General features: G+C 44.2%; 3 protein-coding genes, 1 long non-coding RNA gene and 2 pseudogenes across 5 annotated transcripts; 2 read left to right on the plus strand and 4 right to left on the minus strand.

The window, feature by feature from the left end:
* Positions 1-16,957: 16,957 nt before the first annotated feature.
* ADTRP (androgen dependent TFPI regulating protein) lies at positions 16,958-61,691 on the plus strand. The gene is made up of 6 exons (XM_083186271.1): positions 16,958-17,251; positions 19,822-19,956; positions 24,417-24,518; positions 39,028-39,143; positions 50,336-50,487; positions 61,517-61,691. Exons 1-6 carry the CDS (start codon positions 17,099-17,101, stop codon positions 61,543-61,545), a joined length of 687 nt encoding a protein of 228 aa, XP_083042397.1. The 5' UTR covers positions 16,958-17,098; the 3' UTR covers positions 61,546-61,691.
* A 21,005-nt stretch (positions 61,692-82,696) lies between these two features.
* LOC146080524 (uncharacterized) lies at positions 82,697-231,837 on the plus strand. Of its 2 annotated transcripts, XR_014474899.1 has the most exons (5): positions 82,697-82,828; positions 156,860-156,920; positions 184,718-184,875; positions 209,882-209,987; positions 230,995-231,837. It is a non-coding gene; the product is annotated as an uncharacterized LOC146080524 (long non-coding RNA). The 2 variants fall into 2 exon arrangements; XR_014474900.1 differs by lacking the exon at positions 209,882-209,987.
* LOC146079805 (uncharacterized) lies at positions 86,434-132,699 on the minus strand. Its single transcript, XM_083186448.1, has 3 exons — positions 132,567-132,699; positions 87,297-87,569; positions 86,434-86,540 (listed from the first exon to the last, which is right to left on the minus strand). Exons 1-3 carry the CDS (start codon positions 132,697-132,699, stop codon positions 86,434-86,436), a joined length of 513 nt encoding a protein of 170 aa, XP_083042574.1.
* On the minus strand, positions 114,015-114,221 carry LOC146005849 (U2 spliceosomal RNA; annotated as a pseudogene).
* LOC146005929 (5S ribosomal RNA) lies at positions 134,452-134,568 on the minus strand (annotated as a pseudogene).
* TMEM170B (transmembrane protein 170B) lies at positions 200,388-223,241 on the minus strand. Its single transcript, XM_083187916.1, has 3 exons — positions 222,708-223,241; positions 209,539-209,709; positions 200,388-203,106 (listed from the first exon to the last, which is right to left on the minus strand). The coding sequence occupies exons 1-3, from the start codon at positions 222,802-222,804 to the stop codon at positions 202,976-202,978; spliced, it is 399 nt and encodes a 132-aa protein (XP_083044042.1). The 5' UTR covers positions 222,805-223,241; the 3' UTR covers positions 200,388-202,975.
* Positions 231,838-288,358: the final 56,521 nt, after the last annotated feature.

The following is a 288,358-nucleotide window of genomic DNA, read 5'->3' on the forward strand; positions in this document are numbered from 1 at the left end:
AAGATATGATGGAATCTTTTATACAAAGGGGGTACCCCAGATATCTGGTCACAAAAGCATACAATGAGGTAATAAAACTAGATAGGGAAAGATTATTAGAAAACCCATCAGTTAAAAAGAAAGGAGAAAGGCCACAAGATGATGAGCAGCAAAAAACAGCATATATATCCACATATAACAGCTTTACAAATAAAATAAAGAATATAGTAAGAAAGAACTATGGGATTCTGAGACAAGATCCCCTACTAGAAAACCTTCCGACAAAACCACAATTTATTTTTCGGAAAAATAAAACACTTAGGAATATAGTAGCACCTAGTTTCCTAAAACCAATTGAGATACAAAGGGAACAACCTGACACAATGTGGTTAAAAAATGAAAGACCGAAAGGTTTCTTTAAGTGTGGAGGAACGAGATGTTTAACTTGTAACCATGTAGAACCAACAAAACAGATCACAGATAAGGACGGTAAAATATGGTCCATCAACAGTTTCATAAACTGTAACACCAGCTTCGTGATCTATATGCTGATATGTAAATGCGGATATAAATACATAGGCCGAACAACCAGAAAACTAAAAATTAGATTCCTGGAACATAGAGGCAACATATTGAGAAGGAGACTTACACACAGCATTCCAAAACATTTCTGGGAAACACATAATGGAGATCCCAAAGATCTTAAAATTATAGGACTCGAATCAATACCACATACAATGAGAGGGGGAGACAGATTCAAGAAACTGTGTAGACAAGAGGTGTTTTGGATTTTTAATATGAACTCAATCCATCCAGATGGCCTAAACGAGGCTATAGAGCTAAATAGTGTAATCTAGCAAGAAGTCATTAATGATATGACCTCTAAGTCCATGCCTCATAAATAACACCCCTCTGAGATACATCTACAGACTCAGACTTAGACTCCACATTCTTCTGACTTTCCCATATAACAACCCTCCCCCTTGCTTACCTACCATACTCCTCCCCCCTCGGAGATGTACACCACATAGATCTTGCTATATATGTGGATGTATGCTGTAAAACTATAAAATATAAAATATATAAAATATGAAAGATATATATAAAATATAAAAAATAAAAAATAATAAAAAATGTGAGCCTTTACCTAACTATACCTTATACATGCTTTCTGTAATTTACTCCTGATTCTGCATTATTGCTATAGCGATAATTTTGCTATTTTTAGTTTATGATTATCGTCTGTTTATCTAAGTATCTATTTCTTTATTTCTTTATTTATTTATTTATTATTTTTGTTATTTTTTCGTTATTATTTTATTATTATTTTTTTCATTTTTTCATTTTTTCATTTCTTCATTTGATATTATTTTCTGGTAATTTCTGCTGAGATAAATGAGTGATAAATAACTATTTAAGAAAAACTAAAGATTATACGATTATTATTATATTATAACTACTTCCCATAGGTAAATAAAATGAATATATATAAAATCTGCCTTTAAAACCTAATGATATATAAAGGAACCATATATCAGAACTAAAACTAAGAAATAAGAGATAGAATATTATGTATAACGAAGGATAGAATGTATGGACCGCATAAATGCGTTCCACCAAACCGGAAATATCTAAATATGAAGAACACACGGCAGATATATAGAGAAGCGGAACTCTAATTGCCGCACATTGTGTCCCAATTCAGAGGACCAATATAAAGACGGACACATAGGGCTAAATACTCCCCATATAATCACAGGGAAGTAAATGCCTAAATGACGTAAGGTGGAACGCATAGATGCGTTCCAGACATCGGAAATAGCCAATAACCGGATATCCGGAAACGGAACCCGGAGAATTCATATGTAAGTTTTATTATGTTTTACAGTTGTTCTAATGCTCGTTTTAAATAAAAATAGAGTTTACATAAGTGGGTCTGCCTCCTACTTTATGAATAAAATGATGTTTTTAAATTTTGTGAAAGCTATATACGCATATCAATTAATGAACAGGTGCTAATCACTAACTAATCAATGAGGGTATATAAACCCTAAACCTCATGGAAAGCACTACACCTTGAAAAAGCTGTGTATACCACAGCGAAACGCGTCGGTGAACAGGTGCCAGCAGCTAACAATTTGAGTCACCATACCACCTACCCTTGGACCTACAATTTTTCCTGCACTAGCACTTTATTTGCTGAAAATTTGGAGCCATACCTTTGGAACTTGGGCAATAAGAGAGAGAGGCATATCCAGCTTGCTGACCCCATACAGCCAACTGCCAACTCACAGGAACACAACCTGTCGCCAAATCCATAAAGGACTCCTGCAGATTTACAAAGTGCCAAGGGTGAACTAACAACCCAGTCCAAGAACCTACTTTGTCCCAAAAGAACGGACCTATACCTGGTAACCGGTTACGGGTGACTATACTGCTACCTAATTGCACCTTATTATGTGAAATAACCAAGAGAAATTTCTTTAAACAAACACGCACCTTGTATACCTCATTTTTTATTTTCCATTTTTATTGTTAATTTTTTTAAATTGTGTAGAATATATATTTTTAAATTGTGTCGAATAATATTGTTTAATAAATTTATCTACTTCAAAAAAAGCGCAGCAAAAACCCCCCCTTTTTTTCTTTCGATCAAATTGGAGACTGACAACCTCTTAACACTGCTGCAGCTTGTGTGATACAGCTCATTTATCGAGCGCCTCTAAAAAGGATAACTTTACGTTACCCTCACTTTCTTTTCTATAGCTGTCAACACTAGTGAGGATTCCAACAATTCATGGCAAAGTGCACTTACCTGATTCTCAACTGACTTTACCCTCTACAATAACTATTGGTCGCTCTAGCATTTCCAGCTCCTATGGGTGTGGCATCTTACTACCAATATTTTAGACAATTTTTTATATATTCTTCTTGTGTGGTGTATAAATATTGTGATTTTTTATTTTATTTGATCAAGTAAATCATTATTCTTACCATCATTCACTTGTTTATTATTGTAACATCTGTGCTGCTATTTCTTTTGTGCAGTCAAAAAAAGTGTTGTGCTGGCCTTCAAAAGATAAGTATTTTGTTATTTTTACTCACCTTCTCTGTGTAAAGGAAGTGCCTACTATCCAAGAAAGGATGGACGGCAGTATTCACATTCTGCTTACACTTTTTTTTATCTTTTACAAAATTACAGACTGTTACATACAGTACATAGGGTACAAGGAAAAAAAATTGTTGACTCAACATCAGTTATAGGGGGAAATTCAATATCCCACAGCCATTCCCGTTGGGAGAGATGGCTGCTGGGCCCTATTCAATGTCTTCCTCAACAGCATTGAACAGGGGATCAATGGCAGAACGATCCCGACTTCACATGCAATCGGGCTCAATTGACGAGCTTCCGGCCGCAGCTCGCCGATTCCCGGACGCTTTTCAAGGCCACGCCCCCTTCTCGACCTGCGGCAGGTGAGACATTCCATCCCGCCTGCAAAATCACGGTCAAGCAGACCGAGAACGGGACAGGGTCACGGCTGTCGGGCCAGTCCGACAGTCGTGACCCAACATTGATTATCCCCCATAGGCTGAAGTTATGCTCAAGTTTTAAAATTTCATGGTTTCTTGTGTTAATTATGTATGCAACCAGGGTCGGACTGGCCCGGCGGGGAAATCCCCGGTGGGCCCTACCGATTTGTAGCCACGCCCTCTTTTGCATGCGGGCGTGGCTACCCTCACTATCCGCCGCCACTGCTTCAGAGGGGAGGGAGGAGAGCGCTCAGCACAGGGCGCATATCTCCTAGTCCTTCCCCTTCACTCTGTCTATGATTTTGTCCCTGCCACGCCGACAGCCAATCTGAGCTTGCAGGCCGGCTCCTGATCGGCTGTGGGACCGTGAGCCAATCAGAGATCGTGGGTCGGCAGCCAATCAAGAGCCAGCCCGCGAGATATGATTGGCTGACGGAAAGGCTCAAAGAAACAGTGAGGGGGAAGGAGATATGCGCCCTACACTGAGCACTCCCCTCCCTCAAGCAGCACGGTGGCACTGGCAGCAGGAGACACAGGAAGGACAGCAGGCCAGAGGGACAACGGACTGGGGTATGGGCAGGAGGGGCATGTACTGCGCCCCCCCCCCCCCTAGCAGCAGCAGATGGAGACAGCAACAATGGTTAGTTGCTGGTGGGAAATTCTGGCACTGTGGGGCATATGTGTCTCTGGCACCGTGGGGGCATATGTGTCTCTGGCACTGTGGGGGCATATGTGTCTCTGGCACTGTGGGGGCATATGTATCTCTGGCACTGTGGGGGCATATGTGTCTCTGGCACTGTGGGGGCATATCTGGCACTGTGGGGGCATATCTGGCACTGTGTGGGCATATGTGTATTTGGCACTGTGGGAGAATATCTGGCACTGTGGGGGCATATGTGTATTTGGCACTGTGGGAGAATATCTGGCACTGTGGGGGCATATGTGTATCTGGCACTGTGGGGGCATATATGGCACTGTCGGGGCATATGTGTTTTTGGCACTGTGGGGGCATATCTGGCACTGTGGGGGCATATGTGTATTTGGCACTGTGAGAGAATTTTTGGCACTGTGGGAGCATATGTGTCTCTGGCACTGTGGGGGCATATCTGGCACTGTGGGGGCATATGTGTATTTGGCACTGTGGGGGAATATCTGGCACTGTGGGGGCATATGTGTCTCTGGCACTGTGGGGGCATATGTGTCTCTGGCACTGTGGGGGCATATCTGGCACTGTGGGGGCATATGTGTATTTGGCACTGTGGGGGAATATCTGTCACTGTGGGGGCATATGTATCTCTGGCACTGTGGCGGCATATGTGTCTCTGGCACTGTGGGGCATATCTGGCACTGTGGGGGCATATGTTTAATGAATATCACATTGTGCGGTGTAATGGGCATCATGGTATGGGACGTAATGGGCATTACGGTGTGGGGAGCATTGGGTAATTGGCATCACAGTGTGCGGTGTAATGGGCATCAAGGTGTGCGGCATAATGTGTAATTAGCATCACAGTGTGAGGTGTATTGAGTAATTAGCATCGTGGTGTGGGGCGTAATGTGTAACTGGCATCACGGTGTGTGGCATAATGTGTAATTGGCATTACGGCATGTGGCTTTATGTGTAATGGGTATTACAAAGTTCGCTAAAATGTGAAATCTGCAGGTACACAATACAATCATGGTACAGACCACGCCCCCTTATGGTAGGCCACACCCCTTGTGCACGCACAAGCATTCCATCTTCCAGGACATTGGAAGCGGGGGGGGGGGGGGTTGTGACACCATGAATTCCTACACCGGGTGACACCAACCCTAGTGACGCCACTGCTCACATTGATGACCACACCTACCAGTGGTTGACCACACCCCTTCAGTGGGCCCCTGCAGCTACATTTCCCTGGTGGGCCTTAATCCCCCAGTCCGACACTGTATGCAACAGTCATCAAATGTCAACATTATTGGGGTTTTTTATTGAAAATTATAGAAATGGGAATAAACATCTTGTGCAACAATCAAACAAACATATACTTTTGCATAGTACCTACTGTTCTTATAGCTAACTTGTAAATATTTCCTATAGCTTCTGTAACAAGACAGAAATATCATCAGTCATATCGTGTTTATAAGGCCCAAACTATTTATCATTTTCTGCTTCCTGAATAAATGACTCAGAACAAGAAGGGTCAATAGTTCACGCTACGCTTTTCTCAGTTTGGAAATAGAACCCTTAGTAGATGTCAGTTAATCAGCTCATCTACAGTACACAACCCATACCCTCAATTTAGAAATACAGTACAGTACATGTATACGATATATACATTTCTGACAAATATCCAGTAATTTATCAAAGGGTACACTGCTGCTGGATGACTTGTTAACAATTGTAATATATATATATATATATATTTTTTTTTTTTTTTTTGATGCCAGCATGTTTGAGGTTCTGAATGCTAAAGCTTTACACATTAATTATGTTGCATGCTACAAATTTCAGCATAAGGAAATTACTATTTTGGAACATTAATTATAAATAAAACACATTCTAACAGCTATATTTAAACTGACGAACTCCTCTTGTACATGAAGTCCATTAACAAAATGTTGAAAAGTTAATGTACAGATGGAGCGGGTCTCTTCTTTGCAGGGGATGGCGATGGTGACACCAGCCGCCATCCCCCGCCACCCGCCATCTGTATCTGCGAAAGGGGACGCGTGCGCACGAGATGCACGCGCGTCCCCTTCCACCGGCTTCCCCTGGGTCCCCGCCGGCTTGTCGGCGGTCACCCGGGGTCCCCACCGCCTCCCCGCACCCCCCCCTATCTGTCTCCCTGAAGTGGAGACGGACAGGTTCCCATCGCCCCGCTGCACGGAAACTAAGACGCGCATCTCAGTCAGATGGAGAGCCGGGCTGCTGGCGGATCGCCAGCGGCGACGTTCTGGCGATTCGCCAGCAAGAGGGAGCCCGGCTCCATCTGTAGATTACTCTGCATTTAACAAGGCTAATTCTCAAAGTACAGTACTAGCTGTGCAAATTAACCTATGTTTCCAACTTATGATTGCTGTTTTGTAGGTGCACTGTTTGTAAGACTATGGGCACAGTGAAAAATGTAAATTATTACTCCAAACCAGTGGCAGATTTTACCTATGGGTTGCAGGACACCCCCCCTCGTCTCCACAGTGAAACTTGCCACTTCAATGAGCCAGTTGCAGCCCATGACACTCTGACAAGTTATATTTATCTTTGTTAATCACCTAGAAAAAATTGGGATGTCCAATGATGATTTAACCATAGAGTGTTTTCATCCTAACGTGAAACATAAGGCAGATAACTAATTTGGTTTGGATTTTTGGATTCGGGAGAAAAAGTTACCAGAGGGGTCCAAATTCTGTGGTGATTCCATATAAACACCTTTGAAATTTCTAATAAACTGGATACAAAAGCCTTAATTACTAAATTATAAATTTTTCAATGTATTAAAATAACGATTTAGTCAAATATTTAGCAGACACAGTTTTGACATCCTTTCTTAACTAAAATATTTAAAGTGGGTGAGGATCGCACATCCTTAAGATATTGATCATACACCCTAGACACATTTTTAAATGATATAGCTCAGAAGGGCCCCATATTTTAGAGACTTGTAAAGTGTGTATGGGGCTTAAGTCTAATATATATTGGGGGGGTGATGAAACTAGGAGCTTGGAACCCTAGGGCATAAAATAAAAATAGTAATCTCCACTACTTTTTTTCTTATTTTCTTATAAATGGATTTATTCTGTAATTGTTATAATAAATTGACACCAACTGCCCTCCTCCCCGTTGGATCTGCCACTATTTTAATACATCGACTCCACTGGTTAAGCAACAGCTTCACATATTTTTAGGCCATCTGTTGGTGTATAAATGTATCCTGCTCAAACCCAGGCCTGTACCACACATTTTCCAATAGACCTCTTCCACATGGATCTTCCCTCCCGTTATGTTCCAAAGAGCAGGTCAGAGAATCAGATATGAATGATTCCAGTTAGCATATAGTAACATTCATCTAGAATTCTTGCTTCACATTGGTTTTCTAGCAATGTAAGCCAATGGTAAAGTAAGTTTAATTATCTAAAGGCCCATGGACTTGTTGATACAGTAGGTGTTAACATACTGTATTTGTCTAACTCGGATCCTTTTTTTTCCCCAACAAATACAATTTTTCTTACATTTTCCAAATTAACATGTTTCTCCTTTGTTCTTTGTCAGAAAGAATGATCTAGAATAAGGCCCTATGTTTATTAACAAAATCCTTCTTACAAAACCATGTGCACTGCAGGTGGGGTAGATGTAACTTGTGCAGAGAATTAGATTTGGGTTTTACTTCAAAGTGAGATCTATATTGCAGTGTAAAAATAAAGCAATCAGTATTTACCCTGCACAGAAACAAAATAACTCACCCAAATCTAATTCTCTCTGCACAAGTTACATCTGCCCCCCTGCAGTGCACATGGTTTTGTCAATCTAAGAAGGATTTTGTCAGAAAGAATGAACTAGAATAAGGCCCATAGTCTCCTGCCCCTATGATTGTTTGTAATGGAATACCTAATAGTGCTCTAATAATCCACAGGCTGCAGGCATCAAAGTTAATTACAGTAAATGTCATATACTCACAGAAATGAGTGTGATTGTCACTGGAAACAAATGACCTTTAAAGCAAACGGTGTCAACACCCCGCTGTTTCCTGCAGAACAGTTATACTGTGTAATATTTTATCTAGACTAATATCTTCAATACGTTTCAGAAGTGGTTCTAGCAGTCGATAATATGCTACTATGTACATACAGTAGATTTCATTAATGTCAGATCTGATTACAACCTAACAGTTCCCAAGAAAGCAATTGGCAATAAGAGGACAAATGTTTATTTTACTTAACTTTGCACAATTTGATTGTGGTAATGAGAGAGCTCATCCCAGATTGGATGTCTATGAAAGTACGTTTATTTTCACATAACTTTCAGCACAGATTAAAGAAAAATGGGGAACAAAACATACCAGTTGTAATCACGTTGTGCTTACTATATTGGAATTCCTGGGAGACTCCCAGAGGGCGGTCTACTCTATACCAGGAGAGCAGACAGCCATACCACATTCTGCCAACTTCTACTGTGAAGTTGATGAATCAAGGTAGGAATCAAGGTAGGAAGACTTCCCTCCCACCTGGATCTCCCCAGATATCTCAAAGCACATAAATAAATGTATACATTTTCTACATTCTTTATATTTTGAAACTTGGCTCAGGCATGTGCAATTTTGCAAACAATGGTGTGACAAAATGCACAACACAGCACAAATGTGAAATGAATAGCTGAAATACCTAACAGCACTGAGGTTTTGGGTGAAGTTTGTATATAATCCACATGCTGGTATGGGTTTCTACCTGCAATCCAAAAGTGGAAATATTTGGTATTCTGATGGATTCTGGCGGCTAGAATACCAGTTCCAGAATTCCGACACCTGGTAGAATTGCGGTGCAGCACACTGACATCACTAGCTCTCCCTTTTGCGCACCAGGTAGGAAAAATGTGATTAGGACATTATGCAGTAGAGGCAGAGACACAGGATTATCAGGTTTCATGAGCTATTAATGGAGATTGCTAACCATAGGAGAGATACGATGGGGACCTAGGAATCCCAGCTTCTCCTCCTCCTCCTACGTAACCGGTTATCTAATGAAACATTGAGATCTAGAGAGACACACAGAAGGTCTTCCATAGCCCTGTCCTAGTGTGTACGTAGTATAGAGGCTGAGTTTTATATGTATTTTAAGGCCTTTTAGGTTTTCTTTGTTCCACTACAAGAAAACTTTATAAAATAGTTGTCTCTCAATTAGGTGGAGTTATAAACACTGCCCAGGAATGATTACACTATTAGTTTAAATCTAATATAGACCATTTATTTATCTCAGCATAACCCATTCCAGAAAGGACAAAATTCGCTCTACCTGGACTTCCTTCTTATTTTATAGTTGTAAAAACATGTGTTCAAATACCTTTCTTATCTTTTAAATAGTTAAATACAGACGGGGCCAATTAAGAGGGTCCAGGTAGAAAGTATTTTGTCCCTGGGAGCCAAGATCTCCCACTGTGCACTTAAGTTGTTCCTACATTATGTTATAATGCACAAGACTTTGGTGTATTCTCAACAGTGCTTTGCTGTTATTAACTAGCAGCAGTATATACATATATATATATATATATATATATATATATATATATATATATATATATATATATATATATATACAGGGCTATTTTTGTGCAGGCTCCAGCAGGAACTGAGGCCCTTATTCTAGTTCACTCTTTCAGACAAATTATTTCTTAGATGGACAAAACCATGTGCACTGCAGGTGAGGCAGGTGTTACTTGTGCAGAGATAATCTGTGTAAAGAGCCCCGCGGACTTCACCCCTATAGCCCAGATGGATCCTGACATTCCAGATCTTTGGGTGTTAAACTGCCCCCATGCTTCATTACTATTATTATTAGTAGATATGCATAATGTTCATACTAAAGCTTTTTTATTAACCAGCGTGCAGTTTCAAACCTAGCGCGCTTCATAATCACCACATTTACACCACGTTTTTCACCAGCTTAGTGTTTTTATAGGAGTGTATGTATGTAACTTTGCCTTTTTACAGCACTGTTTGATCTCACTAAAAGCACCATCCCCCATATCCGCCGTTACGGAGAGCCTGGTAGCCTGGTTACGGCTTGTAAACATCCACGCTGCCCTGTGTGCATGGCAACGGGCGTCAGCCTCGACGGGGTGACGTCAGAATCCGGAAGCAGCGTCCGCCCTGCATCCGGCTAGCGGCGTCTCCCGCACTGAGCCAGTCTGCCGGCCACGTACGGCGGAAGGAGGTGCCTTCTTACTACACACACTGTTATAAGGTAGGACCTTATGATTGTATCTTTGTATTGCTGTCTGCCTGAGGAAGGGGAGTTTATTTCCCCGAAACCGTTGCACAATAAATTTGATTTTTCCCACAAGACCTGGAGTGCCGCGTTGGTGTTTTATCTCTGAGGAGGTACTATCACCCATCTGTGTCTGTATACAACTACGAGGGCACCCAGGCCATCGACCCTAGTACCGGGAGTGCCGGATCACATCTGCTCTCTCTCTCTCTCTCTCTCTCTCTCTCTCTATATATATATATATATATATATATATATGGTACTCTTTACCTAGAACGGCGCCCGCGATTACAATCGCGGGCGTCGGGGGTAAAAAATCGCGGGCATCGCGGGTACATAAAAAACGGGTGCGACGCGATGCCCGCGATGCCCGCGATTTTCCCATAGGGATCAATGTTAAAAGTCAGATTGGACGCGATTTTAGTGTTAAATGCCTCAATGCCCGCGATTTTTACATAGGAAACAATGTTAAATGGGCCACAGAGCCCTAATAGTCCCCCTGAAGTCTTAAATGGCCCCCACAATTTTTAACGCCACCCCACGATCAACGTGAACCCGAAGCGTGGCGAGCGCAGCGAGCCCGCGAGGGGCGGTGGTACGCGTCCTCCGACCTTTTCATACCCCCACTATCCACGTCGGCGTGGAGTTGAGAATAGAATAGTGTGGCGAGCGCAGCGAGCCACCGAGCCCGAAGCGTGGCGAGCGGACGCGGATACCTTCACAGTTATACGCGTCCCCTCGCGGGCTTCACAGGTGTCCGTGGCGACGCGGACACCTGTGAAGCCCGCGAGGGGACGCGTTTACCTGTGAAGGTATCCGCGTCCCCTCGCGGGGCTCGCTGTGCTCGCCACGCTTCGGGCTCGGTGGCTCGCTGCGCTCGCCACACTATTCTATTCTCAACTCCACGCCGACGTGGATAGTGGGGGTATGAAAAGGTCGGAGGACGCGTACCGCCGCCCCTCGCGGGCTCGCTGCGCTCGCCACGCTTCGGGTTGACGTTGATCGTGGGGTGCCGTTAAAAATTGTGGGGGCCATTTCAGACTTCAGGGGGACTATTAGGGCTCTGTGGCCCATTTAACATTGTTTCCTATGGAAAAATCGCGGGCATTGAGGCATTGAACACTAAAATCGCGTCCAATCTTTGTATATCTGTTCAACGTCCTCCTACTTCTATGCAGCTGTTTTTCTTGTCTGGCCGTGTAGTTTACCAGGGCCTTCCATGTCTGAATCTCTGGGCTTTTTTTCTGACATCCACGTCCTTGCTATAATGACCTTTGCTAGGGCACACAAGTTGACAATGTAAGATCTATCCCCCGCTTGTAAACTAGGTCCCTTTATCACGCCAAGTATACAACATTTCCCAGTTAGAATTTCTCCAGGAATTCCCGTATCCTCCAATACACGCACAACCTTCCCCCAGAAGGCAGCTACCTCTGGGCAATCCCATAGCAAATGAAAGAAGGTACCCTCATCCCCTTTACACCTTGGGCATATACTCGAGGTTCGACCTGCAAATTTCAACATCCTGGGCAATGACATATATGCTCTATGAAATATATACAATTGAACTTGTTGCACCCGGAGGGCATTTGTCGCTTTAGATATAGCCGATTTTGCATTGTTCCACTCCTCTTCCCCCAGACTCCCTAGGTCCCTTTCCCATTTCTCTTTTAGATCTTCCAGGCCATCGCTATTTTTATGCCGCCTGATGCATTTATACATCCTGGATACCAATTTAGTTTTATCATTTGATTTTAATATTCCTTTAATTGGTGATTCTCCGAATATCAGAGGTGAAATGGAAAATTGGACCTCCAACGCATGCCTTAGCTGGAGGAAGCGGAAGAATAGTGTCTGGGGTATGGCATAGATGGACCACTTCAATACATTGGGAGCACAATGATTAGTAATTAAACATTATACAGATAGCACATATAGAGAACACTGGGATTGGCAAACTAGATTTTGTTTTGCCTCCTGAAAAATACACTTCTATTTGGTGTTTAATAGAAATATACCACTATAGAGGTAAGATATAAAAAAAAAAAAATATATATATATAATAAACACATATATAATAAACACATATATATATATAACAAATCAGTCTTAGTTTTTTTTCTCACAAAATATTATATAAGTGGATAAACATTTCGTTCATCAACGCCATAACTGATAGGCCAGGCTGGTAAATATAAAACCAGGATGGGGGCGGAAGATACTATGGGGGCTGGAATGATATCCTGGGGAACCTAATGAAGGAACCTAAACCGAATAATAGGCCTAAAGAGGCTAATCGCAGTGTGCTTTATTTCCTCTTCATCTCTACTTACTATCCTTTATCTTTTCATATTTGAATGTTATAATATATATGCGGGTATGTATAAACACACAGGGAGCACTTGGATGTAATAGAATCTGTTACCCCAGAGCCATATTCTGGGGATTTAAAAGATAAGAACAAATCAGATATTGGGCCCAATACGGGTCATTCGCAGTGTGGACCATGCCTTTCCTTATCTCCTTACTATCCTTTACCTGGATATAACAGATAGGATGTTAAGTGCGTAAGTAAGCAGGAGGGGTAACAGAATCTGCTACCCCAGAGTGGTAGGCTGGAGTTTCACTATATGAGAATCAAGTGGATGTCTGGCCTAAAAGAGGCTAATGGTAGTGTGCTTTATTTCTTCTTTGTCTTCTCTTGCTATCCTTTATCTTCATATATTTGAGCGTTATAATATGTATGTATGCTGCTATTGGTAAATACATAGTTAGTAATAGGGGGTAATAGAACCAATTTCTCAAATGTAAGTGTTATAATATGTATGCCAGGGCCGAGGCCGGTCAGATCCCATGCCTAGCGAGCCCCTTTAAGTTAGATACTATTAGAAATACTCAATTGTCAAGCAATTTAGTTCGCCCGTTCACATCTGCCTTAGCTTTCCATAGAAAATAAATAAAAAGTTACTACAAGGTAGCCACCGCCATGGCTGTAGTATAATAGTAAATATGTTCGATACGTTGTATACTGCTAACCATATGGCAAGTAGAGCGGCTTAAGAGGAAAACGCCCGCAACTAGATATTGAAATGCTGGCTCAAACCATATGGGTATTGTTATGTGAAGTCTATGTAATGTATGTAATGTGAAAAATGTTTTATCTTCTTTTTTTCGGTCTGTATCTGTGTCTTAAAAGCAATAAAAGATTAAAAATTAAAAAATAAAAAATCGCGTCCAATCTGATTTTTAACATTGGTCCCTATGGGAAATCGCGGCCATCGCGGGCATCGCATCGCACCCGTTTTTTAGTGCATTCGATGGTCGCGATGGTCGCGATGGGCGCCGTTCTAGATAAAGAGTACCATATATATATGCCTTGTGCCTCCAGTCCTTTGGATATTTATTGTCTTGACAAAGGTCCCTGTTGAGGATCGAAACGTCGACTCCAGCTATGACTGAATAAAAGTTTTTTGCTTCGACCCTGAAAAATTGCCTATGGTGAGTGCCTGCTCCTACAAAATTATTGTTATATTCGGGACTTAATTGCCTCTAAAAGTGGAGCACCGCCGAGTTGAACCAGAGTGTTTTGAGTGCGGTATCCCACACCTGCTATATATATATATATATATATATATATATATATATATATATATATATATATATATATATATATATATATACTGTGTATATATACAGACCATGCACTAATTATCACCCAAATCTCTGTGGTGGCTGGACACATTGTACTATACTCAGGGCTATTTTTGTGCAGGCTCCAGCAGGAACTGTGGCCCTTATTCTAGTTCACTCTTTCTGACAAAATATTCCTCAGATGGACAAAACCATGTGCACTGCAGGTGAGGCAGGTGTTACTTGTGCAGAGATAATTAGATTAGGGTGGGGTTTTACACCTGCCACACCTGCAGTGCACATGGTTTTGTCCATCTAAGAAATATTTTGTCAGAAAGAGTGAACTAGAATAAGGGCCACAGTTCCTGCTGGAGCCTGCACAAAAATAGCCCTGACTATACTGTATGTGGAAAAGTTGGTGTCTTTTTGAGAAAAAAAAAATCAACCCTTGTCTGCTATTTTATAATAAATTGCATGTTCACTTTTACTAATTGTGGTCTGAAGTGTTTTGTTTTTGTTCCTCTGATATATACAAAGCTTTTAATTTGATTGAATTACATACTGGGTATGGCTGCACTTTCAAATGTTATTTTTATCCCTGTTACAACAGTACAAATAACATGATTCTAGTTACTGAAGTTACTAAAGGAGAATAAAAACCACCATGAAATTTACGTTTAACTAATCTCATCTCCTTTTACTTTTGTTATGCTCTCACTAGTTGCATAAACAAATGTATACTAGAAAATTGAATATATAGTATAGCAGTGTAAACATGTAATTGCTTTAATGAATTGAAACGCTTTATCTAAAAGCAACTAATATAATAACATAAAAATAATAATCATTTATGAAAAAGTTAAAGAAATAATAAATAACTTCTGTAGATTTCTGTTGACCTAAAACATGTTAGGTGTCTCTAGGAATTGGGCATGAAATGTTGACACTTAGGATAAGAATCGCAATGGTTATGCTGATGCCAGTTAGTATTATAACTCTAGTCCTAACCCACTGTTGGAGCCCCTACTCACTCATTCACAGGAAAAATAATAAAAAAATAAATCATAACTTACCACTACTGGGGTATCATCTCCCCACATGCATCCTATGGTGAATGGCTTTAGGCACTCTGATTGGTGGATACATCCAAGCATCTATCAATCATAAGCCGAGTCATTCTCTGGGCCAGATGCACTAAGCTTCAAAAGTGCTAAAATGGAGATTGATAAATAACCAGCCAATCAGCTCCTGCCTGACATTTTTCAAACACAGTCTGTGACATGGCAGGTAGGAGCTGATTGGCTGGTTGTTTATCAATCTCATCTTTAGCACTTTTGAAGCTTAACGCATCTGGCCCCCCTGTCTAGCTGCAGGCAGATTGCACTCTGATTAGACTAGCTACAGCTATCCACCAATCAGCAAGGGGACAGACATTTTTATCTTGCTGCATCCTGGGAAACAGGTCAAGAATGCTATCTGTCCACTCATTCTCTACTTGCCTCCCGTGAAGCTCCGGAGACACTAGCCCAGGAGTCAGATGCATACTGTCCCAGCCCTCAATTGCTTGAATACCCCAAAAATCATGGGATCTGGGCATCTGATCAGTGTGCCTATAAGTTTAGATTGTCCTGAGCATCATTGCAAGAGGCGTAATACCACAAGGAGTGGTTAACATCTTACATCATGTAAGCAAAATGTAGGGAACAACAGCTTAAGGCACAGGGGTGTATTTTTCTAGCACCTGACTCTGACCCTTGGGCATCTGCAGTGCTAATTATGGAAATCAGATACTATACTGTGGGGCTGTGCAAGTATGTAAGCAGCATTAAAGTCAAAGTACATGTGATTTATTCAAAGGATTCCGATTGGATGATGAAATTCAGTGAATTCAAATTTAATTTGTAGTCGGAGCTCCATACACACTGAGCAATATGGTAGCTGAGCGATTTTGACTTAATATCGCTCAGCGACCAAATTGCTGAGTGTCCCGTTTTTATCAGCGACCAGTGATGGTCGCTGATGAAAGCAAAGTCACTTAAGGAGAAAGCCACTGGTCATAGAAACATAGAATCTGACGGGAGATAAGAACCATTTGGGCCAGAAGCATGCTCCTCTGACCAGTGACCAATACTGGGCTGGTCGCAGGAGTGCACTCTTAGTGACTATTGTCCCATACACACAGGGATATGGTCCCTCAGCGATCATATCCCCAGCGATATTGGCTGAAATTGGCCCATGTGTACGGGGCAGTGCATTGTTAGATATGGGAGACCTCAGTTCTCCTTATCTTGGAGGGTGTAGATAGAGTAAAGCAAAAATAAAGATAAATCAAATAGAATTTATTTTGTCCTATTAGTTCAGGAACATCTGAAATTATTAAGTTATCTCCATTGCACTAAAATAATATCTCACAGTTATGTAATTCATGTATTTTCTTGATTATTTGTCTGATTTTTCTAGGTTAGAAATAAACTATTTAAAAGTCACACAAATAATAGAACTCTTTCATTGTCTTTTTTTAATCAAGCCAGTGAAATAACTGGATTCAATTACATTTTATATCACTCTGGGCTCCTTATAGCTCAAACTTGTTCTGAACCATGCTTCTATAAGAAATATACTGTATATTGAACTTGTCAGAAATTATAAGTGGATCATTTTCAATAGCACTGGACAGAATAAGCAAGAGAAAGCTCAGAGTGAAATATGTAAGAATAATCTTTGTTTCTTCCACGTAAGACTCCCAAAGAAACAAAGATCACATTTATTCCAGATGACATTACATAAGTTTAATCTTCTCTGATCTCAAGAGAAGCTTTGAAATCCTGAGACTAAACTAAAGTTTCATGAGTGCTGTTAACCAACACAGATGAAGCAATTTGTTCCAAATCCGATTCATTAATCAGAGCAAAGCTTAATGCTCTCAGTGCTTTCCATGGAACAAGCACAGCAAGAACAGCTCTGTAACACTCAATAGGCTTCTTTATCAGATTGCTGGATCATGGCCACTGCTGCTCTCCTAATGTACCACTGCTCTGTCTTTATCTGGTACTTTTTTCTCACATATTCCCTTTTTACAGTCAGTGCAAAGGAGACGCCAGACGGAGTTTTCGTGTACGGTGGACAGTGGAAATACTTGACAGTACTTAATGTGGTAAGGATTAAATTATATTGAATTACCTGTGTTGTCAAAATGGCTATGCACCTGATGGGACGTCCAGCCATGGACTAATTATCTGTTAAATACACAGATCTAACTGGCTAACCTTCAGAAGTAACCAAATGATCTAACTGACTGTCTAACCATAGCTTCCCATAATGTGACTGGCTATATAAAATATATTATATATTGATTAGTTTATGTTTATACTTTGTGTTTTTATGGGGTGGAAGACAGAGGGGTTTATTCCTATCCTATAACCTTATGCTTGTTCCATGAATATGCTATTTTTTTAAATAATTTTTTTGTCCTGTTCCTGAGTGTTCCCTCTCAGCCTCCCTTCATACATATTCAAATTAAATATTCTCAACATATATTCAAGTGTTGCGAAATAGAGAGAACTAATTAAGGTTAGACAGGTTCCAATCCCTTATTAGTGGTGAATTAGACTGCTGGTACGGTTTTAAAAATATATTGTAAGGTGAAAAAGCACAACACTTCAAGTGTGGTATCTAGACAGCGGACCATTTCCTTGACAAATATCCTCTGTTGAAATTTTGGGCGAGATGTAATGGGATGCGAAAAAATAGCATTTTCCAAAATCGCACCACATCGCACTTTTTAAAATCAAATTTTTGCCTGGTTCCAAAATACGGGGGACACGCAGTTTTTTTGTCCCCCATATTTTTGGAACCAGGACCGGCTCAAGAGTCCAGGGCTGGTTTCAGAAATATGGGGGACCCCTAAGCTTTTTGTCCCCTGTATTTTTGGAACCAGGTCCCGCTGAATGAGCCCGGGGCTGGTTATGCTTAGGAGGGGGGACCCCACGCCATTTAAAAAAAATAATAATTATATTACACATTTTAACATAGAAGCATGCATTGATCTCAATGATCTTTGCATGGTTTTGTCAAATTCGCCTGGCAGAACCTGGTCTAATTTTTTTGTGATTTTTAGAAATGTTTACCAAAAATCGCATCCCATTAAATTTGCGATTTGTATACTTTATAATGGGAAAACATCTGGTTGCGAATTGAAGTGCAACTAAAAATCGTCACTTCCAAATGTGTAAATTCTCTACAAAAAAGTGTGATTTTGGAAGTTTTTGCGATTTTATCGCAAAATCACAATTTTATGTGGAAAGAAATACTGTAATTCCTGTCTATCCATTGCAAGAGTTATGGGAAATCTGTGTCAGATCCACTTTTGGGTGTATTCAAACAATATTGTATGAATAAGCCGAAGAAAGCTGATTTTTTAAATGAAATATTGGTTTTAATAAAGATCTGTAAATTTGTTCAGATTAGATTTGACTTTATTGTCATTACCCATGTCCAAGTAGAGGGCAACAAAATTTAGTTTAGTATTGAACCAGATTACAATGTACGGCAAATATACAGTAAGCTTTTTTTTTTTTTAAATTACAATTATTTAAATTGACAAGCTCATGACTGTTTAATGTTGTCAATAGGATTATTATGTTGATGTACACAGCAATCATTTTAATGTAAAAATTAGGGAATAGTAATAAACCTCCAAAGGAAATTTATTGAGTGAAATTCAATATTTCCTAAATTTAATTCCAATATCATTCTAAATATACATGTACTGGGAGGCGCAGCTATCTCTTGCCTGCTTCTAGTCTTTATCAAGAAAAAAATAAATAAATACATTTTATATCTTTTTTTGGCTTTGTGTCCAGGGCCGTCTTAACAATCTACTGGGCCCCTGGGCAAAATAATTTTTAGGGCCCCCCTCCACCCACCTATGTGCAGCAGCAGAGGAGGGCTGGGCGGGGATCCTGTGTGGCGGGGATCCGGGCAGCAGCTGTCAGCGGCATCTGTCTAGGCGACTCATCGGTGGCGGCGTTGATCCAGGCAGCGGGGGGGGGCTGGGAGCTTGATGTAGCGGTGTGTGGTGGGGATCCAGGCAGCTGCTGTCAGCGTTGTCCGTCCAGGCAGCTCGCTCAGAACTTGATGTAGCGCTATTTGATGCCGGGCGGGAAGCGCTGCAGATTTTGAAAAGACTGGCCGGACACTGATTGGCTGAGCGTCCGGCCAATCAGCGTCCGGCCAGAATTTTCAGAATCAGCAGCACTTCCCGCCCGGCGACAAATAGCGCAACAGCAAGGTCTGAGTCGCCACTGCCTGTATGGACAACGCTGACAGCTGCTGCCCGGAGGATCCCCGACACATGCCGCCCAGATTGCTACATCAAGCCCCCCGCTGCCCGAATCACCGCTGTCCCCGCTGACAGCTGCTGCCTGGATCCCTGCCACACGCCTCCCGGATCGCTACATCAAGATCCCAGCCCCCCGCTGCCTGGATCACCATCGCCGCTGACCGCATCCCCACCACCATTCCCCAGGGCAGTGCAGTGTTCCCAATTGGGCTGGGCCCCTACAATCCTTGGGCCCCTGGGCAACTGCCCATTCAGCCCAATGGGAAAGACGGCCCTGTTTGTGTCCTCATCTCTCTCTCTCTCTCTCTCTCTCTTTCTCTATACAAACATATATTTGCCTTAAATGCCTCTAGTTACAGCTATGCTGTATTCATTTTTCATAGGTTTTACAGACTTTGTTCTATGCTGTCACATCTCTGACGGATTTGCTGCTTCCAAAAAGAAGGATTAAGTTAGTAAAGTGCGTTATCTATTGCAGAGACCTTCTCTTCTCTGTTCTGGTCTTTCCAGCAGCAACTGTAAGTTTAAGTCACAAAAAATATAAAGTGCTCTCCTCTTGGGATGTGTATTGATGCCAATCAAAATTGTAGCCAACAATGCTTTTGTATTATTGTTCAACTTTAGTACAGGTATTTCATGCTTAGTTGTATTTTAATACCAACTATTGTTGCTGAGAATCTTGCAGTATAATTCAAAAAATAATAGGAAGAGAGTTACCCTGCAATTTACTCATAGATCTGATATCTATATCCCAAATAGTATTCTAGTATTATACAATCGTGTGTATTGACTATATACAATTATAGAGGGTTATATATGCTGTCAATAGGCTCACACATGAACATTTGCAACTTAGTCATAGAGACTTACATGTTCTACATATCCATGTATTTTGACTATATCAATAATTCTTTGGCTTATATACTGTAAAACGTTGAAAGTGCCTATTCCTTTTATAACCTTGCATAGTGTAAATATTAACAATTATTTATTAGTACATAATTAAAAAATATATGAGTTACCTAGGATAACTGTGGAACTCTCCTTTTGGTAACTATGGGCCTGATTTTAGTCAGAAAGAAAGAAAGAGCTAGTATCTGTGACATGGGCAAACCATGTTGTAATGCATTGGGTACAAACACATACATTTTTTTTTTTTGCATGCATTGTAAATAGTGGCTGCTTTTGCATGTACAGTAGCCCACCAATGCTGGACACCTTTATTTTTACAATGAGATGTACATTTCAGTTTGAACACACCCTTCCACATTTAATCCTTGGTTTGACCAATGTGCACAGTTACTAGCTCTATCTAAATTAGTTCCCAACTCAGAATTAGAGCCTACTTTCCATCACAATAATAATTGCTTCAGCAAGGGTCTTAGAAGTACACATGCATTATTTACTGATATACAGTACCTTACTGCATGCAGCATTATTTTCTGAGGTTGGCCAAAATTATTTTACCGTAATTGTGTATCCCTGCTACTGGACAAACTGGTATATTAAAAATGTGACACCTATAACTTATATGAAAACTGTTAGCAGTGTAATTACTTTTAGTAATTTAAGCTATACACTCTTACCTGTATTTCTACACCTGTGCTAAAATAGTTGAATTATAAAATTCGTGGGCAGATAAATTCCTCCCAACATGACCCTCTCCAGGAGGAACACAATGCTCTGTTTCTGGACTTCCCTCTTAATGTATGATTGCCATTTTTAAACAGGTTAATTGCTCAGAAAGGTGTTTCTACACAGGTGATGGTAAATCTAAGAGGGAAGTCCAGAAACAGAGCATTGTGTCCCTCCTGGAGAGGGTCATGTTGGAAGGTATGCAGATATGTCAGTATTATACCTCCCGACATGACCCTCTTCAGGAGGGACAGAATGATCCGATCCTGGACTTCCATCTTAATTTTTGATTGCCATCACCTGTGTTGAAACACTTTTCTGATCAATTCACCTGTTCAAAACAGGAGTATAGCAATCAAAAAATAAGAGAGTACAGGAACAGAGCATTGTTTCCCTCCAGGAGAGGGTCATATTGGGATATACTGTATGCAGTATGCTTGACCTCCAGTAGATAATTGCATGGTGGGTGGAAGATAGACACTATTCCTTTGATATCTGAGGCCTGTTACTATACCCTATTAGCAATATTATCAACCCAGAATAATTGCACCCTGGATCCCCACTAGTCAGTTGTGTAAAATGGGCCTATACTCACAATTCAGCTTGGTGTTTGGATGAACTGCTATCTGCATCAAGGCTATAGTAATACTCAAACAACTTAAATATACAAGATCAGCTTCAAATGACTTAAGTGGACAATCATAATGTCCCATAAAAGACCGTGAAATGATTTACTTATGCTGGCCACCCATAAAACCAACTTTCATCCAAAAATCCAACTAGTTGGTTGGATGGAATAAAAATCTGGTACTGGATGGGAGCACATGTAATTTGTAAATCAGTAATTTGCTCCAAAAATCTGGAAATGGTCAAAAACTGTTGCTCAGACAAAGTAATGTAGTTGTATCTGTTTGATTTAAATTACTTCACTGAATGTTTTTGTCCATTTTTCTGGGTTTGTGAGCAAATTGCTCTTTGTCATTTGCTCCCATCCAGTACCAGATTTTTATTCCATCCAACCAACTAGTTGGATGGTTGGATGAAAGTTGGTCTGATGTGTGGCCAGCATAAGTCTAGGAATGGGGTAAAGAGGGCGGAGCTTAAGCACCAACCTCTCAGTTCCTAACAGCTATGTTACAGGCTGTGTTTAAAAAATGTCAGGAGCTGGTTTGTTGGGACTGTATCTTCGTCCAATTTTGCTCCTTCCAAGGATTATGCTGGCCACACATCAGACCAACTTTCCTCCAACCATCCAACTAGTTGGTTGGATGGAATAAAAATCTGGTACTGGGTAGGAGCAAATGTAATATGTAATTAAGTCATTTGTTTCCCAAATTGGAAAATGGACAACAACTGTCACTACAATGTACTGTAGTTGGACCTATTTAATTTAAACAATTTCACTGAATGTTTTTGTCCATTCCCTGAGTTTGTGAGCAAATTGCTTATTGGCATTTGCCCCCATATAGTACCAGATTTTCAGTCCAACCAACCAACTAGTTGGATGGTTGGAGGAAAGTTGGTCTCATGTGTGGTCAGCATTAGTAAATAGTCCCCTTTGTCACATAACATACCTGTCTGGAATGTTGCAGCTCTAAAGGCCCCCATACACTATGCGATATGGGAACGATTTCACCCGATTCGGATGAATCGGGCAGTGAAATCAGCCCAAATCGCACTTGTAGACATCCCCTCCGATCCGATGCGCTGTCCCGTGCGTATCGGATCGGGGTCGGGAGGTCGGACGGGCTGCACATAAGATTTGCCAAATCTTATGTGCAGCCCAGCCCCGGGACAGCAGCAGGCGGGGGATGCCGGCTATAGAGAGCCAAGCAGGGGGAGGCTGCATAGGTACCCGGGCTGGAGGAAGCTGTGTTGCGGTGGGGTGACAGCGGGAGGTGAGCAAGGAGAACTTGATGACATGACGCTGGCTGCCGGGCAGCGCCTCAGCGGCGGGAGCCGGGAGAAACAGATACCTTAAAAAAAAAAAAAACGCCCATAGAGATGACTAGCAAGCCATTGATTGGCTGAGACCTCTCTCAGCCAATCAGCGATACCTATGCAAACCTTGGCACATCAAGTGCCTAATCGTGCTTCCCCCTCCCAGGGAGCTGCAGGGGAAATCAGGTCCGACTTGTCCCTAGGACAAGTCCGACTAATGTATGGGGGCCTTTAGTCTAGCTTTGAGTATAAAATGAAATTTGACTTAGGTGGCACAAATAAAGGACAACATAAAATAATGACTCCTGTTTCAATTACCTTAAACCGATAAAAGACTATATAAAGTATAGCACAGTCTCTAAAATACAGAACTCACATTTCTAGAAAATGTGTCCTTCCGTACTGTACGGATTACGGTATAAATGATAGACAATGTCTAGGGCAACTGCTAATGATTAACAGTGTCTAGATTGACATAGAAAAAGGGTCAACATATCTTAGGTCGACACTGCTAAAAAGTTGACACGGCTAAGTTGATAGTCAAAAGGTCGACATGAGTTTTTCATGATTATTTTGCTTCTATGTAATCCTACGTCAACATGGACACCGTATATATGTATGCGTCCCCTTGCATGGCTCGCTTTGCTCGCCATGCTTCGGGCACACTATTATATTTCCACTCTGTACCCACTTCTTCGTGCAGCATAGCCCAAAACAAATATGGCCGCTGCATATGTGCATTTAATATATGCATATATGCGGCGGCCATATTTGTTTTGGGTAATGCTGCCGTTTGTGACCAGGCTGGGCTGCGGCCGCTTCTAGCCAAGGTTAGTGGCCCATCCAGAGTGAAATCTGGTCCTGTCCACCGGGAAACGGCCCGGTTTCCTGGTGGGCCAATCCGCCTCTGGACTTGTGTCCACCTTTTGGCAGTGTCAACATAAGGTATGTTGGCACTTTTAAGGGTTTGGCCTAGTCACTGTCAACCTAGACATTGTCAATCCACTGACTGCATACCACTGTAGGTGAGTGGTTTTCCTGCATCTCTGGTTACTCACCACAGATATTTTAGCCAGTTTATACTATTTTTGCCTTTTTATTTTTCTATCACCTAAGAATTGCTTAAGGTAGAAGGAATCATTACTTTGGTGAATACATATATTTATTAATAATTTTCCCTCTATTTGAATGATGGTTCACACTATTTTTTTTGTGGGGGTCCTCCTGTGTCGCATAACTTTCCATACAGTAATAGCATGAGAAGAAGTAGAGTCTTCAGCTATGATTCCTACACATGACACATACCAAACCTCGTAATAATAACCTGCCGCTGCCTCACAATGTAAATATGGGAGAGTTTACTGTGACACATTCCTAAAATAACATTCTTCTTTTATTGCAGTTTGTGTTTTTATCCTTCTGGGCATTGTACTCATATGACAGGCAGCTGGTTTACCCTGAGGGTCTTGATACAATCATACCACTTTGGCTTAATCATGGTATGGTAAGTAAGCTGGAACCCTACATTGCAACGGATGACATGTAACATATTGCTATTTTTTTCTATCATTCTCTTCCAATGGGAACTAATCAATGAATCACAGTGAAATGAACAGATATCCTAGTTATAGTAAGTAATGACTGTAAACACTGTACAACATTACCCATTAGTATCATACAGATATTATATTAGACTATACTGTGCTCTTGTAATCTGGTTTTGTTACCCTTCCTACTACACAGCTTCCATTTCTAATGTTTGTCATGCTCTAACAGAGGACCAGATGTACTAAGCTCGAAAAGTGAGAACATGGAGCGTGATAAACCACCAGCCAATCAGCTCCTTATTCCCCTGTCACAGTTAAGGCCCCCATACATTAGGCCGACTTGTCCTTAGGACAAGTCGGACCCAATTCTCCTGTGAGCCGCTTGAGATTTATCACATGTCGGGGCGCAGGGGGCGGGCGGTGAGGGTCAGGGGGTGGCGGTGCTCTTATCAGGGGGAGCAGTGGGGCGGGCAGCGGGTCCCTGAGTGCTAAGCTGGCGGCGCCGGGGAGTGCTGACCTGGCCGGGCGGTGATGATCATAGATATCAGCACAGCAGCGCTGCGGGACGGGACGCGCAGTGGCGGGTATTAGATTTTAAAATACCTGTCAAATGACTGGCGGTTCTCTGATTAGCTGGCTGAGAGCTCAGCCAATCAGAGAACGGCTAATTTTAAAATCTAATACCCGCCACTGCGCGTCCCGTCCTGCAGCGCTGCTGTGCTGATATCTATGATCATCACCGCCCGGCCAGGTCAGCACTCCCCGGCGCCGCCAGCTTAGCACTCATGGACCCGCTGCCCGCCCCACTGCTCCCCCGGTGTCTGCATGCATTTGCCTGTCAGGTGGGCAGGCATATGCATACAGGGAGGTCGGACGTGATCATATGTACTGACCGTCCGACCTCCCTGATCCGGTCCAATGCGCACGGGACCGCGCATCGGATCGGATCAGATATCACACACCTGCGATTTTGGGCCGATTTCACTCGATTATCGGCACAAAGTGCCGAAATCGGATGAAATCGTCCCAAAATCGCATAGTATATGGGGGCCTTAAATGACAGGTAGGAGCTCATTGGTTGGTGGTTTATCACTTTCCATTTTATCACTAATTTCCATTTTATCACTAATCAAAGATTAGTACATCTTAGTATCACGTATGACAGGACTATACTTTTTTTAGCAGTCATTATTTTAAAATGTTATTTATTACTTTAGAAGGCTACTTGGTTCTAGGGATGCCAATCCCCGGGCATCCCTAAAAGAATATTGCCGCTGTACCCCCATATAACAACATATATAATCAGGCGGCAGAGGTGCGGGAGCAGGCGGCAGAGGTGCGGGGGCAGGCGGCACCTCTGCCGCCCCCCCCATCACCCCCCCTCACCCCCCGTAAATGCCACGTCAGTGGCGCAGTCCACCAAAATGTGCAGAAGTACAAAAAACGCTTGATAGTGTTTCTCGCATTTCTGCAACTGATATTGAATAAGGCCCAGGATGTGGGAGAGTGTCATACCCTTCCAGGTCTGCAGGGGCTACCCTAACATTTTCAGTTTCCCGCAGCTTCCAGGAGGGTAGGTAAGTATGCTTAAGGGTCCTGACCATACCTAAGATTAGGACGGTAGAGAGACTGTCTGGACCCCGGTACTTTCCCAGTACACAGCTGCAATAAGTACTCCCATCCCCCCACTCTCAGCACCACTGCCTAACATTTATTTGTAATACTTCCATAATTTTAAAAGTAATATATTTTTAAATGTCTAGTCAGTTTTTAAAAATAAAGGATTTATAATAATCTATATTGTGTTAATAAAGACACAAATACACACACACACACACACACACACACACACACACACACACACACACACACACACACATATATATTGGGTAATAAATCGAAATGTTGAACACAGCCTGCCTGTTTGGCATTATTGCATCCCTGATTTGAAAAGTCTGTGAGTGCCACCAGCACCCTTTCCTGTATATATATATATATAAATACGTCACAGGGCTCCCTGAAATTGGCGCACAAACTGGGAGTTTGCTTCTTCAGCACTGGGTGATTTTGTCTTTGATTATGCTATAAATGTAAGTATGTTTTCACTATTTTCTGTATGTTTGGATAAAGGGTCAAGGACCCGAAACGTTGACCACCGTATACCTGTTGTATTCTGTTTTTTTCTGCTGAAATTGATTGTCTGATGCGAGTGCCTGGACCTACAATATATTCCATATTTCCCTGTTTGGGAGCAAAAGGCACCGCACAAGTTGCATCGATTGACGAGGAGTGCCGAGCGCTTTCTACAACTATATATATAAATATATATAATTATTTATTATTATTATCAGTTATTTCTATAGCGCACACATATTCTGCAGCACTTTACAGAGGATATTTGAACATTCACAACAGTCCCTGCCCCAGTGGAGCTTACAATCTATATTTACTACCACATGTACACACACACACACATTCATTCTAGGGGTAATTTTGTTGGAAGCCAATTAACATACAGTACCTGTATAATTTTGGATTGTGGGAAGAAACCAGAGTACCCGGAGGAAACCCACACAAGTACGGGGAGAATATACAAACTCTGCACAGCCATGGTGGGGATGGAACCCATGACCTCAGTGCTGTGAGGCAGTAATGCTAACCATTACATGTCTGTCCGAATTATGAAAAAAGTATGTACAGTTCAGCTGCTAGGAATATGCCACAATATTATATCCGACAGGATGAGGTGTGGATTTGTATCTGATAACTATCTTATTATAAATATTAATACATTTCTACATTTCTTATTCTTAAAAGAATATGAAGTTTGCAGTAAGTACAAAGCATATACGACTGGCCGCATTGTGAGAGACTAGTTTGTACTTACTATACAGTAAATAGGAAAATGAAAGCAATGATGTGAAATGAAAAGTTTCCATGTAATTGTACATATCATTCTCTCTACAGTCTCTTAAATTTATTTGCGCTAAGCCTGCCTCAAACTGAAGATTTAAATGTATATTTAATGTAGTTTACCTGAGTTTATTTTTTATATAAATATCTCTGACAAGTTGGAATGCATTTTCTACAGCTATAAATCTGTATTGTGACATTTATAAAATTCTTTCAAGTGAATAAGTGCTCATCTGTAAATAACTGATACAGAACAATTTAGTGAGGATGTATATAACCGGGAAGAGAAACAGCAAAGATCTTTGGTACAGTATTTTGTGTTTAAATCGCCAAATGTCTAATGGTGTTAATTGACAAAGAGTAATGAAATTGCCTCCATTCTTTATCAACATACAACTGATTGGCCAAACACATGCCGTATATACTCGAGTATAAGCCAAGTTTTTCAGCCCCTTTTTTTTGGCTGAAAAAGCCCTACTCGGCTTATACTCGAGTGTGGGTCTGGGGCAGTAGTGTGTATTACCTGTCAGAATGGTCTTCTCCCCAGCGCTGCACAGCAGCATCCTCTGTGCCCAAAGCATATAGAATCTAAGAGCTGGACATTGCCCAGCATGTGCTGCCAGAAGCTCAGCGCCGGAAGAGTTAACATCCCCTGCAGTGGTTGGTCGGCATCATGGGGGTTCACTATGCTGGCTGTTTCCATGTTACTGTGCCGCACTAGGTAACAGACAGCTGCAGGACCCGACACCAGGGAAGGGAGGTGCTGAGCCTCCCATTGGGTCTCACGGCTGTCTGTTACCTAGTGCGGCTCAGGTCACAAGGCTGGCGCTGCGGAAGCCAGCTCACCAGGGGAGGAGGAGGGACAATATTAGCAGGGAGGAGAGGGGACAATATTAGCTGGTAGTAGGGGGGACAATATTAGCTGGGAGGAGGGGGGACAATATTAGCTGAGAGGAGGGGGGACAATATTAGCTGGGAGGAGGGGGGACAATATTAGCTGGGAGGAGGGGGGACAATATTAGCTACTAGTAGGTGGCACACACACCACAGGCAGCAGCTCAGTGTAAGGGGGGAAGAGACACGTGCCTGCTAACATACAACAGAAGAACCCAGCAGAGATATTTTTAGCTGCTGCATTTCTCACCCTAGGCTTATACTCGAGTTAATAAGTTTTCCCAGTTTTTTTGTGGTAAAATTATGTGTCTTGGCTTATATTCGGGTCGACTTATACTCGAGTATATACGGTATACTGTATCTATCATTCAGCAATGTGCTCTGAAGGGCAAAATAAAGTATATAAAATCTCCAGCCATGGCAAGGCTATACCAGGTAAACGTCATTTTGTGGATTGATCAGATTCCGCATAAGCGATCCAATCCGCATTATGTCCTATGTTTGGGATCTGCTCATGTACAGGACCCATTGTGAGAGGGTTTCACAGGGAGGCCCAGGGGCAGGGGCAGCCAGCCTTTCAGGAAATGGGGGCTTGTCACTCCAGTTTTCTGGGAGTGTCCAGACCAAAGACTGCGCTGTGGGTCATATTTTATTTGGCCTCACAAGCCACCCTGCTACTGCAACCCTGAATAAGGTTAGACACTCTGGGAGAGATTCTCTAAACAAGAAATGCGGTAAAAACCCCGTTATCAGGGTTTTTACCGCATTTTGGGATGCTCTAAGCATCCCCCGCCGGGTTAACGCGGCGGGGGGCATCGGCAGCAAAATCTGGCGATGCCCCATAGAAGCCAATGGGCTTCTACCACATCCCACCGCCGCCCCGCAACGACCCCCCGCCGCCCCGCATCGCCCCCTCACCTGTGTCCGGGCAGCACAGAGCTGTGCTGCCCGGACCTGTGACCTCCTCCCTGCACTGATCCTCTTCCGGGTGCAGGGAGTAGGAGAGCCCGGCGCAGCAGCTGCAGCGCCGGGTGTGTGAGGGAGGGGGGAGCCGCAAAAGACAGCTCTTACCTCAAGAGCTGTCCTTTGCTATAAATATTGCATATGTTAGAACATATGCGATAATTATAAATGCGATGGGTGGCGAAGGGGGGCGGAGATTCTTAGAGAATCTCCCCCTCTGGCTGTGCACAAGGGCATATTGAGAACTGAATGTTGAATTGGAAAACTTTGTAGAAGTGGCCCTCTGTTGGCAGCACCAGAGGTGTAACAGGTGTGGTATGGCGGTACGACAGGGGGGATCCCGACGGTCAGTATCCCAACTTCAGAATCTCGACTGCCAGAGCTCCGACATGGGGGCGAGCGCCTGCGCATGCTGCGGGATCGGTGGCTCGCTTTGCTCATCACAGGTTCTATTCTCCCTCTATAGGGGTCGTGGACCCCACAAGGGAGAATAGTCCCTGACTGTCGGGATCCCCCCTGTCAGAGCATTGGCAGTCCGGATTTCAACGTTGGGATACTGACCATCGGGATCCCCCCTGTTGGGCAGTCATCCGGCACTCAGGTGTAACATGCCATTTAGCCATGACAGCATCAGATTTATGTCGCGTACACATGGCACCGGCATTCGATCTGGCAGATCAAAGCAGAAATAGACTTGCCTGCCAAGTCTGTATCTGCTTTCGGTCCCGATGCTGCCAGGCAGCGCATCGGGATCGAATCTGCATCGAATGGAGATGACACTGTTTGAACCGAGTGTACACAGCATTACTGTATTGAATGTGCAATAATTAGGGTGGGCTGTCTGCAGGAGGTAGGGTCACATGTCAACAAACAAAACAGACTTCAGTTATGCGCTGTCCTACGGGGAATCTTCTCCCTGTGGGTCCTATACCCTACTCACCCCTGCCTGTGTATTCCCTCTTTTTATCAGCTTACTATGTTTGGTACCAATATATTACAGGTCTGACATTTTAAAAAATAATTATGTGAAAGATAATAGTTCTCAGGAGTATAATTTACAATGAGATAGTTTTGCCAATCTGCATACAATATGTAAAATCAGATTGTGAATAACTGATAACATGCTGCATGAACTGCATGATTACGTGGTATTCAACTGTCCAAGCCGTATTATCTGCCAGTGCCCGAGCATACTATAGATGCAAATACATAATGGCGATAATGACAGTAATAAGCAGTAATGAACCATTTGTGATTACGAATGTACCATTGACACAAATAAGTGTTTGCTTGTGTATATATTATGTTCATGTTATATATTATGTTTTTGAATGTTATAGAAATTAGTTTTTCTGTATACATGCGATGGAGAATTTAATCTACTGTATTAAAATTAGGATCTTATGTTTTCTTGAACCCTAATAGTGAATGTTTTTTTTTTTTGCTAGCTAAATAAGTGATTAAAATAAGTGTAAGTGCATGTGACATACATCTGATGTACTGCACACTTGGGGCCTGATTCAGCTTGGCTCGTCAAGCAGTGAAAATCGCTTACCAAGCGATGAATCGCCACCCCACCACCCCGCTGAACTGAGGCCGTACAACCACCCCGCCTCCGGCTGCAACCCCTCGGTGCCATGCAAGGGGATGTGTTCACTAACCATCTAATGTTTTCTCCTGCCTTCAGATGTCTTCAGGATTGGCCCACCGGGAAACCGGGAGGCGGAAAGGGTGCCCGGCGCTCCCCCGCTCCATCAGGGTGGGTGTACCGCAATGTGGCCGCCATGCTGACGTGGGAGGGGTGCAATGCTGCCGGCGCACTCCCGGGGGGTGGTCCGCCGGTGGGGGGGGGTTGCGATGCTGCCGGTGCACCTCCGGGGGGTCCCGTGATGTGGCCGCCGCGCTGCTGGGGGGGGGGGTGCGTGGTGTGGCCGCCTGGCCACCAAGGGTGGTGTGATGCTGCTGGCGCACTGTCCCGCGATGTGGCCGCCTTGCTGTTGGGGGGGGGGGAGTGCGATGCTGCCGGATTACTCACCGATCACCTGTGAGTTCCTTCCTCCGGCTCTCTTGCTCCTCTGCTGCTGCTGCAGCTGGCCTGCAGCCAACTACCGCCCTCCAGTGGCCGGCTCCCTAGGCAAATGCCTAAACCTGCCTAATGGTGGCGCCAGCCCTGGGCACAGTTGCTTTCATTATTTGCATAAGTCTCTTTGTCTTCATATTGTTCAAATCTAAGCACTGTGTGTCTATGTTCCTAATTCCCAAGGTTATCTTTTATAGCAAGTGTTTTTTCCTATCAAAATATGATTGAGTCAGAGAAGTGTGGGAACAAATGGAAATTGTGTTATTCAAGTGTCTTTTCTGTTTCAGCCTTTAATCATATGACTTGCCTGCGCACCCACCTGCGTAGCAATTGTTTATGCCTGTGCTTGAATATGTTTCAAACCATGAACAGACTTTCAATGAAAGAAGTCAACTCAATGGAACATAAAAGGAAATGCTGTTTTAATCTCTATGGCTCCTCACAAATGAAGGGCATACAGTAGTGTTTATTCACATTTGGTGAACAGCTGGTATGTGCAGAGGAGGTAGACACAAGAGAACACAATGGTGAATGACTGGGGTGTCTCCAGGAGGATGCAGGAGCAAAAGCACACAATGGAGGGTAACTGTAGTATTTGGGGGAGGAAGAGGGACACACTGGGAATGACTGGGATGTGCATCGGAGGAGGCAGAGGCAGGAGCATACAATGATGAATGACTGGGGTTTCTCCAGAAGGAGGCAGGGGCATGAGCACACAATGGTGAATGACGGGAGTGTGTAGAGGAAGAGGCAGAGGCAGGAGCACAGAATGGGAATGACTGGGATGTGCAGAGGAGAAGGTAGAGGCAGTAGCACACAATGGTGAGTCGTTGCTGTACTCTGAGAAGGTGTCTGCAGATGTTCCTCATTTTGCAGAGTTGCAGGAGCATCTGATGGTTAATGGCTGTAGTGTGCTGCGGATTAGGCAGGATTGCACAATGATGAAAGGCCAGAGTGTACTGAGGAGGAGGAGACAGAAGCACCTGATGGTGAGTGACTGGGTGAATGAGAGGAGAAGGCAGAAACACATGATGGTGGACTGCTGGACTTGCTTTAAGGTGGAGACAAGAACACTTGATGATGGACCGCTGGCCTGTGCTAAGGTATCTGCAGACAGGTGCGGATCCAAAAGAAAATGACAGGGGAGGCACTATGATAGGTGAAGACAGAAGGCAAGAGGTGGTAGGTATATTAGCACGCACCCTTCCAGAAAAGGAGCATTGCCTCACTACGAGGGGCATACATAGCCTCATAGGATTTGTCATCCAAGCAAGCCACACCCTTCATATTTGTCATGCAGTGGGCATAGGGTACATACATATGTAAGAGGCCGTACCAATGACCTATACTGTGGCATTATTACTTGTTTTTCCTGCTACTGATTCCTCTCCACATGCAACCAAACATCTGATTTGCCATGCTCATTGCTTTGTTACATTGCGTACTCACCTTAAAGTCACCTGAAATAGTCTTTCCTACAGTAGATCCATTTCCTTCTCTGTAGTTGATCTGCACACCAAAGATGCAGAGATGGTTGGCTGGAAAAGGTCCTTGGGACCAGCATGCACCGGCTGGTCACATCAGAACCCAAAAGCTGTCTAGCATGAAGCTGCACTTAAAAAAAAATCACCCACAGCCTCTTTTTCTTCTAGTGGGTCTGTATACAGCATAACTGGGATCTAGCCAATGCTCCAGTTGAGTCATAACCAGCCGATACACTGCACTGTCATACATCCCAGCAGCTAATATACATCTTAGCACTGCTAAGCAGGGTTCCTGTGACCAGTGCTGACTCCTGGACGAAAAAAGACCATAAGCCATCTGTGAACAAACCGTACTGGGACCAAACCAGAAGAGTGGGTCTGTGGGATGCAATCAGTATTCCGGTGGTGAGGATGCTGGCATTTAGTATACCGAAGCTGGCATCCTGACTGCCTTCAGAAGACCGGTACTGGAACCAGGAAAGGATCGAGATGCCAATGCCAGAATACTAACATAGGGCATCCCAATCAGTGAGGGATAGGGCCAGGTCGGGGATGGGGGGAATAGGTTTAGCCACTACTAAGGATGACTTAGGGTTAGGCTGCATGAAGGGGGGTTAGGCATTTAAAAGGGGGTGTTAGGGTTAGTTTATAGGGCAAGGGGATAGGTTTAGGCAGCCGAGTGCAGGGGGTTAGGCAAAAGTGAGGAGAACAGGACGTCAGCCACCCACCCCATCTTTGTCATAGCCCTCGCATATAAAAGTCAGTTTTCACTTTGCAAAGATTTGCAAAAGCAGAAAAAATCAATCAATGGTCGGCGACCATCAATTCAGTTGTTATAATTTTTACAAATATATATATATTTTCTCAAATATTACATAGAAAACACTAAAAGTATTAAAGATTAACAGTAAGGGTTCAATTTAATTGACCATGGTGTCAAGGGTCATTGCCCTGGTATGGAAACATCATCAACAACACCTCATCTCAGACACACACATTTTATACAGTAATATACATATTATATATATATATATATATATATATATATATATATATATACACACACACACACACACACACACACACACACACACACACACACACACACACACACACACACACACACACATATAGCCTTTGTAGATGGTCACAGTATTATATTATACAAAGTTACTGTATGACTGTGTTCAGTAAAACAAAGTGATGTGATTAGTCCCTTATATTCTAGCTTTGCTGATACAGATGTTTTTTATTTTCAGGCAGTGTAAGAACAACACATGCTCTGGATTAATTATTAAAGCAGCTTAAACTAAAGCTGGGTATACTCTGGGCGATGTGGTTTCCATGTGGTACAGGTTCTTTGGGGCACCCTGGCTCCGAAGCTATAAAGTGAAGGCCTAATAATGCTCTGTTCTGGCCCTCTATGTCCAGTGATTTATAGCATGTGTCTGCTCCTTGAGCTCCTTGGGATGCTTTTTGTAATCACGATTTACAAGAACCTTTGACTCTGCATGTTGTACCTGACCTTCCCTCATTCAATTTTGACTACAGACTTTTTATTAAAAGAACACCTGTTGATAGTGGATTCCTACTTTGGTTGGTTTAGGATGGACCATCAGCAGTCTTAATTAACCACAGTGCAATAGACTAGCTGAAAGAGCAATTCGTTTTGATAAACACCTCTTGGAGTAATGCTTCCGATTTAGCTCTCACATGTACTTAAATTTACTAAGATGGGAGTTCTATTGAAGATGGATGTTGCCCATAGCAACCAACCAGATTATATCTATTATCTTCTTGTAAGAGAAAAATAAATAAGAAGTAGACTGTGGTTGGTTGCTATGGGAAACAACCCATAGTCAATAGAACTCCCATTTTAGTAAATTTCTCCCTTAATCTGAAGAATACTTCAAGATTTGTATTACCTGTATAATGTCTTCTGCCATGATCTCCCTGCACCATCATTTCAATAGCAAAGCTTCTCAAGATAATAAAAGCACTTGCTGACATCTTTATCACTAGTTCTTGTAACGTTTCCAGGCCTAACCCTAAGTTCCAGGACTGTTACATTATACTTATCTTTTGGAATGCAAAAGATGAATACTGAAACACCCCAATGTTTCAGTATTCATCACCTCTTTGGGCGGTATTCAATGAGCCTGATTCGCCATGTTTTTATGGCGAATTTGTGCTGTTTGGCGAATTTTTGACTAAAACGGTGAATCACCCTATTCAATGACCACATGGCGAATACATTTGAAGGTATTTTTCGCCATGATTCACCGAGTAGCAATCGCTATCTTTTTATGGAGAAGTGGAATGTGAACTTTTAAAATAAAGTGTTTTGTTTTTTACATTTGGTGTAAAAAAAATCAGGAATTTTATTCTGAGGAGGGGCATGCTACTTTTATTCATGTGCTGTAAGCACATGAATATATATTTAATTTTCAAAAAAATGTTTTTTTTTTTGGTTTTTTTTACACAGCAGCCAGCAGGGGGCGCCGGAGCCGAGCCGCTCATTTCATATTCATATATTCACTGCACCCGATCGTTACGATCGGGTATAGTGAATATAGGTCCCCTGCTGGCACCCCCGGGGGGCAGCCTGTGCTGCCTGGCACCCGGGGAGCCCACCTAACCCCCACAAACGTTCTGGGCTAGGCAGAGAGACTTCCATCTCTCTGCCTGCCACCGTCCTCAGGCTCCCTGCGGCATACGCCGCAGGAGCTCATATTCGCCAGTCAGGGGCAGCGAGCCCCTGACACGTTGAATACCGGAGCCCGCCGGCTCCGGAACGTGGCGAATGTGCAGCGAATCCTAAAAAGGATTCGCTGCACCTCGCAGGTATTCTCATTGAATACCGCCCTCTGACTATTTTGTACCCTGTTGTGTATAATATTTGTCTGAAAAGAAGGGAGCTGTATAGATTTGTGTTACACTCATGTAAGTGACATAAGGACAACCACTGTTTAGGAGGTGTTCCAGAAGCCATCTTTGTTTGTAGACAAGAGGGCTTCTGAAGTAAGGACACTTTCCAAGAGCATTCTATTTCCTGTTGTGTTTCGCCCTATCTGTGCAATAGTGTAACCTTCTCCTCAAATAGCTCTCACTGGCTGAGGTAGAAGCAAGCATGAAGTCAGGGCTCCAGCCTTGTGATCTGTCAGCCATGACTGATGCAATGCTGTGAGCTGGCCCTACCCTTTCTTTTTGTCCCCTTCTGATTTGTCATCTTTCTGAGCCACAAAATAGTCCATTTAAAATGACATACATGGTGTTTTAATGGCTGACCTGGGATGACTGAAAAGGTGCCAACCTGGCAATAACCTGGGTCAAAAGTGCAATTAAAATGGTCTGACCTGGGTCGGAGCCGGGTTGTAAATCCCGGGTTGGACCCGGTTTTGCAATGTGGAAGTGGTTGCCTCAGTATTTTAGTGCTTATAGTACAATGGTGGATTTGATAAAATATTGTGCCTTTAATGTCCATATGCAAGTAGCAGGCAGGAACATTAAGTTATTTAGGTTTTTGGACATTTTTGGGGCGAGATGTATCAAATGGAAAATGCGGTAAAACCCCGGTTTACCGCATTTTCCAATGTATCAAAAATGATACCGCATTGAAGGGTATCGCCACCTTTGGGTGGCGATACCCTATAGAAGCCTATGGGCTTCTTTTCGCCGCCCGCCGCGTCGCCGCAACCCCGCCGCCTCGCCGACCCCCTATCTCCCCCTCCCTTGGGCTTACCTTCTTGCAGGTCCTCCTGGACCCCGAAAGGTAAGCCCTTCCTCCCCCTATCAACGCAGCCGGACGTCCTTCCGGCTGCAGGGGGGAGGAGGAAGCGCCGGGGACAGCCTGCTTTGCTGTCCCCGGCGTGAAAGCAGCAGAAGCCGGCTGGGAGGTGACGGAAACCCCCCGCAGACCACAGTACAGGTATCGCGGGGGGCCTCCGTCACCGCATCGCGATGCCAGCCGCATATGTTAGTACATATGCGGCAACATCGCGGCGGGGGGGGGGGGCGCTAAGGGCGGCGATGTATTTTAATACATCCCGCCCTTGGTCTTTTCTCTGCTGGCTTTCTAAGCCCCTTATTGGCTTAGACATATCTTTTTCCCAGACTTTGGGGTATATTTACTAATGTACGGGTTAAAAAAAGTGGAGACGTTGCCCATAGCAACCACTCAAATTCTAGTTATCATTTATCTAGCACCTTCTAGAAGATAATGTATAATATGTTACTGGTTGCAATGGGCATTTCCACTTCTACAAACCCGCACTATAGTATATATACCCCTTAGTGTTCAATTTTTTGGTTATAAGAATTACTGTATGTCTGGGATGCACTGAGGGATAGATGTTGATGGGGATGTGGTCCATGTGTAATTTGTGTGCTCTCAGACTCTACAGTGCTGACAGAACCTATCTCACTGTTAACGGTATCTCAATTTTTCTGCAGAATTTATTTTAAGCTTTACTTTAGTGATAGGTAGATTGGATGTGAATGCAACGCTTTACCACCATATTCTGTTGTCAGCATCATTATTTTAAAAGGAAGAGTTATGTTAAAGGATATTTGCTTTAAATGTAATCAATTGCTAAGGCCTTTCCTGTAATAATGTTACAGGAAAGGCCATCCTAAAACTTCTCAGGTGTGTGTTGAGGGGAGCTGCCATATGAGGTGGGATATGGATCAATTAAATTGTATATAAATATGTAGTATTACACAGGACAGAACAGTACAGTACGTCAGTAAAAAGAATCCTCTAGAATGTAAGCTCTCAGGAGCAGGGCCCTCTCCCCTCATGGGCTAGTCCTTCTCTTATTTAAACATTCTTCATTGGCACCAAATCCCGCAGTTTCTTGCCACCCTGTTACTGCAGGGCCAAGCAGCCACTACATGCAATATTAAGGGTAAAATGGAGCTACTACACATGCCAATAGGGAGCAGAATTTGGTAACTCGCTTACCATGATCATTGAGCTTGTATAAGCCTGACGTACTGTTTTAAATGAACTACACTTTATTTGGTGCAGACTAGCTTGTTAATGTTTTAAATGCACGCACAGGCTGCAAATGGATGTTTAACTTAAACATCCATTCCCATGCTGGGGGGAACACCCAGATCTTTCGATGGTCACTGACCATCGAAAGATGTGGAAGGTGCACGCATATAAAAGTGACTTTCAAGTCTCTTACATATGCGTGCACGATGAGGCGGAAATGGGTGGGCAGTTGACCTCCGACGATGTCAGCTGTCCACCCCCGCACCCGCATCACGGCCTCTTTAACATGAGTACACCAAGCGTTCTTATGGAAACACCCATGAAATGCTGGGCATTACCATATGCAAATGTGGATGCCCGGCGCCCCTCTCCGCCCCTGCCCGCTGTCCTGGTTGCGTGCACCCGGCGAAGAGACGGTTTGCAGTGGGTCCACGCACCATGCATCTGCACATGCGCAGAAATGCATCTGCGCATGCACAGACGCTCACCATCGGTCCCCCGTGCAAAGGCACGGAGGATGCGAATGAATATGAATAACCCTCTAAATCATCAAGTTGTCTTAACACTGGGTGGCAAAATATCAGTGTTTATACTAAAATATATATTGCATACGCTGCTTGCATAGACTGTATATTTGCTTATATGAAAGCAACTCAGCACACAGAGTTCCTGAGGCAATATGCAGGCACATACAGTACTTTTGCAACACTGATATCCCCCTGGGAGAAACACAGGTGCCCTTTTGTATCATTCTGTACAACTATAGTAATAATTCTTGTTTATTACCAATTGCTGATGCTACATACATTGTTCATTTGAGCAGCTGCCTACGTCACCTTGCCCTTGGTGCATCATTGAATGAAAAGGTTTTAAACATTACTGTTCTTTATCCTCTCCTTTTAGCATGTCATACAGAAATATTCTTACATTTTGTATATATATAATTAAGCCATAATTCCATTCCATTTTTTCCGACTGTTTGTGTTATTAAAACAACTTCATGTTCTCATTACACATCTTCTTGAAATAGATTTTTTTCCCTTTGCATTTTTCAGCTACAAACACATGTACATAAAATATAAAAAGAACAACAATGTATCTGATGCAATATTAATGTGCTGTTTATTTTGCAGCACACAGCTGTCTTTCCTATTGCTGTCTTGGAAATTGTAACCTCTCCACATCGCTATCCCCCAAAGAAAAAGGGACTCCTCCTCTTGGGGATTTGTTCAGTGTCCTATATAAGCTGGTAAGTAAACAAGGTATGTTTCATGAGAATAAGCTAAGATATATCCTAACCTTATTCACATCAGCGGACGTGATGGAAGAATATTGTCAGGGACAAGGGCATAGCTACCAAGGGTGCAGGGAGGGCTGACAAAGGCCACCTTCCCTATCACAGTTACATGCATTATACACAATGGAATAGCTACCATGGATCATGTTTGCCAATAATCCTGCATCTTGCGGGAGTCACCCATTTTAGTTAACAGTCCCCTTGCAGCCCCACAAAACCCTTCCAATCCCTCGGAATCTCTAAACCCCATCTAAAACTCTGGACCGTGCATGCTGAAAGCAGTATCTAACAAGCAATGCCAGCTCATTTAGAGGTACAGTAGGCTACTCGAGGTATCACCGGCTTCACTATGGCCAGTATTCAATGCCTCTGATTCTCCATATTTTCAGCAGCACATGAATATATTTTCATTTTTTTTTTTTGCAATGCATATGTAGTATCAGGGCCGCCCGTTAAACTAGGTGCCAGCACTGTAATCCACATGTACTATCTATCTTTTCGGTCATAACCCTGGGACCGTCACTCTCTCATTCCCCCTCCTCTGCTTGTACGCAAGAGGGGTGAAAAGGAGAAGTGACTCAGTCCCAACTCCCAAATAGGGCTGACCTTCTTTTTCTGATTGGTGATTCCTATAATTTCGAGATCAACAATAGACCCCAGGTGATTACATGACCAGTGATTTAAACCTCCCATGTACTCTGAATTGAATGATAAATGTTGGAGATATGATGGTCATTCATTTATTTATCTTACATTTTGCATTTTTGTCTCACACGATATACAATTGGGATGAATAATTGTAAAATATTTTGCAGTGTGCAATATGTATGGTGGTCAGAATTTTAAATAAATAATAATAAAAGCTATGTTTTAGAATTAGTCATAGTACTCTTTGTTTACTGAAATACAAGGGTGCCCCCAAAAAGAGTTTCTTTTTTCTCCTTTCTATGTCCTCTCTTGAACATAGAAAACATATTAAGCAATTAATATAACTCGGGGTGCACCACTGACTGTCACCAAAAGGAACACTATGACAGAAGTCTAAAAGTGTTTGGTGACAAATGGGAGAATATATGGTCCAGTAGTCAGTCTTTTTCAGGAAAACTATAAACAGGAATAAGTAGTATATCTAAACTAGTGCGGTCAACCACATTCCCAATTCCCCTTTTCCCATTTACTGCAGGCAGTGCCAGATTAAGGTCTAAATGGGCCTGGAGCTGAAAATGATCAAGGGCCTATTATACGCAATAATAGGGGTTGTGGACAGCACCTAATAATGTGGGTGGCGTGACCAGTGTTCTGTTTGGGTGGTCTGCTCATGGGGGTCTCTATTTGTGTAAATACTTTCAACTAATTATATATGTCTGAAAAAGGCAGGGGGCTGGCATAGGAAAAATGCAGGGAGATATATTGGCGGATGCCCTCCAAAGGTGCACCCACAGGATGCCGATGTCCTAAGATACTTGCGGGGTGAGCCGGCACTGCAGTCATAAAAAAAATACTGAAAGCCGAAACTTTAGAGACAACACCTTTTATGTGGTCTTACACATTATGCCACATGGAATGAGCCAAAATTCACACCGACTGAGCCAAAATTCACACTATGGCACACAGATTGAGTCAAACTTCTCGTTATGCCACACATATTAAGGGAAAATTTACACTTTGCCACATGGATTGAGCCAAAATACACACTATACCAAACAGATTGAGAAATAATGCACAATATGCTTCATAAACAGGGGCATTGCGCGACAAAGGCATGCATTAAAACTTTACTCCATAATGCCCATTACATGTTAAGCCACACAACATAATGTCTATTACGTATTATGCCAAATACCATAATGCCTATTAAAAATTATGCTATATAAGTGCTGCTTACCTACATGCTCATTGCCAGGAGTTCCATGCTCATTGCCAGAGTTTCCATGCTCATTGCCATGTGGGATTACATGCTCATTGCCAAGGGGCAGTACATGCTCGCGGTAACAGCGGGTCCCAGCTATTTGAAATAATACCCCTTTCACACCAGAAAATGCAGGGACTTACTTGGGAATATGGTCCCAGGATCATGCAGGGACATTCCTGGGCTGGCCCCTTTTACACCAGCCTAGTCCCTGCATTTCTGGTGTGAGCAGTGGCGTAGATTGTGTAAGGCAGCCCCGGCCACTGCTTGGGGGAGCGGGGGCTGCGTGGGTGACGGCTCCCGCACTAGAGGCCAGACAGAGGAGCCGGGAAACTAAAAATATTTTGGCTTGGGGGAGCATCATTTACAGTTATGCCAGAGAATACAACCCCCCTCCCCTTTAAACAACCAGATATATTTTCGGAACCAACTGACTATTTACATGTGGGCTTCGAATGATTTTGTTTCCGTGAAACTGGGCCGTTTGGTTCCAGAGAAATCTGTCCTCAAACAACATGAACAGCCATGAAATCATACTTCAGAAATTAAAAAAATCAGTTTACCCACAATATCTCTAGAACCAATGAACACATATGGACCAGCCTGGTGTCAGATTGAAGGCCCAGCGATTTGGGTTCGACTGAGATCAACCTCGAGCTTCTGTGACGCCGAAGGGGGAACTGGCAGCCGTGGAATTAAACTTCTAGCATTGCCTGGTGGTAACTCCGGTTCCCGGGGGGCTAGCAATGCGGGGCTGGGCTCGTTGGAAAGCCCTGGCCCTCAGCTACAAAATGGGCCTACTTGGAGAGTGGGCCTGGAGCTGTAGCTCCATCAGGCCCATTGTTAATCCGGCCCTGACTGCAGGTCTCCACAATTGTAAGGCCTTCGAGCAGGGGTGGGTGGTGGTCAGACAATCAGATCCGCAAGCCAGCATTCCCGATCTGCCTCCCAGCCTGCAGTCAATTAATGGCTGTCAACATGCTGATTGGTTGATGGCTAGAATTATCCATCCATCAGAATTCTGACAGCTGTTTACTGTATAGAAGCACGTGGAGAATGGGTGTGAAAGGGCCCTAGACCATTGTTTTTGTCAGGGCCCACAATGTTGTTTAAACAGCCCTGGGTGTGCACTGCAAACTGCTTACAGTACATTAGATTTACACCATTGCCAACAAGTTTGGTCTTGGTGCAGATTTTGTCTACTGTAAACTCTATCAAATGCCTAAGGGGGAGATTCTCTAAAGCAGAAATGCGGTAAAAACCCCGTTATCGGGGTTTTACAGCATTTCTGTATGCTCTATGGCCCCTCCGCAGTGGCAGCGCTGCGGAGAGAATCGCCAGCAAATTCTGGCAATTACCTGTTGAAGCCTATGGGCTTCTTACCGCAGCGCTACTGTGAGGGATCCGTCACGCCCCCCGCCGTCACTCTGCGCATGCGCAGATGGACTTCTGGGTCACAGACCCGGAATTCCAGTGCCGGCACCGCATCACAAGGGACAGCTCTTATCGCAAGAGCTGTCCCTTGCGTGAATAACCGCATATATTAGAGCATATGCCGTTATTAAGAATGCGGTGGCTGGCGAAGGGGGGGGGGCGATAATGGGCAGCGGATGTTAGAACATCCCACCCTAAGTTATACTTGCCTACCATCCCAGAAAGGCTGACATACTCTTTCAAATTGGGTGGCACTCCTGGTCCCCCAGGATTGTGGGCACAACTCTGATGCTAGAACCCTCCCCACCCACACCCTGGCACCATCCGCCTACACAGGAGAAGTGGACGGGGCTATAATGCAATTCATGCTATATCGCATCATCGTAGCCCTGTCCCCCACTTTACATTGCCAATAATGTTGGCATTGTTAGTGAGGGTCAGGGCTACGATAATTCGATCATGTCTCCATGCCCCCTCCTGTGGGACCTGGTTTCTCCCTCCCAGGGGAAGCAGCCACTAAGCAGGTAAGTATGCCCTAAGTGGACCATAACAGTGCAAAGGGAGTTGCGCATACAAAGTAAAGCATACAATGTTATATCATTGTATTTGCAATGGAGCTATGTTATAGAAATGCATGCAAAATGACAGGTCTACAGTAGACGTAAGTTCATTTAGTTACTATTTTTGGATAATTTTATGTGGCGCAACATTTTTTTATTTTCAGAAAACAAAAAGGCAGTACTGATTATATTAAACAAACCACATGGGACTTTATTGCAAGTTTCCTTTGAATTATGGATGACTAACAAGTCAATAAACCAAGGAGTGCAGACAAGTCAGCCTATTTACTTGTGTCCCTGCTGATTATAAGTGGAAATGTAATAGAATGGAAAATAGATTTCAACTTGCACATCGCAGATTCTGGTTACCTGTTTAAACAAATGACACTTCTGAGAAGCACAATTTGTTGCAAATACCTACCTCTTCTTACCGAGAACAGTGCTTTAGCCCAACCAACAGTAGGAAAGCTAAATCCATTTACATCATCCGTGCTATCATCAATCACATTGTGCAAATTCGTTTGATATTGTCTACACTCAGGAAATAAACATTCAAAAATATAGTTAAAGGAATGGAATGTATGCATTTTTTTTTTCAAAATTTACTAAGATGGGCGTTCTATTTCACTATGGGTAACCCATCAGAATCTACTTATTTATTTAGCACATTCTAGAACAGGCATGTCCAACGTTGGCCCTCCAGATGTTTTGAAACTACACATCCCAGCATGCTTTGCAATAGTTTTAGCATTCTCTAATAGCAAAACTGTGGCAAAGCATGCTGGGATGTGTAGTTTCACAACATCTGGAGGGCCAAAGTTGGACATGCCTGTTCTAGAAGATAATAGATAGTGGGCGAGATTCTCTATTACAGAAATGCTGTAAAAACCCAGCTATCAGGGTTTTTACCGCATTTCTGTATTCTCTAACCTCCCTCCGCAGTGTCACCGCTGCGGAGGGAATCGCCAGCAAAAGCTGGCGGTTCCCTGCAGAAGCCTATGGGCTTCTTACCGCAGCGGTGTGTGAGGGATCCGTCACGGATCCCTCTCAGCATGCCCTGCGGCCGGCGCGTCAGTCTGCGCATGCGCAGACGGACTCCCGGGTCATAGACCCGGAAGTCCAGTGCCGGCACCGCATCGCAAGGGACAGCTCTTACCGCAAGAGCTGTCCCTTGCGTTAATGACCGCATATTTTAGAGAATATGCGGTCATTAGAAATGCGATGCCGGGCGAAGAGGGCTGCGGATTTTAGAGAATCCCGCCCAGTATCTGATTGGTTGTCCATAGCAACATCCCATTTGAAATAGAACTTCTATCTTAGTGCATTTCCCCCATAGTGGGGGAATTGACTGCCCAGTAGCACCATATTTCACAGGAAAGGTCAATTATTAAAAAACAGAAACTTACTCCTCCAATTTGGGGAACTAACTTATATTTACATTTTCCTTACTGTCCTGTGGCACACTATGCAGAATAGTCCATATGGACTGCTATGGACTGCATTCAACTAGCTACTTACTCTGGACACCCCTCTGACTATATCATCCACCCACGCGACTGGACCACTTTGCTCCCTTATTGCTACAAATATCACCCGCTACTCCCGTAATCTGATTACATTACTTTTATATTGAATTTACCACTGTTTTAACTCCTTCGGTGTTTTTTTTTTTTTTTTAGGGAGCGCTCCCCAATGGGCAAGCTTTTTATGGGGAGCACTCCCTAAAAAAACCCCCCTACCACTGCCTCCCGGGTCCGGGCAGCGCCGCTGAACTGTCAATCAGCCGCTGCCCGAATCTGCATCCCGGCTTCCCGTCCCTGCCCCCGGCAGCCGGCTTCTCATAAGCCGGCGCCGGAGACTTTAATAGAAAAGCCGGAGGGGAGGATGGGGGGGGGGGGGGGGGAGGGAGGAAGAAGCGCGGCAGAAGGGAGGGAGCTGGGCAGCGCTGAAGCTGCCTGAGTTCAGCGATTGAACTCAGCAGCGCTGCCCGGCTCTAAACAGGGGCAATCCCGAGAATTTTCCGGGCTTGCCAGACTGGGCACTGAGGCACAGCCCGGAAAATTCTCGGGATTGCCACTGAAGGGGTTAATACTGCCAATTACTGTATTTTATTATCTTATATTTTCTTCTTGTCACCCCACTGTATGTTATACCTCTACTATTTTTTCCCATTCTCTCCACCTGCTGCCTCATGTACTGACCATCCCTGCCATGCTCACTTCTTGCCTTATGGTCTCCTTACCTGCACATCTGTCTGCCTCCCCTTCCTTTTAGATTGTAAGCTCCTTAGAGCAGGGTCCTCTTCCCTCCTGTTCTCACAGCACTCTTCTTGCATTTCAATTACAGCTCTCTGACTCACCTACAATCTAAGACTATCTTTGTATACTGTATACTAAATCCTGCATCTCTTCTCATTCACTTCCCTATATCACAGCTGTATTGTGTTCTAAGAATTGTGCTTTAATTGTGTTATATCTAGTTCTGTGTACCTTGCACTGTTTTATATGTACGGTGCTGCATACCACTTGTGGTGCCTTATAAATAAAAATATAATAACAGGCAATGGGCGGGATGCTCTAAGAAATACTTTCCCCCTCCGCCGGGCTTTGCATTGCTAATGATCACTTTTGCTCTAACATATGCGATCATTAACACAAGGGACAGCTCTTGCGATAAGAGCTGTCCCTTGCGATGCGGCGCTGGCACTGGACTTCCGGGTCTGAGATCCGGGAGTCCGTCTGCGCATGCGCAGAGCACGGTGCCGGCCGCGGGACATGCTGGGAGGGATCCGTGACAGATCCCTCACACAGCACTGCGTTAAGAAGCCCATATGCTTCTGCAAAAGCTGGCAATTCCCTCCGCAGGGCTGACACTGCAGAGGGGGGTTACTGCATACAGAAATGCGGTAAATTTCTGCTCCAGAGAATCCCGCACAATGTCCTCTATTACTAACACCTGCATGTTTGAAAAATGTACATCACATAAGATCCTACCACCGGGGGGGTGTATCTGCCCCCCCCCCCCTCCTCCATACCAGTTTCACTGCCCATATGCATCTGCCCCCCCCCACCCCCCTGTTTTTGCTACTAAACTATTATTAGGAATTATGACTACCGGGTGTCTATTGTCAATGGGGGGGAGGGAGGTTTTTTATAGTGGGGCCTATTGATATGATCGGGGGTTAAAAAATAATAGAAGAGTTTTAATATATTATTACTAATATGTTTTACACTTTAATAAATCATTAAAAAAAAAATCAATTTCTGAGCAGTTTTGAGTGTGGGGAAAAAAACATCAGTTAAGTGGCTAAGAGGAAAATAGAGGTTTTTTTTATTCACCACCATCAGTAGGTGAAATGGTAGGAAAATGTTTATTATAAGTTATAAATTGTTTTGAGACAGTGAATAACCTCTGATACACCCATCATAATTATTAATAATGCTCTTGGCGTGGTTTAAACACCTTCATTTGGCCAATAAAGACATCAGTAATAATCAGTTTTCAGGTGAATTTCTATAAAAAGAAAGAGATACATAGAGGTGTTGTATTGATGAAAGTGTTTAATCCAGCTTTTTACAAATTTGTATAAAAAACAATGAAAAATATACAGATATTTTCGTGTACCCCAAAATGCTGGAAAAACTTTTGCTGCCTATCATTTTTCACATTAATAAAAAGTGCAAAAAAAAAAAACAGTACTTTCTCTTATGGCCATTAAGACCTTTTGTATGGTCTTTCTATTTCATTTTTCTTTTTTGATCTGGGATGATCTCCTCACTTCTCCCACATTGCATTTTATAGAAACATTACACAACCACCCACTAGTAATGCAAATTGGCATTTCTAATTTAATCTTGCATTTCTCTGCTGTGCACCATTGTGCGATGTATGAGAGTTTCAAGAAACAAGCTCGCTCTTTCCAAACTCGCTCCTAATTGGATTGACACCATTTTTGTGTTTTAAGATTGAAAACTGTTTTTACACTGGGCAAAGTTCATCTAAAAATACACTTCTCTGCCAAAGGCCGGAGCTCGTCTATTTCCATCCTCAACTCGCGGCCACGCCCCCTTCTCGCCGCTCGGCGGCCGGGACATTGAATCCCGACTGCCGAGCTCCAGGCGAGCAAAACGAGAACGGGACAGGGGCACGGCTGTTCCCCTGACATTGAATATCCCCCTAAATCTTTCATTTTATTTTAATAATCTTGTTCCTTAATACTTTGCTCTACCAATGTGAAGGCAGTAGAAGTAGGCAGTATACAGTGCACAATAGACTCGGTATACAGCAGCCCTTACTTGGTCAGAAAAGGGCAACACAAAGTCTCAAAACGATCTGTACAAAATGGTTTAAACCAAGTAATTAAGGTGCTTAACACCAAGAAGATGTATATGGGTGTGATATCTGAACCCCTTATTTTTTCAATCAAATTTTTTGACCAGGGTAGAATAACCAGATATAAGCATTATTTAAAATACATAAAGTGCATAGATAAACATATGTGCAAGACAAATAAAGGGCCTTATTCTAGTTCATTCTTTCTGACAAAATCCTTCTTAGATGGACAAAGCCATGTGCACTGCAGGGGGGCAGATGTAAAATATGCAGAGAGAATTAGATTTGGGTGAGTTATATTGTTTCTGTGCAGGGAAAATACTGACTGCTTTATTGTTACACTGCAATTTAGATCTCACTTTGAAGTAAAACCCCACCGAATTCTAACTCTCTCTGCACAAGTTACATCTGCCCCACCTGCAGTGCAAATGGTTTTGTCCATCTAAGAAGGATTTTGTCAGAAAGAGTGAACCAGAATAAGGCCCATAGTGCCATATAATGTGCAACAATGGTGGTAGGTGTCCATATACCTACCATTCAAAGAGGATGTGGTGGGCTAGGTGCTGATGCTGGTGGGTCCCGGGCAGCATAGTAGCAGAACCACCACACAGGCTTCGTAAATGGATGAGCAGATGGTAAAATGGCAGCGTCACCTCCAATTCATTGAAGCATTGCACCCATATACATCTTGGTGTTCAGTGCCTTAATTACTTGGTTTAATCCTTTGTGTACACTTCTGCTCTGCCAGACTGGCTACAGTGGGTCTGAAACTCTACTTCAAAAGGAATGCCCTGTCTCATGAGGAGATATGTATCAAACCATGAATAGAAATAAAGTGGAGAGATAGACAAAGTACAAACCCATCAGCTTCTGTCACTGTCAATGACAACCATAAAAGTTACAGTTAGGGGCTGCTTGAGCATTTCTTTATGTCTTTGTCTTACTCCAATGTTGATACATTTCCCCCATAGGCTATATACTGTATTTCTTTAAGACGACATATTTTTCATATTTTATGCAAAACTGTAATAATGGTGGGGAGGGGAGGGCGTTGGGACAACAGGCTGAACACTAAACAATTACTCAAATATACCCTGAGAAGTGGAATGAGTGGATTCGCAGGGACAGGGTATTCACACATGCTCTGTCCCTGCATGCAGTTTTGAATACATTCTTGCAATGTATCCAAATACCGCATTGTGAATCCTGGTGAATTTTTTACATCAAACTGCAATTTATTTGCGTATTGTGTTAAATATGCTTATTAGTGTGTAACTAATAATCTTTGGACTTGTATGTATCTGGCCCATAAGAACAGCGCATCTTTACATAATACTGTATGTGTTAAGATAAAATATAAAAGATAATAACTAGACACCACAGGCTGCTCCCCGGTATAATAACAGGACACCATGGCTGCTCCCCTGTATAATACATAATAACGACAAAAGGACACCACAGGCTGCTCCCCTGCATAAAATTAATAGACCCCATAGCCCCCCCCCCCCTGTATTAAAAGAATACACCATTCCCCTGCATAAAATTGAAAGACACCACAGGCTGCTCCTCCTGCACATTAACAGGAGGACACTACAGGCTGCTCCCCCTGCACAATAAAAGGAGGACACCACAGGCTGAACAGCAGAAATATATTTGTAATTTAGTAGATAATGTTACTTGCCTGTCACAGGCACTGCCAGTGCCTTTCAAGTTTTACCGCCCGGGGTCCATACTGCACTGCTGCCCTGCGGCTCCCGCCTCTCTGCTCCTGCCTGCTTTGCTTTCAAGCACCGTGGCTCAACCTCCCTCCTCTGAGTATCTGTCCTCCGTCCTCCCCTTGCATGTGTCCGCTACAGGAGTAATCATTCCCTGGTTGCCGACCAGCGAATGATTTCTCCTGGGGTCGCAAATAAAATACTTTATTTGCATGTGCTGGGATGAAGACAGGGCAGGTGGCTGGCGTCATGCACATCAGTCCGCCCAAATCGCCACGGGAAAGCACAGCATTTTCATGGAGATGCCCATGACATACTGGGCATTCCCATGGGCGACACCTTGTCTATGCAAGTTGCCAAAGCTATTTGAGGACCTGTACTAAGAGGACCTTCACATGTGCATGTGCAGTCCTCCAACCATAAGAATGGGGGTCGAATTCGCCCCATTCCAAAGTGACTGGAATCAGCCTCATAGTGCATACACACTAAACAATATGCAGATGTTGTCTTTCCTACCCGATTCCAACCCGATCTGAATCAGCAAAATCATTAACAGTATTGACTAGGATAGAGCTCAAATATGCTGTGTTCTGTGGCCGGGAGTAATCAATGCTGGACAAACCTAGTAGAGAAGTAAATGCTGTAAAGGTGCCCATACACTTATGCGACTTTTCGGAGGGTGAAGTCATAACATTTCACCTGAACTGCTCGGCAACTTCCCTGGAGGCTGGATCGCATACAATACCTTGTATGTGGTCCTTTTGCATAAAATATTTCATATGCGATCCCAGGAAGGGCTGCGGATACACTAAATCTCAAGTGCAGCCCTTGCAAACCCCTATCCTGTCCTGTGGGCATCGGATTGGAATCGGAGCTGAAACACATGCAACACTTTAAATATGATTTATCGGGTCGATACATCAGAATTTGTTGAAATGTGCCCAAATCACACTAGTGTGTGGGCACCTTTACATTAATAATATGGATTGCCAAGAAAAGGTTGGATGTACTGTATACTTAAATATAGTTTGACATTCCGACAACAAATTGCAAGCTTCTTACTCCTGAAATTCAGTGTGAGCATGGAGAGGTTAGTGCCACACTGAGTTAAAATGTTTACTTGCTTTTAAATTGTGTAAATAAAGTTTACTCTAAAATAATTCGATTTTTTAATGAATATTTTCTCTTCTCTAGGGTAATATGGATTTACTTTGCTGATGGAAACTGGGTTTATCCATTCCTTGGATTACTTACACCTTTTGGATTTATAATATTTTTTTTAAGCAGTCATATATTAGTTTCATGTGTTTATATTGTCGGAGAAATTCTTAACAATCTACTTTGGGGTAAGTTGAATAATATAGAAAATGTTTGAGTTAATTGAGTGATAAAGGTCCCGATTCACAACTATTTGGCCAGGTCCAAATTCGGACGCTGGCTGATGTTTAGGCCATTGGGCATGGCTGCAATGGGCAAGCACGAGGCCCGGCTGCGATCAGCTTCAGCAAATGTTTCTATTTGCAAGTCATGAGAGGGTGGATCCTGGTCTTTTCATAGGCATCCCCGAAAAAATGGTGGGTGCACCCTATACGAAATGCTGGGAGTGTCCAGGAAACACAGGCATGCTTATGCTAGCTGGGATGGGCAGATGACAACAGCGTCCAGCTTTTTTGTTTTTTTTCGAGGCCGCAGTGTATGTCCTGAGCTACGTGGGGGCTGCAAACACCAGGGACAAGTGGAAAAAATCATTTTATGGTGTGTAAAAATTGAATGATTTTTCCTCTAGCCAGCCGGATACTTACACATCCATTCGCAACCCCTGCAAACCTATACGCAATCTGAATTCAGCCCTGTATGAACAGGTCTGAATTGGGCCCAAAGTGTTTTAGCACTTTACAGCTTTTGCTGAAGTGCAGGACATTTAGTGGTGTATAAACTGCAATGTAAATGAACTTATACAATTATAGATATTTGTTATTTTAGACTAATATAGGTTGAGTATCCCTTATCCAAAATGCTCCGGAACAGACACATTTTGCATAACGGATTATTCCATGTTTTGGAATATTTTTATTTTTGAATGAGGTATCTTGCATTTACAGTATCAAACACAGCACATCAAACACATGAAATACACACAAATGTATTTTATTTGTGCATGAAACAAGGTTTTAAAACATGAAACAAAGTTTGTGTACTATCTCAGACACTGATCTTGAATGGCAAGCAATCATTGCATATATTTAGTGCCAGTTACATATCATGTCCCCATTAGTGCCAGTTACATATCATGTCCCCATTAGTGCCAGTTACATATCATGTCCCCATTAGTGCCAGTAACATATCATGTCCCCATTAGTGCCAGTTACATATCATGTCCCCATTAGTGCCAGTTACATATCATGTCCCCATTAGTGCCAGTTACATATCATGTCCCCATTAGTGCCAGTTACATATCATGTCCCCATTAGTGCCAGTTACATATCATGTCCCCATTAGTGCCAGTTACATATCATGTCCCCATTAGTGCTAGTTACATATCATGTCCCCATTAGTGCCAGTTACATATCATATCCCCATTAGTGCTAGTTACATATCATGTCCCCATTAGTGCCAGTTACATATCATGTCTCCATTAGTGCCAGTTACATATCATGTCCCCATTAGTTCCAGTTACATATCATGTCCCCATTAGTGCTAGTTACATATCATGTCCCCATTAGTGCCAGTTACATATCATGTCCCCATTAGTGCCAGTTACATATCATGTCCCCATTAGTGCCAGTTACATATTATGTCCCCATTAGTGCTAGTTACATATCATGTCCCCATTAGTGCCAGTTACATATCATGTCTCCATTAGTGCCAGTTACATATCATGTCCCCATTAGTGCCAGTTACATATCATGTCCCCATTAGTGCCAGTTACAGATGTTCCCAGTTGGTTTTTAGCAACAACAAAAATAAAATAACAGTACATTTTGGAGACTATGGCTTTTGGAATAATTTGGATAACGGATATTTGGATAAGGGATACTCAACCTGTATAAGATTGTTGGTTGCATTACATGACTTTAAATTGCATTCAATAACAAATGATCTTTGGTGTTTTAGTGTCTATCTGATTGAAGACACATTTACTAACATTGCTAGGTTTTAATGTGTATTTTGCAATTAAATGCTAAACTAGTCAATAAACGCTTGTTCCTTCTAATGCACATTTGCACAATATTGTGCAGTACCTTTAAATATTTCTAGATTAGGAGCACATGTGATGGCCTAAACAATTCCCATGAGTCAATTACTGTAACATTTATCAGTTTTTGAAAATGTATTGAAATGCGATAATCTTCAGTATTTAGTATTGCATTCTTGGAATTCCGCCAGTGCTTTTTTTTCCCAAGGAACAAGTACTGCTACTTTATTTGAATGAATTGTATTTGTTTTCAGAACTTGATAAAGGAATTAAAAATGATACAAACAAATCACGTTAGGAATTTTTTTTCCTCCATTCCATCAGGAAAAAAGTACTTACTTGTCCTGCAATTTAAAATAATGTAGAAATACAGACTAATTATTATACTATTACTGTATATTTTGATATCACAATATGCCATAATGCAACACTGAAACAATGTAAGGTATCAGTCCAGAGAGGGCATTTACATTTAAGGATATTTAGGAGTCCTTGGATTTTGAAGTCCAAACGGTCCTTAAGCAAGACGGCTTGCAGATATTTTGGCTGTGAATCTGTGGGACAGATGTATTAAGCAAGGTGAAGTTATAAAGTGGCCCGTGATACCCACCAGCCAGTCAGCTCCTAACTGTCATTTTTCAAACCCAGCAAGTAACTTAACAAATAGGAGCCGATTGAATGGTGCGTTATCTCTGGCCACTTTATCACATCACCAGGCTTAATAAATCTGCCCCTGTGTCTGTAGAATTGGCAGATGGCTGTGTCTGGGCAAAATGCAGTAAGAATTTTGTGGTCACTGTAGCATCAGTAAAAGGTGCAAATAAGAATTTTAAGGTAAGCAATCACCCCAGATGCTGCAATATGAGCAGTTCAGCCACAAAGCTGTTATTTATGGGCTTATATTTGACCTGTTTGCTGGGCTGCTAATATCAGGATCCCAGTAATCAGTTAGCCACCTCATCGCTGGAGTGAAAAAACTGCATGTGTAGCCACAGACTTACTTGGAGGTGCGCAGTTCCCGGCAGATTGGGGTAAACGCTGATGTCAGAGGTCCTCCTTTCAAACGACTGTGTCCCACCTGCGTTTTTCCCAGGAAAGTCCATGAAATGGGCAGGTGCCTCCTCCAAACACCGGCCTCCTGACAATCAGCCTGTGTACGACCAGCGATAAATAGCCGATGCTAGCTTTCATCGCAGGATAGCCTTGTGCATGCGCACTACTATCCATGTGCATGCGCATTAATTTGATAATCGCTCGGGCTGCAAATTTGCAGCCCAGCAATAGGGACTGAAATAGGCCATAAATCCAGACCTGATAACTAATTGGTCACACCTGGGCAAATCTATCAAGTTAGAAACAGCCTCACAATTATAAATTTACCTAGAAAAGGAAAATAAAACAATAAAATTGTGTAAAAAAGGAATACCTTATAAATCAGTAAACACTGTTTATTTCGCTCTTTTGATTTTTACCTACTTTGCCTACCTGGACTGCCACCTTATATTGCTGGGACTTGAGCAGTTCATTTATGGGGTCAAGACCTGAAACCACACTTGAATAATTTACTGTTTAGCACTAATATATTTTTATGCATATTTTAATGAATTTGCTTTTTGACATTGACATTTTATGTGGAGCATTTTACCTTTTTTTTTATTTTATCAAATGTTGAATTATTACTTTTATCAGCCGCACCATTATATTTCTTGATTAGTTACATCCTCGTTGGCAATGTTCATTATATTTTTATTAGGAGTTTACCCTTAATAGCGCTGTATCTCTATTTTTTTTTTCCATCAATAAATTTTTATTAACGAAGAGTTTTATATGGGGTACAGAAGAAAGAAAAAGGGGGGTACTGGGGGGGGGGGGGACAGCATTCTGGGTTAAAAACAGTACAATTTTGCAAGTAAAATAGGTAGAACAAAACATATATTGAACATATCACATGTACACCGCTGCGCAGAGCGGGCTATAAACAAGGTAAATAATATACTAGCCAAATCTGGTCAAATAGGACAGTACGGCAGATTGAAATAATATGAAATAAACATTCCCTAATAGTCCCGGCACTATTGGCTTGATCAGGTTGTTATCTAGTATCTAAGGTGGGGGAGATTCAGGGTCTGGGGTTTCATTTAAACTGAACGTAGTTGACTGCCCAGAGAGGTCAGGAGGGAAATGTCCGGTCCCCGTTCCCTTTGTTATGTAGGTATGCCAAAGGGCCCATCTAGGGTGGGGTGGGGGGGGGTTAGTCGAGTGGGGTTGGTGACCGGTCTCCATGAGGTAGTGGTGATTATTTTTTAAAATAACCTGGAGAAAGGAAGGCGGAGAGGGTTGCTTCCACTATTGGGCAAGGTTTGCACGTGCCGCGATAAGAATGTGTCCGAGGACGTATGTTTTCCCTGCCGGGAGTTCCCGGGGGTATACGTGGAATAGGGCTATGAGTGGGTCAGGCAGGAGAGTTATCTGAATTACCATGGATATCAAACCAAATACCTCCCTCCAGTACTCCCTGAGCTTGGGACAAGACCAGAAAATGTGGAATATATTACCCACGTTCCCACATTGACGCCAGCACATATTAGAGCAGGTTGGCCAGAAAGTATGTAGACGGTCGGGGGTCAGGTAAAGGCGGTTGATCAGTTTTATATGCATCTCCGAGTGATTGAGGCAGCGGGACATTTTATATGAGGATAGAAAAATCTTGCTCCACTGGGGGGTGGAGAGCTGGATGCCTAAATCCGTCTCCCATTTCTTATGAGCTGCCGTCTTGGTAAACTCAGGGGGGGTTATCAGGGTCCTATACCAAAAGGAAATGTCACCTGTGGAGATCGTCATAGAGGGGCGGGAGAGGACCGTCTGGTGGAGAGCTTCTGGAGGAGAGCATTTGGCAAAGTTTGAGTTCCACCAATGGGTCAGCTGCAGGTAGTGATAGTACTCGTGGGAGGGGAGGGAATATGTTTCTTGTAGTGAAGCGAAGGGTAGGATTGTGTTGGCGTTTAACACATCTCCTAGGGTTTTAATCCCATTGCGCTTCCAGAGGTTCAGATTGAGATTGGGTATAAGTTTTGCCGCTGTAATGATAGGGAGAGTAGTGATAAGGGCAGGAGGGGCACAGAGATTGGAAAGTAGTTGGTCCCACACATGAAGGGTGGCAGATGACGCCGGGAGAAGGGCTGGGAGGGGGGGTCTTGTATGTTTTGGGATCTTTAGTAAATCTGAGAGAGGGATGTGTGGGCAGTGAGATTGTTCGACGTCCACCCAGGCTCTGGGAGAGGGACTCTCAAAGTAATGTTTGGATGGGGCTAAGAGGCATGCTGTCTGGTAGAGGGACAGATCGGGGAGGTCCAGTCCTCCGAATGCTCTCGGGAGGGACATTTTGGAGCGGGCCATAGCTGGGGGTTTTGTTGACCAAACATATTTTGTTAGAATAGAGGTAGCCAATTGAAGAGATTTTTTCGGGAATACATAAGGGATGGTGCGGAACAGGTACATAAGCTTGGGTAGGAGTGACATCTTAAATGCCGCTATCCTACCCATCCATGATATTTCGAATGTCAGCCACGATCTGGAAAGAGACGCAAGGGAAATAAGAAGGGGAGATAGGTTAACCTCAAATACAGACTTCATGTTTGGGGGGATATGTATGCCTAAGTATTTTATAGAGTCGGGCTGCCAGTTGTAATTATATTTGGATTTCAGAAAGGGAAGGGAATCTGCAAGGTTAATCGGGAGAGCGTCAGTCTTGGATGTGTTAAGTTTATAATAAGAAGCAGCGCTGTAGGAGGATAGTGTCGCGTGGATATGTGGGAGCGTTTTGGGGGGATCTGTCACAAAAAGTAGCACGTCATCTGTGAATAAACTCAGCTTATGATTAATGGAGCCTACTCGGAGGCCTGGGATATTGGGGTTATCACGGATGGACATAGCCAGCGGTTCAATGGAGAGGACAAATATCAGGGGCGAGAGGGGGCAGCCCTGCCTTGTGCCATTGGAAATTGTGAAAGGGGTGGAAAGGAAGCCGTTACTGAACACTCGAGCCGATGGGGAGCTATATAGAGACATAATTGACCGCAATATCCGGTCTTTGAAGCCAAAACGGGACAGGACCTCTTGCATATATTGCCAGTTAAGGCGATCAAATGCCTTTTCGGCGTCTAATGAGAGGAGAAGCAAGTCCTGTCCTGTGGATAATGAGTCAATTAGGTTGAACACTCTTCTAGTGTTGTCTGGGGCCTGTCATCCAGGGACGAACCCTGTCTGGTCTGGGTGGACCAGGGAGGGTAGGAAATGATTTATTCGGGACGCCATTAATTTGGCAAAAATTTTGATATCAGTGTTCAGTAGGGCTATCGGGCGGTAGTTTTGGCACAATGCAGGATTTTTGCCGGGCTTCGGGATGGTCACTATTCGGGCCTCCAGTAATTCTGGGGGGGCCTTCCCCTCAGAGGAGAGCTCATTGAAAAGGTCTCTTAGGTAGGGGGACAGTAGGTCGCTGAAAGATTTATAGAAGTCTGTGATGAAGCCATCAGGCCCAGGGGCTTTGTTGCAGGGGAGTGATTTAATAGCTGACTGGATTTCAGCCTGAGACCAGGGTGCGTTTAAGGAGTCTAATTGTTCAGGGGAAAGGGAAGGGAAGTGTAAATTGTCTAAAAAATCACCAATGGTAGCATTGGTAGGTTGTGGCGTGGAGGGATCTAAGAAAAGATTATAAAGCTTAGAATAGTAGTCAGCAAACTGATTGGCGATGGCCTTAGGGTTGTGTACTTTCTCTTTGCTTGGAGAAATAATGTATTTAATTCTATTTCTGGCCTGTTGGGCACGTAGTTTTCGGGCTAACATCCTGCCTGATCTGTTACTGGCTAAGTAGAATTTATGCCTCATCCTATTTAAAGCTGATTGGGTACGTGTAAGGAGAAGCTTCTGGAGTTGACTACGCACCGAGGCTAACTCTGTCTTTAGGGAGACAGAGGGGGATTTTTTATTTCTGTTTTCAAGTTCTGTTAGTTTGGCCTCTAGGGCTTTTTGAGTTGCAGCGGCTTTGCGTTTCAATGTGGCTCCGGCTTGTATGGCTGCTCCTCTGGTGACCGCCTTAAAGGCACACCAGTGATTAATCACCGAGGTATCAGTTGTCTGGTTGTTTGTCATATATGCTTCCATTGTTTTTAATATGGTGTCTTTGGCTGAGGGGTCTTTTAGTAGGTGAGGGAATAGGCGCCAAGGCCTGGGGGGGACTTGTGAGGGGAGAAAGTTCCATTGCCACACCACAGGTGCATGGTCAGACCATGTGATAGGGAGTATATCTGCACCCTTGGAATGTTGGAGGGACCACTTGTCACATAGGATATAGTCGATTCTGGAGTAGGTGTTATGGACTTGGGAGTGAAAAGTGTATTCTCGGCCAGATGGGTAGGTTATTCTCCAGGTGTCATACAGATCAAATTCTAATAATAGATTGCGTAGGGCTGTCGATTGATTATCTGAATGTGTATGGTGAGAGGAGGGGAGACGGGATTTGTCTAGCCGGGGGTCAAGAGCCAGATTGAAATCACCTAACAATATCAAAGAGCCTTTTGAGATTTTTCGTACTAAGGTGAACAGTTTACGGAGGAAGGCCACCTGATTCGTGTTGGGGGCGTAAATGGATACTATAGTCGTTAGTCTGTCCTCTAGGAGGCCAGTGAGTATCAAGTATCTGCCATTCTTGTCCGCAGTTTGGGACTGGCAGGTAAAGGGAGTATGGCGATTAAAAAGGATAGCAACACCGTTACGTTTGAAAGGGCCATTGGCATAGTAGGTTGTCGGGTAGTTTGGGTCTCTGAATTTGGGTGGGTTGGTGGAGGCAAAGTGCGTCTCTTGGAGGGCCACTATATCCGCCTTTTGTTTGTGGAGATATGACAGGGCCATCCTGCGCTTATGTGGGGAATTCAGCCCCTTAACATTTAAAGATATTAGCTTAGGCATGGTATGTCCTTAAAAATGCTATGGATATATCGAGTGTATCTGTGTGAGGGGTGAGAGATGGCGTATACTGGTGGATAGGAATGTAGTCCGGGGGAGGGGAGGGGGGGAGGAAAGACAGGTAATATAGGGAGAGTAGAAGAAAGGGAAAGGTAAAACAAAAGGGTCCAACTACTAGGACCCGCATGACTACTGCAGGGGAAAGAAAAAGGTTTTTCATGCAGTAGTATCAAGGAGTTTTTGGGGTGGCGGCCCGGCCTCACTGGGGAGCAGGGAGGAAGAGGAAGGCCACCGCTCCAGAAACGACTTTCCTATCATTTGTTTTCCTTAGAAACTTAGCAACATATTACTAATTAACAAACATTCCACCTATAAAACTTGGAAATAAGTGGGTAAACAACTATTGTATATAACTCACTAGAACGGGCGCGAATGGGCCCCAACTACTGTATGGGGTACGGTGCGCATAGTCAAAAACAGAAACAGAAATTTTTAACGTGCTAACATCAGAATGCAACAAACATCTGTAAACAGATTCCCAATGCCTAGCATCCTACCGCTATTTGTAAGTAATAAAACTGATACTTATCGCATAAACCTCCGCCCACTGTGGGGAGGTAGGGAGGTAGGATGGCAAGGGAGTTCAAATATGAAGAGGGAATGTCCGTGGCTTCATATAGAGCATCAAGTGTCAGTCCATTCCTGGCGGAAAGGTTGGGGGCGCTTCTGCCCTTGGGTTCCTGTTGTTGAGATGTCCCATTCCAACAGGAGTTTCATTCCAGCATCTAGAGTGGACACAGTATAGGTGGTGTCTTCGTGTGTAATGATCAGCTTCACAGGGAACCCCCATCGGTATCGGATATCGTGAGCGCGTAGTGCCGTAGTAATTGGGGCGAAGGCTCTCCTGTTAGCCAGGGTCGCAGGGGAGAAATCTTGGTACAGTTGGAGGCCTCCTAAAGCATCGGATTTCTTTGCTTCACGTGCTGCTTTCAGGAGTTGTTCTTTAACTGTGAAGAAATGGACCCGGAGGAGAGTGTCTTTGGGTAGGTCGGCTGGAATTGTTTTGGGTCTCGGCAAGCGATGGATGCGGTCGATGAGTAGATCTTTGGGATCGGCAGAGGGGAGAAGTCTAGAGAACAGTGCGGTAGCATAGCCTTCTAGTTCGGCGTTGGTCACTGACTCTGGGATGCCCCTGATCTTGATGTTGTTCCGTCTGGACCTGTCCTCGAGGTCCGCGAGTTTGGTTTTGAATTGGGTAATTTCGATTTGTTGACGGTCATAAGAAGATATAAGACCATTGTGAGAAGCGACCAATTCCTCCATCTTCTTCTCTAAGTGGTCCGTTCTGTCACCGATCGCCACCAGTTCAGTTTTAACCTCTCTGATGGCCAGCTTAAGGTCTTTGGCTATCTCTGCTTGGAATGCAGAGAAGACCTGGCAGAGAGACTTTACAGTGACCGGTTCGTCAGAGTCAGCATCGATACCTGCCAGCCCAATAGGGGGGTTTTGCTCCTCACGGACTCCCAGGGGTTTGTACGGATGCTGCAAGGGGCTTGTTTGCGATTGTGGGATTTGGGGAGTTTTCCTGGCCGACATGCTTATTTTGGTTGGGGCGACTTCCTTGGGTCTCTTGGGGGCCATATTTGAGGCAGGCACTGATTGCGCAGATGATGGAAAAGTTATATTAGGCACCGTGGGGGTTCCAACAGTAGGTTAACGCTTCATATATGATGTGGAGTGTAGTCGTCACGGGGCGGCAGCCATGGGATGTAGGTTTTCACATTGGGGCCTGAATAGGGGATGCTGTAGCTAGGAACTGTTAGGAGTGCACTATATCGCAGTGTCACCAGGGAGATCCTGGTGGCGCTTGGGGTGTTTGAAGAAAGTCCTTATCCCTATATCTAGGATGTGGGCTGAATGGTATACTGGGCTACAGCAGGTTAATATATTGATGCTTAGTGTCCCCGCAGAGATTGAGACAGGATGGGCTAATTGTGGGTCCCAGCAGTGTGACACAGGCTGTAGTTAAAGAGGGGGTCTGCAGGTGCTGCAGGGTGTAGTTCAGCCCTGTGCTTGATAGGTGGCGATAGACCCAAGGGGGATTTTGGGGTCTTGTAGGATTGCTGTGGGGAGGCTGCAGGCTCAGGTGAGGATGGGGAGAAAATGGCGGAGCCACGTGGGGGTGTGGTGGTGGCCAGGTCCAGCCGCGGCCAGATAGAGGGTGTGGGGCCGGTGTGGGGAGCTCCCCAGATGGGGCTTGGTCCAGGTAGTGGCAGGGTTCCTCTTACCGGAGATGCGGGAGCGCTGTGGCACCTGACGGTGGGGATGGGCGCCTGTCTTCTATGCTCCTGCACGCTGCGGGTGGGAGGCGCGCTCCGGGGTATCGATCAGCTGGGCGGCGGGTGAGAGGGCTTGCTGAGCGGCTTGTCTGAGGGTGTAGAAGTGTCCCTCGTCAGCCGTGATGATGCGTCGCCCGCCGCGTCACCGCTCCTTCCTCCTCCCGAACTCGAGTCCCCGGCTTCTATCGCCGGGCTAGGCCGCAACCTGCAGCAGCACTTAAAAGTGCTGCCCGGCTCCGCGACCTCGCACCGGGTCAGGCGGGGGGTGTGGGGAGAACTAATGGAGGGTAGGGAGATCGTCTGGGACGGGTAGGAAAAGATTAGAAGGGAGAAAGGCACTGGTTAGTCAGGAGCTCTAGTGAGATGCGTCTGCTCAGCCAGCGCGCCAGGCCACGCCCCGCTGTATCTCTATTTTTACTGTACCGTCTCTCACACAAGAGGCTGGCACTCTCCATTACAGCTGCTTTGGTACAATAGGCAGTGCAAGTGTGGATCATTTATTATTTTGTTGCATGGGCAATACACACCTTGTACCCATTATAGATACACCCCTGTATACAATGTATTCAACTACAGTTATCAATTTGGTGTAAGAGCAAAAACTAGGATAAATCATTACATACATGGCATGTATATGGTAAATGATTGCCGCTTTTTAAAAACTGGCGATTTCTTACCAAATCTCTCACTTTCTGAATCTCTCATCCTATTAAATTTCACCCACAGTATTATATGACTGAATTTTATATTTTAGAAATTATAAACATATTTTAATAAAACCGGAATGTAAGTTTTTAATTTTTTTTTTTAAATTAAAGTAAATAATTAGAAGTTGACTTTTTTCTAATAATCTCTATTTTCATCTTCACTCAACAGATGCACAAATGAAGAAAACGAAAATATAAATATCCCTCACATAGCCCTATAGGAAGAAAGGATATGGAAGATACTAACATAATGTTCTATAATGCAGAGTACAATCATCAATCAATCATCCCCGACAGCATTTGGAATTGGTCTATTAAAGACTAAAGAAATGTCCAGAGCCTAAACCTAGTCCACTTAATAAAAAAAAAAAAAACTACATATTTTGTGCTTTGTGAACTCATTAGTATGATTTACAAATGTATTAACAAGGAAAAGGGTCAAATGTGTCACCGGTTATCTGTCCAGAATAGATTTATATAAAGGAAATAGTAGAAACCAAGCGCAAATTCACTGGTTTTTGGTCCAACCTGCTGCTGTTTAAAGGGATACTCAACCCTTTAATGAAAAACAGAAAAAAACCCACAAAATAAAACAGTGCTTTTGGACCAACCATAGAGTATATACAAACTCCTACTATAATCTCAGCCGGCTGACACGTTGTAACAACACATAAAATAACAGTTAACATAAAAGTATATAAATTTGCTGTACTTTTTTTACATTAGCTATAACTATATTAGAGCAAAAGATTAACATTTCAAATAGCAGCACATGTTGGTATTAGTATTGTTAGTTGGTATTAACCCCTTCACGACATTGCCTTTTAAGGTAATTATTTTTTTTTTTTTCCTCCTTGCGTTCAAATAAGCGTAACTTTTTTAATTTTCCGGCTAAATAGACACATGAGGGCTTTTTTTTTGCGGGACAAGTTGTACTTTGTAATGGTACCATTTACTATACCGTATAATATTCTGGGGAATCAGGAAATAATTCAATGTGGGGTAAAAAAAAAAAAAAACGCCATTGCACAATTTTGCGCTGGTTACGTTTTTTTTGGAGTTCATAGTTCGTTTAAAATGATGGGTTATCTTTATTCTATGGGTCGTTACGATTCTGGTGATACCAAACTTATATAGTTTTCGTTATGTTTTACCACTAAAAAAAAAAATCGCAACTTTTACGGTTTTTCTAATTTGCGTTGCGTCGCCATGTTCTGCGGCTTATAACTTTTTTATTTTTCCACCTACGGACCTGGGGGAGGGCTCATTTTTTGCGGGCTGAAGTGTACTTTTTAATTAATACCATTATGGGATATGGGCGACTTTCTGATCTCTTTTAGTTATTTTTTTTTGGGTACGCGATGCGACCAAAAAACGTAGTTTTGGCGTTGGGGATTATTTTCCGTTTACGCCTTTAACCGTGCGGGATAACTAATGTTATATTTTAATAGATCGGACTTTTAGGAACGCGGCGATACCAAATATGTTTATTTTTTTATTTTTTATTTATTTTTATTTGGGAAATGGGGAAAGGGGGGTGATTTGAACTTTTAATATTTTTTTATTTTTTTTTATTTTTTAACTTTATTTATTTTTTTTTTTTTACTTTTACTACAAGGCCCCCTAGTGTACTTGACCACTAGGGGGCGCGATCGCCTGTACTAGGTTCAGCCATAGAGCTCTATGGCTGAACGTAGTGATTTTATGCACTTCCTATTACATCCTGCCTGAGGCAGGATGTAATAGGTATGCATACACGGCCAGCACAGGGGTCTACATTAGACCCCTGGCTACCATGGCAACCGATCGGCACCCTCCGATCTCGCTGCGGGGGGCCCCGATCGGCGCCGGAGGGGGGCGCCCCCCCTCCGATCAGCTATTTAAGCACTGCGGGCGCTTTGCCCGCGGTGCTTAAAGGGTTAAACGGCCACGAGCGGCGAGTTCGAGAGAGCAGGGACCTGGCTGTAATATACAGCCATTACCTGCTCTCTTTCAAGCCAGCTCACTCCGTGAGCTGGCTTGATTCCCCCGCAACCGACATATGACGTATATATACGTCATATGTCGTGAAGGGGTTAACTACTAATACCAACTGGTGCTGCTATTTGAAATGTTAATCTTTTGCTCTAACATAGTTATAGCTAATGTAAAAAAAAGTACAGCAAATTTATATACTTTTATGTTAACTGTTATTTTATGTGTTGTTACAACGTATCGGCCGGCTGATATTATAGTAGGAGTTTATATATACTCTATGGTTGGTCCAAAAGCACTGTTTTATTTTGTGTTTTTTTCTGTTTTAGATTGATACCCTGTAGATAACATAATTTATCAATAAGGGTAATCTGTTTAGCACTTTAACAATGAGTCTTATGTAAATCTAGAAAAAAAAATAAAAATAAAATACTGCTTTTGGACCAAAGAATAGAGTGTATTAAAAATCGTTTTATTTTACATACTGTACATATAATCTCAACCAGCCGGTACATTGTAGAAACACATAAAATAACAGTTAATGTGAAAGTATATAGATTAGCTGTACTTTTTTACATTAGCTATAACTATGTTAGAGCAAAAGATTAACATTTCAAATAGCAGCACATGTTGGTATTAGTAGTTAATACCAACTAACAATACTAATACCAACATGTGCTGCTATTTGAAATGTTTATAGTTATAGCTAATGTAAAAAAAAGTACAGCTAATCTATATACTTTCACATTAACTGTTATTTTATGTGTTTTTACAATGTACCGGCCGGTTGAGATTATATGTACAGTATGTAAAATAAAAGGATTTTTAATACACTCTATTCTTTGGTCCAGAAGCAGTATTTTTTTTTTTCTAGATTTACATAAGACTCATTGTTTAAGTGCTAAACAGATTACCCTTATTGATAAATTATGCTATCTACAAGGTGTAATGTAGCACAATATTATACTCCTAGTTTTTCACAACATGGTACAGGCTATGGATAGAATAGGTGGGTGTTGGTTGTTAAGACAATGCTGCCATCTTACACTATTTAGTCCATCAGACAAAAGAGGTAAAGATGTTCTAAATGTTACACATAAATGTGTCCAGGTAGACAGTCATATGACTGTCAAATAATTGACACCAAATGGTCAATATGCACAAGGTCAACATAGACAAAAGGTCAACACAAGCAAAATATCCACATGGAAATGGTTGTCACATGAAAAGGTTGACATGAGTTTTTCGGGTTATTTTTGTGTCAGTTTGTTCATTTAATCATGTGGACCCCCAATTGGAGTAATGTGCCCCCACTAGTGCCCCTTACACACATAATGCCCTACTAGTGCCACTTACACATAATGCCCCCTGCAGTGCTGCCTACACACATAATGCTCCCTGTAGTGCAACTCAGGGGCAGAACTACTGCCGGTGCAGACGGTGCAGTGCACCGGGGCCCAAGGAGTTCATGGGGCCTGTACCGCCTGCACTGCATGCTGTCATTTCCATTTATTTAATTTTACGTACATTTCGGCAGCGTGGGTGCAGGGGCCCGCAGGGGGAAACGCGTCTCCTAGCGTAAGCAGGCGCCAGCAGCAGTGCCCTTCCTCTGACATGTAACAGCGGGGATCGGGCGGCTCTCTGCACAGCAATCAGCAATCCGCAGCAGCAGCTCCAGATCCCCGTGCGCACCCACTTCAGCAATCCGCGGCAGCAGATCTCATGCCAGGTGCACCCACAACAGCATCTGAGACTGGTTGCCGCAGATGCTGACGTGGGTGCGCACGGGGATCTGGAGCTGCTGCCGCGGATTGCTGACGTGGGTGCACACGGGGATCTGGAGCTGCTGCTGCGGATTGCTGTGCTGAGAGCCGCCGATCCCGGCTGTTACATGTCAGAGGAAGGGAGCCCTGCGTGTCTTCACACTGCTGCTGGTGCCTGCTAATGCTAGGAGACGAGTCCGAGTAGGTTGGCGGGCATATGCCGGCTCTGTGGTCCCATGCTGCATCCTCCCTGCTCCTCCAGCTGCGGGGTCTGGGGTCTGTATCCTCTCACTGCCCCTGCCTGTAATCACTCTGGGTCCTGGAGCTGCTTTTGATGGTGACTGGCTGCTGTATAGTGTACGTCTCTGCCTGGTGCTATCGGTAAGTATATATAATAAAGTATATAAAGGGGGGGTGGCAGATATTTTAATTAGAGAGGACATGGGGTCTGTTATTATTAATAATACTATGGGGGAGGGGGCTGATAATAATACAACTACAAGGTGGGGGCTGTTGATGATACTACAGGGAGGGGGCTGATATATAATAATTTTACTACAGTGAGGGAACCAGGGCCTGATATACCATTAGGATGATCAGGCAGGCTGCAGCCTAGAGTGCTGGATCCTGGGGGTGGGTGGGGGAGCAGCACATGGCCACTCACTGCCCATCGCCATGGCTTTGTGTGGTGTACTCTCAGCTTCTTTGCTGCTGAGGGGCTCCAACCAGCACTGACAGACATTTGAAATATGGCTCCTGCCCACCAGCCTATCAGAGCTCACGGACCGGAAGCCGCAGTTTGCGGACCTCTGCCGGACCGTCAGCTCCAATTGGCTCACTACCCTGTGCCATATTTCAAATGACCATCAGCGATTGTATGAGCCGGTCAGCAGCATAGGAGCTGAGCGCACACCACACAGGTGAGCTCTCTCCTCCCATCTTATATGGCACTAATGTGAGCAATGTTTAAGGGGAACTACTGTGGGGAATTATGTGTAAGCATTACTGGGGGCATAATATGTAATGGGAATTACATGTGTGGCATAATGTAACGGGCATTACGGTGTGTGGCATAATGTTAATAGGCATTACAGTGTGCAAAAATGTGTAATAGGTAATACAGTGTGCGGCAATGTGTAATGGGCATTACGGTGTGCAGGAAAATGTGTAATGGCCACTACAGTGTGCAGCATAATGTCTAATCGGCTCTGCAGTGGGGGGGGGCCCGAAGCATATTTTTGCACCTGGGCCCACAACTTGCTAGTTCCGCCTCTGGTGCAACTGACACACATAATACCCAGAGGAGTGGAGCTGCTTAGCACATAACCCCCACAGTAATAGCATAGCTTATGCACATAGTGCCCACAGGAGTAGTGCCAGTTATGGCCCATAATGCACACAGGAGTAGTGCATCTAGTGCCTACAGGAGTAGAGCTGCTTACACCCATAATGCCCCAGGAATAGACAGGCTCAATCACTCCTAAACTTATCCCCACTGCCACCTTCTTTTCCTGCCCCTTGAATTTCCCCTTGAGCCACCATTATCTTTGTGACTGCAGCACTTCTGCCTGCCTGAGTACCTGGACGGTGGTGGGGGGAAAAGATAAGCAGTGGAAGGTGGTGCATTGCTGGCTGACTAGAGCAGGTGGATTGGCCCGGGAAAATTCTCGGAGCAACGCTCATGAAGGTGAGGTCTGTTGAGGGGTTAGGGTCTGTTTAAGGGGTGGGATCCCTTCTCATAGGGCCAGATTCTGAATTGGAAACAGCTGCAGCCATTCTTGTGTTTTTTAGTGCAGATGTGTCTGTAGCTTTATGCTAATTCCACTAAAGTGCACTTCCCAGTGACATGGGTGGATTGGGAATTTAAAGTGGCTCTGGAAATTTTTTCAAAATGTGGGCCATTTGCATGCCCATCTTTCCACCTTCTACACCATAATTCAACCACACCAACATGCGAACCTCTACCCTAGGGGTGTCCAAACTTTTTGCGACAAGGGCCAGATTTGGTGAAGTGTAAACGTGTGGGGGCCGACCATTCAGCCTGACATTCTTTGAATCTTTAATCACATCAGAATGGTCCCCCACTCTGCCCCCATTCACTGTATGTCCCCCAGCCTGCCCCCATTCACTGTATGTCCCCCAGACTGCCCCTCCTTCACTGTATGTCCCCCATTTACTGTATGTTCCCCACTCTGTCCTCTAGCCTTCCCCCCTTCTCTAATGTCCATCAATGCCTCCATTCATTGTATGTTCTGAAGCCTGACCTCCTTCACTGTATGACTCCCATTCACTGTATGACCCCCATTCACTATGTACCCCACTCTACCCCCATTCACTGTATGTCCCCCAGCATGACCCTCCTTCACTGTATGACCCCCACTCTGCCCCCTCCCTTCTCTGTATGTTTCCCAGCCCCGTGCGTGAGCCAGACGAAGGAGAGGCAAAGCAGGCACTGCAAGGACAGGAGATGCTTGGGCTCCCGCTGCTGCCCTCCTCCGCTCTGCATGTTACGAGAGCAAGCTTCCCCCTTGCTGCCCCCCTCCCCAAACACTGCTGTCACTGTGATTGTGGAGTAGGGTGATATACGATTGCAGCAGCAGGGGTAGAATTACACACATTGGGCCAGGAAAGCAACTATGGTGGTGGATGAATGACTCCAGCACCCACTGCCTAGTGAGTCTTAACACTTGTGGACCTTTGCTGTTCATCCACCATAGTAACCTCTGCACAATGGAGAAAAGAGAAATCTGTCATTGGGTAGTTTTGATCATTGGTTTCTGATTGAAAGAGGTCGGATATAATTTTTCTGCAGTTTCAATGGAAATCAATAGAAAACACTGCAAAAGTGAATGCCCACTTTAAATACTGTCCTTCTAGCTGCTGCAACGGTAAACTTGATGCACTAAAATTGTTATTGGTCGGCTCCCATACAGTATATGCTGATGGTTAATATATCTAAACCATCCTAGAGAACTGGAAGAAAAAAGTATTCACTGGGAATAATCAGGCGCTTGACAATGAGCTGTCTCTACAATTTAAGCAGCTGCTTTGATGTGAGGGTAGTCACTCCTCACTTTAAAGAAACAAGAGAAGGAACTCGCACCAGGCGAGTTTAAGCAGCGCTTATGGCAATGAATAAGACACAATGGTATAAAAAGGTACAAATTTTACTAAAAAATGGTATACACAATATTACATAATATATGACAATAAAAAAAACACAGTAAGGGAAAAGGTGGGTAATAAAAGTAAACTGGAATTAACGAGATTTAAAAAGGTGAATGTCCCCGCCTCAATGGACAATACTGAGAAAGGTAAGTAATTTTCCTTGTTTTTAGAAGAATGGGTAAGTGCACATTACCAATGGAAGATTCTGGATCCTTTCAAATAAAGGTGTAGAGCTGGAGGTCCTCACGATATGTGCGGTGATTTGTTGTACTACCGCTGGAGGTATGAAGGGTCGCTCAGTATGTTCCAGTCCTCTTTTTGGGGTGTGAGAACTGATGTGGATGGTCTCGAACACCGGAGGATATTCTGCAATGATGCGCCCAGATGGAGATGCCAGCAAGGATCTGTATAGGCTTCCGTGTCCAGACAAGAGCTGCGCCGGTGTAGATGTTGTTTTACCAGCGATGACTGGAGCACGGTGTCCGCCAATAAGTGGTAGCAAACCAAGGAATTATGAAGTGTCCACAATCGATTTGTAGTGGCAGTAGAGTCCAGAGGTGGGGAGAAGATACACCAGGGTTCACCTAACGCGTTTCACTGCTTTCCTGCAGCTTTATCAAAGGTGTGGGGGACTGTGTACCTAGTACAGGTATATATACCTAACATAATGAGGAATTTGGTGCACCTGTTCATTTAGAATTACTCCCAACAAATATATATATCCTTTCAAAAGTAACACTATCTATTGCGATCATGTGACTTCTGGTAGGTCACGTGATCGGAGCTAAGCTTTACAATAAACATTATTTTTGCTCTTTTTATTATGAATTTTGAATTATTTATTATTTGTGTATAATGACTAGTTTGATATATGTCTGCCTTCCAATTTTTGTGAAAGTTTTGTTTGTGAATAACGAATTTATGGTGTTAATTGCACCTCACAGGTGCACCAAATTCCTCATTATGTTAGGTATATATACCTGTACTAGGTACACAGTCCCCCACACCTTTGATAAAGCTGCAGGAAAGCAGTGAAACGCGTTAGGTGAACCCTGGTGTATCTTCTCCCCACCTCTGGACTCTACTGCCACTACAAATCGATTGTGGACACTTCATAATTCCTTGGTTTGCTACCACTTATTGGCGGACACCGTGCTCCAGTCATCGCTGGTAAAACAACATCTACACCGGCGCAGCTCTTGTCTGGACACGGAAGCCTATACAGATCCTTGCTGGCATCTCCATCTGGGCGCATCATTGCAGAATATCCTCCGGTGTTCGAGACCATCTACATCAGTTCTCACACCCCAAAAAGAGGACTGGAACATACTGAGCGACCCTTCATACCTCCAGCGGTAGTACAACAAATCACCGCACATATCGTGAGGACCTCCAGCTCTACACCTTTATTTGAAAGGATCCAGAATCTTCCATTGGTAATGTGCACTTACCCATTCTTCTAAAAACAAGGAAAATTACTTACCTTTCTCAGTATTGTCCATTGAGGCGGGGACATTCACCTTTTTAAATCTCGTTAATTCCAGTTTACTTTTATTACCCACCTTTTCCCTTACTGTGTTTTTTTATTGTCATATATTATGTAATATTGTGTATACCATTTTTTAGTAAAATTTGTACCTTTTTATACCATTGTGTCTTATTCATTGCCATAAGCGCTGCTTAAACTCGCCTGGTGCGAGTTCCTTCTCTTGATCCTAGAGAACTGCACTACATAATGGAAACTGCATAAAATATGTCCAGCTTTTTTTTATTTTAGCACGTTCATACAGACGCGCCTCGGGGACTTTCTTTTATACTATGTAAGGATAACAAAGGGATTCAGTATTGAATCCCGGCGGTCGGGATCCCGGCGTTCAGAATCCCGACGCCGGAATCCCGACAGCCGAAATGCCGACAAGGGGGGGACGTGGATCGCCCCCCCTTGCGGGCTCGCTGCGCTCGCCACAAAGCGGGCCCGGTGCCTCGCTACGCTCGGCACACTAATTTATTCTCCCTCCAGGGGTGTCGTGGACACCCCTGGAGGGAGAATGTGTCGGCATTTCGGCGGTCGGGATTCTGAACGCCGGGATCCCGACCGCCGGGATTGTAACTGCATCCCTAACAAAGTTCTGACTAAGGGTGCTGTATAAAAAATGTCAATGCTCTAGGGTGCCATGATTCCAAAGAGTTTTGGAACCAGTGGTATATGCTTGGGTATGGTATAACTTACCGACAGTCAGGATTCCTCTGACATCTGACTGTGAGGAGCCTGAAAGGTGGTGAGCGCATTGAAGCCACTTTCCAGCTCGCTGTATTCATCACGCTTTGCACTCACCACCTACTCTATTCTCCCTCTATGAAGGTTGTGGACCCCCACGAGGGTAAATTGCCTATGTACAGATGGAGCCGCTCTGATTAGAGCAGCTCCTGGCGCTTATATCAACATCCACCATCCCCTGCCAGACAGAATGGGGCACACACACAAGATGCTTGTATGCCCCATTCTCCTGAAAGATGTAGCAGCCCTCTGCCCGTCTCCCCTCTCCCGCTCTCGCTCCCTGCCTGTCTCCCTGAAGCGGAGATAGCCAGGGAAGTCTTCGGTCCCCACTCCCAGCCACCGTACTGATGGGGACTCGTAAACAAGTGAACCGCTCGCGCATCCCCGTCCACCAGCCCTCACATCACTGTCCTCTGCCAATGCTCAGCAAGGCTGAGGGCGGCTACATCTGTAGGTCGTGGATTCCTAATGTCGTGCTTCAGACATTCGAGATTCTGATGTAAAATACATACTTTTTACATTATTTTAGTAAAAAAATTTTAGTAGATGGGCCCCTTAGAATCATGGGTCCCTGGACAGCTGCCCACTGTACCTATACGATAAGTTGACTTAGGATAGTTTTAAGCAAAAGAAAAAGAGAAAGAGTGCTGGATAACCAGTGGCTAAACTGTAACAGCTGATTAAGAAGAAAAAGTATCTTTGCTTAATACCCATTTTTTGAAAAATCACAAAGCGTGACTTTTGCAGAGTCCAAGGTGTGCCATATTGTGCCATACACGGTGCAGTAAAACCAAGATGTACGTGGCCAAATCTGTATGTGCAGGTAAAGGTTTCATTAAATCTTCTGTAATTCAAATTACAAATGCAATAGGAAACTCCACGGTCCCACAGCGGGTGGCCTTTACATTTCACACTCATCGAAAGTATAGGCCCTATGTTGCTTAAAAGTTTTCTTTCAACGGGTTACTCCACAGCCTCTAATGCAAAAAGTAGTTGACTCCACTGGTCCATAAGAAGACACTTTATTTGCAGCAAAACACAGTCCAATTTTCAATAAAAACAGGGTAAAAAATTTTTTTCAAAAGGGAAGACACCTGGTACTTGCGGAGACTTTTGGGTACCTTCCTATCCGGATAGATAAGGATCCCCCAGGTAGCTGAAGATGTAATGCAGAAAAAAGTTCCACAAGGTCCCAGGTGTTGCCTCCTCCCACCAACGCGTTTCGGGCTATAAACAAGCACTTTTTCAAGGTGTGAAGGCTGAATGCAGGTATCCGGTATTGATACCGGTTTTCTGTGGGATTGTGGCATTCCACAAAACATGGAACAATCCCATCACTCAAGCCCAAGTCCGTTTTATCAAACCCAATTGATTCACATACATTCAATTAAGAACATAATAAAAACAATCACAATTCAATTTCATAACATAAAACATAATAGCAGCACATATACATAATGGTGACTTTGTACTCCATATTCCGGGTATTCTTTTCTCCCAATACGGGGCAGCAGGTGTAATTTATGAGCGCCAGTGTTTATTTCCGTATACCGGAAGTCCCAGAAATACGTCATACTTCTTCCGGGCTTTGGAACGCCGGAGCTTGTTCCGAAAGTGCATCAGTGGAACGCGGAAGCGTGGCCATTGAGCCGCACATCTCGGCCGCTCTTGGTAATCTTCCCTGTTTTACGGCTCTTACAAATAGTTCCTGTATTTTACGCCATTTAAGTCAAGGATCTCCATGGTCATGATGTTTAGGGTACATATAACAACATAAAAGAGAAAAACATTAATTAAGCCAACAAAATACGCAATCTTAGTACAAAAGACAGGGAAAATGGTAATCACACAATTATGGTTGCAATCTCATAAAAAGCATTTGAGCTTGAATCCAACATTTAACCCCCGCGGTTCAATAGTTTTTAATGTGTAAATGGTCTGCATCTCTAATTGTGATAACTGTTTATCTCTGTTGTTAACTCTCCAATTGTCTGAAACAACTTTAATACCACAAAAATCAACCATATGTTTGATGCTTCCATTGTGTGTTTTCTTGAAATGCAATGACACAATGTTCGGCCAATCTGACCTTTAATTGTCCGAATGTCTTCCCTATATATTGTTTCTTACAGGCACATTCCAACAGATAAACACAAAATTTAGTATTGCATGTGATGAATTCTTCAATATCATGCATCTCATTATCATGTACTGATTTGTATTGATGTACAACTGAATAAGGGCCTCTGTCAAAGCCTCACCAACAGCCCATGTTTTCATGTTCCGATAGGTCTTCGAATAACTGAGCACGCTTGATCACAGCAATGAATATTGATAGCAATGATAGCAATAATATGTATAATAAAGCTGCATCTCACAGATTTTTGAGTCTTTGTGCACATCATTCAAAATGAAATCTGTTTTCAAAATTGTAAAATGAATATAGCCGAAATCAACAATTTTAGAAATGGTTCATAATTTCTTGGATGCTTTTATTGTGATTGAATATTTTGTTAATAGTGTTAGATGTAGTGTAATGAGGCATGGAAACTAATCTTTCTTATGTAACGAGCTACTGTATATAATGACCTAGCTTTGCCATATTATGTCTAATGAGCACTGAGAACGTATAACCTGTGTCAAAGTGCTAGATATTGTCTATGGTGTAATTAACATTGAGTTTGTTCTTCATATCTTCTTCTATGCAATTCTATTAATTGTCTTGCTTTAGACCTCAAAATCTCTGAATATTATTTTGCACACGCTTCAATTACAGTTTTTTGCAATGGTGAATCTTCTCAGCATCAGTATAATTATTGTACTTTCTTGAGGAATTATTGCATTTCCATCAATACTTCTACTATGACCAGTATTAATAAAGGGAAGAAATATAAGGGTTCTGACATGTCACTGTATTCACCTATTGGATCTTTTCAGGTCACATATAACTAACAAGAATCCAAGTCTACTACTGTAATAAGTCTATTCTGAACTTATAATGTAATTGATTTTTTTTTGCACAAGCATGTACAGTGTGTATTTATAGCGATGAGTCGTACATGCTTCATAAAAAAGAAATCATTACTGAATGAATTTCCCACCCACAGACAGTGAGCTTCTTGCTAGGAAACTGATTTTGCACAGTTTCAGTAATGCGCATTAACAAGGAGAACATGAAAATTGTACCTTAAAGTGCAGCGGTATGTTAACATATAATTATCTTTTCTTCATATGCAAAATATGCACTAAAAAGAGAAAAATAAACAATTAATTGAACATCAAATTGAACACCAAAAGTATTAAACATTTACTCTTTTGTCTTTTGTGTAAAAAGGGTTAGCAACAATAATTTGTTCAACTTAATTGAGTATGAACAGTTTACAATAACATGTAAATGTTTGCTGTATTTATATTAATTACAAGATTCCTAAATTGTTCAGTGCTACTCTATGACAACAATCTGTGTATGCGTATCAAAAGCTAACACTGTTTCTCACCTCTATAGCGCCACTACCGGATGCAGGAGGGCGCCGGATGATGTTTTATTAGACACACACACACACAAAGGCATGCTGGAGTGCAGGGGTGGGGAACCTTTTTTGTGCCAAGGGCCATTTGTATGGGGAAAAAATCCTTCGGGGGCCATATGTAAGAATTTCTCTTACAAATTGTCCTGCTGCAGCCGCCCCACGCTCCGGCGGCTGCCGCTGAATAGGACTGACAGTCTCCGGCTGCTGTTGATTAAAAGGAATCTTGTGCAGGGCCGGCGCCACCACTAGGCAGCTCTAGGCATTTGCCTAGGGCGCCGGCACCTGGAGGGCGGCAGTTCGCCCCCCACCCCCAGCATGGGTTAGCGAACTGTGGTACCTGTGAAAAAACTTGCGTCCCCGTCGTCCCTGCAGTGCTTGTGCATGCGGGGGAACCTGCGGCGCTGTTATTGTGTATAAGCTGGCCGCGGCCGGCGGGGTCCCTACAGTGAATAGAAAATAACTAGCGCTATGCGCGCGGTGGCGTGGGAAGCGCTAGTTATTTTCTATTCACTGTAGGGACCCCGCCGGCCGCGGCCAGCTTATACACAATAACAGCGCCGCAGGTTCCCCCGGTGGCACGGACACCCCTGCACGCACCAGCACTCAGCAGGGACGCCGGGGACGCAAGTTTTTTTACACAGGTACCACCCCACCCCCCCGGCACCGGGGCGCCCCCACCCCAACTCGCCTGGGGCGCTCCGGTGCCTTGCACCGGCCCTGATCTTGTGAGAACTACTGAATTACCGAACTCTCGTGAGAATCCCCCTGTACTTGACTCTTGGAAAAGCCGCCGTGCGGGTGGGCGGGCCACTCAGACTGGCTACGGGGGCTGCATACGGATTGTATCTATAGATTGTAAGCTTGTGAGCAGGGCCCTCCTACCTCCATGTCGGTTTCTATCTACCCAGTTTGTTTAATCACTGTTGTTTCCAATTGTAAAGCGCAACCGAATATGCTGCGCTATATAAGAAACTGTAAATGAATATATAAATAATAGAATTTGCTAAATAAATAAGAAGTAGATTCTGATTGGTTGCTCATAGCAACATCCCATGTGAAATAGATCTCTCATCTTAGGAAATTTTCCCCTATGGTTTGTAATTTGTGATAACAAATGTATAACAGACAGTTTAAGTCATAAGTATACTCATTATACAGACAGCCAGGGGTAAATTTACTAATATGTTAGTTCTATTGAATATGAAATGTTGCCCATAACAACCAATCAGATTCTATCTATTATCTTGTAGAATATGCTAAATAAATAAGAGGTAGAACCTGATTGGTTGCTATGGGAAACATCTTAATTTACTTCCATCTAAGTAAATGTACACCTCAGTGCTAATTACCTTTAGAAGGAAGTTGAGTCATATCATAAACCTACAATGTTAGAGAATGACGAGCATGCTGTAATTATTGCTGGGTACACCATACTGCTGGTTTGCACATTATAATAATAACAATAATAATAATAATAATAATAATAATTAGAGCTGACTGACTAGTACTAGAGATAGGGAATTTGTTATAGCGGGGGGACACTGTAACATTGTCCATGTGTAAATTAGTTATTTACTAGTAAATTAACCTTTGGAACCAGTGGCGTAACTATGGAGGGTGCAGGGGATGCAACTGCTATGGGGCCAGGCCATTGGGGGGGCCTAGGGCCCAGCTGAAAATCTCATGCACCCTTTGAAGTTTTTTGTATGCAGTCCCTGCGCTCTCCCTGCCAGCGGCGCCACCGTAGTCCCATGCTCCCTCCACCGCAGTCCAATTCTCCCACAAGTGACACTGCTGCAGTCCAGCACTCCTTTCCCCCTGCCAGCAGTGCCGCCACCGTCCCATGCTCCCTCACACCCCTCCCGTACTGGTACTTGGTACCTGGTAGCCGGCGGCCGCCGAACAAAAGAACCGTCATCAGTAAACAGGGGACCCGGGGGCGGCAGCCAGAGATAAGAGGCAGGTGACACCCGGCGGGCTCTGCACAGAAGAACCGGCAGTGCCAAACAGGAGACTCGGTGCATGCGAACATGAGACCTGGCCTCAGCGGAAAGGGGACCTGGACGGATGCCAGTGATAGAGGTGGGGGTGTAATATTGAATACTTAAAACTTCTTTTGAGTACACAATGCCATTTGCAAGGGAGGGGGGGTTTGATTCTGGGGGGCTAGGTCACGGAGGGGGATTGCTGGTGAGTGTACTGGCCTGGGTACATCCCGCCTGCACTGTGGGTGGCTGTAGAAATCATTCTTATAATGAAATGGATAGGACAGTGTCTGAGCAAGAAACACAGGGCCTGATTCATACCTGTTGGATAGGCTGTGGCCAAAAGGGAGAGAATGATTTTTCTCTCCTTCGGTAATAAAAGTCAGTCTAGACTGACTTTTATTCTAGCCGCTAGTCAGGGCGAGTGCTGATGTCATGTGACGTCAGCTGCCCCCCACCCCCACCACCTGAGCAGGCATCAACACGCCTGCCTTTGTAGAGGAATGTCCCCTGTTTTTATGGGGACGCCCATAAAATCCTGGGTGTTCCCCTGCTGACGCTCCCTGCCCGCCTCCCCTTCCCAGAGTGAATGGTGGTGAAAGGGGCTCCATTCAAGGAGATATTAAAATGAGCAGCTTTCTGATGGAAATAAAGTCTTATCGATCTCCCAAATGTTGAAGTAAGTCAGAAAAATGTCTCAGAATGGCACTGATTGGTTTTACATAGGGTATATTGTTCAATTGTATACATAGTAAGAAATGAAAAAAAAATGTTCATTTCTTACTTTGTAGGTGTTGTGGAGATGATTATCAAGTTCAATTCAATCCCAAGTTTGACTAAAGAAGGATTGTTTTATCTCCTTGAGTTGAACTTTATTTCCTTTTTGAATCTCTGGGCCAACATTACAAGCATTTGTTTGACCAATATACTCTATGTAAAACAAATCCGCGAAATTCTAGAACCTATTTTCGGATATAGCAAAGAACCCTGCATATGTCTGGTGATCTCGGCCCACTGCTTCCCCTACACTCTGACCTCAGCTCCACCCATCCCACCCAGTGCTCTTTTTGCAGCTATGCCCCATTTTGCCATGACAGTTTTCTGTCCTTCCCCCTCCCTATTGTACTACCCCTTCCTGCACCAAGTGGTCAACTTCCAGGTCTGTACCATCGCTCGCTGCAGAGGAAGCTGCTGGAAAGGTTGCAGCGTGCCTCAGCTGTGACACGAAATTATAAAAGGAAATAAACTCAGGTGTGGAAACACTACAAAGTGACTTAATTAAACTGGAAAGGTGGGCGGAAGGTGGAAAATGCAGTTTAATGTTGATAAATGTATAGTAATTTATTATGGGAACAAAAATGAACAAGCTACTTATAGGCTAAATTGAGTTATTATAGGGAATTCTGCTGTAGAGAAGGACTTGGGGGTCATCATAGATGAAACATTGGGTAATAGTGTACACTTCTCAAGTGCAGTAGCAAAATCAAACCAGACACTGGCATGCATTAAAAGGGGTACGGATTCAGCATTGGTGAGACCACACTTAGAATACTGTGTTCAGTTCTGGGCACAGCACCTTAAAAAGGACGTAAATGAATTGGAACAGGTACAGAGAAGGGTGACTAAGCTAGTAAAAGGTCTTTAATCACTAGAATACAAAGATAGGTTAACCAGGCTGAATATGTTTTCACTGGAGAAACGGAGATTGAGAGGTGATAGGATTAGTATGTTCAAATGCAGGATTGGGAATCATATGGAACTGGGAGATGATTTGTTCACTAACAGCCTATACTTAGCACACGCGGGCATGTACTGAGGCTCGAGGGAAAGAAATTCTGCACTGAATTAAGAAGAGGATTCTTCCCCATTAGAGCAGTAAATAGTATGTAAAAAGTACAGAGATAGCATAGATTGCTTAGTACTCGAATCTTGTAGAATAGCAAGGGAATCTCACCGTGCTATGCGACCTTTGCTAACTCTGTACTATTTACATACAATTGATGCTATCCACATTAGATTTGCACTATATAGTCATTGCTGCCCTGTCTATCTGGGTTTCAATGTGTGCTGTCCCGGGAGCGCAAGGTAAAAAAACAGTGTGATCTGTATGCGATCTGCATACGATTTGAACTATATAGTCAAAATCGAATGTAAAATCTCACCGTGTACACAGCATGACTCAAGTCAGAAGTTACAAGTCAGATAGGTTGAACTTGATGGACTGTCTTTTTTCAGCCTTAATTACTATGTTACTATGGGCCTTATTTTGGTTCATTCTTTCTGACAAAATCCTTCTTAGATGGGCAAAACCATGTGCACTGCAGGTGGGGCAGGTGTTACTTGTGCAGAGAGAATTAGATTTGGGTGGGGTTTTACTTCAAAGTGAGATCTATATTGCAGTGTAAAAATAAAGCAGTCAGTATTTTCCCTGCACAGAAACAAAATTACTCACCCAAATCTAATTCTCTCTGCACATGTTACATCTGCCCCCCCTGCAGTGCACATGGTTTTGTCCATCTAAGAAGGATTTTGTCAGAAAGAATGAACCAAAATAAGGCCCTATGTTACTGTGCAGACATGGAGAAGAGACAGACCTTTGCAGTATATTTTTATAGATTTGGTATATTAATTAGCTATATCATTATTATTATTTGTCCATAGCACTAATCACACTATACCGTTCACTTCCTTTATTTTTATCTTGGAGCTGGTCCTCCTATTATGCTAAATACTGAAATAATAGTAATGTATACAACTCCACCTCAAACAGGTTGTCATTCTGTACATTATGATATACAAGTGACAGACTCTCTTACCTGCATTGCAGAATTAATGGCCAGCTATAGGTCGAGAGGTACTAAGCTTTGAATAGTCATAAATGGAAATTGATAAACCACCAGCCAATAGGCTCCTGACATTTTTCAAACGCATCCTCTAACATGGCAGTTATAGCTGATTGGCTGGTATTTTATCACTCTCCATTTTATTATTTTTCTATCTTAGTAAAATTGGTCCACAGTGTTGCAGCTAAGTTTGATAAAACAGAGCAAGTAGAAGACATATTGCAATTCAAATCAACCACTAAGTTGATAGCTTTACTTAGTATTACTTAAACAGATACCTCATTGGTTGCTATGAAATACACTTCATGAATTCTCTAGGGGACAGTATTTTTACATAAGCATTGATATTTGAAATATATTGCAAAATGAGTATATAAAATACAGGATTTTAGTATTTGGTGCAATAATGAGTAATGTGCATCAAGAGGCCCAATGTACTTTTTGTATTCCCAGCAATATGATGATTCATTGTACTTTTAGTGAGAGTATTAGCATAAATTCCATGAAGATGCAGAGAATATCAGCACAAAATAACTTGCTGAGGAAATACCATGTTCTTGAGTTACTTTACTTTAAATAATTGTAGCACTCAGTTTTGCCCAACTTAATCTATAGCCATATGGTGGTTTTATGACTATCTATACTGAATATTTTAGCAATCTATGTACAGCATTGCAACATTACCTACAGGCGCTGAAGCACATAAATAACAAAATCTAAGCATCAAGCCCCAGGTAATACTCAATGCATAACAAAGAAAATACAAGTGCCAAGACATCATTGTATCGGAATTAATATACTTGCAACCTGCTGCTTTTGGAAAATCACATAGAATCACTTTTTTTAACAAAAAATAACAAAGAGAAAAAGCAGAAATGGGGCCATAGTGTATGATTGCTAGCAAGGACACAACAGATATGAAGTGACTGTCTCTATACAGAGCATGAATAACTCCCACCGATTTTGCAGCATGACTACAATACAATAAATCAATTGAAAATGGCAAATTATCATTGTCATCTCTTTGAAATACTATGTACGGTGTAGTGTATTGAATAGTTAATTTTATGCCTAGATTTCTTCCTCAAAACTTTGTTACAAAGATCTTGCTAGAGTAATATATCTTCAGTGAAGTAATAATTTTGTGTTAAGAAAAACACCCACGCTCACAGCAAAGGCCTGGGTACACAGGGGGAGTTTTCATCAAAGGAATTAAAGAACAATACTTTCCTGAGTGTTCAAAACATGTCTATAAAAGTCTTAGCAGGGAGCTCATGTCATGCGTACAAGGCCTAGTTATCTTAGTACTTTCAGTAGACAGTTGGTCATCAATTAAAATTGAAATTTTGTATATTTTTACTCAATACCATTTTTATTAATGTCTATTAAACTTAGCAGTCAAAGTAAATGAAGATAAAAATGAGAGCTTCAATTTGGAAGACATAGGGGAATCTGTACATTATAAGCAAGCAGGCTGCTGCTGAGAAGCTCAATTATCTGGAGATCTATACATGTATGCAGACATTTATCAAAGAGGCTTTATAAGGAATGAGAGAACAATTGCTGAGATTGGTTGGAATTTGCTTTATTTTGACATCTATAAAGGGTGCTTCAATGGAAAATCATTGCAGAGACGTTTGTTACTTTGATTGACTTTTAGGGCATTATTCTCATTGACAATTTTACTGATTTGTTCTACAATTTTAATAGAACATTAAACAAATTAAACATCTTTTTTGTATTTGTATATAAAGAAGTTCAGCAATAATGATATGTTAATTGCATCTAGAACGATGAATGTTTATAGTTCCTCTAAGTTCTTGCAGTATTACAGGCATCGGTGTGCACAGCCCATTTTCTTAACGGGTGCACCATTGGAGGGGCGTGTTCATCATGCCTACTGGGCGTTTCCATCAAAGCCTACTGGGCGTGTCCATCACCGCCTACTGGGCATCAATGCAAACTAAATAGAAGGTGACTTATTTATGTATATGGGCTTCAGAATTAATCATTCCCATCACATACAACAGAAACAGGGACAGTGCGAGCCGAAGGCACACTGCAAAAATTTACACTGTAATGGCCATTACACATAATGCAACACCTCCAAATGCCCATTACACATAATGCCACACACCGTAATGCCCATTACACATAATGCCACACACCCTAATGCCCATTACACATAATGCCACACACAGTAATGCCTATTACACATAATGCCACACACAGTAATGCCTATTCCACATAATGCCACCCAGCATAATGCCCATTTCACATAATACCACACCATAATGCCCATCAAATATAATGCCACACACAGTAATGGACATTCCACATTATGCCAGGGTGTAGTGACCCATATTCATATTATACAGAGCGCAGTGACCAATATTTGCACATAGTGATACATTTTCGCATTACACAGAGTGTAGTGACCCATATTCACATTACACAGCACAGTGACCAATATTCGCACGTAGTGACCCATAGTCACATTACACAGTGCATAGTGACTAATATTCACACAGTGCGTAGTGACCCATATTCACATTACACAGTGCGTAGTGATCCATATTCACATTACACAGCGCATAGTGACTAATATTCACACATAGTGACCCATAGTCACATTACACAGTGCATAGTGACTAATATGCGCACGTAGTGACCCATAGTCACATTACACAGTGCATAGTGACTAATATTCACACATAGTGACCCATAGTCACATTACACAGTGCATAGTGACTAATATTCACACATAGTGACCCATAGTCACATTACACAGTGCATAGTGACTAATATTCACACATAGTGACCCATAGTCACATTACACAGTGCATAGTGACTAATATTCACAAATAGTGACCCATAGTCACATTACACAGTGCATAGTGACTAATATGCGCACGTAGTGACCCATAGTCACATTACACAGTGCATAGTGACTAATATATGTATTATATGTATATGCTAGATGTACCCTGGGGGATATAGATGCAGGGAACATATATTCGCTGAGCTGCTCAGCGCCTACACAGCCATCAGCCGCACCACTGGACCCCTGGGTGGGTAACAATATAGGCAGAGACGGTACAGCTATCACACATCAAACACATACCTGCCGAGCAGCACAGCACCTAGGCAGCCAAAGAAAAAAATCTTATCCACGGCACTACTGGTCGCCGCAGAGGCAGAACTCTGGGAGGCAATGGAGTCATATGCCGCCGGGCTCCTGCTCCCAAGGGGGCACCTCTCCTCCCCATCAAGTTTGAATCAGTTAATTGAAAGCAGTTGATATCGCTAATGTGGTTGACTCCTCCTTCTAACATTTGCAAGTATCACACCCTGTATTAAATCCCATGACCTTACTGGAGACAGACACCTTACTGATTGAGCTATTTGGGTGGGGGGGGGGGGGGCGGCACCAGTACTTATCTTGCCTTCGGGCAACTTGGATGAACTTATGCCACTGGGTCACCACAACAGCCAGGCAGGCAACAATACAGCAGAGACAGCAGTGGCGTAACTAGCATACAGCAACCCCCGCAGTGGCTTGGAGGAGCCTGGGATCTGCGGGGCGCTCTCCCTGACTTGCCTTCAGTTCTCTGCTGCTGTGCAGGATAAGAGAGGGCACTGGGGTCACGGAGCTGCACTGATTTATTTCTTCTGTATGCAGTCCCGTCCTCCCCAGTCCTCTCGGGTCTGCTAGAGCTCACACAGTCACACGCTGGATTAAGGGATAGTCTGTAAACTATTTTCCACTTTACAAGTGTATTCATACACTCTTGATTACACTTGTATAGCAGCAAGTAGTTTGCAGACTGTCCCTTACTTCCAGCGCTGCGTGACTTCTGAGACTTTTCTTACAGGGTGGACTCTCCGGAGCCTGTAGCACACTAGCATGGACTGGAGCATAACGGGTGTTTAAGAGGGGGTGAGTGTCACACAAAGTGTGTCACAGTGTGTGTGTATATCCCATTAACTATGCAAAACCCAGGTGTCATTTTTTCAAATGTATAGATATCTATATTTCATTTTTTATTTCATTTGTTAAATTTCCCTGTTTTGGCACTCAGATGAGGGGGGGGGGGGGGGGCGCTCCAATTATTTTTGGCAGGGGGGAGCAAAATTTATAGTTACGCCACTGAGAGACAGCACAGTTATCACACAGGGAACAAATACCTGCCGAGCTGTACAGCGCCTGGGCAGCCATCAGCGGCACCACTGGTCACCGCATCAGCCAGGCAGGTAACAATACAGCAGGGACAATACAGTTTTCACAGTTATTCGTGGGCGGTGTTCCGCTTGCTAAGCAGCAAAAGATTGCTGCTTACTGAGTGATCCTGAATCAGGCCCCCTGTTCCCCTCACTACATTCTCACACACACCCCCCTGTGCGCATACCTATGAGTACAGGTTGAGTATCCTGTATCCGTGCATCCCGTATCCGAATTATTCCAAAAACCGTGGTTTTTTTTGGAACAATTAAAAAAAAAATTCCCCTAACCCTTTTTTTATACTTATCAAGTCCCCCGGCATCCATGGCAGGCCTTCAGCATCTTCTCCGGCGTCTCCAGCGGTCCCAGGAGTGCTTTGCGCGAGTGCGTGCGTCGATGACGTCACCTGCGTGTCTGGGAACTCGCGCAAAGCACTCCTGGGACCGCTGGAGATGCCGGAGACGGTGCTGAAGGCCTGCTGTGGACTGAAAATTCCCTTATCCAGAATGCTCGTGGTCCTGAGCATTTGGGATAAGGGATACTCAACCTGTACCAGAAAGTCTATAACAGGTCCTTTGGTGGTGTAATACAGTAGGTAGAAGGATTTAATTAATGCCATCATCATTAGCCATACCAGACAAAATAGACTACAGGAAAGCTCTTTATTCATTGTGACACATTCAGAAGTGGAATCGGTGTACAGATCACAATAGCAGCCACTAATAGACCAGGTTTTTTTTAGAACTTCCATGCTGCAGGGTTATTTGCAGCACTTACTTTGTTACTATTGAGGCCTGGAAAACATAAAAAACATAAAAATAATACAAACCACACTTCTGTTATCCTGGCAACAGTCCACTTCTTGATTTCATATGACTAAACATAGCACAACTTCTGATAACCATATGTGGAATACAATTTCTGCATCTTAACAGAATTACATTGCTGCATCTTAATTCAGCAAAACACTCCTAGAGACTTTCCATTCTGGGTTCAGAGCAAGGATAAAAGTCACAAAGGACAATTGTAAAGTTGGAACATGCTGACTGTTGTGTATGAAATTGGTTACTGTGTGTTGTGAAAATATGGGCAAAGTTAAACGCTTGAGATAGATAAAGATAAAGATGGCGGCCACGCGTGCTGTCCCCCTCCTGCCGGAGCCGTGCTGTCCTCACTGCCACCGCCGGAGTTGCTGCCACTGGAGAGAAGCAGCCTGTTCCCCCTGGCCTGGTAAGGGAATGGCAACCCCTCGGCAACCCGTTAGCACCCTCCGCAACCTGTTAGCACCTCCCACACCCCCGCCCAGGAACCAGTTAGCACCCCCCCTCGGCAATCTGATACCACCAAACTCCCCCCCACAGACATACACGGCAACCCGATAGCACCCCCCGGGCTGCTGTGGTATTTCTCCCGGGCCGGATTTAATTACCAATCCACCCCTGGTCTGAGGTAACGGGCCGGATGACCATGTCAACAGGGCGCAGCAGAAGGGTGTAAGTGAGGGGGTATTTAAATAGTTTTTTGCACAATGTTTGGTTATCCTGAAATGTCGATAAGCCATTAAACCACTTTTCTTCACCTATTCAATCCTCTAAGTGCCCTTGCCATTTTTTTTTGCATTAGTGGGTCCAGGGCTGAAACTAGGTGTTTCGGCGCCTGGGTTGGCAGTCACTTGGTCGCCCCCCCCCCCAAACCCCCCCCCACCAAATTACTGCCTTGGGGACAGGGGGTCCGGGGACTGGAGAAGGTTAAATCCGGCTCCTAGCGCTGCCGGGCGGTGGGCGGGAAGCAGATTTTGAAAAGACTTGCCGGACGCTGATTGGCTGAATTCAACCAATCAGCGTCCGGCAAGTCTTTTAAAAATCATCAGCGCTTCCCGCCGCCAGGCAAATAGCGAGCGGCTGTGTATGTGAAAGCTGCCGCTACACCAGTCCCTGGACCCCCGCTGCCAACATACCTGTGTGCAGCCAGCAGGGGTAGGCAGCGTCCAGGGGTCCAGGGACTGGTGTAGCGGCAGCCTTCTCTCACTCCATCTCCTAGCGCTATCTGCCTGGCGGCAGGAAGTGCCAATGACTTTGAAAAGACTTGCCGGAAGCTGATCAGCGTCCGGCAAGTCTTTTCAAAACCTGCTTCCCGCCCACCGCCCGGCAGTGCTAGTAGGAGCCAGAGTTAATCCACCAGTCCCCGGACCCCCGCTGCCCGTCCACGGGACCCCGGTAGGAGCCAGCGTTAACCCACCAGTCCCTGGACCCCCGCTGCCCATCCCCGGGACCTCACACTAGCGCCCCCACCCTCCAGCGCCCGGTGCGCGTGACCCCCTAGGGCCCCCCTAGTTACGGCCCTGAGTGGGTCACCCCACTTGAAGGCACCAGAGCAGTTTATACATGCCACGAGTGCCGGAGCATCGACAAGATATATATATATATATATATATATATATAGCGTAGCGGGGGGGAGTGCTGCACTCACGGCGTCTTCTTCAAATAAATTACAGCAGTCTGATGTACAACGTTTCAATGCCTTTATTCTGGCATTTTCGTCAGGTATAAATGCATAATACAAAAAGCTTACCTTATAAAGCACCCAGTGAATGCGCCATCTCCTTAGAGCGGGAAACGCTGTTCAGGATAGGGACGCAGTAAGATGACCTCACAGTGGCCCTTATTCTGATCGGTGCGTACTTTCCCGAATTCCTACGGTGCTGTCCGCACGCAACGCTGTGCGGTGGCGTGCGGACATCGTCCGTAGAAACGCCCATGGGTCCCCCGCATTCGGACGGACTCACTCTATAAGAACAGGGCGTGTGTACGGATGACATACAATCCTTGCGTGTGCGGTGGACACGTACAGATTCTTGCACGGTCTTGCAGCGTAAGCACGGTCTTACCGCGTTAGAACGTACGGGAAGCTGGACGTACGCACCGATGCGGAGTATTTACGCACAAATCAACACTATTCTCATAAGAGCCAAATCTGTGCCACTACCCGCTTATGCAATTAGCCAACCTCATTCAAAAGGGATTGTTTTTAATGGTCATCTATTATTTCTCTAATTGATCATTAAACACTTTACTCCCACTTTACATTAACCCTTTCATCATGCTAAGTGCACCACGTTTTTTCATGCCCCTTTACGCCCATGTGTTATCTATGAATATGTATATACATTTTGCACCTTATATAACTAAACACCATTATTTAAATATATATATTTATAGTTATATTTATACTGTTAAATAAAATAATAACACACATACCACTTTGAACTGTCAACACAAATATTTATTATAAATTTACAACAGAGTAAAAAACACTAACAAAAATCAAACAAGCAGGTCACAGACAGCCTCCACCTCTGCGACCATCTCAATAAGGAGCTGCCGCAGCCTGAGTAGGGCCCCTCTTAATCTGGCGGCTTGCCTCTGTGGATCTGTGGGCATGTTAAAGGGGGAACAACATTAATTATGCTATTCAGGTTGACCTTGTACAGTCAATCTTAAGTACCTACAGCATGAGAATTCATACATAAAAACAATTACATAGCCAATACTGTTTGTATTGGTAAAAATAAAAATAGGCACACACACACACACACACACACACACACACACACACACACACACACACACACACACACACACACACACACACTGGCTTACACTAATGAATATGTGACTGAAAAATCTCCTGCCTTAACACTCACCTTAACACTCACCAATCTACTCCAAAGCTACATCCAATACAACATGCCACATTTTGCCATACATATATACCTGCATGTCACTGCTTAATAGCTAAATTGCATGATAGATAGAAACATTGATGGATGGATGGATGGATGGATACATGGATACATGGATGGATGGATACCACATTTAAAGGCTAGCCTAGTCCCTCTACCCCTTACTTCCGGATTCATAGTCACATTGCCAGATAGGTGAAGTTGCTGCACTAAGCCGCTTCCTTACAATAAACAAATAGAAAGGCCCTCCATAAACCAAAACGCATCACCTACCTGAGGCTCTAGATTCCACCTTTGCAGCTTGGGCCTTTAACCCCTAAGTGTGTCTGTTGTAACCCACTTTAGTTTATTAAATAATAATTGAGTAAAACACACTAGATTCACCAGTGGTACCTAACAAATAGTACTACCACCAATTATTAATGATGCCTTATATTTACCTACCAATTACTGCTTCCTCCACCACCTCGCATGGCTCCTCCTCTTCCACCAACTCCTCGGCCACCTCCTCCTCTGGCACTTCTGTGGCCTCCTCCTCGCCCACTTCTGGGGCCTCCGCCTCGGCCATTTCTATGGCCTCCTCCTCGGCCACTTCTGCGGCCTCCTCTTCGGCCACTTCTGCGGCCTCCTCCTCGGCCACTTCTGCGGCCTCCTCCTCTCCCACTTCTGTGGCCTCCTCCTCGGCCACTTCTTCAGGGGGGCCTCCACCTCCTGGGCCTCTTCACGGGCCCGTCTTGCACGGTCACGTACTGTAAGGGAAATCAAAATGCAGAGTGTTAAATAAGTCACATGAATTGCTCATTCATCCTGCATTCCAAAAAAATGAAATATTACACACACATTACAGCATGTCTAACATGAGGTACCACACAGATAGAGTATGTCATGGTTAACTCATGATGAACCAGGTAACCTTATTGGGACAAAAAAGGTCATGTAAGCATTAATGTACAATTGGGCATTTAATGTGTAAACACTTACAGCGTGCAATGCTGGCCCTTATTTGCTGGAGCTTTTCGGGCTCCCGGCGCCTCAGATCAGACCATCGCCACTCCAGCTGGGCGATGGTCCTGCGCACCTGGGTGCGCGCGAATATGCGCCTGCGGGCAGCCGCATACGCAAGGCGCTTCTGCCTATTTGTTATGAAGGGCCCCGCACGCCCCAGCCTGGTCTCCATAACGGAGACCAGTGCCCTCAGCTCCGCGGCAGAGAAGGGTGCTGCTCTCCCATAGGCCGCCATCTTAGCAATGGCACAATCCATACAATCATGTCCTGTCATTGGTTGATCAGAGTGATATTTGGTATTAACTTTATTGTTCATTTTGTCAGTAACAGTGTGGATGCGCCAGGACAGACGGCTATCCCATTGCATCGCTGTACCTGTGCATAGTTTAGCAGACCATGCCATTACTTACTATCTCCTAAACAGACACTGTACAATAAGATGGTAACCCATTATATATAATCTATTACATTCACCAAACATGGGTATAAGCAACAGGTGAAATAGTCTGCATCACTAGCCACTTACACCTAACTCCACAAGGTACTAAACAGCTTTTTTATAGTCAAAGCTATGCAGCTGAAACATAGCAAATAGTGGCAGACCTTTTCCCAAAATTAGGCCATGCTGCCATGTGTACATTTACCTTCTACTGGGCCATACTAGAGAGGTGGAATGAAAAGTAGCTAGCATCAAGGCTGAATTTGGAGAGCTTTCACATGTGATTTGGATGCTAGCACTGATTACTTGTGCCTAAGTGGTGGACTGGATTTACATATGGAATGGGTATTGTCAGTTGTACTACATACCAAACAAGTGCACAGTACAGATGTACATTCACATATACATTTCATGTTTGACCTCAGTTTTATTTGGTCATTGGTGTTCACATGTGCATTTACCTACTAAATCAGACTTACTCAGTTTGCCAGGTTTTTTTAAAATATTTTTGCGCAGCAAGGGGCGTGGCCTATGCGCCGCACGGTTGACGCTGCCGTACGGAACGCGGCCGTACGGAACGCAGGGTGTCGCTGATGTACGCCAATTACAGAAATACTATATAAAGGTGTGTTTGGCAAATGCAATGTTGTTGCACACATGTCTGCATCTCTATCTGAGGAAGAGCAGGAGTTGCAGGACCCATTTGCTCAGATGGACTCCAGCACCACCTATGTCCCCATCAACCCTGAACAGCCATTGGGGGAAGAGCAGCCAGATGGGCCATCGACATCAGGCCAATCGGCAGCTGGCCCATCCTCAGCATCAGCAGAATCATTGGGAACACAGCAGGTGGCTTCCCAACAGAGTAGCCTGGCCAGCACTTCAAGTACAGCAACCGGTGGCCGTGGCCGTGCCAGTGGCGGTGACAGTGGTCGTGGCCGCAATCGGGCAACAGAGGAACCAACCACCAGAAACATGGCATACGAACCGCAGGAGCTTGCCATCCTGGTGACCCGGGCACGGGATTTGATCGAGTGCCCACAGGAAAAGTTGACACACACAAGGAGATGGAAGATCTGGGAGGACATAACGGCGGAGATTAATACGGTGGCTCCACAAGTTCGTGAGGCGGAGCACGTTAAGAAGAGGCAAGTTCATGTGTGTTACATTTGAGCAGTACAAGTCCAGTAATGTTTACATTAGAAATTAGATGGAGTTGGTCAATGGGCGGTGACGTTGCTTGAAGCCACAGACATGTTTGCCATGTCATTGAATTGATAGTTATTGTAGGCTGAGTGTGATTGTATCTTCTAAGGGTTGTTTTTCAAATTATTATAATCTAAGTTTGGTGTCAGGAGGCACATGTTGTATTATGTTTCAGATTGCAATGGGTGTTACAGCAAACATGAGGAGTGACATGTATTAATATGTACACTTTTATTGCAGGTGGCACGAACCTCAAAAAGAAATTGACCCAGCGGTGGGAACACAGCCACACCTCTGGGGCTGGCCCCATGCCTTCAAAGCTGAAGCTCACCCCCCTGGAGGAGATGGCCGAGTGCTGCATTGCAGTGGAGGAGGTCCGGGGGGTGAGCACCATGGACAGCGAGTCCCCAGCGGAAGTCATGGCTTCTTTGCTTGAAGGTAATTATTTGCCATGTCATAAGTAGATGTATTGAATTTTGCATGGAATGTGTGGTAATTTGAATTTTCTCTTTCACCAGCATCCCCACCGCTTGGTCAACAATCTCTTGAGGAGGTTGAGGAGTCTGTGCCACCTGGCCCCAGTAGCAGGCCCGTGCAGCAGCAGCCGCCAATGTCCGCGGCTGAATTGGCCACGTGGGGGCATGTGCTTGTCAACATTCAGCAGCAGGGAGAGTCGGCATCAGAGCGGGTGCGTAGGGCCGAGGAGGTGTTGCAGGGTTTGACCAGCAGCCAGCAGAGTATCGCTGAGAGCCTGCAGGCTATGAGTGCCAGCCAGCAAGCTATTGCTGCTAGCCTGCAGGTGCTGGCTGATCAAGCCCTGTGGCAAAATGAACTCCTCCTCCGCCATAATAATCTTATGGTGGAGCTAGTTGCCAGCAATAGGGTCCTAATGTCACCAGTTTCTGGTGTATTCCCACCATCAGCACTCCCTGCTGCCAGAGGGGGAAGACCATCCACCCCCTCCCCAGCATGTGCTCCACCTGACCCACCATCTGACCGTGGCCGTGGCCGTGGGCGAAGAGCTGCTGCACGTGGCAAGGAGCCTGCCAGGGGCAAACGTGCCCGCAAATGAACTTGTGTCCACATTAATCTCCACCCTTATGTCTTCCCAAATCTTTCATTGAGCTGTGTGTGTCAGCATCCTGTGTCCAATTCCGTGCCGAGGGTCCCCACATTTGCCCTCGGTTCAAATGTCATGTTTGGTTCCCCTGTTGGCCCGTTTTGGCTACCATTACTGTGTGCTGTACTTGAAGTGTTGGTGCTATACTTTTGTTGTGAAGCCACCTGATGTGTTCCTAATGATTCTGCTGTGGTGTGGTGTGGTGTGCTGTGTGTGTATGTCTATAATACATGTATTTATTGTATATTATTTACTTTTATTGCTGGTATGCTACCTTTTATTTTGTGCCGGTTTCTAATTTATTTTATAAGTTCATTTAATAAATGTTTTTTTGTTTCCCCCAAATGTGTGGTTTAATTGATACATGTAGAAGTGACATGTGTATTTGTATTATTAATATGAAGTTGTGTTCATTATTTGCAGTGTAAAAGTGTTTGAAAAATGCAGCATATATGTGTTTGTTTAGTAATGTTCCATTTAAGCTGCAATGGTTCCAATTGAAGCAGTGACAAGCGTGTAATTAACAAGTAATGAGTAAAGTAGGTGATTGTATTGTGTTCAGCTGACATTGGTTGAGGTGCGTCCGTCCTGATTAGGCGTTCCGATTGCCTAGCGCATGACCGAGTGGTGTCCGCAAAGAAATACTTGCTTATGAACACCGCATATTTCTAGGCTTTTTGTTCGCGTGCATTCGGTGTGCTGTCCGAATGCACGCCCACCAAAATAAGTGTACTCCCCCGTGTCCGCCCATGTTTCCGCCCAGTTTAGCCCACTTTGAAAGTACGCCCCTGTGTCATTCCGAATGACGCCCATAATACGCCCATATTTCCCGAGTGTTTGCGGTGCACATTTCTGTACGGTATTATTGAGTACAAGTACGGAGACCATGCGTGGCACATGCGCATAGCGTTCCCCACGCATGCGCAGACGGCTAAAAAACGCCATCCGAAAGTATACGGGAAAGTACGCACCAACCAGAATAAGGCCCAGTGTGAGGTGGTAGTGAAAGAAGCCCATCACCAAGGTTACATGACAACAATCAAACTGCAGAGAATGGAGACGGGTTTGATTAGTGTAAATAAAGGATATCACATATCTATAAGAAATACAGACATGCAAGGGAGCGAAACGGATATCAATATACATGGGCAAATATGCACATTACAATATACATTAGAAAAATGATAACAACAAAGCAAAGCAAGAACATGCATAGAAAGATTTACTGTAAGAACATGCATAAAAAGATTTAAAGGAAAGCACCTAAGCCTAGATGCTCATTGAGTCCTTTAGGGGACAGTGTACCTAGGCGGTAAATCCACCTAGTTTCTAATTGGATCAATTTTTTAGATCTATCACCTCCCCTAATAGAAGGTGGTAGGTGGTCGATCATGCGGTACCTTAACGATGTTAAGGGATGTGGATGGTTACAGAAATGGCGGGCAACCGGCTGTTCACTGTGTCCCTTTGTTATCGCAGTTCTAATCGCTGATCTATGGGCTGTCATACGGTCCTTGAATTGGCAGTCAGTTTTGCCAATGTATGACATGCCGCAGGGACACAGGATCTGGTACACAACATATTTAGATGTACATGTGAGACGATGCTTTATAAACATAGTTTTACCGCTAAGCGGATGTTGAAATGTGTCGCCAGGCAACATGAATTGACATGTGGTACATGTACATCTAATACAGCCCTTATGTGTATTGGTATAAGGGTCAAAGGTGGTATCTAGGCTAGAGATATCTGGTCTTACCAATATATCTCTGAGGTTGCATCCTCTAGTATAACATGATAGTAGTCTAGTTTCATCCAAGCCAAGGTCGGGATCGGTTTTTATAATGGGCCAAAGTTTCTTGGAGATTTTATTAATACCCTCACTCGCTGGGTTATATTGGCATACCCAGGGGAATATTTTCATTTTATTTTTGGCCTTGCGGGGGGCTTTAATCAGCATATCCCTATCCAGGGATAATGCTCTAGTTTTGGCTGATATAAGCAATTCCAGCGGGTATCCTCTCTGTTGGAATTTAGCAATCATTTCATCCATTTCCCTGTCTGCCAGTGTAGGATCAGATGTTATACGTCTGATGCGTAACAACTGGGAGTAGGGCAACCCTTGTTTTAGTGGTTTGGGGTGGAAGCTTTCAAACATAAGGAGATTGTTCCTATCAGTGGGTTTAGTATGTAAAGACGTATGTAACTTTCCATCCTGGAGCATAATTTTGACATCCAAATAATGGATGAATTCAGGACTGATGGCATACGTCAATTTGATAGGGTGATCCTTACGATTGTGGGACTGAATGATAGCATCGAATTGCTCGGCTGACCCCTTCCAAAATACCAACAGATCATCAATATATCGGCAGTAATGCATTGGAGAAAAAAACGGTTATCATATAAAAAGTAATTTTTAGTTAAAGCAAATTCAATCAATTTCACATGAAAGTCCAAGCAATCTCCACTGAAAGTACCTGAAGTTTCCAGCAATCTTCTCACCGCAGCCAACCCTCCCTCATGAGGGATTGCGGTATAAAGACTCTGGACATCGATACTACACAATAACACATCACAGTCAAAGGTAGGTAGTTCTGCTAATCGCTTAAGTAGCGTATTAGTATCCAGTAAAAAGCGAGGATATATATATATATACACATCGTGGGTCTGGCACTCCTAATGATCTCAACAATGGCCTTGGGTGCCCTCACAGGGTGGGTAACATACAGCTTCGATGGTGCGGCACTCCTGGTATAAATCACGATACTGACCAAACAGATATCACAACCTTTCAGTTCTTTACTGAACTTTTTCAAGTGTACAAAGTTGAAACATGTAAAACATACCTTTATAGCAGATGCACCCAGTGGAGACGCGGCTAGCCGGGGCGGGACTACTCACCCGTCCGGTTGTGTCGCTTGAAAATGACGTCACCAGCGTGGAGACTGTCAGAACTGTGCGTTCCCATCACCATGGAGATGGCTCATAACAAACAGAATCCTGCGGCTGCTGAGACCGCAACTGTGAAATAACATGAACATAAACATTAATGTCAATAAGGGGCAAGGCTGTGAGAGCAAAAAAGGGGAGGGCTGCAGTGTGTACTAAATGGATAGAAAATCGAAGACTATCTAGAGGCATGGTGGCTACCATGGATAATACGCAGCTAAATCACGGCAGTAATAACAGCCGTGTATATCCAGTAAGACATACTGGACGTAATGGACATGATCTACGCTCTAGTGCAATCAGGGTGGGGAAAATGATGCAGACATACAGTATAAATCTCCTGCTGTAATATAATATTAGGTACTTGTGGAGTATCATGGCTCCCATCGCATGCCATCGCATGCCATATATAGTGGCATGCGATGGCATGCGATGCGATACGATTTTTACCGTTTTTGGCCGATTTTTGACAAAATCATATGCAATCGCATGCGATCGCATTGCATGCGATTTGATCGTATGCGATTGCATACGATTTTGCACTGAAAAGCATCCAAATGTATCCACAGGTATCCGCGTCCCCTCACGGGCTTCACAGATGTCCGTGTCCCCTCGCGGGGCTCGCTGCACTCGCCACGCTTCGGGCTAGGTGGCTCGCTGAGCTCGCCACACTTTCTATGCTCAACTCCACGCCGACGTGGATAGTGGGGGTATGAAAAGGTCGTAGGACGCGTACCGCCGCCGCTCGCGGGCTCGCTGTGCTTGCCACGCTTCGGGTTCGCGTTAATAGTGGGGGTGGTACAGCCTCAAAAATGCCAGTTTGGGGCCATTGAACATGTTTAATACTAATTCCAATGCATTTGGATGCTTTTCAGTGCAAAATCGTATGCGATTGCATGCGATCAAATCGTATGCGATGCGATTTTTTGGCATACGATGCCCATCGTGGGAGCCGTGATACTCCACAAGTACCTAATATTATATATTATATATATTATATATTACATATTATATATATAGTTGATTCTATAAAGTGTGGCGAGCGCAGCGACGCGCATAACTTCACAGGTATATGCGTCCGCTCGCTGCGCTCGCCACACTATATAAAATCAACTCCACACCGACGTGGATAGTGGGGGTATGAAAAGGTCGTAGGACGCGTACCACCGCCCCTCGTATATATATATAGTGATTTGGCTCGGCACTCCGGTAACAACCATACATATAAGGAAAGCGTAAAGACTCTGTATTGCTCTATTTTTATATGCAGCACCTACCAATATCCCCAATATATACAAATGGTACCACCCAAATTAATAATTTAGTATAATATATATCTATATATATAGCCAACCCCCGTTTGGAGGCACCCGAGTACTACGCATGTTTGGAGGTTGTTCCGGACCCTGCTACCTTGTGTATATATATATATATATATATATATATTCTGTACATAGGCGTGCGCAGCCCGTTTTATTAGGGGGTGCACCATTGGAGGGGGCGTGTCCATCACTATCTACTGGGCGTGTTCATCATCTCCTATTATTACACATAATGAAACACACTAGACATAATGTCACGCACAATAATGCCCATCACACATGCCACACACCGTAATGCCCATTACACATTATGTTAGGGCTTAAAAAAATATTATTAAAACAGGGACAATAAGGACTGTGCACGTCGAAGGCGCGCACCAAAAATTAACACATACTTACATGCATATTACACATCACACAGCCATTACATAGTATACCACATTCCATAATGCCCATTACACGCAGACTGTGATGGCCATTACAGATTATGCCATGGGGGGGGGATGTGAAATGTTCTTTGCCAGGAGTCACATGCTCCCTGGGAAGGGGGTGGTTAAATGCTCGTTGACAAGGGGAGTTTCATGCTCATTGCTGGGGGTGCGCATTGCACACCAGCGCTCCCGTGAATCCGCACTTCCGGGTAGCGCTGTGCACTCTTCTTATAAGATGCCCACCGGAGCCGCAGCCTCCTTCCCTTTTGAGCCGCTGGCCGGATGCTGCACGCCGCACACTGAAGCTACTTTACCTGTCAGCGGCAGGCAGCATCTGTTCAGCCGCTCAAAAGGGAAGGAGGCTGTGGCGGGAACGGGACACTTGTACCCCAAGTGCCCAGGGGCAAATGCCCGCCTGCACACATAGTATACACACACACACACACATACAAAAAAAAAAAAAAAAAACGGTTTAACCTCAATATCCCTGGAATCAAATAATCCATATGGATCCGCCTGGTATCAGATTGAAGGCCCAGCGATTTGGGTTCGACTGAAATCAACCTCGAGCTTCAGTGATGCCGAAGGGGGAACTGGCAGCCATTGAACTGGGTGGGGGTCGGAATTAGCGGGTCCCATGTTATCCTATAGGGAAAACGTTCCAGCTTTGCCTGGCAGTATCTCCGGTTCCCAGGGGGCTAGAGACACGGGGCTGGGCTCGTTGGAAAGCCCCAGCCCTCAGCTATGATTAGGAGGTGCCTGTGCACCCCCGGCACCCCCCTTGCGCACGCCTATGATTCTGTATATAAAACCTTTTTTTCCTTAACTTGATATATATATCTAAAATATGTTTGAAAGACATTCTTTAAATTATATATATAAATATAAAATGTGTTCCTACATAGGTAAAAAATTTGTAAAGAGTGTTTTGGTTGTTTTATTCAATCCTAAAGTTGTTTCAATTACATGACCTCGGTAATTTCTGTGTCAATACAGCAACTTTTCATTCACATGAAGTATTGTGTACTCCTCTCTGAGAAATTAGAATTATTTAAATAAATTATTCTAATTTCTTAGAGGGGAGAACACAATACTTCTATTATAGGGGAGGATTATAAAGTCTTAGGAGAGAGATAAAGGGCCTTATTCTAGTTCACTCTTTGAGGCAAATTCCTTCTTAGCTGGACAAAACCATGTGCACTACAGGGGGGCAGATGTAACATGTGCAGAGAGATTTAGCTTTGGGTGAGATATTTTGTTTCTGTGCAGGGAACATACTGACTGCTTTATTTTTACACTGCAATATAGATCTCACTTTGAAGAAAACCCCCACCCAAATCTAATTCTCTCTGCACATGTTACATCTGCCCCACCTGCAGTGCACATGGTTTTGTCCAGCTAAGAAGGAATTTGCCTATAAGAGTGAACTAGAATAAGGCCCAAAGTGCAGACATTGTCCAAAAACAACCAATCAGCATTTGTAATTTATCTAGCACAGTATTTGAAATGACAAGTGCTGATTGGTTGCTTTGGGCAACTACTCAATTTTATATCTATCAAATGATTGATGCAGCCTTCACAAAGCACCATTTTAGTCAATACTTGCTTCTGGCTGTGAGGTGCCACATCGGATACTGGATTGTTTAAATTATTGTTTCTATTAAGGTTTGTTCTGTGTTGTTTCTAAATATGTCAGAACTAATATACAACAACAAAAAATAGAAAAAAAAGAAGAAACTAAATCGGTTTTGGAAATTATAAAAAATAAATCTACCAATTGAAAATGTAAATGTTTAACTTTTCATTTACTTTTTAGTTCTGAAGTAGCTATAGTCAGAAGCGGACTACGCTACCTACACATGAATGTGGTTCAAAAAGTCGACTGTGAAAAGGTCAACTGTGTCTATGTGAACATACTGTACACCAAGTTTATCTATACTAGATAAGCAGATCATGTTAATTACATTATTGCAATATTTGTTAAGATAACTGTGCCAAAGTCTTCTCCGGTCAGTCCTAGTTGTTTGCTAAAATATATAAACATTGCAATTGCTACCACATTAGTGTTAAACAGAACATATGATACATTGGAATACGGTCATATGGTTGACCTAAAGTTGGTCGACTGTCATTAGGTCGACACCACTAGGTCGACATACTGAAAGGTCGACATGGGTCTAGGTCGACATGGGACAATCATCCGAATGATTCTATTAGCCACCTATCGGCCAATCAGGAGCCAAGAAAGTCGGCTCCTGATTGGCCGCTAGGCGGCCAATAGAATCATTCGGAGGAGGAGAGGCGTGGAAGATGAAACATCTCTGTGCCTCTCATTCCAATCGGGTACCGGCGGCTGATGTGGTGGACTACGACGGAGACGGAGAAGATGACGGGATCTTCGCCAGAGGACCTGGTGAGTAGGATTTCCTTCCACAGGTCCCCCATGGATTTCTTCAGATCCAGGACCCCGGACTCTTCAGCCCTGGAGCCCCAGACCCTGGACCAGCCCCAGAACCAATGCACCGGAATCAAGGCACCGGAACCCTGGGACCCACCGACGGGCTCAAGATAGGTAAGTATCAGTATGTATGGGCTTTGGCTGTATTAAAGTTTTATTTTTATTGTGTGTCTGTGTGTTTATTTTACTATTTTATTACTGTGGAACTACAAGTGCCACCGGCCCTTTAATGCCCCACATGCTGGGACTTGTGGTTCTCCAAGTCCCTGCATGTGGTGCAGGCTTGCTGGGACTCATAGTTCCACAGCAATACACAATAGTTTTTCTATTTTTTAAACAAGTATCAGCTCGATGCCCACCACCCAGGGGCATCGAGGACAGCCCCGGGCTTCAGCATGGGCAGGTAAGTTCTGGAGGGGGGGGGACCCCTTCTTTGGGAGGGTCCCCTCTCCCCCAGGACCCCTGCCCATGCGGACCGGTCAGGGGGATTGTTTCCTAGCACGTCCACCCCAAATTGCATCGGGGTGGTCGTGTCGGAAAAATCGCGTCGGACGCATCACATGCGACCAAATCGCATGTGATGCGACCGACGCGATCGACGCGATTTTTACATTTAATCAAATGTGAATAGGGTCCCTTGCACCCTATTTTACATTGGATTAAATGTTAAATATTCCCCAGACCCCCAATTTTACCCCCCTTAACGCTACCCCACGATTGACGCCAACCCGAAGCGTGGCGAGTGCAGCGAGCCCGCGAGGGGCGGCGGTGTGCGTCCTCTGACCTTTTCATACCCCTACTATCCACGTCGGCGTGGAGTTAAGAATATAAAGTGTGGCGAGCACAGCGAGCCACCGAGCCCGAAGTGTGACAAGCGCAGCGAGGCCCGCGAGGGGACGCGTATAACTTCACAGGTATACGCGTCCCCTCGCGGGGCTCACTGCGCTCGCCATGCTTCGGGCTCGGTGGCTCGCTGCGCTCGCCACACTTTATATTCTCAACTCCATGCCGACGTGGATAGTAGGGGTATGAAAAGGTCGGAGGACGCGTACCGCCGCCCCTCGCGGGCTCGCTGCGCTCGCCACGCTTCGGGTTGGCGTCAATCGTGGGGTGACGACGGGCCCATATACAATGTGAAATGGGTCCTATGTGAGATGGACTTAATCAAGTCCATCTCATCTTGTGCCATTATAATGGCACAAGACCGACGCGATGGTCCCGATTTCAATGTTAAAAATAATTTAACATTGAAGCCTATGGCAAAATCGCGTCGGTCGCGTTGGGTGCAATGTTAATGCACGCGACCGACGCGATGCCCCCGATTTTGCCTTTGCCGGCAAAATGGACCTGATTTCAAAGGAAATTAACTTTAAGGTACACGATGCCCGCGATTGTGGCCGTTCTAGGAAACAAGTACCGGGACTGTAAAAAGTAAAAAGTCTCCCCCCGGCTGTGGCATTGCCCTGCTGGCTGGTTGGGCCCGGTGCTGGTTCTTGAAATACAGGGGACCCCTACTCATTTTGTCCCCTCGTATTTTGGGAACCAGGACCGGCCCTTGAGCCTGGTGCTGGTTTAATAAAATCCTGGGGACCCCTATTTGTTCAGCCCCGTGATTTCATGAAACCAGGACCAGCTCCTTGAGCTCGGGGCTGGTTATGCTCATGAGGGGGGACCCCACGCCTTCTTTTTTTCACTTTTTTTTTTAACACCAAATCGCAAAGTTCTGAAAATGTGCTGATTTTCATGACTGAAAATCGCACAATTTCATGCCTAAAACTCGCACTTTATCGTACTTTACCACACTTTTTTTTGCAGCGAATTCGCATCTCATTAAATATGTGAATTCACAGCAAAAGTGCAATTTTTTAAAAGTGCGATATAGGGCGATTTAGGACAAATTCGCACTTTGTCAAAAACGGTAAATTCACTAAATCTCGCCCTTCATTTTTATTACAGTTATATGGCGTAGAGATATCCTGTTCAAAGGTGGTTAATTGGACTAATAGAAACCAAAGTATGAGCCTGATTCAGATATGTTTACTAGGGTGTGTATGTAATCGCAGCATAGCAAACAGGTAATAGGCTCGGTGACATGCGAGGGGATGTGTACGGTAATACATCCCCTCGCGTGTGGCCGCAAGGAGGAGAAATCATTTGATGGTGGCTCACCATCGAATGAATATTCCAGCCTTCGGACGGAAAAAGTCAATACTTTTCAGATGGCGGCTGTACTCCAAATATGGGAGCGCTGACAACATGTGGCAGCCATCCACCCCAAGCAGGCATCACCATGCTTGTGTTAGCAGGGGAACACCCAGTGTTTTTATTGGGATGCCCATAAAACACTGGGTGTTCCCATGCTGCTGTCCCCTTCCTGCCCCCTTCCTCCCCTTACTGAGGGAACAACTCGGCGAGCGTGAACATCGGGGACAAATTTGGTCCATAACGATTGGGTCTGATTCGGCCCCTTTGTTTCAGTAAGATGGATCCCTAGATGGCCCATCATGTAAAAGCAAAGTTAAGTTGAAGTAGATCCCGAACCGATTTTGAAGCAAAGTTTCTGATTGGTCATAGTAGCCTGACAGCTCCCCATAAAATGAGGTTTGGAAGGGAGGAAATCCTCAGCAAAAAGGGATGGTTTATATTGAGAGCTGCAAATAGTAATGTTAGTCCGCATTTTACAGACGAGGAGTTCAAAAACCAGAACAAAGATGAGTGGGGAGAGTGGGCAACCTTGCCTGGTTCTTGCACCCCTGCTTGAACTGAGGTGGGGGGATAGTAATAGAGATCCTTGATGGACTGTAGAAATAAACCTTCAAAATGAAAATTGAGGCGGTTGTGGGTCAGAAAAGGCCATGATACTCTTTAGAAGGCCTTTTCTGCATCTAAAGCTAGAAGAAGGAAAGGGAATATGAAGTGAATTAAGTTGACCGTGTGCTTTGTATTATCATGGGCTTGCCAGATAGGCACAAACCCCACCTGTCCAGGTGGATGGAAACAGGGAAAATTAGGTTTAATCTAATTTTTGATAGCAATAGATGATAAAAGATCAAAGGCTTTTCTATCCATGATAATAATAATAATAATAATAATAATAATAATAATAATAATAATAATAATAATAATAATAAAAAACAACAACAACATAGAGGGTAACATTTAATGAGATGAGAAAACTTTTTTGTCAATTTTTTTCGGCAAAAAGGGCCGAAATCGCACGTTTTTCCGAAATAACATATTTATGAGTTTCAAAAAGCGGAAAAAAATGCACATTTTGCCGCAAATTCACACATTCTGAAGGTGCGATTTTTAGTAACGCCGGAACTCGCATCCAGATGTTTTCCCATTATAAAGTATACAAATCGCATAATTAATGAAATGCGAAAACAGGAAAATGTTACTAAAAATCACCACACATGCAGACCAGGTTTTGACAGGCGAATTTACCAGAACTATGCACATATCATTGAGATCTGTGTATGGTCCTGTCTTAAAAAATGTGTAAAAGTTTAATTATAAAATAAATGGCGTGAGGTCCCCCCTCCTGAGCATAACCAGCCCCAGGCTCATTGAGCCGGACCTGGTTCCAAAAATACGGTGGACAAAAGGCATAGGGGTCCCCCGTATTTCTGAAACCAGTTACGGACTCTTGGACCGGTCCTGGTTAAAAAAATCTGGGGGGGACAAAAAATCTGGGGGTCCCCCATATTTTGAAACCAGTACCAGGCTCCAACAGCCTGCGGTGTCATGCCACAGCTGGGGGACACTTTTTACATAAGGGGGACCTTACCATGAGCACCGTCACTGTGACCATGATTTTGAGACTGTGACTCAATGAAATGATTAACATGGGTGAACATATAAAAATATACAGAAGACATTTGTTGAATGAGTTTACACTAGCTTGTCAAAAAGTTAAATAACTGTTATTACAGGTTGAGTCTCCAATATCCATATTGCTTGGGATCAGAAGTATTTTGGATATCGTATTTTTCTATAAGTCTCCAATATCCATATTGCTTGGGATCAGAAGTATTTTGGATATCGTATTTTTCTATATTTTTGAATATTTGTATATCATAATGAGGATGGGCCCCAAGTCTAAATACAGATTGCATTTATGTTTTATACACACCTTCTACACACAGCCTGCAGGTAAATGTATTTAATATATTTTGAATAATCTTGTGCATGAAACAAATTTTGTGTTCAGAAGTCATTTGCGCTGAATGGATTTGGGAGACTCAAACTGTAAATGTTTTTATTTTCTGAATATAATATCTGCCATCTCTATCACACTTGGTATTCCCATAACTGAATAGAAAGTCTCTAACTCTATTAATCCTTTGAGTGCCAAGTGAATTTGTCAAAATAGGTGTGAAAATTGCCAAGCAAACATCATAATGGCCTGTAATGTTTACCTTATATACTGAATTTAATCTTTTTTACACAGCATTTTTTATTTGAATTTATGTAACAAATGTGAGCGATACTGGCATTTTTAGCAGATATTTTACACATGTCTCACAGAGATGTTGGAACTCAAAGGGTTAAATCCCACAAATCTCATCTCACAACCACTTTTACTGACATTGTTGATGGTAGTTTTTTCCACCCAGACACCACTACAGGGTCATTCCATGGTAACAAACTTTATAGTTTGACTAAACAGATCATGTGAAAAATATTTTTTTTAGTATGTGTTTTGACTATTTTGTGCAAAGTAAATGTTGTTTGTGCAGTACATGATATACTTTCATTTTTGAATAAAGCTTCACATGAAAACTGGTAGTCAAAATTACGGTCATACTGAAGCCTGGCAAAGTTCAATTACTGCAAATTTCCCTTTTGAACACTGACCTCAAGTTGGTATTCAATAGGGAGATTAAATCCAATTTCCCCTGTAAATCAGGGATGAAGAACCTTGGGCCCTCCAGCTGTTCCCAGCATGCCCTGCTACAGTTTTGCTATTTGGCCATGCTAAACTGTTGCAGGGCATGCTGGGATGTGCAGTTCAACAGCTGAAGGGCCGAAGGTTCCCCCATCCCTGCTGTAAGCTTTTGTCCAATCGGATTGCTATTCTGTACCACTGTTATGAGGAATGTGTTCTAGCAGGTTATTGTGTTAGGAAATGTAGCTTTTATTAGTACATTGTACATTTTCTGTTGTTGTTATTATTATTATTAGTAGTATAATTATAATTAATATTATCATGGTTAAAAAAGCCTTTGGGCTTACAACTTAAGTTATTTTGCAATCCAGATGAAACCTTCACAATACGTCAGGTCAGTATGCTTTACAAATAAATATTCCATGGTGTATAAATATATGCAGCAATATAATTAAAGACATCTGCATCATATAGAGTTAAACAAGAGTAGGGAACCTTATAGCGATTAATTACTGTCTTTCAGCTGGTTTTTACTGTCCTGTTCTCTTGTCTTTTCTGCTGAGAAAAGGAATTAAATGCAGCACAGAAAGAACAAAGCCGCCCACCCAAAACGTATTTCTTCATTTTGTTCCCTTATGTTTTTCCTGTACACCTCCGCATCTTGACAGCAAGCAGTGTCTGGTACATTGGCATATCTTCACTGCACACCTAATGAGATTTTAATAATGCAACCTGCTCAGAGGCTGTGATGTAATAACTAGAAATAGATGTACATGGTTAATAATAGGAAAGGACAAATCTGGAGAAATGCTTTGAATATTTTTATAATTTGTCAAATGGAATAATAAATAGAGGCAACTTGATATTTACATCAAGCAGGTGGAAGAATAACACCAGCTCTATTGCAGTTACAGTTTTTAGGAAAAAAGAAATATGGTACAGCGCTGTGCTGAATATAAATATAGTTTATTAAAAAATAATATTTAAAAGATATACAATTTCATGGCCACAATAGACAAACAAGACTCACAACACATATAGAATTGTTAGTCCAATCCCATCTCAACCAAAAACTGGTTAGTAATTTAGTGCATGCATGCAAGCGTTTTGTTAGTTATATATCCAAGGCTTAGATTGATTTCAGCTTCAGGATTAATTTCTATTATGCATATGCAAAAAAGGAAAAATATATGATATACTTAGGTTTGTCACCAGTATTGAGGTAGGGATGGGGTTTTCCTTCAGGCTTTAGTATGAACCACGATGCTTGTCTCCGACCGTTGGTGCAGTCCTATTGTACGGTCATATCAAAGAATAATCAGCTGGTGTCCAATTGTGGCCAAGAAGATGTCCCCTTTATCCTCTACGCGTTTCTCCGCCTCGATAACTGTGTCAGCGGCTTCCTCAGGAGTGGAATAGTGCTGTTAGGTGACTTCCGCCTTTTATGGTGGATTAACGTGCTCTGCGCATGCGCCCGCCATGCGGGTCAAGCCTCTGTTTCGTTTTAGTCCTTATTGCCGCGTTACTCCCGGCTGGACAGCGCCGCGTCATTTCCGGCTGCGTCATCGCGGCTATAGCACGGCACACGTAACCACCCTTTGTTACGCAGTGTTTATTTTCCTGTAGTCCCGTGATTACCACGGTAACAGGATCTGTTTGTATTCCATTTGAGTAACGTAACACAATTCAATGAATGCTCTCGAGAGATTAAAAATATAATAAAAAATAATACAATATTATTGATACAGGATGAATTCCTAAAGGACATTGTCGAACCTAATGGGGGAATTATCTTTAGAAAGGGGCAGAATCTTAAAAATCAGTTGGTTCATAGCCATTTTGAAAATAAAAATAAAAATGAAGGAACTAGCCTGAAGAATAACCCCGGTAATTGGATGCCTGAGAAACCACTGGGTTTCCACAAATGTGGAAACCACAAGTGTATAACATGTGCAGGATTAAAACAGAAGAAAAGTGTAGATTTCAAATCATTTACTACGGGTGAAATATTTCAAATTAAGAGCTTTTTGAACTGCAAAACGACATTTATTATTTATGTTATTGAATGTGGGTGCGGCCTGCAGTATGTAGGTCGCACCATACGCTGCCTACATGTTAGGTTTCTTGAACATAGGCGTAACATTCTAGGTGGACTTAAAAACCACCCTCTTTCCAGACATGTCCTAAGTTGCCAGGGAACCTCACTTGGAAGGGTAGAGGTCAAAGCTATTGAACAAGTAGTAAGCACCAGTAGGGGGGGCGATAGGTTCAATAGGTTATGTGCCAGAGAGGCCTATTGGATCTTTCGCCTTAACACTATGGTGCCGAAAGGATTAAACGATACGATAGAGTTAAATAATATTTAAAATCTCTGCTGCTGTCTATTCACTCTGCGGGCCAGTGGGAGGGAGGGTGGGCGTTTATATATGATATTTAGGTGGGAGGGAGAGGGGGGGGGGGAATTAAGGGAGGGGGGTATATGAGGGTGGGAAGATATTAAGGCTGTGAATGAATGCAAAATGAATACCCACACAATATTCTGTTTGAAGGGGTTTATCCCCTATATGGTTTAATAATGTTATATGAATGAATAGTAAATCATGAACTAAATCTCTGTTATAAAGAGAGGAATTTATACATCTCTATCCGTTTTTTATTTTTTGTTTTTTATTTTTTATTTATATTTATTCTTATTATTATTTTTTACCTTTATGAAATGTATTGTATGTATACACAGAATAGATATATGAAGCATAATCTTTTTATTTGTAATCAATAATTTATATTTGATGAACTGTTGATTCATCTATCGATCTACGTATTACTGTATTTTACCGGTGTCTATGTATATTCTCCCCATAAATATATGGCTGGAGTAGGTAGTCTATATAGATTGACCCAGTTTTTTGCTAAAACAACGCTTTTTGAAATCCATTGGATGAAATTGATTTATTGTCATATCTCGCTCTATTTATAAAGTGATTAAGTGATGTTTTAATATATTTTGTTTTCTTTTTAATTATAATTTATGTGTTATGTGTTAAATGTGAACCTCCCCATCACGAATGGACTGATTGGTGATTCAGATAAATGAATGATTTGTCTGTGGCATATATCTCCTATAAAACGGAGAACACACCCACCTGCCGAGACTCAAATGGAATACAAACAGATCCTGTTACCGTGGTAATCACGGGACTACAGGAAAATAAACACTGCGTAACAAAGGGTGGTTACGTGTGCCGTGCTATAGCCGCGATGACGCAGCCGGAAATGACGCGACGCTGTCCAGCCGGGAGTAACGCGGCAATAAGGACTAAAACGAAACAGAGGCTTGACCCGCATGGCGGGCGCATGCGCAGAGCACGTTAATCCACCATAAAAGGCGGAAGTCACCTAACAGCACTATTCCACTCCTGAGGAAGCCGCTGACACAGTTATCGAGGCGGAGAAACGCGTAGAGGATAAAGGGGACATCTTCTTGGCCACAATTGGACACCAGCTGATTATTCTTTGATATGACCGTACAATAGGACTGCACCAACGGTCGGAGACAAGCATCGTGGTTCATACTAAAGCCTGAAGGAAAACCCCATCCCTACCTCAATACTGGTGACAAACCTAAGTATATCATATATTTTTCCTTTTTTGCATATGCATAATAGAAATTAATCCTGAAGCTGAAATCAATCTAAGCCTTGGATATATAACTAACAAAACGCTTGCATGCATGCACTAAATTACTAACCAGTTTTTGGTTGAGATGGGATTGGACTAACAATTCTATATGTGTTGTGAGTCTTGTTTGTCTATTGTGGCCATGAAATTGTATATCTTTTAAATATTATTTTTTAATAAACTATATTTATATTCAGCACAGCGCTGTACCATATTTCTTTTTTTCTTTGCTTGGTTCACTTTAAGGGGTCTAGGTAATTTCCCCTTTTGGTACAGCTGCAGTGTGGAATATCATAATCAGCGCTCATTATCTCCTGTACTTTTTGTGACAGTTTTTAGGATGCTGGCACCAAATGACAATCCTTCGCATAGGTTAAAGGTCATAACTCCAATAGTAAACATATGCACATATATATATATATATATATATATATATATATATATATATATATATATATATATATATATATATATATACAGTATGTATTAATGGTCTGTAAATGTCTGAGAGAAACCTCCATTAGGGGAAGGCCTAATAGACTCCTAGATGAACAAACAATTCTCTTAGAGAAGCTTACCTGTTGCTAGGTGAGAAGGATGTTATATAATGCCGGGGGTAGTGTTATAAAGCCTCCCAGTGGTTCTTTTTATACAGTTTCTCTTGGAAGAAAGCTATAAATAAAACTGGTAAAATAATCATATATACTGTATGTTTACACATATACATTTTCTATTTATCTCTGTGTGTCTATCTGTCTATCTATCTATTCATCCACCCATATACTAAATTATAACATGCACAAGACACCGCTAGAGATGTATCAAGACTTTGCGAAAGTTGCCCAAAGCAACTAATCAGCTTTTAATGTAATTAAGAAATCAGCTGTTTTTCTTATTTGTATGCTGCGTAATTTGCTGCTCAAAGTCACATTACTGTATATATAGATGTCTAATTGTCAATCACCTTGTCCTATAAAAAGAAATATGGGTGGGACATGACGATGGCTGTCCATGGCTGTCCATGGCTGGTCCACGGTCATGCTCAGCGGAACCACCAAAACCAAGCCCACATTATCATTGGGCCTGGCAGCAACTGCATACCCAGTAAGCCACTGTCAGTGGGTGCAATATGTGGGGCTGCTGAGTCACACTGACATCTTAAATATACTGGAAGATTAATTGGCTCACAACAAAATAAAATCTAGAATGTGTGTGCGTGTGTGTACATCTGGTAGGGAATATAGAGTGCAAGCACCATTGGGGCAGGGACTGATGTGAATGTTTAAATATTCTCTGTAACGCGCTGCGGAATATATGTGTGTTATATACAGTAAATAACTGGTAATAATAATTATGCTTCCTCTGCTCATGGGCTTCTTGGAGTTTTGGACTGCACTGAAGCCCTACCTCTGGAGCCACCAGTGCTGCCATTAATAAATCATTTATTTTAGGGATGAATGGGTTCGGTTCCAAGAGGACCGAACCCTCCTGAACTTATCTGATCCGAGGCCGGCACAATGAGGGTTCCATCTTCCATGACATTTTACGGATCCAGAACAAGCATCATCATGCTGGCTGCTGTGGGGGGAGCGGGAGGGTGGACACTACTAAATGACTATGGTCAGTGGTGCTGCATTGTGTGCTGTATAAATCCATGGGTGCTGCCATTTGTGCTGTATAATTCCAGGGGTGCCGACATGTGTGCTATATAATTCCAGGGGTGCCGACATGTGTTCTATATAATTCCAGGGGTGCTGCAATGTGTGCCATTTAATTACAGGGGTGCTGCCATTTGTGCCGTATAATTCCAGGGATGCTGCCTTGTGTGCCGTATAATTCCAGGGGGGCTGCCATGTGTGCTGTATAATTCCATGGGTGCTGTCATGTGTGCTAAGTGTGCCATATCAATCCAGAGGTACTGCCTGGTGTACCATATCAGTCCAGAGGTACTGCCCAGTGTGCCTTATCAGTCCAAGGGTACTGTCCAAGGGGTAGAGGAGAGGTGCGTCTGTAGGATAGGAGGTTAGGGATAGAGGGGAGGTGTGGCTGTAGGATGGGAGGTAAGGGGTAGAGGGGAGGTGTGGCTGTAAGATAGGAGACCAGGTATAGAAGGAAGGCGCGGCTGTAGGATGGGAGGTAAGGGATAGAGGGGTGGTGTGGCTGTGGGATGGAAGGATAGGGATAGAGGAGAGGTGCAACTGTAGGATAGGAGTTTAGGGATAAAGGGGAGGTGCAGCTGTAGGATAGGAGGTTAGGGATAGAAGGAAGGTGTGGGTGTAGGATGGGAGGTAAGGCATAGATCAATGTTATAGAGTGCAGGCCTTGGGATGAGGAAGTGTATATCAGTGTGATAGAATGCAGGCTCACGATGGACAAAATGCGTGAATGTGATAGAAGTCAGACCACAGACGAAGGGAGTGTGTCAGTGTAATAGAACACAGCATGAGGGGAGGGAGTGCATCAGTTTGATAGAGCACACGTATTGTGTGTGTAATACTTCTTTGGGCATTGTTTGTAAAAGCGACCCTAGTCCTGTGGGAATTATATGTGTTAGTGGCACTAATCCTATGGGCATTATGTGCGTATGGGGCGCTACTCCTGTGGACATTATGTGCCCACAGGAGTACCTGGTGTTGTGTGTCTACCTATACCTGGGACACTGTGTCTAAGGGACTTTAATTGAAGCAATCTGCCTAAAGGGCTCCACCTGGCACAGTGTGTCTAAGGGGCTTTTCCTGGTATAATGTTTATAAGTGCTCTACCTGGTGCAATGTGTACAAGTGGCACTGTGGGGTGTAATGTGAATAACAGACACTACTTTGTGTTGTAATGTGAATTGGTACTATTATTTGAACAAGCCCCTACCCCTAGATTTTTGGTGCACACCTTCAGTGCACACTGTCCCTATTTTAAATATGGGGCGCACTAATTCCCTAGCTATGGCACTGGTCAACACCATATGTCAACATAGATAAGGTTGGTAAGGTCAAAGGTCGACACAAGCAATAGGTGAATATGGGTTTTTCATGATTTTGTTTAAATGTTTTGGAATTTTTCATACTCTTCCGATAGGGAACCATAAAGCAGAGCGAGGCACTTGGCCTGAAGCATGGTGAGTGAAGAAAGCCATGCGAGGGGAAAATAGTACACTAATTGGCGGTACACATTAAAATCAACCAAAAAACTCATGTCAACCTTTTTATATATTGACCTTGTCAAAATTTTTCTAGTGTCCTATTGGATGTCCATCTTTTGTGGTCAACCTATTGCATACCTCCCAACTGTCTAATTTTTTGTAGGACCTTCCCAGTATTTTAGGGCAGTCCCACCCCCTTCCCGGTGGTGCCAGTGTCCCGCGGTGATGGGGGGGGGGGGGGAAGTTGGAAGTCCCCCCAGCCTGAAGGGAATAGATGTTGTGCGCATTTCAGAATGGTGTAAAACGTGGGTGTGGTCTGAGGAAGCATCATTCCCACAAGGCCATGCTCCCTTTTCATAGGCCACACGAGTGTCCCATTTTCAAGAGTGTTATGTAAACTGATAATGTAAGTGTGGTTGTGGGCATGAACCCTCAGCCGGGACCATTGTTTAGAATGGCCACAGCGCACCCTACACTACCTACGTTGACCTCCTCTACAGATGGCTGAAACCTGCAGAAACTAGACATCACCTTTAGTTGCCACATTCAAAGGAGCGAGTTAGGCCCTCTCCAACCCCGATGCAACCAAGGCTTAGGAGGTGACAAGGTGACAGTGATCGTCAGAGGTAGTGTCAAGAGGAGATCTAACTACAAGGGCCTACCTGGGAAAACAACCTGCCTAACGGCACCAGGCCAAGGACAGGGAATGCAACCTAGTCACAGAAACCTGAAAACAAGAGAACCGGGGTTCCTTAAACAATACAAATGCTAACTAATAAAGCAAGCAAGTACAATAACCGGTACCCAAAAACGTGCCTCTCAACACCTGGGATACTGAACAAAAATCCCTCAAAATTAATGAGAACAACAAAAGTATTTGGCAGCTTGCCGGATAACCAGACTTAAGAAAGAACTTCACTGGAGCACTTACGTGACCTTAAACAGGCACAGGAGGACCACGGAACATCCAGCTGCTCAGGATGGAAAAGAGCAGGCTGGGAAGGACTCACAGGACTCATGAATACAATGAATGCAAACCGAGACTGTAGGAAAGCCAGGAAGCAACTGCCAAAGGCAATATCACCGGCGGGGCTGTAGTAGCTTGAATCCATTAAAAGGGATGTTCAGGCCAATCAGCTGCCGCCAAGAGGACCAGCCCCCAAGTGTTTCTCAGGTGGCCGAGCGCACGCTTCCCGGCATCCCCTGTGACTATGGAAACTGCTGAGCAGCTGCAGGGGAGCGCCGGGAGATCTCAATTACATTGCTCTGCCGGGCAGAAGTGATGCGTCCCAGCTGGGAGGAAGTGATGCGCCGGGACCTGGCGCTGCTCACAGGGAGGAATGCTATTGACTGTCTACCTAGATAGTCTCACACCCAAAAAATTGACAAGACATTCCAGAGCAAAAATAAATAAATAAATGCTTGAAACAAGAAAGACAACATCCAAGGTTATAGCTCATTAACCCAGCTAACCTCATTTTGTTTTTGTGCTATGATTGGATTGGATAGCAGGAATGATGAGGATATTTTTATTTTACAAATTTCATGAAGACTTCTTTTTTTTTTTTTGCCATAGAAAGAAAGTGCAAGATACGCTTACAGAAAAGTCTCAAAATTGTTCATGGTTGTCAGTGATATTAAACTGTAACAATTAATAACTTGAAACAAAGATGGACAACACAGAATGTTAATTGTTTGTTTTGCAAGATTGTTTAGACTATTCACATAATTATGATTTAACTGTCAAATTGAATGTCTCATAACAGCCCTGACATCTAATACAAATTAAAGGTAAAAGAAAAATAGGAATGACCTGTCTAACCTCACAATTAGTCAGAGAAATGCATTGCTAAAGTACTCTCAATGTCAAATGACACAGTGCCATCTATTGGACAGTGAAGCACTTTACACTAGTTTTCAGTAGAAACACAATGAAATAATGAATGATTTGTCCGGGGTTTTTTTTTATTCTTCTATTCTGTACAGTGCCTTTATAGTCATATACATCTACTAATGTGAAAATGAAATGATTAAAACAGATTTGAAACTATAGAGGTAAAGGCAGGGGTTAAAGGGCCTTATTCTGGTTGGAGCGGCCAAACGTGCGTACGTTCCAAAACAACGTACGCTATCCGTACGCGGCCGTTGGGGTTAAGTCCACCCACAACTCAGCCGCATACGTACGGGCAGAAACAACGTCGAAGGGGAGTGGCGTACAAATGTGCGTACGCCAACGTACACGGACGGGCCAGCCCTTACACTCCGACAACTGGCGTACAATTGAGCGTACACCACCGTTTACGGACGTCTCTCGGCCGTCTTCCCACCGACTTCTTGCGGCTATATGAGCGTACGCCAGCTTGCACGGACGGGTCCCTATTGTTTTCAATAGAAAAGTCAGCTTATGTCACCGCTCGTGAGAGTGAGCGTACGTCCGTGTACGCTGGCATACCCTTCACATATATGGACCTGCAAATCTTGCCTTTCAACTATAATTAGGAAAATTAATTAATTGATTGAATTAATTAATGGGCAAAATAGTGCCCATGGGCTTAAAACATTGCTGAAACATCCTTTGTAGGTGTTAGATGTGGTTTATGTTACTGTATCATAAATACAAAACCTATGTTTGTATTAGAGTGAACACGTTGACACATGTCGACTTGTGTAGATTGAGTGTGCTACTGTGTAAAGTCTATGAAAGCACGTAGTGAATGTGTATAACTGTTTAACAAATACCTACCTTAGCATATATAAGCAGGTCTTAAAAAGATTCTTACCTTAAATTAAACAAACCTTTAAATGTAGAGAAGTATAGAAAGATAAGCTTCCAATGTGTTTGAGTGCTGTGTGTGGCTTGCAGGTAGTGAAATCATGGTTTGGACTTAATAGACTGCAGCATTGCTTATTACATTCAGGTGTATGTGTTTGGTAGTAATCAGCGTAAATTAGCAAACCCAGGCGCACGCTGGCATGCGGTATCTGTAGGGGTGATTTGAGATGGCGGTTGGCGGCCGCCTGTTTTGTGTCCGAAATGAACGGTGCCTTAGTCGATCGTGCGGTAGTAGCACCGCTCATTTTTGGTGCACACCCCCGTGTACGCCCATATTTACGCCCATTTTCCCTCATTATTTCGGCCGCTCCCCTCATCACGCCCCTATGCCGCCCCCAATGCCCGTACACTCGCGTATAGGTTTTTTCGCACGTAGAGACCCGTCCGTAAGCGTTGTGGAGTGTTCGCGCCTGCGCATTAGCGAATGTACGCATGCGCAGATCATAAAAAACCCCGGGACGTACGCGTACGGCCCGGCCGCTCCAACCAGAATAAGGCCCAAAGTGTGGTGTGTGTGTGGTTGTAATGGTAAGGTAAATCTAGTTAAACCTCCCATAGACCTGCACAGTAATTTTAGCAGAAAAGCATTATAGTTTGCAGAGGGGGTGCCAAAAATTGTACCACTGACCCTGAGTTTGAAAAAACTCAGGAGCCCGAGGTGTGCTCCCTACCACCAGTGCTGTGCCTAAACACGTGCATAGGGGGACGTGCGATCGAATGGACCCTCTCCCAAAGGAGAAGGGCCCCATTTTTCCCCTAACCCCTCTCAGCCTTTAGGCCGAGAAGGGGAAAATAGGGATCGGTGGGTCCTCTTCGCCGAAGCTTAGAGAGACCCCCTCTTTCCTCAACCCCCGGAAGGGTTAGGACAGTGGGTCCTCCGCACCCAAAGGTTTGGAGAGACCCGCATTAGGCTTCCCTCCGCCTTGCGGCTCGGGGTCGCCCTCGAGGGGACCGAAGCTCTCCCCAAAAGGAAGATTGGGGAATGGTAGGCTCATAAGGGTCAACCACACAACCCCAAAAAAAACAAGTGACAAACTACAGAAAACAGAAAACATGAAGAGTGCACCACAGTGAGAAGAAGAGAAATAAATAATAAAGAGGACCCCAGCCAGAAGGCCGGGGTGGGGTGTGAAAAATTGTCCTACCCCATCCAAAAGGACGAGGTAAGGACGTGCAGCCTAACCTAGAGGGAAGTGCGCAGTGCAAGTGCTTACTTGTGCAAAGTGATTTTTGGGATCACCCGTGCAGGTTCGGCACCCCCGAGTTTCCCCGGGGGCACAGTGCAGCCTCGGGCCCTAGGCAGCCGACCGATCAGCGTCCAACCAAGTGTTTCTCTGCTCCCATCGTAGGGCACTTTCCAGCCCCTGGCATGGGAATGGGTACTCCACTGGGCTTTTGGAAAGACTCCCTTATGGGTTGCGGCCTCCTCGGAAGAGCAATCTACTCAGTCTCAGTGTTTCTCCGATCCCAAGGTTAAGGTACTAAGCTGGGCTTTTTGCGGTCTCCCCATCAAAGGCTACGAACCTCGGGAACAGGAGCCATCTACTCAGTCCCAGCCTTTCTCGGCTCCTTGGGAATGGATACTAGACTGAGCCTTTCGCTGTCTCATCCTTCGGGGGCTACAAACCCCGTCAAGAGAGCCAAACTACTAGGCCCAGTGTTTCTCCCCCCTCTCACCAGTGGGTTTATAGAAATAACACCTCCTACCACTGGCAGAGGTGAAGGTACTCAGCCAGACTTTTCACCACTCCCAGGCAAAAAAGAGGGGTCCCACACCCTCCGCCCATCAGAGCAGCTACTCAGTCCAGCATTTCTCTATTCTCAGCCAGAGGTCAGTCCATACCCACTGATAAGAACAGATGCTACACTTGATCTTAGCCAAAAAGCAGAGAAGCCACTGACCCTGGCTCCGCCTAATGGAGGAGGGGAAGGTGAAGAATTAGGTGGCAGGGGGAAATGAGTTTGACCACCTGAGTCTCCAGGACCTCTTTAAGCCCAGGGAAATTGTAATGCCTGCAACTTGCAAAATCCAAATGATTATACAGAATGTTTAAAGGGGCAATTATTTAAAAGGCAAAAGCAGCCAAATCATACATTTACTCCTAAAAAGCATTGTACTAAGGAAGACCATATTTATGTTTTTACATGCATTAACATGCATTGCCTCATTTACATGAATTAATTCCAATGCTTTTCACACATATAAATGAAAACTACATTTTCCAAATGATGTAAAGCAAGTAAAAAGGTGCATCAAATGCCAGTGGGCACATGGCCTAACAAGAATTGGTGCAGAAGTGTTACTGTACATGGTGATTTTTACAACATTTATTATGTTCTATGCTGGAAAAAATCTCTATCCTTTACATGGATGCCAGTTGGGATCCCAACGGTCAGTATATCCACCGTATACCAACTGTTCAAATCAGGATCCCGACTGACAGGGGCTATTCTCCTTCATGGGGGTCCACGGCCCCCATAGAGGAAGAATAGAACATGTGGTGAGTGTAGCGAGGCACCGAGTACCGGCGGTTGGGATTACAGTTTCAGTATACTGAAAGTCTGAATCCTGACTGTCGGGCTGTCATAGCTCACCCCTTCTACATGTCCTAAATGTAGGTGATATAACATACCTAACAGTTCTGATTCTAGAGGGGCAGTGTGGATTTGAGAGCTCTACTCCTTTGTCCATGGATCACAAGGTTCCGAAGCACTGTATGCCCTATCCACTGCTGATGTAATATGAATTGCACATTGACACCATGAAAATGTATGTTAAGAACTTATTTATGAACAAAATTGTTAGGTACATGTAGCCTAACTTCAGATTACACAGCATTGATAATATCCTAATAAACCAAAAATGGAAATAAAATCAACTGCTGTTATCAGTAAATTATAAAACTTCGGAGTCACGCTGGTGCTAGCGGGTCCGGGATCCCTTGAGCCAATCCTGCCACACCACAGCGTCTGCTCCCGGCATTGGCTCTAATCTAATGGAGTAACGCCGGTAGAAGCGGACCTACATACAGCGGGACAAACTTATCTACAAATCCGGTAATATCATCTATTTACAGTTGTGTTTATAATACTAGCCGTTCAGGCGAATTTTATTAAGGAACAGTGACTGTTTGCACATTACCTATTCTTTTAACCTCTTCCTGACACAGACAGTTTTTGCCTTCCTGACAGAGCCCTTTTTTTCAAATCTAACATGTATCACTTAAGTGGGGATAACTTTTTTTTGCTTTTACTTATCCCAGTGATTTTGAGATTGTTTTCTCGTGACACATTGTACTTCAAATTAGTGGTAAATTTGGGTCGATACAGTCTGTGTTTTTTTGTGAAAAATACCAAAATGTCGTAAAAAAATGGAAAATTTAGCAATTTGCAAAATGTTAAATTTTCTGCTTGTGAGACAAATAATCATACCACTCAAAATAGTTAATAACTAACATAGACCATATGTCTACTTTATGTTTCCATCATTATTTCAACTTCCTTTTAATTTTTTTGGACACTAGGAGGCTTACAATATGAATAGCAAATTCTCAAATTTTCAAGAAAATTTCAAACACTGATTTTTTTAGGGACCAGTTCAGTTCTGATGTGACTTTGAGGGACTTGTATGTGAGACACCCCCATAAATGATGCCATTTCAAAAACTGCACCCCTCACAGTATTCAAAACAGCATTTTGGAAGTTTGTTAACCCTTTAGGTGTTTCACAGGAATTAAAACAAAGTGTAGGTGAAATTTCAAAATTTCATTTTTTTTGCAGATTTGCAATTTTAATACATTTTTCTAAGGAACACAGTAGATTTTACTAGAGAAATGTGACTAAAAATTGATTCCCCCAATTCTTTTGTTTTCATAAATATCCTATATGTGGCCCTAGTGTGCACGTTGACAGAACCACAGGCTTCATAATAGAAGGAGCACCTACTTGATTTTGGAGCCTCCTTTTTATGAGATTATTTTTTAGGCACCATGTAGGTTTCTAGGCACCATAAGATGCTAAAATTTAGGAACCCCCCCACAAGTGACCCCATTTTGCAAACTACACCCCTCAGGGAATTCATCTAGGGGTATAGTGTACATTTCAAACCCCCAGGGGTTTCACCAATTTTGATACAACTGGGCAGTGAAAATGAAAAATTACATTTTTTTACACAAAAATGCAGTTCTGGCTCAAAATTTTTCATTTTCAGAAGGTATGAAGGAGAAAAAGCACCCCAAAATCTGTGCCCCAATTCCTCCCGAGTACGGCAATGCCTCACATGTGACCAAAAAATACCATTTGGGTGCATGGCAGGACTCAGAAGGGAAGGAGTGATTTTTGGATTTTGCAGCTCAGATTCTGGTGGAATGTTGGTGGGTGCTATGTCGCATTAGCAAGACCCCCCAAGCACCAATACAGTAGAACCCCCCCACAAGTGACCCCATTTTGCAAACTACACCCCTCAGGGAATTCATCTAGGGGTATAGTGTACATTTCAAACCCCCAGGGGTTTCACCAATTTTGATACACCTGGGCTGTGCAAATGAAAAATTACATTTTTTACACAAAAATGCAGTTCTGGCTCAAAAATTTTAATTTTCACAAGGAATGAAGGAGAAAAAGCACCCCAAAATCTGTGCCCCAATTTCTCCCGAGTACGGCAATGTCTCACATGTGACCAAAAAATACCATTTGGGTGCATGGCAGGACTCAGAAGGGAAGGAGTGATTTTTGGATTTTGCAGCTCAGATTCTGGTGGAATGTTGGTGGGTGCTATGTCGCATTAGCAAGACCCCCGAAGCACCAATACAGTGTAACACCCCCACAAGTGACCCCATTTTGCAAACTACACCCCTCAGGGAATTCATCTAGTGGTATAGTGTACATTTCAAACCCCCAGGGGTTTCACCAATTTTGATACAACTGGGCTGTGCAAATGAAAAATTACATTTTTTACACAAAAATGCAGTTCTGGCTCAAAATTTTTCCTTTTCACAAGGAATGAAGGAGAAAAAGCACCCCAAAATCTGTGCCCCAATTTCTCCCGAGTACGGCAATGTCTCACATGTGACCAAAAAATACCATTTGGGTGCATGGCAGGACTCAGAAGGGAAGGAGTGATTTTTGGATTTTGCAGCACAGATTCTGGTGGAATGTTGGTGGGTGCTATGTCGCATTAGCAAGACCCCCCAAGCACCAATACAGTGGAACCCCCCCACAAGTGACCCCATTTTGCAAACTACACCCCTCAGGGAATTCATCTAGGGGTATAGTGTACATTTCAAACCCCCAGGGGTTTCACCAATTTTGATACACCTGGGCTGTGCAAATGAAAAATTACATTTTTTACACAAAAATGCAGTTCTGGCTCAAAAATTTTAATTTTCACAAGGAATGAAGGAGAAAAAGCACCCCAAAATCTGTGCCCCAATTTCTCCAGAGTACGGCAATGTCTCACATGTGACCAAAAAATACCATTTGGGTGCATGGCAGGACTCAGAAGGGAAGGAGTGATTTTTGGATTTTGCAGCTCAGATTCTGGTGGAATGTTGGTGGGTGCTATGTCGCATTAGCAAGACCCCCGAAGCACCAATACAGTGTAACACCCCCACAAGTGACCCCATTTTGCAAACTACACCCCTCAGGGAATTCATCTAGGGGTATAGTGTACATTTCAAACCCCCAGGGGTTTCACCAATTTTGATACAACTGGGCAGTGAAAATGAAAAATTACATTTTTTTTACACAAAAATGCAGTTCTGGCTCAAAATTTTTCATTTTCAGAAGGTATGAAGGAGAAAAAGCACCCCAAAATCTGTGCCCCAATTTCTCCCGAGTACGGCAATGCCTCATGTGTGACCAAAAAGTGGCAGGACTCAGAAGGGAAGGAGTGATATTTGGATTTTGCAGCACAGATTCTGGTGGAATGTTGGTGGGTGCTATGTCGCATTAGCAAGACCCCCAAAGCACCAATACAGTGGAACCCCCCCACAAGTGACCCAATTTTGCAAACTACACCCCTCAGGGAATTCATCTAGGGGTATAGTGTACATTTCAAACCCCCAGGGGTTTCACCAATTTTGATACAACTGGGCAGTGAAAATGAAAAATTACATTTTTTTACACAAAAATGCAGTTCTGGCTCAAAATTTTTCATTTTCAGAAGGTATGAAGGAGAAAAAGCACCCCAAAATCTGTGCCCCAATTTCTCCCGAGTACGGCAATGCCTCATGTGTGACCAAAAAGTGGCAGGACTCAGAAGGGAAGGAGTGATATTTGGATTTTGCAGCACAGATTCTGGTGGAATGTTGGTGGGTGCTATGTCGCATTAGCAAGACCCCCAAAGCACCAATACAGTGGAACCCCCCCACAAGTGACCCCATTTTGCAAACTACACCCCTCAGGGAATTCATCTAGGGGTATAGTGTACATTTCAAACCCCCAGGGGTTTCACCAATTTTGATACAACTGGGCAGTGAAAATGAAAAATTACATTTTTTTACACAAAAATGCAGTTCTGGCTCAAAATTTTTCATTTTCAGAAGGTATGAAGGAGAAAAAGCACACCAAAATCTGTGCCCCAATTTCTCCCGAGTATGGCAATGCCTCATATGTGACCAAAAAATACCAGTTGGGTGCATGGCAGGACTCGGAAGGGAAGGAGTGATTTTTGGATTTTGCCGCTCAGATTCTGGTGGAATGAATGGTGGGTGCTATGTGGCATTAGCAAGACCCCCGAAGCACGGTGAAATGATGAACCTAATAATCCATAGATGTGTGGTATATTTTAAAACACTCCTTTATACATAGGCCGGGTTTGTCGGGGCAAGTTTCACAGTGGAAAATAGTTTCCTTTCTTATTCCCTTTTTATAGCAAACTTTGCACCTTTTTTGTGTCCTGCCCTTTCTTGCAGTGGAGGGGATTTCGTTAGGAAAATGCTGCCCTGGTACAATACGGGGGCCAGTACTAGAAGTACTGGGGCCCTCTGCCTGCTGGTTCCCAAATATTAGGCCCTTTATGACTTCCTCTTGAAAGTGCATAAATGTCCCCCTCTGGCTGGTAGAACGGAATAGCACGTAAGCGTTATACAGTGCCATCTGGATGATATACACGGCCAGCTTCTTGTACCAGATTTTTGTTTTCCGCAGGGCACTGTACGGCTTCAGTACCTGATCTGAAAGATCCACTCCGCCCATGTACCTATTGTACTCCAGGATACAATTAGGTTTTGAGGTGTGGGTACTGGTACCTCGTACAGGGATGGAGGTGGTACTGTCTCCATGAATTGTTGTCAGTATAAGGACATCCCTCTTGTCCTTATATTTGACCAACAACATATTTTCGGTGCATATTCCCCTGCTTTCACCCCTTCTCATTACTTGGGCAATGTGCGTTTTTGGGAGGCCTCTTTGGTTCTTACGCACAGTACCGCAAGCTGCTGTACCTCTTGAACCAAGGGCCTTAAACAGGGGGATGCTAGTGTAAAAGTTATCCACATAGAGGTGATAACCTTTATCCAGGAAGGGGTGCACTAAATCCCAGACAATTTTTCCACTAACACCTACGAGGGAGGGGGGGCATTCTGGCGGTTCAATTCTTGAATCCTTCCCTTCATATACCCTAAACCTGTGGGTGTACCCTGAGGTGCTTTCACACAGCTTATACATTTTTATGCCATACCTTGCCCTCTTACTGGGAAGGTACTGGCGGAATTTAACCCTTCCTTTAAAATGTATAAGGGACTCGTCAATACAAATAAATTTTTCAGGGATGTACATCTCTGCAAATTTGGCACTGAAATGATCAATGACCGGCCTGACTTTGAATAGCCGGTCAAAGGTGGGATCATCTCTGGGTGGGCACAGTGTATTATCGGTGTAATGTAAAAATGTAAGGATTATCTCAAAACGAGCCCGAGTCATGGCCATACGGTAAAATGGGGTGCTGTACAGAACATCTGTACTCCAATATTGCCTAATTTCTGGCTTTTTTACTATGCCCATATGTAACACCAGACCCCAAAACATCATCATCTCTACTGCATCTACAGGGGTCCACCTAGCAAATGATGACGTGGGGTTTTGAACAATAAACTGCTGGGCATATAAATTAGTTTATAGTTTATAAATTTATAAAATCATCAGAGAAAAATAATTTGAAAAAGTCAATTTCTCTGAGACCTGCTGAATCAAATTGGATTCCTGGGATGGCCAAAAACTCAGGAACCTGGGGCTCAAAATTGTCTGGTGGTGGGGTCCATACGGGATCAATCATTTGGGGGGGGTCTCAGCTGCTCTACGGGGGCGTCTTTGAGGGGGTCCCTCATCAGCAGAGGAGGAAGAGGAGCTTAAGGCGAATCCTTCAAATTCCCCGCTTGCATCACTGGCTGTGTCAGAGTCAGAGTCAGAGGCAAGCATGGCATTCTTCTGGATGACTGGGATGACATTTGGGATGACATTTGGGATGACATTTGGGATGCCATTTTTATTTTTGTGTTTCTGTAAGTGTAATGTTTCAACACGTGTATAGTGTAGGGGGGGTACAAACTTTATTTCAACACGGGGGGTATGTAGTGTGTAGTGTGTATGTAGTGCAGAAAAAAAAATACTTTATACAGGAATTTGATCCCAATAAAAAAAAAAAAATTGAAGGGGTTAAAAAAAAAAAAAAAAAGGTCCTGCGCCAAAAATTGAGCACAGATGTTGGTCAGTAACGTCCGTCACTGAACAGCGCTCAAAGGCAACAGGACACCCACAAAAACAACGTGGGTGCAAAAACAAAAAAAAAAACAATTAAAAAAAAACTGCAGAAAAAAAATGATATCAACCTGTGCCAAAAATGCTGTTCAGTGATTGTACGTCACTGATCAGCGGCCACAGGACACCCACAAAAGCAACGTGGGTGTAAAAACAATTTAAAAAAAAATTCCACAGCACTCTCCAAAAAAAAAACAATTTAAAAAAACTGCAGAAAAAAAAATGATATCAACCCTGTGCCAAAAATGCTGTTCAGTGATTGTACGTCACTGATCAGCGCTCAGCGGCCACAGGACACCCACACAAGCAACGTGGGTGTAAAAACAAAACCCCACTGCACTCTCCAAAAAAAAAAAAACTGCAGATCAGTGATGCAGTGATGCACCACTGATTAGCAGTGAGGGGCAGCAGACACACAACCTGACAGGGTATATATATAAAAAAAAAATCCTGGACCCCCAAAAAGTTGCTGATTAATTAATTAAAACTGACCAGCACAAAAGGGGGGGGCAGCAGGGGGGGCAGCAGTCAGTTGCACACGCAGCACAACCTTTGGTGCAACTGACAGGTATATATATAAAAAAAAAAACCTGGACCCCCAAAAAGTTGCTGATCAGTTAATTAATCAGCACAATCAGCACAAAAGGGGGGGCAGCAGGGGGGGGCAGCATTCAGTTGCACAGGCAGCACAACCTTTGCTGCAAATGACAGGTATATATATAAAAAAAAACCTCTGCACCCCCAAAAAGTTGCTGATCACCTCAGATATAGTGATCAGCACAAAAGGGGGTGCAGCAGACACAAAATATAGCACTCTCTATCACTCTCTATCACTCTCTATCACGCTCTATCACTCTCTATCACTCTCTATCACTCTCTATTACTCTCTGTCACTATCTGTCCCTATCTCTCACGATCTGTGACTCTATGACACTGCTGCAGCAGCACACACAGAAGTCACAAGATCCAGGAAGTATCCAGCTGCTGGCAGCACGCTACCAGCGGTGATCAGCGGTGATCAGGTAAGTTTCAGGCAAGGATCAGGTATGTATCACGACAGATTGGCACGGTGACCGCTCTGCACGCAATTCCAGACCGGAATGGCGTCTGCAGCGCAGTCACCGTTAGTTTAAATCACGCGCCTTGGCTGTGATTGGTCCGTGGGTCCCACGGACCAATCACAGCCTTGGGGGCAGGTGGGGTGAGGTGTTGTCGTCACCGATGACCCCCTCATGCCCCCTGACGCCCGGCGGTGATTGACACCTGTGTTACCGAGCGTCTGATTCGCCGGTAACACAGGAAAACGCTGTGAATGGCTGTTCACACTGAACAGCCAATCACAGCGATCGCCGACGGGGGGGGGGGGGCGGCATCGCAGCCCCCCCTGGGCATGCAGGGACATGTCTGCTGTCAGGGACAGCAGACATCGTCCCTCTGTCACTGCGTCTCGAGACGCAGTGGCACTTTGAAGTCATGACGTATATATACGTCATGTGTCGGGAAGTACATCCCGGCCATGACGTATATATACGTCAAATGTCGGGAAGGGGTTAAAGAACACAGATTATTTGCTTATAAAATAATTCCAAAAGGAACTTTATCAGCCAATAACTTCTGGAACTTTTCCAATAAATTGAACCCAATAAAAGGGTTTTGAGGCTCCCAAAGTCTAATATATAGAGTGGATACTATTGACCTATATTAATTAATTGCAATTTTTTAACTGCCAAATATATTACATTGGTACTCTTTACCTAGAAGGGCGCCCACGATTTTGATCGTGGGCATCGTTAGTAAAAAATCGCGGCCATCGCGGGCATTGAATGCACCAAAAAATCGGTTGCGATGCGACCGATGCGATGCCCGCGATTTCCCATAGGGAACAATGTTAAATGTCCCAATTGACCCGATTTTCCTGTTCAATGTCTCAATTGACCCGATTTTTCCATAGGAAACAATGTTAAATGGCCCACAGAGGCCAAATAGGCACCCTGAAGTGTGAAATGGCCCCCACAATTGTTAACGCCACCCCACGATCAACGTGAACTCGAAGCGTGGCGAGCGCAGCGAGCCCGCGAGGGGCGGCGGTACGCGTCCTACGACCTTTTTATACCCCCACTATCCACGTTGAGAATAGAAAGTGTGGCGAGCGCAGCGAGCCACCGAGCCCGAAGCGTGGCGAGCGCAGCGAGCCCCGCAAGGGGACGCGGACAGCTGTGAAGCCCGCGAGGGGACGCGGATAAATGTCAAGGTATCCGCGTCCCCTCGCGGGGCTCGGTGGCGCGCTGCTCTCGCCACACTTTCTATTCTCAACTCCACGCCGACGTGGATAGTGGGGGTATGAAAAGGTCGTAGGACGCGTACCACCGCCGCTCGCCACACTTCGGGTTGACGTTGATCGTGGGGTGGCGTTAACAATTGTGGGGGCCATTTCACACTTCAGGGTGCCTATTTAGCCTCTGTGGCCCATTTAACATTGTTTCCTATGGAAAAATCGGGTCAATTGAGACATTGAACAGGAAAATCGGGTCAATTGGGACATTTAACATTGTTCCCTATGGGAAATCGCGGGCATCGCGTCGGTCGCATCGCACCCGATTTTTTAGTGCATTCAATGCCCGCGATGGCCTTGATGGGCGCCCTTCTAGGTAAAGAGTACCATTACATTTTATGTGTATGTACTTGTTTTATATATATGTTTTTTTTGCTTTGAATAAATAAAATATAATAGATCAATACAGTGCGCTCTCTATGTACATTTTCTATTCTTTGGTCCAGATTGTTTCTGTTCTGGGAGCAGCATTACAGCTGTGTTTAATAAATTATTATTTTTAATCCATTTTTTTTATAAATTAATAGGTGAGCCTGATTATACTTATCTAAGTATTATTCTTTTCTAATTACAAAACTTCAAAAAATAAGTTTATTGATACAGTGGAAATTTATATCCCCTTCCTTTCCAAAATCCTGCTTCCTCTCTCCTTGTGTTCCTGTCTCCCTCTCCTTCCCACTTCTCTGCTTTCCATTTGCCAATCTGTACCTAATTTAACATTTGTTTTTATGTATGATCGTACACATGCACAGAAGCAAAACATTGCTCCCCAGCTCCAACATGCAGAGGAGCCATGTGTTGCATCTGTGCATGTGCAGATGCTTGGTACGAGCAGGCTGCTAGTTCACCATCCCATTCACACCTAGCATTGCAAGTGGAGGGCGTGGGGTGACGACGATGGGCTGCACCCATGGGAATGGCCAGCATTTCATGGGTGTTCCCATGCAAATGCTGGGTGTTCCCATGCGAATGGCTCTATGACGCGGGTGCCGGGGGCAAGAAGAACCCGCAAAACTAAGACACTAGATAGTGTTTTAGTTTTGCATGAACCTTCCACATCATTCAATGGTCAGCGACCATTGAATGATTTGGCCCACACACCCAAGGCTGCGAATGGATGTTTATGCAAAACATCCATTCGCAGCCATGTGGGGAACTCGCGAGCGATGGGGGCCGGACTGCTGTGTGGGTGGTGGGCAGCGTTACATCCACACGCATGTGGATTTCATAGCATTGCATGTGGACCAGAATAAGGTCCATAGGCAGAACTTTACAAAGTGGTCATATGTGTCACATGTGCTTTAAAATAAACTTTGCCAACTATAACGTTTTGTACGGTTGTGTTTTCTGCGTATTCTTATAGACAACGGTTATTTGTGTCGACCTGTTTCACCTCCGTTTTGTGATTAAGCGGGTCCACTTATCGGCAGCATGTATTACACTATTTAAAGCATGTGTATGGTAATGTGCACTCTAACACTTTTGGAACATTGGTTCCCTCTGTGCAGACTACCTTCCCTGGAAGCCCCTGTGCCCAGTGGTGGCTAGTGTGGAAAGGTTGTGACTTGACATGAATAAGAAGCGTGCAAAAGCATTTTGCTGTAAGTCAATATCTTCTATTCCGCCAAGACACCTAAAGTTTCACTTTTTAGATGAAAATAACGAAACGTATGAAGAAGCTCCGATCTAGTTAAAATTATATCATGACATCTTAGCGTGGTTCATTAATATACTTTAAGCATAGTAAAAAAAGAGTACAAGCTTGTCCTAGTGCAAAGTTAGCGACTTTGGCTGGAGAAAAAAAAAAAACCTGATAACTGAACCATTTTCATGGTCACAATTGTGAATATTGTGTGTATTCACAAGAAATTGTTTTATTTTTATTTTTTTCTTGGGGGTTTGAGGATGCTCTGTAATTGAAGTGACCGAGAAAAAAAACTTGGGGCAAAAAATCAGGGTAAATCCCTTTTGATTGCCCTTAATAGAATAGTGCACCTCTGTGTCTTCTAATGTCCAATTCTTTACTGAATGCTACAATAAGTTCAGTAAACAATGCATTACGCTGTTATTTAGGTACACTATATTAAACATTTCTGTTTATTGTCTTTAATTGTGGCAGTTTATTTTAAACATGAATTGGTCTGAAAATTATGCCCTGTTTTCAAGGTGAGATTATATATATTTTTTCCCATGATTACAGAAAAAAGTAAAAATCACTAAATCCCTATCAGTTATCTGACCACCATCACCCTACCATTGCAATACCATCATTCATCTGCATTCAGTGCTTTCTTCATCTGTTACCTCCTTATCTGCTCAGTACCACCCACTATACTTTTTATTTATTTTAATTGTATCACTATACTTTTTTATTTATTTTAATTGTGTTTTATATATGTATTATGTTAAATGTATTATCTATATTGAAAATGTCACTTGCCTGATATCTTTTGAGCGCTGTTATCGTTCTTCCTGCCTTCAGTACCACCCAAGTTTACCAGTCCCATCTCAGAGTATCAACATTGACATTACCACCATCGGTGTATTAACATTGGTTACAGTCATCATTCGCTGATCCTCAACTGTTCCTGTGTTAGTGGTATCTGCTCAAGCTCTATATTTACCTGCAGTGCTCCTCCTTGTTTCCATACACCATCGATGGTCAACATAGGTCAGAACCAATCTCAGCATCCAGAGACTCCATCATTGTGTTATCCACCTCATTCTCCTGGTTCCAGTTCAGAGCTTATACCGATCTCCGGAGATTCGGTTTCCAACACAGTCACGCCTTCGGGCCTCATATGTTATATATATATTAAGGGTTTCCCTTGATGTGGACTTACATTCCAGCTCCAGGCCAAAGTCACCCCTCAGAAGTGACAATGTGACTGTCCAGATGGTTATGCAATGCTGGCTGTCTTTGCTGCATACTTATGTGCTAGTTATACTCACTTACTGTATCTGCACATAGAAGTGTACAGATGTCGGTTGGTTGCCACTCTGTGGCACTTAAGTGACCTGTCACATGACCAATCAACATTAAATATAGTCACATCACACATTTCTTACATACTCATATACTGAGTGTTGCCTGCCAATGTAGTGTATTCCTAAAGGAGTATGCATGGCCCTATGAGAACCTAAACATTGATGCTCCCGAAGTTCATCATTAATTTCCTAACCTTACTTTGGATTATTATGCCATGATTCCTCTGCAAATTTGTAGGAAGCAATGGTCTTCCTACCATTCACATATCTGTGCTACTTTGCAATCCGATTTTATTGTACGTCTTGCCAATTGTTCTATCATGTTTTACAAACCCAAAAAATAAATATTTTTTAATTAGGTGCTCAATAAATATATAAATAGTCATAAAGAAAAATAATAATAAAATAAAATGTATTTCTATATGTTTCTATTAAGAACTCTATATACCCAGCATCAGATATACGGACAGGCCTGCGGATGCCTGTCAAACAACGCTCCTCTCACGAGGAACCATACAAAACAATACTGAAATGACTCTCTGCACTCATATATTGGTGATTTTCAGGTGTGCTGACATGAATTGATGGAAGTTCATAATCTTCTCCTAATAATATTGTTTACTGAAAGGTATCCTGCTTTCCCCGACATAGAAAGAGTTTTTAAGTTTTATAGAAAATGGGGTCCTTGTATTGAATCCCTCTCCCAGGTTCAACAAGAAAATATTATCAAGGTGTTTGAACGTACGGAGTGGTATTTACTTAGACAAACTGTTCTCTGTTGACTCCTCCTTCAGTTCTAACCGGTGTGACATACTGTATCTAAATTGTAGTCTTTTTTTACAAATCTTACCTAACCCACAGTCTGAAATATACCCATCACAACATAGAAACATAGAAACATAGAATTTGACGGCAGATAAGAACCACTTGGCCCATCTAGTCTGCCCCTTTTTTAAACATGTTACCTCAAACCATATTTGATCCTTATTTTTTTGTAAGGATATCAATATGCTTATCCCAAGCATGTTTAAATTGTACTACTGTATTTGCGTCTACCACCTCTGATGGGAGGCAATTCCACTTATCTACTACCCTTTCTGTGAAGTAATTCTTCCTCACATTTCCCCTGAATCTTCCCCCCCCCCCCCTCCACCCCCCCACCACAATTCCTCTGTTATATCTGTTTGTTATTAGATATATACCTTGCATATTTAATATAGAGAATTTAATAATAATTATTTTGTCTCTTACATATCATAATTATTATTAAAACTGGAATCTATGTTACCCTTTCTAGATAATCTCTTGGTTATGTCCAATTTTCTTGTTTATTGTTTATTATTATTAATATATTATTATTATTATTATTATTATTATTATTATTATTATTATTATTATGTCTTTTGTACTCAAGTGTAAACCAAGTATCGCATTTGATATTCTCTTACTGCTGTATTACCATTTTGAAAACTCAAAAAAAAGCAATTTAAAATAAAGATACGGATTAATATATATATATATATATATATATATATATATATATATATATATATATATATATATAGACAGATAAAGGAAATGGTGGCACTCGCAGGCTTGATAAAAGGTGTTCTTTATGAAAACATTTCAAAGTGCATACAAATACCGACGTTTCGGGGGTCTAACCCCGTTTTCAAGGTGCAGGTGCAGAATATTCTGCACCTAGAAAACGGGGTTAGACCCCCAAAACGTCGGTATTTGTATGCACTTTGAAATGTTTTCATAAAGAACACCTTTTATCAAGCCTGCGAGTGCCACCATTTCCTTTATCTGTCTACACATTGTGCCATTGGGAGGCACCGCAGCAGACGCTATTCAAGGGCGGAGTGCCAGTCCGCATCCCGGATATATATATATATATATATATATATATATATATATACCCATGTTGCGAGGATAGCACTCTCCACTTTCAATGCCAACAGCCAGGGTGCCAATGCCAGAAAGCTACCACACTCCAGGGGCTTCCATATCCACAAGAAAAAAATGCAGACACTCACCGGACTTGCTTGTAGCTTTTTTACTTAGTCACCTTATTTAGTGCATAACAGTGGGTACAGGTCGACGTTTCGGTCCTAAGCTGGACCTTTTTCAAGACCCCCTTCCTGCCTTCTCCACACACTGGAGAAGGCAGGAAGGGGGTCTTGAAAAAGGTCCAGCTTAGGACCGAAACGTCGACCTGTACCCACTGTTATGCACTAAATAAGGTGACTAAGTAAAAAAGCTACAAGCAAGTCCGGTGAGTGTCTGCATTTTTTTCTTGTGTATATATATATATATATATATATATATATATATAGTCCTTAGCAGCAATACAGGCAGCGGCACTCCAAGGAATTTAAAACTGTGCTTTTAATGGTGCTCCGACGTTTCGGGGTGGCGTGACCCCGTTTTCAAGGCATAAAATAACAGTGAGTGTGGGTACAATGAGGTCTTACCTTAAATACACTTGGTAAGAGATGTGCTCGTGAGGTCTGTCCGTGGTCCACACGCAGCTGGCTTCCGGGTGGCGGGGTTTCCGGTGGGAGTATGTGGATGACGTATAGTGTGTATGCTTCGCCCGGAAGCCAGCTGCGTGCGGACCACGGACAGACCTCACGAGCACCTCTCTTACCAAGTGTATTTAAGGTAAGACCTCATTGTACCCACACTCGCTGTTATTTTATGCCTTGAAAACGGGGTCACGCCACCCCGAAACGTCGGAGCACCATTAAAAGCACAGTTTTAAATTCCTTGGATTGCCGCTGCCTGTATTGCTGCTAAGGACCACAAATCTTCCCAGAGGGCACCCAGGGTGGCTGCACATATCAGTGAGTGCCGGGCTGAACGATAAATGTATATATATATATATATATATATATATATAATGCACAAAAACAACAATAATTGCTCAAATATATAGCTGTGCTGTATGTTATGCTGAGTATCATGTTTTACAACAGTAATGATACTGTCAAGTTATTAACGTCATTATTTTTCTCACCAAATTCATATATTGTCTAAGCCATGTGCATTAGTTTCTCATCTTTCTTCTCTCTGATCCTTTCCTTCTCACAAGGGAAAACTAAGGGTTACTTCAGTGTAACCAGGATGATTTACTCAAGTACAACAAATAAATGAACATGACAGCATAACACAAAACGAAATGTGGAATGAGAAATAATCCAAATATGTTTTTATTAAAATGTACAAAAGCAATAATGAAAGAGGCAGCAAAACTAAACCATTATATTTTTAATATGAAAGTTTGAAAAGAGATTGTAACCTGGGGTGATTCTGGTTGCGCCACCAGCTGCCCGCACTAACACCCGTCCCTGCTCGCACGCCAAATATCCCCGCATTCATGCAAATGGATGTTTACCATAAACATCAATTCGCAGCCATGCGTACGGGAACAAAATCATTCGATGGTCAGCGACCATCGAATGATTTTGCAAGTGCTCGCAGATCTAAGACATCTCTATGGTGTCTTAGATCTGCGGGCTCTCTTTACGAGAAGAGAGCGGACAGCTGACATCAGCTGCCCACCACTCGCACCCCCGCCATCACCAAATTTCCATGGGAATACCCAGGGTTTTCATGGGAATGCCCATAAAACACTGGGCGTTCTCATGGGCCAGACCACGGCACCTCGCCCCACACCTCCACCTGCAGTGCTGTGTGTGAGTGGCCAGCAAATAATCAATTCACCGTGGCCACTGGCACAATGCGGCTGCACATGCACATAAATGTGTGAAAAGAATAATGGATAGATCTCTGCACTAATTGCTGCCTTTAGACTCAAATCAGTTTGTATGAATCACCAATCACACACAAATAAACACTTAAAACCAAAAAGAATACTGACAAGTCCTGGGCGCAGAAGGTACTCTCTAATACTCTTGTTGGATGTGCCCAAAAAACAAGAAGAGAGAGAAACCAACAATAGTGCAATACAATCAAGTACTTTAAAAACACATAATACTGAGGATCTACTCTCAGGTTGTTGTTACTCGTACCCTTAAAGTCAGTCTACTTTTCAAGGTAGACTTAAATTGCTTCTTTAGGGAGCAGTAACGTCACCACCAGATCCTGAGTTCCTCCAGTTTCCAGTGTTGCATGTAAATAAAGCGAAATGCTGGTATAGTGAAGTACCGCTTTTAATAACAACAATTATTTACATTAAAAAACAAGGTGTGACACAACTCTCACCGAGATATTGGTACAACAAGCAGACCCTTTAAGGTTAGAATGACTGAACATATCAGGAACATCCACAAAGTCTGGAGACACACGCACTATCCATGCAATTTAAACTCAAACATCAGTTTTGACCTGAACAATCAGACCTCAATTGGCCCCTAAATATCAATGAACTAATTATGTATTTATTAACAGTTTATTTTATAGCGTACCATATTCCATTGAGCTTTACAATAGGAAGAAATAACCCAAAACAGTACAAAAATATTTAGTGTTCCAGCTTTCTTGTCCTGGTGTCTTTTGTCCAGCATTACCCATTGTTTCACACACAATTAAAAAACTCATAGCTTAATGAATTTAAAGGGACAGAGTGCAAGCCAGGGTTCTTTGAACAGCCCTGTCCCTCAAAAGACTCAGTCAGCGGCCAATATAACAGCCTTATTTCCTGCCATTGTTGTAATGGCAAGGCCGGAATTCCATCCAAACGCATTTGACCCCACTGCCAAAACATCCAGTGCATATTTTACTTATTAGTATATTCCTGTGCATGAAGGATAAAGGGGTGGCAGATGGGGAAAACAAACCCATGCCATTACTGCCAAAATGATGATAATATACAAGTATGTTGAACTCTTTGTCCAGCCAGTTATTTTCACAGAACAACAGCACAGCCATCTGGAAATAAGCTGGAGTCTTGTAAATTCAGCAATTTCCCCTTAATAGGAACGTGTTATGCTAGAAATATATTGCACCTTGTAGCACTTAGTGCTGGATTGCACAATAATAATGATGATAAGAAATATATTGTTATAGTTTACTGTGTTCTTAGTACATAGTAATATTTTACTGGACAATGGTGCAGAATTATTTTGTAATGAGCAAGGATCGTAATGTATCCATAAAAGAAGCATAAATCAGGCAGATTGGTGCCTTGCATGCAACACATGAACATACTGAGTTTCAGCTAGAACTGGATGGCAGATTAATTTCTTTATTTTATTCATATCCCATTAAATTAATAACTTGGGCAGTAATAAATATAATATCTGATAAAACCATTCTATAAAATACAATGTAGTATAACACTTTTGAGATTCCACCTGTACTTGTTTTTTTAATATAATAATAATAATAATAATAATAATAATAATAATAATAATAATAATAATAATTATTATTATTATTATTATTATTATTATTATTACCACTATACCCCCATACAATCAACACTTGTATATTGGGATTCATGGCCAGTGGTATGTATTTGTTCCCTAAATGTAAGATGTAACAAATACACACATGATAGAGCACACTGGCAATGGTATGTTCCCTCAGATGCATTTTGAGTTGCAATAATGTGCCTTGGGGCTTTAAATTGACCTCTGCAGCTGTGCTTAACCAACAATATTACAGTAGCCACACCAGAAATTTAAGTGGGGTCAATCTGCAATTAGCCAATCAAAAGTGGCTAGATTGTGCGGCTGACTGTCATCATCATCATCATCACTGCGTTTTGTTGCAACCCTAAATAAAACCTCTACTAACATGTCTACATGTATCTGTACCCAGATAGTCATCACACACAATTTGTGAACATCAGGAGTGGTTGGAGCTGCGAGGGAGTGGTGCAGGCAGTTGTGTGTGTGGTTATGAGGCAGAGAGTTTGTGTCTATTGAGCTGTGTGTGTGTGTGGGTGTCGGTGTACAACTGGGAGTTTAACAAGACCAGCCAGTCCCTGCTGTTCTTTATGGGATTCATCTACCTGGCTGACAGATGAGCTGACCAGGCGCAGGAGTTGGGCTCAGTCAACTGAAACATCACCCCATTCAATGATGTGTTTTAACCAAGAAGGTGGTTAAAAGGAGCAAAATGGCATGGATAAGGGCAGAATTTTCATCATATGAAAAACGCACATGGCGCCCACTGGGAGTAGAACTTGCATCACCCTCCAGGTCCTCCTCACCCTCCTCCTCTGCACCCTCCTCATCTTCCTGGCCATCACCCCCCTTCTTCTTCTGCCAGTCTACCTCAGACATGTCTGTCTCCTCCTGCTCCTCCTCATGCTTTGCGACAAACATGTCCTAATGTGTGCTACTGTAGCTGGTTGCAGCAACAGCCTCCTCTTGCTGTGGCTGTTCCTCTTGCCTCCTCCATGGCACTGCCCTCCTTGGCACCCTGCTGGCTCTCTCACTGCTGCTATCTCTGGGTCACTTTCCTCCTCTCCTGTCCATTCTGCTCCCCTCACTACCTTTCAAAGGTCAAAATGGCACCAGGCCCCTTTATATAGGGTGTGTGATGCATATTCTAGGGGACTTAGGTGTGTGTGTGTGGTCTGGTAAGGTAGCGTTTGAAATCACATTCCATTTGGTCAGAAATTCGCACATGACCAGATCATAATATCGCGGCACATCGCACCATATTGCATATTTCAGTCGGAATTTGCATTCCATTAAATAAAAAATGTCACAAAATACAAAAAGGTGCGATTTAGAAACCCTACTAAAATCGCATACTATTAAATGTCCCCAATGTGTCTGAATAAGGGAAACAGACAAGGAGCAAAAAGAAAGCGCACTGGTTTAGGTATTTAAATTAAAAAGGTGCCAGTTAGAGTACACAGTGAAATAATTGTTTTTATATATATTTATGCACACAATAAAAACATAAAGGGGGAAATTTTCTTATATGAAAAACCTAGTTTTTTGTATTAGTATTTTCCCTACGACTGCATAGTCGTCGTGTTCCGGAGGGGAATTTACAAAGCAGTCATATACAACTGCTTTGTAACCCTCCGATGTCGTACTAAATCATATTAGCTGGCCATATATACGGCCGCTAATGAGAATTTTTCAGGCAGTCTGCAAGGTGTAAAAAAAAAAAATAGAAAAAATAAATAAATAAAAAAACAGCGTGGGGTCCCCCCCCCACAGCTGTTACCAGCACCAGGCTGAAGGAGCCAGGGCCGGTAATAAAAAATCAGGGAACCCAACAAATAGGGGTTCCCCGATTTTGAACAACCAGCCCCAGGCTCCAGGTCCGGGGCTGTTTCCCAAAATACAGGGGACAAAATGACTAGGGGTCCCCCGTATTTTAAGATCCAGCCCCAGCCCAAACCAGCCAGCAGGGTAATGTCACAGCCGGGGGACACTTATTATATAAGGTCCCGCGGCCAAAACATCACCCTGCTGACCAGTAAGCCTGGCCAGGGGCCCTGGGGGAGTGGGGACCCCGAATTAAATTAGGTGTCATAGGAGAGACGTAGGGAGAACAAAGGGTTTTTGGGGCACACTTGAAATTTTAAGATAGTGAAAAAGATGGTGTACAAATGGGTGACATAAAATCTAACCTTTATTGATTACACTTAAAAGAGCATACAAGCACACGTCAATTAGATACAAAGAACAATTTCAAGAGAACAATTATTTAAAAAGATATATAACAATCGGCATGTGAGTATATTTACGGAGTTTATTTTATAATCGTAATATACAATGCAGACAAAAACGAAATTGTAATACAATAACCGTCAAGTGGGCGAAAATGATTTGGCAGGGAATTTACCAGACCATAATTATTTGAGCAAGGCAAATCAACACAAGATAATATAACGATATCATGCACATGAATGTTGCAGAGGTTAGTAATATTTTAATATTTTAATATTTTGGGGTCTTGCTTCAGACCCTCCTTTGACAATAAATAATAATGGACCCAAATGCAATGATATAGGTAACAGGTTTACATTACTATTGTTGAAGCAGGATTTGGAGGATAACGGGAAGAATATGAATGCTCGTCGTATGCATTCGCTACTTCTGCTGTCTGAGTGTGTGATACAGCACTGGATATTCCCTGATGGTCTCCCAGGAGGTACTGATCCAGCCAATCGCTGCTTAGCTGCTGAGTTCAGATGGGATCAGGCGGCCCAGCGATGTATGGCTGTATGTGGCATCAGATGAGAGAGCCTCAAATGGAACTAGGAGCCAGTTGTCACTTCTGCTTTTCCCCGATGTGGCTCAGGAGAATGAGAGAGTGAGCGAGTCCAGATGAGAGATAGTGGTAGATTAGAATGAAAGAGGAAAGATCAGAAGGGTGAGGAGAGATATGCTCACAGAATAATGGTATATGTGCCCACTGCTGGATTTAATGGGTTCGTGGTTACTGAGCCAGTAATGAGGAATACTGCGCACAGTGCCACGTGCAGGGGTGAGTAAGGTCTTTATAGATCTTAAATCATTGTATGTGCAAGATATATTGATTCATCAGCAGCATACGTCATAGCATGTGGTTCCAGACATGTATCAAAACAATATAACAAAACGTATTGGTTGAGGACACCAAATAGTTGATACCAATTATCTGGAGATATGGACGGTAATTGTCAATTTAACTGCCTGTTGCTGAACCGCAGTAGTCGAAGGTTTTTAATAGGGGCAGTAGGTAATAGTTTGGTGGTAACAACAGTGGAGTAGGTCGGTGGATTGAAGAGATAATATAGTCAATGAGACAGAACAACAATAGTATGCAAAGAGATTTAACCTGAGGGTCACATTAATTACTGGTGCTCAATTTCTCATACAGTGGACACCTAATTATAGCGTGCCCTGTATGATAAAGCATAAAGGTCCCGCTTAGTAGCGGTATCAGGTCACATTAAGTAGCGGGCGCTCAATTTCTTATCCAATGGACACTTAATTATAGCGTGCTCCATATGGTAAGGTACACAGGTCCCGCTCAGTAGCGGTATCAGAGTGCGTGCGCACCAGACACAAAGTCTGTGCGCCAGTGGCAATCTGTGAAATAAGAAGCAGATTACCTCGTATAGGTGACGGCCGTATCAACGCGTGGTGAGGTAGACCGTGCGGTGAGAGCTTCTACCGTCTAGATCGTGACAGCCGCGCTGCTCTGAGAGGGACTGCGGGAGGGCTCTGAGTGGCTGGAAATTCCCTGACGTCAGACGGACACGTGTTTCGCCCCGATTGGGCTTGATCACCGTGATGTGGGGACCCCCCCAATAAAGGCCCCCCCTCCAGGACTTACCTGAACAGGCTTAAGCCTGGTGCTGTCCGCGGTGGCCCTGTGCGGTGGCCACCGGGCTAATTTCAGTGTAAAAAAATAGATGAAAAACTATTGTTTAAAACTGTGGAACTATGAGTCCCAGCAAGCTTTCCCCGCAAGCTGCGGGGCATTAAAGGGCCCGCTGGCACTTGTAGTTCCACAGTAATAAAAATAGTACAATAAATACACACTGACACAATGAAAATAAAACTTTAATACATCCATTACACACATACTGATACTTAACTTGAGCCCGTAGGTAGCCCTCTGTCCTGGTGTCCGGTGTCCTGTGTCGTCCTCCATGTCCATGTCGGCGGTCCGTGTCATCCTCCAGGTCCATGGTGGTGTCCGGGTCCAAAGTAATCCATGGTGGAGCTGTGGAAGGAAATCCTACTCACCTGGTCCTGTGGTGAAGATGTCTTCTTTTGATCCGCCGTAGTCCAGGTATTCTTCAAGCTGCCGGCGCTCCCCGCACTCTCCGCATCGGACTGAGAAGACACGCAGAGATGTTTCATACTCTGCGCCTCTTCTCAGGATGATTTCTATTGGCCGCCTAGCGGCCAATCAGGAGCCAACTCTCTTGGCGCCGGCAGCTTGAAGAATACCTGGACTACGGTGGATCAAGAGAAGGAACCCCTATTTGTCGAACCCCTATTTTTAATTACCAGCCCCGGCTCTTTCAGCCTGGTGCTGGTTTCAGCTGTGGGGGGGACCCCACGTCATTTTTAAAAAAAATATTTATTTCTTTTTCTTTTTTTTTTTACACTAAAGCCTGCATGGATCTGACTGATCCGTGCAGGCTTAAAGCAAATACGACAGGGAAATCAAGGTGTATTTTCCTGCCGTATTTTTGTGGCTGTTTCACGCCAATTAGCAGCCGTATTATCAATACGGCTGCTCAGTAAATCAGGAACCACCATTCTTTTGAATGGTGATTCCTGTCGTATTCTATCGATGGTGTAGACATTCGTATTTGTAAATACAAATACGAATGTCCCATCATTAGGAATACGAATTGCTGTATTTTTGGGATAGTAAATCCCGAAAATCCAAATGTGTAAAAAATAGGTGTATTTCTGCCTATTTTTTACGAATTCATATTAGTCAATTTCCCCCAAATTGACAAACAATAGCACACAGCATCAAAATATTATAGCAGGTACCGGCCGATACCAAACGTGCTTGAAAGATATAAATACAATTGAAAGAATATACATATATAATTAAAATGACCTCATATTTACAAGAAATTATTCCAATAAAAATTGTCCCAATTGAGAAAACACTTGTTAAAGGGGCAAAGTAAAAATAGACCTCCAATCTTAACTAAGGGTTAGTGCATAGTCCAGAAATGCAAACGGTCTGGATTAGTTGTTATAGGAAATGTCACTGGTCCGATTTAGTTAGGTTAGTCAGTGGTTATGTTAATGATAGATCCAAAGTTGGAAAGCGGAACAATCATGCATCCATAATCTCACAGACCTTTTTTAGTGATTTAAATAAAATGCTCTAACGACAATGATAACCAGACATCCCGGGTAAGTGGAGACAGGACCCTCAGAAGTCAGCGAGTTGTAAGGAGCCGGCCGGCAATTCCTTTTAAAAGTAGATAAATTCAGTACCTGATGTATTTCCCCGCCTACGTGTATTGGCGGCTGCATCAAAGATCAATCATGTCTGAATAAGACACTGTTCAACTGATAAAAGGAGATAAATGACATTGTAAGACTATGGGCCAGATGTATCAAGCTTCAAAAGTGATAAAATGGAGAGTGATAAACAGCCAGCCAATCAGCTCCTACCTGTTATTTTTCAAACCCAGCCTGTGACATGGCAGGTAGGAGCTGATTGGCTGGCTGTTTATCACTCTCCATTTTATCACTTTTGAAGCTTGATACATGTGGCCCTATGTAAAAGCCAAGTCAATATGGCATCATATACTATGCTTTACTGAAAAATACAGGTAATCGCCACTGCAAGCAAGTCAAGATATTAAATACTTTTAAATAAAATCACTTATCGCATAAACTTCACAGAGAGCAGTATTCAATGAGGAAATTCTCCGTGCATGGAGAGCGTTTTATTTCGCTCTCCATGCACTCTCCGTGTTTTTGCGGAGATTCTCCATGTTTGGAGATTCTCCGTCACGGCACTTTATCCTCTATTCAATGTGGCTGATGCTCGCCGCCACTCGCGGCGAGTCTTAACCCCTGCAGTGGACGAGCGTCCGCGGCAGGGATCTTTTAGGGAGCCGGGGGACGGAAGCAGCCAGAGAGATTAAAGTCTCCCTGGCTGCTCCAGAGGAATGTGGAGGGGAGGTGGGCTCCCCTGGACCCAGGCAGCACAGGCTGCCCCCCCCCCCCCTATAGCCAGCGGGGGACCCAGTATTCACTGCACCCGATCGTGCATATTAACGATCGGGTGCAGTGAATATATGAATATCTAATGAGCGGCTCGAGCGCTCCGGGCCCCTGCTGGCTGCACTGTGTAAAAAAAAAAAAAATTTTTTAAAAATATTTTTTTTTAATTAAATATATATTCATGTGCTATAAGCACATGAATAAAAATAACATGCCCCTTCACAGAAAAAAAACCCTGATTTTTTTACACCAAAATTAAAAAAAAAAACTTTTAGTTTAAAAGTTCAGATTCCAGATCTCCATCAAAAGATGGCGAACTTCTACACGGAGAGAGACGGAGAAAATCACTTAGAAAGACGGAGAATATTTCACATTGAATAGGGTTGCTCGCTTTTGGAGAGCAAAATGCTCCGTCCAAGGCGAACAAAGCACAAATTCTCCATAAAACACGGAGAATTTTTCTCATTGAATACTGCCCAGAGTGGCAGAGTGGAGAGTGCAGTATGCAGAGTGCAGTATGCAGGATGATATTACATACTTAATATGACACACATAAAAGTAGAATTGAAGTGTCCTTTCAGGTGTCTAATACCTTGCTCATCACACAGATACAACAGTCTGCACAGTGGTCCTGTACATTATTCTCAGTTCCACAGGAACCAAGGTAATGTCTGTGTGAGCATTAGCTTATGTTTTGTAATCCAGGCTTAGAGGTCATTGACCTCTAAGCATATACAAGTCGAGTCTCCCTTATCTGTGTATTCTTAAAACCAAAATATTCAGAAAACTGTAGTTTTGGTCTCTTTGTTTTTGTCCCCTCGCCTCTTTTTCCTACTTACCTTGTCCCCTGGCGTCCACTGTGGCCATCGGAATCCATTTAAGCGGCATTTCCTTTCTCTGCACGTGTTACATCTGCCCCAGCTGCAGTGCACATGGTTTTGTCCATTTGAGAGAGAAGTTGCTTTTGCTAGTGAACTAGAATCAGGCCCTATATTCGGAACTCTCCAGACTTTCGTATGGAGAGTCTTCTGGTATAGAGGGAGGAGTACTGCTGAAGTTAGAAGATTCCCAGAGATATACACATTTGTGTATAGATTCCCACACAGACATACACATTTGTGTACACATGTGAATGAAAATGCCTGTAAACCTCACACAACCTCAACTTGGGAGAGCAGAATTTCACATAACACAAAAAAAACTATGTCCATATGTCATATTTTTTTTTTTAAGAAAAATAAACATTATCTGCACTACAATGTTCTGTGCAGTAATAAAAATAAAGTAAATTAATTAAAGGCTAAAACATATTTGCAATTAATTTATGGTGTCTGATATGATGCCAACATAAATATTTTTGAATTCTGCATGAATTGCGACTGGCAGAGATGTCCAATTTTTAGTCCCAATTGGAAGGTGATTTGGCAAGTCAGCGCTGCTTCCATTGTTATGGAAGATGAATATCAGCAGTACAATATAAACCATGAGTCTAATCATTTGTATATCTTATTCCCTGCTTGGCACTGACTTAATTGTAACCTAATATTTGCATACAATATGAACATCTGAAGCCAGCCATTGTAATTTTTGTAGCTTTTGAAACAGCTAAAATAATTTATATTCACTGGATTGGAAATGATTTAAAATGATATTATACGGTATTTTAATTATTTTCATTACAAACATTTTCTATATGGAAGAATAAGCAATAGTTTTGGTTAAGACACATGGGATGACATTAAATAGGAATTTTTCCACTCTAAAATATGCAACCCGCTAATTTAATGGGATGTGATTTTTGGTAAACGTTACTAAAAATCGCCAAACAAATAGACCAGGTTCTGACAGGCGAATTTGACAGAACCATGCTGTCCAAAAAAAATGCTGTCCTGAGCATAACCAGCCCCAGGCTCAAAGAGACATTCCTGGTTTTATAAAATCACACTGCAAAACAAATAGGGTTCCCATGGATTTTATAAAACCAGCACCAGGCTCAAGAGCCAGTCCTGGTTCCCAAAATATGGGGGACAAATCGAGAGGGGGCCCCCGTATTTAAAGAAAAAGCACCGCACCCAACCAGCCAGCAGGGTAATGCCACCGCCGGGGGGGGGGGGGGGGGGGAGACCCAGCCAATGCATCATCCCCCTGACCGGTCAGCATGGGAAGGGGTCCTGGGGGGGGCCCCCAAAGAAGGAGTCCCCCCCTCAAGAACTTACCAGCCCATGCTGTGGCCCGGGACTGTCCCCGATGCACCTGGGCGGTGGGCATCAGGATGATAAAAGTAAAAGAACCTATTGTGTATTGCTGGGGAACTATGAGTTCCATGACACTTTGCACAAGAGGGCAGAGGCTGAGAGGTTTGTGCTGAGCTTTGATTGGTGGTGCTCAATACATGCTTCTCAGCCCCCTGGAGGACAGTAGAAGCCTCATCATGGGAGGGTTTTTAATCAGAGGCAACACTGAGGGACAAACACAGGCTTTTCATGTGGTATGTATGTATGTATGTATGTATGTATGTATGTATGTATATATATAGATAGATAGATAATACTAATCCCCCCCCCCGCAGTTACCCATTGACCAAGTTTATACTGCCTTAACTCTATGTTTTGACAGTGTAATATTCTCCCGTGCAGTCAGTAATTACAAGTGCAAGGGGGCCCCTGTCTAAAGTGCCCAGGGCTCCCCAAAGGCTTAATTCGGTACTGCTCACTAGACGGGACTTCTCTAGGACAACTGCACCACTGTAGCCATGAGCCGGTCTTCTGTTTACTTCAGGGGCTCCACCACCAGACCAGGAGTTAGCAAGCCAATCATGGTCACCCTCTCCCTGCATGCTGGCTCTCCACCAGCCGAAGCTACAGCCAGGGCCCTGACACACTGCCCCCCCTACAGCCTTATGTAGGGTACACACCACCACGACCCGTTCACGATGCACATTGTGAGCGCGTCGTCAGTGTTTCTTCAGACCCGCTCACGATGATGCAGGGGGGGCACGACCCGCTCACGATGTGCACCGTGAGCGGGTCCGATCCAATGGCGACCCGCACCCGGCAGTATGGTCGTTATTCAGATCCTACCTGCAGCAGGTAGGATCTGAATAACGACCGACCCGCGGGACCGCGCATCGGATCGGTATCGGTCCACACCAGGACAGAAAAGGGCCCAATCACCACACAATCTACATCCAATTGGTCGGAATTGGATCTAGATTGAGGGGATCGGGCCCTAGTCGTCCTGGTGTGTACCAGGCATTAGGATCCATCCTGTGATGTGCAGTAGGGGAGATGGCCTGTTGAGCCCTTTACTGCTGCCTATGAGTACCATGATCAAGATGGCACCACAGATGGCTGCCTAGGAACTGTGCCACCCAACCATATGTACCCTGTGACTTCCCTGTCTCGTACACTGATTAGCATCCTATAAATAAGTTACTGCTCATCTGTTACATAAATTTCATACATACTGTGTCAGGGACAGCATACCTCCACATGAAGATAATGTGGAGGATCCGGCACAGGTTTTAGAGTAGCAGCAGCGTCAGCAGGGAATCTGATGTGATCAGGGTTGAGCTGATTAACAGCACCTGTGCTCTCCTGACATAAGAGTTTCTAGGGGAGAGGGTCATTGCTCTTGATGATAGAATTGCTGCCCAAGTGATAGGTCAGAAAATGGGCTATGGTAGAGACCACTGGAGCTTTCTGAAGAGTATGTGTTATGCTGTGACACCTGTATACTGCAATGATGTAACCATTGTAACCATTATTGCTTTTGTTGATTACCTGGTAAGCTGTTTGACTGCTACAAAAAAGGCTTAATCTTATCCATGATACTGTATGTGATTTCTTGTCACAATACACATACATCATACATACACACAAAATACACAACATACATATAATCATACCACAAATATATATCTCAACTTTAGTCCCAAATGTGCGGGCGGCCCAAAAAGGATGTGAAGCCATACATTCTATGGGTGTGGCCTCGGACATATGGGCATGGCCTAGAGCCACTACCCTAATTTTCATAATATTCAGGGGTGTGCCCAGCTCTCCCTTAGCAGCTGGGCAGCCAATGGCTCTCACCTTACAATACCTCCACTTAAGAGATGCCGTGTGCCTGCTGACAATGTGCAGCTGTGACAAGGGGCTGTGAGGCAGATGTATGAAGCAGTGATAAGGGAGAAGTGATAAAGTGCTTGGTATTTTATCACCGGCCAATCAGCTTCTAGCTGTCCCTTTTTTAAACCCAGCCTGTAACTTAACTTAAATCAGAGCTGATTGGCCGATGATAAAGTGGCTGGCACTTTATCACTTCTCCTCCCTTATCAATGCTTCATACATCTACCCCTGTGTGACAACGGGCTGCAGACAAAGGACAGTGTGACAAAGGGCTTCTGTGACAGGGGGCTGCTGACAAAGACTCACAATGGGTGTCAGGAACCAGTTTCTGTCTGTTTGGCATTTTTGCTCACTGGTGGCCTCTAGTGGCAGGTCTTTTGCCATTACAGCTTTGTGTGCTGGGAGCTTAATTTATTCACTAGGCTGTGAGACATTAAGCTAATCAAGCACTTGCTGGAATCACCTGAGGCCTTTATAAGCCATGCTCTCCTGGGGATCCGGGCCAGTGATAGCTCATTTCCTGTCAGTTCAGTTCCTGTCAGCTTCCTGGTTTAAGTTCCTGCTGCATGTGCAGAGAACTTCTGTCTGGTCCTTTGTTTCGGTCTCCTGTCTGGATCCCAGGATATCCTCTGCAGCTCAGCTTCCTGTAGCCCTGCATTTAGCGTTTAATATGCTACCTTGGTCCCTGGAGTGTTTGGGTTTCTCCCTGTGGCTCCAGTTGTCTCCTACGTCAGCATCTTCCGTGTCAGCGCCTCCTGTGTCTCCTGCGTCAGTGTCTTCAGTGTCAGCGCCTCCTGTGTCTCCTGCGTCAGTGTCTTCAGTGTCAGCATCTTCTGTGTTCCCTGTGTCGACGTCTTCTGTGTCGGCGTCTCCTCACTCCTACGTTCAGTGTTCCTGTCCCGGGACGGAGTCCACGTGAATTCCACCTTCTCCCTCTCTTCGTGGGTCACGTAAGTGCTCCTGTGGAGCCCCGGTTCTTCTTTCATCTCTGTTGTGGCTCGCCATGGCCATTCCCCTCCGCGGGACTGTTTTCTCTTGTTGTCAGGTTATGGTTTATTCTTGTCTTCTATTTTTTCCCTTATCTTGTTCCTTAGTCTCCGTCAGGTAGGGGTTTCCCCTTTCCTCTCTGCATCCGGTTTTGGGGAATATCCGTTTTCTGTTTTCGTGGTTCCGAGGATTCCCTATCTCCTGTTGGGTTTGCGACTCGGTCGCGTTGTCCCGTCCTTGGCCTGGTGCCGGTTAGTTAGGGGTTCTTTCTCAGTTAGGCCCGTTAGTTAGAGCTGCCTCTTGAGATACCCCCTGGCGATTGCTCACCCCTTGTCTCCACGTAACACCTGGCTGCATCGGGGTCAGAGCCGGCGTAACTGGCTCTTTCGAACGCGGCGGCTACAGGCGAAGCCTAGCACTACCGCAGGGGTATTCCATCTGCCCGGGGGACTCAACAGAGTTAGTGTAGGTTTTGCTGTGGCCGTCCTAAACAGCGGTCCCAGCTACGGGCTCACGCCTGATCTCCAGCTCCCTGCCTCCTGCAGCACCACACCAGCATCCTCACGTCCCTGTCTCCTGACTTCAACCGTGGGTAACAACCAAATCCGTAACATTATCACTGGCCATACCGATATATGCATGTGTTCACGGTAGTCATAGGGGTACATGCATATATAAAATCTTGTTTCAAGGTGATTTGGGTGTTTTTTTTGATTGGTTGCGGGACCTATAGAGTTGTCCATATTAAGATTTTTTTTTTTCCTTCTTTCCCTTCCAGTATTTTGCCCAGTACGGGGTTTTGCTTTATACTCAGGTGGTCTGGTCTGTTTGTTTCATTTCTGTACTTAATTATGCAGGCCTTGCAAGCTTCCTTGCTGGCCTTAAATACGGCCTTTACAGCCTTAAAACCTGAGCGGGTTAAGGATCTGCAGCAGTCATTTCTGCGATTGCAAGATCTGTTAACCCAAATTTTCCTGGACCTGTCTGAGGTTTTTGGGGCTCAACCAGCTCCTAGGGAGACCCTGGCTAAGGGGTTAATCAGGCAAACTTCAGATCAGGAGATTCAGAAGAGACATAGAAGTTTTTTACGGCCAAGGCTCACACCAGAAGAGCGGCAACGGCGTAAAGACTTTAACTTATGTCTGTATTGTGGGGAATCAGACCACTTTCTCCAGTATTGTGAATTGCGCAGATCTGGTGGTGGTACTGGGAAGGATTTTCCTCAATCCAAGTGGTATCAGGAGGTTCCATCTATGCCTGTCTCCTCTAAGCAGGAGGAGCCTGACCACACACCCCACATACGTAGCGCTCCGACTTACAACTGGGGTCCTAAGACTAGAGCGCCCCATGTTGAGGTACGGAATCAGACGGGAATGTGGAATTCATCCACAAAGATTCCAGACAGAAAGACGTTGGATGCTAATCTTCCAGTCAGGGAGATCAACGTTCTTTTAACATTGGAACTGTTATGTCCCGTAGAGGAGTCTCAGGTTTTTCCCTCAGAAGGGGCTACAAGTGGCATAATCCCAGAGGGGGTCCTTGAAGCCGTCACCCCTAAGAGGGTCTTGGGGAACTTAACCCCACATGGAGTTATGGAGGTCATTGCTCCTGATGAGGCCTTGGGAGGCATAACTCCGGAGAAAGAATCCCTGACATCAGTCTCAGCCGGGATTTCTAGTGACATCTTCCCTGATCTTGGGGTTCACGGAGTTGCCTCTGAGGTTGTGGATCCAGGAGTGGCACTCAAAGTCCTGGTCTCCATAGGCGAGTCCGATGCCGTGGGCTCATCTAGCGGCAAGGGCGCTTGGGGCTCATTGAACGTTTTGGGTGCTCGAGGTCAGTCGAGCCAATTTGATGCCCAAGGCCCGCCGGGCGTGTCTGATGATACTTCTAACACGCCATACTTCGATGGAGATTTGGCCCAGCTCCGACCAATTGCTCAGCAATTCCTCGCTAAAATGGACTTCTCACATAATGTGAAGATAACTCCTACTTCTGCTGTCCGTTATCTCTTATCATGCTTTAGAGGAAGAGCTTTGGAGTGGGTTAAACCTCTCATAGAGGCTGACGATCCCATCCTAAGGGATCTTCCGGGTTTTCTAAAAACCATGCGGAAAGTGTTCAGCCCAAAGGCCGCAGCCCCGAGTGGGGGCCCAAAAGCCGTAGCCCCGAGTGGGGGCCCAAAAGCTGTAGCCCCGAGTGGGGGCCCAAAGGCCGTAGCCCCGAGTGGGGGCCCAAAGGCCGTAGCCCCGAGTGGGGGCCCAAAAGTCTGTTTCGCCCCAGAAGGTGGGCAAGTCTGTTTCGCCCCAGAAGGTGGGCAAGTCTGTTTCGCCCCAGAAGGTGTGCAAGTCTGTTTCGCCCCAGAAGGTGGGCAAGTCTGTTTCGCCCCAGAAGGTGGGCAAGTCTGTTTCGCCCCAGAAGGTGGGCAAGTCTGTTTCGCCCCAGAAGGTGGGCAAGTCTGTTTCGCCCCGGAAGGGGACTCTGCCTATCCGGTCCCGGAAGGGGACTCTGCCTGTCCGGCCCCGGAAGGGGACTCTGCCTGTCCGGCCCCGGAAGGGGACTCTGCCTGTCCGGCCCCGGAAGGGGACTCTGCCTGTCCGGCCCCGGAAGGGGACTCTGCCTGTCCGGTCCCGGAAGGGGACTCTGCCTGTCCCATCCCAGAGGGGGGCTTAGTCCATTTTGCCCCAAGAGGTACCTTTAAGGCTGAATCCCTGAAAAGGGCGGCCATCTCCTTGGCTGAGGTCCCAAAGACCACAGCCTCAGCAAAGGACTTGAGAGCCATAAACCCAGTTGGGGTCTCGGTCATGCTAGCTTCCAGGGAGACTTCTGAAGTTTCAACTTCTAGTGGGGTCGTTCACACAGAGAATTCTAGCTCTGAGGTCCTAGAGGTGGACGTTTCCATGTCCATTGTATTTGATGGAGACCTTGCCCATTTTATTGCCCTGGTCAAACACTATACTTCCCTTTTTGAATCGGGACCATCTTCAGGGGTCACTTGGGCTAACATTGTAGACCTCATCATTTCTGCCTTTAGGGGTAGACCTCAGACATGGGCCTACAAGCTGATCAGGTGTAGTGACCCTTGCCTTAAGGATCTTTCCTCTTTTTGTGATGCCGTTATTAAAAAGTTCAGTCCCAAGAGGAAGGTTGAGGCTTCATCAGCTCCTGGAGATATGGTCTCCAACATTAGCCAGAGGTATGAGGTCCCGGCTCTGAGAAATTCACAATCAATCCATTGCACTTTCGCCTCACCTTGTATACCCACAGGCAAGAGTCCAGCAGTTGCTCCTGCCTTAATGATGGCAGACAAGAGAGTGCTGGCTGAGTTGTCCAGTCAAAAGTCTGAGATTAAAGACTTTCACAAAGATTCCATCTACGGCCAAGGCGTTCATTCTTCTTCGTTACCCATCCCGTCTGTGAAAAAGACGTTCAGGATCTCTTCAGTTCAGGATTCCAACCCTGAATCTGATTTGATACCCCATAGCTGTAGCTTGGGGGAGGGTACCATCAGATCCGATAATGTATGGGGCCTTAAGTTATTTTTCCCTTCAAAATCCAGGAAAAAGAGAAGAAAGAAACATTAATCTTTTCTCCTGGATCATCTTTTAGTTTTGGTTGTGCCCTGTGGTCACCCTTAGGGGGGGCACTGTCACAAGCTGTGGTTGTAGCTTGTGTTTTCATTTTTTGTTGCCTTTGCCCGGTCATCCAGAGTCCAGATGCATTTAATTTTTGGAGGTCTGGATTTTGGGGTCTGTTGACCCCTCCTCAAGGGGGGGGGTACTGTCAGGAACCAGTTTCTGTCTGTTTGGCATTTTTGCTCACTGGTGGCCTCTAGTGGCAGGTCTGTTGCCATTACAGCTTTGTGTGCTGGGAGCTTAATTTATTCACTAGGCTGTGAGACATTAAGCTAATCAAGCACTTGCTGGAATCACCTGAGGCCTTTATAAGCCATGCTCTCCTGGGGATCCGGGCCAGTGATAGCTCATTTCCTGTCAGTTCAGTTCCTGTCAGCTTCCTGGTTTAAGTTCCTGCTGCATGTGCAGAGAACTTCTGTCTGGTCCTTTGTTTCGGTCTCCTGTCTGGATCCCAGGATATCCTCTGCAGCTCAGCTTCCTGTAGCCCTGCATTTAGCGTTTAATATGCTACCTTGGTCCCTGGAGTGTTTGGGTTTCTCCCTGTGGCTCCAGTTGTCTCCTACGTCAGCATCTTCCGTGTCAGCGCCTCCTGTGTCTCCTGCGTCAGTGTCTTCAGTGTCAGCGCCTCCTGTGTCTCCTGCGTCAGTGTCTTCAGTGTCAGCATCTTCTGTGTTCCCTGTGTCGACGTCTTCTGTGTCGGCGTCTCCTCACTCCTACGTTCAGTGTTCCTGTCCCGGGACGGAGTCCACGTGAATTCCACCTTCTCCCTCTCTTCGTGGGTCACGTAAGTGCTCCTGTGGAGCCCCGGTTCTTCTTTCATCTCTGTTGTGGCTCGCCGTGGCCATTCCCCTCCGCGGGACTGTTTTCTCTTGTTGTCAGGTTATGGTTTATTCTTGTCTTCTATTTTTTCCCTTATCTTGTTCCTTAGTCTCCGTCAGGTAGGGGTTTCCCCTTTCCTCTCTGCATCCGGTTTTGGGGAATATCCGTTTTCTGTTTTCGTGGTTCCGAGGATTCCCTATCTCCTGTTGGGTTTGCAACTCGGTCGCGTTGTCCCGTCCTTGGCCTGGTGCCGGTTAGTTAGGGGTTCTTTCTCAGTTAGGCCCGTTAGTTAGAGCTGCCTCTTGAGATACCCCCTGGCGATTGCTCACCCCTTGTCTCCACGTAACACCTGGCTGCATCGGGGTCAGAGCCGGCGTAACTGGCTCTTTCGAACGCGGCGGCTACAGGCGAAGCCTAGCACTACCGCAGGGGTATTCCATCTGCCCGGGGGACTCAACAGAGTTAGTGTAGGTTTCGCTGTGGCCGTCCTAAACAGCGGTCCCAGCTACGGGCTCACGCCTGATCTCCAGCTCCCTGCCTCCTGCAGCACCACACCAGCATCCTCACATCCCTGTCTCCGGACTTCAACCGTGGGTAACAACCAAATCCGTAACAATGGGTTTTTAAAATATCTAAGGGACTGCTTTATTTATAAAAAAAATGACTGCCATATAATTCATTAGATGCTGCCAAGTGCCAAGACTGGTTGGGCTGGATGGCTATAGTGTGGCCCACCTTTACATTCTGTTAACAGCACATTTTTTTTTCACTAACACTATTTTTTATATTTTAATTACTTTTTTTTTTCTTTCTCACTTTTTGTATATAGCTTCGGCTTCCTATCAGTAATATCTCTTAATACTACAATATTTTCACTGGTGTGCTTCTCTGGGCTTTCTAGCTTCTGATGTTTTTTGGGGGTGTCACACCCTGCTCCTAGATATAGCGCTAGGGACCCCCAATATACTGAGAAGCCTTGACAAAAGCTTGGGGGCATACAGATAAATTTGCGCAAATATATGTAACCAATATCTCTGAATTCTATTATCATGTAATGCTCTAGACTAGTTACTAATGGGCCCTAAACATTGGGCGACTTGCAGGCATTTTCTGAGCGATTTTAATAAATTCCTTAAAAAATGCCTGAAAATGCATGTAAATCGCTGTGTGTGTAGACCACACAGCGATTTAAATGCATGGCCCCCCGATTCTGAATCTGCCCAAGATTCTGAACGGCCACGCTGGATAATTCAGTGCAGTCACTCAGAAGTTCCTGCTCATCTCCCGCATGTGTGGCGCGGGGATGAGCAGAGCCCTCTGAGCGACTGTCACTGTAGACTCCGTAGAACGCCACCAAGAAAACCGCTGACGCTGCCATCGAGAATATCCGCTGACACCGCCACCGAGAAGCCCCGCTGATGCTGCTGCCGAGAAGCCCTGCTGATGCTGTCGCGAGAAGACCCGCTGCCCTGCGCCCGTCCTCTTCACTCGGTGAAAGCTGCAGGACTGAGAGGACTCTGGACTTGGTAAGTATTTTTTTGTCCCCATGTGGCACCAACGATTAAAAGCTTGCATGGCGGGGGGGGGGGGGGGATTTGGGGGGACGTTGGACCACTAGCCATCAATGATTTAACAGTTTTTTTGGGGGGCAACTAGCCACCAATGATTTTAAAGGTTTTTATTTGGGGGGGGGGGGGGCACTAGCCACCAATGATTAAATAGTTTTTCTTTTGAGGGACACACTATGCCACTTACATTTATTTGCTTAGAGGAGGGAGCGGTGGCGACACTGTGCCACCAACATTTATTTATAAGGCCACTGGCCACCAATGATCAGCCTGGTGCCAACTGCCCTGGGGTGCCAGAGACAGCCTTGGGCTTCAGTCCAGGCCAGTTCAGTGGCACCCTAGAGGGGGGACTTCTTTATTGGAAGGGGGGGGCTACTCCCCCAGGGGCCTGACCTGATTGCATTTTTCCCTGGTCAATTCGCACATGATTCGCACATGATACTTTATATCGCATCCAGATGTTTCCCCATTCAAAAGTATACAAATTGCCAAATTAATAGGATGCAGATTCGGAATCCGCCACTGAAATTTTACTTAAAATCGCCACCTAAACAGACCAGGTTGTGATGGGCACCTTTGAAACAGATCAACAGGAAAAAATTGGAAATGGTTAATTTTTACAAAAGTGTGCCATACTGTCATCAGAAACACCCCTACATATACCCCAACATCATCAAGGGCACCTGTGAGGGTTTGAGCAATGGAGTTTTTGCAGTCAGGAGTTGAGCTCTGTGTTTATGATATTGCGCATTTTGGAGGAGCTGCGCAGGAGGAGGGAGCAAGCTGCACACCAGATCCAGGTCCCCGGAGCACTTTGCGTTTCACATAGGTACCATGCAAGGGTGTACCTGGACTCCCTCTCAGATGAAGAGGTGGTGGGTATGTTTAGGCTGAACCACACAAACCCCTTGTACTTATATGAGCAGGTGAGAAATTATTTGAAGCCTTTTGGGGCTGCCAGCTATTAATGTGTGCCCTCCACTTCTTCTCCGCAGGCAGCACTCGGTCTGTGAGCTCATGGTCATGGGGGGTTTCACAAGCCACTTTCTCAAACCATTTTACTCAGAGGTTATGTTATATGGCTTGAAGAAGCTGTGGCGCACATATATCACATTCCCATGTTCTGAGTCCAAGCACTTAACATTCCCTAATGTGCTGGGAGCCATAAACTGCACCCACATTGGGATTCGGGCACCACATGTGAGGGGGTAAGTGTTTGTCAATAGACGTGGGCATCACTCCCTCAAATAGCATGTGGTATGTGATGTTAATCTAAGTTCCAGTGGGCCCTTTAATGCCCCGCATGCTGGGACTTGTGGTTCACAAAGTGCAAAATTATGGTGCAGGCTTGCTGGGACTCATAGTTCCAGAGCAATACAAAATAGTTATTTCTATTTTTACACATTTAGCAGCCCGATGCCCACTGCCCAAGGGGTATCGGGGACAGCCCCGGGCTTCAGTCTGGGCAGGTAAATTCTGGAGGGGGATCCCTTTATTGGGGGGGGTCTCCACTTCCCCAGGATCCCTGCCCAGGCTGACCGGTCAGGGGTAAATGCTTTGGCCAGGGGGACTTGTATAAAAAGTCTCCCCCCTGGCTGTGGCAATACCCTGCTGGCTGTCTGGGCATGTTTTTTTTCATTTTTTTTAAACGCACATTACCATGTCTCAAAAAATGCACGTCCTCAAATTTGCATTTTCATGACTAAAATGTGCACATTTTCATGACTAAAAATATAAAACATTTTGGCTGCAAATTCCCGAATTCGGAAAATGCAATTAGGTACAATTTAGAAAACATATACTGTAAATGGTGGTTTCTTTGCAACTTGGAACCTTTAAGGCAATTGGTCTTCCCTAGGTAGACAGTGTCTTCAGTCAGTATTCACTATTCATGTAGGAGATAATTAGGTTCAGAAGATGCCTGTTTTTGTAGGAATAATACCAATGTCATCATCATCCAACATAGGTTTAAACAGACTCAAGCACTCCTAACCCCTTTATCTCCAGTCTCCTGTCTAATGTCTTCTTGTCTTTCCTGTCTCCTGCTCCATATTTTCTACCTCAAATTTACTCAAACCTTCTGACCATTTACTCCTGCCAACTGCCCCTCCAACATCCTGCTTCTGTAACCAGCCTCCTTCCCTGTGTATCTCCAGTCCCCTGTCTTTTCAGCCTCCTGACCCATCACTCCAGAGCTCTGTCACTCCAGCCTCCTACAGCCCCCTGCTCTCTGTGTCTCTCTGGCCTCCAGCCCCTATGTCTCTGCAACCTCCTACCATATGTCATTTTGGTCTCCTGCCCCTGTAACTCCAGCATCCTGTGCTATGTAATTCCTGCCTCCTAGCTAATGTAACTTCAGCCTCCTGCCCCATGCAATGTCAGCCTACTGTCACTAGTAAATGAAGTGTCCAGTTCACGGTAACTCCAGCCTCCTACCCCATATAAGCCTTCTGTAACCTGTATCTAAAGCATGTTACAGCATCCAGCAACCTATAACCCCACCCTCCTTCCTCATATAACCCCATCCTCCTCCTGTTCCTGTAACACCAGCATCCTGTCCCCTGTAACTCCAGTGTCATGTGTCACCTCACTACTTGAACTTATCTTCTTCTCTGGCAGTTTGTATGCTCCTATTCTAGCTCATCTTCCTGTCAGTGGAATGGTGTGGAGGAAAGGCACATGTACAGAAGGCAGATGTCACGCATTCATGGAGAGCCGCTTGGTCCAATTGACCAGTGGATTTTCATCATCACATAGCAGTGATCAAACAGCAGTGCTGGCAGGGTGGTAGTACTAGAATGGTGGCTGTGCTGGCAGGGCAATTGTGGGTTTGTCCCCATGGCTACAGCACCCCAACAATAGCCTTGACTGCCTGCCTGTCCCTAGAACACCACTGGGACAAATCTACATTAATGTTTTCTACCACTTTTAAAGTATTTCTCTAAATAAATATGAATGCTTGTTTGCACAATAAACAGACTTGTTTTATTGCAAATGTTCTAGGGTGCTGTCTTCTTTTTTTGCATAGTCTAAATAATCCAATGATTCTGGCACCAGGATTCAATTATTATTTTTGGGGAGTGTCTGCTTTTGTTCTTTTTGTGCAACATCCTTGTTCTCAAGTTAAACACAAATGTTTTTGCTCCTTTACTTTTAGGTTTATACTTCTGTACTCTGGGGGACTTCTGTTCTGTTCATGTCCATAGACAAAATCACTGTAATTTCCGTGTCAAAGAAACAATGAATTGCATAATGTTTTCGTATGTCTTGTTTTAATAATTTCAGTTCTGTACAGTTTGTGCTTATAACTAGATTTTGCCACTTCACTTTATTACGTTTTACAATTTCGAAATTATTACTTAAACAATGTTGTTTTCTTCCCACGTCGCTCTCCAAATCCTTCTTACTAATTTACTATTGTACTTGTATCCAGAAACAGGAAATAAAATAGGTTTGCAATTGCATGTCAAGGATTGTCGATGACTCTACAACTAAATATTTCCCTTCTCTTTGCAGAGGTATAAACCTCAGAAAAGCAGCGCTGAAGCGATGGAATAATTATAAATGATAAATATAAATTGTTATTTTTTAATAACGTTCAGTATGTTTAAAAGGTTCATGTATGTAACAACAAGTACCAACACATTGGTAAAATGAGAAGGATATGCTCACTAGACTGTAATAGGCTGTTCCTATTCTGCCCCTGGATATTAAACCAGGTAAATCTGTATATTAGATGTTGAGATTGAGGAATATAGTTATAATCCGCTAGTTAGGGATGGTCTGAAGGCACCCTAGGCAAAGGTTCAAAATGCTGCCCCTTCTTTCTCTCAACATATTCTACCTCAACCCAGTGGTGTGAATAGAAATGATGCAGCACCCCATCCTACCAGAACAGCTTCTGGTGCCCCCCCCCCCCCCCCATACATTAATTACAACTTTCTACCAACATGGTCATTGCCAGGGGTTACATACACTTTGGCCGGGTCGTTAGAAGTCCAGTAAGATCTCTAGCATCAGTTCTTCTACAAAGAGGTGGACATTTTTGGAGGGATATTTTCAGCAGATTCCAGGCAGACTGTATGGAATCTGCATAGTCCATGCGACGCTAGCTCCCACAAGCCACTGATAGGACTGTGGCGGTATTGTTATGCCACTGCCCAGCCCCTTATAAAGGCATACACATTCATTTGAGCTTACACATCACCTCGCATGCGCCCGCACAATGGAGAATTCATTCAAAGGTTACACACCATCAAATGATTGTTCCTATTTGTTATGAAAAGTAAACCTGGACTTACTTTTCAGGTGGACAGTTTCCAACGAATTCTGGGGGGGGCGTTGATGCCATGTGACATCATCCACCCGCCCCAATCAGGCAGGGTCATGTCTGAGTTTGCTGAGGCCTACCTAGTATTTCTATGGGCACACCCCGGAAAAGCTGGGGGAGCCAATCGGAAGGCTCCCTGTCTGTCCACCAGAGCCTAAAAAATGTGCTGAAGGTGCTAGCTGCGGGGGTTTGCACATGCGCAGGCCCCCACCCCTCCCCCAGGTCTGAATTGTCTCCTAAACTCTCATCTCTCAGCCTCCAGTAGTAGCAGGGTGGGAGGGCTGGCACAGATACTGTATGTGATGACTAACTTGGGAAATTAAAGTACAGTATATCATTGCAGATGCTGCAATTTTGAGTGTCTGTATAAGTAGACAGTGACACAGGAACACAGCATATTGGTCTACTTACCATCAGATAAGACCAGCCTCTCACTCTGGGGGAGATTCTCTAAACAAGAAATGCGGTAAAAAACCTCGTTATCTGGGTTTTTACCGCATTTTGGGAATCTGTAAGCAGATTTTTCTGGCAATGCCCCCCGCCGCGTTAACCCGGCGGAGGGCATCGCCAGAAAAATCTGGCGATGCCCCAGAGAAGCCAATGGGCTTCTACCGCATCCCTCCGCCGCCCCGCGCCGACCCCCCGCCGCCCCGCTTCGCCCCCTCCCCCCTCACCTGTGTCCGGGCAGCACAGCGCAGTGCTGCCCGGACCTGTGACCTCCTCCCTGCACTGATCCTCTTCCGGGTGCAGGGAGGAGGAGAGCCCGGCGCAGCAGCAGCGCCGGGTGTGTGAGGGAGGGGGGAGCCGCCGGGACCTGCTGGGACCCGGCGACTCCCACCGCAAAGGACAGCTCTTAACGCAAGAGCTGTCCTTTGCCTTAATTATCGCATATGTTACAACATATGCGATAATTAAGTATGCGATGGGCGGCGAAGGGGGGCGGAGATTCTTAGAGAATCTCCCCCTCTATTCAGCTGCTCCCAGCACAGCTCATCTGTCTCATGTAGGGAGTGAGAAGAAAGGAGACAACAGGGGAATGGGAGCTGACATGCTGGCTGTGTACAGTAGAAGCACAGCACCTGTAGTAGCCCAGGGAGCAGGGGAAGACAGAGACTGCCTCAGGTAATACCTGCAGCTGCAACCACTAACAGCCTTCTTCATGTGATGTATGGATTCGGGGGCGACCCCTGGTGGCCAGCACCATAGGCAGCTGCCTTAAGCTGCATAGCGGAAGCTCTAGCCCTGAGTCCAGCTCTACAATGCCTCATAACCTTGGCTAAGCGGAATTGATGAGATGAATGTTCTGTAGATCCTTGGGATTTGGTGAATATTCTCTCACTGCTAACAGAGCGGTATTGTGTACCTCCAAAACATGTCTGGGTGCAAGGAATGTTTCTGGGACTGATTCAGATTTGATAACCACAGGTATAAACAATCTTGGCATTGTGCCTGGGTCACTATCACTGCTATAACGATCCAGGTGCAGCTCTAGTGACCTAACGGAAGGCATCATGTTGGAGGCTATGGGCCTTATTCTAGTTCACTCTTTCTGACAAAATCCTTCTTAGATGGACAAAACCATGTGCACTGCAGGGGTGCAGATGTAACATGTGCAGAGAGAATTAGATTTGGGTGAGTTATTTTGTTTCTGTGCAGGGTAAATACTGGCTGCTTTATTTTTACACTGCAATATAGATCTCACTTTGAAGTAAAACCCCACCCAAATCTAATTCTCTCTTCACAAGTAACATCTGCCCCACCTGCAATGCACATGGTTTTGTTAATCTAAGAAGGATTTTGACAGAAAGAGTAAACTAGAATAAGGCCATATGTGCATTTAGTGTCTGTGCTGTCTGCATTCACCACTGAGGGGGTGACTTAATGTTCTCTCTCCTTGGTGGATCTATATTATTATTCATAATTGTTGCGGGAGCAGGGGAAGCAGGAGCTACTTTTACTCTGCGTTCAGTGCCCAGATGGTATATGGACCCAAATATGAGATAACTCCTAGCCATAGATTTCAGGAAGGAAATCTATTTCTGTGCCCCATCTAAGATCGTGTTTTTTCTACATCTCCTATTATTACCTCTAGTCCAGTGGTTCTCAAACTGGGTGCTGAGGATTCCAGGACATCTGTGAATCTTTTATAATGTGACAGCTGGTGATACACATGTGCCCCTACTGGTGCTATAGATAATGGGGCATATCTATTAAGCCTGGTTAGGCGATAAAGTGGAAGGTGATAATGCACCAGCTAATTTCATGATAAATGGGCCGGTTAGGGACTTATTTCATCCTTAACAAGTTATAATGGCAGGTGAGGTAAACACAGAAAATTACCCGGCCGATCCGTCAGTGTAAAGCAGCGCTCACGGTCAGTGTAAAGCCCACCAGGCTGAACACTGAGAGGGCTACTTTATATTTCAGTTCCAAGCTGCACCTGCATTGAGAATAAAGCAGAACTGGACACACAGCTGTACAATAGCCTGATAACATCACAATGTTCAATGTATTAGTAAATTCACCATAAATACTGGCAGTCATTTTTTTACATCTTGATTAATATAGTCGCAATCAGATTTTTTTTAACAACAGCTTCAAACTACAGATTCATTCTTTTAATTCACAGGCATATTTAATGGAATAAAACATCCATTATTCATTAACTACTAGAGAAATGTCTTTGTTACTTGATTTAGCTTTGTCATATTAATTTTGTAAAATAACCTTGAAGGTTACAAAACTCTTACTTTACAGAGAAAGTCATAATAGTTTAATGACTGAAAACACATCCTTTATAGGCTTCTGAAAACTGTCTACTTATCATGGTACTAAATGAGCATGTCATGAAATAATAATAAAGAATACTACTAGGCAAAGAGAAAATAGGAAGTATTATCACTACTATGGACTGAATTACACAATAAATGTAACAGAAACATAATAATAAAGATTGATAATACAGGTAAAACATTGATTATCTAGAACTTAATGGTCCGGAACCTCCGTTAATCTGGACACATCAGGTGCCAGTTGGAAGTTAGGAATCGACTGGGTGTAGATGTAGAAGAGGCTGTAAGAGGGCTTAGAAGGGCAGTGGGAGGGTGTTGGGCTGTCCGGGGGTCACATTGCAGGGAGATGAGCTGCTGTGGCGGCTGAGATGCGCTGGTAAAATCAGGGGATTCAGGTCTCTCAATATGTTGTTGACCACGCAAATAATTGTTTCAAAATCCAACTAATTTTGACTGTTATTGAATATTTACTAATAGCTCCATGCTAGAATACATGCTTGAGGTGCTCATACATTAGGTCATTATATTCATCTTTTATATTAACCCTGTCTACTTATTTCAGGTGTCGACCAAAGGACTGTCAACCTTCAGTGGTAGCCCAAATGCTTGTCGACCTAAATAAGGTAACCTAATGACCGTACCCGCTTGTTGCCTGGTAGGGACCTCAACGTTGCTGCTCACCTGTCCAGGACAGCATACAAATAAATTGAAATTTAAGTATTTTCATTTTGCTTTTAATTGTACTCCTCAATTAAGGGCTTGTAGAAAAGTGTGGCTGCTGGTAAATAGTTTGACAGGACATGGTAATGAATTCCAGAAACAGGTAAGAGGGAGCCCCGAAAAGAGATGTTTGCAGTAGTCCTGGTGGGTGTTAGATTTTAGAGTAGTAGTAGTAGTAGGTTTATTTATAAGGCGCCAAAAAGTGTCCGGAGCACCGTACAAAGCAAACAAAAACAAATGACAAGGTAACGTACAGGGTGTGTTGATAAAATACAGCATAAATAAGGGTATAGCTGGTAGAACTAAAATCAGCATCAGTTCTGAAGTAGGTGTGGAAATTGTCGAGGAGACTGAAGATGAAGTAGAGGAAGGGAAGAACAGGGCAGGAGCACTGGTGAGAAAGGAGGTGGGTGGACGAACGAAAAACAATAGGTAGGAACGGATGGAGGGGTAGGGTAGGCAGGATAGGAGGCGCAAAAGAGGTTAGGAGGAGAAGGGATAGGCTAAATGGAAGAAGTGGGTTTTGAGGGAGTGCTTGAAGGAGGTAAGGGAATCAGAAAGCCTGATGGGAGGTGGGAGGTTGTTCCAGTGCAGGGGGGCAGTGAGAGAGAAGTCTTGAACACAGGAGTGGGAGGAGGTGTTTAGGTGAGAGGTCAGTCGGCGGCGGAGCGAAGAGGATGGGAGGGAGTGTGGATAAAGATCAGTGAAGAGAGATAAGGAGCGGTGAGGAGTTTAAAGAGAACCCGGAAAGGAATGGGGAGCCAGTGAAGAGATAGACAGAGGGGGGAGGCGGAGGTAGAGCGGCGGGAGAGAAAGATGAGCCTAGCAGCAGCGTTAAGAATGGATTGGAGAGGGGCGAGGCGGGCGAGAGGTAGCCCAGAGAGAAGGATGTTGAAGTAGTCAAGGCGGGAGATGACAAGAGAGTGAATGAGAATTTTGGTCGCGTCAGTGGAGAGGAATGGTCTGATGCGTGAGATGTTGCGGAGGTGAAAGCGGCAAGACTGTGAGAGAGCACAGATGTGGGGGGGTGAAAGAGAGGGAGGAGTCAATGATGACTCCAAGGCAGAGCATTTTGTCGGTCGAGGTGATCTCGGTTTCACCAATGCTGATGGAGATAGTGGGAGAAGAGGGGATGTTCGGGGGATGGAAGATTAGAAGTTCAGTTTTAGCCATGTTTAGTTTCAGGAAGCATTGGGTCATCCAGGCTGAGATGTCCGTGAGGCATTCGGAGACCTTGGACAGGAGTGATGGGGATAGGTCGGGGGAGGAGAGATAGATTAGGGTATCATCAGCATAAAGGTGGTAATGGAAGCCATAGGAGCTGATGAGGGTTAAGACTATTGGTAAAGAGATGTTGGTAAAGACTATTGGCGGATTCTGGGTGGTTTGCTCGCTATATAAACACTATTATACATATGTATACAAATCAACAAGCAATATTCTATGGACTGCTTTGGTTGCACGGTTCCGTTTAAGGGGCCGTACTACTGTGGGCATTAAGTGCAGCACTACGGCTGTGGCCATTATGTGTTATGGGTGCTACTACTGTAAGCACTGTGTGCACAGGGCTGGCCCTACTGTTACACTGGCTACACAGAAGAGTAAGGCGCCATAGTAATCAGGGCACTGACAGTGTCTTCTCCATTGCTGTCAGCGCCCGGAATACTATGGTGCCTTTTAACAGAACAGTGGGTAACTCGCTGTTATTAGAGCAGGTCCATGGCTATTTCAAATGTCGCACCAGCTTGCAAGCTCCGGTTGTCTCGCAAGCTGGTGCAACATTTGAAACAGCTGGGTTGCCCACTGCTCTGCCAAGCTGTCCCCATGACACTGAGCAGGTAATCCCCTGGGGCAATGAGTTTTTAACTCCCCCAGGGCAATGAGCACGTAATCCCCCATGGCAACAAGCAATTAAGTCACCCTCTGCATCAGCCTGAAACCCCTGGCATTGAACATGAAACCCCTGGAATCGAGCATGAAGCCTCTGGTAATGATTATGAAACCCCTGGCAAAGAATATGTAACCCCTAGCATCAAGCAAGAACCCCTAGCAATGAGCATGTACTGTAAGTGGCACTTCGGTGGCATAATATGTAATACTAGGTGATTCATCGCGCCCTACAGGCGCTCTGCACATTGGGCCTTATTCAGATCTGAGCTCAGTGCAAATTTGTTTGGAAAATGGACAAAACCATGTGCACTGCAGGTGGGGCAGATGTAACATTATTAGAGAGAGTTACATTTGTGTGAGTCATTTTGTTTCTCTGCAGGGTAAATACTGTCTGCTTTGTTTTTACACTGCAATTTAGATTTCAGTTTCAGCACACCCCACCCAAATTTTACTCTCTCTATGCATGTTACTTCTGCCCCACCTGCAGCGCACATGGTTTTGCCCATTTTCCAAACAAATTTGTACTGAGCTCAGATCTGAATAAGGGCTCCACCCCCTTAAACTGTCAATAATTTTACTGTGTGAAATATGGTTTTTATTTGATAAAGGATGTGTTTTATTGCAACTGTAGTTAGAGGTGAAATGTTTTTAACGAAGAGGGCATATCATTGGGAATGGGGTGTAGCCTGTTTTAGTGGTATGAATAGTGGTTAGAGAGTATGTAAATAATGAAGTTATAAAAAATGTATTGTGGAAGTAATATATTGGTGGTATAGTGAGAGGTGTGTGTATGCAATGTTGTCCAGGCGTCTGGTGATGCTGGTGTAGCAGGTGCCGTGGACTTCTGGATGTCGGTGTAGCGGGAAGCGGTAGAGTGATCTTGGTCGGTGCGGAGGTAGCAGTCAGTAAAGCATGTTTTGTTTGGGAGAGGGATGCAGTGTGTTTGTTGTGGATGTCTGTGAGGTTGGTGTGTCATGTATAGGAGAGGGTGGTCTTTGGGTGTAGTGTGGGTGGATTTGGGCATGTGCAGTAGTGTTGTAAGTGTGTGTGGTGGGTATATAGTGTTTTTTTTTTAGGGGGGGTGGTGTGGGTGGGAAGTGTTGTGTTGGGTGGTTGATTTTGGGGGGTGGTTCAGGGGTAGGAGGAGCGGATTAAGGGGTACCATAGGTGAGGAAGTGGGTCTGGGGGTGCTGTGTGTGGGGGATAGTTCGTAGTGACATGTGTGGAGTATGGGGAGGTGTGTGGGTACTGTAGAATGGAGAGGTATGATGTAATGATGGCAAAGGTTTACATTTACCTGGTAGCTGTTGGTAGTACAGTGAGATGTTGTAATATTTCTTGAATTGCGCACTCGCTGGTGTTGATGTGGACCTCTTGTTAATGCTAAACAGAAGTATTGCAACACCTTTTAGTAAACAAATATGTATTTATTAATACTTAAAAAGTGCATACACTCTATTTGTGCAGGGTTATTGGGGATGGGTAGGTCTCCCTGTTGTAATTTGGTCACAGGGACCTTTAAAGCTGCAGATCTCACTCTCGCAAAGCCGAACCCGGAAGTGCCGCGAGGAACTGAGACAACTGTGTGGACCCACTGCCGGCTATCGCGAGGAAGTGAGGACGCCGGCGAACACCGAAGGAGAAGACGCGGTTTCCATCCCCTGCAGGAAGCAAGCCCAGGTATCGGGTAAGTGCACGGTGCACCACCGGAGGGTTAGGGACGCCAGCCCCCGGTACCACCATACACTTGCCTTGACCTCAAAGACTTTCTTTTACACTGCGAGAGACTCCCGCTGACACCCAAGGACTGCCGCTGCCCATCCACAACCCCGATCTGCTTTTGCAAAAACTACCCACATACCCCCCACCCATTGTCCAAAAATCAGCACAGACAGAAAGACCCCGTGCATTGCCAAACCACGGGAGTCTGCTGAACAATTCAACCCAACCCTGCAGCACAGCTGCAATACCCCAATACCCCAAACCAACCTGCAGAAGACACGAGAGTGAGATCTGCAGCTTTAAAGGTCCCTGTGACCAAATTACAACAGGGAGACCTACCCATCCCCAATAACCCTGCACAAATAGAGTGTATGCACTTTTTAAGTATTAATAAATACATATTTGTTTACTAAAAGGTGTTGCAATACTTCTGTTTAGCATTAACAAGAGGTCCACATCAACACCAGCGAGTGCGCAATTCAAGAAATATTACAATATCCACCCCAGGGTTCATTAGGCGGAAGAACCCAGAATCTGCTGCACCGCAACACACAGTACCAATAGTGGAGCGCAATACCAACCCCCCAGAACCACAGTACAGTGAGATGTGTCCGTGAAGAATGTGTTCCAGATGTGTGCTGTTGCTGCTGTAGTGGCAGAGCCAGATTAAGGTCTAAATGGGCCTGGAGCTGAAAATGATCAAGGGCCTATTATGCGCAATAATAGGGGTGGGGGGCATGACCAGTGTTCTGGTTGGGTGGTCTGCTCATGGGTGTGTCTCTATTTGTGTAAATACTTTCAACTAATTATATATGCCTGGAAAAGGCAGGGGGCTGGCATAGGAAAAATGCAGGGAGATATATTGGCGGGTGCCCTCCAAAGGTGCACCCACAGGATGCCAATGTCCTAAAATACTTGCGGGTTGAGGCGGCATTCAAGTCATAAAAAAAATACTGAAAGCCAAAACTTGGTAGACAACATTTCAGCACCTTTTATATGGTCACCTAAGTTTACCACACCATATACCGCTTATACAAATCATGCAACACAATCGTAACCCCCTTATGCTGTACTTGCCTCTTACACATTATGCCACATGGAATGAGCCAAACTTCACACCGATTGAGCCAAAATTCACATTATGCCACACAGATTAAGGCAAAATTCACATTTTGCCACATGGATCAAGCCAAAATACACACTATACGAGGCATGTCCAAACAGTAGCCCTCCAGCTGTTGTGAAACTACGCGTCCCAGCATGCCTTGACATAGTTTTAGCAATCCTTAATAGCAAAACTGTGGCAATGCATGATGGGACTTGTAGTTTCACAGCTGGAGGGCCATAGTTTGGACATGCCTGCACTATACTAAACAGATTGAGCAGTAATGCACAACATGCTTCATAAATAGGGGCATTGCGCGCCAAAGGCGCGCATTAAAAATTTACACCATAATGACACATGACAAGCCTCACACCATAATCTCCAATACATATTATGCCAAACACCATAATGCCTATTAAAAATTATGCTACATACAGTAAGGGCGGGATGTACTAAAGGGAAAATGCGGTAAAACCCCCGTTTTACCGCATTTTTCTATGTACTATTACCCGGCTGCATCGTTATCACAGGGCAGGGTATCGCCACCCTTGGGTGGCGATACCATATAGAAGCCTATGGGCTTCTTTTTGCCATGTCGCCGCAACCCCACCACCTCACCGACCACCCCTCTCCCCCTCCCTTGGGCTTACCTACTTGCAGGTCCTCCTGGACCCCGGAAGGTAAGCCCTTCCTTCCCCTATCAACGCAGACGGACGTCCTTCCGGCTGCAGGGGGAAGGAGGAGGCGCCGGGGACAGCCTGCTTAGCTGTCCCCGGCATGTAGGCATCAGGAGCCGGCTGGGAGGTGACGGAGACCCCCCGCAGACCACAGTACAGGTATCGCGGGGGGTCTCCGTTACCGCACCGCAATGCCAGCCACATATGTTAGTACATATGCGCTGGCATCGCGGCGGACAGCCGGCGAAGGGCGGCGATGTATATAAATACATCCCGCCCTAAGTATTGCTTACCTACATGTTCATTGCCAGGGGTTCCATGCACTTTGCCAGGGGTTCCATGCTTGTTGCTATGTGGGATTACAAGCTCATTGCCAAGGGGAATAGATGCTCGCGGTTACTGGGGGACAGCCGCTGCCGGGCAGAAATGACAGCCATTGACAGCCGGGCAGAGAGCAGGGGGCTACCTGACTGTATTCAGAGCACTGCATGTCCTGGCTATTTGAAATAATACCCCTTTCACACCAGAAAATGCAGGGACTTACCTGGGAATATGGTCCCAGGATCATGCAGGGACATTCCCGGTATGGCCCCTTTTACACCAGCCTAGTCCCTGCATTTTCTGCTGTGAAGGGGAGAGAAAACTGCCCCCCTTTAAACAACCAGCTATATCTTCAGAACCAACTGACCCATTTACATGTAGGCTTTGAATGATTTTGGTCCCGTGAAACTGGGCCGTTTGGTTCCAGAAAATCTCTCCTCAAACAACATGAACTGCCATGAAATTACATTTCAGAAATGCAAAAAAAAAATTGGTTTACCCGCAATATCTCTAGAACCATCGAACCCATATGGACCAGCCTGATATTAGATTAAAGGCCCAGCGATATGGGTTCGACTGAGATCAACCTTGAGCTTCTGTGATGCCGGCGGAGGAACTGGCAGCCGTTGGAATCGGGTGGAGGTCGGAATTAGCGGGGCCCATGTTATCCTATGCGGAAAACGTTCCAGCTTTGCCTGGTGGTATCTCTTGTTCCCGGGGGGCTAGCGACGCGGGGCTGGGCTCGTTGGAAAGCCCTGGCCCTCAGCTACAAAATGGGCCTATTTGGAGAGTGGGCCTGGAGCTGTAGCTCCATCAGGCCCATTGTTAATCTGGCCCTGTGTAGTGGGTGGGCTTGATTTCTGGGTGTCAGAGTAGCATGAGGCGAAAGGTTACTCCTGGGTGGTGCGGGCGTAGCAGGCCATGGGAGCGGGTGTTGTGGAGTTTTGTGTGGCAGGGTAGCGGGAGGGTGATCCTGGCGGGTGGCAGGGTAACAGGCAGTGGGAGCTGGGCACCAGGCTGCAGGAGCAGTTGTTCCGGGTTTGGGGAGTGTGGAGGCTAGGTCGCGTGTTCCTACGTGAGTTCCAGCGCGACTTCCAGGTCGCAGATCACCAGCCAGGGGGATGTGTGGTTGCTGCTGTAGTGCTATATATATGTGTGGGTGGTTTGGAAGTGTGAAGGCTACATAGTGTGTTCCCGCGGGACTTCCGTGTTCACAGGGCACAGGACAGGGGGATATGTGTATGCCTCTGCAGGGGCAAACGCAGGATTTTCAGAATGGGGTTTCCAGAGGGGTGGAGCAAAGCACGGAGATGGACACTTAGGTGACCCAGTATATTTTTTTCCCCTGCTCACAAATCTGTCTGGGCTGACTTGCGGTGTCCGGTCCGAGAATGGGGTGGGCTGCTGATGTCTTGTGTCTTAATATGAATGGGGATGCCCAGCATTTTTGCTGGGCATCCCTAAGCGCACATTTGTGGCACTACTACTGTGGGCATTATATGCAGCATTACTAATGTGGGCATTATGTATAATGGGTGCTACTACTGTGTAGTGCAAGAGGCACTATTACTGTGGACATTTTGTGTATAAAAACACTACTGAGGGCATTATGAGTGGCACTACTACTGTGGGCATTATATGTAATGGGCACTACTACTGTTCAGCACCACTACTGTGGGCTTTTAGTGTAAGGGGCACTACTACTACTGTGGACAATGTATATAATGAACACAAATATGGGCATTGTGTGTAAGGGGCACTTTTGTAGCATGATGTGTATAACGAGTAGTACTGTGTAGCGTAACATGATTAAGGGGCACTAATGTGTGAAGTAACATTAATAAGGGACATAGCTATGTGGTGTAATACGAATCAGGGTAAAATGGGTCTAATTCAGCATGGATCAGTAAATTAGAGAGTTCACAGTGAACCACAAGCTGAAAGTCGCTATCCAGTCTGAAAGAAAAAACGCTCCATGCAATGCTCCAAGTGAATTCCAAGAACATGGAATAGCAAGAAAAGCTGCCAAGTAAGTCTAAAGCTTCCCCTAATCTGTGTGTGAGACAGGCTGGATGTGCTCAGCACTGATGTCACAGATCCACCTTAAAAACGCCTGGGTATGCCTACATGGGAAATGGTCATCTGTCAGACCACATTAAGGTCGACAGTCATTAGGTTGACCCCGGAAGGTCGACTGGCCCCAAGGTCGAGAGGGTTAAAGGTCGACATGGGTCAAGGTCGACATGACTTAAGGTCGACATGGGCCACAGTCACCATGGGTTTAGGTCGACAGTCATTAGGTCGACATGAGTTTTTCACTGTTTTTTGAGCCGACATGTGCCTACAGGCGGTATTTCATGCCCTACCATCCACTAGGGCGTGGTGGGAGAATAAAATAGTGTGCTGAGTGTAGCGAGGCACCATGCCCGAAGCATAGCAATCGAAGCAGGCGATGCGAGGGGCTGCAGTTCAAATCCAACTGTGTCGACATTCGGGTCAAAAAACAGTGAAAAGCTCATGCCGACCTAATGACTGTCGACCTAAAGCCATGTCGACCTTGGCCCATGTTGACCTTAAGTCATGTCGACCTTGACCCATGTCGACCTTTAACCCTGTCGACCTTGGGGCCAGTCGACAGGGTTAAGTCTGGTCTGACAGATTCCGCCTACATATATATAACCAGTACCAGAAAATGGCACATTTCCTCCCCCAAACACCACCTGCCTCTCAAACTGTTACTGGATTGCAATTGTGATCCGTTTGCATTTTCAGTTGCTATTTCCCCTTGCGTATGCGCAATGCAAATGCTCATGCATAGTCATTCGATAATCACTCTATTTACAAGTCTCTAATTAGTGAACCATGCTGAATTAGGCCATACAGTATGTGCAGTCAGGGCCGGATTAAAGGGGGGCAAAGGGGTTCAGTACCCCTGGGCCCCCATCTAGCTAGGGCCTCCCTGTGGTTTGCATGTATTTAAAACCATGCAGCTTCACCTATCTGCCAATGTGACAATGATTGATGGTGCTGAGCATCGGGTGCCAAGGCACACTGACTGCACAAGTGTGCAGTGCATTACAGGGAGTTGACTAAGTTCCATGACACTTTGCACAAGAGGGCAGAGGCTGAGAGGTTTGTGCTGCGGTCTGATTGGTGGAGCTTATGGAGGACAGCAGCAGCCTAGTCATGGAAGGGTTTTTAATCAGAGGCAGCACTGAGCCTGTGAGGTCTCCTACAGAGTAAGGTGCAGATGGACAAGCACAGGCTTTTCATGTGGTATGTATGTGTGTGTGTGTGTGTGTCTATATATATATATATATATATATATATATATATATATATAATCCCCCCCCCCACCCCCTGCAGTTACCCATTGACCAAGTTTATATTGCCTTTACTCTATGTTTTGACAGTGTAATATTCTCCTGTGTGGTCATTAATGACAAATGCAAGGGGGCCCCCCTGTCTAAAGAGCCCCGGGCTCCCCGAAGGCTTAATCTGGCACTGTGTGCAGTGTAATGTGAATAAGAATGTGCTACTGTGTGGTGTAAGTATTAATTGGGGGTGCCACTTGTGTGGCCACACTCCTTACTTTCCACCCCTTTCTGCCTTCGCCATGCAATGTCCCTTTATTACAAATGTATAAATTGCAAGGAACCCCCTAGCACTGGCATTGTACGGATGTGTGAGAGTTCTGTCAATGGAAATATTTGTGTAAGTATGTATATGTAATGTAGCTTTCCTAAATAATGCAAGTATAACAAGTCCTTAAACTGCATTAGTTTTCACGATCAAAATGGCAAAGCCCATTTTACTTTGTCTTCTAGAAGAAACGAACAGTACTACAATTCATAACTTGGATAAAATGTAAATGACATTTCACGTTTTGCCGGAAATACTGGGACAAATGTTTGGCGTTGTTTGACAGTTATGCAGTCAGAAAGGAATGTTAGCTAATGTGATAAGAAGTACAACAGAGATGAAATGACAGACTGATATATACAGCAAGGCATAGACTGCAACATCTCATTATGCCACCGTTGCCTAGCCTGCCAGGCCTTTGTGACCAATTTGGACATTGCCATTATTTGTAACATAATACCCATACCTTCCAACTTTAAGGGAGACGGAGGAGGGATGTATCGTTGCGCGACGCAGGCGCGCCAAAAATTTCGGGGGCGTGGCCTACTTTTGGACGTGACCTATACTCGCAGCTCTCCTGCGAGGCCACTCCCCCGTTCTCACGCTATGGGGGCATGACCCAGAGGCTCTGTGAGCCTCTAGCCATGCCCTCAGCCCCCTGGCTGCAGGAATAGACACTGTGCATTCACACAGCGTTTATTACCTGCTACTCAGCAGCCGACACGGGGGACTCCCAACAGTCCCCACCTCGCCGCGGGACACTGCCGGCCATGGGAGGGACAAGGGAATGTCCCCGAAAACCGGGACATTCCCACGGTTTTCGGGACTGTTGGGAGGTATGTAATACCTCAGCTATCAAGGGTGGTTAAGAAAAATTCGAAAAAATGAAAAAAGTGGAATGTGTGCTGAAGCCCGTAATAAAATAACTGTATAGGTATATTGGTCAGATTGGAGTGAGTTTAATACATACTGTCTAGAACAAATAAATTATCATAATATAAAGGACAAGGAATTGATGAATTTATTAATCTTAGAATGGTCAAGTGTAGATGGGGTAGAAGTAACTTCAGTTTCAGTAGCATTTAACATTTTATAAACTTTATCATTAACTAAAAAAGTAGTTTGATAATGTTCCCCCTAAATACTGAGCCAAACAAGTTCAATAAAGAACAAACACCTACAGCATAGGCGTGTGCACATTGAGTGTTAAGGGTGCACAGGCATCCCCTAATGCTGTGCCCCCACCCTCACACTTAATGCTGCTAGTAATACCAGCAATACCTTTTACCAAAGACTTTTCTTTTTAGACCTGTATTCCTTAAAAATAAGCGCCGATCAATCAATTATGTGTGTTTTGCATTATTAATTGTATTACACCATTGTCATATCACTACATATCTGTGTCATCCAGATATGATTTGGACTTAATTTGCATGTGCAGTTACAGAAAGTAATTAGAAGATTAAAACTGAAATAGGCAGGATATAATGGTGTGTCTGAGAGACATTTTATAATGTAGTAAGTGCACGCCTGATTGGCGGTGTTAGACCCAATGGTGGTGTTAGACATGCCCAATAGGTGGTGCTAGGCACACCCCTCTGACAGTGCACCCCCTAATAAAATGTGCTGTGCATGCCTATGACCTACAGTTTTACATTTATTGCAAGTATTTGGAAATAGTAAGAAAGTGGTCAACAAAATGAAAGGTGAGAATATGGTAGTGGGCAATTTAAACAATGGGCAATTACTGCAGTTCTTCTAACGACATTTTCTTTAGTGGACTTATTATTTCAATTGCATTTAGTAAATACAATTTGGAGAATGTGATATCTCTTAGATAATAGCGCTACCCAGGGTGTGCTGCCTGATCCACAACCGTAGTGTAAATGCCACCACTACACAAATAACAACATGCAACAAAGATTTTTGTGTGGGTCAGTTGGCGCTTCCCCTTGTCCACTTAACAATACAATTGACACCTATGGTGCTGAATAAAAAAGGAATACATAGACCTGATTCACAGGATGAATTGGAGAAATGTCCTTTTCTGAAATGATATAAGAGTGGTCTCTATCCCTCCTCAGGGAGTTCGACCACAAAACACAAATAATAGTGTAGAACCTTTGATAGAATGAAAGGTTTAATAAAATCTTGCACTTACAATATCGTGACAAGTTTAAAAGCGAAATGACAATCCCACTGGCAAGCCACCATACAACTGAAGACCTCTATCGTCCTCCGAACTCCTGCAGGGCGTCCGGTCGGCAGATGATGTTATGTGGGTCCCAAGTCCTGGTGCACGTCAGCTGGGATGAGCGGGTACACTTAACGCGTTTCGAGCGGATTGCTCTTCGTCAGAAGTGTACCTGTACCCATCCGATGGACCTCTATTTATACCCCAGACTTTATCTCAAGTTACCGCTGTAAGCGGTGTACATTGATTGAAGTCGCGCTGGAAATGACGCGATGTTTTGCCGGAAACAGTATGGCCGCCGGACTCCCAATGATGTATGCGTTCCAAATATGCGTGCCATTTGTCCGTATGGCCGGAAACAGTATGGCCGCCGGATTCCCAATGGTGTATGCGTTCCAAATATGCGTGCCATTTGTCTGTATATCCGGAAATGATCACTGCGATGTGATTCTGGGTATAGTAGTCCATAATCGTAATGATTAAAATCCATTAAAATTTACTTTATTATCTAAAAATAAACATATGTGAATAAAGTGCATAGAAAGCCATAAAGTACGTTTACATTTGATATCAGATAAAAAAGGATAAAAGAGGATAAAAAAGGAAAGTGTACAATTGACATAGATTAAAACGAAGGTATCTATTCTAAAAAGCACTTGAGCTCAAAGTCACTATTTAAGCCGGACGGGGATAATGTTTTTAAGTTAAAAATCCATTTCATTTCTTGTTGGGATAATCTTTTATCTATGTCACGGCTCCTGGTTTTTGGTAAAATCATTTGTATACCCCAAAATTTGGTAATATGGCACTCTTTGCAATTATAACTGGTTGGAAAGTATCCCATATGGGCAATATATACGGATCAAGCGAAACTGTTCAGACGAAAAAGTATGTGACGAACAGATAAATGATCTAAGTGAACGACTAACATCGAAGGGATACAGCCAACAAACCTTATTGAAAGCAAAAACCAAAATAGATAACATAGATCGCAAAGAACTGTTGGAGGAGAAAAGGATAAAAACATCTGATAATTCCTACCAGTGGTCTTTTATATCAAAATATAGCTCCTGTCATAAGGACATAGAAAATATTTTCAAAAATAACTGGAAAATTTTAACTCAGGACCCAATATTAGGTACAGATATCCCAGCAAAACCAAGTTTTATATACAAGAGAGCACCAACTCTGCGAGATGCTCTAGTCCACAGTTCAATAGAACCCCAGAGAAGACAGAGTATCCGCTCAAAAGGTTTTTATAGATGTGGGAGTTGTTTGATGTGCAAAACTGTAAAAGGTACCCATGGAAAGCAACAAGAGTTCAAAGTCAACGACAAAGTATATAAAATAAACGAATTTATTACGTGCAACTCTAAAAATATAGTATACGCCATCGAATGCTCTTGTAAATTACTATATATAGGGAAAACTTCAAGAAATCTAAAAGCTCGAATGGCTGAGCATATATACAATATAAGGAAGGGCTTAACAACCCATACCTTATCTGCACATTTTAGTAAAAATCATAATTGCAAAGAGTGCCATATTACCAAATTTTGGGGTATACAAATGATTTTACCAAAAACCAGGAGCCGTGACATAGATAAAAGATTATCCCAACAAGAAATGAAATGGATTTTTAACTTAAAAACATTATCCCCGTCCGGCTTAAATAGTGACTTTGAGCTCAAGTGCTTTTTAGAATAGATACCTTCGTTTTAATCTATGTCAATTGTACACTTTCCTTTTTTATCCTCTTTTATCCTTTTTTATCTGATATCAAATGTAAACGTACTTTATGGCTTTCTATGCACTTTATTCACATATGTTTATTTTTAGATAATAAAGTAAATTTTAATGGATTTTAATCATTACGATTATGGACTACTATACCCAGAATCACATCGCAGTGATCATTTCCGGATATACAGACAAATGGCACGCATATTTGGAACGCATACACCATTGGGAATCCGGCGGCCATACTGTTTCCGGCCATACGGACAAATGGCACGCATATTTGGAACGCATACATCATTGGGAGTCCGGCGGCCATACTGTTTCCGGCAAAACATCGCGTCATTTCCAGCGCGACTTCAATCAATGTACACCGCTTACAGCGGTAACTTGAGATAAAGTCTGGGGTATAAATAGATCCATCGGATGGGTACAGGTACACTTCTGACGAAGAGCAATCCGCTCGAAACGCGTTAAGTGTACCCGCTCATCCCAGCTGACGTGCACCAGGACTTGGGACCCACATAACATCATCTGCCGACCGGACGCCCTGCAGGAGTTCGGAGGACGATAGAGGTCTTCAGTTGTATGGTGGCTTGCCAGTGGGATTGTCATTTCGCTTTTAAACTTGTCACGATATTGTAAGTGCAAGATTTTATTAAACCTTTCATTCTATCAAAGGTTCTACACTATTATTTGTGTTTTGTGGTCGAACTCCCTGAGGAGGGATAGAGACCACTCTTATATCATTTCAGAAAAGGACATTTCTCCAATTCATCCTGTGAATCAGGTCTATGTATTCCTTTTTTATTCAGCACCATAGGTGTCAATTGTATTGTTAAGTGGACAAGGGGAAGCGCCAACTGACCCACACAAAAATCTTTGTTGCATTTAGTAAATACACACAAAACATTACTCAATGTAGCAAATATAATAGCATTTTCCTCAATGAAAGAGTCATTTCCTCATGAACATAAAAACGGCATTACATACGTAATTGCTTTGTCATCCAGAAGCAAATGTTCTAACAAATACAAAAAAGCATGGCAGTACCACATTGGCCTCAGTTCAGACATATTTGGAGCCTGAATCTCATTTGTGACTGGAATGCTGACTTGCTGTTTTGCATTTTATTAGTTTCGTACATCTGCGTTATTTGCACCTGCCGTCTCATACTGTGCATACTTGGAATTTCTGCTGTACTTAATCATTTCAAAGACAGGAACATAAAATAGTTGTTTTTACTTAAAGGACGTTGAGTGTATATCTTAAAAACTTCCTGTAGGCCACTGAAGTTTTCCTTTGCCGGTCACCATAAAACGGCTTTCCTGTGCAAGTGGCCTTTTCAATAAAGCCTCAGATACATGGCATAGAACACAAGGTCATTCTCTAAGACAGGAAGCTGGGAACACAGTGAATTTAGCTGGCTGGTTGTCAGACGCCACATATACGAAGAATGCAGCCCCTCGGGAAACAATACAGCAGTCTGTGCTTCGTGATAAACCTACACCGAAACCCCCCTTTCCATTACATTGTAGTAATTCTTCACATTCCAGAAACACCTATTATTTACTGTAAATCATTTCAATACTGCTGTTCACAAAGCAACAACAACAACTGAAGAACAATAAATATTTACATATTAGTATTACTGACTAAAGTTATATTTTTATCATTCCTGCTCCGTCTAAGTAAGGCAAATCTAAGCACAGAATGAAAATGCCATTGCGATGCAGTCCTTAGGATGAGACTTTGTAACATTAACGCTTTAACATTTTCATTTTCACTAAGAGAAAGTGGCCTTTTATATTATTATAATGACTTGTTGCCATAGCAATAAGAAATTAAGGTTTGCCCCAGTATTTTTTTTTTTTTTTTTATAAACTTGCCCACAGGCTGTACCTTGCCCTGAGAAAAATATTTTGTGATATTTACCATGTCTTTTGGACTTGCCTTACAGTTCGGCACTATTGGAAATATAGGGCTAATTCATGTTTGTACTCACTTGACTACGCAGCTGCGAATATTTAGGCTATAGTTGATTGCTCTTCATCACAAGTGAAGTTGCCACCCAGAAAAGAAGATATATACAATTAGCAATTGCCTACCCAGCATCCAGGCAATAACTTGGACTGTTTGCTCAGACCTATGGACATGCAGACTGGCCACAGTAGTAGCGATGCTGGCGCCATGTTTTTTTACATATATGATCATAGCTGATGGCAGATACACACCCCAAAAATGGCTGTGACAGGCCTGCCTTTTTGCTGCCACTGTCCCTTACCATCCCCAAATGATCACTTCCTGTCAATCACTGTGTAATGAAATCCTCACTGCAAGCGGCTTCGCAGAGGTTCCTTGACATGTGCATACTGCGCACTATTACTGTGACCATTTCCAAAGTCCACAAGAGTTTATAAATGGAGATGATCAGGGACATCTCACTACCAACCTCTTCCTCTACTGTAAAATAAAATTGTTCTGATGGCTTGAACATGTGACTGATGTGCCTGATAAAAGCCAAGGCTGATTATCCCTCTGTTTTTGATTGTTTACCTCATTATTATGCCATTTTTATTTTAATTGCATTGCTTGTTACAGTGGATATTTGCAGGGTTTTTTATTTAAAAAGAAACGTCAGGCACTTGGATGTTTTTTAAATTAGCTTAATTGGACCAGAAGCTTGTCTCAATTTATCTCAAAATCAACTTTTTTGTTACATTACCCCATAGTTATTTAAAGAATTAATTGCAATAAAAAACAATTGTTTTGATCATTTATGTACATAAATGATCAAAATGTACCCAGCACCCTCCCTCATACCCCATCCCTGCAACCACCCTCACACAAAGTTGCCTCAACTTACCTTCAAAGCACCTTCTTTTTTTACTTCATTTTTGCATTTTTAGTTTAATCCATTTTTAAATAAATAAAATCAAAAGAACTTTACATTATTTTACTCTTTTTTTTTTAATGCACAAGTCAGCCATTTGACACCTTTTAAAAGCAAACACAGTTGTCATTTTTTGAGGTCTATGGAGGATCTCCCGACTTTTTGATGTGCTTCAGCTAGACTGCATTTAGTAGAAAATTTGTAAACCCTCTCTGCAAATTGGGATTTCTAATTAGACTTGAAAGTATACAGACCACCTTAATACATGCTTGTAAGGATTTGTTTTGCAATTTCTGACATATTGATATATTTTGAAGGGTCAGTAATGTGGGTGCTTGAGGATCCAATTTGTTTGACCATTGCCCATGTCTATGCATACCATTTTTCAGTCACATGAATCCTCAGTCATTTTGACAAGTGAGCTTCCTAGGGAGAATGACCAAGTATAATGGCTGGAAAGCCCAAACGCAATAGATAGGGATATTATGTAAGGAAACAAGTCTATTAAGACGTAGGCTTCCCATAATTGAAAAGAACACCATCTTAGAAAGGACGCAGGACTGGTTATGGGGAGATTTGTGACAATGCCCCTGTAACGGTGTGGGCATTTCCGCCCCCCCGGGCTGGTCAACCAATGGCAGCTGTTCCGTAGGGATTTAGGGAGGCTGTCTAGGTCAAACCAGCTTCAGTGCAAAAGGTCTTCCTAGCTTGCTACAGCTGGAGACTCCTGGCTTCCACGGCTCAACCTCCTGCTTCCTGATCTGGTAGTCTTGTCGTCCTAGGATCCTTCAAGCCTAGCCTTCTGCATCTCCAGTTCAGACCTGTACGCATGGCCAGTCCAGTCCGCTGACCCGCTGGGTGTCACGCCAGTACCCTCCGCTGGTCCGCTACCATCCCGGTTGTTGAACCAATCAGATTCTTTCTCCATCTCCGACTACTCTTCACCACTTCATCACTCCTGCCATTCTTCACATCTTCCAGTTCCTCTACCTTGGATGTCTCAGCACCACTGCCATTCCAACCTCTTTACCGTATCCAGTCCATCCAACCGCAAGTATATCCTTTTCCAGTTGTATCATCATCAGCTCTCTTAGTTTCATAGAGACTTCCTCCTTAATTATATGTCATGGACATGAACCTGAATTAAGTATTATCGTTCAGAGACTTTTTATTTGTGTGCAGTTCAAAGTATTTGAATATTATTACTTTATTTTCTCTTAAAGAGACACTACCTCATTTGTGTATTCTTATGAAACCATCCATAATTAAACCAGCATGATTTAATCCTACCTCTGCTAGTCCTGGAGTGGTTCCTGAGCACCACACGAACCCGCCTAGTCCTACGTCTGTGACAGAAGTAAGTCCAGAAAAAGAGCATTGTGTCCCTCCTGGAATGGGTCATGTTGGGAGGTATGGATTAAGCAACCCTACCGTATGATGTCATCACTCCCAGTCCACTTCTTCTGGAAATTGTCGGAATACAGGGAGAAGAGGTCTCCCCGAGATTTGGGTATGGTGAATATGATATAGCTGAACTTACCAGATTTGTAAAAGGCATTTTTTTTTTCAGCATCTTTTCTCTACCATTATTTAATGAGCATTTGCTGTCTACGCTATTTGTATTTGTCTGGAAGTAGCTGTGCTTTTATATAGTAATTCGTTTTAAGCAACTAATTGCTGAATGCTGGAGTTGACATAATATCTCTCTCCAGAAATCGCAGACAAAATGTTTTCTTCCTCTCTAGTCATACATCACTCAGCAGCCATATCTAGAAGATGTGTCCCCTGAGCATTTGTTTATTTGCCTAACAAGCTATTTCCTGATTGGCACACTGCTGGCCTTCTATGTTCACAAATTGCTGTTGGTGTGGCCTGCATCAATTTCATCTGTTCCCACACCCACACTGATTTTAATCTGGTTGCTATGTGTGTAATAATATTTAATTTTGTGCAACTACAGATAATAACCCCTAATGCCAATGAATATAAAGCAGCAACCCTGCATCTTACTAAGGTGAAAGCAAACCCTTACTCTCCTATTTATAAACTGGCATTTGGTTAATGGCTCATCTCAATAGGGCAGACATAGATATATCAGATATAGATATATCAGATTTTCTGTTTCCTCCAAAACACAACTGTTTCTACTACCTGCATTTCTGGTGTTCAGTTGACAATTGTATACAGCTGGGTGATGACTGGCGGTAATGCTAATGTGGCCGCAAATGTATACTTAGCATATTTATGCCGAAGTGCTGAGGAGGATGTATCATTGGATGCATACATCCCTGCATCAGTTCCATCAGAAGCCGGCAGCTAGTACTTGCAACCTTCATCCTCAATACTAGCTTCTACAACTGATTAGGCTTCAGAAAGGAATATATGCATCTCTATGTACATAGGTGCCGATTTATGTTTTTGCTGGTGGGTGCTCAAGTCAAAAATATAGAGGAGTGGCTTCATGGGGAAGGGGTGTGGCCACAAAATAATACCAATTTATATTACGGAGCACAGTTGTCTCCAAAATTCAAATTACGGCAACAGAGTTTCACATACATAAATGCCCCCACAGTGCAGGTACATAAATGCCCCCACAGTGCAGGTACATAAATGCCCCCACAGTGCAGTACTCCTCGGACAGAATACACTCTTCCCGGCATACTGTTTCCCAGGTGGTGGGTCCGGCAATGTGAGTGCTGCAGCCGCATATTAGCAAGTTAATATGGCAGCCCAGCAGCGGGACTTGGGCCCGTGGGTGCTCATCAATTTCTGTGGGTGCTCGGGCCCTTGAGCACCCACAGAATCGGCACCTATGTCTATGTATACAAGTCTACATCATCAAAAATAGTTTGTCAATACTGACCTAGGCTGCTTCTACTGTGTGAGGGTGACACCCACATGCACATTATGTACAGTCAGATTATCTATGTTCATGCCAGTTGTGCTGCTGGGGCCAAGATTACACTGACTGCATTTTCTTTTTTTTCTGGGACATCTTTCCATCATGATGAGGGGCCTATTTTTAATCTACAGTTCTGAGGCTGCAGTCCCATCCACTCCATTATTAATCTGCCGCTGGATACAAAGTTTGTAAATAGATAGCAAAACTACCCCTGCTCTTCCTATCCATATTCCTCTCTCCTCATAGTCTTACCCTTTTACCCCATGCATACTTGCCTACTTTTGAAAACTAGTTTCAGGGAGATTATGGTTGGTAGAATTTTGCACAGCGCCTCATTGAGGGGGCGTGTCATGCTCCACCCAAAGGGTGTGTCTAGTTCCATATATGGAGAGATTGTGAAAAAAGATTGTGAATGTGGCACCTAGAAGCGTGGGTGTGTACTGCTACATCTGAGAGGAATCTTTTAAAATGACTTATATCCAAATATAGATGAGCCCCAAAGCAGTTACTATACTTGCTAAAGAAAAGTCACTGATACGTGTCAGGCATTGTTCAGCTATTGTATTTTACATGTAGCCATATGGATCACTGTGTTTCATCACAAATGCTGGGAAATGGTGCTAATGATTCAATGTAAATGTATCTTCCTCTCATTCCTATTCCCCCAACAAATGTAACAGTGTAATGTGGGCCATATTTGCCTACATTTAAAAACTAGTTTCAGGGAGATTATAGTCGGTAGTAGAATTTTGCAAAGCAACTCATTGAAGGGGCGTGTCATGCTCCACCCAAAGGGAGTGTCTAATTCCATATATGGAGAGATTGTGAAAAGAAATTGTCAAAGAGGCATCTAGAAGCAGGGGGGGTGCACTGCTACATCTGAGAGGAATCTTTTAAAATGACATATGTGCAATGCCCCAAAGCAGTTAGTAAGAGCTCCTATACTTGGTAAAGTGCTGGGAAATGGTGCTGATGATTAAGTGTAAATGTATCTATCTCTCATTCCTTTTTTCCCCAAAAATGTAACAGTGTAATGTGAGCTAGGTGAAATGAGGGAGATTGGTAGACTAATGAGGGAGAGAGGGAGATTGCTGCTATTTGAGGGAGTCTCCTGCAGAATGCAGGCGGGTAGGCAGCTATGATGTGGGCTAGGTGAAATATGGAGATTGCTAGACTAATCAGGGAGAAAGGGAGATTGCTGCTATTTCAGGGAGTCTCCTCAGGTAGCCCTCAGTTGGGATTCCGGCGCCAGCCTCCCCGTCAATGTCGGTATTCCAATCTCTTCTGAGTCTTATAGGAGATGTGACATCTTTGTTTTGTTTCTTTGGTTATTGCAGTCTGGATAACCCTGACTTGTGCCACTTTCATGTGCCTCTATGCAATATGTCTAGTATGATTGCCATGTAGAAATGAAAATTGATGCAACACTATAATGATGTATTTTGCTTTATTTTATTTTAATATGTGCTGTAAGCATATTACAGATGATATGTCACAAAGAACACTATAAATACATTTTCTGTATTATATCATACAGTATCAATCATTATGTATTATAGTTCCTTTGTTTAATAAATAAACAATTTTTTTTAAATCACAATTGTGTTTTTGGAAGCAAGATATTGCCATCTAGTGTTATATAAGTTTAACACACCTACATGGAAATAGAATGACAGCAAATAAGAACCATTTGGCCTATCTAGTCTGACTTAAACCCTATTTGATCCTTATTTTTTTTTGTAAGGATAGTCTTATGTCCAGTGACTGTTTTTACCTACTGTCTGTCATCTGTCTGCCAGGACCGTGATTTCGCTTTTATGAGCTGCTGCCAAAGTAGCCCATAGAAGCTGCAGGCCTGCACAATACCGCAAACAATACTTCACATGCAACAGTCCCGGGACCGCGGCGGAAACCAGAGGTGGGGCGGCTCCGTGGCCAGCGGCTTCCCCCCTCCTACACTGATGTAGAAGCCACCGCTGCCTATCCCATACAGGTTTAAATTGTTCTACTTTCTAGCTGGATACACATCTATAGATTTATCTGTCTGGTGTGAATAAAGATCTGGTAATGAATAAAAATCAATAATTTTCTCCCAAACACTGAAAAATTTCCAAAAACAATTATTTGGACAAATTTGTTAGTTCAGATGGATTTAATTAATTTGTGTGAACGACCATTGTCTGTTTTCAAGCATTTGTCATTTTCTCCAATACATGCCAGATTTTTGTTCACACCAGACAGATTGGACAGATACATCTGTAGGTGTGTACCCAGCTGTATGGTGGAACACAAATCTGGTAATGTATGGGAGCATATGATAATCAACCAATCGTTTCCAAACACTGAAAAATGGATAAAAACTGTTGTTTGGTGAAATGTTTTGAATTAAATGGCTGTAACTAATTTGTCTGAATGACTTATGACTATTTTCCCTATTTTTTGGGAGCACATATTACATTCTCATATGGTCCCATACATTACCAGATGATTGTTCCCACCATATATGTACGACAGACAAACCTTTAGGTGTGTGCTCAGCTTAAAGCCCCATACATACTAGGCGATATTGTTAACAAAATTGCTCAGAAAGGGGTTCTAAATGATATTGTTCACAATATCATTTAGCGTGGACACTCAATATCATTTACGATGTGCGCTCATTAACGATGTTTGATATCTTCCAGATATGCAGTCAATTTTGCAATATAGCCAAAAAGCGTCCAATACCGTTCAATGTGTACCTAAAATGTCAGCTATCATGTATGGGGCTTAAGACTCTACTAGGAGGCTATTCCAGTTGTCCACTACCCTCTCCAGTATTTTTCCCTCAAATAATTTTTGGGCCTTAGGTTTGTCTGTCTAGCCATGGTGTGGCTGGGTATGGGTCATTGGGTCGACACCATAAAGGTCGAAATACATTAGGTCAACCACTAAACATCGACATAGCTAAGGTCGACAGGGTTGGACAGTTGACACATACATTAGGTTGATATGAGTTTTTCATGTTTTTTGTCAACATGAATACCGTAAGTCGAGATGAATACCATACTGTACTCGCAAGGCTTGCTGCACTCGCCATGCTTCGGGCACGGACACTATTATATTCTCCCTCTACGCCCTAGGCGTAGAGGGAGAATATAATAGTGTCCGTGCCCGAAGCATGGCGAGTGCAGCAAGCAATGGTAGGGTATGAAATACCACCTGTCAATACAAGTTGTTTCAAAAAAATTTGAAAAACTCATGTTGACCTTTTGGGGGGTATTCAATGCCATGGGCGAGCGGTGACAGCGAAAAGGGCTTCCTGCTCGCTGTCACCGCTCGCCCTGTCAGTATTTAATTTACCCCCCTCATACGCCAATTCCCCCCCGCCCCATTTTTTGAGCAAGGGGGAATCGGCGTATGCGGCTACAGAAGCAGCGAGACTCGCGGGTTCGCTGCATTAGCCGCGGGTCTCGCTGTTTGGGGGAATACTCGCTGTCCTGTGACATCTATGAATAGGGCGAGCGGCTGGAGAGGGGGTAAAACAGCAAGGATCGCTGGTTATCTGTGATCCTCGCTGTTTAACCCCATTGCCGGCCGCGGCGAGCTGCATTGAATACTACTCTTTTGGTCAGATGTACTAAGCTTGAAAAATTGATAAAATGGAGAGTGAAAAACCACCAGCCAATCAGCTCCTACCTGCCATGTCACAGACTGTGTTTGAAAAATGACAGGTAGGAGCTGATTGGTTGGTGGCTTATCACTCTTCATTTTATCACTTTTCAAGGCTTAGTACATCTCGCCCTTTGACTGTTGACATTCCCATAATGCTTGTGTTGAGCTTGCGACCCTGTCGACCATATCGACTTATTTCAAGTGTCAACCTAAGCCCTGTCAACCTTTATTGGTTGACCTAATGTATGTCGACATCCATAGTGTTGACCTAGCGACCGTATTCCATGTGGCTGTGGTAACTTTTATTTTATTCTGCAAAACAAATAGGCAACCAGAACTCTCCACTATTGGTATGTACAGTTCTAGCTATATTTATGCTGTCAAAATACAATAATGAGTTGAATGCTGTATGATTTAGGTTATTGGTATGTTTAGGGCATAGTAATATATCATGAAATACAGCTGTACAGCTATAATGAAGATAAGAAGTCACAGTCATTTATCAGAATATTGTTCTCATGCTCATGCTTGAGAAACTTCTGCAATTATCCAATAGGACTAGACTATTATTCCACTAATCCCACACTTACAGGGGAGAACGGTATTATTAGGAGAGCTTTGATACGGCTTTTGTTCTGACTTGTTGAAAAGATATCTTGGACTCAACAGAAAATTAACCTGTGGGGCATAGTATGAGGTTCAATAGTGAGCTGAAATAAGCTTCTGTTTTAGGGGTGTGATGGGAAGGGAATTGGAGTTTTCACCTGCTTTTTCTAATTGCCATGATTAGGTCAATTGATTTAACCCGGTCATGACATGTCATCCGGAGAAAAGAAAGATTTGTGGTATAGGGTTACACAATCTGACACTCAGAGTTTTGTTGAGTTCCAGCTGTTGCTATTTGGAGTTCACATTATCTATCTATCTATCTATCTATCTATCTATCTATCTATCTATCTATCTATCTATCTATCTATCTATCTATCTATCTATCTATCTATCTATCTATGGTACAGGTTAAGTATCCCTTCTCCAAAATGCTCAGGACCAGGAGAATTTTGGATATTCCGTATTTCAGAATATTTTAATATTTTAATGATGTATCCTGAGGTATCTTGCTTTTATGTTGTATAAACACATCTAACACATGAAATGCACAGGAACATATTTTATTTGTTTAAAAAACAAGGTTTCAAAACATGAAACAAAGTTTGTGTACTCAGGCACTGAAATTAAACGCCAATAATTCATTTTCTCATCCCCTCTGCGGTAGCGTCTCCTGGGCCAGTTGCAACAAGGGACACAGGGGGATGATGCGGCCAGGTGCTGCTTCCACCAGTGGCTCCAGTGGTTGCTTGGCAACCAGGGACGCCAGGTGACAGCAGGGCCCATCACTTTGCTTGCTCGGTGGTTGCCAGGCAACACAGGGACGCCAGCCCAGTGCACCCACCCGCAGTAATCAGGTGCACGGTAGTCAGGGCCAGTGGGCTGGCTACTCCCTTGGGGATTGGCCGTACTTGTCTTTTTAAGGGAGTTTGCCTAGCACAGCCCTGCCGATGACAGTTAGAGCTATCAGCCCTCAATAGATCAAGAAAAGGAAAAGAAAAAGTATGGTATTTTTCCAAATGATGTGTGTACCTGGTGACACAGCAGGGTTCCTGCATCAGCAAGTGCATACACACTGACAAATGATTGCGAGGTGAGTAGCTAGGACCATGCTGCATTCAGCAGCATGACTCTCGCTACTGATATCCATTGTCATCCTGCTTGTACAGATGATGGAGAATGTCGTTGATGACGCCGGGAAGGGAGCATCGTATGAGACATAGGAGGAGATTCTAATCTTGCATTGCTGCGAGTTCGGAACAGTGCCGAGGTTTGTGGGAGTGCATATGCGCATGGTCTTTTATGCGCATGTGCAGGTCCCCTTTGTGAACTGCTTTGGCAACTTGCATAGTCGCTGAGCCATTTGCAGGGATCGAGGAGAGCTGGGGGCTGGCGGCAGTGGGACGGGGGTCACCCATGAAAACCCTGAGTGTTTCCATGGCTGCACAGATGGGCTGATGTGTGTGTGAGTGTGGGGGGGGGGGGGGGGGGGGCAATGTTCCCTCTAATTTTACGAAGGCTGTGTGTGGCAAAAGATTTTGGTTGTGCAACTTTGGAAGGAAATTTTTATTTTTATATGTCACTTATATATAACTGACTGAAAATGACGTTCAGCATTTGTGTTAACTTTACTTCAAAATGATAACAATGTAGTTAATGGGTGAAACACACATTAATTGAGTCCACAACTGCAAAAAGGGGACCACTGCTGCTTTGTGCGCTCTGTTATAATGTCTGCGCGCATGCTCGTAGAGTTGTGTGCACGCGCACAGCTTAGAGGGAACACTGGGGGGGGGGGGGGCGAGTGGCTGACATCCTGTGACTGTCCTGTCTTTGTCCCGGTACTTGCAAATAAAAGTCAGTTTCTATTGACTTTTATTTGCAAAGCCAGGAGAAATCATTTAAATGGCCGGCGACCATCGAATGATTTCTGACAGTGGAGACATGCGAGGAGATGTGCCTTTGTTACACATCCCCTCGCATGATAGCGAGGGGAATTGGCGGCGGTAGTGCAGGCTTTCTGGCACTCTGGGGCAGATTTATTAAGCTTGGTGAAGTGATAATGGGGCAGATGTATTAAGCCTTAAGAAGAGATAAATGCAAGTGTGATAAGGAGAGATAAACATCCAGCCAATCAGCTCCTTACTGACTTTTTTCAAACACAGCCTGTAACATGGCAGTTAGCAGGTGATTGGCCGGACGTTTATCTCTCCTGATCACCCTTGCATTTATCTCTTGTTAAGGCTTAATACATCTGCCCCAAAGTGTCTGGTTTTTATCACCGGCCAATCATCTCCTAACTGTGAAGTTAAAGGCTTTGTTTGAAAAATTACAGGTAGAAGCTGATTGGCCGGTGATAAAAACCAGACACTTTGGGCGGAATGTTGTAACATCCGCAGCCCTATTCGCCCCCCTTCGCCGGCCACCGCATTCTTAATGACCGCATATTCTCTAACATATGCGGTCATTAACTCAAGGGACAGCTCTTGCGATAAGAACTGTCCCTTGCGATGTGGCGCCGGTGCTGAACTTCCGGGTCTATGACCCGGGAGTCCATCTGCGCATGCGCAGAGTGACGGAGCCGGCCACAGGGCATGCTGGGAGGGATCCGTGACGGATCCCTCACACATCGCTACAGTAAGAAGCCCATAGGCTTCTGCAGGGAATCGCCAGCTTTTGCTGGCGATTCCCTCCGCAGCGGTGACACTGCGAAGGGGGTACAGAGCATATAGAAATGCTGTAAAAACCCGATAACGGGGTTTTTACCGCATTTCTGTTTTAAAGAATCGCCCCCTTTATCACTTCACGAGTTCAATAAATCTACCCCTCTGTTAGCTGCGATCTTCACAACTTAACGAGCCAACAAGAATCAGGCCCATAGTGGGTACACACTGGATAATATTTAAATGTTGTTATGACGCGAGGGAATCGATTTACAAGTTTGCCTACTTTTGTGCGCTCCTCTCAGGGATGGAGCATGCAATGACGCCAATAAGCCCTGCCCCCATTGCAGCCAAATGCTGTGATTCGCAGCTCATTGGAGAGGGGTTGGGGCTAAACAGATACAAAATTACGCAATTCTGAATTTCCGGGAGCCTCCCAGCCATTCCGGGAGGGTAGGCAATTATGATTTATTATCTGATGTCTAGGAGCAGTGTAGCCATATACATGCAGCCTACTCTGAAAACAGGTTCACATCTGCTTTGTGAGACATGTAAAGTAACTAGAGTGTATAAAGAAACACTACCAATTTAAATAATAATAATATGAGCTCATTTGCTGCCTTGATTCAATTCTTACTGTACAGATATCCATAGCATCAATATGTCCCACATCTCACCTTTACAACCATGGCCTTTATTTTTATTTTTTTTATTTACTGGCTATAAACAACTTTATTGCCACAATTTAAGATGCTGAAAATCTCACATCTCATCAGCTCTAATCTTGGGGACAAGGGTTTGATTGATTGGCTGCTTGTACACATTCCTTGTTTTCATATGAAATTCATTTTAAAACATGGACTGCCATCTAGTGGCCACTGATTGTCAGACAAAGAGCCTGGCTTCTGCTGTGATAAATAAACACATGGGAGACAACTTTTTAAAATGAATGGGGCTAGGCTGCTTGATTATCATTCTCAAGTGACTGAAACATTTGCCAGAAAAAAACATGGATAGGTTTGCAGAGCATTAACATCAATTAGGGACCCTGGGTACATGGTAATATAGGCATATCAAGTCCTAACAAAAAGCATTGGTATTCAGCACACCAAGAAATCAACTGATTTTATGCCAACATAATAATCAATCAGCAAGACAATACCCCACTCTTATTTAGTCAGTGGACACATATTAGTATAATAATAATTATAATATTAATAATATTTGTGCCTGTATAATTTTTTTATAATAATATTGCCTCCTTATTATAAATAGTCCATATCCATACCGCAATAACTGATTTTAATATTTACAGCATTTAAATATAAATACAATACTCTCTGAGATATATAGGTGCTGTGCGATCCGGCACTCTGGTATAAGAGTATAAAGTTGCTCTGGTGCCATCAATATTTTAACATGCGATAGGAGATGGGGTCTGCGGCACTCAGGAAACTAGTTTTCATAAACTATCAGATTTGAACCTTATCCTGATTGACCATGTACCACCTAGTATTAGAGGAGGCGATCGCCCCAAAAACTGCTAAAATTGTAATCCACTTGGATTTATCGATTAAATACAGTACACCTCAATAGTTTGAATGAACGCTTAAATTGGAATCTATTTTTATGATCCAGTACTATATAATTGCGTAAATCAATAGCTTTATATTTATTATTCTAATTACTGGTAGGTCGAAACTGGTGGCCGGGGATGACGTCAGATGGACCAGCATCCAGTTGCTGGCGATGCAGACGAGGCCCAATGATATGAGTGACAGGCGTCCCGGCGCGCCCATCTTGGACCCTGCGACTCACCACACCCGGCTGCCAGACCACCTCTTAGGGATTGGTGAGTACAGTATATATGTCCTGTTTAGTGTGTTAACAAATGTTAGAAAAATAGTATTTTTTGCTGTACATGTAAAAAGCACTATACAGTAAGTGTTGAAATGTTGTCAAACACCGACAGCCGGGTTCCCGACGGCCGTCGGCTATTTTCCCTCGTGGGGGCTTAGTTGCGCTCACCATGCTGTGTGGGTCCGGCCAGTCGGGATCCCGACGTCGGGCTAATGACTGTCGGGATCCCGACTGTCGGACCCCTGTACCACACCCATATAAACCAGTGGTCGCCAACCCGTCGCTCACGAGCTACCGGTGTCTCATCTGAGCAATCCAGGTGACTCGACCACTGTTGCCCGCCTCTGCTTGCCCGCTCCCCCGCCTCCACTGCTTGCCTGCCCATCCTGCTGCTTCCTCCACACTTTCATAGGGGACAGACGCTAGAGGTCATATTTCACCTCTAGCATTTAACAGGAAGCACAGCACTGCGTCATTACCAGCACTTGCTGGTAACGCTGCAGCGATGTGCTCCCTGTCAGATGCTAGAAGTCAAATATGACTTCTAGTGTCTGTCTCCTTCAAGTGGGAAGGCGGCAGAGGTGGGTAGACAGTGACCCCCAGCAATGGATAGTAACCCTTTGGCAAAGAACATTATTAACTCCTGGCAACAGTTAGTAACCCTTTGGCAATGAACATTATTAACCCCTGGCAATGGATATTAACCCCATTATTAACCCCAATGGATATTAACAAGCATTATTAACCCCTTGCAACGGATAAGGGTTACCACCTCATCCCTTTAATTCCGGACACATATTAATTACACAGGTTCTGTGGCAGTTTAAAACCAGCTGAAATGGAGTCTTGGGGGGAAATTTACTAAATACTATTGGATTGTGCGGACACAATTGAGGGTCAAGCGCTAGGGGAAAGGGATAAGGACAGACTTGGGAACACGAACAGTTTGTGGGGAGGGGTAGGGTTATTGGGGCTGATGAACACACGGGTGATCAGCTTTGCAGAGAGAATGCAAGAAAGAGGTAGAAGTGTAAAGAGAAAATAAATAAATAAATAAAACGAAAAAATGAAAAAAATGAAAAAAATGAAAAAATTAAAAAAATTAAAGAAATGAAAAAAATGAAAAAAATGAGAAAAATAATGAGAAAAATAAAATAAAAGAATATAAATAAAGAATAAAAAAGTATAAATGAAAAATAAATAAATAAATAAAAAATAATAAATAAATAATAAATAATAACTAAAAAATAATGTAAATGAATAAAATCAATGACCAATATGTTTACACACTTTTATGTTAAGGTGGGAGCAACGCAGTCTTAGGAGAAGCTAGCCCTATCTTACCCTGATATTCTTCTTGAAGTTAGCAGCGTTTGTTTGTAGCTGCGAGACTTCGCGGCCGGGTGCTGTGACGTCACCCGCCGGCTCCGACTTCTGTGTCAGATTTGCGGCAGCATTCTTCTGGGTGGCTGGGGCAGCTTTGTTCTCCTCTCCTGGTGCTCTTTAAAGTACCCAACGCGTTTCACACCGCATGGGTGCTTTTTCAAGGATCCTTGAATTGTTGAATCTAATTCTCTCTGCACAAGTAACATCTGCCCCACCTGCAGTGCACATGGTTTTGTCCATCTAAGAAGGAATTTGTCAAAAAGAGTGAACCAAAATAACCCCCCATGTGACGGTGATGCATAATTGGAAGTAAATCAGTGTACGACAGAGACATAGGAGGTTATTCTGGTTGGTGCGTACATTTCCGAAATCTTACGGAGCGGTCCGCACGCCACACTGTGCGGACATTGTCCGAAGAAACGCCCACCGGACCTCTGCATACGGACGGACTCACACTAGAAGAACATGGCGTGTTTACGGACAACATCCAAACCTTGCGTGTGCGGTGGACACTTACATATTCTGCACGGTCTTACAGCGTTTGCACGGTCTTACCGCGTCAGAATGGACGGGAAACTGGCCGTACGCACCGATGCGGTGTATTTTCGCAAAACTCACCACTCTTATCTGAACTCCAAAATCGGTCACATGACACACTTATGCAATTAGGTAACCTTATTAAAAAGTGTTTGTTTGGAATTGGAATCAATTAAATCCTAATACATACTTAAACACATTACTACCACATTCATTACAGACATTAACCCTTACATCATGTGAAGTGCTATATATTCAGTATGTACCTTTTGCTACTTACAAATATTCTAAACAATTTACACATATACTGTTTAATATAAAAAAAACACACAGACAACTTCTAACTGTAATGAACTATTTATTTTTTTAACTAAATTTTTTAACTGAAAAAAGGGGGGAAAAAAAATTCATAGAAGCAGGTCTGTAAGGTCCTGCAGATCCACCAGGACCAGGTGCAGGTGTTCACGTAGTCTGAGGAGGGCGCCACGTACACCCTCATCTGCTTGGGTAGGCTCATCTGTGGGTATGTTAAAGGGTGTAAAATTAGTAATGATAATCATGAATACATTTAACATAGTCATACATAAATCTAAGAAATGCAAGGTGACATGTGTGTATATATATATATCTATATATCTATATATATATATATATATATATATATATATGTATATGTATATAGAGACATATATAAATATATATGACACATACATCTATACATACATGCATACATACTAAATGGAAAGCCTGTTTTTTTCCCTCTACCCTTTACTCTGTAGAACACCTCACAGTCATAGTGCTCCTTCTGAATCCAAACCCACCCATGACTAAGCTATGAGAAGCATGTAATGAGCTCCACCAATAACAACTCATCAAAAAACGCTCAGTGTCTGTTCTATGATGCAACGTAGCATGGGACTTAGTCAACTCTCAGGAATGCACAGTACATTTGTGCAATCATGCATGGCTTGGCTGCTGATGGTCTGCTCCATAAATCATTGTCATAATGCCAGGTAGGTGAAGCTGCAGCACTAACCCACTCCCATGCACAAAATTATTATTAAGACAAAATCAACCAACAATTATGTTTGCAAAAATACATGCAAACCACAGGGGGTGGTTAGCTAGAGGAGGGCCCAGGGGCACTGACCACTTGTGACTCCATTCTAAGCCACGCCTGTCCATACTCCATTTATGCCATACTTAATCTAGTTTAGAAATATCAATCAACTGTAAACTCTATTCACCTATATGAGGCTACAGATTGTACGCTTGCAGCAGGGACATGTAACCCTTAGATGAGCACGTCATCCCTTTATTCCAGGATACAGATTAACTACACAGGTTCAGTGGCAGTTAAAATCGAGCTGAAAGCCATCCCCACAACCTGTGTAATTAACATGTGTCCAGGATGAAAGGGATGGTTTGGACACCCTATCTAACACCTAAGTGTGTCTGTTGGTACCCAGTTTGTTTTATGACTTTATACTATTGTAAAACACAATTGAATCACCAGTGCTACATAGCAAATAGTAGACGAAAAAATGAATAATGATTCATTATGTATACATACCACTTTCGGGCGCCTGCACCACCTCACAGGCCTCCTCCTCCTCCTCCGGCTCCACCTCCTCCTCTTCATCCCTGGCCTCCTCCACTGCCACCACCTCCTCCTCCACTTCCTCCGCCACCTCCACTTCCTCCCCTTCATCCGGCACCTCCTCCGCCTCCACTTCCTCCGGCACCTCCTCCACCTCCCCTTCCTCTGGCACCACCTCCTCCACCATCTCCTCCGTCACCTCCTCCTGGGTCTGCCCCACCTCTGCCTCCTCCCAGGCCTGCCGTGCTCGATCCCATGCTGTGTTGGAGAAAATAAACATTAGTGCCAATTAGGGGTCATTGGGGCAGATGTATTAAGCCTTAACAAGCAATAAATGCAAAGGTGATAAGTAGAGATAAATGTCCAGCCAATCAGCTCCTTACTGGCTTTTATCAAACACAGCCTGTAACATGGCAGTTATGATGTGACATCTGGCCCATTGTATGCATCACAAACAATAATCCTATACAATTACATATTATATCCACATTACAGGATGTCAAACAGGAAGTAGCACACATATAGAGTATGGCATGTTTAACTCATGATCAGCCAGTTTACCTTATTGGCTTAAAAAAGTTCATGTAAGCAATCATGTAAAAATGACCATTTATTGTGTAAACACTCACATTGAGCAATCCTGGCCCTGATTTGCTGGAGCAAATCTGGCTGTCGCCTCCTGAGGTCTGACCATCGCCGCTCCAGCTGGGCGATGGTCCTCCGGACCTGGGTGCGGGCGTATATTCGGCGGCGGGCCGCAGCATAAGCACTGTGCTTCTGCCTGTTAGTAACAAAAGGCCCCACACGGCCCAGCCTACTCTCCATAACGGAGACCAGTGCCCTGAGTTCCGCAGGAGAGAATGGGGCTGCTCTCCCATAGGCCGCCATCTTAGCAATGGCGCAATACAAGCAATCATGTCCTGTAATTGGTTGATCACAGTGATATTTGGTAATAACTTTATTGTTCATTTTTACATTAACAGCGTGTATGCGCCACAACAAATGGCTAAAACATTGCATTGCAAAACAACACTTGCTGTAGGTTGGCATCGCTGAGCTGACCTTGGCATTACTTAGTATCTACAAAACAGACAGGGTGAAAGAAGTTGGGAAACCATTATACTCACCAAACATGGCTGAAAACAACAGGTGAAATAGTGTGCAACAATATCCAGTTACACATAACTCTACAAGGTACTAAATTAGACAGCCTTATTAGTGTGAAAGCAATACACCAGAAACATAGCAAATAGTGCAATACCTTTTCCCAATATTAGGCCATGGTGCCATGTAAACACTTACCTTATACTGGCCCACACTAGAGATGTGGATTCAAATGTACCTAGCATCAAGCCAGTATTGAGAGACCTATCACATGTGATTTGGATGCAAGCACTGATTACTATTGCCTGAGTTGTGGAGTGGATTAACATATGGAATGGGTTAGTGTCATTTGTTGTACATACCAAACAATTGCACAGTACAAATGAACATTCACATATAGATTTTATGTCTGGCCAAAGTTGTAGGTGTTTATTGTTGTTCAAATCTGCCAATAAGTACAAAATCAGACTTAGAAACTATGCCTGGTTTTGAACTTTTGTTTGTCCGCTGGTATGGGCGTGGCCTAAGCGCCGCACGGTGTATGCTGCCGTACGGAACGCTGCCGTACGGAACGCTGCCGCAAAGAACGCAGGGTGTGGCTGATGTACGCCAATGACAGAAATAGTATATAAAGGTGTGCTAGAAAAACAAAATGTTGTTGCAAACATGGCTGGTTCTCAATCTGAGGGAGACCAAGAGTACCAGGAACTCATGGCTCGCCTGGACTCCAGCACCTCCTACGTGCCCCTCACCACAGACCAGCCAGTGGGAGAAGAGCAGCCTCAGCAGAATCATTGGGAACACAGCAGGTGGCCTCCCAACAGAGTAGCCTGGCCAGCACTTCAAGTACAGCGACAGGTGGCCGTGGCCGTGGCCGAAAGAGGCCAACAGAGGAACCAAGCAGCAGGAACATGGCATTCGAACCACAGGAGCTTGCCATACTGGTACCCTGTGCACGGGATTGGATAGAGTGTCCACAGGACAGGTTGACACACACAAGGAGATGGAAGATTTGGGAGGACATAACTGTGGAGATTAATGCGGTAGCTCCACAAGTTCGTGAGGCGGAGCACGTGAAGAAGAGGCAAGTTCAAGTGTGTTACATTTGAGCAGAACAAGACCAGTAATGTTTTTATTAGATGTTAGATGGAGTTGGTAAATGGTCGGTCACGTTGCTAGGAGCAACAGACATGATTGCCATGTCACTTAGTCGATAGTTATTGTAGGGTGAGTGTGAATGTATCTTCTAAGGGTTGGTTTTATAGTTTAATATAATGTAAATGATGTGGAATGAAGAATATGTTGTAATCTGTAGCAGATTGCAATGGCTGCTACAGCAAACATCAGGAGTGACATGTAGTAATATGTAAACTTTGGTTGCAGGTGGCACGACTTCAAAACCAACCTCAAGAAGAAACTGACCAAACGGTGGGAACACAGCCACACCCGCCTGAAGCTCACCCCCCTGGAGGAGATGGTTGAGTGCTGTATAGCAATTGAGGAGGTCCGGGGGGTGGGCACCATGGATAGTGAGGCCCCAGTGGACGTTTTTGTTTCTCTTTTAGAAGGTAATTTGTTTGCATGGCATAAGTGGTTTGTACTATTTTTCCAGGAATGTGCTGTAATTGTACGTTTCTCTTTCTTTCAGCAGCATCCCCACCGTTTGGTCGAGAATCTCTTGAGGAGGTGGAGGAGTCAGTGCCACCAGCCACCAGTGGCAGCCATGTGCAGCAGCAGCAGCCAACAGCCACACCGGATTATGAGAGGTGGGTGCAGATGCTTGGGTAGATTCACCAGCAGGGAGAGTTAGCATCAGAGCGGCTGCGTAGGACCGAGGAGGTCATGCAGGGTATTGTCAGCACCCAGCAGGCAATAGCTGGGAGCCAGCAGGCTATTGCTGACACCCAGCAGGCCATGGCTGGCACCCAGCAGTCCATAACTGCCAGCCTGCAGGTGCTGGCAGATAAAGCCCTGCGCCAAAATGACCTCCTCCTCCACCATAATGAGCTTATGGTGGAGCTAGTTACCACCAATAGGGCCCTATTGTCAGTCGTTTCTGGTGCATTTCCAACACCAGCACTCCCTGCTGGCAGAGGTGGAACACCATCCCCCCCTTCACCAGCATCTGCTCCACCTGGCCCACCATCCCAACGTGGCCGTGGCCGAGGAGCTGCTGCACGTGGCAAGGGCTCTACCACGGCCAAAAAGTGCCGCAAATTAACTTGTGTCCGCATTAATCTCCACCCTTATGTCTTCCCAAATCTTTCATTTAGCTGTGTGTGTCAGCTTCCTGTGTCCAATCCCGTGCACAGGGTACCCACATTTGCTCTCGGTTCGAATGTCTTGTTTGGTTCCCCTGTTGCCCTCTTTCGGCTACCATGACCGTCTGCTGTACTTAAAGTGTTGGTGCTATACTTTTGTTGTGAAGCCACCTGATGTGTTCCTAATGATTCTGCTGTGGCTATGTATGTAAATAATACATTTTTTTTATTTTTATTTATTTTTCTACATTCCTGGTATGGTACCTTTAATTTGTTGCATGTGTCAAAAAACATGCTTTTTCAATTTTGTGTTTGACCTTAGTGTAATAAATTTATATTTTGATCCCCAAATGTGTGATTTATTGGTAAATGTACAAGTGACATGTATATTTATATTAGTGATAGGAAGTTCTGTCCATTGCTTGCAGTGTAAATGTGTGTCAAAAATGCAGGATATATTTGTGTGTTTAGTAATGGTCCATTTAAGCTGCAATGGTTCCAATTGAAGCAATGACAAGAGTGTAATTAATGAGTAATGAGTAAAGGAGTGGATTGTATTGTGTTCAGCTGACATTCCTTGAGGTGCGCCCGTACTGATTGGGCGTTCCGAATGCCTAGCGCATGACGGAGTGGTGTCCGCAAAGCAATACTAGCTTATGAAGACCGCATATTTCCTACCTTTTTGTTCGTGTGCATTCGGTGTGCTGTCCGAATGTACGCGTACCAGAATTAGTGCACTCCCTCGTGCACGCCCATGTTTACGCCCAGTTTAGCCCACTTTGAAACTACGCCCCTGTGTACTTCCGAATGACGCCCTTAATACGCCCATATCTCCCGAGTGAATGCGGTGCACATTTCTGTACGGTATTAGTGAGAACAAGTACGGAGACCTTGCGTGGCACATGCGCATAGCGTTGCGCACGCATGCGCAGACGGCTAAAAAACGCCATCCGAAAGAGTTCGGGAAAGTACGCACAGACCAGAATAAGGCCCATAGCTAGGTTCCATGGTGTATGTGTCAGCATACTGTCAGCATACAGGTACATCAAGATATCAATACTAAATCTTAAACCATTAGACATGTCGGTGCTGCTGTGGGGTGAGACCTGGTGCAGAGCACCAGGCACAGAGTATGTTTACAGTATAAAAGTCAAATGTATTAATCTATAAAGTGTATCACAAATGTATTTAAACGTAAAATGAACTTTGTAAATGAATGGAGGAAGGAATCCAGCAGGCTCTGTGATGAGGAGATTAGATGCTAATTGTAATTTTCTAGCAGAATGTCTGGTGAATGACCAGCGTACAGCAGGTGGTGGGCTGGGTGTTTGCTGGCCCGTGTGCAAAGTGTTTGTAAAAACAGGAGACCTTGGGCCTTATTCTGGTCGGTGCGGCCGGATAGGAATATGCGGCCAGGACCGTACGTCCGAAACCCCGCCTTCCATACGGATCGCCAACTCCGTCCGTACGCGGTAAGAAGCTGTCCGCACGGACCGCAAGTGTATTTCTGAAGGAATACGCCTCCTCCATCTCAGGTAACCTCCCCCATCATTCGATGGTCGCAGACCATCGAATGCAGGACCGAGTGTTTTACACCAGCTCCCGCAACCTGAGACCACACGGGCATTTCTCCGTGCAAAAGCAGGGATCTGGGCAGGCAGCTGACATCCGGCAATGTCATATGTCCGCCCCCTACACGTGCGTCACGGCCACATTACCATACGTACGCCCAGCGTTCTCATGGGAACGCCCATGAAACGCGGGGTGTATGCATATGGAAATGAGCCCAAATAGCCCTTCACGCCCCTCTCCACCCCCTGTTCGTAGTGTTAACTTTTCATGCGGAATTTGGCCGTACGCCCCGCTCTCACATGCGCAGAGACGCCTCTGCACATGCGCAGACAAAAAACATCGGCGGCATGAACGCACACGGATATTACCGCACCAACCAGAATAAGGGCCCTTATTTGAGCCAATAAACACCTTTTGCCTCAAGACAACCATTTTTCATCTTGCGATCAATAGGACTACGGCTATAATCCCGTTCTCTGGCTGTACTGGGTAAAGAATCCAGCGTCTACGAGCTCCACCCCCTGCCAGCTATCGTAGTAGAGGCCTGGTCAGTGACCAGTGGGGAACCAGCCAACACCAGTATAGGGTGTGTCAGCAGCGTGTCATTGCATACACCCCAGCAGGTAGTACTCAGGTGTCAACATGTGGACCTGAGGAGGTATACGTAGTTCCAGGCGCCATGTGGTAGGAGTCTGGTGGTGGCAGCGATATCTTTGCCCACTGCGTAGTGGGTGGAGTCAGTAACGGGCCATTACTGACGTAACAGGGAATCCCCTATTGGCCAGGTCCCGTGAGACCAGAAACTGCCATCTGTGGACCCGAAAGGCATAGCCAGATCGCAGGGCAGTGGTCCGGTCACTGAACGAATTGCATATTTTTCTTCATATGTGGAGCTGAATGTAAATGCACATCAATATGCCTACATGAGACCATCCCAGCATACCACAATTATGCTACTTAAGGTGTAGATGAAACTGGAATGAATATGACTTTGCATTGTGGCCATTTTTAATGTTTGTATGCAATTACAATTCTCTATGCTATGGGAACTGCAAGTGAAGCTACCGCGCAGAAGTGAGGAGACGCCCCCCAGTGCCATTGCAAACTCATTCACAATTATTTACACTTACAACCTACTGTATATGGGAAACATCAATGCTAAGTGTAGGCCTATTGCTATGCACACTGCACACCAGTACCGAAGCAGAGGCAATACGGTATGTTAACACATACAGCACATGCACCGAAACTGGCCATGACATGCCTGTGTGTTTTTTAACCACCTCCCCGCTAACACCTCAAATGGTGACATTCCGTCAATCATTTTTCCATGAAATCCTCATTCCAAGCGTAATCAGAGCTACACCTTGGCGCATGCACCTTGTGATCGTAACACGTACGCAATCTACCTCTGTTGCGCAATAATTGGCCATTGCTTACAAACATAAATTAGGCCCTGTCTGAGACCATTTTTGGAACATGTGCAGTGTGAATTCTTGCAACATATGTTCGGCAAATGGGTCCAATTCTGCAACATTCAATGGGGGTCATTCTAATTGCTTCGGTCCCCTGCTCATTCGCACAGGGGACTGATGTTTTTTTTACTGCGCATGCGCATAATGGTTTATGTCCATGTGCAGGGTTCCTGTACAAATGGCTATGGTGACTTGCATAGTCGCCAAGCCATTCACACGGAGGCATGCGGTGGCCGGGACTGGTGTCGCCCATGGGAACGCCCAGTATTTCATGGGTGTCCCCATGAAAACACTTGGCGAGGTGTGCTGGGGGGCGGCGGCTGACTTCACAAGACGTCAGCCGCCACCCTGTCTTTGGTTATAAGCCTGCAAATTTAAGTCAGTCTCCACTGACTTATATTTGCGAGCCCTGGAGAAATCATTCGATGGTCGGTGACCAGTAAAAGATTTCTCCAGCAGCGGCCACATGCGAGGAAATGTGTTCGCATCCTTTTGCATGGTTACGAGGGGAAATGTCGGTGGTGGTGGGGGGGGGTTTGAATTAAACAAAATACTAACTACAGTAATTAAAGTATTGTTTGTGCATAAGGGAATATTAAGCTAGCTGCACGGTTTATGAATCCTAAAATAGTTCCGGCCATTAAACCCTGCGCTTTCCCCATGAGGTAAACCCTGCAAATAACTTATACGCTCTATAGAGAATCACTGTTTGCTTCCTACCTACCCTCCCTCCGCCTTGCTCAGTGTTCACACACACGCTCTAGCAAAATGGGTAAACTCATGAATGCCTGTATGTACTGGTTAAGGTTAGGCTAAAGATTACTAAAATACCTTTGGATTCCAAACGTCGGAATGCCAATGTCAGCATACTGTCAGCATACATAAAGATATCAATACTATATCTGAAACCATTAGACGTGATGGATGATGCACTGTTTCATATTTGCCATGCAGTTTTCATGCACCTACCTGTTGTGCTGGTATTGCCCATATAAAAATGGGCCTAATTGCTAGGGCCAGAGTTTGAGGTGCAGGATGCTGGACAATCTATGACTTCTTGTTAAAGCGTCATAAATTGACAAGGTAAATCCAGGTTGGTTTTGTAAATGACTGTCGCTTTTAAAAAAATGTACGAGACCGGCTGCATCCTGCAACTCCCAGAAACTCAGCCCCAAGGTTCCAGATTGTTATAATGTAATGATTATAACGAACTCATAAGAAGCCAATAATACTATTTCTAACATGGCTTCCACGTGTCATCTACTTGTTGAAATGCTCATTAACAGTAAAAATACATTAGTCTCTAATACTAAATATTTACATGTGTAATTGACACAAATTTTGCACTGCTAAGAAAAGTAGCAGCTGAATGTATATAAATATATCTATCTATCTATCTATCTATCTATCTATCTATCTATCTATCTATCTATCTATCTATCTATCTATCTATCTTGCAACCAGGGCAATATGTAGCCACATTGAGTTTATCCCTCCCTAAGCTTTGATACATATGTTCAAAGCTGATACATATGTTCAAATTCCAGTCAGCTATTGAAGTAAATGAAGGGGAGATGTATCAAGAGATAGAGTGGAATAGTTGCTCAAAGCAACCAATCAGCTTCTATCATTTTAAAGACTGTGCTAAATAAATGAGGGGTAGATGTATGAAGCAGTTATAGAGGAGAATTGATAAAGTGCCTGGTACTTTATCACCAGCCAATCAGCTCTTAACTGTCCCTTTTTAAACCCAGCCTGTAACATAATAGTCAGGAGCTGATTGCCTGGTGGTAAAGTAGCATGTGTTTTATCACTTTTCCTCCATTATCACCACTTCATACTGTACATCCATAGGCAAATCCAGGGGGTGGTCCGGGGGTGCACCGGACCAACCATTTTGTAGCTGAGGGATGGGGCTTTCCAACGAGCCCAGCCCCGTGTCTCCAGCCCCCTGGGAACCGGAGATACTGCCAGGCAAAGCTGGAACGTTTTCCCTATAGGATAACATGGGACCCGCTAATTAAGACCCCCACCCAGTTCAACGGCTGCCAGTTCCACCTTCAGCATCACTGAAGCTCGAGGTTGATCTCAGTCGAACCCAAATCGCTGGGCCTTCAATCTGATACCAGGCTGGATCCATATGGGTTAATTGGTTCCAGGGATATTGAGGTTAAACCATTATTTTTCATTTCTTAAATGTAATTCAATGACTGTTTATGTTCTTTGAGGGCAGATTTCTCTGGAACCAAACAGCCCAGTTTCACGGGACCAAAATCATTCGAAGCCAACTCAAAAGTTCATGTAAATGGGTCAGTTGGGTCCAAAGATATAGCTGGTTGGTTAAAGGGGGGTAGGGAGAGGGGAATGGTTGTCTCTCCCCCTCACACCAGAAAATGCAGGGACTAGGCTGGTGTATAAGGGGTCAGCCTGGGAATGTCCCTGCATGATCCTGGGACCATATTCCCAGGTAAATCCCTGCATTTTCTGTTGTGAAAGGGGTATTATTTCAAACAGCCGTGACCTGCAGTGCTCTGAATACAGCCCGGCAGCCCCCTGCTCTCTGCCCAGCTGTCAATGACTGTCACCCCTGCAGCTTCCGCCCCCTTAATCATGTGGTGCCGGTGCCCAGTGTGCTCCACCGACGTCACGCACAACAACAGCGCGCACAATATTTCAAATGTCCACTCGGCTAGAGGGGACACCTGGAGGGGAGTGGGAGCGTGCTCTGCGCTGCGCTCTGCTCCTCTCCCCATAGAAGCAGCTGCACCGCTCTCCATCTCTCCCTGCAGCAGCAGCGAAGGCTCATATAAAAATTTACAGTAAGTGGCACTTTTGGGGGCATTGCTTAAGGGACGCTACAAGTGGCGGTATGTGGGGGCATTACGCATAATGTGTGGCTTAATGTGTAAGGGGCATTATGTGTGCAGCATAATGTGTAAGGGACATTATGTGTGCAGCATCATGTGTAATGGGTACTATGGTGTGCGGCATCATGTGTAATGGGTACTATGGTGCCATCAAGCAAGAACCCCCTAGCAATGAGCACGTAGGTAAGCAGCACTTATGTGGCAAATATGTAATGGGCATTACAGTTTGTTATATAGTATGTAATGGGCATCATGATGTGTGGCACAATGTGTAATGGGCATTATGGTGTGTGGCCTTATGTGTAATTGGCATTTCGGCGTGTGGCTTTATGTGTAATGGGTATTACGGAGTTTGCTAAAATGTGTAATGGGCATTACTGTGTATGGTCTAAAGTGTAATACCACACCCCTTTTTGTGATGCCACGCCTCCTTCCCATGAGGCCATGCCCCTTTTTGCCACGCGGTTACGCCGTGCAAAGGTCCCCCTGCTGTTATGTCTAGATCTGGGACCACCCATTACCATAATTCTAGATTCGCCTACAGTATGTGTACATCTACCCCTGAGTTACAAACTGATGGAGTGCTATGGGTAACACTCCCGCCAATGCTTGATACAAGGGTCCCTAAGCCAGTATTTTCATGAAGGCACTGCATTGTGTCTCAGCCACCTGTCATTGGGATTTGCATGCATTTAAAAACTGGAAATGGATACATCAAATAACTTTAAATCCAAACTGAGATTCTATTTTTATTGAAGCTTAATATAAAAAAAAACAGTGAAAAAATCTGAGAACTCTGAGCGAAAGTCTACATTATAACATTTGTTACTTACTACAAAACTGCTGCTTTGAATTCTGTGCTGGAATTATATCTGCATCCTAAAATGTGATGGGAAAGATTCCCAAGGTATCAGTGCTTGCGAAACTCTTTGTTATCAGTTTCAATGTACAGCAAATATAGGAGTTGGGAGCAAATGGATAATGGGAACGTATAAATTATCTTTACTAATAACCCTTTCACACTGTACGCTGGAGATGGAATACTGCCCGGGTAGCCTGGGTTGTGCGTCAAATTGGGTTGTGTGTGCAGGGTTGAACATGAGACTGACACTGATAGGCTAGGCTGCAGTGTGGGTTTTGCCCACAAATTTACCCAATTTCTTGCTCAGTGGAAAAGGCTCCCAAAAAAAGTCTACAGTGTAAATGGGTAACCTGGGTCATCTAATCCATTTACAGCATAGGGACAGATAGATTTTCCATCTCCAAATGCCAGCGTTGCACCCATGTTCAGTGTGAATGGTGTAGACCAGGGAATAACTTGTGTCGGCACCAAGGTGTGAAAGGAGTATGCCCTGGGTCTGCCATGGAACTTCATGGAACTGTGTTCCAAATCTTGGCTTGGACCTAGAACTAGTGGAAAAGGGGTATTACTTTTCCTGGGTTTTTAATGCTTGTATAACTTTAGCCTGGGTCAACCATATTCACAAGGCAGACAACCCGGTTGGTACTTGTGTATTTTGGCGGCGCCCATCGCATCGCATACCATAACGCATACGATGGTATGCGATGCGACGCGATATCGTACGATAGTGCACGATGGCATACAATTTTGAAATTGTATGCCATTGTACATGGCATACAATGCCATACGATGCGATGCGATTAAACATTGTATAAGCACCCTAATGGGTGCTTATACAATGTTAAGCACCCAAATGGGTGCTCACAATGTTAAATGCACCCCCACGCCACCCCCCCACTATAAACGTGAACCCGAAGCGTGGCGAGCGCAGCGAGCCCGCGAGGGGCGGCGGTACGCGTCCTACGACCTTTTCATACCCCCACTATCCACGTCGGCGTGGAGTTGAGAATAGAATAGTGTGGCGAGCGCAGCGAGCCACCGAGCCCGAAGCGTGGCGAGCGCAGCGAGCCCCGCGAGGGGACGCGGATACCTGTGAAGCCCGCGAAGGGACACGTTTACCTGTGAAGGTATCCGCGTCCCCTCGCGGGGCTCGCTGCGCTCGCCACGCTTCGGGCTCGGTGGCTCGCTGCGCTCGCCACACTATTCTATTCTCAACTCCACGCCGACGTGGATAGTGGAGGTATGAAAAGGTCGTAGGACGCGTACCGCCGCCCCTCGCGGGCTCGCTGCGCTCGCCACGCTTCGGGTTCACGTTTATAGTGGGGGGGTGGCGTGGGGGTGCATTTAACATTGTAAGCACCCATTTGGGTGCTCAAAAGCACCCTTTAGGGTGCTTATACGATTTTTGGTCGTATAGGGGGTCAAAATCGCGTCGCATCGCATCGTATGCCATCGGGTGCATGGCATGCGATGCGATGCGATCTGTTCGTCGTACGACGGACATCGGGGGCGCCGCCAAAATACACAAGTACCACCCGGTTTGACCCCAGCAATATCGACCTAAATCCTGGGTCCTTGTCTTGGTGAAACCGGGTTGATAAGATCAGACCAAGGATTTATGTGTAACAGGGGTATTACTTTGCTATGGAAAGTAGGTTGCTGTAATGATTCTGATCTAGGGTTTACAAATTCTCTGGAGGTGACTGTCTTATAGTCAAGTCATCTTGTTTTAGTTTAAAAAATACATTATTTACATCTATAAGTAGTACAGAAACAGACATTCTGAAACAAATATTTTTGGAATATAAGATAATGTACAATAGAAAATAAGACAGCCAAATATAGTAATGTATTGTAATAGCAAAATGCTTATCAGCAAATCCTCTTTTGATTTATATTACAGTACACAACTAAAGTAATCTATATTATTGCTCATATGGGGCTCATATAGAGGTGGACGCAGGTGTGCCCAGACTGTACCTGGGGGAAAGACACTTGTAAAAAAAAAGTACATGTTCATATGTACCATACTGTACATGTCTTAGACATGACAACTGTGCATACAGATGTGTCCTTTCATATTCCTTGCAGTGCGCTGCAGCATGGAGAAGAATGCTGCAGCATGTATGCCTTGAAAGAAGGGCCCACTGGCGGGAGAATTCATGGCATTCGCACCCATGATCCCATAGGATTGCAAGGTGCGAATGCCCTGACCTCTTCTGCAAGCAGGCCCCTTTTTTCAAGGCATACATGCTGCAGCATGCTGCAGTGCACTGCAGAGATATTTAAATATAATATATAACACAAATACAAAATAAAATGAATACAATTATCTATTGTCTCATTTCTAAATTAATTGTATATTCTTTCCTGCAGTAGTCAAAATGTAAATAAGTAATGCGAATAGACATAATGTTGCAGCAATAAATTAATGTAAACTTGCATCAGCCAATCAGATGCAGGTAGTCAGTTCTGCAGATAGTCATCATCATTATGTGTCTTCCCATGCTCCCCTTGGAACCTCAAGTGATACTGAGCTACCAAACAGCATAAGTATGGATGAATCCACCTCTAAATGGGTGTACACACGGGCTGGAGGCTGGACGATTTTGACTAAGTGATTTTGCTTATTTAAAATTACGATGGCACTGCCAGAAATAAGCCGGCAGCCATCCCCAGCAGCAGCCCACGTGTACAGGCGAATATACACTGCAGTTTCTAGTTCAAATATTGTTGCCTGCAGAGTCTATTTGGCCGGACGATAGTTATGCTGCAGGGTCGTGCATCGCTATCGCTCCCTGCATTCACATGGGTGATTCCGACAAACCTTCTAAGCGATTTTGACAATAGTCAAAATTGCTTAGAAGAATCGCCCCATGTGTATTGTGTTGTCAATAAGTGAAAATATCTTTACTGTACTTGGCCTCCTTTCCAGGTACAATATAGTAGGTGGGTATTTGCAAAAACCAGTAATATGTATACGCCGCATTCCCCCACCCCTCAGACATGCGACCGACTCTAAATACAGTAAGCCCCACTATGTCATCCTGTTACAGGAAGACCAGCGACAAAAGATATAGCATTGTGCACTTGTAAACCCTTTTCTTAATTAAGCAAAACATGAATTAGAAGGTCATAGGTTAGTATAATTAGCTTCTAGGACTTCTAGACTGGAGAATCACTAAAACTCTACTTTATAAATCCCCAAATGTAATGGTTCAGTGTATATGGTGAAAGAAGGCAGCAGAGGTTGGTAGTACATGCGGCCACATATAGCTGCTGCATCATGCAATAAAAATGGACAGACCGTTGAATCTCATAATATAACCATACTATGTGCAAAGATCTGCCCATATTCTGGAGATGCCTAGTATTTTTTGTACGTTTCATTTTGGCACATCAGTTTTTGATGAAACAACAATTATTTAATGGGTGATATTCAATGCTGTGGCAAGGGGAGTTTCTATGGAGAGGATAGCTTATTGTTGGCGAGGAAAAGCCATCCTCTTTGTCAAACCCCCTCGCCATAAAAAATGTTTGGCCAGAATCCTCACCGATCCTCTCAAACGGCGATGTTCACCGCAAATGCAGCTAGTCCGCTGCATTTTGTGTCGAGCCCCACAGTTTTGATGGCCACACTCGCTGTTTCCACCTCGCCTAAGGAAACCAGCGAGGTGGATATGGCGAGTGAAGGGGAGGGCGTTGAATACTCTGACGGCGAGCTATAGCCACTGCTCGCCATCATAGCTCACCGTCAGTGGCATTGAATACCACTCTATGTTGGAAATGGGAGATACTACCCATTTTGGACATGATAACTTCATTTTAATGTAGCCTCAAAATTATTATCATTAAATCCGCTCACATTGTTGAGTAAAGTACATAAAAAATGATCAACAAAAACAAAATGAACCATTTGGCACATAAAACAATCCCCTTGTTGCCTCCATTTAGTTCTACAACAATGGAATTTTACCATTCCCAAATCATGGTTCAGCTCTTCCGATCATACATATCTTCTGTGTGCTGTAGCTGAAATCTTTGTGTGAAGAGCTCTGTACAGCACTACCATAGAGCCATGCTCCCATATCTAGGGCTACAGTACAGTATATGGCAGACCAGTTTGCAAGGTGCTCCTTCCTGGAGTATTGTTGGAAACATATCCCACCTTGCCTCGGACTGAGGCACGTGAGGTGCTAGGCAGTTCATTAGTGCAACAGTTTATCAATCGGAACCCAATTTTCCCTTTGAACGATATTCTCTCTATAATCTCTTCAGTCCTCCAAGGGGCCTCTTGAAAACCAGGATTTACGTTTTTATGCAATGTGTAGTGGTTCTCACTACAGCACTACATGTAGTATTAGATATGTGCATGTATTCCAGCTCCGCAACATTTGGAAATGTTCACATGTTCCCACTATTACGGTCTCATAGTGTGGCAAGGACACGTGAAAAGGATATAATTATTGTTAATACTGTTTGTCCAACTCCAAACACCAATGCTTCTAGAGGTGCCATGTTCTTCCCTGCTACTTGATAAATTCCTGCAACTGCTGCACCTGGAACAAAATAAAGTCATCATTAACGAAATGAACAATGATAGAAGAAAAGGGTACTTGAGTATTATCTGGGTGCCCGATATATCGCACCGCATGCCATTAATTAAGGCATGCGATGCGATGGGACCCGATTTTGAGGCTTTCCCGGGTAGAGTGTACAATTTTAATATCGTGTCGCATCGCATGCCATTATAATGGCATGTGATGCGATGCAATGCGATTATACCCGATATTACATTGTACAGGAACCCTGATGCCTGATTACAATGTTAACCCATACCCGATTTTTAATTGTACACCCACCCTGATGGGTGATTACTATGTGAAATGCCCATCCCCCCTTTGTTAATGGCACCCCAGTATCAATGCCAACCCGAAGCGTGGCGAGCGCAGCGAGCCCGCGTGGGGCGGCGGTACGCATCCTCCGACCTTTTCATACCCCCACTATCCACATCGGCGTGGAGTTGATTTTATATAGTGGCGAACGCAGCGAGACCCGCGTGGGGATGCGGAATATATGTGAAGTCATCCGCGTCCCCTCGCCACGCTTCGGGCACGGTGGCTCGCAGCGCTCGCCACACTATATAAAATCAACTCCACGCCGACGTGGATAGTCTACCTCTAAACAGCATTCAACTATTAGATTGCAGATATGGGAAATGAGTGAGAGCAGTGATCTGAATGTAGGCATAAGGGATACAAAATTGCAGTCTAAAGCCCCGAACACACTTGCACACTAGCGGCACCACCTATATAGTTTACTTTATCGGCAGTGCCGCTGATTAAATTATATCGCTCAGTGACATCACCAGGTCCCCTCCTGTGCATGCAGTCACATAGAAATGACAGGGGCAGCAGGGGAGGTTTGTTATCGATAATGATAATGAGCATACACAGTACACACATTTTTAAACTATATCGCTCTAAAGGGCCCTTCTGAGTGATATCTTTTAAAGAGTATATGGCTTTGGCCAGTACAAGTTAGAAGAAATGTAGCCATATTAAGGATAGCCCAGTAACCATAAACTTGATATTAATTGTGTAGTTGAAAAATATATAAAATAACACGTATACTCAATCCCCAAATGAAGCAGGCAGCACTAGTCAGTAATATGGGTTTGGTAATCGAATTATTAATTCAAAACCACTTATGACCATAAAAATCTAAAAACAGCACATAACCTCAACAAGTGGCTGAATGGTATCTCCTAATATTAGTACAGTATAGCAACCTAATACAATCCAACATATTACAATAATAAACAATGTATAATCAGAAAATAATAAAAAATACCATGGTAGAGGATAAGATAAAACTAATAAAATGTAATAAAGTCCACCATCAGCTGTATGAAATCTGAGGTTCTATAAAATGAGGTCATGCTGCAAACAAAAGACCAGTTTAGCTTTACTGTACCATGGAGATTATTTGCAAACCAGTATGTCTGCAGCCTAATGAGAGACCCTTTTCCAGGCAAGATGCAAAATGTTCACAAACCTCTATGCAGAGAAAGTATCCACCACCTTGGCTGGAATCTCCACAGTTCCATCAAACAAGGCAAGACTGCCAACCTAAGCCACCTACCTTCATGGACCAGCTTTGACCCAATAGATGAAAAGGACATTGCTGAAATTGACCAAACTTTACGTCCCACTACTGTACCTGTAGTCTGGACTAGGCCTCAATCAAGCTTCTCATAGGGTGTATGGACATAATTGGTCCTGTATTTGCAAAAATTGTTTAATGCTCTATTCAGATGGGAATATTCCCTAAAGGAAGCAATTGTTAGACCTCTTTTAAAAAAAAAAAACTAATTAGAACCAAACTGCATACCCATGTCCAACTTTAAACTGGTATAAAAACTTTTTTTTTCTAGAAGTGGTTATCGAGAAAGTGGTGCAAATCAACTGGAAACTATCCTGACAAGCCCTGGTATATGATACCATGGTCCATGGAATTCTTATGTAGTGCCCCAAAAATTCCATAGAATGGATGGCACAGTCCTAAGCTGGTTCAAATAATTTCTCACCGGCAGGTCATAGAGAGTCTTGTCTGGAGTATACAAAAGGTCACTAGTGCCACTGCCATGTGGTGTCCCATAAGTTTCTATACTTTCCCCCATGCTTTTTGCAGTATTACCACTGGGTAAAAGAATCAGGTACCATGGCTTGATCTACCTCTGCTATACAACTGTACCTGTCCTTTGCTCTGGATACTGAAAACCCAATAACAAACCTAATTGGCTGTCTAGCTGAGCTGCAGGAGTGGATGTGTGCCAGTTGGCTGCTACTGAATCTTGATAAAAGAAAGGTCCTTATTATAGGACATCAACATCAAAGGACAAAACAGCAACATAGCAAACAAAATGGGCATACACTTGGGTGTTCAAAATCACACAGCCAAAATCTTAATTGCCACCCAGACTAATATTTTATCAAAGTCTCAAGAATTTAGAGACCAAGGTCTGTCCAGTAGAGGGCAATAAGGTCCTATTAAATGACCATAAGCAACCACTACAACAGCCAATAGGAGACAGCATTTTTAGAAAGGAGAAAAATATCTAATGTATTAACACTTGCTATCTATTGATAGCCCTTCCTAAATAACTGCAAACCCTCATCTATTCCTCACTGGCCAGATGTATCTAGCTTCAAAAAGTGATAAAGTGGAGAGTGATGAGCAACCTTGCAGGAGCTAATTCTCCGTGTTCAAAATCACAAAACACTAAAATATCAGATATCAACCACAATCAAGTCCTCATTATTTTATCTGAGAAACATAGGTAGAATCAAGCATTTAATTCCCTCTGAAGAACTTTCAAAGCCATATATGCATTTCTACCATCTCAATTAACTACCGCAACTGTAACTTGGTCTAGCAGCAAGAGTTGCACAGCTTTCAGCTGGTACAAAATGCTGCTGATAGGCTGTAAAGTAACCAGCACCATTCCAGCCACATAACTCCCATTCTTTACTCTTTCCACTGGCTGCCTTTAAAATGGCAACTCACCTACAAGATTGTCTTACTGACTAATCACTTCATGACCTGGACTGAAGGTACAGGACTGAATCTCTGTAGCACTTCGTATAGAGACTCAGTCGCACACAGATACAGTATACAAGTATCATCCAGTACATCCAATTAATCAGCACAGTCTGGGTTGGGATCATTTGGTCTACAGCATGATGGTCGACAGTCATTACGTTGACATGGGAAAAGGTCAACATGGGTCTAGGTCGACATGGGAAAATGTCGACTTGGTTCTAGGTTGAAAGGTCATTAGTTCGACAGGTCTTTAGTTTGACAATGTCTAGGTTGACAGTCAAAAGGTCTGGGTTTTTCACAGATTTTTTACCTGGATGTCAACACAGTCGACATGGACACAGTTTAAAGTGCACCACATCCTCTCACATCACTCGCTGCGGGCACACTATTTTATTCTCCCGCCACGCCCTAGTGAATGGTAGGGCATGAAATACCACCTGTCGGCACATGTCGGCTCAAAAACCAGTGAAAAACCCCATGTCGACCTTTTGACTGTCGACCTAGACACCGTCGAACTAATGACCTATCGAACTAACAACCTTTTGAACTAATGACCTTTCGACCTAGACCAAATGACTGCATCCCCACAGTCTCCCCACATTGCATTGCAACTAGGATGCATTTTATGCAAAGAAGAAGGAAAAAATATGCTAGAAAAGGGCTGTTTGGTGAGACTGCAGCAAAGATGATTGAGGACATATCCATACATGACAAACATCAATGTACATACAGTATAATGACATGATTCCAACTGTCTTCTGTATTAACAGCAAGTTTATTATGCGCTTTGTTACTTTCCCTTAATATTATGCTACTTTTATGCAAATGTTTGTGTGAATGTTTTCTTGCATATCTCATATAGGGCAGGCATGTCTGAGAGAGCTGGCACATTACAAACAGTCTATAACATGGTGCCATACTCTATCAAACACAGTGGCATGAGTCAGAGAGATCTTTTGCAGGAAGTTAGCAATGCTTAGCAGGGATTCGCCGGGGGGGGGCGATTACCTGTTCACTAGGCTGCGAGTACTGTATATGCAGATTAGCAAACTCTTCTGAATCAGGCCCTTTGTGTTTGCTACTTTATGAAAGTAAAAAATTATAGTGGGAAATAAGTGTTGTGTTATTTTACTTATTTATAGAGAGGTACTGGGTGTACTGCGGATTTGTGTGAGTCATCCAGCTAAAATGGTAATTTAGAATAAAAAATAAATAAAAATGTCTTTGTGGGGATTTTGTTTTTATAGTGAAGTGCTAGGTGAATATAGGAAAATACAGGCCTATGAGAAATGTAACGTATACGAACCAAGCAAACACTTAATTTGCTTTGAGGGTTTCATACAGAGGCCAAAATAAGCCACTAAAAAAGGTGAATTTTTGTAGCACAGATCTGGTTGTATGGCAAGGTACATTCAGACTGATACGGCAGCACAAGTGCTTGCTTTATGGCAGGAGAGAACAGTACAGGTTGAGTATCACTTATCCAAATATCCGTTATCCAAATTATTCCGAAAACCATAGTCTCCAAACTTTAATTTTTTATTTTTTGCTAAAGACCTACTGGCTACATCTGTAACTGGCACTACTGGGGAAATAACATGTCGCTGGCACTAAATATGTGCAATGTGATTGCTTGGTACATTCAGTGCCTGAGATAGTACACAAACTTTGTTTCATGTTTTAAAACCTTGTTTCATGTACAAATAAAATGTAATTGTGTGTATTTCATGTGTTTGATATGTTTATACAACATACAGTAAATGCAAGATACCTCACTCAAATATAAAAATATTCAAAAATACGGAATAATCCGTTATCCAAAATTCTTCTGGTCCCGAGCATTTTGGATAAGGGATACTCAACCTGTAGTATGTTGCTGTTGTTTATGCCAAAATACGTGGCTTGGTGTGCTAATAGTAGATGATAGTTACTATACACACTTTGATCTAATGGTGGATTCCCACTAGGCATGTGCCTCACGTCACTAGAGGTGCTACTTGCTGGAGGGGGGCTCTACACGAGAGGCCTACTGGGCTGGTAGCCAGATAAGACAAGGTGATTCCTATTTTTTTTATGGCAGAGGCATCAGGAGATGTTTGGGGCAGTGATAAAAGAAGGTAACTCATAAGGTTGTGCCTAGAAGTGGCCTGAACCCTAAGTTCACCCTTGAAGGACATTGCTATTTATAATAACAAGTAATATGCCCCAAATTTCCAAAAATTAAAGTACTAATAAGTAACCTCACTAGGATTTTTTTGGGGCAGTGTTCTGATCATGGAGCCATTTTAATGCGGAAAAGCCAAATATTGGTTTTGATGCAGAGCTACAGCTGTGTAACATTTGATGTATGTAATATTTTTAAACCTTTCCCATTCATCAGCCTAAAAGTCCCTATGTCATCAGTTCACCCAATTTGCCCCTTTAGGTCTCCTGAGTCCTCCAAACATGTCATGAGACCACAACACATGCTCCTGCAATGTCCAGCAGACACCAGATGCCCCCTTTAGTGCCCCACAAAGGAAAGGTGTGTCTGTAGCCCTCTGGCAGAGAGAGAGAGAGAGAGAGAGAGAAACTCTGGTCATCTGAGAGGAGACATGCAGGCAGATCTAACCTGCTTCATACCCAAGATTACATAGACAGAATTGGCAACAGAATTGTTCACAGCCGTGCACCTGTCAGCAGGTATCGGAGATTTGTGCTGTGGTACTTCAGTCATACTGTACATTCAAGGAATACTAAATGCAATAAATCAATCATTAGATGGAAGGGATGATCTGTCCACTAGGGTTGCACTTGCCCCATACACACTAGGCAATATTGTTCACAATATTGTAGAAAGGGCTTTCTGAACTCCCTGTAGGTAACTATGAGCACTCCTGCACATCATTAATGACCTTCCCCCTCGTCCAGCATGTCCGGACAAGGGAGGTTATCATTAACGATGGCCATGGTGCAACGGCAGCATGGCCGTCTCACCCACCACAGCCCCCCTGCCGTTGCTCACCTCGGATCCAGCATTGGCAAGTGTGTATGTACTTGCTGATGCCTCCCCCAACCCCCCACCCCCGCCAGGTCCCAGATGCCGCCAATACTGGTGGCAGGGAGCATCGGAAAGTGTGTATGGGGTTTCAGCCTTAGTGATCAATGTAGATAGAGAATGTCAATTAAAAGTCAGTCTTGACTGGAATATCCAGTAAAATAAACAAACACAAAAACAGTATAATACAAAAAAAAGTTAATGCAATGGATTTCCAATACAGATATTTCCAGGCATACTGTTGTCTAGATTAACTTGTTATCATTTGTATTATCACAGTACACAACTGACATGCTCTGTATAACTGCTGTACAGGTCACTAGGACAATGCCAGCAACGTAACACTTACTAGTTATCATTGCTCCGGTGACAGACGCCAGGAACCCAATGCTGACTAAGACCACAGATATCAGTCTCCCCTGCTTGTGCCTCTGCAGCATGACAAACATCAGCACTCCTGCTGCTCCATGGACAAAGAGAGAAGAGAATAGGCCCCATAGGAAAACCCAATACCACATCTCTAGAAGACAAGACAAAGAAAACATGTAAGAGTATTCAGCGGTTGAGTAGGGGTAAACATCGGAGAGCAAGTAGGAGTAAAGCAGGAAGTGGGGGCAGTAAATCTGTTGTATAAAATGTCTTGAAGATAATATAATCTACAAATAATAATTGGCTGTCAACCTTTTTTATAGAAAATTCACAGTATATTTCATGCAACTGACTCATCATGTGTTAAGAAATTCTGCCTATTCCAGAGAACTTTACATCGGGAATGGCAGCTTATCAACAAGATTACATGTAAGTGATAACACAGCTATATACAGTATATGGGAAATATTCCTCCTCTCCTTTTCCAATGGCACTATATGTAAATGAGACTGAAGAAACAGGTCAATTAGATTTTAAATAAAGATTCTGTCACTCTAGCTTTAGGACAGGAAGCAATGTAAATGCTAAATTATATTTCCCTTATTAGCAAGCATATATCTATACATATATTTGGTACTTATGTAGTATCTGGGCGTCCGATTTAGAAATCGGATCGGATCGCATCGCATCGCATGCGACCAAATCGTATGCGATGCGATGGTCAAGATTTTTCCATAGGATTCAATGTTAAAATGGTCTGAGTCCATTTTAACATAGAATTCAATGGGAAAAAGGGGTCCTTTTCCTTTCCCCACTATCCAAGTGGGCATGGAGTTGGATATAAACCTGTGGCGAGCGTAGCGAGCCACCGAGCCCGAAGCGTGGCGAGCGTAGCGAGCCCCGCGAGGGGACACAGAATACTTTTTAAGAAATATGCGTCCCCTCGCGGGGCTCGCTTCGCTTGCCATGCTTCGGGCTCGCCACGCTATATAAAATCAACTCTATGCCCACTTGGATAGTGGGGAAATGAACAGGACCTTCTTAACATTGAATCCTATGCAAAATCGCATCGAATCGCATCGCATCGCATCTGATTGTATGCCTTAAGGTAAGGCATACAATCACAAAATCGGCAGCCCAGATACTACATAAGTACCATATATTTTAAAAATATTTTTAGACATCTGTATAGTTTTATGCTGGGATCATAATAAAGTTTAGCAATAAAGTTGGACTCATTGGGGTAAATTTACTAACACTTCCAAAAATGAAAAGCAACCATTCAGATTCTGTTTATCATTTCCCTATTGCATCCTACAAAATGATAGACAGAATCTGATTGGTTGCTATGGGCAATTTTTAGAAGCTTTAGTACATTTAACCTTTTGGTTTCATATTGTATAAAAATTCCTTTTAAGAATTCAGTAAATGTGAATTCAAATTCAATAATAATTTTAGAAATTTTACATATATTTGAAATCTTGCAAACAATAGCTCGTTAAATTCCATAATTTGGGTAATTTAAAGGAAAAAATAATTCTAAACAGAAATACTTTATATTAGATGATCCCTAGCTAATTAACTTGAAATTAGTATACTTAGGGGGTTATTCTGGTTTATTTGCTCGGTTGCGAATTCGCATCCTTGCGAGTGAACCAGATCTTGCCTTGCGAATGGTGGTACGCCCTCCCACCATTTGCAAGGTGCGTTCCTTCGCACTGGCTGCGAATGGATGTTTTACATAAACATCCATTTGCATGTCAGTGTGAACCCCCCCATCTTTCGATGGTTTCTGACCATCGAAAGATGTGGAAGGTGCACACATATGTAAGGTTGCTCTGAGCAACCTTACATATGCGTGTACGCACTGGGGGAAGTGGGCGGTCAACTGACATCCGGTGATGTCAGCTACCCGCCCCCAGCATGTGGGTCACATGAAATGCTAGGCGTTCCCATATGCTAATGGGGCAGCCCAGCGCCCCACTCCTGCCCTCCAGCTGCAAAGATGGGTGCATGCAGTTTGTTCGCCGTGGTTGCACACACCAGGCGCAAGCACATGCGCAAAAGAATAATTGGCACGCGGCCGGCCGAATGTGCAGAACGGACCTAAATAAGGTCCATATTGTATGAATGTTCTACAATGTTCTAAAAACAAATTTACCACATGAAACCACGATATTATTATAGATTGGCACTGCCTCAATTTGAAGCATAGATTACAATAATGGAGTGAAATATTTGTTGTAGATAAATCACAGGTTGCATGCCTCAGAATCATGGCAATAGCTGACTATACAGAAGCAATAGAAAGAAATCAAAGTCAGTAGCAGGGGGTGTGGTAAGGGACTCCGACAGTCGGGATCCCGACAGTCATTATCCCGACGTCTGGAACACGACAAAGATAACAGTGAGAGAACAAAGTGGCTTTTTTGCTAACTGCATCAACTTGCCAATCACAGACTAACTATGGGGAGGGGGGGGGCTCTATGGGGCAGGGCTACACAGTATACTAAGTTGTGTGTTATATCAGGACTGCAAGAGTGATGATCACTCATGCAAACTGCTTTGTCGTAAAAGTCAAACTTTGGCCTGTGACTAGGAAGCAGTTTTCAGGGTTCTCCCATAAAAAGGATCAGCAGCAGATCCCCTGTCCCTCCTACTTCCTATAGAAGGCTTCAGTCTGCAACTCTGCACTGGGGAGGAAATCATTCTAAAAAAACAGGTGACAAATATCCAGGCGGGGGCGTGGAGGGGCGTGCGGCGGCGGGATGGGCAATATGCATATTTGAACTCCCAGCACTTCATGGGCGTTCCCATGCAAATTACCTGGTGATGCCCAGTGACAACTCTATGGTGTCTCAGACCTGTGAGCACCCTGCCCGCCCCATCCTCACACAGGGTGCCCGCAGGTCTGAGACACCAGATCTGTGAGCGCTAAAGAAATCATTCAATGGTCGGCGGCCCTTGGTGGACTACGAATACAGCCTTGCGAGTCAACCAGAGTAAGGGCCTTCATCTATCAGACTTCTTCTTGATGACCAAAACCCGTTCAGACTTGGAATAGCCCAATTTCCACTGAGGTGCCGAACTGGGTTATTCCTGGACCGGCCCCATTCACATTGCACATGTGTGGAGGTGCCAGCACTTGGAGATTACGTAATCTACTTGCACCAGGAAAGCATATCTCCCTATCATGGGAGGGACAGTAACAGGTGCACAACCAGGTATACTAAAGCACATGCTAATGCTGTTTTAAATGAAATACTGGTCTGCAGTGATCTGTTATTTATAGTCTTAAAGCCATTCTCCATGAAGCATAGGGTAGTAAGAGCCTTTTAATTATTTTATTTCCAAGTTTCTCATAATGAGAAGTATTAAGTGGACGCCAGCCAACCTTCATTAAGAGACTTTAAAAATACCACAATCTGAGCTTTGACAGTTCTGCTTCTTTCAGTAGAATTGACTCATTCTCCACCAGAGATATCTGCAGACAGCCAGCAGCTCTAAGTAATTTAAAAATGTGGGAACAGTTACCCTTCAATAATGCAGATACTGTAGGCTGCAAAGTTTACAGTATGCTTCTCAGCCAGAAGGGAACTGGAACGTGAACAATGAATTGTAAATGATCTAATTATACATGGGAGTCAATGAACTCGAATATTGTACAAAAAAAACAAAAACAGTGACTTGGAACGTGCACAAAGAAATGTTGGCACTACCACTACTTACTAAGCATAAAATAAATGTATGAGACAGTTCTGGAAAGTTAAGAAATGCATATCATGTGCATTCCAACAAGGCAGTGAACTGAGTACAGTACTTTGTTGCAGGGCAATGGATGCAATGTCCATGTATGTAATGGTGTGATTTTTATCTCACTGTGCATGCACATGTTACAGCAGTGAATGCATTGGCACAGTAAGTGATAGATATGGAGCATTTATAGGCGGTAATAAGAGGGTAGCCACTAAATCTTCCTAGCCAGATGTGCATCTTCTGCAAAGCTACTCTGCCAGTCACTTTATTGATTACCTGTATTCTACCATATTCAATACAAAATAATTTTACTTATACACAAGGACATAAACCAAACTACATCAACATACATCTACATCTCTTCTCTTATCCCAAAATATATTCCAACCCGACCTCTTCCCTCCTCACAAGATCTGCGTCTCTCATCCACACTCATTACTCACTCCCATTCCCTATTGCAGGACTTTCTTCGGGCTGCACACACTCTGTGGAATGCTCTCCCAAGCACAGTAAGACTCTCCTCTAGTCTCCAAACCTACAAGCTTTCCCTGAAAACTCACCTCTTCAGGCAAGCTTATCAAATTCCAGAAACAGCCACGTACCCTTCATATACCGTTCCTATCGAATCACATCCCACTGTACAGGCCACATATATCCTCTCTCTTTCTTTTTCACATTTTCCATCCTCTTGACTCCTGACCAAACTGCTGGGTCACCGTATCATGCATCACACCAGGAACCTTTGCATTCTGGTGAACTTTATGCAATAAAGACTATCTATCCATGTGTATCAATGCCTATTTCCCTATAGATTGTAAGCTTGCGAACGGGGTCCTCATTCCTTTGACTGTCTGTAAATTCCCAGTTTATTGTATCATTGTCTCCTATTGTAAAGCACAAAGGAATATGTTGCGCTATATAAGAAACTATTAACAAATAATACATGTCGCAACAATATCAGGGGCATCAAAGCTTGTGACTGCAATCTCATACAAATTTAAGATGGCTCAGGCGTTTTACTTCCGAGGGTCAAAAGTCAATTATCAACCAATGTGCATCTGATACCTTTATCTTTATACACAAACAGTGACTATAAGACTCCTCCAGTGGGTGGGACTGTAAGGTGGCGTGTGTGAGCGATGCAGCCGCACTGGGCCGGTGCCGTGGGAGCAGTGCTGCTGCTTGGATGCTCTGAGCAGAAGTTCATAATCCAAGCAGATGGACCCCATGCACAGATTAGTTATGATGGCATGAGCACCATCCAGCAGGTGGGTAAAGCCCAGAGCGCATCAGTGCCCTGTTATGGTACTACCAGTGGCCTTCTCAATACCAATCCCGGTGGCTGAGACATTTGCATATTTTGGTACAGCCACCACTTACTGAAGATTGCGTACAGAGGCATGGCAGTAGGATTTCATGTTTTTTTTTTGTCAGATTTCAAGTCATCACCATCAGACTGCGCTTAAGCCCAATTCTATGGAATCAGTCCCCTCCATATGCCATTTACTACTAGGCCTTCAGAGCCAACTATTTCTACTATATATGCTAGACCATTGGTTCCCAAACTGTGCGCCGTGGCTCCCTGGGGTGCCTCGGGACACTTTACAGGGGTGCCACGGGTTGGTGGGCCAGGACCAATTCAAATTATTTATGATCATTTATGGACAAAACCAGTGATGGTGGCTGCCAATCATAGAATATGTGTACAAACAGAACCAAATCCTGCCCTTTACCACATACATGAACCTAAGAAGCACATATAATCAAAATCTACATAATTGTTTATAATTTTTTGGGGTCCTAGGGGTGCCGTGGAAAGTTTTTGATACTCTAGGGTGCCGTGATTCGAAAAAGATTGGGAACCCCTGTGCTAGACAGACTACTACTATAGAACATGTACGGGTTTGGGTAAATATAGGGTTCAGTCTATATAAGTGAATACAATATACGCTCCTAAATAGGCACTCACCTGTCTGCAAATTTTCAGGTGTCTCACAGCTGCAACAAACACATTTTCCTGTTTACAGGTCATGTATCTTTTGCTCCTACTATATAGATATGTCCTCATACATCTTTGCTACAGTAATGCCAAACAACCCTCTTGGCACGCCACATTGCATGATAATCTTCTTGGCGTTTTATTAATTCAGCATACAGAATACATAATGAGCATACTAAAAAAAAGCATAAATTGATCTAATTTTAATAATGTTACAATCGTAACAACTTGCAGGTTGGAGTCATGTGTCCATCGCCATTTTCATGTGGTCAAGAAGGGAGGCACAATAAAGCAATTTATTCCATAAAAAAAGTTATTAGTATTAATTATTCACACTATTCTTTTAAATTTTTTTTAAAGAAAAGGCAAGTTTAACATTCTAAAGGTAAGTATAACATTCTAAAGGTAAGTATAACATTCTAAAGGTAAGCATAACATTCTAAAGAATACTCATAAGAAAAAAAGGGAATTAGTACCTTTTCAATTCTATTAGTAATGTTTTAAAAAAAGGAATTCCTATAGTTTCCATATTGGGATAAATATTTGGGGAGATCAGTCAACAGGGTAGGCGCATGTAATCCACAGTGGATATGAGAATGATCTGTACTAAACTTGATCCCCATTCAAAGCCTGTGCGGTGGTGCTTTCATCCTGCTACCCGGGACTTACCATCTATAGCACCTAGCCCACCGCACCACCCTGGAATGGTGAGATAAAAGAATCAGATTGCCCCCGTCTAACTCATTGTACATGCACTTTGAAAAATCACTGCATTGTCATTTTTAAAAAAAAAATTGTACTGCTGCAAAAAATTGTACTGCTACTGCATTTGCACTTTTGCACTCATTTGCATTTGCACTTTTATATGTCTTTTGTTTGTGAATAAACCTTTTTTCTGGTCAATATAATTCCCAAATTGTGGGTACAGATTATTATCATATCCACTGTGGATTACATGCGCCTACCCTGTTGACCGATCTCCCCAAATACTTGTCTATTCAAAGAGTGGGTGTTGTACTCTTTTTTGGCAACAGAGGGCCGCAGGTAATATCTTGTCCATATTGGGATAAACCCAATAAAATCATAACATAAAGGTTAAAAAAATCATATACAGGTTGAGTATCCCGTATCCAAAATGCTCGGGACCAGGAGAATTTTGGATAACGGATTATTCCGTATTTCGGAATATTTTAATATTTCAATTATGTATTTTGAAGTATCTTGCATGTATGCTGTATAAACACATAAAATACACACAAATATATTTTATTACCACATAAAATACACACAAATATATTTTATTTGTTCAAAAAACAAGGTTTCAAAACATGAAACAAAATTTGTGTACTAACTCAGATATTGAATTTGAATGCCAAGCAATCATTTTCTTGCACATATATAGTGCCAGTTACATATCATGTCACCAGTAGTGCTGTTACAAATGTCCCCAGTGAGTTTTTAGCAAAAAAAATATTTTTTATTCACTTTCTGAAATGTCCGTATTTCGGAATAAATCGGATAACGGATACTCGGATACGGGATACTCAACCTGTATAACTTTTTTTAATGCTATTTTAGGGAGGCTACTGTATGTACATTTTTTGTTTTCCTTTTATAATACTATATGCTATTTAGCATTCATTGATTCCTATAGGTAAACTATGCAGACATGTAGTTCAAAAATAACAGAACTTACAGTCAAAACTGATTAGAGACTGTGGGCGAGATTTATTGTGTTTACCGTTTTTCCGAAAATGCGATTTTTTTCTCAAATCGCCCTTTATCGACGTTTTTTAAAATCGCAGTTTTTTCCAAAAAGCGAATATTTAATGAGGTGTGTATTCCGGCATGAAAAGTGCGAGTAAGTGCGATGTAGGGCGATTTTCGGGATGAAAAGTGCGATTTTTTAGTCATGAAAAGGTGCGTTTTTTTGTCAAATGTGCGATTTTGTGATTGAAAAAAAAAATGGCGTGAGGTCCCCCCTCCTGTACATAACCAGCCCCGGGCTCATTGAGCCGGACCTGGTTCCAAAAATACGGGGGACAAAAAGCGTAGGGGTCCCCCGTATTTCTGAAACCAGCCCCGGACTCTTGGACCGGTCCTGGTTCCAAAAATACGGGGGACAAAAAATCTGGGGGTCCCCCGTATTTTGAAACCAGCACTGGGCTCCAACAGCCCGCAGTGTCATGCCACAGCCGGGGGACACTTTTTACACAAGGTCCCCCGGCCGCACCATGAGCACCGTGGCTGGTCAGCCTTGGAAACCAGCCCTGGACTCTTGGACCGGTCCTGGTTCCAAAAAATACGGGGGACAAAAAATCTGGGGGTCCCCCGTATTTTGAAACCAGCACCGGGCTCCAACAGCCCGCAGTGTCATGCCACAGCCGGGGGACACTTTTTACACAAGGTCCCCCGGCCGCACCATGAGCACCGTGGCTGGTCAGCCTTGGACGGGGTACCTGGAGGAGTGGGGACCCCCCCAATAAAGGGGTCCCCCCCCAGGCTTCACCCGTCCAGGGCTGAAGCCCGGGGCTGTCACCGGCGTCCCTGGCCATTGGACGCCGGCCTGATAGGGTTAAATTCTCATTCCTAACATTGCTTAATACAGGAGAACTGCAAGTGCCAGCAGACCTCCCCCGCAGGCTGGGACTTGGAGAACCACAAGTCCCAGCATGCGGGGCATTAATGGGCCCGCTGGGACCTGTAGTCCACCTGTAAAAAGAATGTTAAAATAAAGCACACACACACTGACAGCGGGCTGACCGGCTTCCTCCGACGCATCGCCCAATCACGCTCTCAGTCTGTGTCGCGCTGGGACAGTGCGAGAGAAGCTGTTCGCTGCATCGGAGGAAGCCGGTCAGCCCGCTGTCAGTGCGGCCTGTCCGGCTCTGCTGCAGAGAGCAGCGCTGGATCCTGGATCGGTATGTATAGCGGTGTAAAAGTGAGGTGTTTGTGGATGTGGGTGTATTAAAGTTATACTTTTCTGTGTGTGTGCTTTATTTTAACATTCTTTTTACAGGTGGACTACAGGTCCCAGCGGGCCCATTAATGCCCCGCATGCTGGGACTTGTGGTTCTCCAAGTCCCAGCCTGCGGGGGAGGTCTGCTGGCACTTGCAGTTCTCCTGTATTAAGCAATCTTAGGAATGAGAATTTAACCCTATCAGGCTGGCGTCCAATGGCCAGGGACGCCGGTGACAGCCCCGGGCTTCAGCCCTGGACGGGTGAAGCCTGGGGGGGACCCCTTTATTGGGGGGGTCCCCACTCCTCCAGGTACCCCGTCCAAGGCTGACCAGCCACGGTGCTCATGGTGCGGCCAGGGGACCTTGTGTAAAAAGTGTCCCCCGGCTGTGGCATGACACTGCGGGCTGTTGGAGCCCAGTGCTGGTTTCAAAATACGGGGGACCCCCAGATTTTTTGTCCCCCGTATTTTTGGAACCAGGACCGGTCCAAGAGTCCGGGGCTGGTTTCAGAAATACGGGGGACCCCTACGCTTTTTGTCCCCCGTATTTTTGGAACCAGGTCCGGCTCAATGAGCCCGGGGCTGGTTATGTACAGAAGGGGGGACCTCACGCCATTTTTTTTTTAACTTTTACACATATTTTAACAAAGAACCATACACAGATCACAATGATCTGTGCATGGTTCTGACAAAATCGCCATGTTTCTGCCCAAACCACCAGTCAGGATCAGGTCTATTTTGTTTTTTTATTAACTTTTTTTTAGAGGCGATTTCCAAATGCGCATCTCATTAAAAATGCGATTTGTATCTTTTTCAATGGGGAAAACATCTGGATGCGAATTCCGGAGTTAAAAAAAATCGCACTTTTAGAAAGTGCGATTTCGCGGCAAAAAGTGTGATTTATGCCGCAAATCGCCAGCCATTAAAAATCGATTTGGAAAAAAAATGAAAAAAAACGGCCGTTTTTGCGATAAAAATCGCCAAAAACCCACCATCGATCTCTAATAAATGTCACCCTGTGGGTCAAATGTAATAAATTGTGAGCATCAGAAAGTGAGAGATTTTGGGATAGTATTCCCTTTTTTCTAAAGCGGTAATCAATTACATGGGAAAAACAACCTGGATTTTCATTGTAAATGATTGCTGCTTTAAAAAAAATGGACAAATCTTTCACTTTCTGATTCCATCCCCTCTCAATACTCCATCTCACCTCAGTTTACTCTCATGACTAAACTTTCCGCCCACTTCTACTAACAGTAGGTGCCCCCCAAGGTTCTGTTCTTGGACTCCTATTCTTCTAGTTTGGTGTTTGGTGAGCACATCTGCTCTTTACACCTCAAATATTATCACTATGCTGGTGACACTTGTATCTACCTCTGGCCTTGAGCTCTTCCCCTCTCATCACTTGTATGGTCAATTCCAGATTAGATTACTCCTCTCATCTGGCCTCCCTCTCACCTCTCTTTATCCTCAATGCTGCTTCCAAACATACTAAATCTGCCTCCCCTCACCTACAAGACCTAAACTGCCTCCCCTCACCTACAAGACCTAAACTGCCTCCCCTCACCTACAAGACCTAAACTGCCTCCCCTCACCTACAAGACCTAAACTGCCTCCCCTCACCTACAAGACCTAAACTGGCTCCTCTTCATAACCCAATTCATACATCACACAGGGGCAGATTTATTAAGCTTGGAGAAGAGATAAACTGGAGATAAAGCTGAGAAAAGGTAAAAGGAGATAAAGCACAGCCAATCAGCTGTGTTTGAAAAAGACAGTTGGGAGTTGATTGGCTGGTGCTTTATCGCCTTTTATCTCCAGTTTATCTCTTCTCCAAGCTTAATAAATCTGCCCCACAGTCACTTACAGACCCTTCACCCTGTCCTCTCCTACTGTATGTACATTTCTAACCTTGTCTCCCTTCATACTCCTATCTGCCCACTTCACTCCACTTCTGCACATCGAATTACTTTCTTCCACTCTTGTCTCCAAGATTTTTCCAGTGCTACCTCTGGAAGACTCTCCCTATAAGATTCTCGACCTCTCTACACAACTTTAAACTGGTTTTGAAGACTCACTTGTTGATCAAAGCCTTCCAGCTCTCATCCTAACCACTGTTCCTTGCTAATAGTCTTGGCAATTTGCATGGATGTAAGCTGTCATGAGCAGGGTCTCCTTCTCTCCTGTATTTGTCTCTATCCTTATGACTTTTACTTACATCATACAGTGCCGAATTTCCCATTAGGCACGTGAGGCACGTGCCTAGGGGCGGCACATGTTTGGGGGCGGCACTTGGATGCTTCTGTTGGTGCTGTCAGCCTGAAATATCCACTGTACTGTTCCATATTCCATCTTATATAGAGTGTACATGGATAGGGCATGCAGATACTGTCCCTGTAATCTGTCCTACTTCTATTCAATCAAATGAGGGCTTATAAATAATCAATAAAAATAATACAATTAGGCAGGGGGCGGCCATTATTGTTGTGCCTACGGGCGCCCTCACTCCTAAATCCGCCCCTGACATCATATATTTGTATGATACATCTACTGTCCAAACCCGTCACATTTTTTTTTCTGTTGAGAACTTTTGGTGGCATTAAAAAGAAGGTGGAGCTATTTCTTACTGACACCCTGTCTGAAATAACCACTTGCTGGTTGCGAATTATGTTTTCTTTGTCCTTGTTCTTGATAAATAAACGTTTTTCTTTTTTAATCCGGTTAAATCTCCATATTGCTAGGCAGCGAATATACACAGCCTAGCAAGCAAGTCGACCTTTCGGGTCCCTATGTGTCCCTTTTGCTCCTGCTTTAAAATCACTTATCCAGTTGTATTTGATAGAAATACACTAGTAAAAACCTTGAAGCAAAGCAACAACAATTAGTGCAATGGTTTATTCCGCTACAAGATATTTTTTTATTTTTAAAGGGTTGCTCATTTTAATACAGACTTAAAATGTGTAGTGGCCATAATCATGGGATCAGTAGACACCTGTGTAAGATTAACCAATACTTGTCTTCAGCATTGTATATGAAAATATAACATTGCATAGAAGTGAACAAATGGTGCAGATAATTCAGAGAGTACCCTCAATTAAACTCTCCTTAGGGTAAACGCTATCTTCTGGTTGGCTGTGCTGCACGGTCAATCAGAAGATATCATGCAAGATGCCATGTACAGTACATTTTGCTATGTACCCAGCCTAAGCCATTGGACTGCTCTTTGGGTCAGGAACATTCCACTGGTGTACATCCTACTCTGCCATTCCACTACATGTACAATATACACATTTTACAAACCGGTCAGTTTTTCTTTGCACTACTTCTGTCAAGTATGATATTGATAAATAGCAGTGCAAACCTATCACTATCATAAACAGTAATGCATAATGAAGCCCCCCAGTAACAATTAATCACCACCAGTAAACCCAGTGTTCTGCTTCTAGGGCTGCAGACGACATAGTCCCAAGGAGCCGCAGAAGGTGCACGCAATTACACAAGTGCAATTTTCCCCTGCAGGGCCCTTAGCTTCTTCTATGGGCTGCACAGGATGCAATGGGACTCTGAGGGGAAGAGCAGACCTTAACGGCAGCCCCACCGAAGATTAGGGGTATTAGCCACCAATGCAGAGAACCATTATGCACGCTGGAAACCAAAGACCAACAGAGTGAATATTAATTAAGTTGAAATAAAGATCCAACTTTGTATGCAGGCACTGTGCTAACACACAAAAAGAACACAATTCCACGCCTGCCCTAATTACCAAGTGTAGAACTAAAGCCCCAAAATGATGAATTTCTCAGTACCTGGCTAAGACAACTAAGTTGCTACTTTTGTATTGCTATTTATTAGGTCTGCATAGTCCTCACATCTACAGTACTCAACACACTATAATTACAGTATACCTGACAGATGGGAAGGATGCAAACTACTGGGTACACATGGGAAGCATAATAGTTGTATAGGTATATTTAGCCAATCTTTCATTGAAACACTCAATAATGATTATATAAAATATATTTACAATATGTGACCTTAGTAACTTGGTTATGAGTACAAATGATGTTTAGCTGTACAGTTTGCATGACTTTTAATAATTATTTTTTGCAGATATGTGTCTGTGTGTGTGTGTGTGTGTGTGTGTGTGTGTGTGTGTGTGTGTGTGTGTGTGTGTGTGTGTGTGTGTGTGTGTGTGTGTGTGTGTGTGTATGTGTGTGTGTGTATGGGGGGTACAGTAAACACTGAATAATGTTAGTCATCGTCTCTTCGTTATCCCTTATGGTTTCCTCGGTTACGAGCCCCCATGTGTACTAAGAATGTTCCCACTACCACTACGCAGACCACTGGAGCAGATGATTAGGACAGTGGTCGGTGCAGGGTGGATATGGTGGTCCCCGCTTACTGTAATACACGGGCATACTGTATGCCACTCACCGGTCAGGGTCCTCAGCACTGTCCCGTGTGCCCATAGGCTCAGCACTTGCTGCACGGACAGGTTGATCATTGCCAGGTCCTCCTTCTCCGTCTTCATTCTCCTGCTCTGCCTGGTCCTCAGCTAGCAGGGTGCTGGAGCCGGAGGAAGAGCTGCGAGTCTCGGGGCTCCCAGAAAGCTGCTGCTCCTCCTCCTCCAGCAGCAGCACAAGGAGTTCCAGCAGCAAGAGGCCAAGCAAAGACGGCCTGGGTATGAGAGGGGGGCGCAGCTGGACCGGGGAGGAAAAGCAGTCTCGCAGGGGAGACATTGAGGAAGAGGACCGCTGCTGCAAGGCCCCCCAAGCCTTGCCCGACCGGCTAGAAGGCAGCGATGTAGCTGCTACCGTGGTGGGCAATGAGCAGCCACAGACCTGCCAGCGATGTGTGTGCACCGCACCGAGCTAAGCAGCAGCCAACCTGCCTGCATCCTCCTCCACCATCATCATCCCCAGCTGTCCCTCCTCCTCCCTCATCATCACCCGAGTCACCCACCATCATCCTGGAGGTGGATCTAGCGACAGCGACGTGCAGGCAGCTACAACTCTAGGGAGGAGAGCAGGCTGGTGGCTGCCCTGCTTATCCTCTGTATGTTTTTATCTATATTCTGACTCAATTATTTGACATCCCATATTTTTTATGATAACATTCTCATTGGCGCAGATGTATTAAGCCTTAACAAGAGATACATTCAAGTGTGATAAGGAGAGATAAATGTCCAGCCAATCAGCTCCTTACTGACTTTTTTCAAACACAGGCTGTAAAATGGCAGTTAGCAGGTGATTGGTTGGACGTTTAGCTCTCCTTATCACCCTTGCATTTATCTCTTGTTAAGACTTAATACATCTGCCCCACTGAGCGAGATTCACCAAACACAAAATCATACCTCCCAACTTCTGTGTTGGGGAAATAGGGACACTCGCGCGGCGAAGCCGCGTGAGCGCCCGAAAAGGGGGCGGGACGTATGCAAATGAGGGCGCGGCTTATGCTAATTAGCCGCAACCTCATTTTCATACGAGAATAGACGCTGTGCGCATGCGCACAGCGTCTATTCTATTAGATTGGGGGGTCTACCAACTGCCACCCCCCGCAGCGGGACAATGCCTGCCGCAGGTGGGACAGCGGGACAGGACCCGAAAATCGTGACTGTCCCGCTGTAATCGTGACAGTTGGGAGGTATGCAAAATGCCGTAAAAACCCAGTTTTGGGGGTTTTTACCGCATTTTTTATGCAGTAAAGCTACGCCAGTTCTAGATGGTGTAACCCATGGAAGCCTATGTGCTTCCCTTCGTGTCCCCCACCTCCATGCGCGCCCCCGACGATCCGCGGCGCATCCCCCTCACCTGTGTCCGGGCAGCTTCCTGCAATGCTGCCCGGACTATTGATCTCCTCCTGCCTGCACCGCTTCTGAAAGAGGAGCCCTCTCACAGCCGGCTGAGGGTTCAAGGAGGGAGGGGAGACCCGCTGCACATCGCCGCCCATTGCCTTTGTGTTGATAATCGCATATATTACTGCATATGCGATTATTAACAATGCGAGTGCCGGCGATGTGCTGCGGGGGTTATTAGAGAATCCCGCCCAATGGGAGAGATTCACTAAACACAAAATGCCGTAAAAAAAACAGTTTTCGGGGTTTTTACCGCATTTTCATATGCAGCAAAGCCACACCACCGGGGCTTCACTGCGGGGGGTTACGCCAGTTCTAGATGGCGTAACCCCATGTAAACCTATGGGCTTCCCCTGCCGCCCCACGCTCCCCCTGCGATCTGTGCCGCACCCCCCTCATCTATGTCCGGGCAGCCTCCTGCTGTGCCTCCCAGACCAGTGATCTCCTCCTCCCTGCACAGCTTCCGGGTGCAGGAAGCAGGAAAAGGAGCCCTCACACAGCCGGGTAAGGGTTCAGGGAGGGAGGGGGGACCCGCAGCACATCGCCGGCCATTGGGCGGGATTCTCTAATAACCCCTGCAGCACATCGCCGGCACTTGCATGTGCATATGCCCAGCATAGTGAAGCTTACACGTAATGCCCAGATTATTACCCCATACATTTAATGCGCTTTGACATAATGCCCAGAGTAGAGGCACTTTCACATAATGCCCAGAGTAGTGTCCCATACACATAGGCCCTTATTCAGATCTGATCGCAGTACAAATTTATTCTCAAAATGGGCAAAACCATGTGCACTGCAGGTGGGGCAGATGTAACATGTGCAGAGAGAATGAGATTTGTGTGAGTTATTTTGTTTCTGTGCAGGGCAAATACTGGCTGCATTATTTTTACACTGCAATTTAGATTTCAGTTTCAACACACCCCACCCAAATCTAACTCTCTCTGCACATGTTACATCTGCCCCACCTGCAGCATAGTTGCCTACCCTCCTGCATTCTGCAGGAGACTCCCTGAAATAGCAGCAATCTCCCTCTCTCCCTCATTAGTCTAGCAATCTCCCTCATGTCACCCAGCCCACATTACACTGTTACATCATAGTTACCTCCCCTCCTGCATTCTGCAGGAGACTCCCTGACATAGCAGCAATATCCCTCTTTCCCTCATTAGTCTAGCAATCTCCCTCATGTCACCTAGCCCACATTACACTGTTACACGATGGTTACCTTTCCTCCTGCATTTTGCAGGAGACTCCCTGACATAGAAGCAATCTCCCTCATTAGTCTAGCAATCTCCCTCATGTCAATTAGCCCACTACATCATAGTTACATCCCCTCCTGCATTCTGCAGGACACTCCCTGACATAGCAGCAATCTCCCTCTCTCCCTCATTAGTCTAGCAATCTCCCTCATGTCACCTAGCCCACATTACATTGTTACATCATAGGTACCTCCCCTCCTGCATTCTGCAGATGACTCCCTGACATAGCTGCAATCTCCCTTTCTCCCTTATTCATCTAGCAATCTCCCTCATTTCACCTAGCCCACATTACACTGTTACATTTTTTTTTTTTGAGAAAAAAGAATGAGAGACAGATACATTTACATAGAATAATCAGCACCATTTCCCAGCACTTTATCAAGTATAGTAACTGCTTTGGAGCTCATCTACATTTGGATATAAGTTATTTTAAAAGACTCTCCTCAGATGCAGCAGTACATACCCACGCTTCTAGGTGCCACGTTCACAATATCTATTCACAGTCTCACCATATATAGATCTAGACACGCCCTTTGGGTGGAGTACGACATGCCCCCTCAGTAGGGTGCTGTGCAAAATTCTACTAGCAATTATAATCTCCCTGAAACTAGTTTTCAAAAGTAGGCAAGTATGACCTGCAGTGCACATGGTTTTGCCCATTTTGAAAACAAATTTGTACTGCGATCAGATCTGAGTAATGCCCTATATGCATAATGCCCAGAGTAGTGCCACATATACATAATACCCAGACCAATGGTGTTTACATAATGCCCAGAGTAGTTTCCCATACACAAAATCCCCCCTCCTCCTTTACAATGTGCAGCCTGCCCCCTCCCCTAGAGGTTATTACCTTCTTCCCAGGACTCAGCTCCTCAAGTCTTCCTTGTGTCTGCATCTGCAAAGAGTCGCTTCCTGCACCTGCCTCCTCCTGGCTGATCACTGACACAGCAATGGCACCTGTGCGGTGCCTTGAGCCCTCTGCCGGCACCGCTTCCAGTCATATATATTTTGACAGGTGCAGGCTGCATCAAGCTGGCAGCAGAAATGACGAGGAAGTTGGTGGACAGGAGCGCCTCTCAGGGCCGGCACCAAAGGGAATCTAGGGGGTGGTCCGGGGGTGCTAATTCCGACCCCCACCCAGTTCAACGGCTGCCAGTTCCCCCTTCGGCATCACTGAAGCTCGAGGTTGATCTCAGTCGAACCCAAATCGCTGGGCCTTCAATCTGATACCAGGCTGGATCCATATGGGTTAATTGGTTCCATGGATATTGAGGTTAAACCGTTTTTTTTTTTTTTTTCATTTCTTAAATGTAATTTCATGACTGTTTATGTTCTTTGAGGGCTGATTCCTCTGGAACCAAACAGCCCAGTTTCACGGGACCAAAATCATTCAAAGCCAACTCAAAAGTTCTTCATTATAATACTGGTCTCATGTAAATGGGTCAGTTGGTTCCGAAGATATAGCTGGTTGGTTAAAGGGGGGTAGGGAGAGGGGAGTGGTTGTCTTTCCCCCTCACACCAGAAAATGCAGGGACTAGGCTGGTGTATAAGGGGTCAGCCTGGGAATGTCCCTGCATGATCCTGGGACCATATTCCCGGGTAAATCCCTGCATTTTCTGTTGTGAAAGGGGTATTATTTCAAATAGCCGTGACCTGCAGTGCTCTGAATACAGCCAGGCAGCCCCCTGCTCTCTGCCCAGCTGTCAATAACTGTCACCCCTGCAGCAGGGGCGAATTTACTGGACAGGCCTCCCCTAGGCACAACATTTTTGGCCGCCCCCCTCCCCCCATTTTAACATATTCATTATTAAGTCCTAACTATGCAATTGCCAGTATACTGTAATAATAAAATATGCCTAGAGTAGAGCTAAAACCGGACCCTGCCTGATAATATACAAATAGAAACCTAAATCAGCGGCACTCGGAGACTGACTGACATGTTGGTAAAATAGTGTTGTATTAATTCAACATGGTGACAGCAGTCTCCAGGAGTCACCATGCTGAATTAAAACAACACTATTTTTACCATGTACTTGATGTCATCACACACCCATTACATATTATACCGCATGCCATAATGCCCATTACACATTATGCCACACGCCATACCTATTACACCACAAGTCGTAATTCCCATTACACGCTATACCAAACACCATAATGCCCATTACATGTTATACCAAACACTGTAATGCCCAATACACGCTATACCAAACCCCGTAATGCCCATTAACATTATACCAAACCCTGTAATGCCCATTACTCGTTATACCAAACCCTGTAATGCCCATTACTCGTTATACCAAACCCTGTAATGCCCATTACTCGTTATACCAAACACCGTAATGCCCATTACACACTATACCAAACACCGTAATGCCCATTACACTATACCAAACACAATACTGCCCATTACACATTATACCAAACACCGTAATGCCCATTATATGTTATACCAAAACCGTAATGCCCATTATATAATAACACACGCCATACTGCCTATTACATATTATGCCACATAAGTGCCACTTACTTGCATGCTCGTTGCTATGGGTTTCATGCTTGATTCCAGGGGTTTCATGCTTTGTCTGGGGTCTCTGTGACAGGTTGCCAGTGACACCTGTGTGGTGTCATTGTCACTCAGCCTTCCCTGTGGAGAACAGGCCAAGTAGGAGGGACCTGCTAGGGCAGCAGGGGCCAGGGGGGGCAATTTCTCAGAGCCACAGGACTCAAGAGGGTGGGCCCACAATCACAGGGCTAGAGCCTGGCCGTGCTTTGCTAGGGCAGCCTGAGCCCTTGGCAGCAGCAGGGGCCAGGGACGCAAGGGCTCCTCACAGCCTATAAGTGCCACACGGTGACGGCAGCTGAGCCACAGGGTATGCTGGGCCCCACACACAGCATTGCACTGCACTGTCTAAGTGCACTTTTTGCCACAAATTATCAGTGGAACTTACAGTACATACACTGATGCTGCGGAGGCACTGGGCTGCGGAGGCACTGGGACTTGTCTGGACGGGTGGCGTTCAATAGTCAGGGAGCATCGGGCAGTCACACAGACTGGCAGCCCGCAGCCCCATCACCCGATTCTCCGGCGGCAGCGGAACAGCGCTGTGTGCAGCCCCAGCGTCCGTGATGTCCGCATGCGCCGCCGCCAGCCTGTGCTTAAAAGCACAGGCTGATTAACAGCTCCAGGGTGCGCGCACACAGCGTTCTTCTGCAGAGTTTGCTGTGTCTCAGCAGCAGCGCTGCGCTGCACCCCACATCATGTTCAATGTGAGCGCCGGCGGTGGCGGCGGAGAATCGGGTGCTGGGGCTGCGGGCTGCAGGTCTGTGTGACTGCCCGATGTTCCCTGACTATTAAACGCCACCCGTCCAGACTAGGCAGCCTGGCTGCCGCCCTTAATATGTGCCGCCCCTAGGCCCGTGCCTCATGGGCCTAGTGGGAAATCCGGCACTGCCCTGCAGCTTCCACTCCAATTCTTCTCCCCGCTTTCACCTCAGCCCACCCCCCCTTTAATCATGTGGTGCCGGTACTCGGCATGCTCCCCCGACGTCACGCACAACAACAGCACGCACAATATTTCAAATGTCCACTCCAGTGGCGTAGCTACGTTTTGGGCGCACCGCCGCCCCGGCAAGCACCCCTACCCCCCCCCCCCGCCCCGCCGCCCTGCCGCCCATGCAAACCCCCCCTCAATCCCCCACAGCCTTACCTATCTCGCTGGTCCCGACGGCTCCGTTCTTCTGCTGAGGACCACCAGAAAATGGCCGCCCCCATACAGCAGACAGTTTTAGAGAACTGTGTACTATATGGGGGCGGCCATTTTGTGGTGGTCCTCAGCAGAAGAACGGAGCCACCGGGACCAGCGAGATAGGTAAGTCTGCGGGGGATTGGGGGGGGGGTTTAACTATAGCACCACAGCCCCCCCGCCCCCACATGCACAGCGACCCCCCGCGGTGGCGGGGGCTGTGGTGCTATAGTTACGCCGCTGGTCCACTCGGCTAGAGGGGACACCAGGAGGGGAGTGGGAGCGTTCTCTGCACTGCGCTCTGCTCCTCTCCCCATAGAAGCAGCAACCAGTGGTGGCATGGATATTGAAAGCTACAGTAAGTGGCACTTTTGGGGGCATTGCTTACGGGACGCTACAAGTGGCGGTATGTGGGGGCATTACGCATAATGTGTGGCTTAATGTGTAAGGGGCATTACGGTGTGCAGCATCATGTGTAAGGGGCATTATGTGTGCAGCATCATGTGTAAGGGGCATTATGTGTGCAGCATCATGTGTAATGGGTACTATGGTGTGCGGCATCATGTGTAATGGGTACTATGGTGCCATCAAGCAAGAACCCCCTAGCAATGAGCACATAGGTAAGCAGCACTTATGTGGCAAATATGTACTGGGCATTACCGTTTGTTATATAGTATGTAATGTGCATCATGATGTGTGGGACAATGTGTAATGGGCATTATGGTGTGTGGCCTTATGTGTAATTGGCATCACGGCGTGTGGCTTTATGTGTAATGGGTATTACGGAGTTTGCTAAAATGTGTAATGGGCATTACTGTGTATGGTCTAAAGTGTAATACCACACCCCTTTTTGTGATGTCACGCCTCCTTCCCATGAGACCACGCCCCCTTTTGCCGCACAAAGGTCTCCCTGCTGTTGTGTCTAGATCTGGGACCACCCATTACCATAATTCTAGATTCGCCTATGGCCGGCACCTACCTGCTTTGCAGGCTGTGCTGAGCGGGTAGCGCTGGCCCTGCTTACATAACATCTATCTACCTTTCGCCATATGTCCCTTTTGATAAGCCCACAACCTTTTTATGAAACTGGCGTGGTTTCACAGTGCAGGTGTTTTAACTTTTATTGCAGCAATTTTGGGAGGTTTGGTACAGTGCAAGTACAAGGTAATACGGGATACGGTCACGTTGTTAGACAGTCATTATGTCGACACTATTAGGTCGACATGCATTTAGGTTGACAGGTGTCTAGGTCGACATGCAGGAAGGTCGACGTGAGTCTAGTTCAGCAGGGTCATTAGGTTGACATGGGTTAAGTCGACAGTCAAAAGGTCGACATGGGGTTTTTTACTGTTTTTTTTACTGTTTTTTTGAGCCGACATGTGCTGATAGGCGGTATTTCATGCCCTACCATCCACTAGGGCACGGTGGGAGAATAAAATAGTGTGCCAAGCGTGGCAAAGCACCGATCCCGAACATGGCGAGCGCAGCGACTGTGTCGACATTCATGTAAAAAAAGGTGAAAAACACCATGTCGACCTTTTGACTGTTGACTTTATGACCCTGTTGACCTATACTCATGTCGACATTCCTGCATGTCAACCTAGATACATGTCGTCCTAATGGTCTCGACCTAATGACTGTCTAACAACTTGCTGGTGACCAACTGATCCACACCCAATAATACTTCTAATAATGTTTTATAGCATTCTTACGCTATTGTTAAAAATATGTGTACATGGCAAAAACATGGTGGCACGCTTGTCAGCTTTCTGTTTGGTTCAGAGATACAGTAGATGCTATTTTCATCACTGGTGTGTCTTTGTATGCAGCATAGATGAGAAATGTTTCTAATGTTTCAGGAGGCACCTGTGGTCAAGAGACGCCCCTCTGACAACATCGCCGATCCAAGTGCTGTGCAGTATCAGATCACCATCACAACCATCATTCCAACCAGCATCAGATCACCATCACAACCATCACAACCATTGGGTTGAGCCTCAGCTTTCCCAGAGCGACCAGTGGAACTGCACAGCTGGGGCCAGGAAGTATGCATAGAGAGAACAAAACAGGGATGACACTCCTCATTTTTTAAAAATGCTGCCCTTCACTAAATCCATCTCACCCCCAAAAGGCTGCTGCATGTCAATCATGCTGCAGCTTGGAGACACTCCATACAAGCTTGCAGGACCCATTCTGCACATGGGTTTGCTTTCAAATCTGAAAGAAACGCAAATGCTGACTAAGCAATGAGAGAGCATAAACCATTGATGGGTTCCGGCAGGTTGCAATTGTAGATAGTCATGTGATATGATAATGAAGATGGGCACTAGGCCTATCAGAGCAGGGGGAGGAATTTAGACAGGGTAGGAAAGATCAGATGCTAGATGTGAACTCCCTCTGTCCTGCGAGGCCCCACCCACCCTTCCCTATTTCTCTTCGGCGGCGGTAAAGAACGGTCATCCTTTAAGATCTGTGTGTGTGTGTGTAGATAGTGGGATGCACTCTCCCTTGACATCGATTGTCATGGGCCATGCTTCTGCATGGGGAATGGCCACACCACCTGCCTGGGTGGATGACCAGGCGATGGTGTGTATGTGTAGTGATCTATAACCCCCACTTTCCTATAGTGACCGTTCTTTAGTGCCGCCACCATTTATAGTCATAGTTTAATTGTCAAAAATAAATTTGACATTCATTTTTGAAACGCCAGCACTTTGTGTCCGTATCTTTATTTTAGGTTAAGTTATGTAAGTTAAGGTTAAGTTAAGGTTTAGTGTGAGAAGTTGTAAAGTGTGGACCTGGGGATACCCGATGATGAGTTTATGAGAATTTTTACTGCATTTTCACATGCTCTAAAGCCTGCATGCCGGGTTAGTGCTGCGGAGGGAATCACAAGCTTTTGGTGGCGATAAGCTGTAGAAGCCGATCCATCATGGATCCCTCACAGCATGCCCTGTGGCAGGCGCCAGCAATCTGCACATGTGCAGAGAGACTCCTGGGTCTCAGACCCAAAAGTCCAGGGACGGTGCTGCATTGCAAAGGACAGCTCTTAACACAACAGCTGTCCTGTGATTTACTAATTGCAAAAGTTAGAGCATATGCAATTAGTGTCTATGTGGTAGCCGGTGGAGGGGGGGGCAAACTCCGGGGTGGTGGAAGATACCACCCAGGTGATCTAAAGTTAAAGCATTTTTAAGGAGGGGGGTGAGGGGCTGCTGAGTGAAGCAGAGAGGGGCCAGGGGCATCTGCTGTATAAATCCAGGGTTGCTGCTTAGGTTGTGACTAGTTCCCCCTTGCCATAATGACCTGGAGAGGAGAGGGGGCAGGGAGAGGAGGAGCAAGGTCGAAACAAGGGACCCAAATGGACCCTCATGGGCACGCTTCACTTGCCATGCTTCAGGAACGGTGGCTCACTCCGCTTCGCTCACCACCTGGTTAGTAAATGCAACCAGTGGTGGCATGGATATTGAAAGAACAAGCCCGCCTCCATGCCCTAAGCGTGGTGAGCGAAGTGAGCCCGTGAGGGTCCATCTGGAGGCTGGACATTTTTTCAGACACCAGGATTCCGGGAGAATCCCGGAATCCGGGAGACTGGAAAAGTCTCCTTGAGGGTTGCCACCTAATCAGGGAGAATCCCGGAAATCCAGGAGAGGTGGCAACCCTAATGACAGGTGGTTCAGCTTCTCATGAAGATGGAAGTCCTCCTCCCTCTTGAAAAAGAAAAAAAAAGTTAATGCACAGATATCTTAAATCCCCAAGGAAAGTCCAAGTGTGTTTTCGGTTGCGATGTGTAGGTCTGACCCTACCAATACTGTATGGGAAGAGAAGGCTCCTTCCACCATTTGCACGTCCTCTTGAAGTGTTGGGAGAAGCAGCGCTAGTCAATGTGCTAACATTGAGATTGAGGATGTCACTGTAGAAGTACACCAGAATGAGGAGGATATTGGTTTAGCTGGTGGTGATGAGAATATTGAAGATGAGCATTCTGATGATGGGGATGTAAGTTAGTAAGTAAATAAGTAAGTTTTATTTATATAGCGCACTTTCTCCAACAGGACTCAAGATGCTTTACAGAAATAAAAACAATGCACATACTGTAGGCCCTGATTTTGGTTGACTCTGTAAGCTGTGAAGATCGAAGTCCCAGAAAGGCTGCCCAACAAAAAAAAACCCCAACACTGCCGTATCCCCTGCAATCATGCAAGGGGATGTGTTGCAAAGACATATCTGCTCACAGGTGCCACTGCAGGAGAAATCATTTGATGGTTGCTGACCATCAATTAATTCTCCCGCCTTCGCAAATAGCCTGTGGAGACTGACTTATATTTGCGGGCAGCGGGACGAAGACAGGGTGTGCAGCTGATGTCATGTGATGTCAGCCGATCACCCCCGGCACACCTCATCCCGCCCGCAATCCCATGGGAATGCCCAGCATTTTAATAGGGACGCCCATGAAATGTTGGGTGTTCCCATGTCAGTGCGCCACCACCGTCCCCATCCACCCCAATCTTGCCCTCAGCCCCCCTCCCTGCTGCGAACAGCACTGCGTTGTTGTAAATCGCCATGGGCATTTCCAGTTGGGGTTTGCACCTACGCAGAAATGAGCATGCACAAACCCTGACCATCGGGGCAGGGTCTGGATTCGGTGTCGGCCCCATAATATATATTATTTGATTACTGAGGCCATACCAGCTATGCTGGTGTTAGACTGGTTACGAACGGGATCGGTGTTGTCCTCATTGCGAGATTCTGGCAAATTTACAAAGCTGATGAGTTCTCGGGATTTGTATTTTCCGATGGTGAAGTCATTCGTATTTAGCTGCCGAGTTTACTGGCCAGGGCTGATTAGTTAAAGTGAAGCCCGCATTGTTTGAAAGCTGACAGAGTGGGACCATTACCAGGCCGGGGAACACGCCACCTTGCAAAGAAAGAAAGGGTTACTGGGATCCCTATCCCCTGATAAATGCTCATGTTGAACTGTGTCCTGCAGTTCTCTCTTTATGGATATTACCTGCTTCAATGCTGACATTTTTTTTATATGTTGTGTTATAAGCCAATTAAATTTTTCATGTTGCACTACACCATGAGATGCCTACAGTATCTTGTATTTACATGTCATGTTGCACAGAATAGGTTATATACTCCATTTTAATGTATGCATGTCGGTTGGGTGAAGGATTTAGGAAACCTTCTGGAGTATCACCCGTTACACTGCTATCTGCGTACTGTCACTCTTCTACTACCCCTGTTTTTCTGTGGTACACAGGGCCAAATACATAACATGGGAGGTTATTCTGGTTGGTGCATAATTTTCCGAATTCTTTCTGAGCGGTCCACACGTTACGCTGTGCGGACATGGTACGAACAAACGCCCACCGGTCCTCCGCATTCGGACGGACTCACACTTTAAGAAGAGGGCGTGTTTACGGACGACATCCAAACCTTGCGTGTGTGGTGGACACACACATATTCTGCACAGTCTTACAGCGTCTGTACGGTCTTACCGCGTCAGAACGGACGGAAACATGGCCGTACGCACCGATGCGGTGTATTTCCGCAAAACATACCATTATCTTTTGATCCCCAAATGTGTGCGGTTATTGGTAAATATAAAAGTGACATGTATATTTATATTAGTGAAAGCAAGTTCTGTCCATTGCTTGCAGTGTAAATGTGTGTAACAAATGCAGCCGAATGACGCCCATAATACGCCCATATCTCCCGAGTGAATGCGGTGCACATTTCTGTACGGTATTAGTGAGAACAAGTACGGAGACCTTGCGTGGCACATGCACATAGCGTTGCCTACGCATGCGTAGATGGCTAAAAAACGCCATCCGAAAGAATTCGGAAATGTACGCATCGACCAGAATAAGGCCCATGGTATCGAAGAAAATAGGGGGATTGGCTTAATTTTAAAAGGGGTGTGGTTTAATATAAGGGTGTGGTCTAGCAGGAAAACAATTACCTTACATCATACGTTTGCAACCTGCATGACCAGACATTGGTTACCGCAGGAATTGTCATTGTCCTCCCGCACTTAAGTTGGCAGGCTGAAGGCCACACAGTGACATAGAAATATAAATGCCCACACAGTGAACTAGTACGCCTCACAGATCAAAGCCAAAAAATGACAGGCTACTTAAATCATTATACACTGTTTATCCATGATGCCAATTACACATTACACTACACACTGTGATGACAATTACACATTACGCCGCACACTGTGATGACAATTGCATATTACGCCACACACTGTGATGACAATTACACATTACGCCGCACAATGTGATGACAATTACATATTATGCCGCATACTGTGATGACAATTACACATTATGTTGCACACCGTGATGACAATTACACACACCATGATGCCCATAAGACCCCACACTGTGATTTCCATTACACCCCACACTGTGCTGGCAATTACACAATACTCCCCACACCATAATGGCCATTACACATTATGACCCACGCGCCGCTGCCGCACAACTGATGCAGTTTACTAATGCCAGATATGCCCCCACAGTGACAGCTATGCCCCCACAGTGCCACACATATATGCCCCCACAGTGCCAGATATGCCCCCACAGTGCCACACATATGCCCCCACAGTGACAGCTATGCCCCCACAGTGCCACACATATGCCCCCACAGTGCCAAATATGCCCCCACTGTGTCACATATATGCCCTCAAAGTTCCACACATATGCCCCCAATGTGCCAGAAGAGGCAAAACTCACTGTCTCTGGGTCTCCCCCTCCAGTCCCCTGCCGCTTCCATCATCTCTACTGCTGCTGCTTCCCTGGGGAGGGGATCGGAGCGCATCACGCGTCTCTCCTTCCCCTTCACTGTGTACCTGAGCCGTCAGCCAATCATACCTCATGGGCTGGCTCCTGATTTGCTGCCGGCCCACAAGCTCTGATTGGCTGACAGCCCAGTGACACAGTGAGCGAGGGGAAGGAGAGATGCACGATGCGCTCCCCTCCCCTCCCCTGGGAAATCAGCTGTGCCCACTGCCTGTGGACGGGGGGAAGAGGAGGAGGAAAAGAGGCTGTGGCGTTGGGGGGGAGCTGCCGGGCACCCCGGCTGTTTAGAGACAGACAAGGCATGCGGGGCCCCGGGCTGTTGCACGGCTTGTACGCCTCTAGAAACGGCCCTGGTGGTAAAGGCCACAGCCATGTGACATATAGTTTCCCACAACTGTGGCATCACCTGCTGGTTTAAAAAATACAGAGACCCCTTCTTCTTTTGTCCAAGAACCCAGAGCTGGTTTTAAAAATACAGGGAACCCCCTACACAATGTTTTCCAGTATTTTTGGAACCAGGACTGGCTCAAAGAACCCAAGGCTAGTTATGCTCAGGAGGAGGGACCCCACACGTTATTTTTTATTTTTATCCTTTTAATTAGTTTTACACATAGAAGCATGCATGGATCTCACTGATTTAGCAATATTTCTGCAAACATGAATGGCAAAAGGTGGTCTACTGTATTTTCCATTGATGTTTTTGCTGAATTAATGGATGACTTTGCTCATATGAATAATAGTAAATTGCTCATGTGTCCAATGCCTATGGTTCTGAATATTTCGACCAATGGTTTATTGATTCATACATGTGTTTGTGGCCCTGATTTCAGTCTGTAAAAACGAGAAATTGGCCAAATTTTGACTTTTGTATATTTGCCGATGTGCGGGTCACGGCCTACAATGGGATTGAATTGGTATGATTGGATACATTCATACCCATTCGATCTTAATAAATGTCTCAATCTGTCTCAAGTCTTATTATTCCTCCATTTGATTTCCTCCTTTCACTTATATACTATAAAAAGTTTTACCGTCTGGGCTTTCTCTTTTGAACACAGGATCAACTTTCTAACCTCCTTCTGTCTGCCAAGATACACCTCTTTGTCGTTACTATTTTGAGTCTACTTATATTTCCTAATGGCCATCTTTTCTGGTTTCACGCTAGTTGATACCACTTTTGTAAAGTACATTGGCTTCCTTTTCCTGTTTATACCACACAGTGGCCCCTCACAATAATTCCACACATTGGGGTACATTTACTAAGATGGGAGTTCTGTTTAACATGGGGTGTTGCCCATAGCAACTAATTAGATTCTATTTGTTATTTATTTAGCACTCTAGAAGATAATTGATAGAATCTGATTGATTGCTATGGGAAACATCTCATCTTCAATAGAACTCCCATATTAGTAAGTTTGCCCCATTGACTCACCCAAAAATTACACACATTGCCCCCACAACAGTAACATAAATAAAAATACACTGTGACCTTCAGTACCTGTCAGTCAGTAGCTGTAAAGCTTATTTTTCCCTTCCCTGTCACAGTAGCGTGACAGGGAGTGTGGGAAAGTGAGAAGTAGGGAGCAGCACTGGCTGAATGAGTGGGCAGGCAAAAATGAAGGCGACATGACATTTTTGACCGATGAGTCACCCCGTATCTCCATATTGTAGGTTAAGGGCAGGGCCTGATTAATTGTTCCAGCCACCCTAAGCTAATACACAAGTGGCCACCCCCCCCCTTTCCTCACCACCATTTTTCTTACTTATATTCAGCTAAAAATGCAAAAATTCTTCTTATTGATGTTAAAAAAAAAAATCTATAACAAGCTCGGGCCATTCATATTGCCACTCAGGGCAGGCGACAGGGGGGGTCAAGGGGGACACTCGTACCGGGCCCCAACCAGTTGAGGGGCCCCAAGGCTTTGAGGGACTCAGGGGCTATAAACATGGCTGCCTAGTTACCTGTCTGGCTACTCGTACTAATGAGTTTAGTAATATCACGCAATGCGCCAAACCATATGACGCACAATACTGTGCTCTCCCATCTGCCCTTCCCTATTATATTGCATAGTAAACATTAATTATCTGTTTCTAATAATAAAAAAATACATTAAATATGCAATGTAAAAAAATACACGCGAGGTGCTGGGGGGCCCCAGAAATATCAGTGTTCTGGGCCCCTATATTTCTGCTGCCGGCCCTGTACTTACCATCCTGACAGTACTGGCAAAGACGGCAGTGGAATCAATCAAAGCTTTGTCAGCTGGATCTCCTCTTGCTGTTTTCCCTGCCTTGGTGACTCCGGCAATACCAGCAGGCACCGCTGCTCTCACAGTTCCCAGGGAGGTCTCACGAGACCTTGCTCAACCTGAATTCCAGCGGCACAAGGAAGCGCTTCCATCCCAGCGAAATCTAGTGTGCCAGCATAGCCCCCACCCCACAGGATCCAGCTCTCCAGGCTGCAGCCTCATTAGACTATTGGTTAATCAGGCCCTGGTCACAGGCCAGGACGCGGAAGAGTGCTGCACTGCCCAAACCTGGGCAGTGCAGCAAGAAAAAATTTCTTCACAGAAAGGGTAGTGGATAAGTGGAATAGCCTCCCATCAGAGGTGGTAGAGGCTAAGACAGTAGAACAATTTAAACATAGAAACATAGAAACATAGAATTTGACGGCAGATAAGAACCACTTGGCCCATCTAGTCTGCCCCTTTTTTTAAACATGTTACCTCAAACCATATTTGATCCTTATTTTTTTGTAAAGGATATCAATATGCTTATCCCAAGCATGTTTAAATTGTACTACTATATTTGCGTCTACCACCTCTGATGGTAGGCTATTCCTTTTATCTACTACTCTTTCTGTGAAGTAATTCTTCCTCACATTTCCCCTGAATCTTCCTCCCTCTAGTTTCAGTGCATGTCCTCGTGTTCTGTTGCTCCTCTTCCTGTGAAGAATGTCTCCCACCTGTACCTTGTTAAAACCCTTGATATATTTGAAAGTTTCTATCATGTCCCCCCTTTCCCTTCTCTGCTCTAAAGTATACATATTAAGATCTTTTAGTCTTTCCTGGTACGTTTTGTGATGTAGGCCATGCACCATTTTAGTTGCTCTTCTTTGTACAGTCTCTAATGTATTTATATCCTTCTGGAGATATGGCCTCCAGAAACTGAACACAATACTCTAGGTGAGGTCGTACCAATGACCTATACAGTGGCATTATTACTTCTTTCTTTCTACTGCTGATACCTCTCCCTATGCAACCAAGCATCTGACTTGCCTTCTTCATTGCTTTGTTACATTGCCTACCCGCTTTTAAGTCCCCTGAAATAGTGACACCTAGATCCCTCTCTTCCTCAGTAGTTTCCATTATAGTGCCATTTATACTATATTGAGTCTTTGGATTTCTGAGACCCAAGTGCATGATTTTGCATTTTTTTGGCATTAAACTGTAGTTGCCATTCTCTTGACCATTTTTCTAATCTATAGATGGAGCCATCCTCATATAGCCCTTTAATAGGATTAAATGAGTAATAGGATTTCTCTGCTAATCCCCTACTGTATTGTTCTGTGTATTGTATTGCAGCTGAGAACAATAGGCCTTGGTGAGCCATGGCTCACCATGGCTATCCAGAGATGGCTAGATGAGGATGGCTCCATCTGTACCTAGATCCTCAATCATTTGTTTTACCCCTTCTGGTGTGTCTACCCTGTTGCATACCTTTGTGTCATCTGCAAAAAGGCACATTTTACCCTCAATTCCATTTGCAATATCACCAATAAAGATATTAAAAAGCACCGGTCCAAGTACAGATCCCTGGGGTACTCCACTTGTAACCTTTCCCTCCTATCCTATCCCAACATGCTTGGGATAGGCATATGAATATCCTTACAAAGAAATAAGGATCAAAAAGGGTTGAGATTACCTAAAGGATAAAAAAGGGGCAGACTAGATGGGCCAAATGGCTCTTATCTGCCATCAAATTCTATGTTTCTATGTTAAACTTGATATTGATGATGACAGCAGCCAGGCAATGGGCATCTCTGGTGGAACATCTGAGAACCGCGGCACCGCAGTTTAAAAAATCTGCTTATATATATATAAATCTGCTATTTTATATATGTATAGCCCCGTACACACGGGGGAGATATATTGCTCAGCAATATATTGCTAGCAATATAGGGGGAAATTTACAAAAAAAAAATTGTGGAAAAAAAATCGTATTTTCATAAGAAAATAATTTTTTTTTGGTGTATACGTATTTTTGGCATGTACTATGCCAAAAAAAACGTATTTTATTCTTAATGATGGGACATTCGTATTTGTATTTACAAATACGAATGTCTACACCATCGATAGAATACTACAGGAATCACCATTCAAAAGAATGGTGGTTCCTGATTTACTAAGCAGCCGTATTGAAAATACGGCTGCTAATTAGCGTGAAACCCGACAAATAGGGGTTCCCGGTTTTTAACAACCAGCCCCAGGCTCCAGGTACGGGGCTGGTTCCCAAAATACGGGGGACAAAATGACTAGGGGTCCCCCGTATTTTAAGAAATAGCCCCAGGCCAAACCAGCCAGCAGGGTAATGTCACAGCCGGGGGACACTTATTACATAAGGTCCCTCGGCCAAAGCATTAACCCTACTGACCGGTCAGCCTGGCCAGGGGCCCTGGGGGTGTGGGGACCCCCCAATAAAGGGGTCCCCCCCTCCAGGACTTACCTGACCAGGCTGAAGCCTGGTGCTGTCCCCGGTGGCCCTGTGCGGTGGCCACCGGGCTGATAAAATGGTGTAAAAATAAAAGGAAACTATTGTTTAAAACTGTGGAACTATGAGTCCCAGTATGTATGGGCTTTGGATGTATTAAAGTTTTATTTTTATTGTGTGTCAGTGTGTATTTATTTCACTATTTTTTTTACTGTGGAACTACAAGTGCCAGCGGGCCCTTTAATGCCCTGCAGGCTGGGACTTGTGGTTCTCCAAGTCCCAGCTTGCGGGGGAGGCTTGCTGGGACTCATAGTTCCACAGTTTTAAACAATAGTTTCTTTTTTTTTTACACCATTTTATCAGCCCAGTGGCCACCGCACAGGGCCACCGGGGACAGCACCAGGCTTCAGCCTGGTCAGGTAAGTCCTGGAGGGGGGGCCTTTATTGGGGGGTTCCCCACTCCCCCAGGTCCCCTGGCCAGGCTGACCGGTCAGTAGGGTTAATTTTTTGGCCGCGGGACCATATATAATAAGTGTCCCCCGGCTGTGACATTACCCTGCTGGCTGGTTTGGCCTGGGGCTGGTTCTTAAAATACGGGGGACCCCTTGTCATTTTGTCCCCCGTATTTTGGGAACCAGCCCCGGACCTGGAGCCTGGGGCTGGTTGTTAAAAATCGGGGAACCTCTATTTGCCGGGTTCCCTGATTTTTAATTACCGGCTCTTTCAGCCTGGTGCTGGTTACAGCTGTGGGGGGGGACCCCACGCCGTTTTTAAATTTTTTTAAAATTATTTTTGGACTTCCAGTGCGGCATGTGAGGAGGAAGCAGCGTCTCCTCATAGCTCCGACGTCTCTCCAGCTCCGCTTGATTTAAACCTGTCTTTCAGACCCAGAAACCGCTCCCGCTCCCCACGGAGACCTGAGGCAGCGATGGAACGGTTCTTGGAGCCGCAGACCACCGCTAAGCAGCCCCCGGCGCCCCAGCCACAACGGTCAGAAAAAAGATGCGTTGAGCAGAATATGGCGCCTTCAGCTGACAACGCCCAAGGGACCCCGGTATCTAAGAAGCCTATAAAGGACTCCCTAATCCAGCAACCAGGTACCCAAGAGAATGTGGGCATAATAGGGGCAACACCATTAAACCAAGGGGAGCTTATAACAGTAATTTAGGCATCCATGGCCCCGCTTTTACAACAGGCAGTGAAGGCTATCACAGAGCAGATTAGCCTCATTACAGAGAGACTGACTGAAGCTGAGGCTCAAATTAGCTCTAATATGGATGACATACACGCTGTGCAAAAGTCTGTGAAAGCTCTATCTAAAGAGAACAGGCAGCTAACAGAAAGGCTAGAAAATATTGAAAATAGGATGAGAAGGAACAATCTCAGAATCACAGGCATACCCCAAACTGTTAAGGCCCACAACTATGTAGATCACTTTTTTCGTACTAACATATTAAAGGCATTGCAACTGGAAGCGATATCTAATGAAATCGTAGTGGAAAGAATACACAGGATGGGGCCTATTACCAATCAATCATCCACTAAACCGAGAGTTGTCATATTGAAAATACTGAATTATTTGCACAGACAAGCTGTGTGGACAGCATCCAGGAAGACAAATCCAGTCAAATGGGACGGCCACGTCATGAGGATCTTATAAGATTTCTCTAGTGATGTAGCGAAGGCTAGGAAAGCTTTTACCCCAATTTGTGCAGCCATGATACAGGCAGATTGCCAATTCTTCATGCTATTTCCAGCAAAACTCAGGGTACTCACCGACTCAGGCCCACATGATTTTACAGATGTGGACGCGGCGAAAACCTTTTTGATTAACAAGCGTCTGATTAAGCGTCCAGAGGACATATCGGATCCCCCTGGTAAGAAACCAGGATGAAAAGGTGACAAGATGGGCTCGGAGTAAAAAGCGTTTATTACCTTAAGTGCTATAGATACTTAAGGGTCTCCCCCTCATCTAAGTCGAAGCATACGGAACACTATGCAGGATGTACCTTGACTGTATTTGTTTTTTCTTCTTTTTTAGGATCATAGGCCTGTGATATTGTCCTTATAAGGCATGCTGTTTTTTTAAAGGGTCGTTATACATATTTTACATGTTAATTCAGGAGCTGGAGGGTGACACGGCTGTGTCACTACAGTTAGTAATAGAGAGAGTTTAGTATTGGTCTTTGTAGGCTAAATATTGCAAGCTTAAAGGTATATATAGTAGATTATACCTAATGGTTGCCACGGAAGTCGTAGTTATGGTTTCAACATTCTTTTTTTTTTTTTTTTTTTTTTTTTAGCGTTTTTATTTTGGATCACATTTTCATAAACAAACAAGACGTATAAACAGTATACAAGCACCGCTTACATATACATATACGCGACAGAAAGAAAAAGTACAGTAGAAAATAAACACAATCATAAAAAATAGTCATAGCTCCTCTACACGATACATATTTCCTATGAAGACCTCTACCAGACTCAAGACATGGTTCCATCCCTCTTTTTTAAAGACCAGCCCCTACTTTTCGGTACAAGAAGTATGCCTCTCAGTACCCCCGCCCCCCTCCTACCCACGCTCTCAATCCTCGTTTTCCATCAGATCCCGATTACACCCCGCCAACCTCCTGCGAATATAAAAATAACAAGAGGGGGGGGAGAGATTGGGATGGGGATAAATAGGTCGCCCCATCGGACCCAACAAGAGAGAAGAAAAAAAAAAAAAACAAAACAGGAAGTTCCTAAGTTAAATTCCCTAATCAGGAGGGTGCCTGGTGAACGACCCCAATACTGATGCCTCCCCGTCAAGCATGGGGATTAGTGACCTTAATCTTGGACTTCGTTAAGTAAAGTAATTCCCTACCCCCTAACAAGGTATCTCCCCCTCTCCCATCCTCCCCCCCTATCAACAAGAATACCCTAATTCTACCCTTGTGTATTGGCAGGGACGGTATCCGCCAGTACTGGTGCCTCCGTCCTGTGTTTCCCTACTAACCCCTCTACCCACACATACTAGAGACCCGTGTATCATGTATGTGAACGTGCCTATAAGTGCAAATCGAATATAAATATAAGGGGCACTACCTCCGGCCGCGTAGCGGTCCGAGGTCCCCCCGTGCCCATTCCCTACCTATTGTTACTTCCTGAAAAAAAAAAAAAAAAAAAGGGGCGCCCCGACCTGGGCTGACCTCCTCCCCCACCCACTCTCGCCCCCCCGCTAAGTACTCAACCCCTCACTATAGCTAGCACTATATAATACTGATCTGTTCCAGGGGCCCCATATTCTCAGGTACTTATCGAGCGTCCCCCTAGATGCAAGCAGGTATTTTTCATGTTCACTGGTCAGGTTTGTCAAGTTTACCCATTCCCGATGGCAGGGAGCCAGTGGGGATAGCCATCGTCTGGCTATTATCACTTTGGCTAGGGCCACTATACTTCTTGCCAGGTACTTCAGATCCCCATTTATTGCGACATCTTTCCAAATCCCCAAAATCAAGCTTCTTTTTCTTAACCCTACTCTCGGTACCCCCAGTACCTCTAGGGTTTCCTTAATTTCCCCCCAGAACCTGCACAGTTCCCTACAGCTCCAAATTAAATGATCAAAAGTGGCCGGCCTAGCTCTGCATTTAGGACACGCATCAGATGCGGACTCAGAAAATTTCTTCAGTTTTACCGGTGTAATATAAATCCTGTGAAAGATATTGAACTGGACCTGTTGTGTCCTCATTAGATTGGTCGAATGCCGGGGACTTGCCATCGCCTCCCTCCACCCAGTCTCATCCAGCTGGGGAATATCCTCCGCCCATTTAGCCCGGAGGGCCCCCAGCTCCTCCGCTTGAGAGAAGGACTGTAAATACCGATAAACCTTAGACATTCGCTTCCCTTTAGTGATTTGCTTAATAAAGACCTTGCATGGAGCCTCCTCCAGAACCCAACCATCTGATCTACCACCCTGTGACATTGCACTTCTTACTTGCAAGTACCTGAAAAATACCTCTTTGGGTATACTAAACTCTGACCGCAGCTGGGAAAAGGATTTTAAAGTTCCATCCTGGCACCATTGCCCCACACTCGTAATTCCATATATCCGCCAAACTTTCCCCCCGTGCTGCTCTTTAAGTTCCCTCATACCTGGCAAAGAAAAGATAGGGGTGTCGGGGTCCATACCCGCTGTATTTGATAATTTACTGGACCATCTCCAAACCTTAACCGCCTGGATAATCAGGGGAGGAAGATCCCGACGAATCCCTCTCACAAATAAACGCTGTAGAGGCGAATAATCTGGATCCACCCCCGCTACAAGACTTAGTAACTCGTCGGGGGCCTCCTCATCCCTGACCCATGCGCACAACTGGACCAGCTGGGCAGCCATATAATAAAGCTTAAAGTCAGGGAGAGCCAAGCCACCCCTTTCCCTATCCCGAGACAGGATTTCTAGTCCAACTCTTGGGCGTTTATCTCTCCATATAAAAGAAGAAACAATACTCCTGATTTTCCTAAAGTGTTCGTCCTTTATAAAAACGGGAGCATGTTGAACAATGTACAGAAACTTGGGCAATATGGCCATCTTGACCAGGTTCACCCGACCAATTTGTGAAATCTGGAGTCGTGCCCAGCTTCTACATTTTGTTTTTAAATCATGGATAAAAGGGAAAAGGTTGTCAGAGATAAAATCGGCTGAATCTCTTGCTACCACTATACCCAAATATCTAAATTTCTCCACCTGCTTTAACTGTACATGTAGTATTGGCCTAGTCCCTACATTTTCCCCTAACCAGATAAAATTAGATTTCCCCCAATTCATAGTGAGCCCAGAGTATCCCCCAAAGTCCTGAATTAACTTTATCACTCCCGGCAGATCACCGGGGTCCGCCAGCCCCACCAGAAGATCATCCGCGTATAACGAAACTAAGTTCCTACAGGGCCCAGGTTCCCGAGTCACTCCCCCCAATGTCGCCCGCAGGGCGCACGCCAGGGGCTCCACCACCACTGCAAACAGCAGAGGGGACAGGGGACACCCCTGACGCGTACCTCTGGAGAGGGAGAAAAGGGGAGAGGTATGTCCATTAATGGACACTCTGGCCTTAGGATCCTGATATAGCAGTGATATCCGTTTAATAAACCTTTCGCCAAACCCCAAAGCCCGCAACACCCCCCACAAGAATGGCCATTCAACTGAGTCGAACGCCTTGTTCGCGTCAAAAGACGCGAGCAAGGCGTCCGTCCCCACCAACTGCACCCACTGAAGATAGGTATAAGCCCTTCTTAAATTAATCATGGTGGACTTACCCACCATAAACCCAGTCTGGTCCGGGTGGACCACTTGATGTATTACCGTCTGGAGTCTGGTTGCCAAGATCTTGGCATATATCTTTGCATCCGCCGTTATTAAAGAAATAGGCCTGTATGAATCCACCCGGTTAGGGTTCTTACCACTTTTAGGGATCATGATGATTACAGCCTCAGTCATTGACTGAGGAATGCTCTCCTCTTGTTCCATCTGTTGAAAAACTTTCAGGAGGCGCGGGCCTAGCTTATCTATGAATTTTTGATACAACTCCCCGGGGAGGCCATCCAGACCGGGGGCTTTGCCCCCTGGGAAAGAGTTAACCGCCAGCTTGACCTCTTCTATTAGCAGAGGTGACTCCAGACAATCCCGTGAAGCAGGCTCTAAGCAGGGGAGAGCTATACGGGACAGGTAGTCCTCAATTTCCCCAGTATTCCGATTAAGTTTGGACCTGTATACCTCCTCCAAATGTGTGGAAAAGAGCTCCGTAATGCCCGGGGTTTTGGTTACTTTATCACCGTTTGTTAATTCGATCATCGAAATAGTGTTATGAGGATTCTCCTGCTTCATTAAATGGGCCAGAAATTTCCCAGTGCGGTCAGAGTTTGCATACCACTTATGTGCCCCAAACCCCAATCTACGACATGTCACCTCTTGAAGGTGTTCTACCCACTCTTTCTGGGCCACAAGCCACTCAGACCTAGCAACATCTGTTTTCACCTGTAGAAATGCATTCTCACAGTGAGTCATTTTGACCTCTAATTCTTTAGCTAATTTACGATTAGATGTTTTTAAAAATGCTATCTTTTTGATCACAACCCCCCTCAGGTAGGCCTTGAAGGCATCCCACACACAATTATTAGAGGCAGACCCTTCATTACCCGCAAAGAACTCCTCAATAATAGTTTCGAACCCGCCCGGGTCACCCATTTGCTCCAGCCAATAGGCCTGCAATTTCCAATACTTGAACCCTAACGGGGTCTCTAAATCCAATTCCATTATCACCGGGGAGTGGTCCGATATCCCACGAGCTTTATAGTCAACATGCCTAATCTTAGTAAGGGCTTGGTCTGATACAAGAATCAGATCGATCCGAGAAAACGATCTATGGGAAGGGGAATAGCACGAAAACTGCTGGGCCTCAGGATTCCTCATCCGCCAGGGGTCTTTCCACCCTATTTCTTCAATGAACTCAAAAAACCTATTACCTTCTCTATCTATATCCTTCTCGGACCTATTCCATCTATCCAGCCTGGGTTGGAGGACCTTATTAAAGTCCCCTAAGCAAATCACTAAATTTTCTGGGAAAGAAGTCGCAAATTCCACCGCCAGTCTCACCACATCGTAGGAGAATGGGGGTGGGATGTATACAGTCATAATACAGAACCGCACATGCTCAATAGCACATTCCAAAAATATAAATCTTCCCCCCTGGTCAATCTTAACACATCCTACTTCAAGAACCACCGTTTTTTTGATAAGAATCGCTACCCCTCGGGAGGAGGAGGAAAAGGGGGCCTGAAAGATATGTCCAATCCATGGACGTTTTATGGATCCCGCCCGCTCCTTCGTCAAGTGGGTCTCTTGTAAACATATTATATCAGCCTCTAGGCCCTTACACTGCTTCATCACAAGAGCTCTTTTAATCTTGCAGTTCAGGCCTCTGACATTCCAGGTCAAGAATTTAACCATTTAGAATACATCAAACATAATAATCCTGCCTATACCCATATCCGCTCCTCTACAACAAGACCCCCTTGCCCCCTTAGGCCCGGCCCGCCATACCTGGTACCGTAAGAGCCACTTAGCAGAGGTTTTATTCTTCAAGCTGCCATGACTAAAAACATACAAAAAAAAACAAAAACACTTACACCACAACAAATAGACATAAAACCCCCCCACCCCCCCCCCCCCACCCTGTATACCCAACCCCCCTGGTATACCTATATCCCTATGCCCCATCCACAGCGTACCCCTACCCTAACACAAATACATGCGCCCCTGGGGCAATTTACTAATGACCACCAAAGAAGCCCGCCCCCCCCCCCCCCCTACCACACCACTCCACAACTCTCAGAATTTATATATAACAGCGGGCGAGAGCTATCAGCAAGACAAAGAAAATAAACAAATATATATAAACAACAGTCATGCAAATAGCTCTCGACCGCAGATCAAAAGTCCTGTTGCATTTCACAGAAAATACTCCTTCAAAATATTTAATCAAGACATAATTCATAGCGCCCCTACGGAATGTGCTCAAACCCAACACGCTCTACCATGTAGCCATGAACACACTACGCAGGGCCCCCGGGATCAGTCTAAGCATAAACAGGTCAATGAAAAAACAGTATATAACGGTATATATGCATCAAAACACATGAAAATAACTTGTCACAACAAAACACAACAAGGATAAATCACAGTCATAATAATAGCTCTCGGCCGCACTCCCGAAGCCCTGTTTCTCTTCACAGGCACTATACCAAATAACATGTTTAATCAAGGCTTACTACATAATGCCCCTATGGAGTGTGCCCGGGGCCCAGCAAACTCTGCCATAGTGCCACGCCCACACTCCGCAGGGCCCTCTAAACAGGTCTAAGCATATACAGGTCTAAGAATACAATATAAAGCAATACCCATATACAACAATCATGCTTCAGACCACGGGAACAACTGGTATCAGCTTGCTAAGACCTGTTTCTTTCCAGGATAGGTAACATCTAGCCACCTGGCCGCCTCCCCGGGAGTGAAGAAAAATTTCGTAGCCCCACCCGCCAAAACTCTCAATTTGGACGGATAGAGCATGGAGTATTTTAATTCCAACTCCCGCAGGCGAATTTTGACATCTCTAAATTTTGCCCGGTCCTTCTGGATTTCTAAGGGAAAGTCCGGGAAGGCAGCAATCCTACTGCCATTATATGCAAAGTCCTCCTTGTCCCTGGACAATCTTAAGACCGTATCCCGATCTTTAAAATTTAGGAATTTAGCAATAAGAGTCCGATGAGGACCTCCCGGAGGGGGGGCCCGGCCGGGGACCCGATGGGCCCGCTCAATAGCAAACTGCGCCGAAAAAGCCTTGTCCCCGAAAATCTGTAACAACCAGTCTGTCAGAAATTTCTCTGGGGATGCCCCCTCTATTCTCTCTTCAAACCCCAGGAAACGAATATTATTCCGTCGAAGACGGCCTTCCATGTCCGACAATTTATGCCGTATTTCAGAGATTTGGCCGCTCATGGCTTTAACCTGGGACTGTAATGGGCCAACCAGATCTTCTACACCTGAGATTCTGGTCTCGGCCTCAGTTACTCTCTCACGCAAAAGTTGAGCATCGCTCCTCAGCAAGGAGATATCAGACTGGACCTTGCTAATCTGTTCACCCAGGCGGGTCTCACATGTATTGATAGCTTCAAGCACTTGTTGCAACGTGACTTCAGGGACCCCCGGGGTTGTACTATCTTTGGTAGGGGTAGATAGCGGGGTACTCGCTTGCAACTGAGAGCTGTTCCCTGCCTGAGAGCGAGCATACTTCTCCAATCTCGCAGCAGCGGCTGTCTGGCCCGTTTTCCCCATTTTTGCCCTTAACACAGTCCCTTGGGATTATTCCTCCCCTTGCTCCGAATGTTATTTTAGAGAGCCTGAACCGGGGTCACCCCGCTCACAGCTCCGGCCAGGGGCAAAAAAGAAAAAAACACGAAAGTCTCCGGCTCACTCCACCGTGCCCCCCTGTTCATGCGGCAGTCCAGAAAAAAAGAAAAAGAAAAAAAAAAAAAAAAAAAAAGCTCCAACCCCACTCCCGGTCAAGCTGGTACTTAATTATCAGCCCAGGGACACTCGAAATACAGCTATAGCCGACGCTGTTAGTTCTTAAGAGGAGATGACTTGCTCACAACTGCCACCCAGCACTTTGTGATATAAATATGCAGCGAGGCGGAGGTACCTTGTTGCAGACAATAGGCTCCGGTGTCTGCGCCTCTCACCCGCAGGCTCCCGGGGTCTCTTGAGCAGGCAGAGGGGGCTGCACTCGTCCGCTGCTACTCACACCCGCAAGCAGCCGCTGGCGGTCCTCTCACGCCCCTCCGTCTCCACTCACCGGAAGGCTCCCTTGCGGGCAACACAACGCTAGGCCCCTGCTCTCACCGGGCGTCACAACCCCTCCATCCAGTGCCCACGAGGCGGGAAGACAGGCGGGGATTCTCGGGCTGCTGTACCCCGGACCAAAGTTCTCTCCTGCGCCACGTAACTCTGCGCGTCGCAGCGCTGAGCGCCCACTCTCACCGGGCGTCCCAGCCCTTCTGTCCAATGGCCCAGGGGCAGGAGGACAAGCGGGAAAGAACAGCCCGCTGAAGCCCAGACCAGAGTCCTCTCCTACGCCGCGCGACACCGCGCGTCACAACGCTGGGCGCCCGCTCTCACCGGGCGTCACAGCCCTTCCGTCCAGCGGCACTGAGGCAAGGAGACAGGCCTTTTAATTAGTTTTACACATAGAAGCATGCATGGATCTCACTGATTTAGCAATATTTCTGCAAACATGAATGGCAAAAGGTGGTCTACTGTATTTTCCATTGATGTTTTTGCTGAATTAATGGATGACTTTGCTCATATGAATAATAGTAAATTGCTCATGTGTCCAATGCCTATGGTTCTGAATATTTCGACCAATGGTTTATTGATTCATACATGTGTTTGTGGCCCTGATTTCAGTCTGTAAAAACGAGAAATTGGCCGAATTTTGACTTTTGTATATTTGCCGATGTGCGGGTCACGGCCTACAATGGGATTGAATTGGTATGATTGGATACATTCATACCCATTCGATCTTAATAAATGTCTCAATCTGTCTCAAGTCTTATTATTCCTCCATTTGATTTCCTCCTTTCACTTATATACTATAAAAAGTTTTACCGTCTGGGCTTTCTCTTTTGAACACAGGATCAACTTTCTAACCTCCTTCTGTCTGCCAAGATACACCTCTTTGTCGTTATTATTTTGAGTCTACTTATATTTCCTAATGGCCATCTTTTCTGGTTTCACGCTAGTTGATACCACTTTTGTAAAGTACATTGGCTTCCTTTTCCTGTTTATACCACACAGTGGCCCCTCACAATAATTCCACACATTGGGGTACATTTACTAAGATGGGAGTTCTGTTTAACATGGGGTGTTGCCCATAGCAACTAATTAGATTCTATTTGTTATTTATTTAGCACTCTAGAAGATAATTGATAGAATCTGATTGATTGCTATGGGAAACATCTCATCTTCAATAGAACTCCCATATTAGTAAGTTTGCCCCATTGACTCACCCAAAAATTACACACATTGCCCCCACAACAGTAACATAAATAAAAATACACTGTGACCTTCAGTACCTGTCAGTCAGTAGCTGTAAAGCTTATTTTTCCCTTCCCTGTCACAGTAGCGTGACAGGGAGTGTGGGAAAGTGAGAAGTAGGGAGCAGCACTGGCTGAATGAGTGGGCAGGCAAAAATGAAGGCGACATGACATTTTTGACCGATGAGTCACCCCGTATCTCCATATTGTAGGTTAAGGGCAGGGCCTGATTAATTGTTCCAGCCACCCTAAGCTAATACACAAGTGGCCACCCCCCCCCCCCCCCTTTCCTCACCACCATTTTTCTTACTTATATTCAGCTAAAAATGCAAAAATTCTTCTTATTGATGTTAAAAAAAAAAATCTATAACAAGCTCGGGCCATTCATATTGCCACTCAGGGCAGGCGACAGGGGGGGTCAAGGGGGACACTCGTACCGGGCCCCAACCAGTTGAGGGGCCCCAAGGCTTTGAGGGACTCAGGGGCTATAAACATGGCTGCCTAGTTACCTGTCTGGCTACTCGTACTAATGAGTTTAGTAATATCACGCAATGCGCCAAACCATATGACGCACAATACTGTGCTCTCCCATCTGCCCTTCCCTATTATATTGCATAGTAAACATTAATTATCTGTTTCTAATAATAAAAAAATACATTAAATATGCAATGTAAAAAAATACACGCGAGGTGCTGGGGGGCCCCAGAAATATCAGTGTTCTGGGCCCCTATATTTCTGCTGCCGGCCCTGTACTTACCATCCTGACAGTACTGGCAAAGACGGCAGTGGAATCAATCAAAGCTTTGTCAGCTGGATCTCCTCTTGCTGTTTTCCCTGCCTTGGTGACTCCGGCAATACCAGCAGGCACCGCTGCTCTCACAGTTCCCAGGGAGGTCTCACGAGACCTTGCTCAATCTGAATTCCAGCGGCACAAGGAAGCGCTTCCATCCCAGCGAAATCTAGTGTGCCAGCATAGCCCCCACCCCACAGGATCCAGCTCTCCAGGCTGCAGCCTCATTAGACTATTGGTTAATCAGGCCCTGGTCACAGGCCAGGACGCGGAAGAGTGCTGCACTGCCCAAACCTGGGCAGTGCAGCAAGAAAAAATTTCTTCACAGAAAGGGTAGTGGATAAGTGGAATAGCCTCCCATCAGAGGTGGTAGAGGCTAAGACAGTAGAACAATTTAAACATAGAAACATAGAAACATAGAATTTGACGGCAGATAAGAACCACTTGGCCCATCTAGTCTGCCCCTTTTTTTAAACATGTTACCTCAAACCATATTTGATCCTTATTTTTTTGTAAAGGATATCAATATGCTTATCCCAAGCATGTTTAAATTGTACTACTATATTTGCGTCTACCACCTCTGATGGTAGGCTATTCCTTTTATCTACTACTCTTTCTGTGAAGTAATTCTTCCTCACATTTCCCCTGAATCTTCCTCCCTCTAGTTTCAGTGCATGTCCTCGTGTTCTGTTGCTCCTCTTCCTGTGAAGAATGTCTCCCACCTGTACCTTGTTAAAACCCTTGATATATTTGAAAGTTTCTATCATGTCCCCCCTTTCCCTTCTCTGCTCTAAAGTATACATATTAAGATCTTTTAGTCTTTCCTGGTACGTTTTGTGATGTAGGCCATGCACCATTTTAGTTGCTCTTCTTTGTACAGTCTCTAATGTATTTATATCCTTCTGGAGATATGGCCTCCAGAAACTGAACACAATACTCTAGGTGAGGTCGTACCAATGACCTATACAGTGGCATTATTACTTCTTTCTTTCTACTGCTGATACCTCTCCCTATGCAACCAAGCATCTGACTTGCCTTCTTCATTGCTTTGTTACATTGCCTACCCGCTTTTAAGTCCCCTGAAATAGTGACACCTAGATCCCTCTCTTCCTCAGTAGTTTCCATTATAGTGCCATTTATACTATATTGAGTCTTTGGATTTCTGAGACCCAAGTGCATGATTTTGCATTTTTTGGCATTAAACTGTAGTTGCCATTCTCTTGACCATTTTTCTAATCTATAGATGGAGCCATCCTCATATAGCCCTTTAATAGGATTAAATGAGTAATAGGATTTCTCTGCTAATCCCCTACTGTATTGTTCTGTGTATTGTATTGCAGCTGAGAACAATAGGCCTTGGTGAGCCATGGCTCACCATGGCTATCCAGAGATGGCTAGATGAGGATGGCTCCATCTGTACCTAGATCCTCAATCATTTGTTTTACCCCTTCTGGTGTGTCTACCCTGTTGCATACCTTTGTGTCATCTGCAAAAAGGCACATTTTACCCTCAATTCCATTTGCAATATCACCAATAAAGATATTAAAAAGCACCGGTCCAAGTACAGATCCCTGGGGTACTCCACTTGTAACCTTTCCCTCCTATCCTATCCCAACATGCTTGGGATAGGCATATGAATATCCTTACAAAGAAATAAGGATCAAAAAGGGTTGAGATTACCTAAAGGATAAAAAAGGGGCAGACTAGATGGGCCAAATGGCTCTTATCTGCCATCAAATTCTATGTTTCTATGTTAAACTTGATATTGATGATGACAGCAGCCAGGCAATGGGCATCTCTGGTGGAACATCTGAGAACCGCGGCACCGCAGTTTAAAAAATCTGCTTATATATATATAAATCTGCTATTTTATATATGTATAGCCCCGTACACACGGGGGAGATATATTGCTCAGCAATATATTGCTAGCAATATAGGGGGAAATTTACAAAAAAAAAATTGTGGAAAAAAAATCGTATTTTCATAAGAAAATAATTTTTTTTTGGTGTATACGTATTTTTGGCATGTACTATGCCAAAAAAAACGTATTTTATTCTTAATGATGGGACATTCGTATTTGTATTTACAAATACGAATGTCTACACCATCGATAGAATACTACAGGAATCACCATTCAAAAGAATGGTGGTTCCTGATTTACTAAGCAGCCGTATTGAAAATACGGCTGCTAATTAGCGTGAAACCCGACAAATAGGGGTTCCCGGTTTTTAACAACCAGCCCCAGGCTCCAGGTACGGGGCTGGTTCCCAAAATACGGGGGACAAAATGACTAGGGGTCCCCCGTATTTTAAGAACCAGCCCCAGGCCAAACCAGCCAGCAGGGTAATGTCACAGCCGGGGGACACTTATTACATAAGGTCCCTCGGCCAAAGCATTAACCCTACTGACCGGTCAGCCTGGCCAGGGGCCCTGGGGGTGTGGGGACCCCCCAATAAAGGGGTCCCCCCCTCCAGGACTTACCTGACCAGGCTGAAGCCTGGTGCTGTCCCCGGTGGCCCTGTGCGGTGGCCACCGGGCTGATAAAATGGTGTAAAAATAAAAGGAAACTATTGTTTAAAACTGTGGAACTATGAGTCCCAGTATGTATGGGCTTTGGATGTATTAAAGTTTTATTTTTATTGTGTGTCAGTGTGTATTTATTTCACTATTTTTTTTACTGTGGAACTACAAGTGCCAGCGGGCCCTTTAATGCCCTGCAGGCTGGGACTTGTGGTTCTCCAAGTCCCAGCTTGCGGGGGAGGCTTGCTGGGACTCATAGTTCCACAGTTTTAAACAATAGTTTCTTTTTTTTTACACCATTTTATCAGCCCAGTGGCCACCGCACAGGGCCACCGGGGACAGCACCAGGCTTCAGCCTGGTCAGGTAAGTCCTGGAGGGGGGGCCTTTATTGGGGGGTTCCCCACTCCCCCAGGTCCCCTGGCCAGGCTGACCGGTCAGTAGGGTTAATTTTTTGGCCGCGGGACCATATATAATAAGTGTCCCCCGGCTGTGACATTACCCTGCTGGCTGGTTTGGCCTGGGGCTGGTTCTTAAAATACGGGGGACCCCTTGTCATTTTGTCCCCCGTATTTTGGGAACCAGCCCCGGACCTGGAGCCTGGGGCTGGTTGTTAAAAATCGGGGAACCTCTATTTGCCGGGTTCCCTGATTTTTAATTACCGGCTCTTTCAGCCTGGTGCTGGTTACAGCTGTGGGGGGGGACCCCACGCCGTTTTTAAATTTTTTTAAAATTATTTTTGGACTTCCAGTGCGGCATGTGAGGAGGAAGCAGCGTCTCCTCATAGCTCCGACGTCTCTCCAGCTCCGCTTGATTTAAACCTGTCTTCCAGACCCAGAAACCGCTCCCGCTCCCCACGGAGACCTGAGGCAGCGATGGAACGGTTCTTGGAGCCGCAGACCACCGCTAAGCAGCCCCCGGCGCCCCAGCCACAACGGTCAGAAAAAAGATGCGTTGAGCAGAATATGGCGCCTTCAGCTGACAACGCCCAAGGGACCCCGGTATCTAAGAAGCCTATAAAGGACTCCCTAATCCAGCAACCAGGTACCCAAGAGAATGTGGGCATAATAGGGGCAACACCATTAAACCAAGGGGAGCTAATAACAGTAATTTAGGCATCCATGGCCCCGCTTTTACAACAGGCAGTGAAGGCTATCACAGAGCAGATTAGCCTCATTACAGAGAGTCTGACTGAAGCTGAGGCTCAAATTAGCTCTAATATGGATGACATACACGCTGTGCAAAAGTCTGTGAAAGCTCTATTTAAAGAGAACAGGCAGCTAACAGAAAGGCTAGAAAATATTGAAAATAGGATGAGAAGGAACAATCTCAGAATCACAGGCATACCCCAAACTGTTAAGGCCCACAACTATGTAGATCACTTTTTTCGTACTAACATATTAAAGGCATTGCAACTGGAAGCGATATCTAATGAAATCGTAGTGGAAAGAATACACAGGATGGGGCCTATTACCAATCAATCATCCACTAAACCGAGAGTTGTCATATTGAAAATACTGAATTATTTGCACAGACAAGCTGTGTGGACAGCATCCAGGAAGACAAATCCAGTCAAATGGGACGGCCACGTCATGAGGATCTTATAAGATTTCTCTAGTGATGTAGCGAAGGCTAGGAAAGCTTTTACCCCAATTTGTGCAGCCATGATACAGGCAGATTGCCAATTCTTCATGCTATTTCCAGCAAAACTCAGGGTACTCACCGACTCAGGCCCACATGATTTTACAGATGTGGACGCGGCGAAAACCTTTTTGATTAACAAGCGTCTGATTAAGCGTCCAGAGGACATATCGGATCCCCCTGGTAAGAAACCAGGATGAAAAGGTGACAAGATGGGCTCGGAGTAAAAAGCGTTTATTACCTTAAGTGCTATAGATACTTAAGGGTCTCCCCCTCATCTAAGTCGAAGCATACGGAACACTATGCAGGATGTACCTTGACTGTATTTGTTTTTTCTTCTTTTTTAGGATCATAGGCCTGTGATATTGTCCTTATAAGGCATGCTGTTTTTTTAAAGGGTCGTTATACATATTTTACATGTTAATTCAGGAGCTGGAGGGTGACACGGCTGTGTCACTACAGTTAGTAATAGAGAGAGTTTAGTATTGGTCTTTGTAGGCTAAATATTGCAAGCTTAAAGGTATATATAGTAGATTATACCTAATGGTTGCCACGGAAGTCGTAGTTATGGTTTCAACATTCTTTATCGCTGCAAGTGTATATAAGTTATGTTTCCCCGTATGTGTTAAAGTGACATGTGTCTGTCTGTGTCTAATTGTATCTTATGTTTTCCTATTGTGCTTTCCCTCCCCACCCTCCCATAGGAATGCTATTTACAAATATACTGTAAATTTTCTATGCCAGTTAATATAGGATCGTTGAACATTAGGGGTATACACACGCCAGCAAAGAGGCGGAAGCTATTGACTTACCTAAATAAACAAGATATAGAAATAATCTGTCCCACTTAATGCCCGAGGAAGTTAAGAAACTTCAAATGTTAAATTGGGTGGTCCTTGGTTCTGCCCATTATAATTCAAAGTCTAGAGGAGTGATAACTTTAGCTAGACGCCCAATTGGTATCCAAGCTGAATTGGTGTCGGTAGATAAAAATGGTAGATACCTACTAATCAAGACAGATATAGATGGAAACATTTTCCACATTTGTAATGTTTATGCCCCAACACAATATAATTTTTTTTTTATATAGAATTGTTGGCTATTCTCCATACAATTGATCCATCCACCCTTATTATATGTGGGGACTTTAATCTTATTTCCTCTCAAGGTCTAGATAGGTCTCTCCCCCCCCCCCCCCCCCTAGAAATCCCACAGCCCTACCTAAACTCGGAATACCCTATCTTTTTAAGTCTCTTAATTTAATTGATGTTTGGCGCTCAATCCACCCGACCGAAAAGGAATTTTTTTGTGTCTCTCTGGTACATGGTTAAGGATAGATTTTATTTTTATTGCAGAACCCCTCTTTCCTAAGGCTAAGACGGCCAAAATACATCCACCTGTTTTATCGGACCACGGCTTGGTTACACTAACATTAGAATTGCCTAATTCAACTCCTAACATGCAGACTTGGAGGTTTTCCTCGCATTTGGCTCAGACTGAGGGTTTAAGGGAAACGTTATTGACTGCATGGCATAGGTTTTTGGAGGAGAATGGAGGTGGCGGGAGCTCAAGTACAGACCCAGCGAGTTTGTGGCAGGCAGCTAAAGCTGTTTTAAGAGGTGGTACTGCCGAAGGCAGGTAGAGATTTAAAAATACCAGGATCCTACGTCCAATCTCTGCTAAATGCATTATAAAATGTATACAAAAATTTTAGCAGAGAGATTGAAACCGATAATACCGACTATTATACACAAGGACCAGACCGGATTTATATCCGGTCGACATTCCACTACGAATGTGCGTAGAGTATTGGCGGCTATTCAACAGTCTAATCATAGAACAGATAAAATAAAATAAAAAACAAATGGTTCTCACAGTCGATGCTGAAAAAGCATTTGATTTGGTTTTATGGCCCCATCTATTTAGAACACTAGCATTATTTGGCTTTCCCTCAGAGTTTATAGCAACTATCAAAACAATATATACTGCTCCTAGGTTTGCTGCAGCATGCAATGGTCTATTGCAGGCATTCCCAACCATGGTCCTCAAGGCACACCAACATTGCAGGTTTTAGTGATATCCAGGCTTGAGCACAGATGTTTTAATCAGAATCCGTCAGATACTAATTAAGTCACCTGTGCTCAAGCCTGGATATCTACAAATCCTGCACTGTTGATGTGCCTTGAAGACCGTGGTTGGGAATGCCTGGTCTATTGTCTCAATACTTTCAAATGGGTAGGGGGACACGGCAGGGATGTCCTCTGTCCCCCCTCCTATTTGCAATAGAGCCTTTGGCAACAGCAATTAGATCATCCCCCCTCATACATGGAATCAAAATTTGCTCAGAGGAATTGAAAGTGGCGCTATTCGCCGATGATACTCTAATCTTTATATCCAGACCAGAACAGTCTATACCAGCTCTACAACACCTCATTGGTTCGTTCAGGAAAATCTCGGGGTACAAGGTAAACCTATCTAAATCTGAAATAATGATGTTGGGGGGGCGAACACACTGTCCTTGCAACAAGAAAATTTTCCTTTTGCTTTTACAGAGTCACATTTCAAATACCTAGGAATTCAGATAAGTTCTGACCTATCAAAATTGTATAAATTGAATTTCACACATATCATAAACTCTATAGAATTGAAACTGACAGCATGGAGAGATCTTCCTGTTTCACTCCTGGGCAGATTGGCGATAATAAAATCGATCATCTTTCCAAAGATTTTTTATGCTATGCAAATGATTCCTTTAAAGTTGACGAGATTAGATATGACCCATCTTGAATCCTTGTTCTCTAAATTTTTATGGCAGGGAAAACGCACAAGAATTGCAAAGGCAAAACTGCAGACTTCTAGGGAAGAGGGAGGATTTGGACTTCCAGACATGAAGGTGTACTCTATGGCAATCTTTTTCCGATATGTCTCGGACTGGATTTTAAATAAAGCCACGTACACAGATCCTGACCTTGACCGAGCTGTCTTTTATCCGTTCTTTTATCCGTTTGGGAGCCCTGATCCAGTCAAAGGGAACAGATATCCCATATGAAATTAAGTCAAATATTCTATTCAGTGATACCTATGCCATGTGGTTAATGATGAATAAAAAATGTTCGAAAAAACCCTAACTCATCTCAGTTTGTGTCACCCATCCTTTTGACCCTCTTTGACTATTCTATGTACGGAGTAGAAAGAATAGGGTTTAGATTTATCCTGCCGTGTATTCGACCCAGGGGAATGCTTGTATTTCTTTTCCTGTTTATCACAATTATAGAGTCTCCCACAGTCTCACTTCTTCGTTTACTTACAGGTACGACATTTTCTTACCTCTATGAAAATCCCAGGTTTGCAAATAAGGGGTGCAATCCCCATATCTCAGGATAACTCTGTAGATCTGTTTCTTTATTACCTACTATTTAAAAACTATAAAATAAGATACTTATATACAATCCTTATAAAAGGGCAATCCCTGGGTAACCCAGAATGGCGAGTATTACTTCAAAAATAATCAAAAGATATTCCACATATTGTCCAATTAGAGGATATTATTGGGATTCAAACACAATCACTTATGCTGCTTTCAGACCGCAAAACTGGCTTTGACCCTGTATTTGAAAACGTTTCCAAAAACGGGTCTGCCAGGTAAAACCCCCTTTCACACCGCATCTCTTAAACGGTATATTACCGTTTAAGTGTGTTTTTTTTTACACTGGCAGACCCGTTTTTGGAAACTTTCCAAATACAGGGTCAAAGCCAGTCTTCAGCGCCCCCCCCCCCCACACCCCTGTGGGTTAACACCCCCCAAACACCCCCCCCCCCCCCAGGGCTAACAACCCCCCCCCCGTGGTTAAAACCCCCCAAACACCCCCCCCCCAGGGCTAACAAACCACCACCCCCATCCCTCCCCCCCTGTAGCCGGTACCTCCGTAATTGCGGATCCCGGCACTGCAGTATGGACGGGTGCACTTATAAAAAAAGTGTCTTTCAGAAAATGGCTGCCCCATAGAAAAACCTGTTTTAAAAAAACTGTCTTTCGTATGGGGGCAGCCATTTTCCGAAAGTCACTTTTCTTATAAGAAAACTACCCGCCCAGTTTTCGGAGAAGGACGTTGCAAGTCTAAGTCAGCAGAGACTGACGTAGATTTGTGAGCACTGTAGAAATCATACAATGGACGGCGACTATCGAATCATTTCAGGCCTGTGCACTAGTCTGGGAATGGATGTATATGTAAATCATCCATTCACAGTTTGGCGTGTATATTCAATGGGCAGTGGGGTGTGGGCATTTGCACACCCGGCAGGAAAAGTTACAAGGCTCGCTAAGCAGTGAACTACCGCTGCTTAGTGAGCCAACCAGAATCAGGGCCATAGTGAGATTGGTACTTGTTTCCTAGCACGGCGCCCACGATTTTCAATCGTATGGCATCTTATGCATTGTATCGCATAGCATGCCATATAGCCGCATGCGATGCGATTTTGGCCCCCCTATACGATTTTTAATTGGTGCTTACAATGTTAAATGCACCCCCACGCCACCCCCACTATGAACGCCAACCGTTCAATGGCAAGCGAAGCGAGTCCGCGAGTGGCGGCGGTATGCGTCCTCTGACCTTTTCATACCCCCACTATCCACGTAGGCGTGGAGTTGACTTTAGATAGTGTGGCGAGCGCAGCGAGCCACCGAGCCCAAAGCGCGGCGAGCGCAGTAAGCCCTGCGAGGGGCCGCATATTACTTTACATGTATTCGGCGTCCCCACGCAGAGCTCGCTGCGCTCTCCACACTATCTAAAATCAACTCCACACCGACGTGGATAGTGGGGGTATGAAAAGGTCGGAGGACACGTACCGCTGCCACTCGGCGATTTTTACTGAAGGTGCTAATTTTTAGTAGCGGGAATGTGCAGGGTTTTTTTTGTAACAGGAGTGTGCGGTTTATTGTAAAATTTAAAGAAAAGCAGCATGCCCCCCCCCCCTCCCCCACCATAAGCAGTCACAGGCTCATTGAGCCAGTCCTGGTTTGCCAAATCGGCTCCTCCAATTGTCATTGCTAGTCTATCAGCCATCTGGAAACCTATTGCTTATTAGCTAGTAAATGATCCAACAGTTTTATATTATACTGTCTTGTTTTAATAGTATTAGCCAGGAGGGGGAGCTCTAATATAGAAATTGAGCTCAAATATTTATCCTATATAACAAAAGGCTCACTCTGCTTTTCCCCTGTATTGGGGGGGAATTCAAGTTGTGGTGTGTGACGAGCTATTCAAGTGTTGCACCGTTTGGGCGCACACGGTTGCTGCCGCTGACATTACTGTTCTGTTGTTCTGTCCTTTATGCAGGTTGGGAACTAGTAGTATTTTTGTTCTAAAAAAAAAATGAATATAAAAGAAAACAACCAGTCTGGATATGACATGTTGTAGTTGAATTGAAATGACTGTGTTGTTATTTCACTGTGAGAAATAAGATGTCAAAAGAAGTCCTCATCATGAAAAGTACAAAGGGGGCGATTCAGCCCCGCTCGTAATGGGACAAATTCATCCCCGGCCCTAATGGTCGGGGTTTACGCATGTGCATGCGCGAATATGCACATGCACAAGCCCCCTGTGCGTTCACATCCCCTCTCATGCAGATGCAGGGATTTGCATGGGTGTGGGGGGTGGCCTTTGTTCGGTTGGGTGGCGTTTTCCGGTTTGCTAGGCAGTGAACATATGCAGCCTAGCAAACAGGTGTGAATCAGGTCCAAAGTGTGGATGGAACAATGATCCAAATTGTGAACAATATGTACAGATGGAGCCGGCTTTATCTTTGCCCGGCGCTCGCCGGAGACTCCTCTCTGGGGTGCGCCAGCGATAAGACACTGTATCACGGCGGCTGGGCAGCACCTCCCTGCCCGTCTCCACTTCAGGGAGATGCTGCCCAGTTCGGGGGGGGGGGGTCGGGGAGGCGAGGGGAACCGGTGGCGACGAGGGGGAGGCAGCAGGGACCCCCGCTTAGCTCCGTTGCCACGTGGCGCGCAGGCATCTCGTACGCACGCGCCCCTGGCGGTAGCTGGTGGATGGTGGTAGAATCGCCATCCACTGCAAAGATGGAGCCGGCTCCATCTGTATAGAGTTTGCCGTGCACATCATTAACAATACTGACCATACACACTGACCGAAATGTATAATTAAGAATATCTATATTGTCCATATCATTAAGGAACTATCACCCAGTGCGCACCCAACTTTACACTCACATGCAAAAATTTGATTTTGGTTTGTGGGACATGATATTTATGTATAGATATTGAAAGATTCTAAAGAGGATCCTTGGTAAATTTCTGCAATGAAAGATTGTGATAATCAGGGCAACATATGACTGGTACAGTAAATGGATGGCATTTGTACAGCAGGTGTCTGGCACTGGGGTTATGGGTGCATTATATGACATAATTAGGCGGTTGTACATCTGTAATATATTGCTGCCAATGACTATACTCTAATCAATCTATAGATGACATAATGCTCCCTCCACCTATTAAAAATACTCATTGTCCTTGTCTAGGATTGTAATAATTTAAATGGGCATATGGTCAGACTCACAATAATTTGTGGCATCACATGTTCCAGTACCAGTGCGTTTCCAGGAAAGCAGAACCACCAGAGGCGGAACTACCATTGGTGCAGCAGTGCACTGAGGACTAAAGGGCCCACTGTTGCCCCTGTTACCCATTGTTTTGCCCTATCACACTCTGCCTCCCCTGCCTCTCCCTGTCTCCTTCTGCCTCGTCCTGTCACCTACTGCCATTGTTGCATATTGTGAAGGGTTGGAAGGGAGGAAGGACCAAATTATATTTTTGCACCTGGGCTCACCACCCACAAGTTCCGCCACAGAGAAACACGCTTTCTATAACAATGCAGTAATTTTCTCACAACTCATGAATGCATAGTAGATGCTTGCCCATACTTTGGGTATTCACCAGGGAGCTCCACAGGAAAGGCTTGAACTTAGCAGCACCTGATAAGCAGACCACGGTCCTCTGTCTGGGCTCTTTCATACAGGCTCTGTATCAATGTTGACCCTGAAACCACCAAATGCAGTACAAAAGCATCAGGCTGAATCAGGGGGTGTGGTATGGGACTCCGACAGTCGGGATCCCGACAGTCATTAGCCCAATGTCGATATCCTGACTGCCTGTACTCAGACAGCATGGCGAGCGCAAAAAAGCCCCTTGCGGGCTCGCTGCGCTCACCACACTGGGGTCATGATGGCTCGCTACGCGAGCCACCTATTCTATCGTGGACCCCCACGAGGGAAAGTAGCGAGTGGCCATCGGGCACCGGCTGTCTGCATTTTGACAGTCGGGATCCCGACATCGGGAAAATGACTGTCGGGATCCCGACTGTCAGGAACCCGTCCGGCACCCGAATCAGGTCACTAGAAACAGCCAAAGTCAAACACAGGTAGCCGATATTACAAGGTCTGGTATGCTGTAGCCTATGAGCTCATACTTAGCATGTGCTCATCTCCAATTTAATTTAAATCAATTGGACACATCAGCAATATGAACAAGTGTGGCATGCCATACATGTCACTGCTTGACTCATTTCAGTCTGGCTTCCATCCTCTCCACTACACTGAAACTGCTCTCACTTAACCCTGCTAAGACCACCTTGTTGCTAAATCCAAGGGCCACCACTCTCTGCTTTTTCTACTTGACCTCTATCCTGCCTTGACACTGTGTACCACCCTTTCTTTCTGCAAATCCTTTACTCATTTGGTCTGTATATTACTGCTCTCTGCTGGTTGGCTGTCTTGCCTGAGGGTTGAGTTTGATTGGTTCGTGAATCAACCCCAGGTGCTGGATGCTAAATAAACTAGGCATTTGGTAGCCTTAACCCACAACAATGGTTGGACCTCAAAGAGGGATGTACAGTCCAGATCCCGAAGGTGCGGCTATAAGCACCGGAGTTTTGAGGAAAGTGAGTGTATGATTGGGTGCAATAATAAAAGTCTATGAAATCACTTGACCAGATTAAAATCTGGTATAGACAGGATTTGACTGGATCCAACGGAGGACTACATTCGTCTGGAACCAAGGAACTGCTGTTAGCAGAAGGTACAGGATTGTGGTAGCAGGATTCTCCCGATGGTGAACATCAACAGGATATTGGATTTATTGTAGATCACCACAGGTAAGTATAAAAGCTCAGGTAAGAACCACTAGAAGTGAGCAGTGAAGGCAGTAGCAAAAATTATCTAATGGTGATCCGATGTTGAAGCGATGGCATCAAAGATGAATCAGGAATCTTGGCATAGACCACAAGAGAAGCTAGGAATTTCTCAGGAACTTAGGATATCATCTGGAACTGACGGAGGATTTATGTTGAATTGTTGGGGACCCGATGGTGACTGGGTAACCCACACAGGTAGCTTGGAAGCTGTAGAAGAATTTTTGAAGTTGACTGGAACCGATGGATTATCAATGTTGAATCAATGTTGACCCGATGCTGGGTCTATGGTTGTTTGGGAACCCACAGGAGACTAGCTGGGAGGAGCTAGAAGGAGATCAGAGCTAGAAGTAGAGCGGAGAGAAAGAGAGAGAGAGAGAGAGAGAGAGAGAGGGGACATGCAGTATAATGAAGGAGAGCTGAGAGAGAAGGAAGGGGAACAGAGTGGAGAGCATACAGAAGGCAGAGAGAGAGAGAAAGGCATACCAGAGAGAATAGCAGAGAGAGAGAGAAGGAAAGCAGAGCAGAGGGAAAGAGAGAGAAAGAAAGAAAGCATGTAGAGATGAGAGTGCATAGCGAGAGAAAAGCTGAGAGAGAGTATGAAGGATAGGTGAGCATAGAGAGAGAGATCGAGAATGAGAGCAGAGAGGAGGCCACAGAGAGAGAGAGAGAGATGGAGTCCAGAAAGCGGAAAACAGAGAAATAGAGAGAGAGAGAGAGAGACAAGGCAAGAGAAAGGAGAGTCGGGAGAGGGAGAGGAAGAGAGAAGGAGAGAGAGAGAGAGGAAAGGTATCACTATGTATCTACTGCCACACACAAATCACAGGTATTAACATTTTGCACCAAACCCCTTCCCCTCCACATTACAGGTAGGGTACCTAAGGCAGCAGCGGTACCTCCTGTCATCTGGACCAGGCAGCAGCGGGTCCTCCCATCATCAGGGCCGGGCAGCTGTGGTTTCAGTGTCGAAATAGGCAAATGGTCAATACATGGAAAGAACAACAGGAGTTTTTCACTTTTTGTGGTGTCAATTTGATGACTTCAGCAAATGGACCCCAATTTAGTGTATCACGTCTGCATGCATGGCTGACTTTGCTCCTCATGCTTCGGCCCAGGTTCCTCTATCTAATACCACTGCTCTCTGCACACTTTACCTGTTACAATTGAAGTCCACACGGATAGCAAAAGTATGAAAAAGTTCCTAAAAAGCCTCATACCAAACTTTTGCATGTGTCAACCTTTTGTCTATGTAGACCTTGTCAAAATTGACCATATGATGTCAAACCTATTGACTGTCAACCTAGACATTGTGGACTCAATGACCAGAGGCTGTTTCAGTTCTAAATAACCCGCATGTAAACTAGACAATACCATTCATCGATGTCACTGGGATATCATCAGATTTGGCTGCAGGTCCAGACAACAGGGGCAAACTTTCATGGTCCGCAAAGGTGTTCATCGTTAACGATATAGTGGGTACACACTGAACGATATGCACAATGATATCGTTAAAGTAGTATAAAAAAATAGTATAGAAATCCTTCTTTAATGGACAAAACCATGTGCCCTGCAGGTGGGGCAGTTGTAACCTGCAGAGAGAATTACATTTGGGTAAGTTATTTTGTTTCTGTGCAGGGTAAATCATACTTGCCTACTTTTGAAAACTAGTTTCAGGGAGATTATACATAGTAATAGAATTTTGTACAGCGGCCCATTGAGGGGGCGTGTCATGCTCCTACCAAGGGGCATGGCTAGTTCCATATATGGAGAGATTGTGAAAAGAGATTGTGAACGTAGCCCCTAGAAGCGTGGGTGTGTACTGCTACATCTGAGAGGAATCTTTTGGGATGTTACCGCGTCCGGAGGGGCAGTTGGGAGTTCCTCCCCTGTCACACATGAATAGACACTGTGCGCATGCGCACAGCATCTATGCCTGCAGCCGGAGGGGCTGGGGGTATAGTCAGCAGTTCCCGTAGCTGCTGGGCATGCCCCCACAGTGGTGAAAAGGGGACGTGGCCTTACGGCAGTGCTGCAAGCACAGACCATGTCCCTTCCCACTAGGCCATGCCCCCAAAGTGTCAGAATTGTGCCTCCTTGATGGGATGAAAAGTTGGGAGGTATGAGTGTAATGATGGCTAGGTGAAATGAGGGAGATTGCTAGACTAATGAGGGAGAGAGGGAGATTGCTGCTATTTCAGGGAGTCTCCTGCAGAATGCAGGGGGGTAGGCAGCTATGGGGTAAATACTGGCTGCTTTATTCTTACACTGCAATTTAGATTTCAGTTTGAACACACATCACCCAAATCTAACTCTCTCTGCACATGTTACATTAGAATTGCTTGATAAAAGAAATAACGTGCAAACATTGGCCACAAGAGGGCAGTACGCTCATAAAATAATTCATGCTCAAGCTGTAAAGAAAATACTTTAAAAAACAGTTTTACTAGTAAAAAATAGGGTTTGGTTTATTTTTATTTTTAAATGCTTGGGAAATGAGGCCCTCTCACCTATGTTTTCAATAGAAAGGGCACACCGTGTCCCAACGAGGCCACCAATACCTGGGGGCCCTCACCGGACTCTAATTGTTCGGGTACTTCAATCCAAGGATAGAGATGACATTTTAAGACTCGCACGAAATATGGGGGACTTATCATACAATGGCAAGAAAATTGCAGCATTTCCCGATTTGCCCTATGATGTTCAGAAGGGAAGGGCCGGGTTTCGAGACATCAAAGCTAGATTGCGGGAACTAAATATCAAATATGCTATGTTGTACCCTGTGAAGTTCCGGGTGATACAAAATGATGAAGTTAAAATTTTTTATTCCCCAGAAGAGGCGGCTGCCTGGATTGATGAGACTTTCCCGGGTCAGAGGCAGCTCTCTCACAATTAGGGATTTGTCCTTTGGCACCTGGGAAATTGTCTAAATTGTCTTTATTCTCGAGGGGTGTTGAGAGTCTTTAATGACGAAATGATATCTTACTGGGCATAGTAATGTTGGTGGATTTTCACTACTCAGTGTATTTTTGATGAATTTTCTGAAGAAAAAAAGAAAAAAAAAAGATGGAAAAAAGAAAAAAAATATATGTATATGATATCTGGATAAAAGAGAAAATATCCGAGTGATGGGTCTTGGGCGATGGGAGGGGGGGGAGGGGTGGGGGGATCAATGGATATTGTGTTTGTTAAAAATATAAACCAGAGGGTCAGGCACGCTTTAGTGAGGTGGCTATATAAGCAATTAGTCCAATCGGTGTGGGGGGGTCAGATTAAAAGGTATACCTAAACGGGTAGGTAATACAGGGAGGGTGCGGGTGGGCGGGAGAATGTTTAATGTTATATGTGTTGTTCTTGTTGGGGGGTATGTGTGGTATATGTATGTAGTGCAGACTATTGGTAAATTAGTTTTTCGTATCAACAACTCCAGAAAGGGGGGGATAAGAGTGGTCGGATTGGGGCAGGATCAGTATGTCCTACCAGTAAATTACATGCATACTAAGTTATGGTGGGGTTTATGACATGGAACGTCAGAGGATTGAATGAGAAGATCAAGCGCTCGTTGGTCCTCAACCAATGCAGGGCTTCCACAGCCAATATAATATGCCTCCAAGAAACCCATCTGAGTGGGGATAAAACAATGGCATTGAGGCGGCCCTGGATTGGTAAAATGTTTCATTCGCAATTCTCATCATCCTCTCGAGGGGTTACTGTAATTATTAAAAAGAATATTGCTTTTGATTTGTTGACAGTCAGCATCGACCCAAGGGGGCGGTATGTTTTTTTAGATGGGCAGATTGAAGCAATTAGGTATTGTATTCTAGCCATATATATTCCTCCTCCTTTTTCGCTCGAGGTACTGCGCTTGGCAATTAATTTTGCTGCGGCATGTCCCGATAGTTTTGTTGTCTGCTTAGGAGACTTCAATTCTGTGATAGATATCAATCAAGATAGGTGGAGTAGAAGGGGACCTGGTGTTGGCCGGCAAACAAAACTTGCGGAATTCATAACTGAATTTGATTGGTGGGATGCATGGCGTGAGAAACATCCTAACGTTAAACAATATTCATTTTATTCACCCCCTCACAATGCATTCTCACGAATTGATAATATATTTGTGTCTAGAAATGTTCTTATGAACATAGCCTCAGTTGAGTACCTGTCTCGTGGAATTTCAGATCATTCCCCAGTATTATTGCAGATAAATCCTACGGTTAGTACAGGTATTAGACTTTGGAGACTCCATCCCTCTTGGTTATCTCAATTTAATGATGTAGAGGAGGTAGGTCTAATGGTCGATGGTTTTTTTGGGACAAACGGTGGTTCCACTGAGCCCTCGACAGTTTGGGACACCTCAAAGGCGTATATACGTGGGATTTGCATAAAAAGGATTGCGCAAGCAAAGCGGAGGTACCGCGAAGCCGCTGTATTATTAGAAGATGATACGATGGTCAAAGAACAGAGATATCTTAGAGAGGATACTGAGATTACTAAAACTGAATGGCTGGAAGCCCAGAGAGTGTGGGTGGAGCATTTACAGACCATGATGATTCATAAATTACTGAGTGATTCCCATAAGTTCTATATGAACACTGATAAAGCCAGCAAATACATGGCATACCTGTCGAAGCTTGATAGGCCATCAAGTATAGTCACAAAAATAAGTCTAGATACGGGAGTGGTGGTTACCACTGCACCCGATATCGCAGGGGCATTTTGTGAACACTTTAGTAAGGTTTACGAAACTAAAATTGCATATGGGAGTGTTGATATTAAAAATTATCTGGGAAGTATAGATCTTCCAGTTCTCTCTAGTGAGGATAGGGAGATGCTAGACGCCCCGATGTCTATTGAGGAGGTAGTGGCAGCAATTAAGTCCCTCCCAACTGGGAAAGCTTCAGGCGTAGACGGGCTCCCTGCAGAATTTTACAAAAAGTTTGAGGGGATTTTCGCCCCAAGCTGCTGTATTATTTTCGGGAAATGGACTCAGCGGGTGGGTTTTCTAGTTCAATGACAGAGGCAATTATCACCGTCATTCCAAAAAATGGTAAGGACCCATCGCTGGTGGACTCTTAACGTCCTATCTCTCTGATCACGACAGACGCAAAAATCTTTGCTAAGATCTTAGTTGTTAGACTAAATGCCGTGATCGGAAAGATAATTCACCCAGATCAGGTTGGATTTATGAGCGGTAAATCCACTGCAATAAACCTTCGTAGATTATTTATGTATATTCAAATGGCAGATGTAACTGGGATTCCAGTCGCCATCGCATCATTCGATGCTAATAAAGCATTCGATTCTGTGGAATGGCCGTACCTGAGGCAAGTTTTATCGGCCTTCAGAATAGGCCCCAGATTCATAAATTGGATATTTAGGTTATATCAATCCCCCAAAGCTAGGGTCCTGATTAACGGCCACATGTCCGAGCTGTTTCCACTTTCCAGGGGCACCCGACAGGGGTGTCCACTCTCTCCTCTGTTGTTTGCGCTCGCCACAGAACCAATTGCATGTAAATTGCGGTTGTTGTTGGGTACAATGGGAGAGAGTCGGGGTCCCCTGAGTAACATTGTTTCATTATATGCAGACGATTTTTTGGTTGGCATGACTGACCATATAAATCAGTTGCCCCTGGTTATTGGAAGCATACAGGAGTTTGGCCGCTATTCTGGTTTAACTATCAACTACAGTAAATCACAGCTGTTAATAACTGGGCCATCAAATCAAAGTGGGATCAATAATGAGTTCTGCCCTCCCGTAGTGGATAAGTTTAAATATTTAGGGATAGTGGTCTCAAGTAATCCATCAGATTATGTCACACACAATTTGGATCCCATAATTGAAGAATGCAAAATTAGATGTAAAAACTGGCAGCATCTCCCACTAACTACCTTAGGTCGAGTCAACTTAATAAAAATGGTGATATTGCCCAAACTGCTATATATATTTACTCACTCTCCCATTCTAATAAAAGATATAATGTTTCGTAAAATCCACCAAGTGATTTCATCTTATGTTTGGAAGAATAAAACCCCTAGAATTAAAATGGCGTATATGTGTAGAGAACGTAGCGAGGGAGGTTTTGCTATGCCCAATTTTAAAACATACTACTACGCAGCTCAATTAACGTACCTCACAACCTGGATAATTGGAAATGAGTATTCCGCAGAGCTAAAGAGATATATTGCCAATATCTTCCCTAATCATTCCCCGTTACAGGCAATCCTAAAGCAGGGAGGCCACCACAAACTTCCTCCATTTGTTAAACAATTGCGGTATATATGGCAATGGGCATGTAAAAGAGTGGGGTTTGATGGGGTAGACCCTGATACCTACATTTTTTCTATGGCCCAGCTTTACAGTTTGAATGCAAATCAGGGAGGAAGAATATGGGGGCATTATGGAGTGGAAACTATAGGCCAGGTCTTTGAGGGAAATGCGCTGCGGCATTTTTCTCAGCTGCAGTCGGATTTTGCACTCCCTAAACATATGTTCTACTGGTACCTGCAGCTGAGAAGTGCCTTAGCGCAAGAAAATCATGTGAAGCAAATTATTCTGGCCGAATCCCCCCTGAAAAAATTTGTGAAGACTATAGGTAATAACAAATGTCTTTCCAAGTGGTATAAATTTCTCCAGATAAATACACAAACAGATAATATGGAAGGGCTGATTAATAAATGGGTGGTGGATGTCCCGGGGATCGATAGTGAAGATTGGAAGGTAGCGTTGGATGTCCCTCGTATATCTACCAACTCTATAAGAATCCAGCAAGTTCAGTTGAATATACTTTATCGCACATATTTAACTCCTGATAGGATTTCTGGTTTTTCACAGAACTACTGTAGTCGATGCCCGAAGTGTCATGTTATAGGATGTGGGTTTTGGCACTTGTTGTGGGATTGCGGTGAGGTTCAGAAGTTTTGGCAGGAGGTCGGTAGGGCACTGATTAGCATCGGGTTGGAGGGTGAAGATTTTCGTCCTCTGACAATCATTCTTGGGGTATGGCCGAGTTCGATCCCGTCGGGTTTTCGACAGCTATTAATAAATTTATGTGCAATAGCTAAAGTCATCATTGCTCGTAGATGGATGGCGAAAGAAAACCCAAGAGTTCAGGAATGGATTGCTTTGGTTAATGTCAATATGATGCATGAGCGATATACGCTTTCTTCCAGGAACACTATAGACAAATTTCATGTGATATGGGATAAATGGTATTATTCAAAATACTACAATATATAATTTTCTTTTTGGTCTATTCCTACATCCGGATCTGGACACCCCCCCCCCCTTTTTTTTTTTTTTTTTTTTCTCACGGTTAGCTCACACTGTCACACTACACGATATGTAGGGAGGGGAAAAAAGAGCAGGGGGGAGGAAGGGGTAGAGGGTGGGTAGGTCCGGGGATGGCACTATAAATAGTAATATTTTACTACATACACTAAAAAGGCTACAGTAAAACTTAGTAGCCACACTGATAAAGCCAGTCATCAATGGGCTGGTATAAAGCACTGGCACATTAAAAGAAGCATCTCTAATTCTGAGGGCCCGCAGCAGTTAATGTTGGGGAGAATCAGTCTTGAGATCCGTACATAGAGACGTAATAGATATAAAAACACAGCGAGCACACGGCTTATAATTTTTTTTTTTTTTTTTTTTTCCTTCTCCTCTTTTATGGGATGCGGGAAACGGGGGGTGAGGGGAGGATAGGGGGGAAAAATTGACCTTGATCAACGGACAATAACTCTGTTTCAGTTCCTGGAAGGAAGATTTTCATATCACGGAAGATATATTTGCAAAAAGTAGAGTGATAGGGTTGGTTCAGCTTTGTAGATAGGGCATACTGGACTGCCGAACTCAAGGTTCCTGCTCTCCTCTTTAATGGAGTTGATTGTAGAAATGTTTCTTGCTGCTCTACTTCTGTATCGTTGGTGTTGTATGTCAGGAGTCTATGTCATAAAATGTAATGTATCATTGTCGAGTGTAAGAGATTGTTAATGTGTAAAGAAAAATGAAAACTTTTCAATAAAGAGAATCTTAAAAAAAAAAAAAAAAACAGTTTTACTAGTAAAAAATAGGGTTTGGTTTATTTTTATTTTTATAACTGCCAGTGATTATTGCATGTTGCAAATATGTTATATGTGTGCTCATGTCATATCATGATTTTTATGTTATCTAAGAATGCACAGACCAGTTTCCATTTGTCTATATTCAAGGCAACCATTATTTTTGACAATATAACCCTTAAGCCGCTGACACACTGGAGCAGTGGTTCCCAACCTTTTTTCTCTCCTGTACCCCTTGATTAGGCTTTTCATTTATGAGTATTCCCTCCTCTCAATTTGAAATATCCACAGTGCTTAAGAGTGGAATGGAAGTGATCGGTATGTGTATCCTTATGCGTGTCCTTATTACTGTGTACTGTCTCAGGGTTTCCGCTAACGCCTGTAGGACTGATGTTGCTGCTTCCTCCACCTGAGTCAGCACCGGGGCAGATGATCGCTAATGTCGCGGGTAGCTCCTAATGGATTGCTGGTCGGGCAAAAGCACAAGAAGACGCTGATAACGCTGCAGACAGAACCGTAAGTGATGCAATGTGGTTCATCACCATGGCAATGGGAGACTTCTTCCTCCATTGGAAGACTTCTTCTATTTCCACCTCACAAATGCACAGATGGCAAAAACTGTTTGGTGTTTTGGGATTTTTGTGAGTATCGCTATTAACACAATTATCTTGCAATTTAGCAAGGGCAGTGCCAGATTAAGGTCTAAATGGGCCTGGAGCTGAAAATTATCAAGGACCTATTATGCGCAATAATAGGAGTTGTTGCCAACACCTAATAATGTGGGGGTGTGACAAGTGTTCTGGTATATAGAAAAAAATTGGAAGCACTCTCCAGCTTTTTTATGCAGATAAAACCAGCTGTGGATCTTAATTGATATGTATCAAAGGAAATAATATAAATGGCATGATACTCAACGTTTCTGTCCCATAAGGACCGTCATCATGTGCTTAACAGCAATACCAACATTCCAATCATGTAGCACTGCACAGACCATGTAGCGTTTCCAGCTGTAGGAAAATTCCGACACTCACAGGATGCAGGGAGATATATTGCTGGGTGCCCTCCAAAGGTGCACCCGAAGGATGCCGATGTCCTAAGATACTTGCGGGGTGAGGCAGCATTCCAGTCATAAAAAAAATATTGAAAGCTGAAACTTGGTAGGCAACATTTAAGCACCTTTTATGTGGTCACCTAAGTTTACCACACCATATACCCCTTATACAAATCAGCCAACACTATAGTAACCCCCTTATACTGTACTTGCCTCTTACACATTATGCCACATTGAATGAGCCAAAATTCACACTGACTGAGTCAAAATTCACGTTATGCCACACAGATTAAGTCAAAATCACATTTTGCCACATGGATTGAGCCAAAATACACACTATACCAAACAGATTGAGCCACAATTCACAATATGCTTCACAAACAGGGACATTGCGCGCGTATTAATAATTTACACCATAATGCCCATTACATGTTAAGCCACACACCATCATTTCCATTATGTATTGTGCCAAACACCATAATGCCAATTAAAAATTATTCTACATAAGTGCTGCTTAACTACATGATCATTGCCAGTGGTTCTATTCCATGCACATTTCCAGAGGTTCCATGCTAATTGCCATGTGGGATTACATACTCATTACCAAGGGGGAATACATGCTCATGGTAACTGGGGGACAACCATCGCCAGGCAGAAGTGACAGCCATTGACAGCCGGGCAGAGGGCGCAGGGGCTGCCCGGCTGTATTCAGAGCACTGCAGTTCTCGGCTATTTGAAATAGCACCCCTTTCACACCAGAAAATGCAAGGACATTCCCTGGGGCTGGCCCCTTTTACACCAGCCTAGTCCATGCATTTTCTGGTGTGAAGGGGAGAGAAACCCCCCTTTCCCCCTTTAAACAGCTATATTGTTTAACTGGCTATATCTTCGGAACCAACAGACCCATTTACATGAGACCAGTTTAATATTGAAGAACTTTTAAGTGGGCTTTGAATGATTTTGTTCCCGTCAAGTGGGCCATTTGTTTCCAGAGAAATCTGCCCTCAAACAACATGAACAGCCATGAAATTAAATTTCAGAAATAAAAAAATTGGATTACCCGCAATATCTCTGGAACTAATTAACCAATATGTCTGATATCAGATTGAAGGCCCAGTGATTTGGGTTTAAATTAGAACTTTGAACTTCTGTGATGCCAGGGGGGGAACTGGCAGCCATCGGAACTGGGTGGGGGTTGGAATTAGTTGGTCCCATGTTATCCTATGGGGAAAACGTTCCAGCTTTGCCCGGCAGTATCTCCGGTTCCCATGGGGCTAGCAATGTGGGGCAGGGCTCGTTGGAAATCCCCAGTCCTCATCTAATAAATGGGCCTATTTAGAGAGAGGGCCTGGAGCTGTAGCTCCATCAGGCCCATTGATAATCCAGCACTGAGCAAGGGGCATCTTCTCTCTTTGTCTGGGCAGCAGTTTTCTCCTCTCAGTCCACTGCGAATTCTCACATTAGCGAGCAGTTCTGAATCAGGCCCATTGTGTGTACACATTGAACAATATCAGTAAATTATATTGTCAGTGACATCACCCGCCCCATTCTGCCGCATTCCTCATTGCCGATATAGTCAACGTTTTCAATGCAGCACAGACGATGCGGAATGGGGGAGGGGTCCTTAAAGAAGCACAATTTTCAATCCATTTCCAAACTTGCCCTGCTTCTTTCAAAGGAAATTCACTTTTTTTTGTTTCCCTAAAAGTAGGAGGGAAAAAAAATCTTTATTTTAAGGTAAGATTTGTTAGATAATGCAACCCATGTTTATTACAGTAATCTTTTCATTGAAGAATAATTGCTTTTTATAAGTTTTTTGTACATACAGTATTGTTTTTATTTGCATTTAGAATTTTAGCATTTTTATTTATTTCTTTGTATTTAAACTAGTTTTTTTTTCATTATCTCACTTAAAAATAAAGCATTGTCCACTAACAACCTTCTATAGAATTATGTTGTTGTTTTTTGTGTGGGGGGGGGGGGGGGGCATCAGGACTGAGGGGCCCAAGGGGGGGGGGATACTGGCCATCCAAAATATTACTAGAGTAGCATTGCGCAATTACCGCATGACGTCATGAAATCACATGGACCTGCCCACACTTCCATTGATGTTCTTTGATAGGCTAAAATATCTTTGGATACACACAATGGTTTTATCAATACCAAAGTGGTACCAGGGGGTCATGGGGCAACGGCGGTGGGCACAGTTCCCATGAAAATGCTGGGCATTCCCATGGCAATAACCTGTTGACACGGGTGTGGGCAGTTGACATCACCGGATGTCAGCTTCCCACCAGTGCGTCTGGAGATCAGCGACACCTAGAGGTGTCTCCTAGAGGTGTCTCCTAGAGGTGTCTCTGATCTGCGAGCGCTGAAGAAATCATTTGATACTCGCCAACCATCAAATGATTTCTCCCCAGCTGCTGGATGATTGTGAAAATCAGTCATTCGTAGCTGGTGGCAGATTTATATGGATCGCGACATGCAGGGGGAGGGGTGGTTTTCAGCAATGCAGGCGGCATCTGGTGGTCTCCCAAGGTTGCAAAATTCACAGCCTTGCGAGTCAACCAGAATAAGGTCCACAGTGCATGCTTTGCAGATCACCTGACAGGTGCACTCATTACTGACATTACAGCGGCACAGGTGGGTGTTGGATCAGATGACACGTGCTCATGTGACCAAGCTTCCATTGTGGCAAAACGCACGTCATCTGATCCGACACCCATCCGCGCTGCTGGTGCACAAGGAACGGAGACTCTCGTGGAATTCCACCGCGTCTGGGGGACACATAGCTGCTATTAGCACAGGTACCAGGTGGCTCTCTCATCAGCTAGTGGCACCCGGTAATCCTGCACTTTAACAATACAACAAGAGAGCAGGCGCCGACACACACTCACAGCAGAGGCCGACCACTTACTCTTTCCTTCTGCCCTTCAGAACTAGCCAGCCTCTCTCATTCTGAGTCTGCTGCTGGTTGCACGACTCAAAGACAGCAGAGGGCAATGTATAGAAACCATGAGCACATTATACTGATTATTTCCTCCACTGAACCAGCCTATTTTTCTCAGACAGTATGTCTGCAAATTAACAGAGAAGTAATTTAGTCTGACTTATCATATGTGTATTTTTCTGTTTTGTTTATCTCTGTCTTCCTACACTCTCTCATCAGCAGCTGGCACTCTGGCATCCTGCAATGCTTTTCTAGCAACAGATCCTACTGTATCTGAGCCTGCTGACAGCACAAGTGTTTCTATACTTTACATTCTGACCTCAAACGCACTTTATTTCTCTCATCCTGAGTCCGCTACAGCGCCCTGTAAGATTTACCCAGGGAAAACAAGGAATCCTAGATGTGTGGTCCCACCAATGGGGTTTGTGTGTTTTGTCCTGGGGACATATATACTGAGGCGGCGCTAGTGCATGTACAAAAAAGAGAGAGATAATATATATGTGATACACCTAAATAAGCTTGAACCATAGGCTGTGACTATATGTGATTAGATATTCAGCAGCGGCCTGATATAATATATTACTCATAAGGTGGGATCCTGTGACCATTTGGCAACTGTTTCTGTCAATACAATTTCATCCCCAGACAATATTGATACTGTAGCTAGGTGAAGCAGAAATACAATGTCAGTGTTCTGAAATAGCATTGGATACAAACATATCGCCCTCTGCTACAGGAGTCTCCCGTGTATCAAAGAATATACAGTACCTTTTGATTGTTTACTCCAGTATTTGAGGGTTGAGTATATTTATAAAAAGCTCACCCCAAAACGCAAGTGGGAATTGGCAACACATTGCATGTTTAATACTACAGTTTTTCTTTTAAGTATTGATAATTATGTATTCTACCCCATGTAATCCTTTTTAATTAATTATTTTTTAATTTTATCATGTATATATAATTGTTGAAGCGTGCCCCAGCAAAATAGTCCTCTTTTCCTTCTACGGTCCTTTCTAACTATATAAGAAACTGTAAATAAATAAATAAATAATATGCCTCATGAACAGAAAATATCTGAATCTGTGGCCCTTAGGCATAGCTACAGTGGGTGCCGGAGGTGCGGCTGTACTGGGGAGCAGCAGGTAAGTGCTCACCCACACTGAGTAGAGCACAACAGTGGGGGAGGGTACAAGAAACATTTTGCTATGGCGCCCCCCATAGGTCTAGCTAGCCTGTGAAGCTGGGTGCCAAGGCTTCAATCTCCCTGAAGTTGTCCTGAGTCACCCACTAAAGTTCATGGACTATCAGAGTTCAAGCACCAGCAGTGATCAGCAACCTACTCAACAATATCCGAAGAAGGTGGACAATATAGACTTCAAGCTCTGAAATTAAACCCTTTTAAGAGCTTTCTGAGCCTGAAAACATTAGGTAAGTTATGTAAACATGTGTGATATTTCCTGCACTAACCATTTGATAAGACCTCAAAAGCATGTGTAAAATACTCTTTCTGCTTGATAAAAAGATAAAATAAGTAAAGATAGAAAAAAGAAAAAAAGGAAAGGAATCGACTAAACCCTCAATCTGCTGATGTATATCTGTATAGCAATATACTGTATATGACCTGTATAGTAGCAAATAATGTTATCTCTGAAATGCATATGTGATAAGTGGCTCACAGGGCTACAGCTTAGTAGGTTAGCGCACATTGGTTTTCAGGTACAGAGTGAGTTGGGCAATACCCACTGCCTGGTTACCATGGTTACCAGGGTGTAGGGTGTATGCAGGGGAGCTGAGAGGTCGGCCCGGCCCTGGTAAAACAGAAGGAGCTAGACCTCCGGATGGGGTACTGGCCTCCGGGAGGGGCATGGCCACATCCCCATGGAAAAAATCAACCAAGGGGGGGAGAGAGCTCAGCACACGGCACTGAGCAGCATGTGCTGAGCTGGAGAGAGAGGCTGTGCTGCAGCGGCAGCCAGTCCTCTCTCTCCCCACTATCCAGCTCTCTGCACCGGGGGACCTGGGCCCCTAAAGCAGACACTATAACTTTTATCCCTAATTCCAAAGGCTCATGTCAATACAGTATATCAGAAAATCAGGGTTGCATACCCTCCCGAAATGGCCAGAAGTTCCTGGAAATCGTGTCCCTCTCCTGGCCTCCCGGAAAGAGGGGCAACTCTCTTGGAAATTTGCCTGGCTCCTGCGACCCCCGCTGGTCAAATCACATGAGTCACGCCATTTTAGCCCTGCCCACCGCAGTGCAAAGTCCTAAAAAACAGCATTGCATATCGGGGCGTAGCTAAAATGGGCCGATCGTTCTGGCCACAGCCCAAAATAAGTAGCCACTCATGTGGTTCCACCCCTCCCCACCCCTTTTTCACTCCCAGCGGCCTGCTCCCCCTGAGCTGGCTGTCCCATTCTGGAAAGGGCAGCCAGAAAGTAGGTAAGTATGCATAAAATGCTTTAGCAAGTACCTCAGCAATCACTTGGCATCATTGAATTTGGACCAGATGTATCAAGCTTCAAAAAGTGATAAAATGGAGAGTGATAAACAACAGCCAATTAGCCCCTAGGCAAGAAGGCCTAGCCTGTAATGTGGCAGTTAGGAGCTGATTGGCTGGTTGTTTATCACTCTCCATTTTATTACTTTTTGAAGCTTGATACATCTGGCCCTTAGAGACCAAAACTACCGTACAACATGATTACAATGTGGGTCATATATGAATGGTGTTCTGTAATTACCCCCCCCCCCCCCACAATTGTACAATGCAACAGAATACGTTGGTGCTATATGAATAACTGCTAATATTAAAGAATTTTTAACAGTAATGCTCTCATATATTATGTTTTAGAGGAGAGATTGAAGGGTTTCCTCATTTTAAAGGCAGAATTGACAGCAAAGTACTGCTGCTATCCCTGGAATATAGTGGAGGCATGGCTGACCTCTCCCTGAGAATGGGTTACAGAAACCCCTCTAGCAGTGATGAGGTTAAAAGGTTGCCACCTGGCTCCAGATTAAATTATCATCTTTACTGTCTATGCTGTTGTTTATAACTGGATCAAAGACCTGAAACTCTGACCTGGCTCAAGCTGTCTGGACCATCTTTGGTTGGAACCTTCTGTCCATATGAAATAAAAGAAAATTGATTTAGCAGCTTGAACAAAGGGGTTATTAAAATAATTACAATAGACAAAGCTCCATCAAAGTGACACATACTGTATGTTTCAATACGACATTGAAAATGGAAGAAAGAGAGGAACTAAGTTGAAACGAGAAGGAAATGACTCCACCCCTATCCTATGTGACTCTTAGAAACAACTCCTATGTTCTATTTAAGTATGACGAAGTCATGATATTGGGGCCACATGTGCTCTTTTCCTGCTATTGTAATACGGGACTGAAATAGCCAATTCACAGAAATGATTCATATAGTGATATGGGCGTATTTCAGTGTAGAAAATGTAACACATTTATTATAAAAGTTATGAAGGATTTACCAAATGCTTTGTGTCTCTAGCTCCTAGTTAGTATACAATCCTTTGTGAATTATTATTATCATCATCATCAAGATATTAACATTATATTAGACAAGAAACTATTCATAAAGTGAAAAAATAATTTTACTATGGATTTTCAATGGAGTAAAGTAATCATTTAAAGACAAATAAAATGTCAGTATTTTTTTGTGGTGGAAGATCATACAACATATGGAAGATCTATATAAAATATATAACTGTACATAATATCAATATAACAAAACTATAACAAAACTAAATGTACAACTTTTTTATGTTTGCTGACAGCACAGTAATCCCGAAAAGGTTTCTTGCAGTCATAGCAAATTTAGCACAGTGATTAAAAATAATGACCTCTGGGCACAACACTTGTCAATAGGAACACTGCAGTAATTGCTGTATTGTAAGAAATAACATACTACTTGACATTGCTGATGGAATTACCTAATATAGCTATTGTTCCCCATACAGTACTTATACAATGTCTACACATCCTTATTGAAATTGCAGGTTTCTGTGAACTACAACCTGAAATCAAGATAAATCATGCCAGAATTTTTTTTCTTACACGTTTACATAGCCTTGAAACTATAAGATTGATAGTAAAACACAAAATTAAATCATCTTTAAACCAACCTACTGTCAGGTCTGTCTGAACTTGTGTTCCTGGCTGTGACCTTAGTGGGCCAGTGATGGATGCTGTATTAGGGATTTGGAGAATACCAAGAACTGAGACATTGATCTAACCCTCCGATGGTCTCCTTCAGGAAACCACACAAGGGGATATGGGAAGACTGATGGTCTGGATATTGGTTTAGGAACCAATGGTCTGGATATTGGTATGGGAACCAAGGTGGGTATAGGCCTCAGAACCAATGGTCTGGGTATCAGCCTGGAAATCGATGGTCAGGGTGTCCATCTAGGTGCCAATGATCAGGGTATCGGCATGGGAGCCACATATCGGTCTGGAAACCGATGGTCAGGATATCGACCTGGGAACCAATGGTTAGTAAATTGTCCTGAGATCCGATGGTCAGGATATCATCCTGGAAACCAATCGTCAGGATACCAGCTTGACATGTTGCTGCTAAAGCCTAGAGAGGCTGACTGAATATCCTAGGATAGACTGTGTGGCAGGAATCCACAGATGTATGCAACTAGGCAGCAGGTGAAGCAGAAATTAGCAATGGCAACTGCAATAGGAACAAACAGAAGCAGGATACCTGCAGCCTGGAGCCCAGAACAAAGCTTCAGAAAGTGATATTGTTCAAAGCACCGGAGACTTGTCAGAGCTGCCGCCCTTATATCTACAGTACCTTAGTGAATAGTGATTGGAGAAAGAGCCACATGCCTACAACAAGCCAGAGGATTGGTTCAAGGGAACAACATGGCGAGCGCAGCGAGCCACCGAGCCCGAAGCGTGGCGAGCGCAGCGAGCCCCTCGATGGGACGTGGAATACATGTGAAGTTACCCGCGTCCCCTCCCGGGGCTTGCTGCGCTCTCCACGCTTCGGGTTCGGTGGCTCGCTGTGCTCGCCACACTTTACAAAATCACCCTCACGCCGACATGGATAGTGGGGGCATGAAAAGGTCGGTAGTAACGCTTCCACTCGCGGGGCTCACTGTGCTCGCCACGCTTCGGGCTGGCGTGATTAGTGAAATAAACAAGGTCGACAGCTGTTACATCGACAAGTGTTATTGTCGACAGGTTTACTAGTGTTTTTCAAAAAAATTTGTCTGTGTATTTTTTGGGATAATGCTGCACCCCTATACCCGACTAAAATTTAGATGCTGTAAGGGTCTAAATTTAGATGCACCCTTGTTAGCGGTTTACGGAGCATCAAAATTTAGACGCAAAAGCGTCTAAATGAGCAGTTTGCCGGCGCTGTAATTAGACGCTATAGCGTCTAAGTAGTAGACGCTAAATTCAGACACCCCCTTTGTTAGCGGTTTGCAGGGTGTCTACTTTAGACACACCCTTTGTTAGCGGTGTGCCAGGCTGTCTATTTCTCTGCGGAACAACAAGTGCCACAATGATCTGTCAGCGCTTGGCTGCCGCTGAGTCACTACACTGACAACGTAGTTCAAGCGCGCGCCGTGAAACGACACAAGCACTTATAGTTCCACAGAGAAATAGCTGGTGCCGTGAAACTACACAAGCGGAGTGCCGGGCTGTCTATTTCTCTGTGGAACTACAAGTGCCACAATGACCTGTCAGCACTGGGCACCGCGGAGTCACTACGCTGACAACGTAGTTCAAGCTGGCGCCATAAAACTACACAAGGAAGTAAGGCAGCCGTTGGACTAAACTGATAACGTAGCTTCAAACAAACTTAGCGTATCGCTGCTGCCGGGGCTACACTGATAACGTTCAATCCAAACTTAGCGTAGAGCTGCCGCCGTGAAACTAATCAAGTACCGTATTTTCTCCCAGTGCTTGCTGGTTTTATTAGGTTAGTGGCAAAGTCACAATAATGGACATATCCAAATAAGCACAGTCATTTTCTTATAGCAGCACACATATTTTTGGCCTGTCGCATACTGTATCATATTAGCTAGCAGAGCCAGGGCCGGATTATAATGGAGGCACAAGGGGTCAGTACCCCTGGGCCCCCCTTTAGCTAGGGCCCCCCTGTGGTTTTTTTTTTAGCAAAAGGTTTTGTGCATGGCAGTGGGGTAGTGCTGCAGCTTCACCTATCTGCCAATGTGACAATGATTAATGGTGCTGAGCATTGGGATCCAAGGCACACTGACTGCACAAGTGTGCAATGCATTACTGGGGGTTGACTAAGTCCCATGACACTTTGCACCAGAGGGCAGAGGCTGAGACGTTTGTGCTAAGCTCTGATTGGTGGAGTTTATTACATGCTTCTCAGGCCTATGGAGAACAGCAGCAGCAGCCTAGTCATGGGAGGGTTTTGCCCGGGTGCTGCACTTAAAGAAATGGTTATAAACAAAGATTATACTGCCTTTACTCTGTGTTTTGACAGTGTAATATGCTCCCATGCAATTTGCGGCCAGTAATGACAAGTGCAAGGGGACCCCCCTGTATAAAGTGCCCCGGGCCCCCCGAAGGCTTAATCTGGCACTGAGCAGAGCCATAACTAGGGTGGTGCGTAGTGTGTGCTGCACAGTAGGAGATCCTGTCAGTGGCACTTGTTATCTGTTTTACTTCAACTTGTAGCTTCCCTTCCCTACTGACTGCCTGTCTCCTTCTTCCACCTCTTCTGCTGCTAATACCTACACAGCTTTCATGAACTGAACTTGAAAGCTCTTTGTTATTCATTCACACTGCCCTTTATTTAATTTCAAGCTGACATACCTATGGCTCTGTAATACCCCTTTCAGACAGCAAATGCCAGGTCGCACTCCCTCCACCGGTGATCACACAAATCAATAAGATTGTACCTCCCTTCAAACAAGGTAGATGTCTCCTCTTCACTGCCTCTGGAGTTATGGATATTTGTGGAAATTCTCACAAAAACCATCTGCCTTCTTCCTTTTAGAAATATCATTTAGGCTCAGTATAAGATGATGCAAAGGGAAAAGAGGAAACACTTAGGGTGAGATTTATCAAACGGAAAATGCGGTAAAACCCTGTTTTACCGCATTTTCCAATGTATCAAAAATGATACCGCACTGAAGCGATATCCTATACAGTGGCAAACGCAGGATTTTCAGAAGGGGGTTTCCAGAGGGGTGGAGCAAAGCACGGAGATGGACACTTAGGTGACCCAGTATATGCCGGGTCAGTTAAAGTATTATAGATAAACCAAATGTATATTAATAATAATAATAATATACACACACACATATATATATATATATATATATATACATACATACATACATAACAGCAGTGTAGACCCCTGGGCATAGCAATTTATTGGGGCCCCTACCGATCCTCCAGCGGTAGGGGTGGGGGAAGCTTTGATGTCGAGCGGGTGGTAGGGGGTATTATATCAACCGCTCAGCATGTAGGGCCTGGATCAGTAATTTCCACTAATTACCCCTTTACTGCACAGATGGTGGGAGATGGGGGCATTGGGCTGAATGAAGGGGCCCTGATACATAACTTCCAGGGTGGTAGAGGATGTTTAATATGCAGAGATGGGGTGTATAGTGGAGTGGGCTTATTATTCATAATTTTCTGGTGGGAGGACAGCTTGCTTGACTGCAGATATCTCCAGTTCCCAGAAATAGATTTCTTAGATTTTAATGGAATGAAAAACTAGAGAATCCCACCTACCAAATGGTATTGGGGACTAGGGGATCAGAATTCAGGAGGCAGAGCAATCCGCCAACAAGTATATAAAACTACATACCAGGTGTGTGGAGCTGGAGCAGTAACCAGCTGCTGGAAGGCTGATATCTCTGGTTCTGGGCACAGTAGAGACAAGCCACTAATGTCCAACAAAGGGGGGGGGGGGGGAGTCCCAGCTTTTGGAATATATATTCAAAAAAACTCTAAGTCAGACATAACCTGAAATATCTGACTGGGAAGAGCAATTAACAGGCTTGGATGGGTCCACTGTTTTGAAGTCAGATATCCCAAGGGCCGATTTTTTAAATTCTTGTATCCATGGAAAGAGGGGACCCTCAGCTTTCAGCCTAGAGCCCTTAGACTCCTGAGGGGGTTCTGAGTACTCAGAACCCCCCCCTGCGTGCGCTACTGCTATAGAAGCCTATGGGCTTCTTTTTGCCGCCCGCCGCTGACGCCAGTCCGCCTCCTCGCCGACCCCCCTCTGGCTTACCTTCCTGAAGGGTCCTCCTGGACCCCGGAAGGTAAACACCTCCTCCCCCTAGTGAAGCAGCCGGACATCCTTCCGGCTGCAGGGGGAGGAGGAGGCGCCGGGGACAGCCTGCTTAGCTGTCCCCGGTGTGAGGGGAGAGCCAGGCAGCAGGGAGGTGATGGAGACCCCCCGCACACCAAAGTACAGGTATCGCACCGCGATGCCAGCCGCATATGTTAGTACATATGCGCTGGCATCGCGGCGGGGGGGGCGCGAAGGGCGGCAATGTATTTTAATACATCTCGCCCTTATACTGTATACAGTAGTGTAATTCGTTTAATGATACAGACTGACATACACGATTCAGTACACAAGTTCTAAAATGCGAACAGGGGTGTACAAAATCTAACAATTACTAGCAGTATATGAGAACTAGGTTCAATAACAGTTCTCCAGAGAGTATCATATAAAGTTCCAGTGGGTATCCTGGTTGTTGTCGCTGGATTCTTCATGTACTGCATCAGGCTATATTTTGTCCCCACTCTGTCTGTCTGTCTTAACCTGTTTTAACCCCATCCGTGATCTATTTGAAGGAAAGTTTGTCTCATTTCCTTAGCTTGGTAGTGTATAAATACTCCTCTAACAAATCATGACAATCCTATCTAGACAAAGGTCATCTATCTAACAGAAATTCACTACCGCACTTTTTTCTTCTTCTTGTTTCTGAAAACATCTATAGACCCATCCCAGACTTTGGTAGTTACCACGTGGGTCTCTTGTTAAATAGAATTTCTATAGTGATAAGTGAAATATGTGTTCCCCGTTTTTATATACTTCCTGCTGACCCCACGTTTTTTTCTGGAAAAGTATTCTGCAATTCCATTGCCGCCATTTACTATGTGTGTCCAGGTGACTCTGGGCCAATTCCAGAGGTGTGCACTGCATTCAATGAAGGGTCTGTAGATGGAGTCACAATACATCATATCCTATCCAGTGTCATTCTGGTGTGTCACTTACTTCCATTACATGCGTTTCTTAGCAACCCATTTCCACCACACACATCCTTAGCAACCAGGCTTTTAGTTTGTTTCTGGATTGGTTCCTTAAATCCGGGCATAGGATGTTGTTACTTTATGACCTCTGAAATTAAAATAAAAGGGATTAGCTTCACAGATAATTCAAAAAGGGAGGCAATAGTTACACATATAAAAATATATAAATTTAAAAAGAAGTATAAAAAATTTCCAAAATATAAAAATTAGATCAAAGTAACATAGTATATTCATAATACAACCCTTACCAGGTAAATATATAAATAAAAAAAGAAAGAACTAACTCACTATAACTCACTCTTTTCCTTATCCAACAATCAATTTATCATAATAAAATGTTTTTTATCTCATGTCAGTGGGTAAAAAACCATAAAAATCGTTAGAGTTTAAAGTCTAGATTTAGACCTCCAAGTTTTAGAATATTGAACTGATAAATAAATTGCATTTCTTCTTTTGCTAGCTATGATGCTGTCTCAGACCCCCCCCCCCCCCCCCCTTAAAATTACTTTCAACTGTTTTCACTCCCATAAACCTTACTATATGTGTAGGGGAGCATCCATGTTTTGTTTTAAAGTGGTTTGAAAGGGAATGTGGTTTTAATCTCTTTTGTTTATTGCAGAGCTTAAAGTGGCCCTGGAGAGGTGGTGGAACTCATATCTCCACCGACACCTCCTCCCCATTAGATGAAGTCCAGGCCAGTGCCAGGGTTTTCGCCACTTCACTGCAAAATACAAAATTTGTGCCCAACCCCTCATACATTATAAAAGGGCAATAGTCTCACAAGGAATGGGTGTAGTCACACAATAGTACCCCAAATTCAAACCACACAGTAGTGCCCCTTATTCAAGTTATGCTACACAGTAGTACTCCTTATACATGTATTGTAACAAAAGAACGATACTCAGGCACTTGTTAAAAAATGATTATGAAAATATAATAAAAATTCAAATGTAAAAATTATATTCAAAAATTTTAATTAATTCTATTAATTCAGCTGCGGGCTTCTGGCGTTGTGCTGTCACTGTGCCAGATGTTTTGAACTCTGTTTTGTGTCCCCAAGAGCAGGCTACAGGTCAAACTGTAACTATAAAGAAAGAAAAGAAGTGAAAGCATCAGTATCAGTCAAGGGGTGTTCGAAGTGTGCTGTATCAATCCAGGGGTGCTACCATTTTTTAAATTAAAATAATAACTCTTTTTACTGCAGGAGTGTCACTATGTGTGCCGTATAATTCCATGTGTGCTGTATCAGGTCAGGGGTGCCACCATCTGTGCCGTATAATTCCTGGGGTAAGCCAAGTCTGCTGTATAATTCCTGGGGTGCTGCCAAGTGTGCCGTATCAGTCCAGGGGGAGCCAAGTCTGCCAAATAATTCCTGTGGTGAGCCAGGTCTGCCGTATAATTCATGGGGTGCTGCCAAGTGTGCTGTATTAGTCCTGGGGTAATGCTAATTGTGCAGTATCAGTCCAGGGGTGCTGCCAAGTGTGCTTTATCAGTCCAGGGGTGAAGCGAAGTGTGCTGTATCAGTCCGGGGGTGCTATTAAATGTGCAGTATGAGTCCAGTGTTTGTGCCGCCCACTTGTGTCGCTTATCATAGTCATCCTGCTACCTTGGTGCAACCTTTTGGCCTAAAAACTATATTGTGAGGTGTTCAGAAAAGACTGGAAATTAGTGGAAATTGATGTTATTGAGGTAAATAATAGAGCAGGAGCAAAAAAAAAAAAAAAAATTCTGTGATTTTAGCAGTTTTTATGCTTTTAAAAAAAAAAAAATCAGAACCCAAAACGTTTAGGGGGTGTTTTGGCAAAACCCATTAGAACCCAAAACGCGAAAAGTGGCCGGTGCACATCCCTAATATTAACCCCTGGTTCATTGTGATATTTTCACTTATATGTACTTTGAATGATCTTGATGTGCATCCTATATAGAATAAATGGCATGAACACTCAGTTCTACACTTGGTAGAGCACTTACAGGTTGATATTACTGACTTACAGTATACAAATGCACCTGACTGGAATTGTTTCCTGGCAGTGAGGCATATGTATTAACCCTTTGAGTGCCAACGTTGCTGTGAGCGATCCTCAAAATATCCGCTAAAAATGCCAGCATCGCTCACAGCGACTTTTCTTTTAGTATAACTACAAATACAGCCAAGTCAATCAATTGAAGTTTAGTTAAATACTGCACAGAAATATTGCTGAGAGACAGTGGTATTATATAGGATATGTTGAGGGTCTCTCACAGCAATGTTGGCACTCAAAGGGTTAATAAAAACGGTTCGCTTGGCAATTTTCACACCTACTTTGACAAATTCCCTTGGCACTCATAGAGATAAGCCGTAAAAATAGATAAACTCGAGAGTGATAAAGAGCGATAAACATCCAGAAAATCGTCTCCTACTAACTGTCATGTTATGGGCTGGGGTTGAAAAATGACAGTTAGTAGCTGATTGGCTGGACCAGGCCCGGACAACCTGCGGCTCTACAGCTGTTGTGAAACTACAAATCCCAACATGCCCTGATACACTTTTACTATTACAGAATGCTTAACCTGTAGC

This window comes from Crinia signifera, chromosome 5 (genome assembly GCF_055691185.1).
Source record: "Crinia signifera chromosome 5, ASM5569118v1, whole genome shotgun sequence".
In the NCBI taxonomy this organism is placed as follows: domain Eukaryota; kingdom Metazoa; phylum Chordata; class Amphibia; order Anura; family Myobatrachidae; genus Crinia; species Crinia signifera.

Coding starts and splice junctions, on each gene's coding strand:
- LOC146079805 (XM_083186448.1), bottom strand. CDS start 132,699: ATGTTTGTCGCAAAGCATGAGGAGGAGCAGGAGGAGACAGACATGTCT. Junction 87,570..132,566: donor GGGTGAGGAGGACCTGGAGG/GTGATGCAAGTT, acceptor GCCCGTGAAGAG/GCCCAGGAGGTGGAGGCCCC. Junction 86,541..87,296: donor GGTGGAGGAAGCAGTAATTG/GTAGGTAAATAT, acceptor ACATGCCCACAG/ATCCACAGAGGCAAGCCGCC.
- TMEM170B (XM_083187916.1), bottom strand. CDS start 222,804: ATGAAGACGGAGAAGGAGGACCTGGCAATGATCAACCTGTCCGTGCAG. Junction 209,710..222,707: donor AGTGCTGAGGACCCTGACCG/GTGAGTGGCATA, acceptor CTTGTCTTCTAG/AGATGTGGTATTGGGTTTTC. Junction 203,107..209,538: donor CACCGGAGCAATGATAACTA/GTAAGTGTTACG, acceptor ATTTTGTTCCAG/GTGCAGCAGTTGCAGGAATT.
- ADTRP (XM_083186271.1), top strand. CDS start 17,099: ATGGCCACTGCTGCTCTCCTAATGTACCACTGCTCTGTCTTTATCTGG. Junction 17,252..19,821: donor ACTTGACAGTACTTAATGTG/GTAAGGATTAAA, acceptor CATTTTTCATAG/GTTTTACAGACTTTGTTCTA. Junction 39,144..50,335: donor TCAGTGTCCTATATAAGCTG/GTAAGTAAACAA, acceptor TCTCTTCTCTAG/GGTAATATGGATTTACTTTG.